We start from the raw sequence: 243,793 nt of genomic DNA on the forward strand, positions 1-243,793 counted from the left end.
TAGACCGCGGTGGTTGGGTTATTCCAGGATCCCTATGCTTATTCTGTGATCTGTAAACACACTGCTAATCATCCTGCAGGCCTGAAGTAAAAGAGCCTCAGACTGTGTTCATGGGACACCCACCTCGTACCTTTGCCCAGAGTAAAGACTCAGGCCAACATGGGGCCTGAAAGAGTAAAATGCGCTATACTGGATGAGTAGAAGTCAAGGATCAATAATAGATGCTTTTCATGGGCTAGGGGGGAAATTAGGTGCCGTTAAAGGAAGAAAGAAACCGCTCTTAACGCTAAGTTAAGAAGTTTGCTTTAAATATGGTATTTATAACAAAATTACCTACAGCATCTCTCCATTAATAAATAGCATAAAGTAATTTGCCTTTCATTATGTTCCCTGCATTGTGTTTATCTGATCTATCAGGTAGATGTAAGCTATTTGAGGCAATCACTGAATCACTCTTCCTTAGCTGTCTGCAAGGGTCTCCAGACTAGAACAAGTCAGGTAGGCAGGGTGATCCGCTAATGCACTTGGCATAATTTCGCTCCTTGGTGATTAATTGTATTTCATAAGACAGCAGAAAGTTTTAGTGATAAGATACTTACTTGGCGTGTACATACACAAAATGTCTTATTAATTAATGTGGATGTATGACAAAATATATAGATTGCTACCTTGTGGGAAAATAGCAGAGGAAAATATGAAAATAGCATGTTACCTGTGCTCCTGTCATGACAGTGGTTGGGCTGCACAGAAAGTAAAGTTACACACTGGGTAACTCCCGTATGCCAGAGGCTGCGCTGGGCAGCAACATCACCAGAACAGTGTGTAGACTATGAAAAATAGAATAGTTGATAACAAATCCATGGTCATTGTTTGTGACATGATTTTTTCCCTTTACTTAAAAAAAAATACTCTAATCCTTTACCTTCTGGTTATAATATCCCTGGAGAACAGAATGATTCCTGCATACCTGAGGAATTATGGTCTACACAGTGGTCACTCAGCGAATACATGTTGATATAATGAGCATGGGATTATCAATGGTAAAAAAAAATTAATTCAAGTGATTCTTGCATTGTTCAGGATTGTAATATGCATACTCTTTCCAAATATATGTTCCAGAATCCCAACAGAATAAGTGCATATCTACAAAAGTTGTCAAGAGGGTCTCATTATATTCTAACAACTACCCTAACAGATAGCTGGGAAGGGCTAGATGCATATAATGAAACAGGTATAGTCAGATCAAGACTGCAACCTGTGGAAAGGGAAAGTAGTCCTGAGTTTAACATACGTAGGGGAGAGCTCGTGGTTGGTAAATCACAAACAGACGGCACCCACATGATTTGGAATAACAAGAGGCACAAAGGAAATATCTGACACATGTGTAGATTCGCTTTTCTATTTTTTCCACCTTTAAGAGCATTCACATGGTGCGGTTACCCACATGACCTTCTGTCTTGCAGACATCTGGCTGAATACATCATGATGTTGTAATGCATGTTGTGTCTCTCAAAGCGATGTTTCTCCCCAATTCAATCCCTGTTTAAACAAAGATGATGACCCTCTCTCCATAGTAAAATTAAGAGGCAAAGAGGGAGTTTGAGGTATTATAAATGGTTACCTTCATTGCCAGTGTCTGTAAGAAAGAAACTTTTGTAAGAATTGAACCATGAGATAGATAATTGCCAAATGAGGTCCATTTCTCTAGAGAATGAAAAAAACATGTGGTTCATTTGATTACCTTGGAAGGAAATAGACAGCAAGCAGTGAAGTAGCCAAAGTCTGGTCCACTCACTCCAGACACCCCAAAGACTCTCGCCTTTCTTAGCTTATAAACCTGCCAGAAACAGTTCCTGCTGTGAAGGATGAGCAGAGAGGAAATTGAAATGTGACTTCCTGTCCTCCACCATTCTTTAAGTGTAAGGGCAGCTGCCAGTAAGCTCTCCATGACCCCAAGGATTTCTCTTTAGGATTCCATTTTATTTAGATTTCTGCACCAATAGCTAAATACACCATGATAATCTATATAAAGTAAGTAAGAATCGAGCCATTGAATTTAAAGGCATGTATTTGTTTTTAAAACAACAAAAACAACTCATGTTTAAGCATAAAATATATAAGTATAAGCATAAAATATCAATATATCCCAATGTATTTATTATACGTGGGAAAATATAAAACATTAAACCGCGTGATGGAAATGAAAGATGCTTGAGTTTATTTTGTCTTAAACTCACAGTCTTAAACTGGCAAGAAAGCCCCTCTCGTGATCTGGCAGCATAGTCTTGAAGACAGAAAAAGTGGAAGCCAGCCAGCTTAGGAGCTGATTAGCTATTCAGCAGAGAATTTTCGGTGGCTCTGTCAAAAAGCCCTGTCAGTGGATTTAACTCCCAGGACAAATGGTTGTTGAAATCACACAAAGGATTTTCCCAATTTAAATGCTACAGATGTAATGATATTCACAGAGAAGTTTGCCAGATCTTCAAAGCCAAACAAAGGCCCTGTCTACGCATTTTGAGGCTTTAGCTTACAAGCTGGACAAGGAACTGATATAAAACAAGCATGAAGAAATCACGTTAGGAATGGAACTGCTATTTTTTTTGCTTCACAGACTTATTTCCAGGCACACATTCAGGAAGAGGGCAAACGCTAGGTCCGACAGAAGACTTGCACATTGGTTCTCTCACCCATTGTAGGAAGGGCGCTATTTGTAGGATGCCTTCAAAGCCTCACTATGCGAACAGCAGGCAAATACTGTTGTGTCAGAATGTTTATAAAGAGAGACTGGCAGTTTAGGAGAACATCTGAAAACTTGCATTCAGGGTCGCCAAATATTCAAATTTGTATAAGTCAAAGAATATGACTCCATGTACTTAATGATTCTTGGATGAAACTTTTTCACTCTCTTGGGCCAAGGGGTACAATAGCTTCAGTCAGTCTTAAGTGCGTAATAGAAGTGGGGGAGGGTTTGTAACAAGTCAGTTCTCATTCGTGGGTGTGAAGTCTACGGTCGTCTTCCTGCTCACATTCCGTGCACTGCCTGCAGTGAGACTATCTAAAGTCTTATTAGAAATAGCTTGGCTATGTTTAAACGGAACCCTCCCAGGCTGTGGTTTACAGACCCGCAGTTCCATGGTAGCTGGTAGAACAGAGGTAAAGAAGGAAGCCACAAGCAGGCTCACCCTGACCTCTGCAGGATCAGACACATCTACAGGTCTAATTCTTAGGCTGTATATAATATAAGCAACTAACAGAAGAAGAAAGAAAATGGAGTATTTTTGCTAATTTTTTTTAAGCCATAAAATTTTCTTATGTTTTTAGAGGACTAAGTAGAACTTGGGGAAGCTACTTTTTCAAAGTCACAAAGGCAGGTGGGGATAGCCAAGAGCTGGACATGGGCTCTTTGTTTCAATTCTTTCCAATGAGTCTCCCATCTGACACAGGGGCCACCTCTATGAAAGACCTCAAGCCTTACAAAAATCACCTCCAGTATGATGTGCAGTAGATCAGCTCTGCTGATCCAAACTGCCAGCAACAGACATCCTCTCAATGGTATCCCCAACAAAATGTTGACTCATCTTCCACTGGGGAGAGGGTCACACCTCATGCAAGACCTTATTCTCCTCACTCACATGAGCATCATGAATCTAAAGGCGTTTCCAGGTGCTGGAAAGGACTCTACTGCTTGAAACCTGTCCTTTTTCTGCCAAAAATAATAAACAATGGCAAGCCATCCTAAAATGTGACTCTTGGGCATTTCTTTTTATTTCTGCAAGGCCTTTAATACTTCTTAATACCTCTTTTGGGAATACTTTGAATATTTAGTTACAGAAAACTTGATAAATAATTGCATAAGCTATATAGAATATTCTGTTTTATTACTCGGTATTTAAGGGATAAACAGTGTCAGCACGTGGCTCATTGGCTCAGTGGTATGCTTTTAAGTATTCTCTTAGCCCCTTGGCTCTGCCGTTTTTACCATCAATATTTATTTTCATCTACTTCTTCATCCTGTTTGAAGGACAACAAACTTATGAAATAGGAGAGGTGAAAATAAAAGAATTCTTTTCAAGGAATGGGGATTCTAACAAACACTTAAACCCTGAATTCCCTTGGTAGACCTGAGCCTCTGGAAGAAATAAAATAATCGAGATAAACTACTCAATTAGAGTAGCCTGGCAATAAATCACTCAGCTCACTTCTCTCTGATTTGAAGACTCCAGTTAAAAACACAACTTTCAGGGATGATTTTCCTGTAGGGAAACAAGGCAGTTAGTGGGCCAGAAGCCTGTAGTCCAATGCAGTCAGGATAAATGAATCAAACAGCAGTGGTTTTGAAGCTCCACAGACCTCAATTCATTTCTAGGCTCTTCTATATATGAGCTGTGTGAGCCTTCATGATTTATTCAACATTTGTTAATGTCTGTTTTTCATCAAGAAAATGGGAACGTCCATAAAGAAGAGAAACTATGTGAAAGTTTGAATAAAAATAGGTTTAGAAACCAAAAAAAGGAGGAACAAAAAGGAAATGTATGTTTATGTTATGAAGTTAATATTCTGACTTTTATATTGTATATGAGCTTGCTTAGAGTAAATCCATTAAAACTCCATCTGATATTGGATATATTCGGCTATCCTCCTGTATTACTGTCAATCAAATTTCCCAAAATTCTCTGTTCAAGCAACCATGGGCATTTCAAATTGTAGCTAAAATTTCTGTAATATATATATATATATATATATATATATATATATATATATGGATATATTTTGTATTTAAAGCACTTGGATAAGTGCTTCCATCATTGTTTCTGGGTATACAAAGAATGACATCAGCAACTCCTTAGTTTCCAGCAAATACGCTTTGAGATAGACACTATAGTCATCAAAGAGAAGCTTGGAGATAATAAAAAATAAAACAAAGACACAAACCAGGCTACAGCACTATGTAAAGTCAGATGGAATTTTTTCTAACACTCCCTCTTCAAAGAATTTTATTTTCTCTTCTGGAGGCAAATGCAGGCCAAGAGGCTACCTTCCTGCATTCCAATGACTGTCCATGGTCACAGGGAAGCACAGTTGGAAAGTTCTTGCATGGGACCAACATGACTAAGCATGTAAAGATTGCCATTAAGTGTAACAGAGCACAAAATACTTTTCACTTGTGCTGAAGAACTTTAGCAGATGTCATTCACAGAAGATGGCAATGCAGATCAACTCTAGAATTAAAAGAAAATCTACAAGATGCTATACAAAGTCAAAAATAAAATGGGGAAGTTTGGGGTGATTAATAATACTTGTACATTAGAATCCATTGTTCTACATTTCTAAAATAAATAGCTTGTCTGCTTTTGGCATATTTAATCAAAATACTCAGATATTAGAGCACAGCGAGAGCCAAATGCTTCTACGACCTGGAAAATTGCCTCTTGGTTAGGTACTTCACTTATCGACCATCTTATGATCCATTTAAATACCCGATGTATCTCTGCTCACTTGGTGTTGCTATGCCAAGTTAGCTGGGTAAAGTTTTTCAGTTTCACTCCAATGAGCAAGGGTTTGCCTCCCATCTCTTCTTGGTTTTTTTGTTTGTTTGTTTGTTTGTTTTGTTTTTTGTTTTTGTTTTTTGAGACATGCTACCTTAATAAAGCAGGGGCTCCGGGAGACATGGCTGGTCCACACGGCATGACAGTGCGATCAAATCTAAACTATGGGTGTGAAAGCTGGACAAATGAACTAACGGGGTGAACAATTTGGGGTGAGCGCTTTGGGGACGCCACCTGCTAAACACTGAAACTTATGGAAACATTGCTTGCGTGGAGAATGAGGAAGGGTAACGGCGGAGAAGAATTAAGAAATGTAGATGAGCCCACTGGATGGAGATGGTTAACACAGGGAATACACTAGAGTTCCCGAACTGAGGACAACTGTCTTGTTAGCACTTAATTAGGATGATAGGTCTATCCCTGGTACCCTATCAGGCCTCGTTCTTACTTTTAAATTGTAAGAGTTGGGTTATTAGGCATGGTCTCTTTAATTACCTTTATAGTCACTTGTCCAATAAAACTGATAACAGTCATAGTGTCCTTCAGACTCAAAACATTAACTCTAGCAGCAGTGCAAATGAGTAAGCAGGGGAAGACCTCGTTCACCTCTAATAGGGCTCTTCCACCAGCCCGCTCATCAGCCCTCCGTCCTGCTTATTGCTGCGAGCCCTGAAGATGGGTAACAATTACATGAATATGAGCAAGGAAGCCTCTACTTTTGGCCTCTTGTGCCTATTAGAACAGCCCAGTCTCACCCCATCCGTGTGTAATCCACTCAGGATTCTTCTGGGGAAAGGAAGTTTGTCGAGAGCTGGATTCACTTTTCAATACACCATCAACTCTGTGCAGATAGCTTAAACCAAAGTCTTTAATTCGTTTGGTCATGGGCATTATGGAACTTCAGTTACTGCCACTTTGTTCTAGAACATGGGGACCACAAAAGCTCTTCCTGAATAATCTAATTTAAACTTCATTTCAAGGCAAGTGCAGTCCTTTCTGATCACATAGAATGGAAGGCGAGTCATGCTCAACAAGAAAGGGATTCAATGTATCTACTTCAGCGTTCACGTCTATGGTTTACTTTTGGCTTGATCGTAAGTAAATTACAAATAACCTAACCATCAAGCTCCCTGTGGGGAGTTGTGGGAAATTAAGTGACTGCAGATCCCCAGCCTCAGGAAATCTACCAGCGGATGACAGACAGGCTAAACGCAGAAAGTTAGGCATGACTAGTTGCACAAAGAACCTGTTTCTCTGTGTCCTGAGCTTCTTGCTCAGATGTGGCCCATCCTATCCTGAGGCCAGGCTGCTAGCTTAAGCTTCTTTCCCCAGCTGCTATTGATTGACATTTCTGTTGGCTTATCTCTCAGGCTGTCACTCAGGACCTTTCCTGCCCCACCCTGTAGCATCCTGGCCCAGGGGAGTTGTTGAGACAAATAAATAAATGAATTAAAGGTGCTTTAGACAGGAAAAACTCCAGGCAGGATCAGAAAGTAGCTGAGATAGCAAATGCTTTCAATATCATCTTATTCTGAGGAAATGAGTAAAGCCATCATGAGGCTTTTGTTACTTTTAATCTTTTTCCCCCTTCCCACTGCCCTACATTCATGGAAAGGCTCCACAGAGTTTGTTCTTTCTAGTGTTCTGGCCAGTCTCACACATCTCTTATAAACTCTATGCCTCTTCCCCACAACTCTGAATAATAAGGGACAAGATACCACAGCATAGAAATAAAGCCCCAGCCCTTGTGTGCCAAATTTTAGTTTTGATGGACACACTGAGTTTTGTCAACTATATAAATAATAACACATTCACCAACTGAGCTTCTGTCTATAATTCTATAATTGGTTGGAGACTATCATTTTCTTGGATAGGATTAATTCTTTGTGTCCAACCACCATCATGGAAAAATACTGAAAGTCTACGCTTAGTTGGGAACCTAAAACTTGAGTTCAAACATATCATAACATCATTAAGAGTAAATCTATTAACCAATTTCCGTGCTAATTCACTATAAAGTGTATCAGGGGAAAGGCATTTCAGATACTTCTCTATCCTATGTGATATATGTGCAATGTTCTCTTTGTCCATAAACCTCATTCTGTTGTAAACAATATAGATATGGAACACAGAGGATCCTCAGAGGTCTTTTTAGTTCCCAAGTAAGAAATACATAGTAGATCTGGATATGATAAATGACCTACATTTTCAAATGTTAGATCCCTGGTTTGATATTATAATCTTAAAGTAAGTTAAAAGTCCTCACTTGAAATAAGGGTTACTAAGATCAGTATACATCTTCAAGACAGCTCTAAGAGTCAAGGTCCCTGGAGCGGAGATGAAGAGACCTTGATAATGGGAATATTTACAGAGCTGAGAGCAGGGCTGAGTGATCGGGTGAGGCCCTGTTTAGCAGCCAAAGGAAGTCATCACTATTACTGTAGTTAAAGAAGAAAAGGAAGGAAATAGTGCTAACAGAATACAATAAAAACTGGGGAGACCGATGAGAGTCTTCCAGGCCAGGGTTAAATTTTAGCTACTACAAAGCTATACGAGAACAGGGCAGAGTGGAGTTGAAACCCGTGACTGTATCTCCTCTTACCCTTTGATTTCTTGCCAGAGTCTCTCATTGGTTAAATCTAATCAGGAGCCCACTTCAGGCCAGAATCAGCCTTCTGGGCCCCAAACAAGTAAAAGTATACAACATACTGGAAAGAGAGGCAGAAAAACCTCCAACAAATCCCCAGAGAAGACAGAAGCTGTTTATGTGCCCAGGCTTGACATTGCCAAACTCCCAGAAATCATGTAATCAATTATCAAGAGGATTTTAGATTTCCTTTAATTATTTCCAAGTATTTGCATTGCTATTCCAAATTGTTCTGCTCTCTACTGTCTGGGAGAAAGCAGCCATACACTAGAGACAGAAACGACTCAAAGAACCAACAGAAACAGCCATTCAACCCGTCCAGTCTATTGGCGAGAAAACTTGGAGAACAGACCTAGCTGAAGGTCTAACTTAGTGGCCTACTGAAACCAGAACAACGGCTTTGTGCCTTTACCTTGCTTCTGCCAAGATGGACTGAGATTTCAGCATTTAAAATAACATGCACCAAAACCAAGCATCTCTCTTTGCCTAGAAGTGTTCCACCCTGAAGCTTATACACCCGCTACCAGCCAGAAGTACCTTCCTTTCCCCATCTTCCTTATTTCTACTATGGACATTACAAGGGATTTATTGTTAAAGCACTGTTTTTTGTTTTGTTTTTATTTTTTTGTCTTTCTGAGACAAGATCTCACCGTGTAGTCTGGGCTAGTCTTGAAATGAAGAGCATCCTGCCTAAGTCTCCTAAATGCTGGGATTGCATGTCTGTGCCACACGGCCAGCTCTTACCGGACCACTGATTATATTGATACCTGGAGATTGGTAGTACCAGAACCAGATTTTCCTGATTCCCCACCAATCCCTATCAGTGTGCTTCACTTGCCCCCACCCTTCATTTCCGTCACATGGCCTGTGTGATTTCTGGGTCTCATGAGCCATGTTGCATTCTTCAAGCCATGCACGCTTTCTCTAGCACTTTGGGCTTGAGAGCATCATCTCCTCCCACTTTCTGGAACGGTCTTCGTTTCTCACATCCCCATGGAAAGATTGTTGATTCTTAAATCCTGGACTGGCTAAGAAACTGACAAAGGCCTTCATTGAAGTTTTCTCTTCCATGGGTCCCACAAGCAAACATTTTAATTTAAAGGAAGCTTAACAAAGTTTTATGGGTGTCTTTTTTTCTGGTATTACTGTGTCAAGAGAATAGTCTACACAATTACCATTTAATTGAAACTGACTTTGCTTTTAGAGTGGTTTTCAAACTTCTCACTGAAATAGGTATATGGAAACCTTAGGAATTTAGATTTCACTGGGGCAGGACCTTTCAATTTTGACCATTGACACCTCCCAAGAATTTTTAAAAAAACAAAAACCAAAAAAACCTGAGTCTTACATAACCCTAGGCTCTAAATGCTGGCACAATTTTTATTCTAGGCAAATAGATTTTTAAAAGCTCTTCCCATCCCTCCTGTGGATTCTAGTATACATTCAGGATTAATAATTATTACTGCTTTAAGAAGAATCTCCACTCTTCTGTAGTGGGCATGGAAAACTGTAAGAATATCGGGACTCATGGTAACCACTGACTTGCATAGTCCTCAGGACGTGATGGGTGTTCTGTGAATGTTTTCCTGTGGTCTGTGTCCTTCCAGATCCCTCTCTAAAAATGTTCTTGAGGTTTACAAGTCCCTAAAGTAGGAAACATTCTTTTTAGGTTTGGCTTACATTAGTCAATAATACCAAGGCAAGAAACAACTTTGGGAAAGGTGAATCATTTCAAAGTAACGCTGGTTTAATATTTTCTTACCATTCTTGTACACTTACTACCCCCCCACACACACCTTCCAAGGAATCTTTTGGGGGAGAATTACATTCTTCCATCTCTCCATTGGAACTCTTTACTATGAGAACAGGGTGACTTACGTTACAAATATTCACAGAAGTTCTATAAAACCGGTATGGAGTTAGGGACTCTGCATTTCACATCTATAATGTGATGTGTGTACTCTTACCAAGTATGTGTACAATATCATGTAAAATATGAACCATAGGACACAGAAAATATTCACTAATGGCACATACAACAAGATAGGAATGAATGAGCTAAAGACAGCAGCAGAGTCACATATGCATGAGGTAGTTCAGAAATAAATACCGCAGCAAACAAGGCACAGTCCTGGAAAACATCCTGGCGTTTGCCTGTAGAAGTGAGGGTCTAAGAGTCATTATGTAGGTTTTCCGCGTGGGAAAGAAAGTTGCCTTTCACAGATGTGAAGTGTGCTGACTTACAACACAGCCAATGACCTCAGAGCTCGTGGACACGTGAGGCATGTGGGGTGATTTTTGTGTATTCCAAAGCTGCTAGAGCCAGCTGGGTGTAGTTGGCCATGTTTACCTAGTGTTCCTAAGGATGAAATTTCATGTAAACAGATGTGCACTTTACATCAGACTCAAGCTGTTTATCGGCTCTACTGGAACGCACTCATATTTTCAAAGTAAGTACTGCAGCAGGACTGACTCCCCGTGCTGTGTGTGTGGTATGGAATATTCTTGATCCAAATCTTAAAACACCAAATTTTTATCAAAATACACTCTTGTTTCTAATGCTTCTAAAAAGAGCTAAAGTAAACTCATAGCACAGGGTTGCAAGCCAAAAGCGGAGACTGTTATCTTCTTTTAGAAGATAATTAACATGGGCAAATCACTTAGGCTTACTCCATTTATCTTTTATGTCCTCTAAATGACGGTGCATGTGTTCTCCTCATGAGCCTGGGACAGTGCAAAGAACAGATAGTATTCCACAGACCACCGAGACGAAATCTAGAATTAGCTTTATAAAGTTCATAACAAAGTTGTGTTGCTTACGTATCAAAGACCGGGCTATGTCAACATATGTTTGTAATAGCTTAAAAATCAGGGTCTCGAATGAAAGTCAACATTTCAATGTAAAAGACGCAGGCCTGTGGTGCACCGTTTAAACACCAACTGCTCCTAATTAATGTGTTTGTGCCCAGCAATGGCCAGCTGTTCCTTCAGTATAATCCCCAGCTTGCTCCTATGGCCCTGATGGAGGAATAAGAGAGAAAATGGCATTACATGTTGCTAGCAATATGGTTATGTAACAGCCTGTTGCTGGCAGCACATTCGTGAAACAGCTTCTGGTGTCTTCAGTTTCTATTTCTTTCAGATTCATTTTTAAAAGATATTAAAAACCACTTTGCTTGACAGAAAGGTAGACATACCAAACATGCTTTAAAGGGGATACATTCAAAACAGGTGATTTAAGGAGACACATAAAATCTCAGAGTGAACGCCTCCATCTTTAGAGACACTAATAAGCAAAAGATCTGAATGTACTTCAGGTAAGAATTTTTACCTGTGTTGAAGTGAGACATGGCCCACTCTTCCCAAGCTCACTTTCCTCTGAGTCTTTGGCCACAAGACAGATTTTCTCCTGGTGCCCCACACCACAGGAACTGGGCTCCAGAGAAACAGCTCCACCGGCACCTAGCTGGTGTTCCTTGTCTTCACGTGAGCCTCGCTGCTCTCTTCAGAGTAAGAAAACTTAGAGATAACAGCCTTTTTTACACCTCACACCATTTCCATGCGGCCTCTTACCACTATTCCACTTTAAATTCATGTGTTCTCCTCTGCCATGCACAGTGGCACAGGCTTTTAAGCTTGGGAGACAGAGGCAGGGGATTCTCTGTAAGTTCAAGGCTCACCAAAGCTACGTAGTGAAAGCCTGCCTCAACACAAACAAATGTCTCCATTTTCAGCTTCTCTATGGTGCAAGGAGCTTTGTACACTAAGCAGAAACAGCCCATTCATATCACTGTCTCACAATCCCAGCTGGCTCTAGATTTCACTGCCAGTTGACTGCATGTCTAACCCCAGTTATGAAATCCCCAGCTGGACCATTCTGTGTGACCACAGTGAGCCTGTTCTCCTTGGTTTATGGCCACTCAACCATCTTCAACTCTCGCAGTATTGTATGTTTGAATCCCTTCTGTTGGCCTCCCATTCACCTGTGTCAAACTTTCCTTTGCCTCTCTCTTAAAAGGACACTTGTGACTACATTAAAGCTGCCCATGCAATACATGATAAGGCCCCCATATTAAGATTTGGCAGAGACTTTGTTCCTGAACTACCATCCACAGGCTCCTGAGATAAGGATGCAAGGTGTCTTTTAGGGACCATTTCAACTGACCACAAGCCTCTTTACCCCAAATTCTGACCACTACCTTCTAGCCTTTACACTCTCTTAAGATTATGTCATAAACATCAGTATATTCTGTTTTCTGTTCTTTATCATCTCTGTCCAAAGACCTTCATACTACTTCAGAATTCTTAACTAATATACAGCACAATGCAAATCAAAACCTATAGCTCGATGATGCACATGTGTTTAATGCACGCCGTGTTATTGGTTGCTCTCTTCAAAGTGACAGAATGCCCGACACAACTTCCAAGAAGACAAGGTGTGTTTGGTTCAAGGTTTCACACACTTCTTCAGTTCATTGTAGCAAGGGACATGCTGGACAGCAGTGGTGGCCAGTCAACAGAGAAAGATGGCCTATGCTTGTGGGTTTCTTCATATTTATCCCATCTAGGGCCCCAGTCTTGAAGACCCTCCAACATTCATGGAGGGTCTCCCCAACCCTAGCTGATCCTCTCTATAAATCCTTTCACAGAAACAACTAGTAGTTGCTTCTGCTGATTTCTTATGTGTTTCTCAAACCAATCAGGTTGACAGTCAATATTAATCATCACACATGGTTTCCATCATCACCACAAAACACTTAAATTTTTAAATTATAACTATTCTGCATTACTAGTTATCTTCAATTTATTTGTAAGTAACACAGCATAAAGCATTTCTGATGATGGTGCTTAAAACAATATATATCTTTAGAAAGAATATCATAATTTTCTTCTTAGCTTAGCTTCACCAATCACCTCATGACCTAGCTGGTCAGTTAGTAGACAGTATTGCTTGTCTTGCCCGTAGCAGCCAAAGAGCCCTGAAGCAATTTACCTTTTCAGCAATTAAGAGAATGTTTGAAGATCTGAACTGTAATTCAACACTAAAATAGAGTTTTAAAGCAAGTATCAGGGAGGTAACATCACTTCTTTTACTATACTGAGGAAATGAATTGATATTCCTCAATGACTGGAGGCAAAAGGCATTAATGGCTCTTCTATTCTCGGAGGAACGGAAGCAGAGAGCCACATGAATGCCACATGTGACCAGAAACTCATTGCCCTAGTCTCTGCTTGAGATTCACAAATAATAACGTGAGAAATTTCTGTTTTTAATTTAATAGTTTGATAAAAACATTTATATAATACAATAACTTGAATGTTTCTACTACCATCTACCAACAGGTCACTTCTTGCTGTGAGGTATGAGGTCCTACATCCTACTCAGGGAAAAGCAAGTGTTCAACTGGCTATGGAGTTATTCGGTATTTGTTTCTGATCTTGTACATCCTAAATGAAGTTCTGGGTTTTATTTTAGTTCCTAAAAGCCCATACTTTTCAGAAGCCATTGTGTATTCATAAATTGCTTACATTCTATTTCTCATATTCTCTTTTAGTTATTCTGTATATTACAATTATGCTATCATTAATACTTCCTAATTTTTACACCTGTTTTCTGTAGTCTGCTTTTGCTGGTGTGTTATGTAATCATTTCTGGGGAAACTAAATCAAAGTCATTAAGTAATTTGTTCAGAGCCAACAAATTAGTACTGTTAGGAATGACATTGGGAACCAGTCTGATCTCACAGACTGTGCTTTAAGTCACTAAAACATTCTACTATATATTACATCTATTAACAGAAACACGAGGCTCTTTGTTGACAAACCAGGTTCTGGTTCCAAACATGCTTAAGTTACATCTCTTCAAAACCTACCTCTCTTCACCCCTTCTCGGAAGCGTCCTGATTTCACAGCACTTGTGTTCCCTGCACTTGAGTTGATTTTGGTGATTAGAGAGACCTGCGCATCTACAACAAAAGCAAACCCTTCCTGCCGAGAGCAAGCAAATGACAGCTGAAACAGCGTTTAAAGTACATCTTGAATAAATGTTCAAAAGCATGGCCCAAGGGCAATTTCCTGTTTTACTGGAAAATCTACTTTGCTGGTGTCTGGTAAAATTGTATGAACAGTGGAAACTTAATTCTCCAAGGCATGTTCTATGAAGCATTTGACAGCTTATCTGATGAAACCCACTTCACTACCAGTTCAGAGAGACCATGTGCACCTCACAGAGGAGCCTCTACTGAATGGCTCTGGTAGCCTTGGGGCTGATGTTATTAGATCCTAAATGAACTGATTAGTGTTCCGTTGACTTATTTCCTAGGAACTGGGCTCGTAGTTGATGCACTAAAGGTTTCCCATCTTCTATAATCAATCTACTGCTGAAAATGGCTTGCTGGTGTAAAACAATATTATTAGAGCTATTTAACACTTGGACCTATCCAGGTGATTCAATAAATTTAGGCAAAATTAAATCATTATTCAAACACGATTGGATGGAGTGCCAGTTTAGGCTCACAATACAATGTTCTACTTTCTGTAAGGTATAGGAGGAATAAGCATCGTTCATAAGTGGGATGTCACTCCACGTGCTTGTGCTGTGAGGTGTTTGGAAAGAATAAAACTTTAAGTGGCCTATTACAAGCACTGCTGAACGGTCCCATAACCACTGAAGATGTGTTCAAACTAGCAGACTTCCTACTCCAACTCCAACAACCCATGCCAGATTTACTAGCTTGTTTTAAGCTTTGCTGGATGGCAAGGCTCCGGTACACATCTAGACATTATCACACTCTACATTTCCGGCAGGTGCCAAAGAGTGCAAGTGTGTGCCTGAGGGAGTGGGCAGGAATATGTGTATCAACTTCTATCCACTCTGTTGATTAATCTGGTTTAAAAAAAAAAAAAAACAGTTGTTACGAACTGCTGTATTTAAAAGCCTTCTAAAATAATTGAAAACATATTCTTTGAGTTAAGAAGCAACAATTAGAAAACTTAACTGCATTATATTGGGGTCTCTATACAATTCTTTCGGGGAATTTTCTCAGAGTTTTTGGTGTTGCCTTTGCTTTAGGTTCTTGCTCTTCTGTGACTTGGCGTACTTGCCATATCTTTTGAATACCATTGATGTCAATGTGTTGCACCATTTTGAGAGATTGTAAAATAGAAATAGTTCTGCATGGTATATCACTCTCAGAAGGGAAAACATTTAGAAACTCCACTTCTGTCACCAGTTAAAACATGCAACAGATAGGAAGAGAGGAGGACATTACTTACTGAAGAGGCAGCCAGGCATTGCAGTACAAGAATGGAGATTGACACAAGTTTCAATGGGAGACATCACTACGTGACCTGACTACAAAGCCCCTCTCTCACAAGTTCCTGAGCTGAGGGTTCCCATCCTGTCTCCTGTTCATCCACCTTGCGGAATCACCTAAGGAATGAGTGACACTCCTCCTTCTGGGAGAGATGAGAAGAGGGAACTATTAGGAACTATGATCTCACCTTTCCTCCTCTGGTACCTGGTAGTTTCCAAGCAGACAAGACATGCTCAGAAAAAAGCAAATTAATTCCCACAACACAAAGAAAATAATCACTGCCCACCAAAATTCAGAATAGCCGTGTGCTGTGCTAGCCATGGTCCATGAAGCCCTATCCGCCTGACCTGGGTGTGTGCAGGAAAATAATCTGGAAATCACTGCATAGAATGACTGTGTAGACACATAATGACTATTTTGTGCTTTTATCAATCAACTGTAAGGAAGCGTTGAAAAGTAGATAGTCTTTTGAACATTTTCAGTCTGTTAAATAATACTGTCCTAAACAACAGCAAACATTTAAATAACGTTAAGTGAGAAAAGCTGGTCAACCTCTGTAGCTGACTAACAGAAACACTTGGTACAGACAGGTCATCAACCACAGGGCAGCCTGGCCCCAAATATATAAATTTTGTGTTTAAAGGCTCTGATATTACTAAGGAAAAAAAGCAACAATTCTAATTATTTTGTTTTTAATTGACATATAATCATGTCCGTATTATTAGGTACAGGGTCTACATATTTGTATATGTTATATAATAATCAAATCAGGGTATTCTATATATTCCTCACTTCATGCATTTATCATTTATTTGTAGTGATAATATTCTAAACCTTCTCTCTGAGGAATACTGGGATTGATTCCTCCCATCTGCAGGTTTGTACTTAGTGAGAAATCTCCCTGTACCCAACCTCCCCTTAGCCTCACACATTTCTGATAACCACTCTGGTACTCTCTACTTTGACAAGATTAACTTCTTTAAATTAGACATGCTGAGTGAGGGCAACTGCTTCTTGTCTTTCTATGCTGGGCTTATTTCACTTAATACAGTACCCCCATGGTCATCCATGTTGGCACACATGGCCTTCTTCCCTGTGGACTGAATAGCACACTGCTGTGTGCTTTTCCTTTGTCCGCTCATCCACTGCCTGCTTAGGGTCTGTCTTAGCTGCTTTTCTATTGCTATGACAAAATAAGATGCCCAAGGCAACTTATAAAATAAAGCTTTTAATTTAGGGCCCATGGCTTCAGGGAGCATACATGACAGTCGTGGCAGGGAGCATGGAACTGGAGCTGAGAGCTTTCATCTGACCCACAAGCAGAAGCAGAGAGAGCTCATAGAAAATGGTGTGGGCTTTTAAAGCCTCAAATCCTGCCCCCAGTGGCCCACCTTCTCCAACAAGGCCACACCTCCTAACCCTTTCCAATCAATTCTGCCAACTCGAGACCAACTGTTCAAATATATCGGATTCATCCTTATTCAGAGCACCACAGGCTGGTTCTATATCTTTGGTATTGTGAGGAGACGAAGCAACCATTAGCCCATGACATGTGTGATTAGATGCTGCAAAACTTTGCACATCTCTGAATTTCCCAGGAAGTTAATAGTAGAGTATAGCCTAACACAGTTCCTTTGACGGTATTACAGGGACCTGGCAAACATTTGCCAATGATGTTTGGCAGGTAGAACAGAATGTTCTACAACTCGTTTCTTCTCAGGAGCCACCACCCTCCACCATCTCACTCGGGAAGAGGACAGCATTGTCCACAATTCCTCAAATAGATACAACTGTCACGGGAAGGGGCTTATCTATTTCCCACTCCAGGGGAAATTTATAGAGCAGATAAGAAGTGGTTGGAGATGGGATGTCCAACAGCACGAGTTTCTGGCGCCTTGATACATGTGTGCGGATCCCGAGAGAACTGTCTGGCAGCAGTTAGCCATTTGCTTGAGATTTGGGGCTTGCTTGTGTCTCTGTTGTTAATCTGTTTATTTGAGATAGAAAAGCAGCCGTTCCTTTGATATCTCTCATTTAGCATTCTCTAAAACCTTAAAACTATTATGGAGGATGTAAGGACTCAGTAAACAGAACCCTTATTGTCTAGCATTTGATAGTGAATGAGTTGAACTGAATGAACTTACTTTATTTGCTTTGATTATTTAAAATTATGAATATTACCAAAATAAACCCCCAAACACCCTTCACACAATCTTTACTTAGAACAGGGCATATATGTGGCTCATATTTGTAAATGGTTGAAACCTTTTAAAAAATCAAAACATGTTATTTTCTTTAAACTTGTGATTAAGAGTTTCACAAATATCATATGCTTTAAAATGATGAGTCTTTTATGTTTGAGACAGGGTCTCACTATTTATCTATCCTTGGCTGCTGCTTTAACTCACGGTGGAGTTCAAACTGGCTTTGAACTCTTAGCCCTCCTGCTTCTGCTTGACCACTGCTGGGATTAGAAGTGAGTGTCACTGTGCCCAGGCAGATGAGTCTTCCCACTAGAACAACACTGAGATCCATGCAGCTCAACCTGATGAGTGTCATGACTGAGTGACATTGATGGGTGTCCAAGTCTTTGCTCCAACTCTATCTTCTCAAAGGACAAATGAAAACTAAAAGGCGAACAGACAAGGTTTCTCAGAGTTCTGAATTTCTCTACTCCACTCTGCCCCTCATCCAAGAACGTCAATGCAGACTCTGAGGATGTGGCTTCTCAAGCTTCATACTTGCCCCACTGAACACAATTCAGAGTTTTCACACCTCAATTTACATCAGTGTGTTTCCCAGCAGTCTGCCGTGATTAAGTTCAAGCTATTCCATTTCAACTAAACCAAAATTGTGCTGCACAAACTTTGGCAACATTCAAAGTATAAATCACAGGTGCTTGACAAAGTCATGTAAGCACTTGAAGACTCCCTGAGAACTCACACACACACGCAGATGAACAAATGCACAGAACACACACGCAGATGAACAAATGCACAGAACACACACACAGATGAACACATGCACAGAACACACGCACAGAAGAACATGCACACATAAAAATACTGGCACAGAACACTTGCACAGAAGAACAGAAGCAGAAGAACACACATGCAGAAGAACACATGCAGAGAAAAGCTGTCTGGTCCCAGCGATGAAACAATAGAAAAACATAGATCTCTGTGTGTCCTGCTTTCTTCTGTGCCACTCAAACATGCTCCTTCCTTTCTACAGAGAGAGGCAGAGCAAGACAAACACAACTGAAGCAAAAATAGGGGTTGTAGCTTTGTTCAAAGGGTGCTACAAGTGGAGCATGATTGTGCATGCATTTTATCTCAGCATCTGAATTCAAGATCAGCCCAGTCTACAAAGTGTGCTCCAAGCCAACCAGGGCTTCACAGTGCAACTGTTTCTAAAAGAGAGAAATCCAGTAACAGAGACACACAGAGAGAGAAAAGCCAAGCAGGCCTTTTGGGTGTAGTAAATTGCTTGCATTTTTAATCCCAGCAATTGGGAGGCAGAAAAAGCAGATATCTATGAGTTCAAGACCAGCCTGGTTCACATAATTAGTTCCAGGCCACCCTGCCAGAACCACAGAGAGATTCTATAGAGGGGTAGGGAGGTAGGGTGAATGCACATTTCGTCTCTCAAGACTCCTGTACCTCTATGAAACAATAAACAAAAGAGGCGGCCTCACCCACAATGCTTCCTTCTGGGAGCCTGCTTCCTAAAATACCAGCATCTGTCACTGGGCACAGAAGTCCTCAGGAGTGCCATGCACCAGGGCCAACTGCTAGAAAGTATCACAGGGCTGGGATACAGAATTATCAGGGCTCAGTCACACTTGAAAAATGAGGGGGGAGAAAGATGGCAAAGGGGAAATGTCCCAGAAAGGAAGATGCTAACACAGAAAGAAAGAGTAGCAGAGAAGATGAGGAATTTGAAAGAAATAACAAAGTTAAACTTCACAGTAGTTTCCAAGAGGTTTTTGTTTGTTTGTTGTTTGTTTTGTATTTATTCTTTGCTCAAAGATAACAGGAAGTTTCTGCCCTCAACCGGAAGGTGAACTACTCAGAGGAGAGTCAGGAAGTTGCCTGGCAGGAAATCCATACCAACAATTATCTGTGGTGGCTCTACTCGGTTTAAGCAGCCTCTTGATTAAAAATGTCTCCTTTCTCCCTCAAATAAGCAAATATAATTTGTTTTTTTTTATTAATTTATTTATTTATTAAAGATTTCTGTCTCTTCCCCGTCACCGCCTCCCATATCCCTCCCTGTCCCCCAATCAACTCCCCCTCTCTCATCAGCCCTAAGAGCAGTCAGGGTTCCCTGCCCTGTGGGGAGTCCAAGGACCTCCCACCTCCTTCCAGGTCTATTAAGGTGAACATCCAAAAAGCCTAGACTCCCACAAAGCCAGTATGTGCAGTAGGATCAAAACCCAGTGCCATTGTTCTTGACTTCTCAGCAGTCCTCATTGTCCGCTATGTTCAGTGAGTCCAGTAGTATCCCATGCTTTTTCAGACCCAGTCCAGCTGGCCTTGGTGAGCTCCCGAAAAGACATCCCCATTGTCTCAGTATGTGGGTGCACCCCTCATGGCCCTGAGTTCCTTGCTTGTGCTCTCTCTCCTTCTGCTCCTGGTTTGGACCTTGGGGTTGTAGTCTGGTGCTCCAATGTGGGTCTCTGTCTCTGTCTCCTTTCATCGCCTGATGAAGGTTAATATCCAGGAGGATGTCTATATGTTTTTCTTTGGGTTCACCTTCTTATTTAGCTTCTCTAGGATCACGAATTGTAGGCTCAATGTCCTTTATTTATGGCTAGAAACCAAATATGAGTAAGTACATCCCATGTTCCTCTTTTTGGGTCTGGCTTACCTCACTCAGTATAGTGTTTTCTATTTCTGTCCATTTGAATGCAAAATTCAAGAAGTCATTGTTTTTTATTGCTGAGTAGTACTCTAATATGTATATATTCCATACTTTCTTCATCCATTCTTCCATTTAGAGAAGGAAAAAGATAATGGCATTCAGAAAGAAGAATGATAAAAGGGATTGGGAAGGGGTGAGGGGATAAAAAATAAAACAGAGTAGTTTATCCCAGGAATGGGGTCAAAACACACTTAGTAAGAACTTGAACCACATTTGGAGGAAGCAGCAGCTAAGGGCTACTGTGTGGCTTGCAGCATCTCCCAGAGGCCAACCTGTAGTTCTATTTCCTATTCCTGGGCTACTTAGAGGGAATCAATAGGTGGTCGCCTTAGCTGGTGTCCAGTGGAGGTTTCAGGTGCCCTGTGACTTCAAAGAGGATCATAGGATCCTACCTGTTCTTTTCTTATCTCCTTTGCCTCAGGCCTTGAGGTGAACGGCTTTCTGTCATAATATGCCTACTTGGCATTAGCTGAAGCCTCCAAAACCATGAGCTGAGATAAAGCTGTGCTTTTTATAATCAGAATATTCCAGGTTTCCCATAGACAGTGATATTCTGAAACTGAACTACATTCATATATAATACAAAAATATCAAGGTATTCAGTGATATAGATGGGGCATCCACTTAACTTGTCCATAACAACTTAGAGAGCCAAGTTGAAAGGTTGAACTATCTATTAGTTTTTTTCTCACAACATTTTGGGACCAATTTCTTGATACAGTCATTAATATTCCTGAATTATACACAAAAAACATAACTCCAGAAATTGGTTTAGAGAATGGAGAAGAAACAGTAACAGAGTTGAACTTGGGACCCATAGTCTTGGAGACAGTAGCATGTCTTTATCTTGTGCTCTGTGGGCCTGAGTACTTCCTCTCTAAAATCTATCTACAGTACTTAGGTACTTCCTCTCACTTCATTTCACACCCCAGTTCTCCTCTTGTTCCTTTCTAGTCATACAACATCTTCTTGTCTCTCAGATTCATAAAATCACTTCTCCTGCAATGTTTTTACACTCTGTGTAGACCACACTGACTGTCTGTGTAGACCACATTGTCTGTGTAGACTGCTCTTCTCCCTCTTGGTCACCCATCCTCTCATCTGCTCATGCCTTTCAAAGGCAGTTAGCTTCATCACCCCTGGCAGGGTATCCCACATTTGGCTTCACAGGCTCTTTTGTTAAAGCTTTATATATTATTTTATTTATTGCTTAGTTACCCCCATGATTTACACAATTTATAGACAAGAACTGCGCCGGCTTTGATCTCAATGATATTGAAAAAAAATAATAGTCAATACACACTAAGTCCTCCCTAAATACTTGTCAAGCAAGTAGACAAATGAGTGAGATAAGAGCAGGAGAGGGTATTTATACTAAGGGCATCAGTGGGGGATAATATTGCTGAAGGGGGCCCAGGTGAAATGATACTGGGCTCTTTATGGTAGAGTGAGCAGGTAGCTTTCTATTCTAAATATAGCAGGCTACCTCTTAGGAATCTTAAGAATACAATTTATGATCTGATTAAAAGATGGAAGTGGAGATGATGCAGATGTTAAAAGCACTAGGAGTTCTCCCAGAGGACCTCGGTTCTATTCCTTACACCCACAGGGCAACAACTAACAACTACCCATAACTCCAGCTCTGTTGCCCTCTTCTGGCCTTTGTGGGTACTGCATACACATGGTACACATATAGGCAAAACATCCATACATGTAATTTTTTAATTAAAAATATAATCTTTAATTTAAGAAACATATTTTTGAGAGGTGTTGCATAAGTTTATCTGATTTTTTTAAAAAAATAAGTATGGAAATCAAATTTTGGTATATCAAATAGTAATTTTGAGTCATGACAGTAATCCTTAATTTTACAAAGATAAGAATTCATAAGTCATTGAGTTTTCATTTACCTTATTGGAACAATTTTTTTTCTAAGTGGCATAATAGCTGAAATACTTCTATGAGTTCAGTAAACTAAAAAGAAGAAATTATTGATTTATTGGTTTGTTTATGGGCAGAGTCTGACTATGTAGCTAAGGCTGACTTCAGTGTTGTAGAGATCCACTTGTCTGTGCTTCCTGAGTGCTGGGACTAAAGGTGTGCACCACCACATCTGACCTAGAAATTTCTTATATATAAAAAACAAATAAACAGGCAAGCAAAAAAAAAAAAAAAAAAAAGCCCAACATGTATTTCTTACTTCCACCCATTGTAAACATAAAGACATGGATGTTTTTATATGCATTGTTTTTCAACAAACAGAAAAACTTACTTCATTTTTGTCAGTTTAAGCAGGTAGAGAGAATATATGTCTGTGAGAGTAGGACTTTGTGTGCCCAGGCTAGAGAAGGAGCCAAAAGATGCCATTGGCCAAGCTGGAGTCTGGTGTGGGACAATTGTCTATATTCTGTCAATTATGTTTTAAATAAACGCTGATTAGTCAGTAGCCAGGCAGGAAGTATAGGCAGGACAACCAGACAAGAAGTGGATGTGGGTCAAGGAGAATAGGAGAATTCTGGGACGGCAGAAGCCCATTCCCTCCCCAGTCCTGTCCCAGCCACAGAAGAAGAAAGATGTGATTGCCCTGCTGAAAAAGGTACCGAGCCATGTGGCTAACATAGGTAAGAAAAATGGGCTAATATAAGTTATAAAAGTTAATAAGAAGCCTGAGCTACTGGGCCAATAAGTTTATCATTAATATAAACTTCTGTGTGATTTCTTTGGGGCTAAACAACCAGGCAGGACAACAACCCCAATAGGAGTCCTTTAAACTTATTCTACCCTATCAGACAATGCAATGTCTTCTCGGAGCGAACAGTGAAAACATGTGAATGACATCAAGGGACACTGGAGAAATATAAAACTTTACCAATCTTCCCTGGGTTGTGCATAGCGTGCCCCATTTTTGATATCCCACTACTTTAATGTGTAATTAAAGTCTTTTAAGCAACAATCAAAGTCTGCGTCTCTTATGTAATCTCCTTTTCTTATAACATCTATGAAGTAGGGACAGCAACTGGAGGTAATGTCAAGGGAAACCGATGTTTGAATATTGTGGGACACCTTAAAAATCAGTAGAACAGTCCCCAAACTCAAGGCCGTCATCTGTGCTGCTCGGCTGACATTTCCTTTTGAAATGTTTACATGGAGAGGAAGGATTCAATTAAGATAATGGGAGAAACCAACTCCGGCCTCATGAGTCAGGCCCATGAAAATATGAAACAGATGAGTTCATTTGTTGTCCATCGTATTTCGGGAGAAAGGATGGGTGGGTTTGAGGCAGACTTCCCAATTAAGGCTAATTAACCCCTTCCAGAGATGACATAGCCCTGTGTGAGAAAAGACAGAAAACTGAGCAAATGTGGGTAGCATATGATTTGACAAAAAAAAAAAAAAAAAAAAAAAAAAAAAGATGAATTTGATGATGGCCATGTTTCTCCTCAGAGACTAATGAGGGCCTGCAGCAGAACAGAGAAAGGGGAAAAACATGGTGAGATGGCTCAACTGGTGAAAACTTTGGCTCCCAAGCCTGCCCCATCCTGGCACTCACACAGTGGTGGCATAAGAAGCCACTTTCAAAAGCTGTCCTCGGACCTTCACAGGCATGTGCGTGTGTGCAAGGGTACATGTCATATTGTAAATTTCTTTAATTTACAACTTTCTAGTCTCTAATATCAAGAATCCACTGTAGGATTAGACAAGAGCAGCTGCAGAGAAGCAGCAGAAGAGGCTGGGAAGGCAAACAGGTACAAACAGACTCACAGAACTGGGGAAACTTTCTTCTCTTAAGCATTTGGCCTTGATTCCTAAGTCCAGACCACTCTTGTTATTACTAAGACAGCTACCCAAATCAGAGCGGAGATTGCAAAATACACAATTTGAAATGCAGGTTTGCAAATTGGCACCAGGTCCCAAAGCCCGAGGGAGTACGACAGTGGGCTACAGATGTTCTGGGAACTTATGGGTGTAGGTGAAGGTAGGTGGTGGGGCCCCGCAGTTGGCTGAACCTTCCCCAGGCACCTACTGGTGCACCAACTTCTCCTTTCCGTAGTCTTCCCAGCCCACCTTAGGCTGTGTCTGCCAAACCGGAAGCTTTTCACACCTCCAAGTAAGAGTTGCACAGCACTTGGGAAGAGACCAGAAGGAAACGCTGAGCCATGGAGAAAAAAATCCAACAACTCCTTTTTTCTGGACCTGAAAGCTGAGGAGCTGTCTGTGTTGTTAAAAGAGAGTTGGGTCTGTAACCTTCTGGAAGGCCGGGCTCACTGAAGTGTTTGTGAGGAGTCTAATATTGGGATAAAAACCTGAAGGATCAAAGAAGTGGAGGATTAGCAGCCAACTGTCCTTCTCTCTATACTTCCGAGATCAAAGAGAGCACTCCAGTTCCAAGTCCCTCCCTTCTCCTTCCTGTCAGGCTTCCCAATCCCTACTCCTTACTTCTCTACCATTAATTCCAGTCAGCTAGTCACTGACTCAGCCCCCTGATTCAAGGTTAACTTTATTAACAGCATCAGCGTATCAGAGGGTGATCAAATATTCCACAAGAGCCTGCATTCAAAGATAGGTTAAGTGCACTACTCCACAGCATGCCTGATACTGTTGTTGCTATTTACCACTGAGTGATCCATCCAGTTAAGCTAAAACAATAATCCTATCCACTGGAGCATTTACCTAAGTCAAGCGAGATCATAAAACTCCAAAAGCATGCATCTAGCTCAGCATCGGGCCTCATGGATACTACAAGTCCAAGCAGCCAAGGCCAGAGACAAATGACCAGTGAGCATGTGAGAAAGAAAGGATTGAAAGAATTTCAAACCAAACAAAAGCACTTTGTTTACAAGACATTTTATTGGGAAAGTAATATAAAAACTAATATCAGTCTGGCTAGAAGGCTAAGTAGGACACTTAAGACCAGGTAGAAAATCAGCCGTTTTCTTGAAGGCATCCACCCAATACAATGGCTCTTTGCAAGTATGGAACGCCAAGTTCCCAGGAGTTTGAGAATGGTTTGTTTTCACTTGGGATTTTTCCAAGCATAAATGAAGCAATAATCCGCAAGTCTGTGACTGAGCAGGACTGTGAGCGCAGCCCCAACTTCATGTAACACAGGGCAGAAGGATGTCAATATTCTTTCAGTGAACTGATTGGGCAGAGGACAAGTCTTGCATGTGACCAGAATCATGGTGAGAACTGCTGGGCTCTGCAGGGAAACTGTGAGATTACATTCTCCAGCAAGACGTGAAGTCATATGGTAGAGAGAGTCACTCAGTCCAAAACACTCCTCACCAGGAGAATCCAAACTTCTTAGCAACTCCTCTATGCTAAAAGAGGTTGAAAAGCTGTCAAGAGCTCACATGAGAAGTTGGTTAATAGTCAAGATGCTCCCTCATTAGGCAAATACCCTAGTTATAACTGAATTGTCTCATAAAGGGCTGCTGACTTCAAAGAGTTGAAGCTCAACTTTTTAACAAGTTAGAGACTACGTTCAAAACCTCTGTGCTTACAAGGCAAAATAAACCTTCAAGAAGGCAAACAAGTAAGTACAAATCTTCAGAGAATAGGCTAAAGAGGCTAACCCAAGTCTTGTTGGCATAGTCAGCACAAACATGTGTAGGGTTCAGTCTTATTGGAATGTCCAAGAGCCTGAATCACAGTAGCTGAAAGCAAGAAATGCTTTCAATTCAGGCTGTTTGAGCTTTTTGGAAAGCAGAGCCAGCGGTTTGCCTGAGAGCAAGCAGGAACATCAAGATCTAGGATATAATAACAGCTAAGAGATCAGAGTCAGTCAGATTCCACTATGACAGGACCATGGCTTTGGGGAGCCTTATGGGAGAGGAAGAGCGTACATTGGAGCAGGGATTTAGAGAGCATTAAGGACTGGACAAGACCAAGGGTGGTCACAACTCTAGTCTTGTAGGTTTAGTTGAGGTATTCACAAGGGGACATAGGAAAACAAACCTGGCTCAGAAGCACATCTAATCCTAGGGTTGCTTGGGAAACCAACCAGCTGTGGATGTGTGGATAGGGCCAACCTGCTCCAGGTTATCTAAAGAACCAGACACAATGGACCTGGCTATTGAAACTGTGCAGTTCTTCCTATTGAGGGAGACGAGAGGTGGCATCTCTGAAGTCCATATTTCAGATGGCTAGGTTATGGTTACATCTGGCTTTTGTAGAAAGTTCCCTTTTGTGTCTAATTTTGTATTTCCCTTCATATTTTCTGCTAACTCTTTTGTCAAATCATCACCAACTTGATGCAGAAAATGTTGATAAGATATGATTTTAGGTAATGATATACAGAGTGCTAATTTAAAAGTTGATTTATCTCTACCTATCAAAGCCCAAGGAGGAGAGGCAGGTGGGAGAGCTGGCCCTGAGATCATACTAGTGGGAGAGCTGGCATTGCCCCTCATCTGCTGAAGCTCTCGAGAGCGTGACCTGGATGCCATGCCTGGGCAACACAGGAGAGCTGGCCCTGAAGATAGGAGATCCAACCCTGAGGTCATGAAAGCAGGAAGACTGACCTTGCTCCAAAGGGGTCAACTCACCAGGCCAATGCAGGAGAGCTCAGCCAGGCCCATAACCAGGATTATGGGTTGGCCCACCCCAATATCCACCCCGTCTGTGTGTGATTTGCTGGAGCACATGAAGGGCCCAGTCCTGTAGACTTAAAGTTACAGAATCTCCATGACACAGGACAACAACAGAATATCCAGAAGAGTCCCAGTGAGAGCCCAGCATCGATAGTGTAGCAGAATCCAGAGGCCTCAGACCAGACTGAGACTCTTTGCAATCAACATTTTAAGGAAAGATGTATGAACAAAAGGGTTTATGCATGACTCGCTATGTCAGAATATGGTTTCCATAACAAAATTTTTTCCCGCTTTTTTTTCTTTTATTTTCTTATTTAAATTTTCTTAAATTTTATCGGAGGTGGTGGAGGCACAAGAGCAGAAGGCAGATAAGCAAGGACAGGAAATGAATGGGATTGAGATGCATGATGTGAAAGACACAAGAATAAGTTGGAAAAAAAATATTGACTCACAATCATTGAAACAAGAAATTGGGTTCTGTCTATTTCTATTAATGGATTAAATACCAATTTGTGCTTAAGGCCACAGCTTTCGCTGCAAATTTTATATTGTCAACTTCTGTTTCACAGCTTAAGGGAAGAGTTAGTTAACTTTTGTTGTAAAGGTCCTCACAGCAAATATTTAAGGTTTTCAAGGGACATTTTTAGTTTTTGAAATTATAATTACATTATTTGTCCCTTCCATTTCCCCCCCCACAAACTCTCCCATGAACACCCTCCTTGCTTTCTTTCAAACTCACAGCATCACTTTCTTTAACTGTGGTCATGCACACATGTGTGTGCATTCCGAAATATGAAGATACAACCTGCTCAGTCAGTGCAGTGTTGCTTGTATAGCAATATTTCAGGGCAGATCATGGGCACTGGATAACCAATGGTGCGCTCATCCCTTGTTGTGGGAGCTGTGGGCTGCGTTCCTGCCACCCCAGCTCCCAGCCGCCTAGCTAGCTTATGCCCTGAAATAACAACACACAAACTGTATTCTTTTAAACACTGCTTGGCCCATTATATCTAGCCTCTTCTCGGCTAACTCTTGCACCTGGACTAGCCCATTTCTAATAATCTGCATAGCACCATTAGGTGCGCTTACCGGGAAAGATTCAGCATGTCTGACCTGGCGGCTGGCTGGCGGCTGGCTCCATCGCATCTGCCTCTGAGGGGAGCTGCATGATTTCTGAGCTCACTTCCTCTTCCTCCCAGCATTCTGTTCTGTTTACTCCACCTATCTAAATTCTGCCCTATCGGATGGGTCAAGACAGCTTCTTTATTGACCAATGAAATCCCACATCAATCCCTGGGGAAGACTATTTCTCCCACTCTCAGCATCCTTTGTCTCCTGTTGAGCCTCAGAGCCTTTCCTCTTCCACATAAGCTTTAGCTATTTCAGGTCCCACAGGCATGGCGTGACTCGTGCAGAGTGTTCAACTCAGCTGTAGACCGTAAGTACACGAACCAGTGCAGCTCCAATGTATCGCACCTGTACTTTCAACATCAGACTTGGTCCATTAGTTATCGTTTACTGGTCGTTTCTACATCACAATTTTCTGCCCCATACTCATCGGCAGCAAAGGTTAACTGATGGTTTTCAGTGTCTCTATATCCTTTAGAATTCTCATGGTGAGATTAAATTTCTAACCTTACAGTAGAGCCCACATCCAGCTAACCACCTCTTACTAAGCTCTGACATCTGCTTTTAGAATGCCCCAGGTATTTTTTTCCTTATCCTTTGGATAAGAAATAGCCCACTGAGTCAAATGATAGGAAGCAGAAATTAAGATGCTAATGACAGAGGGGCCTCTGAAAAGGAAGTGAAATAATTGGTGTGCACCAGGCCCCTGGCTCGCCACCTAACAGCAAAACAGGGCTGTCAGTCATCCATCCTGACAGCACCAAACATGCACGCTTGTCCTCTTTTCACCCAGAGAAAAGGACAACTTTGACTCCACAACTTGAGCTAGAAAAGAGCGTGAGACCACCTTCCAGCTCCCTAGCTCCCTAGACCATACTGACCTAACTCTCCCTACAACTTTTGCTCAGAAAGCAGCAAAACTCTGGTGTATGCACAGAAACCGTGAAAACCTTCAGAATTGTGGCGGGAACCAAGAGAAAACATGCTAAGACTTCATCACTGAGTATTAATTAAAAACCCCTCTCCGTGTTTGCCAAGCCAGTAAGGAGCCAGATGCAAGCAGACTGAAGCTATCTACACAGGATTCCCCAGGTCACATTCCTAGAACAAAGCCCTTCCAGTCCTTGAGAAGGACAAGGCTATTGAGACGGGCCAATAAGACTGGTAATGTGACCTGAATGGGAATCTCGGGACCCCGGGGATGCTGCACGCGGGGTCCTGGGAACGCGCTCCACTCGGAGCTGTTCAGAAGAACAAGAGAGCGTCTTGTTGAGATGTCTCTTATCTCTCTTTTTTGTTTCCAGCACTGGGCTCGAGGCACTAAACAGGCACACAAAGATCACAGGCTTTTTATTTTTCGCTTTTACGTGCTTTCAGTGTGTAAGAAAACAGAAACCCCTTGGTATTCGAATGTATGCTTCTTCTTGCAGTCTCTCCCTCCAGTGATGTCACAGAAGGGCTACATTTAAACGGGTTAGCAACCGAGGAGCCAAGTCTTTGGACAGCCATTCTTTGTTGTGTCTTTGTTGTTTGTTTGTTTTTTGTTTTTATTTTTAAAGCAATCTTTTCTCATTCTTACACACCAATCCCAGTTCCCACTCACTCCCCTCCTCCTGCTCCCCACACCCAGCATCCATTACTCAGAGAGGGTAAGGCTTCCCATGGGGAGTCAACAAAGTCTGGCAAGGCCAGCACTAGATCTAGCATAACCATTCTTACCTGAGGCATAATTTCATCTTTGTGTTCCAAAAGCACCAAAAGAAGACAAATGCATCACCTATGTGTCTACCTAAAAATATAATAAATTTTAGCATTTTACTATATGAGCTTCAGAATTTTATTTTTTAAAAGAATAACATTTTAATTATAACAATGATGCCTCTCACTTCCTCATGTTTTAACTCCCTCCTTGCTTAGAAGATCATTCTCCTGAATTTGAGCTTTGTAGATATTTGTAAGTTTTATTACAGTCTCATATGATTGTATGTAATTTATAATTTTGCTTCTGTAACAAAATTTACTGAACATCTATCATTGGGGAAATAAACTTTGCCACTGACTTTCCTTATTTAACATTATGTTTCCAAGATTTTTTTTTCATGTTGTTCTGTGTCCTTTTACTTGCTTGGTGTAACTATCATGTGACTGTTTTTTTTATCCATATTTCTATTTGTGGCCCAATCAGATGGCTTCCTATTCTGGTGATTATCATGAGTGGAGCCTGGAGAGATGACTTGGTTGTTAAGAGCAACCAAGCTCGTGCAGAGCGCTGGAGCTCGGTTCTCTGCACCTGTGTCCAACCAACCCTCTGCAACTCTAGTTCCAGAGAGTCCGACACCTTCTTCTGGCTTCCGTAGGCATCAGATCTCACTTGAGCATGTAAACACACACACACACACACACACACACATAGGACTGATATACACACTTGTCTTCTCAGTGTTTGAGAGACCGAGGCAGAAGGATTACAAGTTCAAGGTCATCCTAGACCACTTAACAAGACTCCATCTCAAAAGATTAAAAACAACACAAACAAAAATCCTCTTCTCATTGAGTAGTCCTGTGCTTCTTTCTCAAACATCATTTGTTTTCGAGTATTTATCATTTTTTTCCTTTTACAGATGCTAGTAAAAACATTAAAAAGCAGAATCAAGAGGTTAAGTTTACCTCTCTTGGTAATATTCATGTGTTGTCAGCAGCAAATACGGCCTATGCTTTCCTAAGCTAGAGAAACAATAGAGCATGCTCATCTCGGAAGGACCTGCTGTGACAAAGCAAAGAGCCCTGTGTTCATGGACTCATTGAGGATTCTGATTTTCCTAGGGGTTCGTCATTCCTTGATCCTCAGTGAAATATTTGTACACATATCAAATAAATTAGCCAACTTCTAGAATATGGCTTGTTCCTGACTTTTAGCGATGCATTTATTTCCCGTGTCATCCTGAAACTGTGTTTCCAACAGTTGCAGCTGCTGAGATACTGAGCCATGTGTTACATTCTCTGTTCCAAGCCTGGGAGATAATTCCCTCCAAATATACAATGTATTTCCTGTCTAAGCTCTGCAATAACAGTCTGGTCCCTGCAGTTGATCAGCCACTGGGCCACAGCAACCGCGATGTCCCTGGTCACTTCTGGGAAAGGTGATGTGACGGTGGGTCCCTCTGGGCTGTTCTTGGAAGCCAGTCTCTGAGCAGCTGTGGGAGATCACTGCCTGGGGCGCCTTTAATGAAAGAGGGGAGATCTGGAAGCCTGTGTGTGAGAAGAGGGATGGGATAATGTTTTAGAACAAGATATGGGGCTTTGGTGATTTCTTCTTTTCAGGGGGAAATAGGCCTGTATTTTGAAGTAAAATCCGAAGCAGGATTGTGCCTCTATGATGTTGCTTGGGTTTCTTTACATGGGCGGGGGGGCTGCTCTCAGTCCCTCCCCTCACATGAGGGGCTGCTCTCAGTCCCCTCACATGGGAGGCTGCTTTCACAGGCTGCTTACACTCAAGACTATTTCCTTACACTTACTCCTCAAAGGCCTGGCTCTACCATAACCCACAGCAGCCCTCTTCACCCCCCTCTCTACAAAGCAGCCCATAGGCAGTCTGACCTGTCTTCATGTCGGGGCAACCAGCAAATAAGACGCCATGCTGAAAGTCTGCAGCGAATCCCTCTCCCTCAGGCAAAGGATTCAGCTGTGTCTCTAGACCTCTTCTGACTCTGCAAATGCCCGTCATCACCTGAGAATACCCTTGCCAAGTTTCATGACCTCGCCTCACCCTGTACTGGACACTTCTATCCAAACACATCCATCCAACTCCACTTCCACGCTGGCGACTTTGTCCCTAAAGAATTCATCCTCCAACAGCTTGTTCAGCAAGCAACTTGGCTGGTAGTTCAGCAACATCAATGGCATCAGCAGTCACCTGTGGTTTGGTTCACACAGAAAGTGCGGCTGTGGGTCTCCTGCAACCAAGAGGAGAATACAGCCCAAGCCTTAGCAGGAGCCTGCAAATGCTGAGGTGACAGACGGCGCTGTACGACAGTGCAGACAGAGAGCTTCCCCAGCAGGTCTCCATGACTACCAAGGTAGAGAAAGGAGGTTCAGGGAGAGCTGTGGGAACAGCGTTGTGAGCAGAGCAAGCAGTACACACAGAGGCTGGAGAGCAATGGAAGGCAGGCCAAGCGTCAAAACACTCTGTAGCCTACCTAGTGGTCAAAGGAAATAATATAATATTCTCCTAAGTAATAGACCAAGCACATTTTGGGTCTTCAAAACTGTGGAAACGTGATCGTGTTCACTTAGCATCATGCAGAAAAGAATTACTAGCAACAAACACAGACTTAGGGCCGGGGCTACAACCTGTGGCAATAGATACTCAAATAAAACAAAGGGCAGGAAATTTCTTCCATGCCTGACAAGACTGAGGGGACCCACTGCCTATTTCCTGCAAACTGGGTGACAGGGCAGAAATAACTCAGCCAGCCCGTGATTTTTAAGGTGAGATGGTGCTGGGTCTTCAAGAGCTCAAAAGCAAGTAAATCGAAAAAGTTAAGTTTCATTCCTAGAGACAAAGGAAGATGTAAGCGGCCATGACTGAACAATGTAAGGGCGCCCTATTACACAGATTGAGTTTGTTTCCTTGTGGATTAGGAAGATCCTCTCCCAAGCACCTCTAAGGCAAAGTGCGCCATGCCAGCTCCTCCAAAGGTCAGCGCTTCCTCTTGAACAAGGATCAGAAGAGTCATCACTTCTCACAGAGGTGACACAGCACACCGATCTGCACACACAGGAGCCGGCTGGTGGGAGTCACCGTCAGGGCGGAAATGCAGACTGTTGGCGACGACTCCAACAGGGTGTTCATGACCGCCAGATCATCAGGACCCACCGTTACTGAGGATTGCCTGGACTTCCTAGCCAAGAACATCGGCCTGAGAGGACCAAAGGAGGAAATGGAAAAAGAAAGAGAGAAGCCAGGGACAAAGTACTTGATCTTTTTGTTTAATCTTGGATTAAACAAGCAACATCGTAGCTCTTTGGTTTTGAAAGACTGACTTAACTGCCAAGCGCAAACCACTTTTTGCTTCTCCTAGTTCGCTACAGAGTAATTCACTCACACCTAGGAAAGCAAGCCAGCGGCTTAAGCCTCTCTATACCTTGGGTAGATGCTGCCCTCCTGTGGACTCAACTGGTATTGCTGTTTGTTTCGTGCTTATGGTAAAAAAAAAAAAAAAAAAACCTGGAGATTACACCGCTATTTATCCATTTGTACCTACTAATCCATTCCGAAGCTATTATTTCTGCATATACATAATTTTATGATTGTCTATTAATAAATTTATCCAGATTACTTATTAAGAAAAAGAAGTGTTTCTTAAAACTATATTCCAAATCATGGGTCATGAAATCCTTGTTCAAAGTACTCATGACCTGCTTTTAACAGAAATAATACAAAATAGAAAATGTTAGAATTACTCGGATGTCTTGAAGGCCGATTGAATAAAAAATGATCCTTTTGAGTAAGACTGATAACATGAAACTTTTCATCAGGGGGTGCGTTGATCTTTTCTGTTTACTTGACCATTAATTAGCACATGAAGCATGGTAGGCGGTGTCCCAGGATTACTGCCCCCTAGTGATCAGTTTGTATAATTTCTCAAGTACCCGCTAAAATGTGCTTCTTATAGGCTTCTTGACTTCTGGGTCAGGTTTATCCCATTTGAGTTAGACAAGTTAGGTCTTAAAGGAGCCCGGATCTCTGCAGAAAGTCTCTTTGAAGCCGGAGGCAATAGCGGAAGGGCTCCAGGACGATACCGCTGGGCCCTGGGAGAAGCAGCCAGCAAACCAAGTTTCGTTCCCACAGCTCCTAGCTTTTTGAAGACCTTGATCACTAAAAAGGAAAGCAGCCACCGTGACATTCCAGGGTCAGCTTTGTAACAGGGCTATTCAGTTCAGCTGGACTCCGACTTACAGGATGCTGGCGACCAAACTCAGCTCTTTTGCAAAAGCAGTACTCATTTTTAACTGTTCAATCACCCTTCCAAAATGTTTTTATTAGTCTGGATGTCATTTTAAAACTAAGTTATTGTGACTATTGTTGACTGTTGCACGACTCTATGAAACACTTATAAAATGGGGTTGAGTACTTACTCGCCCGATCTTTGAAAGAGGTGTTTTATAGAACCATGTAGAACGTTAAAAAAAAAAAAAAAAAAAAAAAAAAAAAAAAAAAAGCCTTGAAGAAACGTTTAGAATTTGTTTTAATACTTACCTGCTATATATTTCTAGTATAGGAAAATACATGAAATCAATAAATGTTTGTCAGTTATTCTGGAGAAATGGAGGGAGGATGTGAAACATTACAAAGGAGGTGAATGGCAAGATCCCAGGTCTGTCCCCTTCCTGGACATACAATGCTCTGTCCCCTGCTCCTTTTTCAGTGGAGCGGGACCAGCAACAGAGAGAGAAGGATCACATGTCTGTCAGTGAAGTATGGCAAAGTCAGCACGCTAAACCTCATTTTCTCTTCTGGCTTGGACTCTAGCGCCCCCTACTGGCTTTACAAAGTAACACACTTGAACTCCGGAATACAAGTGAGGACAGTTGTTTTGAATCTGAGATGAGGATTATTGTGATAAAAATCATGCCAATCAGAGATTGCCCAGTCCTTTCTGTAAAGTCACATTAGTGACTATTTCAGGATTTGAAAGCCATAGAGTTTTCACATCTATAAAAATCTAAAAACTCATTCTTCACCTGTAAAGTATAAAAGGCAGCTGGGGGCAGGATTTAATCTATGAGTCATAGCTTGACAGCCCTGATTTAGACCGCTGTGGATGGCTCTTCAGTGATTGACAGCCTTGCCCTCTAACACGAGGGCTCTGGAGGAACTCTGGCACTCCTAGAGTTCCCACTTTCGCCGCCCACTGATGGGGTGCTGCCCTAGCTGGTTTTCCAGTGTTGTTGATATAAAACAGTGACCAAAGCAACTTGGGGAGGAAGGGGTGTAATTGGCTTATGTGGGCCCGCCCCAGTCCTATCCTGGACCGTCACCGAGAGAGGTCAGGGTAAGAACTCAAGGCGGGAACCTGGAGTCAGTTAGCAGAAGCCAGGACAGAATCAGTCTGTCTCAGCTCCTTTTCCTACAGCTCCTGGAATGTTCTATCTAGGGGTGCTACCACCCCTAGTGGACTGATGTTGGGAGCACAGCATGAAGATCCTGGCACCTCCAAATCTGCAGAAAAGCCAGAAATGGTAAGCACACAGGCTTATCCTCTCAGAGGAGTGGACATAAAACCGGTTCTTCCACCCCAAAGGCATGGCATCGGAAGTTATTAAACAGCCTGGTGATCTGTGTTATCTTTCGGGCAAGGCCATATCAAGCGTCGGTAACCAGGACCAGAGGTGGCTAATAGCCCAAATGACCTCTGTGCTGTCTGTATGACCGAGACCAGGTCAGAACTGTCCCTGGGTTGTTAAGCTAGTAAAGGCAACTTTTCTCCAGAACACATCTTCTTGAATGACATGTACCGTGATCAAGTTGTGATAATTATGTGTAATTACGCTTCCTGATGCACCTGGGACTGTATTATACCAGGAAACTTTCCCCCAAATTATGCTGTGTTTAAGTTTGTTGGGTAAGTAAGCCACCAGGCATCAGACTCCCTGAAGTCACAATTTGCATCCCTGCCTGCTGTGACCACCTGCATGGTCCCCCTCTGGCCCTAATTAATCAAGAAACTGCCCCCACAAACTATCTCCAGGACAATCTGACAGGAGGCATTTCCTCAATTGAGGTTCCATCTTCCCAAGAGACCCGAGACTGTGCCAAGTTGACAAAAAGATCTAGCCAACACAGACACGTTATGAAAAACACTCAGCTCTTGAGTGTATGGTATGTGATGCATGTGTTTAAACTGTCTTCAGAAGTTCCTTGTGGGCTTAAACTGGTTGCCCACAGCAGCATCTTGCTTAATCGGCTTTTTAATCCTTTCCTTTCACACCTGCAGCATTTCCTGAACTTCTCTGCTAAACTACTTAGCCTGGCTCAGGGTCTTCTTTGAATCTAACACTGTATTGGTCTTTACTAAGAGAACTGGTGCAGGAAGTGTGGTGCTTCTCCAGCTTAATGTGACAGGCAACTCGCCCATTCAGCTGTCAAGCAGTGAGATTAGGAAAATGGCTATCAGAGGTTTGGCTGGCCACAGTATGCTGCAATAAGGCTTGTGTTAAAGCTGTGATAACATCAGATTGTGGGGGGACAGACCACTGTTCTTTCTCATCTCTTTGGAGCAAAAGCTGTCAAACACAAATCACCCTACTGACTTAGCTCTGTTGAAAGCAAACCTTCCACTAAGCCTGTTCACCTTACCATGCTCATGCTTCATCTATATTCCCCTTCTAATTCATCCAGGTCTTCGTGACTACAATCATCCTCTGAACAGGATATTTCTTGGGCACGTCTCAGATCTGTGTCTCTCCATCTCTCTTTTAGACTAAATTAATGCTCACCAATGGAATCTCTGCCATGAAATATGACTCTTCAACAGAACATGATGTTTCTGTTAGCAAGCACAGTTGGGAGGGTTCCCTTTACTCTGTGACAGTGATGTTGGAAGTCCTGTTTCTGGTCAGTTTTTTTAAGGTGGTCAACACATGACTTATCCACATTGGGTGGTACAGATCTGGCTGAGACAGATGCAGCTATAATCCCTGGTCCTAGCACATGCAGTATTTGAATGGAAATTGGTTCCTGTGGCAACTTAAAACTTGTCTTTCCTACCCCGTGGCAGATACCCTGGCAGGCTGGGTCTATGATGCTAAGTGGGAAGCCATCCTCGGAGGCACAACTACCCTGGTTTATGGCCTGTCCAATGACCTGGAGGCACTAAATACCTCTTATAAAATCCTGCCTTATTTCACTTAATGTAATTTCCTGCAGTTCAACCAGATTTCACTTTTTTTTCCCTAAAGCTGAATAGGATTCCAGTGTGTGTGTGTGTGTGTGTGTGATATTTCTATATTGTGGCCATTGCAAGTAATCCTGCAAAGATCAAGAGCAGGGGGCAGCTGGTATCTTTGGGGTGTATTTATTTCAGTTCCTTAGGTATGCATTGACATTTAAATTGCTAGTGCAAAGAGACAAATGCCACATGATCTCATTTACACATGGAATAAAAACAATGAGCTCATAGAAGTAGACAGAAGAATGGTTGCTATGGTGGTGAGATATGGAAGACAAGGGAGATGCTGGCACATAAGCTCAGAGACAGTTAGCAGGGAGGGTAATCTCTGGTGTTACATTGTATGATAAATACTAACAAGGCACAGTTATGAGTACTGAAAAAAATTGTCTTAAATGTTTAACCGGAATAATAAATAGTTGACATGATGGGGAAGATGGCTTTAAAATTCAATGTGTCCTCACTCCTTCCCTCGAAGATGCAGCTCACCATTCTTACCTTGCATGGGCACAGTTCTTTCAAATTCTCCTCCTGCCCATCTCTCCAGCTGAACTTTATGGTACCTCCCCAACCCAACAACGCAGAGAATTCCATCCATCCAGAGTTGAATTTTATTCTTTGCACACACTGTTTTTTTCTACATGCTATCCCCTCAAGACCAAACACCCATGAATATTTTGTCCCTGCTTCCACCCTGAGCTTTCTGCAACCCATTCTTATAGAAAGGTGAAGTGGGTTACTGAATTCATATTTGCTCAAGTCGGTTCTTTTATGTTTAAAAAAAAATTAAAAGCCTGGCTTTGAATGCAGGCTCTGTCTCTAAACAACTCCGCGACCCAGACAAACTATTTGACCTTTCTTTCCCCAAACTGCCTCCTTGCTTTTGCAGCAGGACACTACCACTTCACTCTCTGAGGCTGGAAGTGGATGTCACGAGTTGCATTTCCAGAGAACTAAGGAGCACCCTGCCTGTGGGCTTGCACAGTGTGAGCTTCCCATCTTGTTGCGGAATGTTTAACTCTGCAAAGACGTGCTGCATTTGTTGAATTACGTAAAGATGTGTTGTCGTTTTACCTTATCTGGAAGAGGAGGAATTTAGGCTCAGGGAAAAGAAAGCAAAAGAGACACCAGGGAGACACCAGGAACCAGACAGCCAGACACGGAGGAAGCAGGAAAGCAGGATATATAGAATGGGAGAAAGGTAAAAAGGCCCAAGGCAAAAGGTAGATGAATAGAAACAGGTTAAATTAAGTTAAAAGAGCTGGTGGGACAAGCCTAAGCTAAGGCTGAGACTTCATAATCAATAATAAAAAACATCCAACTACACCATCTGACTTGTAATAAAACAGGAAGCCATGAACACAGATCTGAGGTTTAAAGGGATCTTGCCCAGCATCTTCTTCAAACTCATTTCATACACATACACACACAGGAGAATAGGAGCTCACTCCATGGACACACACAGAGGAACAGGAGCTCACTCCATGGACACACACAGGAGAACAGGAGCTCACTCCATGGACGCACACAGGAGAACAGGAGCTCACTCCATGGACGGACACAGGAGAACAGGAGCTCACTCCATGGACGCACACAGGAGAACAGGAGCTCACTCCATGGACGCACACAGAGGAACAGGAGCTCACTCCATGGACGCACACAGAGGAACAGGAGCTCACTCCATGGACGCACACAGGAGAACAGGGGCTCACTCCATGGACGCACACAGGAGAACAGGGGCTCACTCCATGGACGCACACAGAGGAACAGGAGCTCACTCCATGCATGCACACAGGAGAACTTTTCTATCTCCACTTTTGGGTTCTGAATGTTTCCACTGATGGGCACCACATCCCATCTTGCCCTATCAATTGTGCAGCCCGTCTTCCACAGCTACTCATGTCCAGACATATCAACTGTCTTCTGGTCTTTCCAACACCTCAAATTCTTCTCCATCTCTCCTAAATAATCACTCCCCTCCTGGGATGCCCACACTTTAGAAATGCCACTGATGAGAAACACCTATGTGCTCAGCTTTCTCTTCTGAACCACATCTGTTACCTCCATAGCATCTAGCACAAAATCAGGCTCTGAATATTCATTCAGAGAAAGGACTCAGAACCTCATTTAATGTTACATGTGAAAGTGCATGTTTGTAATCCAAGTACTGGGGTGGCTCGGGCACGACAATGACCAGTTCACCATAGACTTCATATGGGAATAACAGAAATTAAGCAATTACACCGAAGCAGCCTGAGAAACGGCTGAGCCCACCGAAGCTGTCTGTTCTCTAAGCCCCATCACAACACTGTGAACCTTCTCTAAATCTCTTATCCTAAATGCTGAATCACTGTAATGGTGTCCTCTGAGTTCCCAAGATGCCCACCGTTTACAACGAACCCTTTCCCCAGTTTCTACCTGGAACTTGAATTGCACACACTAAGATGAGATGGAAGAAAGTAGGGAATCTCATGGTGCCTAAAAGGATGACGAAGCTGAGTAAAGATTAATGGTATTTTTTTTTCTTGGTACAAACTGCAGTTCCTTGGGTGACTAACAGAAGAGTAAGAGAAGAGAATTAGAATATAATCTCTAGATAATGGGGGAAAATCCTAAGATTAAACAACCCATGAGACTATAAATGGAGACAAGGGGGAGCAGAAGAAAAGGAAGCTAAAGCAGATTTAAATTCAAATATGTCAGTAATGATCTCATGAAGTAATAGCTCACAGGCTCACGTTGAGAACAATGACTTTTGTAGCTGTGAGCCACAAAACAAAACAAACCATGTTGTTTGCATAGGACCATGCTCACAGTTTGGCATCGTACCTCACGCCTGAAACCCAGCACTTGGGGGAGGCTAACGCATGAAAAACATTACTTTGAGGCCAGCCCAGGAGACCATGCGACCTTTTCTCAAGAAAACAAGCAAACAAACCAATATTTCAAAAACAGTTAAACGTTTGAAAGCATAAGGTTTTAAAATATCCACTCCACAGACGCTAAGAAACCCAAGGTTTCTGCCTAAACCAGAAAAGTAGGCTTAAAAAATATTATACACCAGGAAGCTCCATTGATGACAAGTTCACTCTGTCGGGGACATAAAATATATTATATATGCATTCACCAAAGTCACATGACTTCTAAACACATAAATCAACACAACTATGCATATAAACAGAAATACCATTGTTGGAAGCCATATCACAATGCTCTTAGATGCGTAATGAATATCTACCCCAGATAATGAAACTCCAACTTGAACAGTACTGTAGTCCCGATGGTTGCAAATTCAAGACTTGTCAAATACTTAAGGGCAAAAAAAAAAAAAAAAAAAAATTCCAGTACTGCTAATCTCAAAAGCAAGTTTGGAGTACTTTTTGCTTACACGGGTTTTTGTCTTACATGGGTTTTCAATTCCATAAACTTGGATAAAAATTAAAATAAAATATTAGTAAATCAAATCCATTTCATCTTGAGCACTTCTTGTGTGTCTAAGTGGGCATGTCTGTGTTCAGGCATGTGTATGGAGGACAGAGGTCTGTGTCTTTTCTAATCACTCTGTTTGATTTTTCTGAGTCAGGGTCTCTCATTGAACTGGAGCTGACAGGCATGGCTAAGAAAAGAGTTCCAGAGACTCACTTGCTGCCCCCTTAGCACCAGGGTCATAGACTTGTGCTGCTGTGCCCAGCTCTCTATGTGCACGCTGGGAGTCCAAATTCAGGTCCTCGAGCTTTCAAAAGAGCCGTCAGCCACACCCTCCTGGTTTTCAAGGTAGCTCACTGTGAGGTTCAAGCGAGAAATGGTTCCCATAGCCTCATGTAACTGAATACACCCCTCCCAGCAGGTGAATTGTTTAGGGAGGTCAGAGAGCCGTTAGGTGTGTTCCTGGGAGCAGGTTTTCAGAGTTTAGAACCTTGTCCCACTTCCAGTTCACTTTCTCTGCATCTTGTTAGCAGTTGAAGATGGGATCTCTAAGCTTCCGGCTGTGGCCATCTGCGGGCATGCCTCCCCAGCCATTACAGACTCTCTCTCTGGAACTGCCAGGCAGACGCTTCCTTCCCTCCTTAAGTTGCTTTTGGTCATGGCATTTTATCACAGCACCAGAAAAGTGACTAGTACACACAAAACCACGATAGAACAGTTAGTTACACACACAAAACCATGACAGAATCGTTAGTTACACACACAAAACCGTGACAGAATGGTTAGTTACACACACAAAACCGTGATAGAATGGTTAGTTACACACATCAGAACCGTGATAGAATGGTTAGTTACACACATCACAACTGTGATAGAATGGTTAGTTACACACATCACAACTGTGATAGAATGGTTAGTTACACACATCACAACCGTGATAGAATGGTTAGTTACACACATAACAACCATGATAGAACGGTTAGTTACACACATCACAACCATGATAGAATGGTTAGTTACACACATCACAACCATGATAGAATGGTTAGTTACACACATCAGAACTGAGAATGGTTTTACCTCCAACTCAAGGTGCAACACACACACACACACTATGTAAGTCAGCAAATATAAAGATTAATTTTGGCATATGTAGGAAATGCTTGCTAATATTCACATTCTTTTCTTAAAAAGATAAGAAGAGGTTGGCATCATTCACTTAAGATTCGGGGAACACTGCAGAAGACTGGGTAGAAGAATTGTTGGAGATAGAGGATAGGGAGAACTGCTAAATGCCAACTTCAAAACGTGACACAGCCACAATGGTCATGAGTCCACAACGGTTGTGCCTATTGGTGCTGGGCTCACACAGTCTGGTACTCCTAGAGTCACCCATGGATGGGGCTGGAGCTCCAGGGGCCAGCCTGCCATTCACTGCTGACATATTAGCAACTACTAGGTTCCAAGAGAAAGAAAGGTAAGACAGGCAGGTGTGTACTCACCAAGGAGCACAGCAGGCACCCAGGATCTCAGACAGCCCTAATTACGCTCCATAGGATACAGAACACATGATTTGGGGGGACAGTCTATAAGGAAGGAGAAGGGGAAGATGCTGCCAAGGGTGGGAGAAAATTATGAAAAGGTGGAGGAGTGACCATAATATATTACATAATATGAGAAATTATCAAAAACAAATTTTATTAAAAGTTCTTTCCTTTTAAAATCTGCAAAACACACAACAGAAAGATGCCTCCCATTGTCATTTAAGCAGAAAGAAAACAAGCAGAGAGAAGAGAGAGAAATCAATTAACAGAAAGACATTTAGCTTATGTAAAGTCCACAAAATATATTGATAGCATATATTTAAGATCATTGAATGAAATATTCAAAGAAAGCCATGGAGAAACTTTAAGATATCAATTATGAAAGAGCAAAAAGGTTAAATTCCTATAAATTCATCTGGTAAATCATGAAGAAGTCCTCCATGAGGATTTTGTACATTTAATAAGAGATTAAGGAACCCTTGAATAAAAGTTAGCCCATGCTCGTGGAGTTTAAGATTTAAAATAGTAAAGATTAAATTTATCCAAAATTAAAGGCACTCTAGTAAAACTCTAGGCAGATGCCAACAAGAACTTGACGAATTTGAGTAAACGTGAGTGTGTGTGTGTGTGTGTGTGTGTGTGTGTGTATTGTATGTTTACAAAAAGGCATTAGCCATGACACCAGAAACAAAACAAGGTAGCAGACTGTTCTGCTATCTAAAAACACATAAAGGTAGAGTGATTACAACTATTTGGTTCTAATGAGAGCACAGATGAACAGATACATAATGACAACCGATGTGTAGCAAAGAGAAGAATGGAATAAGACCAGATATCCACTTGGAAGATATAAAATATCATTGTCCCTCTACTTCACATAGCACATACAAACCAAGGCTGACTATCAACCTGTGTATGAAAGCAAAATCATAAAACTTCTAAAATATAGAATACATATTTTTCAATTGACCACAGGATGAGGGCCTATTCTTTTAAAAGACACAAGGATTAATCTTTAAGAACAGAACAGCGGGACTGCAGCGATAGGTCAATGTTTAAAGCATTGCTGCTCTTGCAGAGGACACAGTTTGGGTTCCCAGCACCCACAGTAGGCTGCACACTGCTTACAACTGCTCATAAAGGGAATCTGATGTCTCCACGTTCCTCAGGAACCTGCTTGAGCATATTCTCTCTCTCTCTCTCTCTCTCTCTCTCTCTCTATCTCTCTCTCTCTCTTTCCTTCTTTCCCTCCCCCCTCTCTCACAAGCACACTTAAATTTAAAAAAAATTAAATAGCAAAACAAGCAAAAAACCCAACAGCATGACAAACTGTATAAAATTAAAATGAGTATTTCTACTCAACAAAACACCCTATTAAGAAAATACATACATACATAAATGAAAAGACTTAGAAAAATATATAAATGACATTACAAACCACTAAAAAACAAACTCTCATGGAAAACTGGGTCTGAACAGGAATCTATAAGTGGTTCTATATAAGTGTTCAATGAATGAGTGAAAACGAAAGGATATTTAATCTCACTAGCAACCCAGGAACCACACAGGCACTAACACACCCGCAGCTAAAACATGAAAGGCTAGCAAACAATGCCGACCCCTTGGAACAACTGGAATTCTGTATACTACTGGAAAACACACAGGATTGTACCACTTTCATAGATCAGATGGGCTGTACACACCTGGTGAAGGTCACAGGAAAGTTTCTATGTTTTTAAGGGACCCTCACTGTAGGGATATAGCCCCACCCATTGGGGGCGTGTTCGCCTCGGGCTAATGTTTAAGGATAAATCTGCCAGGCATGATCCCAGCAGCCTTTTCTTTTGCTAGGCTTTTCCTGTTCTCCGCGGGAACCTGTGGTCCTGTAAGTCTATTTCCTTATTAAAGCTGTATATATCTATATAATCTGTCTGCATTCATTTACGCCGCCACACCTCACCGTTTTTATTTCCTTATACTTACCTTCTTGTGTAGCATCGTCCTCTTGAAGACTGGACCTAGTGACAAGCTCTTCGTGAACTGATCACTAAGCATATCCCTCTGAAGACCTTGCTGGTGTCCACAGCTAGGCTCCTGCTGTCACCCATGCTCCACAAATGCCAGTCGTGGTCACACCAAAGTCTCTGCTTCTCAAGATCAGGAACAGGCTTTCTTCTTCTGACCACCACCCGCTTATCTACTGTGAACTAGGTTTTAAGTTGTTTCCTGTGATTCTACAGTGAACTATAAAGACATTCATGCTTTTGTGTTATGCAGAATTTCCAGGTTAAAAAGGTCATGAGGTCTCCTTAGGGCTGAGTCTCCCTCAGTTCCTGCCCAGTGCAGGTCAGTAAAGTCACCTGCCCAGCTGCCTCTGAGCGTGGGTTATAAGGATACCTGTGTATTCTCAAATTCCCTTACCACGGCTCCCTTTCCCCCCGTGACTCTCCAGATGGAGCATGCTATGGTTTACTAACTTGTTGAAGGTTTTACACTCTCTCTCTAGAACAAGAATATAAAATCCGAGAAGAGACCTTCTCTTTTATTTCCTAAAGGAAACTAGAACTTAAAAAATAGAAATTAAACAGCCAAACTGAAACTTAACTAAATCCTTTAACTTCTTCATAATAAATTAGCTGATTCATGTCTTGTATATGATATATGCATATATGGACTAACTTAACTACACAAGTTCACAGGAAAGAACATAGGAGTAAGGCAAAGGCAGCGTCACTGTTTGCCAGACAAATGCTCGCCCAAGGTTGACCCTTTTGTGACCTTTTTCCCCTCTGGGACTCAGGGTCTTCGTCTTTAAAGGTGGAACAACAGTGGGTGACTAGATATGAAATTCAGTGTATGTAGACAAAACGCTTCACATGGCTGCTGCCACTGGAGACATGCTTGCTAATCATCATTTCCTGTTTTATATACCCATCTCCACATGCCTACTCTTCATTTTCAGTGACCACCATCTTTAAAAGTCCTTCAAACTCTATAGGAACTGCACAGATGAACATTAAAAGTTATTAACCATAAACATCCTTTAGACCCTTGCTGAAACTTTTCATGACCTCTTCGGATGAGATTATCCAGAACAGCAACAGCTATTTGAGATTTCTCTGATACTGAGAAAGCCTGCAAATCCAACACCCCATGTCTATTCCAATCCCCACGGACGCAGTTCATTTGTACGTACGTCCTGCCAGCAAGCTACTTCAGCTCTCGTGGCCTTTCTGAGACCAAGTGTGGTCACAAAACTAAAAGCCTTGTACCTCCTATCAAACGCATTTCAGAAAAACAATAAGAAAACGCAGTATTCACGATGTGGGTTTTCTAAGTGTCTCCGCAATGCCCTTATCCAGGAGCATGCCCATAGCGCCTGCTTTTATAGCTGCAACGAAACGAGCAGGGAGGTCTCCCTTTTAAGGCTGCACACTCATGCGTGACCTGATATTGCTGAAATAGAGTCTTTATTTCTGAACATTCCAAAACAGCAATGTACACAGTAACAAATAGTAAGTCACAGACCATAAGAAAGCATTCATTAGTGCAAATGGGTTTTGTAAAAGGTCTATCAAAAAGATTTATTTGCTTTAAAATGCATTCATTTCCAGAAGCATTGTTAATAAAACATTACAGTTTCATCCTTTGTAATAAAGTATTGAAAATCAATTGTGGTTGAGTAGCAAACATTGCAGGTCTTAAGTGCAATGTGCTTGTGATATCATCATAAATATGAAACTCATGTAAGACAATAAATTAACAATGAAAAAGACAAGACCGTTTAACTCTGCCATCTGGCTGTTTCCTTGCAATGCTTTAGATTAAATTGTGCTCATTCAACGTAAAATTATGTCTCAAATTGTATGGTGTATTTTTGCTGATATATCCCGAGAGCTAAAAAAATAGTACCTTACCACAAAAATATTTTTATGGCACAAATTTTAAGTTGTTCCATAGTGGTTTACATAGGCATAAAAAGAAATAGGCACAAAAAAATAAAATTCCTGTAAACTATAAAAAAATTAAAATTCAAATCATGTTATAGAACCTAGTTGTAAATATGCAATGTATTAAAATGAGGAACGTGTAATGGAAAGATGTTCAGAACATATAAGTAAAACGAACAAGGTACTTTAAAAACCTCATATGGCAAAGCATTATTGATACGTCTCAAGTCTCTCAAAAAGTATTCAGGTACAGAGCAGTTCTACAAAAACTTCCTAGATCTAAGTGTCACGATACCGCAGCCGTGGGTTTGAGAATGCTGCAGTACCTCGGGCAGAGAGTAAGTGCAATCATTAGTCTCTGTGATTGGTCCATGGAAAAACAACGCAGTACGTATGTTAACGTGTGAAAGGGGAAGAATATCCCAGCATCCACTGTTACCCAGCCAGCTAGGTAACACAACCCTCATTTTCACTTCTGTCTCATTCTTCAAGGGTCCATAAGACGGCATCAGTAGCAGCCATCTCTCCAGTTCCCATCCCTCAGTGTGCTGAGCGAAGACAGGGGCTTCGGGGGCTGCAGGAAACTAGGGGCGGAGGAAAGCAAAGGGGCCATTAATAATCCCCCGGGTCCCATCACTCTGCTCCCCTCTCCCATCAGCTCCTCCATCCAGTCACGACAAGATGTTGGCTCTGTCCCAACTGTGTGTCAAGTTACATCCTTCTGGGTTCTCAGGGTGCGTGCCCATCTGCTGGAGCCCGAGGCCAGAACACAGGGCCACATGTGTCCCATGCACACAAGTGAACTTTCAATACGTGGAAAGGTTTATGACAGAGAAGGAAAAGGTGAAGTCCTTAATGGAAAGGCAGTTTAAAACATAGAGCAACTTGATTAGATATATAAGCTCAGGCACAAATTGTTAGCATTTGAAATAAAGATTCTTTCGTAGTAGCAAAGAGCTTGAAAAATATTGAAAAGATAAATTTGAAAAACCCAATGTTTTCTCAAGTTTGAAGGAAACAGACCCTCTCATACGCTCTGATAGTACTAAGAGTAGAAATCTTCCTCCTTCAAGGTGTGTGTGTGTGTGTGTGTGTGTGTGTGTGTGTGTATTTTTTTCTTCAGGAAAAAAAATGGAGGTCCCCAACAATGACTATACAAGTCACATAATTCTGTCCAGTCATAAACATGGTACATATCTGCATGGAAAATGAGCCATGATTTACTATCACCACCCTTGTCTAAAATGTACCCTTAGAAGGAATTTTAAGCTGAGAAAAAAAAAAACTTCCCTGAGTCATCTGGAATTTACCGATACAAACTGACCAAGTTCCTAATGAATGAAATTAAGATGTTTCAAACCTTGGACAAAGAGGCATCGCCGTGAGCACAGACCTGAGGCGGGAGGAATCGAACTCAGGGCAGAGGAACGAAAGCTCTATGGATGGGTCGAGGGACAAGGATGAGGTGGGAGAAAGGGGAGTCTGACTACACAGAGATCTAACTGAGAAAGAGAGACCCAGGGTGAGCCGTTAAGGAGAGTGACCTATGGTTAAACTTAGCCAGAGAAAAGTGAGGCTGACCTGGATACATTCTGAATGTCCAAGTATAGAAAGCTATCTGAACTAAATAAACTACACCTGAAGTTATTCTTACCTTCTGACAGGTTGTGCAATTTTGCTCCGAGGCAGGTTGCTCCCATTTATTGCCAGTGAAGGTCTTGGAAGGGCACTGCGGCCCAGGATCCCAGACGCTGCAGCTTTGTTGGGAGTAGGGATTCCCGTGCTGCCATACAGCTGCATGCTGTTGGACGAAGGCACGCTGCTGCTGCCTTGAACGGTTGGACTCACGTAGGCTGTGGCTTTCAGGGGCTGTCGGACAGGCACCGGGAAATGCCCCACGCTGTGAACTCTGTGCTGAATCTGCCCTGGTGATGGGACTGCGGGAGAAAAGGAAAGCTGTGTGAAGGACTCTCAACCGCCTCCCAGTTAGGTGTGCTTTATTCACAACCAGAGGAACCCATACTGTCTTAAGGTAAGTGATGGACAGGTTCTAAACAAGCATGCGCGCACACACATGTGCACATGCACACACATTAGGGAAATTCCTCCGATGAAGGTCTCCCATTCTGTCTTTCCGCAACACTATGCCTAAATACAGATGACCCATGAATAACATGAAGGGCAAAAACTACGTCGTAACTTGTGATTTCCCCAAACTTACATCAGTATCCCCACATTAACACAAAGCCTTATCAATTAACATTCTCAGATTATACTTAAAATAATTAGGATTTAATGGAACTTTATATTTGTTTGAGTTTCCCTGGCATATGGGGTTGCGTACAGTCTATAAGTGTGTACGTAAATTATAACTTCAACTGTTTATAACAGATTTGAAAATATTTATTATTAAATACTAAAAATAGAATAGCATCTATCTTTATTTTATGTATTAATTACATATTCTTTTCAATTTTCTCAATTTTTCTAAATTGCAATATTTACCTGCAAGCTTATTCAAAATTTTTTCAAATATTATGAAAAAAAAATGACATATAAGAGGACCTGCTCAGATCAAATCTGTGCTGCTCAAAGGTCAGCTGAATATTTAGAAGGCAATTCTACACACAATGTTTTTCCTTCTAGAAAATTTAAGAGACTCTGAATTATTTCAGACAAATTTGTGTTTGCTTAGAAATTATTAAGATTCCTTTTAAGAGCTGTTATTTATTTATTTATTTGTGTGTGTGTGTGTGTGTGTGTGTGTGCACGCCAGTGAGTGTGCGCCAGATGGCTATAAGCCACCTGATGTGGATGCTGGGGACTGTGTCTACTAGACAAACAGGAAGTGCTCTCAACAATTGAGCCATCTCTCCAGGCCCCATTAGCATTTCTTGATAGTTGCTCTGAGGATAGCCTCGTGAAAACAAAACATGGGGACAATTTAATAGCTTTAATTATTGAGGAAGTCAGGGGTGATGTTTGTAGGCACATTCCTTAAGTAGCATTCATTATGACACTATCTCAGGGTTTATCTGAAAACTAAATTTATTAAAGTTGCTTAAAGCCTTCGTATCTAAAGCCCTTAGTAACCACTTAATTAAAAAAGCACGATTTTGACATTTGTAGCAGTGGCAAAAATCTGTAAAACGAAGCAAGTGACCTGAGTAACAAGCCTTAAGTTTTTCTCAACATTGGGGATCATTTTACAGTCAAGAGCAATAAACAGGCAGAAATATTTAAGTTTGTGCTCCTTTTCTCTAAGGATGAAGAGGCACAGTTTAGCCTTCATGCAAAAAAATTTTGTTAATAGATTTTAAATGGAAAAAGTTCTGTTAATTAAAACACAATATGTGAATCTGGCTCAACTTCCTTTAAAGGACTATGTATGATAAACACACATATGTTGGTGACTTTCTACAGGGAACACATTAGTGTCCCCATCTCAAGACACACAGCTTCACTAAGTCCTGACAGATGGCCACGCTGCCTCCCAGGGAATTACCTCCAAAGATAACACATTCCCTTCCCTCATCACCCTCTGACCAGTTCGACATCGGAATCACATGCTATGTTCCTTTTTGCGTCTGGATTCCTTTACCCCATTATTATGTGAATGGGAACACCACATGCTATGATATGTAATGTCATAATTATCTGTTATCCTGATGACAGAAGACCAAACATTCTCCATTATGTTTTGTTGATAATGTGAACGACTAGTCTGGGTATATATAGAGTACCTCAACTGTTAGGGTAAGTGAATTCAGCCAGGTCCCTGTATATAAAATCAAAACACAAAGATCAACTATATTCTAAATGTCATCTGTGACAGTTGCTCTTCCCTGTCAACTTAAACAGTCTAGAATCACCATGGAAACACATCTAGTGTATTAATGAGCATTTTTCTAGAAAGGTTTAATTGAGGAGGAAAGACCTATTCTAAACATGGGCAGCGCCATCCTATTGGCTGGGTCCTGGGCAGCAGAGAAAGAGGGTGGCTGGCTGAGTACCAGCATTCCCCTCCCTGTGCAGATGTAATGTGACCGGCCACCTGTTCCATGCCTTCCTCCCATGATAGGCTGCACTCTCAATTTGTGAGCCAAGATAACGCTCCCATCCTTAATTGTGTTCTTTTCATAGAAACAAGGAAATTAATACACCAGGAAACTAGAAGAAGCTAAATTTGAAGTAAAATACTATTTGCAAAAAATAATAATAATAATAATTAAATACTTGGAAGTAAGATTAATTTGAGAGATGTGAAAAGTCTCTCAAATTACCAAAGATAGAAATCAATGAGAGACTATTTTATGTTATGCAGAACACTAAACATGCACCAACACACCCAAAAGTGACCCACAGATTCAATGACATGGCTTAGGTCGTGAGGGGACTTTGAACTTGGAGCTCTGAGCACTTTAAGAACTGTGAAGACCATGGGAATTCATGGAGATAGGTTAAAAATCTTTTGTATTACCAAATGAACAAGAGCTGGCCAGGGGCAAAATACTGTCGTTCAAATACGAAAGGGTACCCACAGGCATAGGTGTCAAAGGCTTGATTGCTATATTTGAATTTGACAGAAATTTTAGGACTTGTGAGTGGAAGAGGCAGGTCATGGGGTAGGTCACTGAAGGAGTGTGGCCTCTCCCTGTTTGTCTTCTGTGTCCTTGCCAATGTGAACTGGGCAGCCACCTTCACCACGTGTTCGTTAACATCTCCCTTGTCTTAGGCACAAAACAATAGAGCCACCAGTCACAGACCAAAAAGTTCCTCTGAAAACATGAACTAAACACATCTTTCTTCCTTTTAAATTGCCTCCCTCAGGTACAGCAACAGAAATGCTCATATTGCTGATGACCAAAGTCTAAACCCAAAATTCATTTATATGCACATAACTTAATATTGATTCTATACAACATTGCAAATTTATAGGAAACGGTTTCACAGTATAGAATTTTCCACTTGAGGTATCACACAGCCTGCAAAAGTTTCAGATCTTGGGATTTTTCATTCTCGATTTCTAGGTTGCAGAAATACAGCCTGTACACTGAGTAAGAGAGGTGGTCCAAAATCTACCCATCTTCCTTCTACAGTATTCAGGAGCATGTGTTAGCATCGCCAATAAAGCAATACGGACTTTCCAAAGGATGAGGTGTTTAGGCTATGCCATGAAGAAAAGAAAAACAGAAGAAAGACCAAAAGGAGGAGAGCAGCCTGTGAGAGCCCAGCATCCTGGCAACTGAAAGCATAAACCCCAGCAGAACTGAGTTTGAGTCTTTACTTCCTGCCTGCCCATCTCCGGCTAAATTACTGCTTCACTTAATTTGAAGCTGTTTCTCATCATCAAAATGGGAATGATAACAGAAACAACCTCACAGAGCTGTTGGAAGCTTAAGCAAGACAACGTCTCTAATCCAGCTAGCACAGTTCCTTACACAGAACAAATGCAGTCATTTTGGTGTTAGGAACTAGGACATCAAGAAATGAAAGGCAGCTGCATGCTGGGAAATAATCTGGAATCCAAAACTGGACTTGAGAGAGGAGGGTTTAAAAACTACCCGATAAGCAAACGCATCGCCAGCACATTCTGCACACTCCACGGACCTCTTAGGGATATGTGAAGATTACCCAGTCCCCTTCCTGTGTTAGTATAAGACTCAACCTCTCCTGTGTAGGGATGGGACCACCACCTGGAACCACTGCATCCTCACAGGGGTGGAAAGCACACACTAGTATTCACATTACATTGCTCATTGACGGGGAAGACAGACCTTGAGCGACGACCCTATGGTACACTGGAATGGAGGAGATACAAAGTACCTTAGACATACTAAAATAGATGATCTTTGGAGGGAAATGCTCAGAATGATTAAAAAATAATGTGACCGAAGTAACGGCTGGACCAAACTAGAGTGCTTCTCTCTAATAAAATTGACAGACTGACTGACCAAAAGATGAGAGTCTGCATGGGTAAGAGGTTTGCATAATGATAAAACTCGTGATTACTTTGTAGGTCTGCTATCCTGGGGTGTGAAGGTACCTTATAATTTATTAGTAGTAGCAACTGGCAACATGAACCCTGGAGGAAACACTGATTGATTATAGTGAAAACTAAGTTATAAGATGGAGAAAAGCCTCTCTCATGTGCCTAAGTGAAAAAAAAAAAAAAACAATGGAAAACTAAGTTTTTCTTACTGGTGTTATGACTAATTAGAATCATCAGCTCCATCACTGGGTTACACTTACTGCAGGATGGTACCCTTGAGATTCCACTTCCAGCTCCATGCAAGCTGGAGTCAAAACTCTGACTGCTCCTCACGGTCACGGGAGAGCTAAGGTTGCTGCTGACTGCGGCGGTGCTTGGTGTCCGGGCCAGGTTAGGCATACTTCTTCGTAGCTTATCTAAAAGAAGAACGGATTTTTCTTAAGTTAAAAACCACACATGAATGCCCCTCCAATCAGAACATGTGCTTTCAAAAGTAAATAAGTAAAACTGTCATTTTGATCAGTGGCACAGAGAAAATAGCAAACAGACTAAGAACTGACCTCTGGTAAGGGCAATATATGCCCTAGAAAATTCTAACCGATACATTGTTGACAAGAGAAAACACGCTGTCCCAATCAATTTGCTGTTTGTTATACTCAGTAAGCGTGCAACACTACATCAGATAAGGTTAGAAATAACCTTGGAGTCATTTAGAAATAAAATCACTAAAAATAAAGGCACATGCTAATTTAAAAAATAATATGAGATTCAAAACAAACACTTACTAAATCTTTTGCTAACACGTCAAAATGGAGTAAATTAATAAAATTCCCCTCCTCCTTTAAATTGCAATCTAAACTGTCTTAGGATGGCCACAAGTTGCATTAACTTCTTCAAAGTGTTAACCCTCCCAGTATGCAACCGGTTTGCACACTCCAGGGAAAGACCAAAAGACTGAATGGCCTGATTTTGTTCTTTCCTGGTAGGTGAGTTTTCTGCCACCAGGAGGTGACAGAGAGTTACACATAAACAGCCTGGCTCAGATTTGAAAGTGCCAAACATCTTTTGAAGGTAATTGGTTCTTTACTGAACCTCCGCCTGCCCCATTACCACCCATGTGGTACATCTGGCCATTGAGGCCAACCCGGGGCCAAGCACTAAACTGAACTTCATCGCTTTCCATTTCAGCTTGGCCTACTCCCCTCCTTCTGGACTCCAGACCCCAGATCCTGTCAGTTCTAATATTCATCAAGCCCGCCACCACCACACAGGTCACGGCCCCTTTCTGTCACCATTTCCACACAATCCACTTCATTGGTTTCCAGGGACCCTGCCGCAGTTTTCTAGAACACGAGGACACACCGAGCTCAGCTCTACTTCCAATCCATTTTATCGCAATCCCAAAGCCTAACATTCTGAACAAGGGCCAGATGAGGTCTCCAGATTATAGGCTCAACAGACACAAGACTTATCTCCCGATGCCCCATTCCTGCCATTCGGCCGTCCCAATGACAGGGGAGAACTCTCTTAGTGGTCCCTCCACTTGGACCATTTCTTCCTTCCATGGACGGAAGTAATGAACAGAAGAAATACTTAGGGTGTAGAGACTAAATGCCAAGTAGTCTATATACACTAGGGATACCAAATGAATGAGCCCACCAGTTTCTAAATCTCACTGAACTTATGGTTTAAACCAGCACTTCTTATCTTTTGTTCCATTATCAATCCTAGACAAAAAAATTAACATGAACTTAAATTCAGTTTCTCCAAAGTGAAGGAAATTAAATATTCACAAATAACATTTTGAAAAGTAGAGTAGAGCTGAAATTTTGGAAGATCACAAACATGGTAATGCCTAAATTTGCTGTAATTCCTTTCTTCACTAAAATCTGTTAAGAATTATCTCCACAAAATATACTCTAATATACAGTGGAGTATGCATAACAGGACAGTCTCATGGTCACTTTTTTTTTCAAGCTAAATCAGAAACCAATGAAGTACTTGACTCCTCACGATGCACTGAAAATCAAGCCAGAGCACTTCATATTTCTCCCCAGATATACCACACCATCTTCACTGCTTATATTCACCAACTCTACGTCTGTCTATCAACAGTTTGCTCTTTGGTGTAGTCTAGAAACCGACAGATAATCAAGCAAGTGTAAAAAGTACATTACATAATACATATGTACAATAAGGGATTTTGGAAAGTAGTTAAGTCAACCTGCAAACCCGCGTTAATACAATAAGAATATATTCAACTCCTGCTTCACAGAGGGGCTCTTCTACACACCTGCTGGCTGGGGAACCTGCTGCTCCCACCTCCCCGCCACCTGCCATAGAATCTCCTGTCTTGTGGTGGTTGCTTTTTTCATTATAGTCATTTCCTACTGCTCTCAGAGGATTCCTTCCAATATCCCAGCCATCTAAAACCATAGATAGTTCCAGAACATACATACTGTTTTTCTTGCACATTCATACCTATAATAAAGGATCGATAAAAGTTTAGAAGCAAGTCGATAATAAAAGTTATTTAAAACCTATCGTTTATGTCTTAGTCAGGGTTGCTATTGCTGTGATGAAACACCATGACTAAAAGCAAGTTAGGGAGGACGGGGTTTATTCAGCTTACACCTCCACATCACTGTTCATCATGGAAGGAAGGTCAGAACAGGAACTCAAACAGGGTAGGAACCTGGAGGCGGGAACCGATGCAGAGACCATGGAGAGGCACCATACATAGAATCCAGGACTCAGGGGTGGCCCCGCCCACAATGGGGTGGACCTTCCCCCATCAATCACTAAGAAAATACTCTACAGGTGTGCCCACAGGCCTATTCTCCCTCTTTGTTTTTTCAAAATAGGGTTTGTCTGTAGTCCCAGCTGTCCTGGAATTAGCTCTGCAAAGCAGGCTGGCCTCAAACTCAGTGATCCACCTGCCTCTGCCTCCCAATGCAGGGATTAAAGGAATATGTCACCATCTGGCCCTATAGCCCAACTTATGGAGGCATTTTCTCGATCTAGGCTCCCTCCTCTCCAGGTACTAAAACTAGCCAGCACAATCCACTTCTGATGCTTTCCACTTACTATCTTCTGAACTCAGTAAACAGGGTAACAAAGCACAGAAAACAAACCTCAGATTCAGGGAAGACCACCGTCTTGAGGCTTCCCCTGACCCCCAGAGTCAAGAATAAGCCCAAGGCTTCTCAAGTGCAGCACGCATTTTATCAATGGCCCTCACACCCAACCCTATGAGAGGTCTATTTTTAATAGTATGTCTTATATCTTCCCATTTCTATTAAAGGTCCCAGCCCCATACAGCAGGCACTTAAAATAGTCAACAAAGGCTGTGTGTGTGTGTATGCAGAGTATGTGATAAAAGCAAGACATTAAAAAAAAAAAAACCCACAGCGAGGTCTCTTGAACATCACCAAACTGGTGGGAAGAAGAACCCACATCAATATGAGACTATCTTCACTATATATTATTTTAGATAGCACAGAAGCAGAGGGAAACAATCATATACTGTTTATTAGAAAATTGAGCTTCTACTTTTTGAAATTTTAATTCCAGGAGTCGATACTGTGGCTCAACGGTAGAACGGTTTGTCTAGCACAGGTCGGGCCCTAGGTTGCATTCCCAGTAGTATTAATTAATTAATTGCTAATTAACTAAAACAAACTTAAATGCATTTATTTGCAAAAATCTCCCATAAGTCTTACACACAGCAATGAGAGTCTATACCATGAGCACATGCATGTTTCCTCCTGGAGCTATCAGCTCTTTCTAGTCTGCCATAGTTAGCTCATCGTAACGCGTACATTTGCCGACTTCCAACTGTATGAAAGCTTCAGACCCTCTTGATACTTTAACCCTAAATGCATCTGGATCTCCTAAGAGGAAGAAATGTCTATAGAATCACAATACTTGTTATCACATTTAAACACAGGAGCATCATAATTCATAAGCAAAAATCTTCCAAATATTTCAAGAATGCCCTTTATTACATTCCCTCCAAACCATGATCCAGATAAGGGACATACATCATGTGTGGCTAATCTCCATTAATCCAGACACACTGATCTTTAGAAGCAGTCTTTACTCATATTTGGGTACCAAGCCAATTTCCTAACTCCATAATCCTGAAATATGCCCTTACTAATAAGCTGTCTGAATACAAATCCTTAGGACACTGTAGGCTGAGCTGTGGCCTGTGGTTGAATCAGACCATCAGGAAGTATGGTTCACTTCACTGGCAAACAATCTGGAATGTACTCAGACACTTTAAAGTCCAAGGACTAAAAAGCAATGTCCTAATTCCATCTTCCTAAGAAATCAGAGATTTTATCTTCAAGGGCCAATAAACAGCAGAAGAAAGAAACTGAGAATAGAATTCAGATGCTCATGGTTAGGGGCAGCAAAACTCAGCCTTCTGTGGAGCATAGACAACCCAGGAGTCAAGGAGACAGTAGTTTCACCTGCCAACACAGGCCTCCTCCTTCCCCACGGAAGGTCACTGTGCTACCAATGACTGCATCCCACCCCCAAACCCCGAAAGAGTACAGGTGGGAAAGAATCTACTAAGGTTAGTTACTTCTGTTATCTAATGAAGCATTTACTGTCTGACAAACAAGTCCCAACTCAATTATTCCCCAAAAAAGCACGAAGAACCTTTCTTTGCAAGCTCTCACTTTTGAAACTAGACAGTGTACGAGTCACAAAAACAATGTTTTACAAATCTATTCCTATATGATGTTTTCTAGCTCCACCCATTTGCCTGCAAATTTCAAGATGTCATTTTTTTCTGCTGTGTAGTACTCCATTGTGTAAATGTACCACATTTTCCTTATCCATTCTTCAATCAAGGGCATTTAGGTTGTTTTCAGGTTCTGGCTATGACAAACAATGCTGCTATGAACACTGAGTGAGGCAACCCATACCCAGAAAGACAAATATCATATGTACTCATCATAAGTGGTTTTTGAACATAAAGCAAAAAAAAAAACCAAACAAAAAACAAACAAACAAACAAACAAAACCAGCCTACAATTCACAATCCCCGAGAACCTAGACAACAATGAGGACTCTAAGAGAGACATACATGGATCTAATCTATGTGGGAAGTAGAAAAAGACAGGATCGCCTGAATAAATTCGGAGCATGGACACCAAGGGAGAGGGTTGAAGGGGATGGGGAGAAAAAGGGAGGGGAGCAGAGAAAATGTAAAAAAAAATTATAAATCATTTTTCCATACAGAAAAAAATCTATTTCTTGTCAGGCAATGGTGGTGCACGCCTTTAATCCCAGCACTTGGGGGGCAGAGATTGGCAGATCTCTGTGAGTTCGAGGTCAGCCTGGTCTACAAGAGGTAGTTCCAGGACAGGCCCCAAAGCTACAGAGAAACCCTGTCTTGAGAAACCGATTTAAAAAAAAAAATCTATTTCTACCATTTTAAATGGGTTTGTTTTGCTAAGGTTGTGGTTTTGTTTGAGACAGAGTCTCACTATGTAGGTGTGGCTGGCCTAGAACGCATCATAGACCAAGCTGGTCTTGAACTTATTTATCCACCCGCCTCCTCCCCAGTGCTAGAATTAAAGGTGTGTGCTACCATGCCAGTTGGGTTTAGTATGAGTGACATATACTTCATCACAATAATTATACAAAATTCAGTACATTTTAAAAATAACATCTTATTGTTTGAAAACTTTATACCTGTACACAATGTTTCTTTATAATGTCTACTCCTCCCTTCCCTGCTCCAGGTTACTCCAGGATCCCAACGTCATGTCCTCTTTTAAACTTTTTATTGTTTTTAAAAATAGAACCAATAGCTAATAATTATCCCCTCCCACTGATATTGTTTTAGGAGTTGAGAAGAACACTGGATATTCTCAAAGTTACCATTTTTCTTTCATAAGTTGATTCAAATGACATTCTATGGTAACAAACGGAGGCTCAGATATCTGAGCCATATGTTTTAAAAATGTTCAAAAAAGTGTAGGTGGACTGGGAGAGAAATTTTATTCAGCACATCTACTCCAGGCAATGTAATATTTATTATTTAATTTATTCCTCATAACATATTAAAGTTGGGAGAGACACCAGATGGCTTGATGGGAAATTACAGAGATGTTTTCTGAAAGTCACATGTTATCTCTGCTTCGCTTTGCAGCTTAGAAAACCAAAGCTCAGTGACCTGAGAAACTTCAGCGTGGACAGGCTGTGTGGGAAGGCAGGACTGGAACTCAGGCTCCACTGACTTCAGAGCCCGTGCTCTTAGCCATAAAGCAGATTCATCAGAAGCACGTTTGGAAAATTACCTTTGCATTCCCTGCCCCCTCGCATGCAGAACCTGAAAACTACCACAACCAGACCCTGGATGGAGTACGTGCCTGTTTGCCTGTGAGCAGCATCGTAGCGTGGGCTTCAGGTAAACCTAATCCTTTCCGAATGGTGTTTGATCAAAGGGTTATCCCTTTTCTAAGGTAGGACAAGCAGCGGCATGGAAGGGACCAATCCCAGTGACGATACCAGTTGTTTGGGTGTCAACTTGATTTAAGCTAGAGTCATCAGAGAGGAAGAAGCCTCAGTAGAGGAGATGCCTTGATGAGATCCAGCTTTAAGGCATTTTCTCAATTGGTGATCATCACTGGGGAGGGCCCAGGTCATGGTGGGCAGTGCCATCCCTGGGCTGGTGTCCTGAGTTTTATAAGCAAACAAGCTGAGCAAGCCTTGTGAAGCAAGGCAGTAAGCAGCTCCCCTCTGCGACCTCTGTATCAGCTTCTGCCTCCAGATTCCGAAACTGCTTGAGTTCCTGTCCTGACTTCCTTCTGTGATGGATTATAGTGTGGAAGTGTAAGCCAAATAAACTCTTTCCTCCCCAAGTTGCCTTTTGGTCAGGTGTTTCACATCAATAGAAACCCTAACCAAGAATAACTGGTCCCAGGAGCAGGGTATTGCTGTGACAGACATGACTATGTTTCAGGGAGGACTGTGGAAGGACTTTGGGACTTTGGGTCAGAAGAGCTATTGAGTGTTAAGAGGTCTTTGTGTTCTGTGGGAACTTGGGAGAAGAATGTTGAGAGCAGTACAGAGGATGGAGCTCTGGTTTGTGAAGTTTCAGAGGGAAGCTTGAAGATTCTTTTGGGGCCATTTGTTATTTTGAATTAACAATTTTTAGTTCTGGTTAGCTGGGGATTAAGAATCAGCTGTGATTAACAAGATATCAGGACTACCAAAATGAAGCCGTGCTTTGCTGGGGTACTTGATGCTGGTCAGCTGGTGCTAATTAGCAGTGATCAAGAAGAAACCAGTAATTCTGAAGTGAAATCTGGGAAGCATTTCCTGAGACCACAAACTCAACTGCGGTGCTGGAAAACACCTTTAAACTATGACACTGTGTCCAGTAAACATGGAGAACGTAGCACCATCTGGCTGCCATTCAGAGCTTTACGGTATTAACTGTTATGACTTTCTTTAGCCAGATCTTACACTTAAAATCTGAGACTCTCAAGAGAGAAACTCAGAATATAATGCTTTAAATACTTTCAGATGAACTTCCGGTTTGCAGAATAACACAAGTATGGCAGAAGAAACTATAAAAACTAAAATGTGTAACATCTGATCAGTAATCCAATTTGTAGTCACCCTGGTGACATTTACAAATATTAATTGTTTACTTCTAGACTTTGAGAAATGGTAGGCTTTGATAAAGGCTCTAACTATATAGGTTCAAAGCAGTTAAGTAGTTTCTTCCAGTTTCCTAGGCTCTGCATGGACCTTCTAGCTGATCATAAATACACACACATACACACACGTGTGCATGCATACACGTACACACGCACACATACACACACACACCAGCCTTAGGACATCACATGGATGTTCTCTCTGTGGTTCTTAGTAGTCACAGAGTCTAATTTCTTGGAATATGAGAAAGAAAATTGTAAAAAAAAAAAAAGAATATGAAAGAGAATTATACCCCATCACACTGACACTACAGATGAACTTTTCATTGACATGCCACATAGCCCCATCTCTCCAATCCTACTGCTTCACAGATATTAACTTAAAGTTAGGCATCTGAAGTCTGCTTTAATAGACTCCCCCTAGTCCAAGTGTGCAAGAGCAGAGCCTTATTGTCAACACTTCCTCTCAGTCTGTGCTAAAGACCACAGTAAGAGGCTACTGATGTTATCAACGCAACACGAGGCCTTCAACTACATGGAGCTCAGCCATGAAGTCCTCAGGCTGCACAATACTGGCTCCCTACAAACAGTAGGACAAACAGCAACATAAAGATTTCCACACTCAGGGGCTGGAGAGATGGCTCAGTCAGTAAAAGGCAGGCATCACAAAGCATGAGAACCTGAGTTCAGATCTGCCAGCACCCAAATAAAAAGAATTCCTATAATCTCAGCTCTAGGAAAGCAAACAGATACATCAGGGTCTGTCTACCAGCCAGTATAGCCACAGCAGCAAGTTCCAGATTCAGTGGGATACCTGGTCTCAAAAAATAAGAGGGAGAATCATTAATGAAGCCAACAGCCATTGACCTCTAAGCGAATGCATGTGCATGCGTGTGTGTGCGCGCTGTGCACACACAAATACACAAAAAGGTCTCCACATCTCAGTGTGATTATGAGGTGGGATCATCATGGTAGTCTTCCTGAAGTCAGAAATCTATAAAGCTGAGACATAACTAGAAGAGGGTCAATTTTAGATGTAAATTTAGACCAAACTGATAAGGATGAAGTTAGATCTAAGAAACACCTGCCAACAATGTGTTGACGGTATGACACAACCTACCTCCGTTGGTCCTATTTGGTTGCTGATCTGGAGTTTGGGCTTGAGGTGAATAATACTGTGGCTGCTGGAAATTATTTGAAGGAAAATACTGGGAACTGGGGCTCCTCCTACAATCACGGATGCTGGAAAAAGTCTGTGAGTGGGGAATTCCTCTTTGGAAAGGCGAACACCTCGGAAGGCGAGGCTGAGGTGGTGGCAAATGATCAAATTCTTCCTCATCCTCCAAGCTGTACCGGTCGTATTCTTGATCGCTACATGTCCCTTTTTTTCCTGAACTCAGTGACACACTGGAGCTGTGTCTGGACACGGACGCTGATGTGGAAGCATAGTCTTGCCTGAGACCTGGTTGAAACAAACAATTCATGTTTTTATTTTAAAAAATGACAATAATTGCTCAAACAAGTGTTCACCATAATTTGTTTCAAGTTATTAAATCTCCCCCTTCAACACAAACAAAAACATACATTTATCTACCAAACACATATCTAACGTTAGATCAGTCAACAGTGAAAAAAATATATATATTCCCCCCTCCAGTGAAGGGCAGACCTACCTGCCATGACTGCAGACATCACTACCTCTAGGAGGAAAGAGCCACTTGTTGGTCCCCTGCTCAGCCCCCATCACACAGAAACTATATTAATTAAATCACTGGCCCATTAGCTCTAGCTTCTTATTGGCTAAATCTTACATATTAATTTAAACCATATCCACTAATCTGTGTATCGTCACGTGACTGTGGCTTACCTGGTAAAGTTTCGGCGTCTGTCTCTAGTGAGAGCTACATGGCTTCTCCCTGACTCCACCCTTCTTTCTCCCAGCATTCAACCTAGCTTTCCCTGCCTACCTAAGTTCTGCCTTGCTATAGGTCCAAAGCAGTTTCTTTATTAATCAATGGTACAGAGGAAAATCCCACATCAGCTACCCACACAAGTCTCCAAATTATCCCCTTTAAAGTTTGGAAATAGTTAGAAAAATAGAATTAGGAAGAAATCTTCACTATAATTATAGTTCCCTGTGATTAGAACAATTACAAAGAAACTAATCCCTGACAGAGTAAGGAACTTGCGCCCTCTAGAACCTAGGGTGCAAACATTGCCTGGCAAGGCCACCCACTCCTGTATTCTTTTGTTACTAGCTAGTATTTCCTTCAAAGTTTGGTCACATTTTAATGTTTCAGTGGTCTTAGGTCATCTTCAAAATGACTTAAAAAAAATCTGCAACTTTTTCAGTATTTAACATTGTCTATCTCTTTGGGATTACTTAATAGCTGACTGAAACTGACATCCAATCATTTTCCACGCTTAGACTGAGCACTTAAATTTACTATTAATGATACAAAATAATCACCTTGATCTTCAACATATATCTTGGTAAAGCCTCCGTAAATATCACCTAGTTTTTCATAGTACTCTTGACTAATTGTAAAAGTAAGAAATGTGTATGTTTAACTATTTCCACTATATTGGCCTGAAAAGACAATCTGAAAACAAGCTGTGCCCGTTTCTGTGATGTATATCTTGTCGTGCCCTTGACATATAGTACCAGTGCTTCTGGAGTACTTCGCACTGACACTTAATAAAGTGCTCCATTTCTAGAAGCCCCTCGGTTATTTACCGTGGAGCACACTAAGGCATTTTAATTGAACTTTTTAAAGATCACTACAGAGCCCCACAAAGTTCCAGGAAATAATACTAGAACTTCACCAAGCTCCCAACAGTTTTTGCAAATTTATGGACTAACATAATAACGTATTAACAGTGATATAATCTACTCATTTTATTCAGTTTTTCATTTCCTTATATATGTACAGGTTAATATTAAATTATTTATAAATTTACTAGCTACACGCTTTTATGCCATTCAAAATGTATACAGAACAGAACAGTTCCATACCATGGAAATCCTTTGTGTTACCCTTTAGAAGCACATCTGCCGCCCTCTCCTTTCCAAGACCCCAGCCCCACCCCCATCCACCAACGTACTGCATTTCTAAAGTTCTATCATTTCAAAATGGTATACACACGGCATCACACTGCATATCATCTCTTGTGTATCTTGCCTTCACTTTTACGATTCCCTAGAGCCCACCCGAGATGTCTTCTCTACAGTTTGCTCCTGGCTGTGGATGAGTACTATTCCGTGGTATGGACAGACCACCCTTATTTAACCACTCATTGCTGAAGGGCATCTAAACACAGTCTGGTTAGAGACTGGTGGAATGAAGAAGTGTCTTCCCTAGGCTCAGGCATTTGGATACTCGGTCACCATTGGAGGCTCTGTCTGGGGACATTTAGGAGCTGTGAACCCTGCTGGAGAGGAAGCCTTGAGAGTTCATAACCGTGTCCCAATCCAGTTCACTCTCTGCTTCCAGTTTGTTGCCGAAGATGTGATCTCCCAGCTTCTTTCTCCTGCCACCATGCCTGCTGCTTGCTGCCATGCCTCCATCAAACCATGATGGGCTCTCAACCCTCTAGAACTATTGGCAAAGTAAATTCTCTTTTCCTTAAGTTGCCTGTGGTTATGTTGTTTGACCACAACAAGAGAAAAGTAACTGACAGAGACTATTGCAAACACAGATGCTGAGAATGTGTGTGTGTATAGATTTTTATGTGAACACATACTTCTACTGCTCTGAGAGAAATGTTCAAGAATGCCCATGGTCTCCAAGAATCAGTGCGACCCTGAGAGTATGCTGAGCGCCTACAATATTCTTCAGCCCTTGGACATGGAACTCTTCCAGCCACAGAGGAAGGTGACACAGAACACAGAATCCAGTTGAGTGCCTGACTCCACCCATCACTGATAGTCTCAGTGGAAACCTCATGCCCCTTGATTAGAAAGAACATACTCTCTTCTTGCAGGCGAGCCATGATCTGAACATCAGTGAGGTCCTGTAACTTATATCCCATGGATATAGAATCATCTTCCAGCTCTGAAGTACTCAGCTCACTGTCAATGGACGACTGGGGACTGAGAGGGGAGCCCCTGGAGGGGTAACCTAAAACACAAAGGAAATGTGTTATTATTTAGGAAAATGGTAAGCATGCATGTGCTATAATTCATATACAAGTGGCACTTTTGTTTACATGATATCACAAAAATACTGACATGTTGCCATTTGACAAACAATAAATACATCTTACATATTCATAATTCCTAAGTATGAAGTAATTTACTGTTTTCTCTTTTAAAATACAACTTATAGAAAGAAAACATAATCATCCTGTACTGTCTACTAAAAAATTAATGCCCAAATCTAAGGGTGTGGCGTTTGAGTATACATACATGCATACATATGTATATAAATATATACACACAATGCACACTTTTAACTGATAATCAAATGAATATGTCTCTGGCAACAGCTGATTATATATTTCACGATTAAATTTAACACTAGTCCATTTTTAGTGGGCAGACACAGTAGTGTCATTTATGGAAAAGGTCACGCATAAAAGACACATTTATGTAAAAACATACACACGTCATAATTTAGAGCAGTAAGTAATCACGGGCATCTTGCTGAGACCCAGTAAAAAGTAATCCATAGGTTAAGATAAATGAAGCAAGCAAGAGCAAGCCAGATGAAAGAGCGTTGTGGGTCAGATTCGCACCAGTGCTGAGACAAGAAAGGCAACCGTGAGACCAATCTTGTGAAAATCCAATATAACCATTCCTTCTCCTGAAGCCAGGATTTAAAATGCTAACAGAAAAGACAGACTGTTTAGAAAATGACATAAAGTCACGTGACTTTAAAATCCGTACAAAACTACCTAAACTGTGTTCACAACCCATCCATGCTGGGCATTTGCTAAAGAGGGCAGATGGCCTACCAAGCATGGCTGAGACCAAGCAGTAGGCGAGCACACGGATGTATGTGCTCGCTTCCCAGAGTAAGCGTGTGGCATCGCCTCGATGACACCAGGTCACTCTCGGGATCCCCAAGGCAGATGCTGTGAGTCGCATTTCGTGACTTAAGTAGCAAAGCAAGCAGCTGGTCAGGAAGTTGAAATATTACCTGTTCTTTCGGGTGTTAGTATTGCTTTGTTGGAGGTTTTAGAGGAGCTGGGAGTGCTAATGCCATTGCTATAAGGGCTGAGTCTCGCAACAGGACTATAGGGGAAAGCCAGGGAGGCAGGTGAGGAGAAGAGGCTCCGCCATCGGCTCGCTGTCACAGAAGCAAACACACAGAGGTTAGTTCCACACAGGCAGGTGCTGGTCCATCAGAGGGACAAAAGGACATTGTTTTAAGGAAGGAAAACAAAGCAACTTTTCATATTTTAACCAACTTCCATTTATCCAAGGGAAAATGTGAAAAATCGGGCCATTTCTGAGTAAGGCCCCATTCACAGAACCACTGAGAAACAGCAAATCTGTCTCAGTCCGATGAAAGTCAATATGAGTGTATAAAAGGGAAAACTCAAACTTATACATCAGAAAAAATTTCCATTTCCCAATAAAAATTAAGTGTTTTTTGATCAAAAACAATACCAAAAGGTCAAAGCAAGAATAAAAACTTGAAGTTTCTAGAAGTTTGAGGACTTGTTCTTAATATTGACCATTTAGAGCCCTAAACAATTGCTTTGTTCACTTCAATGCAGTTAATTTAAGAACACACTGATAAAAGAATTTTATATAAATGTGTCTGGAGAGACGGCTCAGCAATTAAGAGCACTTGCTGCTCTGGTAGAGACCCTGTGTTTCCAGTGCCCCCACGGTGGCTCACTGTCATTCTTAACGCCAAGTCTGAAGAGTTTCTGACCTCTGTGAGCACCAGGCATGCTCGTGACACACACAGACACATGCAGAAAAACACTCACACAAATTTGATAAATCTATTTTTTAATTTTATATATAAAATTGTATTTGGATTGCAAAACAAACTCATAAGGCCTGCTGTGTTCCAATGCCCTTGCGTTTCAGATGAGCTTTGGTGAAGGGGTCCACACGCCATAGAAATTTGTCCCCACCAACACATCATGACAGCAAACTTAGATGGCAGTGGCCGAGATGACCCGTGATGGCCTTTCTTTTATAAGACTCTACAGACTTTCTGCAAAGAACAAACAGTGTGCATGCAATTTTTTTTTTTTTTTTTTTTGGTTTTTTTTTCGAGACAGGGTTTCTCTGTGGCTTTGGAGCCTGTCCTGGAACTAGCTCCGTAGACCAGGCTGGTCTCGAACTCACAGAGATCCGCCTGCTTCGGCCTCCCAAGTGCTGGGATTAAAGGCGTGCGCCACCATCGCCCGGCCTGCATGCAATTTTTAAAGGAAGACTATCATTGCCTTATTGATATTTTGATGTGAAATTGAAAAGCTGTAAAGGAATTGTGCCAACCATCAACACACCGTTGAATTCTTCGGTTATTACACACAGCATCCTAACTGGTTTCTTTCCCTCAAAATTACCTCCTCCTTGTTAATTTTAAGCTCATGAAAAAGAAGACCCCACATGATAAAACCCTGGTTGAGCCACAAACATTTCCAGAGTCATCGCCACGGCAGGCAAGCCACTACAATGGTCAGAGTTTACTTTCCCAGAGGCGATTGATTATTCAGACCCAGAAAGAAGGGAGAAACAGAGTCAGCCTAAACATTTGACAACTTTGAAGGGCATTCCCGGGGCCTTTCTAAGGTGGGCGCTAATGAGCACCCACCCAAGGCTGAAAATTGCTCAATGCGGCCAGCGGATGGGGAGAAATGGTGGATGTGGAGAGTCACGCAAACGCTGAGCTGTAACACCAGGATTCTGCAGGGCCTTGAAAATCCCACCAAAGTCATTTTAAAAAGCACACTGCTTCCTCTTCCTTCAGTCCAGAGTCTTTGGATGTGACTTCAACTATATAAATGTGGCTTTATTTTCTACATAGGTAAAAAAAAAAAAAAAAAAAAGGCAACAAAGCAACTATATTTACAATAACATTCAGAATCCTCAGGTTGCCTAGGAGACAGTACCATGAGATCTGGTCCTAACTGACATGGGTCCTTCATGCCCCTAGTCAACCTGCGTGTCTGTGCTTCAGCAATTCTCGCTCTGTGTCAGAATGGACAGGGACCCTAGGAACCTTGGCTCTGACTTGACCCCAGATATATTGCAGAACTGCAGAGAATACGCAGCACACACACACAGGTAGCTGGCCTTACAATCTCCAGTCTCTATTACTGGGTATCTGCCGTTACAAATTCTACACTGAAAAGGCAAAGTCAATAGTTCTTTGTGACGGCTAACTTTCTTAACAGACAATGGTATTTTATAGGAGTTTGATTCCTCGCCAGGCAAACTACAATGACTTCGTGTTCTCACCCACAGATGCAGGGGACAACAGATCACAAGTAAACAACGTTCGTAATTCTGCACAATAACTACAGTGACCCAGCCTCCCCACACAATGGCACAGTTATTGTGGCTATAACAGCAAGACCCCAGCTAAGAACACAAATAGCATCTATTGCAAGAAAGAGCATTCTGGATTGTTCTTCAGCAAGCAATTGGCATTTAGGGAGAGGGAGTAGAATTATTGTAGACAGAATTTCTCCAAACAATGTTGCTCTATTAGTGCCCAAGGCTGTGATGGGGAGGGGAGGGAAAGGGAGCAAGGGGCAGGCGGAAGGGAGGCTTCCTCCTAGCTCCTCTCTGTGGAGCTGAAGAGCTGCAACAGAGACTTTTACATGTAACTAACAAACAGGGCATTTAAAAGGGGCAGTTTATGTCTTCATTCAATTAATTTTTCTTATTTTTTTAACTTTGGGATTTCTTTTGTCTGTTCTTTCTCATACAGCACACACTGGCCTCAAACTTACTACGTAGCTGAGGCTGGCTTTGACTCCTGAGATCCTGCTTCTATGGGTAACGTGCTGGGATTACAGACGGATGCCATTACACCCAGCTAGCAGAGCTGACTGTCTTAGTATGAAGATGTTAACTTGTCGGATACTCAAAGATGGCCAAAATGACCCTAAGAGGAGGAAGACAATCTTACCAGGGCAGAGAATGGATGACAAACTCCACTACAATTTTCCTTTACCACTACTGTGAGGAAAGGTTTATCTGTGAGAAAAAAAATGGAGATGCTATGGGCTGTGCTTTTCATTCAATTTAAACTCTTTGGAGAAAAAGTCAGATGTACTTAGTCATTGGCTTATTTATTTTCTGTGCATCACGAGAGTTTTTAAACTTAAAAAATGGATATTTACGAAATTATTTTTCTACCTTATTGTACATAACTACAAAAAAAATTCCTAGGTGAGTCTTCCAGAGATGACAGAAAGACAATCACAGGAGGATGGTGGACAATGGTCACTTTCAGAAAGAACTTACAGGTTTTGCCTCCCACCCCCAAAGAATTATTGTGTGGGTGAGAAAGAAGTTTCCAGAAACATGGATAGTCCTACCTTCCTTCAATCAGCTTTGCCTAAACATACAAAAATACAGGGACGATTCAGATTTTATTGCATACAAGTCTGTGCACATTGTCAAAATCAAACTGAAGAATCAATGTAACCTAATTCACATGAAAGAAAAACATGATCTAATTAAAGTCTCTGTGATGATCCTCCAGAGGTCGGCTCTACACAAAGCTGGGACTTCAAAAACCAAGACATACATGGCTAGAGAGACAGTGTGGGGGAAGAGTGCAGGGGGACAGTGCGGGGGCTGCTCTTCCTGAGGACCTGAGCTTGAGGGCCCAGGGGCTCACAACACCCCTATCTCCTGCACCAGCGGATCTGATGTCCTCTTCTGGCCTCCACGGTTTTACAAATGCACACACGGCATATAATCACAGAGCCACCCCACCCACACACATCAATAACAAAGGGAGCAACTAATGCCGTCAAATGCCCTAGACAGCTGTTTTCACGTTTTCTCTCACATGGAGAGAAGCGTCGCTAGAAGCTCCTAAGCCGTTAGGGAATGGAGCAGCTGACGGCACACACTAATAATGTTAAAAATGGGAAACGGACTCATATCTCTTGACTTTAAAACTATCATACCAGTCCTGGTTTAACAGCTACAGTATTTTATGCAGTTCCTTAACGTCTCTGACGACAGAGGTAAGTATAACAAGACATTTCAAGCCAGCAATAGATTCAGTGAGGGGAAAAGCCTGTAGAACACAACAACTATATCACTGAACTTAACCAGAATTAATCTTGTGACTCGCTGTTAACGATTTTTATCTTGTTAATGGTGAGGATCTGTGACTGGGGAAACAAACCTGCAAAAATTAGCAGGGAGTCACTGTCTGGGCTGGCCAGTTAAAAAGAAAGAACAAACTAGTTGGCCGCAAATCACACCAAAGGCTAAGAGGGTTTCCTCAATCTTGAAGTCAACATCTTCCAAAATTCTCACAAGTTCAAAACTTCAGTCCTGTTCAAAGGATTCACACACACACACGCACACACAGACACACACGCGCGCGCGCACACACACACACATACACGCACACGCACACACACACACACACACACACACACACACTGCTGTCCATTACAAGGCATCTGTGTTGTTTAATCAGGTGAAGAAGCCCTGGAGGACAGACCTTTGATCTCTCCAAGGGTGTCTCTCAGTGCTTCACGTTTATTCTGAGCATAGCCGTGATATCTGTCCCTGCCCCCCTCACTGCAGTAACACGCAATGTGCAGACACTGTGCCAACTCTTACCGCAGCAGTATCCTAGGGACCCCTTAAAGAAAGCAGGTGACCTAGCGTCAGTGTGGCTCCAGGTGGGTAGGATTTGTGGTGCAAATACAGGCATTTTAGTAAAAACTCTATCAGCAAATTTTACTAAACTTTACACAGACTCGTTTTCTAAGTACGGAATGACCTTCTATCTTTTAGTTCATGGTCTCTCTTCTCAAATAGCTATACGTATAATCTCTGTCATTTCCTATGGTTTTTGCCTTGTGGTGCTGGCCAACTGTCATGTCAAACTTTGTAGGCAAAGTCCTGTGTGACTCTGAGAGGCAGGAGGGGAGGGAGGGCAGGAGAAGGGAGGGGAGGGAGGGGAGGGAGGAGAGGGAGGGCTGGAGAGAGGGAGGGCGGGAGGGAGGGAGGGAGGGAGGAGGGAAGCCTACATAATGATACAGACCGTAATATTTACAAAACACATTCAGAGCCATTCAGTATTTGCCAAGAGATACAGAAACCAACACAGGTCAGTTCCTAGCGGCTGCTGAATCTCTCATAGACACAGGCTGCAGACTCTCCTGCTCCCCACTCACACTGGGAAGTATGCCCAACCCTATGCTCCCACCTGCTTTGTAAAATTCATTTCTCCCTCACTTGTGTAGGCACTCACTATCACACTAGAAAGGACCAGATGCTACAGACACTGAGAGGAAGAAAATACGGGAGATGTTCACCCTCCCTCCCACTCTAATTCCTAAATAGCAGCTATAACAGAAGAGAAGCAGACAGGCAGGGAATTGGATAGTGCAGTCAGAACAAAGCTCAGACAGGAAGTAGAGGTTCCAACAGAAGACATGGCAGGGGCAAGGCCATGGCAGGGGCGGGGCCATGGCAGGGGTGGGGTCATGGCACATGAATTCACATAGGGCCTGAAAAAGCTTTAAAAAAAAATTGAACATGGAGTTAGATAGTCAGACACAGCTTCTGGGTGACCTCTGTCTTGTGGCATACAGAGACATGGCCCCTTTTAAGACAGTTGAGTACTTGAACAGCCTGCATACTACTGGGTTGGTAAACCAGTTAGAAACATTTGCTGTAGCTTGGACACAGCTGCTTCCCAGAGATGCAATGGTTAGGAGAAGCTGAGCTGGTTAGGCCAAGGAGGGTGGAGCCAGCCACCAGAGTCATGTGCTAATCTAGCTGGGTTGCAGAGGGCCTAGCTGGTCAGAGAAAGCTACAGTCAAGGATGTCTACTGTTTCCATAGCTATTCAATATAGTACTTGAAGTCTTAGCTAGAGCAATAAGAGACTGAAGGAAATCACAGGGATACACAATGGAAAGGAAGATGTCAAAGTATCTTTATTTGCAGATGATATGATAGTACACATAATTGACCTTAACAATTCCACCAGAAAACCCTTACAGCTGATAAACACAGCAAAGTAGCTGGATATTAAGTCACAAAACCCAGTAGGTTTCCTATAAACTAAGGAAAAATGGACTAAGAAAGAAATCAGGACAACAACACTTTCCACAATAGCTTCAAATGATATAAAATATCTTGGGGTATATCTAACCAAGCAAGTGAAACACTTGTATGATAAAAAAACATCACATCACTAAAGAAAGAAACTGAAGAAGCTATCAGAAGATTGTAAGCTCTCCTATGCTCATGGATCAGTAGGATTAACAAAGTAAAAACTGCCGTCCTACCAAAGGCAATCTACAGATTCAGCACAATCCCCATCAAAAATTCTAATACAATTCCTCACAGATCTTGATAGGACAATTCTTAGTTTCAGGTAGGAACACAAAAACCCAGGACAGCTAAAGCAGTCTTGAAAAATAAACTTCTGGGGGTTTCACCATACCTGATTTCAATTGTACTACAGAACCATAGTAGCAAAACACCATACTGTTGGTACAAAAACAGACACGTTGGTCTACTGGACTGGACTGAAGACTCAGACACAAATCCACACACCAATGGACACCTGTTTTGTTTTGTTTTTCTATTATGAGGCCAAAAGTGTACAGTGAACAAAAGAGAGTATCTTCAACAAATGGTATTGGTCAAACTGGATGTCTGCATGTAGAAGAATACAGATGGATTCATACTTACCTCCCTGCACAGAATTTGACTCCAGATAGATCAAAGACCTCAACATAAAACTAGACACACCAAACTCTAAAGAAGAGAAAGTAGGGAACAGTGTTGAACACACTGGCACAGGAAAAGAATTTCTGAACAGAGCACCATTAGAATGGGCTAATTAGCAACAATTAATAAATGGAACCTCATGAAACTGAGAAGCTTCTGCATGGCAAAGGACACCATCATTCAGACAAAGCAGCCACATATAGAAAGGGAAAATAATTTTTACCAACTACACATGTGATAGAGGGCTAATATCCAAAATATATAAAGACCTCAGGAAACTAGATATCAAGAAAACAAATAACCCAACTGTAGTGATGTTTCATTTATATTTTAATAAATAAAGCTTGTCTGAAGTTCAGAGAGCAAAACAGCTGCACTGATCAGCCTTACAGACCAGGCAGTGGTGACACACACCTTTAGTCCCTGTAGTCACACTAGTTTGCCATAGAAACTGGGCAGTAGTGGTGCACGCCTTCAATCCCAGCACTAGAGAGGAATATAAGACGGGAGAAGACGGCTCTCACAGTCTCATCCTGAGATTCCTGGAAGCAGGATGGCCATTTCAGACTGAGGTAGAAGTCAGAGTCAGCAGCTGGATGTTTTGCTTTTCTGACCTTCATGTTGAACCCCAATTTCTGTCTCTGGGTTTTTAATTAATCATGTTACACCCAATTAAAAATGGGCAGAGATCTAAACGGAGATATCTTGACATGGGCTAGTTTCTAGAGTCGAGCAAATTACACCAGTATCCTCAAGCTAGTGTGCTCTTGTTTGGAAACAAGCAAGTCTGTGGGACAGCAATAAGACCATGGTGTACAATATGGAAGTGAGCCATGCATATGGTCATCACACTACCATGCATTTCTTAAACGGAAAGCTCCAGAGAGTTGTAGCAAACATAGTCTACCCTCTGAGGAAAATATTCTAAAAACAAGGTGATGAATAAAGTACCTCTAGGAATTTTTCCCTTTGTCTTTTTAGTGACTTAAACATAGAGCCTTCTTAAAATGAAAGTCATACTTTTTACCTTATCCAGCAATTCTATAGATGTTTTTGGTTTGCTCACAAAGTACCGAGCTGTGTGTGAGCCTCCGGCAGTCAACATGCATTGGCTCAAAACCTACCTAGGGAAATGGTGATGGTTTGAATAAAATTGTCCACCATAGGCTCGTGTATTTGGAGGCTTAGATTTCAGGGAGTGGCACTACTTGAGAAGGATTGGGAATATGACCATGTTGGAGTAGGTCTGGCCTTGTAAGAGGAAGTGTGTCATAGGGGGACTTTGAGGTTTCTAATGGTCAAAGCAGTTTCAGGCGCTCTCTCTCTTCATGCTGACTTCGAATCCAGATGTACAGCTCTCAGCTACTTCTCCATGTCTGCCTGTTTGCTATCAAGCTCCTCACTGTGATGACGATGGACTAAACCTCTGGAACTGTAAACAAGACTAATGAGATGCTTTCTTTTAAGAGTTGCCATGGTCCTGGTGTCTCTTCATAGCAATAAAACAACAACTAAGACAGAAATCAGTTCTCGATACCACGTTCTAATAAAAATAATTTCCTCAAAACAGGGTACCAAAGTGACTGAAACATCTTGACTCAAACAATTTTGTTCATGGTCAGAGTTCTAGAAGGAAAAGGAAGGCAAGGCCAGCCTAATGAGAAGCTGGGCCTCCACTCAAGCCACACAGAGGAGACCAACCACATGGCCGTTATTACCAGTGAGAGCCTCATCTGAGAAAAGACACAAGTGGTATTATTAGCTCTTTTAATACTTGTAGATATTATCATCTCTTTTAATACCTTTTATTATGCCACAAATTGCCAAAACATTTATCCAGATCATAGCATTTTGATCTATACCCAAGGCCACTGGGACAGGAAGTCTTTCATCTCTATACACGATACCCTCCAGTACAGAGACCCTTAGTGATTCTGTTATCTCTCAACAAGCCTTTAGAAATGCTCACAGACATACTCAAATATCTGAACAAGAAAAGAATTTCAAAACCAAGGTGGAGGTTGTGTTTCCTCATTTCACTCTTGGAAACTGACTACACTAAAGGCAAAAACGTAATAAGTGGCTCTAAATAAATCAGCGATTGTGCTGGGCTTTCGGGATTTTCTCCCGGTTGTTTCCTGCCACCACATTAACCACAATCACTATGCCCTGCCAATTAAGCTCACACTGCACATCTGGGTTAGGCCTTTCTCCGTCTGTCCAGACTCCTGGGACATGCTGTCACCCTGACCTGAGCCTCTAGAGCAGCTGCTGAAGACCCCGTGGAGTCTCACATCCCTTCTCGCAGGTCACATCTTCAGGAAGCCATCCCTGGCAATCCCTGAGGCTCAGGTCTTCTACTAGCCTCGCTGTGCTGGCTTTGTAAAAATCAAGTTTAATTCCATTCATCTTATTGACCAGTATTTGGGAAGAGGTCACAGGCCACAGTGCACATGTGGAGATCAGGAAGAAAACATACAGGAACTGGCTCTTTCTTCCCACCACTTGAATCCAGGGACTGAACTCAAGTCTTCAGGCACCTTTGCCACCTGCGCCATCTCAGTGGCCCCATTCATAATGCTTTGAGGAAGAAGAGATAGAACAAGAGCCATTGTTATCTACCTGCATCATCTGTCCCTTGAATAAGTTTGGCAAGTTCAAAGGCCAGGCACTGAGCTTCTCTGGCAGTCAGCCCACAGCACCATGCCTGCAGCTAGTAGCACCAATCAAGCTCTAGCATTTCCTAAAGGAAGAACCTAGAAACTCTTAAGCGTAACCGCACATTCCAGAAGCCCCAGGAATAGGGTAAGACTATCTACCACAGCTAACTTCATCCATATGTAATCAAATATAACCATCATAGTAGCATTAAAGTAGGGAAAAATATGTGGGGGACTTGGACACAGAAACCACATGCAGCACAAGCTTAGTACACACCAGGTGTAGGTTCAACCCCTAATACACACACACGCGCACACACATACACACATGCACACATGCACATGCAAACATACACACATACACACGCACACACACACAAATGCACACATATACACACACGCCCATACACATGCACACACACTGCTTTGGTGAAACTATTGATTTTATTTTTCTTTATGAGTAATAAAATAGAAGCTCAATAATAATTTCACTGCAATAACTACTTTGCACTACCATAAGTTTCTTGTTAATAAATATCTTTCTAACCTTGGTGGAAAGGCAAGACAAAATTAATACCACATAAACACACATATAGTTGCCTAAAAAAAAAAGAAAGTAGGGTTGTCTAAGGATATTTGGCAAGTGTATCCAGGTTGCTGGCTAGAATGGGTTGAAATGGCAGATTGACGAGAGGCCCAGTCCTAGGTAACGTATAACTTACTGTACTAAATCATGGCCCGAGCTGACACGCAAGCATGGAGGCTATTTTGAACATAGCAGCAGAGCAAGCACATGATGGAACCCCACAGCTGGGCCAATGTGTCTTCAATTATCAGCACACAGAAATACGCAAATGCCGGGAGACCCTGCTCTGTACAAAATGCTTCGCATGATTCCAAATTATTTTTTTTTCTACAAGAAAGAATCTTTTTGGGAAGCTTACCTAAAATGAACTCTACTTGCTAAGTTTTAATTTGGTGCTCCAAAAATGACAGAGCACCTCGAGAGCTGAAACACGAGCTGGCAAGGATAACATCTGGGCCATGCGAGGAGACGCGGGACAGGTTCCAGGAGACAGATACTTGATAAGCTCGTAGTGGCTCGGTTCAATCTGTGTGGCTTCTACAAATGAAAAGGCCATCTTCAGATCACTGGGTCACATCAAAGGCTCTGCTTGTCTGAGTAAACTCAGGAATTAACACAGCATCGGAACAACTGAGGAAAGAAGGGAGGTAAGCCTCACACAAAGATGTAAGGAGAAGCCCAACAGAGGCCAGTGTCTCTCTACATTTCTCAGCCTATGACACTAAGGGAAATGAGATATGGTCGCGGCAAAACACAACCAAGGACGATAACTGTGCGTGCGGACTGCACTGTCTGTGAAAACGACACTCACACGCCTCAGATGTGACCTGTCCTGATTCAGCTGGACATCCGAGCACCTTAAGTCAGATAAGCTTTTATTAACTGGACCCAAATTAAGTGAGCCACATACTGGGTGCTTCGAATTACTTAGATAAGCTTTTTGATCATTATTTGGTCAACATCCCAGCCTCGCGACATGGATTTATCAAAACCTCTACATTATCATTATTCCAATTTGGGCTATCAAGTGAGTGGACCCTGACTATCAGAGCTCCTTGTGGTTTTGCAATTTGCATTTAAAAGGGTGGGAGACAGAAAAGCCTTTCCAAAATGGGTTGAATTGTCCTTACTGAAATGCATGGGACCTGAATATTTTTCTTTAATTCATGGAAGATCTTAGTGATAGGAAGGACCCAAGTCTAAATACAAAATTCATTTGTTTCATACACACTTTGTACACAGCAGACTAAAGTTGGTCATATACAGTACTGTGAAGAATTTCATGCCTGAAATAAAATGCATAGTGTGAAATTTTCTACTTGCAACATTTTGTTGGCTTTCAAAAATCTCCCCCCAATTTTAGAGTACTTCATAACCATTTTCAGGTTAGGGATGCTCAGCTTGTACCTATAGTCCTAAGAAGAATCAGAAGAGAAGGGAGAGACTAAGAAGACCTTTGAATTTTCCACTATGTTTAAACAAACTATCCCTCTAAAACCCTTCAGATTAAAAACCCGAACTCAAATAATGATGCTTATGTGTGAAATACACAGACCCCACCCCTCAGAAGGGAATGACACCTCTTCTATGAAGCACAGGCAACCACACAAAGAGGAATCCTGTGTGCTAGCTTCAAGTCCTGACAAATGAAGACCCGCACAGCAGAAACGTCTGTGTGTTCACATCACTTCACAGGTTACAGAGTTAATTCACATCCAGCGCCCCTGAACTCGTTCTACTAGTCCTGTGATGTCTTTCGGTGTTCCTTCCTAGCACGTGAGATGCTGGAAACTCACTAGAAGCGAATAAGGCTGAGGCACGGAGGACACTGAGCCTAATCACGGTAAAAACTCCCCCACCGTACCCACCCATTCAGTAATTAGCGCTCAACGCCTACCACGCAATAGCAGCTACTCTAGTGAGCAAGGAGGCTACAGCAGTGAACGAGACAGATTTAAACCCCGTCCAGCCACACAGCTACCATTTAATGAGCACGGCCATATGACTTGTGGGCTTTTGTCTTGATTAGCAGAATGTCATTGACAACACCAAATGTTCAAAAAAAAAACTGTTTCTTCTGTGCGTCTAAGAAAACTAAATGCATCAAATCAGACAATTAGAAAACCAAGGAGCCAACACTTGAACATGCTAAACGCTGTATTAAGCATTGGTAATCCAAGAGAAAATTGAGGTACAGATCCTTGATCTACTCAGAAAAGACATGGACGTAAGAATGAACAAAACGGAGTTCCTGTGAATGGAGAACAAACATTTCTCGGCCCACCTTCATCCAGGGACACAAGCACCATATTTCTCTGAGACCACAGTGAGATCATGCTCCGAAAAAAAACAAACATCACTCTAGGCTGATATTTTCAATTAACTTTATACTACTAGACTAGAAATTTGAGATACTGGAAAAGGATAGTAATTATTTTACCTTCAACATTATTCCAACAAAATATTTAAGGCAGCGATGATGTCATCACTATCTTCCTAAAACACCTTACAAAATACCCTTCCTCTCTCTCATTTTCTTCAAAAGTCCTAGATTTTTAGTTTATTCTCATAGCTTCAAACCAGAGCCTAGAAATTTTTCATAAACACTCATGCACAGTTTTCCATGCTTTGTGATCTCCAGCCGTAAAGTCAAGGGTGTGTTGTAGGAAGATGCTTAAGTTAGAATCTGAAGGAGCCCAGAGGCAGTAAACCTGAAGAGAATCCTGGAAGAAAGGCAGCCAAATGTGCCTACTGAAACCACGCAGGTGTGCAGCTCAGGCCTGCAGGCTCAGCATGGATGGACAGCTGAAGCAGGAGGCCAGCTCAAGGGCAGCTCGGTTATGGAGTGAATTCCAGGTCAACCCAGGCCACACAGAAAGAACATGTCTCGAGAAGGAAAAATATCAAGTGAGTGGGGACAGACCATGATAAAGCCTCTGGAGACACATCCCTGCGGTGCTTTCCTCCTTACCAGGAGAGCTGCCTGTCACCACAGCTAAGTATAGGACCAAGAAGCCTAGGGCAAAAAAGGTCAAACCGAGGGAAGGAGAAAGGGAGAAAGGCCTGTTGACCAGATATCCTCAGTCACCTCCTGGCCACGCCCTCTCCACACTTTCTCATGAATTAAGTCTTTAAGTTTTAAGTACCTTTCTCTCCAAAAGCAGCAAGGTCAAAAACGAGAGGCCAACTGTCTAAAATGTCTGCTCTCTAAGAAGCAGCCCTTTGTTGGAAGTGCCAGGATAACAGGAAGAAGAAAGTAAGTACAAGCTTCTGTCTGTCTGTTTTGTGACGGACATGATACAACTGACTTTGTAAACCACACAAGTCTCAGATAAAGTGCACAATGACACCTGCCATTTGAAATGAAACCCACACAAAAAGAAAATGGCTGCTTTAGAGCTAACGGAACTTTAAATATGGAGAACACACATGACTCCAGTGTTTGCACTGTGAGGAACATAGAGCCATAAGGCTAATTTTTCATCTCTACTATCACTGACAAAAATAATAATGTCCTTTACTTAGAGACTAGTAATTTTTCAAAAGGAAAGATTAAGTAGAAAACCCTAATTTTCTTACAAAACCATGTCAGGGCAGCAAGGAAAGCTTTAGATCCCAGGCAAGACTGAGAGTGAGGACGCCTGACTAGAGGGTCATAGCACCGCAAAGACAGATCAAGGCGAGGTGGCAGATGGGACTCCAGCACTCTGTATTATGAACCCACAGTGAGGGAAGTCATGAAGAAGCTGGAAGGGTCTGGAATAGTCGGTGCAAGGGACATAGTAGCTTGTAAGTTCCGAACACACAGGAAAACATTCAACCCCCCCAGCTTCCCCTCAGCACAGCCAACTCCTGCTCCCTTCATTTTAACAAACACAGATTTACTATCTGAAAAAGAAAAAACAAAAAAAACACTCCAACAGAAATTCAATAGGTACCAAACACAAACGAGGACACCTTACACAAGCGAAAGGAAGAGGCCACAACGGGGCCAGACACGTGGGAGGTACTTAAACACAAGGCAACAACTTGCAAGATGAGTCATTAAAATGCGTGAGAAAAAAAATATAAAGAAAATCCAGGATGTCATAAAGCATATATAAAACACAGAAATTTTCGACATCCATCTAGAGATTGCATACCCAGCCATCAGGAATACCAAGAACAAACAGAGAAAATGAGAGGGGCAGAGAGCTTATAAAGAACTAAGGCAAGAAGTGTTTGTACAGCTAACGTTTCCAGGCTCAAAGCGACACGGGACAAGCAAAACCACGACATTAATGACTAAGTTCAAAATGCCCCAAACACAGGACAGCATTCTAAAACACCTATGATCTTTTAAGCAGTAGGAACATAAGTAAAAATTGAGAAAGAAGACAGCAATATCGTGCCTCCAACAGCAGTCCCAGAGGTGACATGAACGGAATGAGCCTTTTAAGTCCTCTAGGAGACACCTAACTCAGGACCCCATGCGCAGCCCAGCAGCTGGGTAGGTGAGCAATGCCATCTCCGGTCGCACGAGTTCTCAAACTTCCCTTGTGTCTACTCTCTTGTCCTTCCTCCTTCCAGGGGCAATCCAACAATAGCGGGGGATCTGGAAGAGGGACCTGACATCTGAGGCCACTGAGGAGAGGCCGGGAGAACGTTGGGACTAAAACAGAGAAATAGTACACCATGACAGCCATCAAGGCAACAGAGGCCTGGTGCTAAACAGGACAGAGGGAGCAGCCAGGAGCAAGAAATCAAACCCCTTGGGCTCAGGGTCTACCCTCAGGGTCTGGAAAAAACTAATTACAAAGGCTAAGGAAACTAGCTCAGCATCTTTAGCAGCTGACTAAAAGACAAGGTGGGACACAAAGGATGACGAAATATTGCAACGCCTAGATAGAAGCATTCCTACCATAAAAATAGTCATGCATCCTATAACTGACAAAAAGCCAGATTGGAAAGCTATCCCAAGAAAACAAAAAGAGGGGGGTTGAAAAATTAAATCTCACAAGCCAAAACCAAAAGCCCATGTAAGACACAGAGAGAGGATGTGTGTGTAAGAACAGTTAAGAAGAAAAGGTCATAAATTTGAGAAGCAGTAGGGGAACACAAGAGCTGAGCAGAAAGAGGAAGCCATGGAAATGATGTAACTATAGTATTCATGTATGAAATTCAAAAAAAAACTTAAAATGATAATGTAACTCTACAGTCATCTAACAAATGAATTTTAAATAGCATAAGCAGAAAAACAAACAGTTTCTGTTAAATAATGCATCTGGGAAATCAACTAAACAGGAAAAGTATGAGGCAATTTTTAAAGCTATTTTTTCTGAAACTACTCATATGATTAATATTTTTCAAGATGAAGAGATTTTATAAAGCATATGCTCTTTTTAAAATGACCATCCAATAAACATTTGCATTATTTGTTCTGTTGTTTTGTTTTGTTTTTCAAGATAGGGCTTCTTTATAGCTTTGGAGCCTATTCTGGAACTAGCTCTTGTAGACCAGGCTGGCCTCGAACTCACAGAGTTCTGCCTCCCAAGTGCTGGGATTAAAGGTATGTGCCACAACACCCAGCTTCACTTGTACTTTAATAAATAAAGCTTGCCTGAAGATCAGAGAGTGAAATAGCCCCACTGATCAGTCTTACAAACCAGGCAGTGGTAACACACACCTTTAATCCCAGTAGCCACACTAGTTTGCCATAGAAACCAGGAGGTGCCTGTCTTTAATCCCAGTGGTGCACACCTTTAAACCCAGCCCTAGAGAGCAATATAAGATGGGAGGGGACAGCTCACAGACTCATTCTGAGATTCTTAGAGACAGGATCTCCACTTCGGACTGAGGTAGTGACTACCCATTAAGCTTTTCTGAACTTCAGATTGAACCCCAACTTCTACCTCTGAGTTTTTATTAATCGTGCTTCATTAACTTATATTTGACATAATGCAGAGGTAGGATCCAAGGTGCTGATGCATGCCAGACAGCATGCTACCAGAGGGCTCTATGCTTCCACCCCACCCCAGATCCGCAGCCCAAACTGACAAGTTATCTTACAATGGAATTATAAATCTTTGAAACAAAAACATTTAACTTCACAACAAAAGTTTACAGGTTGATATACAAATTTAGTCAGGTACTGATTTTAGTTTTGAAAACTTAGTTCTCTACCTAAAATGTTTGCTATAAAATTCAAATGAACTCAAGCACAGATAAAAATATATCATTTCATTGTGTGTCCTCATGACTTCACATCTGCCAATAAAGACAAAATTAGATAATCAGACACCTGGTCAAAAATATTAATGAGATTTGTATTAAGTTTACTAAAAGTTTCTTCTCTTTCTCAAAACTCAACCCATCAGCCTAACTTTTGTGGCGGTCACCTGAAGCAGGGACTGTGGTGGGCCACACCCAGCTGCCTTCTGTTTCTGTGATATCAGCTATGAACTGTTTTTACATTTAAGAGGAGGGGGATATCTCATGACAGAAAAGAAAATCTCTTAAAATTCTGATCTGTGTCCATAAATGAAGTGTCATTGGGACAGGGCTCTGGTCACTTAATCTTAAATCTGCCGCTGCTTTCAGGCTGCAGACACCACAGAGTGTGGAGGCTGAAAACTTAAGACAGCTCCTTCATGATCCTCTGCAGAAAAACACTGATTGATCTCCAAGTTAAAATATTATAATTCTTGAATCTCATTTGACTTTGCTTCAAATGATTAAGCCACATTCATACCTCAACATATCCACACAGTAAGATCATAGGTCATGGACCACTTGAGCAAGAAGGTGAGACTCATTCATACCACAACATATCCACACAGTAAGACCATAGGTATGGACCATTTGAGTAAGAAGGTGAGACTCATTCATACCACAACATATCCACACAGTAAGATCATAGGTCATGGACCACTTGAGTAAGACAGTGAGACTCAGCGGGACTAGCTGGCTTGTTGAGAGTCAGTGTTGCGCAGAAGCAGAACTGACAAAGGATTCTTTGGACATCAGGGTACCACACCACTAATGCCCAGTGTTTATTCCAGTACATTCTTGTTCCTATGACCCTCTTCCACATGCTACCCATAAATCAATAGCTAAAAAATGTTCATGAAGCATGTGCCTAATTCCATGTTCCCCGAATATTTAAGCTAGATTTCTGCTGACAGTAACTTATACCCAGCCAATACAGCAAGCAGTACACAATCTATGTGCTGTTAAGGATTGGATCTCTGATGTCAGAAAGACCCCAACTCTGACCCTGTCCCCCAATACCCTTCTGGCTTAGCAATCCTCTTAAATCATTCAACTTCACCCTTTTCACCTCTACAGGAGAGTAAAATGCAAGTGACTGACTCACATCAGGTCGACATGAATGAGTTTCGTGGAGCTAAGAGGTGAACACTCTATCTACGCTGGTCTTCCACTCAGGTATCTCATATCCATCCTATATCCTTGAGGAGCTTGAGAAGCAGTGTCTACACTTCAGGGTGCCTAAGCACTGGTCCTGATCCCACCATGCAGATCCCCTCTGCCCATCCCTCACAGGCACCCATTCTTTGCCCTGGAGAGGGGCAGGGCCTGTGATGTCAAGGTCAGACAGGATTTGAGATGCAGTGGGTGCATGGGCAGAAAGAGTTCCCAGATAATGAACAGACACTGGGAGGTTAAAGAACAGGGCAAAAGTCCAACCGATCACAGCCTTGAGTTAGTGAACACGCAGGAAAGGTAAGGAACTACAAACTACTCCTTTCCTTAGTGGTTCTTCTACGGCTCTCCATCCATCTCTCTCTGCTGTCTCTGTCTCCACCATCTGTCTCTGTCAGTGTATCTGTCTCTCTCTCTCTGCTGTGTGTGTGTGTGTGTGTGCATGCACTAACACTTCCACATCTGAAGGTGTCTATCAGTTAACTAACGTTACATACATTACTAGGACTAGTTCCTAGTTCATGGAGCTTAGCACTTCCAATTATGCATCCAGCTAAGCAGGGAGGCATTACATGAAGCGGCCCTCCACGAGGTTAGTCCTGTGGTCTCAAAAGACTCCCAGTTTCGACGTAGAATTGAGCCACAGACCCTAAATCCCAATGTAGGAAAGTGACGACAGATCCATTTCCTTTACTGACATGTTTTTGAAACACGCACACAAACACAAATGTGCTCCATATGATAAGCCAAAAATCTGGCTACAAGTAGTCCCGAAAGTCATTAGAGTCCACACTGAGGAATTCTTGTGCGTAGTACAGGATAGGGGGGTTGCATGCTACAACAGCCTGCACTTCAGGGCAAGGGTTCTTCACCTGAAGTCTACTCCCAAACCAGAAACAAAACCAAGACAGAGGAGGAAACCAGAGAAAGAAAGCACAGTACCTTGCTCCAGTCTGAAGCGGAGGGAGCGTCTGGCTGCTTCCATCTCAGGAGTTGGGTTATCTAGGATATGTCTACACCACTGCAAAGGGCTCAGGGATTTCTCTGGTGAAGGGAATACCTTTGAAGAGCCAATATATAACCTTAAAAAAAGAGAGAGAGAGGAATCTGCATTATAGGTACGCCATAGGTTAGAGAGAAACCTCTATTCTGGCGGAAACGGCATGTACTGAACAGTTCCCATGGAGACGGAACCGCGTTTGAGGGCTTCAAAGTCCCGAGAGTCATTTTTAACAGGCAAATATCCCCAAATAGAATAGGTCATTTTCCAATGCCTGCTGAGATTTGCTTAACAACGAAACTAAAAATCCCCCCTTTAGTAGCAGAAGCTTCTCTTAACCGGAGCTAAACTCGCTTGACATGTCTAGAAATTAATGCCATCTCTCTCGTCTCTAACAGAATCCTTCCAAGTTGCTCTGATTCTAATGAACATATATTCCTGAGACACGAGACGACAGGACGGCCACCTGTTAGAGTGGTGTCAGTGGCCCACAAAGGTGGAAGATGTCGTCTCCTTTGGCAACTCATTCTAATAGCTCAGAGACTGTGAGGGACTAGCTGGCACTGATCCTGGGCTTTGACGTTCAACCTCTGCTGCAACAACTCAACTCTGCTGTTGTAGCCCACAAGCACTGCAGGCAGAATTCACTCAAGAAGCATGACGTCATCCCTGTACACTTTAATCCCAGCATCGGGGAAGCAGAGGCAGGCAGATCTGGACCTTCAGGCTGACATGATCTTTAAAGTGAGTTCCAGAATGCTACAGCTACATAGTGAGACCTTGTCTCAGAACAAACAAAAGCTTACACGCAGTGATTCTCACATTCTTTTGAATATTCCATCACTTAAAAATGTAAAAAGCTATCTTTCCAGCCATACAACGCAGGCAGTGAGGCTGATTTTCTCTTCTGCTGACTCCTGTTACAGATGAAAATACCTAGTTAATTTCACGGTAACTGCAATACATCATACTTTCCTTGGAGTGCAGCCCACAGTCCTGTATCCACTAAGCATCCAGTGGTCCACTACTTCATACTCCTTGTGCCTCCTCTGTACTTCATTAACACAGGTAGGTAATATTCCCCACCCCCATTCCTTGCCTAGAGACTCCGGCTGTGTCTAGTACCAGGTACTGCTCCCTGGTCCAAGTAAAGTTCAGGCTGGTCACTTGTTTTTAATCTTTGGTGCTTCAAACACGATTTTGCTTGATCATACAGCAGCTTCTGTTTTCAAATTCGGTAGGTTCGGGATAAGTTCAAGGAATCTAAATGTCTAACAAGTTCCCAGGCAATGATGACCTCTCTGGTGTCAAGAACACGCTTAAGATCTTCTGGGCTAAATCAATCAAGGTAATTCCACTTCCCCGCCTTGCCCAGAGCCTTGTTCATACCCAAGGCTCAGATACAATCCACACCAATCTAAGCCAATTCAGGAATAGAAAATTAACCTAAATGGATATGTAGAGAAAACCTAAAAAGTAAAAATTATAATTTAAAATTAAAAAGAAAACCCATGTTAAAAAAGCTGATTGTTGAATTCTACCAAATAGCTGAACATGATACCAATCCTTCATAACTCTTCCATATAGGACGGGCAACATCCTGATGTATTTCATGTGGACAGTGCTTTTATGGCCTCTATAGCCAGACACAGGCATTACAAGGAGGGGGAAAATCTCTAATGACCACAATCACTCACAAGCTGATGCAGTCTAAATATTTTAGCAAACCAAGTCTCATACAGAGACATTTCATCTTTACCACATGGAGTTTATTCCAGAAATGAAAGCTTAGTTTAACATTAAGACATCAATGTAACTTCCTATTTTAACTAAAATGGAAAAAAGCATGTGATGATCTCAATAGACAAAGGAAAAAAGCATTTGATAGCCATAAAAAAAAAAAAAACTTCAGTAAAACTGGAAGCTGATGAAACACCCTCAACCCAACTGAAGAGCTATTTAAAGATGAACACTCTGGGAGAGCAAGGTCAGGACACCGGCTCATTGCTAGTGAACATTCTACAGAGGTCCTACTACTTCAACTAGGGAACGGACTAGGGATATTTGGACTGAGCAGAAGTACGCTTGTCTTTCTTCACAGATAACACCATCTACTTAAGACTAGTGAGTCTAGTAGCAATGTCTGTAGGATGCTGGGTCAATGTACTTTGTTGTGCGGATCTGTACGCATCAGCAACAAAATACTGATGCTTAAACATTCGCCCCTTTCCGTCTCCAGAAGCATTTTGAAAACTGTCAAGCACATATACAAACCTAAGAAAAACATGTACAACGGTTATACAGTAGAAACCACAAAACCATTCTGAAAGAGATTAAAGACATAAGTTAATGGAGAGATATACCAGGTTTGTGGTTCAAAGGCTGAAAACTATTAAGGTTTAGGTTGTCCTTAATGTTATCTTTATAATTAACAAAATTCCAATAGAAACCCTAGCAGTGTGTGTGTGTGTGTGTGTGTTGTGTGTGTTTCTAAAATTCACACGGAAATGGGAAGACCCTTCAATAGCCAAACAACTATTAAAGGCAGCGAAGCTAGAGTGGTCTCACAACCAGATGAATCGGGACAGAGCAACAGTAATGAAGACAGATCAGTGTGGCACAAAGGTATATACAGCAATGAGAAAAACACAGTCCCCAAATGAAATCAACTATAGAATATGAAATTTCACAGTGCAAAGAAGTCAACGAAGGATGGTCTTCTGAACAAATGATGCAGGGATAAGGATGGTCATTCACAAAACTGTGAGCTCCAAACGCCATACAACGCCCACAGTTAACCAAGAAAGATAAACTGAAAAGGAAAAACCTTTGTTAGAAGCCCTAGGTAAAAGTCTGTGTACCAAGGTTGGCAAACATCCCTTCTCTGTAGTTCCTAAGACTGACATCATGATTGATCCGGAAGAATGACCAGTACCAACCACTGGGCCTGACCAAAAATAAAATCTTTTCCCTTGGAAAACTCAGACCATGTGTTTGGAGAAGAGATTTGCAAACCAAGTGCCTGACAGAGAACTTCAATGTAAACTATATGTACCCACTCCAGCTGTTCCTTAGTGTACCTAAGAAATAAAAATGAGGCATGCCACAAACCTAACGGAATCCAAAGAAAGGCACGCTACTGTGGCACTGGGGGGCGGGCACGAAGGGTCCACAGGGATGCAGGAAGTACTCTCAGAACATTAGCAGGTGGTTTAAATTCTTTAAAGGAAGTCTTGATGGCTACTTTTCCATTAAAAAAAAGGTTTAAAATGTTTCAACACAAAAGTAATGTATAAAATGTTTTTGAAAATCTGTAAATCAGATCACCTGAAACTCTTTAAAGGCATCCAGCTAGGATTAATGATCCCCCCGTTTCTCCGCCTGGATCTCCTCCTGTTGAAGGAAGGGACTCCATGAAGAGTGCATCATATGTCACCGGAAGCAATGAAGGGCTAATTCTTATTATTTACCAACATATTTGATGACTACAGTTAAATTTCCTTTAATTTAGATTTTTTTTCAAGTCACAGTGAGGACTAGACTAATATGCTGGTTCCACTAAATAGCTCTTTTAGAAATTTATTTCTATGTTCTTTGGATTTTTTAAGAGACAGAACAGAGTAAAAAAGCTAGCCAACCATATCCTAATAGTTGGATAACTGTGGTAAAAGCCCATTCAAAAGAAGCAAATAAGCCGGGCGGTGGTGGCGCACGCCTTTAATCCCAGCACTCGGGAGGCAGAGGCAGGCGGATCTCTGTGAGTTCGAGACCAGCCTGGTCTACAAGAGCTAGTTCCAGGACAGGCTCCAAAACTACAGAGAAACCCTGTCTCGAAAAACCAAAAAAAAAAAAAAGAAGAAGCAAATATAAATATAAAACTATATTTGGCATATGTACTATATGTAGCCAGGTAAACACCAATACTATAATGAACTCGAGAGCCCGTTATGGAGTCTCATGCCTGCCATCCCAGCACTCAAAAAGTTAAAGCAGTAAAGCATGAACTCCAGGGCCAGCCTGGGCTACAATGTGAGGCCTTATCTCAAGAAAGGCAAAATAATACCAATAGTATTAATAATAGATTTTTCATTATGCCATATTTTTAAAGTATTGCTCCTTTGTATTTCTATCAAAATTGTAAAATTTCTTCCCACTGTATGTACATCATCATTAAGAAAAGCAAAAGCTCAAATGATTTGAAATTGGCATGAGAGTTTACAGGCATCAGTGCAACAAAAGCCACTACAAAAGCATCTGTCAATACTATACTCAGGCTGGAAGACATCTAGGCTTTACAAAAACAATGTAGTTTAGAAAGAATGGCTTAGAGTTCCAGGGAACGCTGAGCTGTTAGAGCAGAGCAGCACAGGCTGCTCACACAGTTCCCAAAAGCAGAGTCTGAGGCAGATGATAGATGTGCCCACGAAAGGTTTATTACAGATTTTTTAAATTCTCAAATCAAAGTAATTAACGATTACAGATTATGTGTTTAAAACCTAAAAAGTTTTATTGCCGTGTCAAGTGTAAAAGAAAAAGAATATTGTGGTTCCTAATACCAAACCAGTAAGATTCTCCAGCTCCCATGTCCCTTCTATGCAATCGTGTTAACAAGAGCACAGGATGACAAAACCTGATTTTCTTAAATAAAAGCACCCAGGACACAAGAAAGATACAATTCTTCATCCTGCCTGCTATTCGGAAAAAACGCTGCACAGCTGCCCTGCAGAACTCGAGTTCCACTCCTCCAACCACTCCTAGAGTACACCTAACAAGCAAGCAAACGCGCAGAAGTCCTCCACAAAAGCAAGTGTTCCAGGGCCAAGCAGCAGAAAAACGCACAACACAGGTCTGGATACCAGTCCCTCCAAAAAGTCCTCATTCGTGGAACACGGACACCCTGCTAACCAAATTCCCATTGCATAACCATCCTTACTATCAACCTTAAAAGTTCCTAAAATTTGATAAGGCTTCACTAACAGCACTTAGTTAGGGTTCCTGTTGCTATGACGAAACACCATGACCAACAGCAGCTCCGGGAGGAAGATCTGTACTTAGCTTACACTTCCACATCACAGTTCATCAAAGGAAGTCGGGACAGGAACTCAAGCAGGGCAGGAACCTGGAGGCAGAAGCTGATGCAGAGGCCATGGAGGGGTGCTGCTTACTGGCTTGTTCCTCATGGCTTGCTCAGCCTGCTTTCTTATAGACCCCAGGACCACCAGCCCAGAAATGGCGCCACCCACAGCGGGCAGCTCCCTTCCCCCAATCATTAGAGAGGAACTTACAGAGGCATGTTATTAATTGAGGCTCCCTCCTCTCTGATGACTCTAGTCTGTGTCAAGTTGACATAAAACTAGCCAGCACAAGCACTTTTCTTCAATCTGGTTTCATTTTTAAGATTAATGAAAATCCGCCTTTAATCCCAGCACTCGGGAGAAAGAGGCAGGTGGATCTCTGTGAGTTCGAGGCCAGCCTGGTCTACAAAGGGAGTTCCAAGACAGGCTCCAAAGCTACAGAGAAACCCCGTCGAAAAACCAAAAAAAAAAAAAAAAATTAATGAAAATCCCTAAGTTCATTTTTTTTTGAACAAGTAGTGCCTCCATCTGCTCACTCCATTCCCCAACAAGTCTCCGCTTCCCACACCACTCCTGACATAGGAGGATAGCACGTTTTTAATAATCAAATCAGTATCTGAGAGGTTATCAGTGAAACCACAGAAAGAGGGCATGCATAACAGCAACTCAACTGCAAGAGCTGATGTCTGAGAAGACACCCATCACTAGGTGGCTTCGGATGCTACCAAGGAGGGCGGCACACCAACCCTGTCCAACATTTGTTTGAATGGAAGGCAGATGCCAAACCTTCCCATCACACACACACACACACACACACACACACACACACACACACACACACACACGGGGATAAAGGAGCAGGACTGAATGACAAGATGACATGAGTTGTGCAGTTAAGGCTAACGAGGCGCTTGGGACCCGGTAATCAGCAAAGATCAGAACACAAGGCAGATGGCTGGGATCAGTTCCTCCCCAGCCCCCAGTCGGACCAATAGGCGCTATCAGAAAACAGGTTTCTGTCTTCCTGCAAAGCTGCTCAGGGCTTAGCACCTGCTAGGCCGCTGGGTCCCCTTCCTCCCACGCCCCGCCCCGAGTCCGGGGCCTCAGAACTCTGGGTTTGGGGGACCGCGGCGCAGCAGTCAATACCAGGTGTAGTCGTCCTCCTCGCTCCAGGCGGCCAAGCTGTCCAGGTCCAGCGGCTCCACCTCGTCCAACAGCGTTGGAGGCGGCAAGGGCGGCGTGGGGGCTTCCCCCGGCGGGGTCCCCGCGGTCCCCGGTTCCGGGCTGCCACCCCCGCCGTAGAAGCCCGCCGCGGGCTTGGAGTAGACGAAGGGCGCGTCTGCGGGCGGCAGGCTGCAGAGCAGAGAGGGCGCGGGGCTGGGCAAGCAGTAGGTGCCCGGGAACGCGGGGCCCAGCGCCCCCGGGCCCGAGGAGGTCGTGCCAGCCGGGGCTCTGTGCGGGGTGAGCGGGCTGCAGGCCCCGGCTGGCGGCGGTGCGGAGGGCGGCGGCGGCGGCAGCAGCAGCAGGTGCGGGGCGGCTGCCGCACTGGCCGCCCGGCTGCGCAGCTGCTCGTTCTGCTTCTCCAGCTTGCGCACCAGCTCCTGCAGCTTCTTCACCTCCAGCTCGGCGTTCACCACCGGCCCGGAGCCCGCGCCGGAGCCCGTCCCCGGCGAGGCGCATTTCACCTGCTCCGCCATCATCGCGGGAGCCCCGAGCGCCGCGGCGAGGAGGCTTCGCGGGCCCAGCTCGCGCTGCCTACCAGCATCAGCACCAGGGCCCAGCCTCGGGCCGAGGCAGCGGCAGCCGAGCAGCTCTGCACCGGGCTCTGCTCTAGCGGCTCCGGGTTTTAGCCGCGGCCCCCGGGGCGGGGCGGGGCTCGGGGGGCGGAGCCTGCGATGATGGCTTTGTCGAGGGGGCGGGACCTACGGTAGGGACCCTCCCTGGGCATCCGCAGACACCCACGCCACCTAACCTCAGGTGCCTGATTGGACCTGACCTGAACTTCCCGCCGCTCGCACTTCCTCCCTCTTCAGGCGAGAGAGCCCCCACTTCAGGTCAGAACTGAGGGCGGGATCTAAAGAAGTCGCAGCAGGTGCCTGTAGCAAAGAGAAATGTGCCCTGGACCAATGGCTTACCCTCTCACAAGAGCACTGTGAGGCTTCACCGCACTTCCACAAGCTAATAAAACCTACAGAAAACAGAAGCCTAGGGAGCATGATGCTGAGACTCCCAAAACAGACTTGGAGTAGAAAGGTTTAGAAAAGATGCAGCTAAGGGCATAAAAACAAAATGGTGGGACAGGGAAGGATGAGGAGGGAAAGTAAGAAATTCCTGTCACTAAGAGGGCCAGGTGTTTACTTCAGCCTATCTAAAATAGTCATATTTGAACTATCTCCACCAGTCCTTCCCTTTTAAACAACAGTTGCATCTTCATACTCCTTCATATTAGACAAAAAATCTTGGAGCATCCCCTGTATGCTCCACTCTGTTCTAAAAGCTGGCTTTTCGACCAAGTCAGTGGAGGGAGAAATATAGCAGAATTGTAGAGTGCTCCATCCGTTAAATAATTTACACTATTAAAACCAGACATGTCTGAGCAAAAAGGGGAAGTCTCTGATATCACCTGCTTTTTTTTTTTTTTAAACTTCTTGGAAACCAGGCTTTTTATTTATTTTCAACAACAAAAAATGCTTTTAAGCAGACGGGTTGAACTGTTTTGTTCAGTTAATGCTGACTTGACGTTTTGTGTGTTTAAAACAAAGGGAAGCCTGACATTCTGTTTCGAGAAAAATCCATCCACGCCGCTGGTTCTCATCCTCAGACAGTATCCTGTCTGGTGAGGGGCCTCGCTCAGGCTCTGTACACACAGAGACACTGAGAAGGTATCATGCTTCTCTGTGGCATGGCTAGGCTGCTGCATCTAGTGGTTTTTAGTTTGACCCTGTGCCTAACTGCTCTGAAATGCTCGTGTGTATCTTCTCACTTGCCAAGCCACATCTCTCAACTTGTGTGTTTGTGTTCTGGATTTAAGTTGGCTGGCAGGAGCTGCATAAGTTAGACATAGGGTAAGTGCCCTGAAGTTTCCTTCCCAGGAATCCCAGCTGTCCTTCAGACCCCTGAACCACCTGTATCTCCCATCACCTTTCCAAGTTTCATTCTATCTTTTTTAGTGTGTTGGTTATTACTAAAACCTGGAGAAGTGGAGTAATACTATCGAAACTCCTAAGTGAAGACTCTATTGAAGGATTTTTCTCCGCATGCTCAGTGGCAGATGCGGGCAGCAGTATCCCTGAAACACAAAGAAAGGGAGAGGACAGACACAATGAGAACAAAGAGCCGCTGGGCTCCACATCAGTGAAAGAAATTGGGAGCCAGCCCATAACAGAGAAGACAACAAGAACAACAAGTGAAGAAAAGCAGTCATTTTTTACTGCAAAATTCATATACTCCAAAGAAGCAGGGAAATAAACAGTTCCCTTCCCGCATTTGCCCTTTATGGTCTACAGAACACATCCCAGGAGCCAGAAGTCGGGCTGTAGAACTGTTTTTCAAGTAACAATTATTGTAAAAATTTCTCATTGTTTACAGGAAAGCCTACTGGAAATTTTAAGCACAGAAAAGAGGGGGAGGATTGTCCAGTGGGTTCTGCAGCCTTGGTTTCCCCTTGCTTTTCAAAGATGAACTAATTCATGCTCAGGAGAAAGGTTAGGTTTATTTTTATTTTCCTACTGAAGCTCTTTTCTTCCCTTCAGAAAACTATGCGTGTATACATGCTAATGGCGCTCAAAATGCACACTGATTTTTCAGTCGATGTCCCCAGGGTGCCTACCTCCTTAACAAGTAATTGAAGAGGTTGGTGGTGTCAAGGTTTTAATTAAGCAATCTTGATTTTTTTTTATTTTGATGCAAATTTCAAGCTGTGTGCTTTGAAAGATATTGCATCCATAGATGCACAACTTATTTTTAGTATTTGAAATGAAATGAAAAGGTGGTTTCAGAGTTTACAGAGAAGATATCGACATGAAAATGCACGCCTCGTTAAAAACTTTCTGGGAAACATTCCATAGACCACAAACTCGAAAGCGGATGCAGAGACGCATGTTTTCCGGTAGTCCTTACTCATCACACTTTAAAATCACACAAGGTCACTGAAGTGACTCTTAAAAAACTACAATTAATTCAGTCACCTGTAACTCTAATGGTACCTACAGCTGTCAATCATCAGTTCAATCACTTATCCAGCGAGAAAATTGCACAGAGCATGTGTTGCCAAGTTTATATCAATTTGATACAAGCTAGGGCCATTGGAGAAGAGGGAGGGTCAACTGAGAAAATACCTCTGTAAGATTGGGCATGGACAGGCCTTGCAAAGCATTTTCTTGACTGGTGTGGGAGGGCCCAGCTCAAGGTGGGTGGTGCCACCCCAGGGCTGGTTGTCCTGGTTTCTATAAGAAAGCAGACTGAGCAAGTCAATAAGTAATGTGGAAGTATAAACCAAATGAACCCTTTCCTCCCCAAGTTGCTGGTGGTCCTGGTACTCCATCACAGCAATAATAATCCTGAATAAACAGCGAAATATCTTCTTGAGCATATGAGTAGAATTAAAAATCTAGAGACACCCTGCCTGTGGTATCCTAGTTCTACAAGCAAGCCAGGTTCAGTTACCGGCCCAACCTTAGTCATGAAGACAACAGCGCTTCTCAATAGTTTCTTCTGGCCCAGCGACTCTCCTCTTTACAGGGCATCAATTCACCACCATGGACCCAATTCCCTCAAGAAATAAAAATTCACCTAAAATGTAAAACGAAGTCTGAGGATCTTCATCTGTATTTTCAAGCTGATCAGAGGTCAAGGGTTCAGTGAGCCTGCCTCTCACAGGAAATGCCTGCTGCCCACAAAGGAAAGGGCAGAAAGCTGTCTGCCCCACTGCCCATGGGATTCACAGTGCCTATGGGGTGGCCAGCACATGCCAGAGAAACGCTGAATTACTTCTTTAAAAATGATGAATAAATAAATTCCCCAAGTTGCATCTGGAATTGAGATCAGAACCTAATTAGTTATTTGCATATGCCTCATTTATCATGTAGTAGCAAGATGGGAAGATAAGAAGGCTTCTTGCAGACCCATGATAATCAATTATGTCACATATGACCCAAATAGAACTAGAAAAACACTTGCTACATTAAATGTGCTGTGTTTTAAAGTAAGGGGTCATACAGAGAGAAATATTTTGATAATACTCTGTGTTTGGGTTGCTTGTCTAAATCTCACTCAACACTCCTACTTAGACTCATGTCAAACAGCCATGTAATTATACCCTATAAAGTCATACACTAGTGCTTATAGTAAGAGTAATAGTGATAATAATTGTCTGTTTGTTTGGCAAGCTATACTTCTAAAAGCCCCTTTCAATAAATACTTATTACATGTCTATTATGTTTAGGTCATAGTACTATATAATTTTTAAAATATGAGTAAGACAGTGTCTCCACGGAGACCTTATCTACTGAGGAAAACAAGGACACCAGACAACTAACTATAGACTCAGTGTGACCAGTATAAAGATGAAAATAAAAGTCAGCAGTGTAGGAGGTGCCCAAACACAGAGTAGTTTTAACTATAAGTTCAGGTAAGGCGACAAGTAGCAAGAGACGTGACTTCATCTGGTTCCTTTGATCCAACTGAAAGCATTAAGGGGAGTTTGAGATATGGATATGAATGCATCCATTCAATCAAAAAAATGAGGATGCAGCTCCCCGATCCCAATACTAAATTCTTAGTATTGTTTCCTCTATGGCCACTTTGCTTTCCTCTTAAAACTCAACCATTGTGCCGGGCGGTGGTGGCGCACGCCTTTAATCCCAGCACTCGGGAGGCAGAGGCAGGTGGGTCTCTGTGAGTTCGAGGCCAGCCTGGTCTACAAGAGCTAGTTCCAGGACAGGAACCAAAAGCTACGGAGAAACTCTGTCTCGAAAAATCCAAAAACAAAACAAAAAAAAAAAACCCAAAAAAACCTCAAACATTGTCATGAGAAAGAAATTATATATAGTTTTTCTTAAAAGTAGGCATTGATGCTTACTAATTACACAAATATGAACTCATCTGATTATCAAACAACCCTTAGAGTGGTTCTTATTCTATTCATAAATGAGGAAACAGGCACAGAGAGTTGAACTGGCCCAATGCTTACTTTAACAATAGGTGAGAGTCATAGCGAGGCATTCCAACCCAGCTTATACCTGAGATTTCAAGTTCCCAGGCCATGCTATCTCTTCTTAGGTCTTAGGAATCCCTTGTAGAGTTTCCTGATTTGGTCTCCCTGTCTTACTTTGGGTTACTATTGTTATGATGAAACACCATGCAAAAAGCAAGTTGGGTGTGTTGAGGGGGGAGGGAGGTTACTTGGTTTATGCTTCTGTATCTGTAGTCTATCACTGAAGGAAGTCAAGACAGTCACTCAGAATGGAAACCTAAAAGAAGCTGATGCAGAGGCTGCAGAGAGGTGCTGCTCACTGACTTGCACCTTCCAACTTGCATAGTCTGCTTTCTTATGAACCCCAGGACCACCAGCCCAGGGATGGCCCCACCCACAATAGCTGGGCCCTTCCCCATCAAACACTAATTAAGAAAAATGCCCTACAGGTTTGTCTACAGCCCAGTCTTATGGGGGCATTTTCTTAATCGAGGTTCCCTCCTCTCAGAAGACGCTAGTTTGTGTCAAGTTGACATAAAATTAGCCAGCACAATCTACATTATCTGTAAAGAAAAACTATCAACCAATTCAAAGCTCAGTGGCCAGGGATGCCTTGAAAAAGGAACAAGGGAAAATTACTGGAACTTTGAAGGTCACCAGAACAGATTAGAAAATAGCCAGCTTCCACAATCTACAAAGTTGCCAGGGCAGACAATGGCTTTCCCCTCTGCACTCAATGCTTGCTTCTGAGCAAATGACCAAGAGAGAGTAAATCTTCTCTGCACTGCTTTTCATTTCTGGACATTAGGATTCTTTACAAGCTAATACCTGTCTCAAACATGCACCAAAGAAACAGTGGTATAGCCTTTGATCAACCCAAATAGGTGTCACACTGTTTGAGGAAATGTTTTATTTAAACTGTATATTTAAATTATTTTATTCTTAAATTACTTTATAATTTATGTATTTATATATAGTATATATAATAAAATAGTTTTCAATTAAAACTATATTTAAAACTAAAAGTACATAAATTTTTAAAAAGAATTAGAAATGTTTTTACATAGAACAAATAGGCATTTCTTTTTTGCTAGGGGTTTTTCTCTTCTTTAAAGTAAGTACCTAAGATTGTTAAAACCCTGAAGAGTTTCAACCTCCATAAAGCATCTTTAAAGCATACGCATACCCAAATACCACACATGTTCTCTCATGTGCAGAATAGGTGTGTGTGTGTGTGCGCGCGTGCCTGTGTATGTCGGGGGGAGAAGAGGGAGGGACAAGGGAGGGAGGCAAAGAAAGATGGAAGGAGATAGAGATAAAAATAGAAAGGGGACTTGGGATGGGGAGAAGGATATCTTAAGATAAAGGGAATAAAAGGCAAGGGAATGGAACCCAACTGATGTGAGAACTAAAGGAAGGATTATTCTGTGGGGAGAAGGAAATTTGCAAGAGGGACAAGGGAGGTGGCCAAGGGCAGTGTGGAGAGGCAAGAGTGAGAGCACAATAAAATGAGACATGATGCATATAAAAATGCTAGAATAATACAGGCCACTTTATGCTAAGTTACAAACTAATTTAAGATAAATAAGGCAGCGCTGTTCACAACAGCCAGGCTACATAATCTGCCATGGTGACTGTCAGCAGAAGAATGCATAAAGTATGGTCCTTGTTCACAACAGGGAATTGTTCATCCATAAGAAAATAGAGTTCTAAATTATGAAGGCAAAAGGATAGACGTGGCCAGTACAGTGTTCAACAAAGTACTGTAGACATAGAAGGACAAGCGCCAAATACTTCTCTCAGCTGTGAGAACTAAATGGCATGGAAGCTAAAGAGGGACCGCTTAAGAGCCAGGAAGGGAGACCCTAAGAGAGAGAAGAGAGGCCTGAGGGCAAGGAGGGAGCAGGCACAAGGTAGAGTGACGTGATAGACATTAGAGGCACACTATGTGCCTAGTAGAAAATGGCACAGAGAAATTCAGCTAGTGTCACCAGAGAGGAGGGAGCATCAGCTGAGAAAATGGGTAGCCTGTAGTGTATTTTCTTAACTAGTGATTCACAGACGAGGGCCCAGCTCATTGTGGGAGGGGCTCCCTCTACCAAGATATCTCTTTCATTACTCTCACCCTCCATCCTTCCCCCAACTTGACCATCCTGATCCCTCATGTTCTTATTCCTCCATCCCCTCCCCCCATCCTCCCACCCTCAGTTTACTCAGGACATCTCATCTATTTCCTCTTCCCAAGGAGATCCATGTGTCCCTTTTAGGGTTCTCGTTGTTTTCTAGCTTCTCTGGGGCTGCAAAATGTAGCCTAGTTATCCTTTGCTTTACATCTAATGTCCAATTATGAGTGAGTACATACCATGTTTGTCTTTCTGGATCTGGGTTACCTCAACTCAGGATGTTTTTTTGTTTGTTTGTTTGTTTTTTAGTTTCATCCATTTGCCTGCAAATTTCATATCATTGTTTCCCCCACCCCCACCCTACTGAGTAATACTACACAATACATCAATTGTGTAAATGGACCACATTTTTTTTATCCATTCTTTGGTTGAGGGGCATCTAGGTTGTTTCCAGGTTCTGATTGTTACAAATAATGCTGCTATGAACATAGCAATACGGTATGATTGAGCATCCTTTGGGTATATGCCCAAGAGTGGTATCACTAGGTCTTGGGGCAGATTGATTCCCAATTTTCTGAGAAACTGCCATACTGATTTCCAAAGTGGTTGTAAAAGTTTGCATTCCCACCAGCAGTGGAAGAGTGTTCCCCTTACTTTACATCTTCTCTAAGCATAGGCTGTCATTAGTGTTTTTGATCATAGTCATTCTGAAAAGTAGAAAATGGTATCTCAGAATTATTTTGATTTGGATTTCCCTGATACTAAGGATGTTGAACAATTCTTTAATTGTATCTTGAGATTCTTCTGTTGATAGAAAATTCTATGTTTAAATCTGTACCCCCATTTCTAAATAAGATTATTTGATATTTTGATTCTAGTTTCTTGAGTTCTTTATATATTTTGGATATAGGTCCTCTGTTAGATGTAGGGTTGGTGAAGATCTTTTCCCATTCTGTAGGCTGCCATTTTGTCTTATTGATTGTGTCCTTTGCCTTGTAGAAACTTTCCAGTTTCAGGAGGTACTATTTATTAATTGCAGATCTCAGTGTCTGTGATACTGGTATCATATTTAGGAAGTAGTCTCCTGTGCCCATGCATTCAAGACTACTTCCTACTTTCTCTTTTTATCAGGTTAACTGGATTTATGTTGAGGTCTTTGATCTAACTTGGAATTGAGTTTTGTACAGGGTGATAAATATGGATCTATTTGCATTCTTCTACATGTTGACATCCAGTTATGCCAGCACCATTTGTTAAAGATGCTTTCTTTTTTTCCCATTGTATATTTTTGGCTTCTTTGTCAAAAATCAGGTGTTCATAGGTGTGTGAGTTTATGTCAGGGTCTTCTATTCGAGTCCATTGATCTACATGCTTGGTGTTTTTATACCAACACCAAACTGTTTTTATTACTACAGCTCTATAGTAGAGCTTGAAGTCAGAAATGGTGATACCTCTAGAAATCCTTTTTATTGTATAGGATTGTTTTAGCTATCCTGGGTTTTTGTTTTTCCATATGAAGTTGAATATTGTTCTTTCAAGGTCTGTGAAGAATTGTATTGGGATTTTGATGGAGATTGCATTGAATCTGTAGATTGCTTTTGATAAGATTTCCATTTTTACCATGTTAATTCTACTGATCAATGAGCACAGAAGTCCTTTCTATTTTCTGATCTCTTCCCTGATGTTTTTTCTTCAAAGACTTAAAATTCTTGTCATATAGATCTTTCACTTGTTTGCTTAGAGTTATGACAAGATATTTTATACCATTTGTGGCTACTGTAAAGGGTGCTGTTTCTCTGACTTCTTTCTCAGACCACTTATCATTTGTATATAAGAAGGCTACTAATTTTTTGAGTTAAATTTGCATCCAGCTACATTACTACTGAAGGTGTTTATCAGATGTAGGAGTTCCCTGGTAGAATTTTTGGGGTCACTCATATATACTACCATATCATCTGCAAATAGTGAAAGTTTGACTTCTTCCTTTCCAATTTGTATCCCTTTAATCTTCTTTTGTCATCTTATTCCTCCATTTAGAACCTTGAGTACTATATTAAATAGATATGGAGAGAATGAACAGCCTTGTCTTGTCCCTGATTTTAGTGGAATTGCTTTGAGTTTCTCTCCATTTTATTTGACATTGGCTGTCAGCTTGCTGTACTCTGCCTTTATTATGTTTAGGTATGTTTCTTGTATCTCTGTTCTAAGACCTTTATCAAGAAAGAAGGGTATTAGATTTTGTCAAAGACTTTTCCAGCATCTGAGATGACTGTGTTTTTTTTTCTTTTTTCATTTTGTTTACATGGTATATTGCATTATCAGATTTTTGTATGTTGAACCATGCCTGCATCTCTGGGATAAAACCTTGTTGCAAGGAGAACCAGGCCCCTTGTTCATCCCAGCCACCCAGCTAGCTTAGCCCCGAAATAACTACACAGAAATTGTATTAATTAAATCACTGCTTGGCCCATTAGCTCTAGTTTCTTATTGGCTAATTCTTATATCTTAATTTAACCCATTTCTATTCATCTGCTTATCACCACATGGCAGTGGCTTACCAGGTAAAGTTCCCAGCATCTGTCCCCGAGGATCCATGGTGTCTCTCTGACTCTGCCTTCTTCCTCTCAGCATTCTGTTTAATTTTTCCCACTACCTAAGTTCTGCCTTATCAAGGGCCTATAGCCGTTTTTTATTAACCAATGAAAGCAACACAAAGACAGAAGGACCTCCTACACCAAAACCTACTTGATCATGATAAATGATTTTTATGTGTTCTTGGATTCTGTTTATCAGCATTTTGTTGAGTATCTTTACATAAATGTTCATGAGGGAGATTGGTCTGTAATTCTCTTTTCTTTTTTGCATCTTCAATTTGGGTGTCAGGGTAACTGTGGCCTCATAAAAAGAATTTGACAATATTCCTTCTGTTTCCATTTTGTGGAACAATTTGAGGAGTATTGGCATTAGCGCTTCTTTGAAATTCTAATAGAATTCTGGGCTGAAACCATCTAACCCTGAGTTTTTTGTTTTTGTTTTTTTTTACTTGAGAGACTTTTAATAATTGTTTCTATTTCCTTCGGGGTAATAGTTCTATTTAAATTGTTAATCTGGTCTTGATATGTGTCCCTATCCAGAAAGTTGTCCATTTCTTTGAGATTTTTCAAATTGTGAAAAAGTATAGGTTTTCAAGAATGACCTAATGATTCTCTGGATATCCTCATTGTCTGTTGTTATGCCCCTTGTTTCATTTCTGATTTTGTTAATTTGCATATTCTCTCTGCCTTTTGGTTAGTTTGGATAAGGGTTTGTTTATCTCGCTGATTTTCTTGAAGAACTAAGTCTGTTTCACTGATTCTTTGTCCAGTGTTCTTCAACGGGAGTTGAGCGCAAGGTCTTCTGGGTTTTCAGGAGACAGAAGCAATGGGAGAAGGCTAGGTACTTGCAATTCAGTGTCTCTGACCAAGGAGAATTTTACCTCAACCTTTGAATCCTGAGTTCTGTAGAGGGGTGGAGAGTTAGGTAAAGTTTCCCTTAGTGGCTTTGAGAGAGCCGTGTGTGAGGGAACAGAATTCCCGCTGGCTGCAGCCCTTGTGGCCAAATGTTGCTGGTAGGATGAGCATTGCTGTTGCATATTAGGGCAGCAGTTGTTTAAGGTGCAGCTACTACACTGAGTGAGAAGCAACACTGGTTCCACAATTTGTATTAGTCAGAATTTTCTAGAGAAACAGAACTGATAGAATGATAGATCTCACTCCACTATGACATCAGGAATATTTAAGATTTGATGGGCCAGATGGTGGTGGCGCACATCTTTAACCCCAGCACTCGGGAGGCAGAGGCAGGCTGATCTCTGTGAGTTCAAGGCCAGCCTGGTCTACAACGTCTTGGTGTCTTTCTTCTCTGTCACTCAGCCTCCCAGGCTGTAACACTGGGCAGCAAATGTCAGCACCCTTCCCGTTCTTTCAGCTTTTCTTCCTGGAGTGGCGCAGATGGAAAGAGAGGGGACAGTGACTCTGTGAAGTGACTCTCACTTCTCTCTGGCCATAAAATTGGTATTCTTACTGCCTCTGCTGCTGCTGTTACTGAACAAATCATCCTGGGACCTCCACTGTCAGAATCCCTGCATATGCTCATGTCCAGAAAGATCATCCCAGCTAGTTTATCATTTTACTTCTTCTTTTATAGTTTTGTGCTTGGACATAAGATGTATGAATGCTTCAGAATATGAACTTTGAATGCCATTTTTGAAAAGTCTATGTTCTTGTATCATTTACTTAAAAAAAAGTAGTGTACCATAGCTCCCCATGGCCGTCAACACCTCACTGTGTGCTTCCTTTACTCTCAGATATGACTGAAGATAAGCCTCCGATGTCCCACACACTAGCTGCTACTCCACAGCCTGCCTGTTCCCACTCAGAGGAAAGAACACAGCCAAGGCTTTGTAATTCTCCCCTTTGCAAAAGAAACAACTTACATGTCATATTTTTCTCCTAAAAACAAATTCCACATGTGTTGATGTGCTGACTCACATGTCGTAGACTGAAGTGGGCAGGGGTCGTGGCTGTAGCCTTGCCCCTGCCTCCAAGAAGTCCTAGATTCATGGTTCTTGCCTCTATATCCTGGTCATCAGCTAGAAACAAACACATATATTTTAATGAAGAGTTGATTTTTTAAAAAAAAAACTGTTTAATATGAGCTGTAACAGATTTTAAAACTTAGGGTAAATGATATTTTTAAAATAAGCAACTTGGAATCATGCTTGTGATGTTTTCTCTTCTTGGCATGGAAAGGAATGGAGAAGATGAGGGAGGTTTACATTTGGACTTGTTTTACATTTTTAAAAGCTGTTCTTTTAAATTTCCCATCTGTTACTTCAGTACTTCAAAGTGGCTATGGTAAGTGCCGGGGGAGACCAGACAGCACCATGGCATAATCGGGTAAGGCTTGACCCCTCCTGTGCCTTTCTCGTGGAGGGAGATCAGTTCATTGTAAGTCTTGGCACATTTAGAGAGTGTTTCTCTGCAAATGTAGACTCAGATTCCAACTAATGCATGGCAGAGATAAGAACTGACTATAGACATTTGTATAAGCCACTTGAATTAAAAGCTGTTAATTCTGAGACCAAAATCCCCCTATCCTCTTCCTGAGCTGGACTTCTAACATAAAACAACATTCCAACAAATTTATTCAGAACTTAAATAACCATGCAATTAGTTTTTGTTTAGGAATGAACGATCATCTGTGAGGTACATTATCACAAACTTGAATCCTGCCACATGGGAGAGGGAGGCAGGAGGATCAGAGGTTCAAGGCTGACCCTTAGCTATATAGTAAGTTTAGTTTAGTTAAGTTAAGTTTAGTCAGGGCTACATGAGACTCTGTCTCAAAAACAAATGAAAGAAAACAAAACAGATCTAGGAAAGTACAGACAGACAGACCATGGCTAGATTTCAGACTCTGTCACTTACTTAGAGATACTTGTGAGTTGAAGAAAGCACCCTGTGGATGGTAGTGGGTTATAGGTGGAGGCTGCTTGTTCATTTCCCGGCTGCCCGGACCCAAAATCTTACCAAACACTAGTTATATTGCTTTAAAAAAAAAAGACTTGAGAGACAATTTGTATTAGTTTAAACCATACAAAGACAGAACCATTTCAGTATGAACCAAATATTAACAACTTTCATCTGAAATACATCAAAAGTGTCTACATCTATTAGGCAAAAATGACCATTTGACTTTTAGGGAATATCAGATTTGACTTAGGATTCAGAAAACTAATAAAGTATAAAATGTTCACTCTACAGAATTTTCATCCAAAGTTATAATAGCCAAACTGATGATGATGCAAAAGGTTCTTTCCACTGGCATCTACTGATTAGTAATGGGAAAAAAGGGGAGGGACTACATTTTGAAATTTCTAATAAAGTTTTTAACCTCATAAAATGAGAGGAGTGTCATTATATGTCTCTGGTGGAAGAAACACTTAATGTCACTTACTAAGAAGATGGGGGGGAGTTGTCCGTAAATGCTTGTTTTGTAATCATGAGGACCTCAGTTTTATTCCTAGAACCCAAAAGGCATGGGGGGGGGGGTGAGAGAGAGGGAAGTTAGAGAGGACCAGGCAAGATGAAATGCACTTGTAATTCCAGGGACAAGGAAGCATATACGGTGGATCCCTGGAGATGGTTGTCCAGCCAGCCTCACTCCTTGCTGAGTTCTGACACCAAACATTGTTCTCTGCTCTCCACATGTGCTCATACAGATATGCATGGGAAAAGAGAGGCTGGGGAGAAAAGAGGAATATAGATACAGATGATATAGATACAGAAGATATAGATATAGAAAATATAGATATAGATTGAGATATAGCTTGAGATTGAGATATAGATATAGATTGAGATATAGATTGAGATTGAGACTGAGATATAGATCGAGAGAGAGAGCTTTCACACACTTCATCACCACCTCTACCAACACCATCACAGAAACATAGGAGTGGGAAAACATAAATTATAAGCACAGAAGCCAGCAAGGCGTTTCAGTGTATAAAGGTGCTTGTCACCAGTCCTGACAACCTGAATGTGATCCCAGAGTCCACACACTAGATCCCAAAGTCAGGGGAGCGACTCTGATTGTCAACGCTTTCCTGTACTCCTATTCCCTTGGACCACTGCATCCTTTCTTTGTAACGATGAATATAAAACGTTCCCCAAGCTTTGCGAACTTCTCTAGTGAGTTATAATTAACAGTGGTTTGGGGTCGTCACTACCATTACCTGGGAGTCCCCCTATGAGAAGGCAATGCCTGTGGATCTGTAAAGCTCTTGGAAATAACTCCAGAGTTGGCTTCAGGGCACAGTGTCTGCCTTGTTGCATATAGCAACCACTTACAGAGTGGAAGCCTGTGGACTGTGATTGGTTAGCACGTTACCTCGGGCTGGACAGTGAGTGCTCACACCAGCAGGAAGAAGCACATTGAGGGAGACCCAATGTATGCAGACCTGTCTTCAGGTCAGTCACCAGCTGTCCAGGCTACTTCAGAATTCAGTGTTCTGACTTCTGGGGCACGGTGTGACATGTTTCTTATTTAGAAGCACAGTGTGCCAGGTAGGCTGGTTGCCAGGTCATGCCTGGTTTTCTCCTACATTTTGGGCGGGGGGACCTCTATGACTTGTAGCTATGTCAGAAGTAAATGGTAGATTTAAGCTCTCCAAACTAGTGTGGATCCATTAAAAGTGAAGACGGCTTTAAAGACGTACAAACTTTTGCTGAAATGAACTGATAGCTATATTTTTACACACAATTTAAGGGTGGAAATTTCAAGTGAAAGGGGGAGCTATCTTAGAACAGAATTATAATTCAGTTGAGCGTGATGCACTAAAGTCTGTAATACAGCTATTTGTATGCCTGAGGCAGGAGGATCCCAAGTTCAAGGTCAGCCTTGGCTCCACAAACTTACAGACTAAAATATAAGCTGTATTTTCAGAGAAAATATTAGAATACTCAAATCATTTTTTCTAGAGTAAATCTACAAATGTGGGTCTAACAGTAATGATTGCCATAATGTTTCTGGAGGACTAGAATGTATATTATCCGTATTAACTCCCGGGGTTTGATGCTGTAATGCATTTCATGGTAAATGGGCTCAAAACGATTCTAATTTTAACTAATTCAATAGTGAGACTACAGGGTACAAAAAGCAACCCATGAAAGAAGAAATCTACAAAAATGCAAGGTAGAGTAGAACTTTTCTTTGCAAATATATGACAATAAGAATCTCATCTAGACGGGGCTGGAGAGATGGCTCAGCGGTTAAGAGCATTGCCTGCTCTTCCAAAGGTCCTGAGTTCAATTCCCAGCAACTACATGGTGGCTCACAACCATCTGTAAAGAGGTCTGGTGCCCTCTTCTGGCCTTCAGGCATACATGGAGGCAGAATATTGTATACATAATAAATAAATAAATAAATATAAAAAAAAAGAAATTAAAAAAAAAAAGAATCTCATCTAGACAAATGAAAACCACGAGCTAAGTAGGAATCAGCAGTGTGTCACTATAAATCCTGAAGTTACTAAAATATTGCAGCTTCCAAAAAAAGAACGGCACGAAAGACTTAATCTGTCGCTCTCTCCCATTCTAGTGAGGTCATTTTTAGGTAGTTAGAATTATTTTAAAACTCCATATACAGCAAAAGAGATGTTAACATGTTGAGTGCAAATCATCTTTACAGGTGGACTGTGTCATGGTATTGGTCATGATCAGAGGCCCACAACTCTCTTCATCTTTAAATCTGACAAAAATTGGAGGTATCAGGTCAAAATCATCAATAACCACATGGATCTAAAACATTTTCTTTAACACTGAGAAATTGGTTTCACATGCTCTGGGGATAATGTAACCACAGTGTCTGTCTATAATGACGGTGTCCAGCTAGACAGCCACTGGTGAGTCATAGAACAGGTAAGTGGCACTGTCTTAGAGGGATCTGTGGCTCCCAGAACCTGTGTCTCTATTTGATTTTAGTAGTGAAAGATGCCACACATTTGTGGCGTTTTGAATGAGAATGCTCTTTATAGACTAATCTGTTTGAATGCTTGGTTCCGAGACGGTGGACGGACTGTTTAGGAATGATTGCAGACGTGTGGCCCTGGAGTAAGCGTGTCACTCAGGGGGTGGGGTGTGCTTTGAGGTTTTAAAAGCCCATGCCAGCATCAGTCCCTCTCTGTTTCCTTGCCCCAAGCCCTCTCTCCCTCCCTCCCTCCCTCCCTCCCTCCCTCCCTCCCTCCCTCCCTCCCTCCCTCCCTCCCTCCCTCCCTCTCTCTCTATCGGAACAGTCAGCAAGCCTCCGATTAAATGCTCTATTTTATATGTTGCCTTAGTCATGGTTCCTCACAGCAGTAGAACTGGAACAAAAGCACTTGGTTTGAGCAGCGGAATGTGGTCAATGTGAGTGACAGCTGGCTGTAAATGAAAAGAAGGCGATAACTCTTCATAACCTTTCTCTTTCTCAGTTATTGGCCAGTGGGAAGTTGTTAAGTCAATGTTGATCATAAGGCATTGGAGCAGGACAGAGTCACAACATGCTCTGGACAGTTCTGTGTACAAAATCAACTTTGTTTTGCTGTGAGAAACAATGAGAAAAACCTCCCTGTTTGAAGTACTGCATGTAGGTGTTCTTTGTGATAGACACTTAGTCATGCCATAACAAATAAAGGTTCATATTTATATAAAGACAGATGCTAGAAGCCAGGGGCTTTCAAAAAATCATAAAAGAGAGTGTTGCCTAACTGGTCATACGGTAAAGAAGGGGGAAATAAAAATTAAAGGCTAGAAATCTAATACACCAGGAAATCAACATTTGAAGACAAGTTTTAGTTTTCTCTCTTGGAATGTGATAAATCGCATGTTACAGCGGCTGGAAACATCTCAGAGTGCCATAAAATCGAAAACTACTCAAGCACGTGGGGGTGCACACAGACAACAATGTGCACGGGGTCATGGTGTAAGGAGAAAACGAAGTACTGCAGGCTGTCTTCTGATCTCCCAAAGTGCACCATGGCATATGTGCGTACACACACATGCACACACATGCACTCAAACACACAAATGAAATATAATAAAAATAAAATAAAATGTAATAAAAAATTTAAAAGATGAATTATGGGGAGAGAGAGAAAAACAAAACTTGACAAGAGGAAAGAACTGACACTTCCTTAGCCAGATAATTAAGGTTACTCTCAGTATGATATCCTCAGATTGGGATTATGCAGTCTTCCTTTTCAGTACCCACAACCTCATGAAAAAAGCATCGGGAAAAAAATCTTTGTGTATCAAGGTCATCAAAACCAGCAGAGCCGAAGGAACCATCGCAAGCAAGAGGAACCAAAGGATGAGCGGTGCAGTCAACAGTTGGGATGCTACAACAGAGAGAAGACAGGAGGAAATCAAAGGATAAGGACGTGAGTTCACCACAGGATCACTAGCTATAGCAAGTGCATCACGCGGATGTGCTGGTAACAGCGTACACACGTCAGCGCGCCTCTCAAATGTGGCGGCAGCTCATCGCTGAGTTGCACACTTCAGTGTTCCTCTTGGGGGTGGCGGCAGCTCACCGCTGTCTGAGTTGCACACTTCCTCTTGGGGATGGCGGTAGCTCACTGCTATTTGAGCGGCTCTTCCCTAAGGAACAAACGCCGCCAAGAACCTTTCATATGACTTTTATGTATCTTCTTTCATGAAATGTCCGGACAGATCTTTTGTCTCTTTTTAATGAAGATTTTATTTTAATTTTTGTTGTTGTGTTTTGAGAATTATTTGGACATATTGGGGACACGTGTTTTGAAAATATTTTCTCACTGTCTGTGGCTTATCTTTTCATTCTCTTATCAGCTTTTTCTTTATGCAGCAGGGTTTTATTTATTTTAATTTGTTCCAGTTAAATAATTTTTGTTTTGTAAATAATGGCTCCTAGTGTTCTAGTTAAAACTTCATCAAACTTAAGAGTATTTAGGTTTTCTCCTACAAATTTTATAGTTTTCAATTTTCACATCTAGGTCTATGAGTCATTCTCTGAATCTTTGTAAAATGTGTGAACAAACATGTCAAAACAAAATCACCATGCATTTAGGGGTCTTTATTGACATTATTTGTGACTGAGGGCACTGCCAATACCGTATCCTATCAAGCAGGGCCCAAAAGACCCTGACACTAGAGATTTTTCCATTTCTCTTGAGAAAAAAGGCAAAATTAACAAACTGATTGTCGAGAGAGGTATATCAAGTTCTGAATGTTTCTTCTTAGCAGATATAATTTCATATTGCAACAAGGGAAAAGAACATGTGTTGATAAAATTCCAGCAGCATGTCTCTCCTTGGTTAGAAAGAATGGTGCTTTTCTGTTTAACATATTCACTTGAAGAACACAAGAGATGAGACATCCCCTGCCTCAAAGGAGGTGAGAGATCCTACACCGCATTCTTTATTTCCATTCCTGGTGGGACCCTGGTCACTTGCCAGTCACCTGACAGCCCCTCACACTTGCTTGTGGGCTCCTCTATCTAGTGAGAAATCTCATCCTGGGGCACAGGACTAATTGTTCTTAGCAGAGAACAGAAAGCTGGCCTGGGTCCTGTCTGAATATCATTTTATATGGGGACTAAAGGAAGCTTCAGAATCTTTTGACCTGCCTGTCTCTTTGCATTTAAATTTCTGTCTCATTATGTTAAAAAGAAGTGAAGTTAGACTAGCCTAAGTCAGATTATTCCCAAATCCAAGACAGCTCCTCACCCTAGCTGTTTCCCATGCAGGTTCCTGCCTGTAATCTAGGTTTTATTTGAAATAACTCCTCCTCCCTTGCCGTATTTTGTCCCAAAGTGTACCATTCATTCACGCTTCATTTTCTGCATGGATTTATTATTGCTCTCTCTCTCTCTCTCTCTCTCTCTCTCTCTCTCTCTCTCTCTCTCTCTCTCTCTCTCTCTCCCCCTTCAAACTGCTCCTTCATGTCCTTTCCCCCTGTAGTTTCCTTCAAATCTTCAATATGTATGTAACAAAATGGATCATATGCACAAAAAGTGAGCAGTAGAAACTGACTTGTAATCTCTGCAATGTTTGAGCCCATGGTCCATTAGAGAGCCAATATTCTAAAGCCGCACGTCACACAGGAAGGCGTCAAGACGGAGAGAAAGTAGCCTATCCAATTTAAGAAGGATGTTTGTGGATTTCTCTTGGGACACTGCTGACTACTATGAAATAGGTAGAACTCTACAAATCAATTTATTTACATTGTACCGAGATCATTCTACTGGCAACTGACAAGTCACTCTCATTATTAGCTTGTCATGATGTAGATAAATCACTTGTTTTGAAGAGCTCTGAATCCAGCTGAACAGGACATTGTTCTAATCCTTTCCATCTTAGCAAGCAGAATCAGCAAGTCACCAGCAGTGGGAGCTGGACCATCTTGTCCCTCAGAATCAGTAAGCTGAGCCACTGAAGTCAAAGAATGCAGGATATGTTCGTTCTTGATTCAGTTCATCCTTTTGGCCTTCCTTTAGAAGTGCACACTCCTTTAATAAATTCTGTTTCTGAAATCATGGTATTCCTTTTATTTTGCTTCTACATATTGTTGTAGGTTTGAAGAGAGAACTTTGTCAGTTTGAGGTGTTTAGTGATGGAATGAATGGGTGATGGTAGCCTATGCAGGAATAAGGCTACAAGTCTGATGCCCAACACTTCATATAAAATCTAGGCGTGGTGGCTTACGCCTATAATATCAGTGCTGGGGAAGCAGAGATGGGACCATATGAGGGTGGCTGGGTAGCTAAGAAGAATCAGTCAGCTTCAGGTACAATGAGAGATCATGACTCAAAAAAGTGGAAGGAGGTCATTGGAGCCCCACATCCAAAGTCAACCACCTCTGACCTACACACATATGCACACACACATGTAGGTGCACACACATCACAATGCACACATAAAGGAAGCTGTCTTGACAAAACTATTACTTCTTTTATGGAGACTTTTAAAGCATTTATGTCAGAATTCAGGACCTGGTATTGGTGATTTGGTAATCTTGTCTAGGAATAACATACCAATTATATTATGAATAATGGATGACAAAAAAAGGAATCTTCCAAATTGTCTAAAGGATCTGTCATTTCAATACTGAGACAATCCTCAGCCATAATGGAGCAGTCTTAAGGAATCAGAAACCTTTGTCTCTCTGATATATGTATATTCTGTTTTTCCAACAGCCCTTGGCTTGGTCTAGTACATTATTGTACAAGAAAGTATCCATAAACCTGCTATAGAAAAGTGAGAAATGTGTTCTCTTCAGATTTTTATGTTTGTAAATGATATTCGGATGATTTTTAATTACTACAGAGGCATTGAGATGTTAATGTACTTTACAAAACAGACGGGGGTAATTTAATCCTTGCTTTCTGCAGTCAATTTCAACTCTAAGAAAATTATTTCTTTTGATCCACTCTGATAGCATGTAATAAAGGAACAATAAAACATATGGCTCAATTACCACTACTTCTCATCAAGCATGAATTAATGAATATCAAATTATTATTAATTGTTTTTTCTGGCTCCCTCCCCATAGGACAATTATACATGGCTGATTTTGATAAGCACTTTGGGTTTAACACTTTGTGGACCAGTGTCTAAGAGGAACAGATGCATAAAATTATTACACAGGAGAATAATTATTTGAATTTAACACTGTTTGCAAATCGTGCAGTCATCTTTTAACTACCCTAGCTTGTTTTCTCACAACTGCCTCCCAGCGCCTTAGAATTCTAGGTCCCTGCACAGCCCAGTCACTCTTCCTTCAAGAAACAGTTGCTATGTGCCTATAAATTACGTACTATGCTTAATTTTTCTAGGTTAGCAATAACAATGATTTCTTGTATGATCATTGAATTTCCAACTCTAAAACAAAAGAATTCTTTCAAAATAAAAGCTATATTTTAAGTAGGTAAAAATGTTAACCCTCATAGTACGAAATATAACTTGTGATCAGTATAACTGAGAAAAATCAGTGTTAATGAATGATATCCAAACATTAGGGAAAATCATTTTATTGTCATGAGCCTCTGTAAACAGAAACTGTTACATGAACACAAATAACATGTTTGTAATCCATATCTATTATTTCTCAGATTTTGAAATGCATGCAAAGAAAGTTTAACAAATTGCACATCATATGGTTTTAACTACCACCCATAAAACTATTAATTTCAGTTTTAAGAACAGTCTATAAAAGATAAGCCTATGATAGACTGAAGGATGACACTAGGTGAAATTATTTGTATATCTCAATACTGTTTACAAATATACCAATATGTTTCTAAGCAGAAAATTCCATTTTTTTTTTATAATCAGACAACTGGAAAGGCAAAAAGGGACTTTAAAAATTACTTTGTCTAACGTCTGTGTCATCACAGAGAACATCACAGAAGTCTGGGAACTTTGACTTTCAAAAGTTCAAACGACTTGTTACACTGCTCTTCTTGAAAAATTTTGTAAGAAAATTTCTATGCGCATTTTTGTTTGTAGAAAAAGGAAGAAGTATATCTTGCTTCTATCAGCCTATTTGTCAGGGTATCAATAAAGCGCTAATACACACTATTAGGGAAGATAGGTGAGAAGATGGAAGACTTGGTTATTGAAAATCATGATGAGCAGCTAAACATGGAGCAGGGCTGGCCTGTGCAGGGTTGACAATGCTCACTGCCATTGACTTTGGTAGCAAGCACTATGTGAATATTTATCACTAGATCTTACCAAATACCACATGGCTCTTTTCATGTGTGCTATCTTATTCAAAGTAATTAGATTACTTGTGAAATAACAAAATTGTTAATACAAGAAATAATCTTCAATGTAAATCTTTTCTAGATTATATATTCTTAAAATGTAGTTTTAAATTCTTCACTGAAGGCTTTTCATCTTCATTTATCAGTGTTACTGAATCCACTTGGCTGAAAATTCAAAAACAAAATTAAATACATAAATCAATACGAAAATAAAACCACTATTAAAACTTGAAAAAAAAAAACCAGTCATTCTCCCAGGGGATCGCACTGGATCAAGCCTTCTATCACTCCTTCTAGTCCTGAGCTCTTCATTCTGTTTGTGGTCAAACACAAAGTTCCACACACCAGGTTGTAGATTTAAGAAACAAGGTAGAGCCAGAGCTATGGGTACGATTTCTCTTAAAGAAAACATTGCTATGGAGTGTACATAGGCAGAGAGGAAGACATGCTAACTTCTGAGTCCTTGCTCACCAAACCGCCTACATCATGTCAGGGACTCTCAAGAGATTAAGAAGCTTTGGAGTTGCCCCCTGCACACCAAGAATTAGCATAGAATATTGGACTGATTAGGGCTGCACAATTAGAAAGGAAAGTGAGTCTGAGAAACAGAAAGTAGTAGACAGAGTACAAATATAATCAGGCTTATTCCTTTCGTTGGTTCTGAAGCCTGATGGGATGGGGGGGGGGTGGTTCTGGATATTGTTCCAGGTGTTGCCACTCAGTAGCTCATTAAGCTCATGCATTCGTCATTAACTTCTGTGCTTCTGATCCCATCGAGGAATCCCAAGGAGTCTCATCTACTATAGCAAAGTTGGCAGGAGCAAGGGCCCTTTAAACATTGTTACTATGAACACTATGGGCCTTCCCCTCATTTTGGATTTTTTTGTTGTTGTTGCTGTTGTTGTTCTGCTTACTATTGAATCTAAAAATAAATTGAATGTATTCTCTCGTAACAATCAATTAAATCCTATAGGACATTATTTTTTTCAGACACATTCTGCATGTGTTTTAGATCAGCCCTTAAATTTCTCATGCTTAGTTAAAAATGCATGCCCATAACAGCTTGCTTTCTCCTTACTGATGTTAATTAAAAGTCCAAATTGTAATAACATTTGGTCCTGCATTGTCAAAAAAATCACAAAGCTTTACATGTTATATTTAACATAGAATTATATAAAATTAACCATTTCAGGCAAAAGTCACATTAAAAGGCATTGGTTGTAATTACCACACTAACTTTAAATGTACTTCCAAGTCCAAGTGCAAATGGGCATCCATAGAAATATTCAACTTCAACAGTCATTTAGGCAGCAAAAATCATTTCTGCTTCACAACCTGGAAAATTTCCTAAAATAAATGGCCTCCTTGTTTACACTGTATCCCGACCAATACCAAAAAAAAATTAGTATCAGTGTTAACTGATTTATGTCATTAAACCAAATGCTGTCATGGTTTAACTATCTGCCACTTACTTTTTCAATAGCTATTTTTAGTAAAATATTGAAATTTGATGGAATATTTCCTATTCATCAATATGAAATAGTTGCCCACGTTAGTAAGGAATGATTGCTGCTAGCAGAGTAGACTTACCCATCACTTTAGAGTAGCAGGGCTCACAATGTATAGTCTGCCTGTAAATCCAGATACTGTCACCGGCTTGCAGATTTTCCAAAGGCCGTTTGCATATTTCACACTAAAGAAAACAATATTTCAGGGTTATATTGTCTACAGAGAATGTATCCTCAAGGGAGCAGGGATAGAAAAACCCTCCAGTTCTTCTGAGACCACCCTCCTGAGAAGGTGGTCACAGACAGCCCCGAAGAGAGGCCACAGGGAAACTCAGTGTGTTTTCCGATCACCACACTCCAAACTTCTCAGATAGCAACCTTCCACATGCAGGTACAGTTCAGGGAATCTTTACCCCTGAGCTTTTCTGCACAGTTCGCCGAGGAGCAGACAGAATTTTTCACAAATTGGCTGTGACAAAGACAGGGTAACCATCAATGTCTCAAACAAAAAGGCAGAGGTGTGTTTATCATTTCCTTCCACTAGGGAGAGCTGCACGATTCGGGCCCAATGTGCTGAACCAAACAAATTGCAGATCACACAGGGATGGGGTGGGGTGTTATGGGAAGGGTTGGACTCTATTATTTTTCAGACCCGTCTGCTGCTGATGATTGGCCAACTTCCAAATGTGAGTTGCTGGTTGGCTTTCAAGATGAATTCACCAGAGCAAATTGCCTTTGATCGGTTTATTAAACATTTAAACTAGTTTAAGTGGTTCTCTGTTACCATGGCTGTAGAACAATTTGTCTTTTCCTATGAGCATGAGGAACATTTTTGTTCTCTCGTAGTCTCTAATGCTTAAAATGGAAATGAATCACTTAAAATATAACAAATGAAATTTATTCCTATATAAATAACCAGGAAAATTTCCTATTTAAAAGATTTTGTGCATACTGATTTTAAATTTTTAAGGTAATATGCTTTTATTTAAGGGAATATATCTTGAAACTAGAAAACCTTCATGTTACAATCAAATATTAGTTTTCCTTTTCAGATTATATTTTATAATGCTACATTAGGCTGTGATTTAGTTTGGTTTTTTTTAATATTTATTTATTGGATGCATATGTGCCATGAGGCTCAAGAGGAGAGGTCAGAGGACAACTTGTGGGAAATAATTTTTTCTTTACAGAATGTGGGTTCTAAGAATCAAATTCAGGTCCCAGATTGGCTACAGTGTAGTATACATGCTAAGCTCTCTTGCCAACTTTTTATTCAAATAATGCACCATGTTTCTGATGGCTAAGTAATTGGTGGACAAACAATCAATGGGCAAAGGAGTACCTCTATTTGGCTAAAGTAAATACTTTTCATCACTAGATGGGTCATCATAAATCCATCACTAGATGGGTCATCATAAATCGATCACTAGATGGGTCATCATAGATCCATCACTAGATGGGTCATCATAGATCCATCACTAGATGGGTCATCACAGTCCCATCACTAGATGGGTCATCATAGATCCATCACTAGATGGGTCATCATAGATCCATCACTAGATGGATGGGTCATCATAAATCGATCACTAGATGGGTCATCATAGATCCATCACTAGATGGGTCATCATAGATCCATCACTAGATGGGTCATCACGGGCCCATCACTAGAAAGGACCCAGACTTAGACAAGTGATTTTTCAATTTGGATTCATATTAGACAAACCTAAAAAGCTTTGAAAACCACCAGTGTCCAAAAATAATCTCTGAAATTTTAAATTTTAAGTCTGGGTATTCTAAGATATTTTTCCCTTCATCAATCCCTATGACTGTTGGAGGGGAGACTAACGAGCTGATTTAAACCAAACTTGCATGCATTTGCTATTGAATTCTTCTGTTCCCTGTTAAGCCGCAATTAACCACGGTCTCAACGGCAAACTAAGCTTAAAGCATTGTGAGGCCTGAGGCCTGAGCTCATGACTAGAGAGCTGCTAGGCTTATTCTCAATGATCTGTTCTCCATGGCTGATTTTGTTATATATCTACTGCAACACGTTGTTTATTAAAATGTTACAGAAACTTAAGAATGCACAAGTATTCGTCTTTTCCAGAGTCTTAAGTTTCCTGGCTAAGGGAAGTGAAAGGAATGAATTCTAAGCCTAAAGCCAAGGTAGTAATTATAGACCTTTGAGGGTGAAACTGTAGAGCATGAAGAAAGACTTAAGTAGCATACTATTAATGTGGATTAGACAGCATTTAAAGCTTTAACTTCATTCTAAGCATTTCAATAAATAAATGTATTTTCTCGTCATCATGCAACCTTACACTTAGTAACATGAAGAAAGTACGCATTTACCTTAAAGCAGGTGGAATGGCAGCAGATCTGCAACTCATCTAAAATCATTTTGGTTTCTACCCCCAAGGGCTTGCGGCAGTAAGTGCACATATCTCTTTCAATGACAGACCTGTAGTGACACAAGAATTAAAAACCATTCAAAATTGCCCTCGTGTAGGGACAGGCATATTTCCTGTGAAATCACGTGGGGGCAGGTAGATTCTGGTGGAGCTTGAGGGGTCACACTGACATCCGAAAGCACGCTGCTTACTTACGTTCATGATAGGACTGATTCTGTAACGATGTCAAGGAAGCAGCACAAGGGAAAAGTCTCGGGTTATTAATTTACTAGCAATCAAGAGTATGTCTGGGCAGGACAGGATGCTCAGTTTCCCAGCTGAACTGGAACAAAAGCAGTCCTTGAAGCTAGAAGAACAGTTTAACTAATTTACATACATTACTTTATACACTGCATAGGGAAATTTTGCAGCACATTAATGTAAGATTTTAATTCTGAAAGCATTCAATTGGCCCAAAATAGAAACCTGTTCAGGAGTGTGCTTATGAACTCACAAATGATGACTCTATGAAGTCAGAATCATCCTAACAGTGCTCTTGGTACCATGGTGAGAAGCAGGGTGCTGGGTGATGACAGGATTAGTTTGTTCTCTAAAGGAAGGTAGGTATGACCCTGCCGCCAATCATATGAGAGAAAAGTAGTTTTTCTTACTTATTTTAGAAACTTAATATTCCACAACAAATGAACTATAGATATGATCAACCCAGTAACAAATCTTAAATCATGCCAGAACCTTAACTAGAGGCCCTTTTCCTTTGGAAAGATCTTAAAATTGTCTTAAACAGCTTCCAGTAGTCTTTACAGCTTGAGGCATTATTAGCAAGTAGGTCCAAAGCTTCAAGAGTACCACACATGATGAGATAATGAAATAAAAATAGCCAATCCTTGTATATTGCCCACATAAAATAATTTTGTCATGATCTGCATCCCTGTATCCTAACTCTTATTATGCCACCAAGAGACCTATTCTGATGACTCTGGCTATACATGGATGAAATCCATGTACAGCACAATACTCATATAGCGTATGATTATTATATATTATATATAGTATATGGTGTATTATATACTGTATATGGTATAGTATATGTTGTGTCCAGTGCATCTTCCCACGAGCTTTACTTGGCAAACTCAGTTCATTCTGAGAAGAGTCAGGATTGTTATCATCTGTGACACTCTAAAGAAACGAATGCAGGAACACAGAACGGCAAGGGAATGGCGGCTCTCGTGAAGCCAGTGAAGAGATCTGGACAGAAGTGCCACGACCCAGAGAGTTCTTAGCCTGCCTGTGAGGCCTTCTAACCTCCTGAGTTGAAGTGATGTCATGTCCAGGTGCCCAAGAGAGCGAGCAGAGAAAAGGGGAACTGAGGGGAAGAGAAAGTGCGAGAAAAGGCATGAAAAGTAAATAAAACTTGTCTGGTCTCATATGTTCAGTCATTCTAATTGCATCATCCTAATAACTAGATACATATAGAGAGATACACAAAGGTTTACATGTATGTCAAGTATATAATGGTTCATATATATGTGCAAATTATGTGGTGGTTTATTTATAAATATTTGCAACTTTTAATTTGTTTTACAATTACTTGCATGCACATGCCTGGCAAGTATTTCCCCATGAATTGTTCATAAGCTGACACATATATGTATATAACAAAGCTTCCTATTCAAGACTACAAGTACATCAGAAGGAGAAAATTGTGCCTCCACATTATCATCTCATTCTGCCAGCACTGAAAAAGATCCAGAAATACAAAGAAAGAAGAAATCGCCTCTTCAGATGAGATGCTCTTTGCACTAGGGAGGCCATGAACGTCTAATGTCATCAGAGAAAGGACTGCTCTGTTTATTTCCCATAGTAAGTGGAATGTCAGTTCATGTTTTCAAGAATCACCTACTGTGTGATTCCCACCTATCTCCAATCAAAACCATCTCCAGAAAAACAGACAAAGAGAAATACACATATGTGTATATGCACATGAAAGTGTGCATATGTTTTATGCATGCATGTGCATATATACACTTCATGTTTGAAATGGGAATATAAGCATACTTACCTATCTGAAGTTGAATAAACAGTTTGTATATATTTTCCTGAGATATTTTCCTGATATCCGTCCTTTGGTGATCTACTAAAAATGAACATATAGGGACATGTGAGAATCAATACATTTCCCTAACGTTGCCTCCACATAGGTAAGAAATCATATATCCCTTCACACATTATTATTACTATTATTGTTATATTTGTAATATTGTGAACCATATGATGTCCTCCCAATTTCATTTTTTAATTTGTAGAAGTAATGTTGCAAAAGCCCCAGCAAGTCAACACATCACCAAACGAAGAAACTAACACATGTAACAAAAAAACAAAAACCAGAACAGGCCGAGGCAGTCTAAATCTAAGTATAAGCAATAAAGACATCATTGTTTTTCATAGAACATATACTCGTCTCATTTATTTATTAAAATAAAGCTCCCTAGCCTAGAGGCACAGGCTTGTAACCCTATCTGCTGTGGAAGATGAGGAAGAAAGACCACAAGTTCAAGACCCGCCTAGACTGTGGAGTGTACTCAAGGTCAACCTAGGCAAACTAGCAAGATACTGTCTCAAAACAAATTAAATAGGGGCTGCAGAGACAGTTTAGGGGTTAAAAAAATTGTTATGTGTAAAGCCCTAAATTCAATTCTCAGCACTGTGGAAATTAATCGATTAAGTAATTAATGTAAATAAAATAGTATAATATAAATGAAAATGCCAACACACACACAAACACATCCATGCATGCACACAGCACCTTTGCCAAGGCTATTGGGTTTGTAAATAACAAATAATAACTCAGTCTTGAACCTAACTTTAGAGACATCACGATATACTGTGCCATCCGGCAGAGCAGACTTTAAGAAAGTTGGAGGTATTTGTGGGACATCACGGTCATGTTAGGGTAACAAACAAACAGGAGCAAATCCATCCTTTCAGATTATTCTACCCTATACATTCCTGGTCTGACACGACACAACATTATCTTTTATAGCTAAAGTTCTCAAATCTGCATTTGCGTCAAAAGCATGTTGAATTTGTTAAAACACAGATTACTGTCATGAAGTCAGAATAGAGCAAGATTTGAATTCAGAATTTAATTACTTTGGAAACTGTATGTGTAAGTTACACATGGGTTTGACCCAGAGAGGCACTGTGTTGACCCTGGGAGTTCCCACGCACACGGAGATTCCCCGGAACTGTTGTCTTGGGCTTCTTTGAAGTAAATTTACACATATCACATGTGTCTCCATTTGTGTGCTTTGCCATTATATTACCCTATAATTAGGCTAATTCTCATTTTTTAATACTTCTTGAAAATTAAATGTGTGTGAATCAATGACCCCTGTTGACACCTTTGTCAACATCCATCATTCCAAGCAGACCGTTTTATAGGACATGGATTCCTGCAGTTTTGTCCATGATAAGTTGACCTAAAGACGTATCTTCTTTTCTAGATTAGATTGGGTGCCAATAATAGATAGAGTCTTTGAATTGAGGTGATTCAAATTAAAAGGTTGTTATAACCAAATGGTCATACACATTTATGTAATAACATTTAATTACCAATCCTTTTATTTGATTATTAGTTATTTGTGCTGCAGGATAATACTCTTGTACATGGTAAAGATTTGTCACTCCTACTGGTTTCATAAAACACTGATTGGTCAGTAGCCAGGCAAGAAGTATAGGTGAACAGACTATGAGAATTCTGGGAAGAGGAAAAGCAGAGAGTCAGTCACCAGCCAGACTCAGAGGAAGCAAGATGAGAATGCTGCACTGAGAAGGGGTACCAGGCCACATGGCTAAACATAGACAAGAATTATGGGTTAAATTGTGAGAGGTAGTTAGTAATAAGCCTAAGGTAGTAGGCCAGACAGTTTATAATTAATATAAGCCTCTATGTGTTTCTTTGGGACTCAATGACTGCAGAACTGGGTGGGACAGAAGCTTCCATAAACATATTTGAAATTCTTTTGAGTATATATAATGACTATAAGTTATTTATCAACTGTTTAATATTAGCAACAACATAAATATTGTATGTGTAGAACTTAACAATATTCTTAAACTATCTTCTCTATGAAAACTCACACCCTGAAATGGTAGCACCTCTTACACGGCGTGGATTATTACACAGCTATACAAAGAAGTAAAATATCTGAAGCACTTCCGTTACCTATTCTCCACATATGTCCTTGTGTAGACAACCGTGTCCTTAGGACCAACATTCCTGGTTCCAGCATTGGAGCTACAATAAAACCATTTAGTTTTATGTTAAAATATCACTTGTGAGGAAGATAAAAACAAAACCATTTTCCTATTCAATGCAAAAGGCAATATAAATGCAATATATATATATATATTCCTTCTAAGGTGTGTATGCGCGTGCATATACATATATGTATACACACGCATACACACCTTAGAAGGCATATAAACTAACTGTTCAAATGAAAATGTTGAAGTGTTATTAATCAACTCCTGAAGAATGTTGCCACCTCTCCCATTCTTAACATCCACTGTCTTGTTATACTTTGTTATTAATATTGTGAAAACTAATGATTCAGTAAATTTGTCTTAGAGCATGAAGATCGTTTTATCTGTCTGTGCACTGTACTTTAGTGTCTGTTTCCCTGATGCCCTATTCATTTCTAAGCCATAAATATCTCCCATAAACCTTAAGTTAAAAGTGGACTTTAACTGACTGTCCAAACCTCAGATTTTGTGATATAGTCTGACAGATCTCATTCAAGAACGTGAACACCCATGTTGGAGAGATGGCTCTGTAGACAAGAGCATTTGTTGCAGGGAACTCAGGTTTGGCTCCCAATCACCTGTAATTCCAGTTCCAGGCATCTGATACTTTCTGGACTCTGTGGGGACCAGCACATGTGTGGTGCACATATATAGACTCATGTATGCACATACGCACATAAAATAAAATCAATAAATCTCTAAAAGAATGCCAATACTGATGTTATCATCATATTTTTTCTTTTTTTATTAATTTATTTATTTATTAAAGATTTCTGTCTCTTCCCCGCCACCGCCTCCCATATCCCTCCCCGTCCCCCAATCAACTCCCCCTCTCTCATCAGCCCTAAGAGCAGTCAGGGTTCCCTGCCCTGTGGGGAGTCCAAGGACCTCCCACCTCCTTCCAGGTCTATTAAGGTGAACATCCAAACAGCCTAGGCTCCCACAAAGCCAGTATGTGCAGTAGGATCAAAACCCAGTGCCATTGTTCTTGACTTCTCAGCAGTCCTCATTGTCCACTATGTTCAGTGAGTCCGGTTTTATCCCATGCTTTTTCAGACCCAGTCCAGCTGGCCTTGGTGAGTTCCCGAAAGAACATCCCCATTGTCTCAGTATGTGGGTGCACCCCTCATGGCCCTGAGTTCCTTGCTCGTGCTCTCTCTCCTTCTGCTCCTGGTTTGGACCTTGGGGTTGTAGTCTGGTGCTCCAATGTGGGACTCTGTCTCTGTCTCCTTTCATCGCCTGATGAAGGTTAATATTCAGGAGGATGCCTATGTTTTTCTTTGGGTTCATCTTCCTATTTAGCTTCTCTAGTATCACGAATTATAGGCTCAATGTCCTTTATTTATGGCTAGAAACCAAATATGAGTGAGTACATCCCATGTTCCTCTTTTTGGGTCTGGCTTACCTCACCATCATCATATTTTATATAATTGTAGACTATAAAGAAACCATCACATTTTATATTCCTCTATGAGCATCCCAGCAATGATTGACCTGCTGACTCAACAATTTCATATAAGGGTATATTTGCATATAGAAAGTTCCATGCTTTAAAAATAATGGCTAGCTTGCATGTAAACAATAATCACGAGGATAGTCCTGTCATTGGTTTTGTCATTGGTTTTAGTACCTGAGGCTGTTTCTGGCCTCATAAGAATAGACAGAGGTTCTCGTGGACTCCTTGAGTAGATTTTTGGTGACTTCATTGACTTGGCCATTGAGCCTGCAAGAAGAAACATATGTGTTTGTCATTCAAAATCAAGGTCAAGCATTTTTGTTTTATTAAGATTTCACTAAGTAGTCAGCACTTCTTTACATCCACCCGGTTTCTGCACAGAGCCATATAGTAAAATAACCTGGCTCCACAGAAATCACTGTCTTGCCTTTCATAATAACACACAAAGGCCATGTTATCTAATGCTACAAAGGAATGTATTTTCACCAAGGATAAAATCCACTGAAAATTGATTCCTCGATCATTTTCATAATAGCAGAGCCCTTCAGATAGCTTTTTTTGTATCACATATCCAAGAATTCATCAACTTAAGAACGATCCATGGGTTGCTTTGAGACACGTGAGTTCTCATTTTGTTGTTAATGAAAGGCAATACTTTGAAGACTTCAGAAATCTGACCTAGACTTCTGCTGATCTAAAAATGTCACCATGTTTAACAGATCATAAACGCATTCAGTTTCTCCCATGCAACAGAGGAAATTCCCATAAAAAATAGTAAAAATTGTAGCAATTTTTCTTTTCTGTGTTGGTAAGTTTTGGGAACAAAGACATGAAAACCTACAGAAGAGTTCAGATTTTCATTAAGCTGTACTATCAAACAGACTGTCTGTGGGTGGGTTTGTGAACTTCCTTGGGCCAGAGACAGCAATCCTTCTGGAGCTAAAAATAACAGGCTGTGTGAGCTACCCAACATGCGTGCTGGGATTTGAACTCTGGTCCTCTGCAAGAGCAGTACATGCTACTGACTCTGAGCCTTCTCTCTAACCTTGTTCTATATAACTTTTAAGGAAGAAAATGTGTTACTTGATCATCTCTGACATCCAAAAAATAAAACTAATAAAAGAAATGAAAATACTAGAAGAAGGTACCTGAAACTATCTTAGTTTTTAAACTATAAAAAAAAATTAGTTTTGGCTAAATAGACACTAAAATTTCCAATTATGAAGTTATGGAGTAAAGTTAGGATGTAAGTTTTCTTTCTGTTTTCCTAAAAATAAATTGCAAAGTAGTAAAAATGTGAGATCAATACTGTCATAGGTTTTTTTCTCTTGTAATTATTATGCTACATCATTCCAAGAATAATAAACTTGGTTCTGAATTGTTGAAGAATATTCAAATGTAGTGCTTTCCTAGATTTAATAAGACACTGGTTTCAAACTCCAGTCACACTAAATATATATTAATTATATTTGAATCACATAATACACACTATAAAATTTAAGAAATGTATAGCTTCAAAGAAGAAGGCGATGAGTGACATTGTAATTGCCTTTGATGGTGAAAACTTAAAACATCATCAATTTATAAAATGCAAAACCAAAGTGGGAGCCGGGCGGTGGTGGTGCACGCCTTTAATCCCAGCACTCGGGAGGCAGAGGCGGCAGATCTCTGTGAGTTCAAGACCAGCCTGGTCTACAGAGCTAGTTCCAAGACAGGCTCCAAAGTCACAGAGAAACCCTGTCTCAAAAAACAAAAAAACAAAAAACAAAAAACAAAAAAAACAAAAAAACAAAGTGGGAAATAATCTGTAAATGCTGCTGCTCTCAACTGAATTAAGTTTCCTAAAAATCATACACCAAAGCTCCAATCTTTCAGATACGGTTTTTCCACCAATCCTTCCTATAAAACATTATTTCATGAACAGAAAACGGAGCAGCTTTTAAATCAACTTAAAAGGAAAGTTCCTTAACTGCATTTAACCACTCAGACTGTGTATAGCATTGATAGCTTCCAAACAATGTTTGGATGAGGTTGATTGTCAGTCCTAGTCAGTTCCCCACAGTGGATGTGTTCAGCAGATGTGTTCAGTGGATACGTTCAGTGGATGTGTTTGGTGGATGTGTTGTTCAGTGGATGTGTTGTTCAGTGAATGTGTTCAGTGGATGTGTTGTTCAGGGGATGTGTTGTTCAGTGGATGTGTTCAGGGGATGTGGTGTTCAGGAGATGTGGTGTTCAGGAGATGTGGTGTTCAGTGGATGTGTTCAGCAGATGTGTTTCTATGAGCCGCGGATCCCACTGAACACTTCTCTCTCATTCACTCAGAGACTCTGTTGGGGTCACACAAAAAGGCACAGATGATCTGGAGAACCAGAGCAATATGAGCTCTGTCAGATTCAAGTATGAGGAAAGACAATCAGCTCCTCTTTCCATAGTCATTCCGCTCTTTGTAAAAAAAAATCAACAACATTATTTCTTATGCAATTACAGAAGCTTAGGAAAAATAGAAGCACCTTGGGAAGGTTAAAAAGAAAATGAATATTTTAGAGTCCTTCAAACACAAATAGAAGCACTCTTACACATGAAGAAGTTATCAGTCCCTTTCTAACTTAAGTTGTGTGTAGCAATGAGGTAGAGCGTCTATCCTAATTCACCTCTTATTGACAGACAGGATATTAACAGACACCGATGGTTTGAAAGCCCTCATACTCTGTTGTACAAGGAAATTTCAAAATGAAATTCTTCTTTGTTGCGATGAGAAATTTGTGTGTGCTTTTGAACATGAGATATCCAAAAAGAGAGTCGCAGGGTACTTCCTTCCCTCCTGAAAACCTACCAAGTAACAGTGGGTAAAAATAAATGCTCACAACCCAAATAAAGGGCTTTGAATTTTCATGACACCTTTTATACCAAGTAATAGGATGAAGCAACAGAATTGAGAAATTCTGGCACAATTAGAACGTTGTTAATTTTTCTGTGTTAGAAATTAAGCATATGGTGCCATAACTTTTCTGACTTGGATAGTACTTATATTTAAAGCTATAATGCAATTCAACTCCCCCAGAAAATGTTCTAAACAATCACTAGGGTAAAAAAGGAATTGCTGAGAAATAAAGCCAATTACAATCAATCTTACCTCCCATTCTTATTTTCAGATATATGAGAATCTACTTCAGTTAAGTTTTCTAGGCCCCGGTCTCTAAAAAATATATAAATAAATATAAACAAAAGCGTAGTGTGTGCGCATGATTTAGTTATAACACAATTCTAGGAAATTAAAAAATTTCAATAAAAAATCAGTACATCATCTTAGACATAGTCACTTTTGGTTTATAAGTGTTTAGAAGACTGGAAATTGGATATTGAGCTATTTGATCTATTGACTCGTAGGTAAATATGCAAGTATGGGTGGATTAGCCCTGAAGGGTGGATATCAGGCTTGCCTAGTACACAGAAGGTCCTGGGTTTGATTCTAGCACCATTTAAATGGGTGTGGATTTTATAAGTGAGAGAGAATAAACATTTTTGGAAAACTTGGGAAATCCAATCTGAAAAGTGTCTGCCTCAGACTGAATGAGCACTAGGTTTGGTTTCTGAAGTATCAATCGCATGTTCACATGAAGTATCTCATTCAGATCTCACGAGATCTTGCAGGACTGGCATCTGGAGCTCAGAAAAGCTGAGCAAGTCTCCCACAGCCTGTGAGCCAATTTACGGGAGAACGAAGAACTGAACTCATAGTACCTGCCTACAAAAAGTCCAACGCTTGGATATTTTTAGCTGCAGATTTCATCCATGCAATTGGGTTGCACAAATATAAAACCTCAGACAAACAATTGAATAAAAAGTCACAAGATAGAGGCTGTTCTTAAATCTCCGTCTCAGTGATTTTACATCTTCTATGACGGACAGGGTGCTCTGGCCTGTTAGCACAGATTAGTCATTTGCATATTAACATAATATTGAAAGATCCTGTTTGCTGTTTTCATGAGTTTGGAAAAGCCTTTGTCGTGAAACCTACCGAGGAGAAGAACCACTTCAGAATAACGGTGAGGCCCATTTCCTCCCTTACTTCCCCTACATAATTCCTTAGGCTTCATTTTTTAAAATGAGGCTCCTAATATCCAATACAACATGATTTTGGTGAGAAAAACACAAGTCCTGGCAAAATGATTCAGGTGTGAGTGAACCCAGTAGAGAAGAGCAGTAGCTGATAGGACGGGGATGTAGCACTGGGTTAGTGGTGAGCAGTTGGGGGCAAACAGTGGTGAAGCCAAAGTGAGTTATTGACTCCACAGGCTTGAGGGGCTTCTTCGTTTTCATTTCAGTCCTAAATGTTCGCATCTCTGGAATTCATCCCCGTTCCTAAAATTCTTTCTTCTCATGCTCTAAAATGTTGGATTCAAGTAAGGTTACTGTAGATTCTCACTTACAAAATTAACATTGCTGGGGATGCAATATACAATACAGTATCCTCATGTTTATGTGGAGAGAAAGTTAATAGTATCCAGGTCATTAATAATTAATAAATTATGGAAGTTAGCCAGCATACTTTAGCTTCTTAAACTTCACACTTAAGAAAAAACTGCTTGTGTGCTCTTATAAGTGTAGAGATTACTTTAAATATCTTTAATGTGAGTTTAAGTATTCCGGTGAAACTATGTAAAGGTACAATATTTCAGGAATATTAACTGATGTTGTAATATGAATAATGACATAAAATTCAAAACTGAATTTCTTCACACCATCAGACAAAGTTATATAAGGTCAACCCCCTCAAATTTATAATGCAGATAGAAGGGTTTGAATTTGCCTAAAGGATAGCTTTCACTAAAAATTACAGAAGTCACCATTGTGGTACCAGAGGCTGCTTTATTACCTTAACAGCCTTCACTAAGTAAGTGGTTGAAAGCTTGAGCCATGGACTGTCATAGTATTCATTCAGACTGGAAGAAGTAAATGGTAAAAGATCACGGGGCATGTGAATATTGGGAAATCAGAATTCTGTGCCAGGAAGTTATTCTCTCTCCACCGTGATGACACTGAGGTAACCAGGTGCTGCATTTAAGAAATCCGTGGCTTTTTACAGCTTGGGAGTAAGTTCTAATATAGACTTGAACAAAATAGGTGTTACGTAAATATGTGAAGATACAAGTTAAGGAGAAAAGTCTGGAAGAGATTTCCCCCTCTTAGCCCAAGAGGAAACCAACCCTGCCATGATGACCTGATCTCCGATTTCTCACCTCAAGAACTGTGAGTAAGCATCCTTCGTGTGTTTAGGCAATTTAGTATATGGGTTTTGTTAAGGTATCCCTAGAAAGTCTGTATTGAGTTTCTGAGCCTGACGGTGGACATCTTCGATTAAAAGAACAAGACACTTGCAGGCACTACAGATACTGAATATTTCTCTGCCTACACATTCACACTTGCTCTTTGGGCCACGGCTTTGGAGAGATGGAAAAAGAATGACTCTACCTGAGGAGACAGAAGAAGCCAGATTCTTGCAGATTCAACAGCCACAACAGGTAACTCAAAAGCTGAGCCTATACATGCGTTCAAAGAAGATACTCCCAAAGTAGGGTGAGTCACCAAAGAAACCATATTATTGGAGGTTTCGTAGGATTTTCTTATTTTATTAGATAACAGCACACATCAAGATTGTTTTTGTAAGCTATAAGGCTTTAGTTTGAATAATCTATACCAATATTTAAAGCAAACTAAATGATGAGAATCACACAGTGTGCATTTGCTTGTGGTATGCACACTGATGGGTGGCAAGAGAGAGCTGGGTAGATCCAGTAAGGGAAGTTTAGACTGTCCAAATTAACAGATGCAAAAATAAACACTCTTTAATTAAGATCACATGGATTGAGTGGTGTCTTTCACACTATGGCAAAAGATGAAAAGCTGCGAGTCAAAGTGTGGAAGATAGATGTTTTTTATAGAAGTCCAAGCCAAATGTTGCAAGGTTGAGCAAATACTTGGTTCAAAAGTCTTTGCGTGTCTTTCATTTTTATTTTGGTGGTAGGAATCAAGCCCAGGGTCTTACATGTTCTAGACATGAATTCTGCTAAGATACATCCATAGGTCTAAGAATTATTTTAAAATATAGATTTCAGTACATGTGGGGCAGACTGTGAGTTGTCTAAGGTATGAAGCCACATACATACTTTCCAGTATAAGAATTCTCCATGTTGTAACAATGTAATGCATTCTCCATGTTGTGTGAAGGGGTGTGACACTCCCTTACAGGGCAGATCAAGGGGACACTTTTACTTGTTAGCATTCCTAGGATATATTCCAATGTGAGAAAGTTATTAGCCCAATTCTAACCACTCTTCCTCTCGCATGTGTATGTAGGAGGGGTTAATTAATAGGGTACAATATGCTTCTCTTTACACTGCTAACTTAATCTGCTTCTGTAAAGTGTTCAACACATTTACAAAATTAAGAAGTTTTCACACAAAATTTAACTATTTTTTATGTCAGGATTTGATATTAGGCATTAGACTTTTAGCTCAAAATGAGTCTCCTTGAGAAGAATATTGCATTTAGTGAAATAACTCACACAATTGCTTAACTCACTGACACAGCAAAATGGGATGACATTTGCATATTTTTATAAATCTCATCAGTGAGTATTTTATATTCCTAAGGATTTTTATATTCAAGAAATTAATATATCTGCATATTATTTAAATATTTTAAAGATAACATATAACTAGTAATTTTAGTTTTCTTGAGTCATTGCAATTTCTTGAGATTGTCATAAGCAGGAAGCAGTTATTGGCTCAAGTAAAGAAATCAGTCATAAAAAAATAGATTTCTTTTATTTAGTTTCAGTGATGGGGACTTAAAATGTTGGACACTGAATACAATAGATTTTACCTATGTAGACTATCATAAAACATTGATTATTCTGATACTTAGTCTTTAATTCACATTATATTTGTTAAACATCTAATATGTATCAGCATAGTGTCATTATGTTACTGCAATACATAAGGAAAGAAAGAAACAAGGTAATTCCATCCATATATCTTTAAAGACCCTATATATGGAAAGAGTATTAAATAATAATTCACTCAAAAATGCATATATAAAATGTTGTACAAATAGAGGTTGAAAGGGGCTTCCCTGAGTCTGAGTGAGAAACACCGGGACTGGTACCCAAACGATATACAGAAGCTTCTCTGATACAGCAGTGAGAAAAGAACAAAGAGCACAAGTCAGAGAGGATGGGGATGGGAAAGGATGGGGATGAGAGAACTGGGGGGAGGGGACCACACAAAACACAGACCATGGTGGTCTTTGGAGACAAGGTGAAGGAGCATGGCTGTGACTCTACCGTAACGGGAAGCCACTGGAGGATTATACTCGAAAGAATGACCTAATCAGATTCCTGTTTTAGGAAGATCACTGTTCATCCCTGTGGACAGACTGAAAGTTGAAAGTCATGACTAGCAGTAGAAGTGGTCAGAAGGCTGGAAGGTAACCATGGCTGCAGCAGTACTGTGGAAGATGCAGAATCACTTCTGGAGATTGTTGGGAGAAGCATCTGACAGTGATGACTGGTAGAAAGATGGCTTGGCTACAGGAAGTGAAGCAAGAGTCACTTACCCCATGTTTATGTCTTTAGCAGAACTATGAGAGATAGGCAGCAGGGAGACAGAAACTGAAATCTCAGAATATATATGTTAGCAAACAGAAAAAATATTGACAAGTGGAACTATAACCATAAATAGAAATTATTTTTGCTTTATGTGAACAATGTCCATTTTACTAGAAAAAATCTTTAATATCACTAGCAATTTGAAGTGTTTTTCAGTACCTATTTGAAAGCAGAAGTTTAGAATATTAATAATTAATCTAACATCTGCTTATTGGCGACAGATAATGGGATCGCTCTTTGGAGCTGGTTCATATCGCTACTAAAAGCTATGCTATTTCTCCTGGAATAAATGGACATTCTGGGCACATCTGCATTTGCTCTGGTAGCTGTGTTCCTGGGATTTCAAGGATGCTTGTATATATTTCTGATGGATGAGTGAAGTTTATTCAGTCTCTAACTGTGAATTAAATATGCAGCTGCGGGAAATGTCAGCAAAGTCACACAAAAGACCGGATTCACTGCTGCTTTGCTACAAACTAATTGGTGCCTGTGTCGCGTTGCGCTGATGTAAAAGGGCTTTGTGAGCTTTAAAATCCCTTTTTCTTTACCTATGCTGAAATCAAGAGGGCAGCATGGTTACACGGTAGATACAGGTGGCTGAATCTATCCGTAAATACAGTCTTCTCAAACAGCTCAGCCTTTTCTATTTGTCTTCTGTGTGATAATCCTTGGCCGCTCAACATCCAGTCTAGTACACTACTAAAGAATAGTCAGACAGCTTAGCTTAGCTGACCAAGCTGCCATCATAGAATTCTATGATGGCTAGACTATTTTTAAATACTTTGAATGGTAATATATTTGCTTAAGAAAAAAATGTCCTCTTTCTATGGATTTCTAGAAAAGAAGTTGCTGGAATACAAACTACCTTTTATGAAGTTTACCTCCTCTTGTAAAACCAGAGGCAAGACTCTTGTAAGAACTGCCATTGCCAATGGTGATAGGCAAGAGGCAGGAGTTAGAGGCATGTTCCCCTACTGGTTATTGCACATAATGGCTATTAGACCTGTTACCAACACAACTGGTAATCTCCCAAAACTCTACAGATGACGAAAAAGTCCATCTCAATAATTACCACCGTGAAGAAATTATCTTATTTAATTCTAATTCTCCGAAGTAAATAGGTCTTATTAGAGAGCCTAGGATCACTTAACCACATATATTTGTTGGTTCTCCTCAAGGTCATAATGTCAAATCTGGGTTCATATCTACTGTATTTTTTCATTTGGAGGGCAATTTATTATCTTTGAGTTATACTTTCCTCTACAAAATAAAGCATAGGAATATATCTAGATAGATAGCATGGGGTATAGTGGTGATAAATCATATGCAGTTTTTAATCTGACTGCCCAGGTGCTCAGTAAGTATCCTCTGAGTAGCTGTTGCTCTTTAATTATTTTCAGGATGCCATAATTTCAAGACCCCAGTACCCCAATGATAAAAAGGAACAAGAGGAAATTAAGTTATTGATGTAGGAAACAAGGTAATACTACATTGCCCTTTCTCTCATCATGGGTTCATAGTACTTTTTATAAAGAATTTGTTGCCTTCATCTCAAAATATTCGACCATGAGTACAAATTATATAATTATTATGATGAAATTTCAAGTAAGATAATGTAAACTTTAACTCACTGATATAAATGTGCATTACTACCAAGTTCATCTAATAGTTATTGCATAACTTGGCTATTAGACCTTTTACCAACATGGCTGGCAATCTCCCAAAACTGCTACCCATAACAACAACAAAAAAAAAAAATCCACCCAAATAATTGGACTTAGGGCCCACTCAACACGAGGTACTAGAAACCTAGATATCTTCCTAGGGCTAGTGTGATTGTGGACTTTAGAAAATAATCCACTACCATCACTTTGCTAGACCTGCATAATTTCTTACTACATTCTAAATCATATCCTTATACTCATAGATAAAATGGAGCAACCTCCCCCTCGTCAAAGAAGCCTCTCTTTATAGCAAATGGAGATCATCACATAAAATCACAATTAGACACAATGCAGAGATCAACAGGCAGTGGGGAGCCCTGTCCCAAAGGATACATCTATATCACAGTTCCTGTATCGATAGCTTATGGAGCAGCATGAAAGATGCCATAGAAAGACTGAGAGCCAGAATGTCAGGAAGTCTGCTATGACACGGTCTCTCCTAGAAATGGCTGCATAAACAAGACTAGCACACTGACAATATTAACAGATACGCCAATGTGAGAAGGAGAAATATCACAGGATCCCACCCCTAGACCAAAAGGATAGAAAACCAGTGACTGAGGATACAGGGAGAATTAGCCTTTCCAAGGAATAAGCTACCTTACTGTTTAACCAAAGAAGTTGTCCCTGAAACTATCTACAAACAAACAACAAAAGTAGACTCTTGTAGGTTGTATTTATATGTGTGGATGGATATACAGAGACTATTAATTTGACAGTTGGGGGTATAAGAGAGGTGCAGTAAGGGTATCTTAGAGGGATATATGAGGAAAGAGAAGGGGGAAAGGATTTAATTCTACTTTAATTTAAAAATAGCAAATTGGAGAATAGTTTCAAACTCAAGGTGGAAGCCCAAGATTAAAGTGTGCTGGAATACTTTGTGAGCCCAGGCAAGCTGAGGTTTGGGATTTTGATGAACTTAAATAAACTTCCAAGTTGGTTTAGCTTCCTCAAAATATTTTTCTTCTCATTTAGATTTATTCATTTTTCATTTAAAAATTCCTTTATCTTTAGGAAACAAACATTGGGGTGTCTTAGTACAAATAAGAAGCTCAGAGCTCACTCCAAAACCAAGCAATTTATTTAAGAAGTGTTCAATATGTCTTCATGTTGACAAGATACACACAGCTTATAAATGAGTTCTTTGAAAACTACAGAAAACTAGAAACCTTCTTAAACACACACACACACACACACACACACACACACACAAAGAAAATTCCTACCCCAGGACCGTGGTAGTACTGCAAAATCAGTCAAGTAAGGGCACCTACCGATTTGTGTTTCTGAGGGCAGGAGACTTCACTTTAATAAGGTTGTCCAAATCTTGGCTGTTTAAAATAGTGAAAGGGGTTGGATAAGTAATGGTAATTTGGTTATGCTAGATCAATACGGCAATAGTAGAAAACCCATTTCATACAAGAAAAGCAGGTGAAACCATGAGTTAGCTGCTTTAGTCATATCACCTTAGTCTTGTCACTGTAGGGTTCCCTCTGATGATGCCATCCAGGTCATGGTTTCTTTCAACAGAATAACAGGAAAAAATGGGTTAATAATAAAGTTATTTTAGTAAGGATAATGCTTTAACTCTACCTGGAATAACAAAACAGAATATTCTTCCTGGCCCAAACTCATTAAAAATCACTTTTATTACCTTTGATTGTTTTCAAGAACATCAGGATTCACTTCTATGAACTTATCAAGATCTTGGTGTCTTTAAGGAGAAAAAGACAAAAGTATTAAGGTTAGAGACGATAGGGTTCAGCTGTATCATAAAACCTCTATGGGAGGGAAGGATTTTGTTATGTGATCCGTTGTGGGGGTGAACTGCAATGGAATCTTTTCCCACCCAACACAGGACACAAGACTCATGCTCAGGAGAACTTGCTGATCCCACACTGTATTTCCAGAGTCATCTACCAGGGCATGCCTCTTCTGCATTCCATAAGGCATATCTAAGGAGTAACGCTCTTCAGTCTTTTATCATTATGAAGGCAAACTTATTCTCAAGCCTTTGCCATTTTAAAGATCTTATTAATAAAGAAAATAGGAGCTCAAAAGCTGAGATGCCCTACACAGAAACCTAGCAAACAGATTTCCAGCAAGCCATCAAAATCATGACTTAATAATGACTGAAGAACTGAACTGAACCTGGTTGTTCACTGGTAAATTAGGTGAATGGTCTATAAACTGCCCACTCTCCTCTCGGCGATCCGCAACTACAAAATAGCATTTACTTATTTATTTATTTTTGTGCTCAGGTATTACTTAGTATTGTCATGTGGAAATGAGGAGCTGGGACCCCAGACATTGCCTACTGCTCTGTCTTCCCTAACATCAGCCACAGGAATACAAATGTTGCTGCATGTAATGTTTATTACAACAGCCTTTCATTTCATTTTTCTTTTCAAATGCAACTCACTGACAATACATTCTATATTCATCCAGCAGTACACGGGGCTCCTAAATGCAATATATTAAACTGACAACCTATTATTGTCTTAGCATAACATCTCTCTGCCCTGGTACATAATTAGCTTTAATCTATGCTAATTGCCTGCTGTTAATAAGATTGAGTATGACGACCGAATTCTCTTTTTGGTGTCCAGGCCTGTAATTATCCCTAACATGCAAGCAAATGACACCTAGTGATGGCTGTGAACCCTGGAGGTGTTTAGTGACTAGTTACTGCCTCAGCAACAGCAGAACTACTATCAGTCTTTCCTTAACTTTCTCTGGGACCCGGGACAAATCGCTTAACCTTCCTGGGTCCTTATTCCCTCTTTTCAAAATGGATTCAGCTGGAACGGTGGTATTCAAAACGTTCCCATCAACTGGGATAATATTTTCCACATTTCCCCCTTCCCATCAGTAAGGCTTTATGAATTTTATAAGAGTCAACAGACTTAAAAATGGAAAATATGAAAACATTCCTAAGACTCTCTACAAAAAGTACATATATAGATAATTTGAACTGTTTATAATCAGAGACAAAAAGTGAATTTAATTGTCTTAGGGAGAGACAAAAAATGGACTTAATTGTCTTAGGGAAACTACTTAAAGACTTATTAAATTTAAGTTCATATCTGTTTTGTAATAACAATAAACAAAAAGCCACTGTCCCCCCGAAAATGCTCCTCTACAAAGAGGTAGATGCACTACTCATGGTTCAGCAAATGAGGAGGCATCTTGGTTTATTCTGTAGCTATTGCTAATACTGTGTAACTTCAGAAACAAAAGCCTAACATTAATGCTTTACAAAGCAAACAGAATGTGCCATCTCCTGTGCCAGCTATGTCCCTACCTCCCCTTCTTGGATGGCCCCATCTTCATTTTGCTTAAGACTAGGAGAAGGCCCCACTATGTACAGTGCTCCGCTGTCTGTGTTTTGATATGTCTAAGTACTGAAATTAACATGGAAGTTTCCAGGTACATATGAAAATAGTGATATTTTAGGAATTTCATTCCATTTTTCCATAAAATGAACATGGTATTTATATTCATATTGTGTTAAGAAGAAAGGGAAACAAATGATAATATTTTCTCTTACCCAGCAGTAGTTTTGGTAGCTTTGGAGCGCGTAGTAATACGTTCATCAAGATCGTGTTGATAGCTAAGACAAAGTAAAAGGAAGAGTCAAAGTCAATAAGAAATTTGTGTGTGCACACGCATACACATGCAATGGGAATATAGAATAAACAAAACATGTTACAAAGTGTCTATATCAGATCACTAATTACTTTTGTATTTTGTTTTGTTTTCAGACAGGGTCTCCCTACACCCTTTGTAGAGCAGCAGGCTGGTCCTGAACTCTAACTTCTCCCACCTTTCCCTTGAGCTCTGAGAGTACATGGGGTGGCTATTACCAATGATTAGAAAAAGTTTCACAAGGATTAAGACACTTCCTAGGGCCAAATACCCAAGAAATGCTGAAGGCAAACCAAATTTGAACCCTGAACATGTATCACGCATGCTCCCTCCTTCCCCTGGCCATCCTTCAGATGGAACTCAGGACAGCTGCAGTAAACTCTTGGCTTTTTTTCTGAGCATCCTTCCTCCCCACTGTGTTTGCAGTAGCTCCTCCCATCTGCATGGTCCATACCAACATTACCCTCACAGTCGCTTTATGAGTGATAGCCATGTTTTTGTTAACTATTGCTCCAATATATAAATGGTCTTCATTTCTCAAGAACAGAAGTAAGTTCAATGTTGTGCAAAAATATTCTAATTAACTATAAACCTGTTACAGTGCCAGTTTTCTCACAAGTCATTTAAATATTAATCCTTGTGATTATGAGAGCCGCAAACTGATATTCTTCAGTTTATTCATTTTATACAAATAACTTATTAACTAATAATTTGCAGTATGAGCCTACTTATGTGATTACTGTGTCACAAGGAATTTCTCAAGTAGTAATTACACAGAATTAGCATCATTATTATCATCTTAAACAAAAGTATAGTGACATAAATGGAAGCAATAGTAAAAGAAAACCCTGTCTAGTATTTTACAGATCCGCAAATCAGGTTCTCATTTTTTATTCCCGCCTTTTAAATATCTTTAACCAAATAAGCTTACTCCTTCTACATAAATTGGAGGAAATTTTTGTTTGTTGGTTTGTTTGGTTAGGGGGGTCACCTTGGTCAGAATGTACAAGTCTAGGCTCCTGAAGTAATATCTGACAAGGTCAACTAAGAATAATCACTTTATACTTCTCAACCTCAATATCAAATCAAATTCATATTTAGTATTTGAAGCTCCATCAGGACCTGAATCCTCTTCTTAAATAAACCTTATTATATACAATTTACAAATTAAAAAATCACACACTGAAACGAACCAGACACAAAGTCTGTGCATCTCCATGGATCCTCTGCAGTTAGGATGGCCTCTCGGAACTCAAGCCCAGGCGCTCTGCTCTTAACTTTACACTTTGACTGTAAAGTGTTTATTTGGCCTCTAAATTCAGGGCCTGACAAGAGGTTTTATTCTTATTTGGGTTATGAAAATGTCAGGACAACTTAGCACTAAAGATTCAGACACAGGATGACATCATCTTCAGCTTAGCCTTACTGTGATGAAAGCACTTATGCAAGGCAGGGCAGCCGGCTGTGTTTAAGACGTCGCTTCAACTACACTATGAATTGAACCACCTCTCCCTTCCAAATACAAACTATCTAGGCCAAGGGTCATCTGACTAAGGCCACCCAGGATACATTCCTCCTGCTCACTGGTTTTATAATAAAGACTTACTAGAACACAATGGGTAACACTTGGTACACAAGCATAAAGACTGTAATTTGAACTCCTAAGACCCGTGTGAGATGCTAGGCAGGTAAGACGGATGGCGAGAGGACTGATGGATTCGCCAGAGCACCCTGGCTACCTAGAGAAGCTAAATTCTAGCTGGACCAGTCTAACCTGTGAGCTGTGGTTTCAAGTGAGATATGGAACAGAAGGTGAGAGCAGCTGGGGAGGACACACTATGTCAGTCTTTGACCTCGACATACACACAGTACATGAATCAGACCCACACATAGATCCACAAACATGAGAGGACAAATGCGCACACATGCACGCATGTGCACACACACACACACCATACACATACACACGCTGACTCCCTAGCTTTAGAGGTGGTTGGGTTTTACACGAAAAGAAAAGGGGAATAAATGGAAAAGAGGAAGAAGATGGGAGAACCTTTTCCACATTCAGACCTTTATTTCAGCTGCTTTGTGTTAAGAAATCCTTTTAGGATGCTGCCTTATCCCACGGGAATTCCGATTCACTTTAAGCACCAAGCATGGAATACAAACCGGAATGAATTCACCTCTGTATTTCAAGAAATTCCTGATTCCCTACCACAGTCCATAGCCAGGGAAACCTGTGTAGTTCCAAGCTCAGGACCAGCCTGCGGGTTGGTGACATATCTGTTTCTGTTTTTGCATCCCCTCTGAGGGGTGTCTCTAGGACAGTATGAAGTGTTTCTTTTGAGAGTGAAATGCAGCAAAGGATAGAGAAAAGTTTCTTACCCTTGGTCCGCTCTGTTGGTTGTGGGCGCAGCTTTGATGAAACTGTCAAGATTTTGACTCCTTAAAAATAAAGAAGAAAGAACCTTATTAATTAAGTTACATAAAATGGTGGGAATTATTTGTTAAAACTGATATTTTATTATAAAAGATTTACTAAAACCTTGACACCAGCCAATTTGTTGAAATTTAGTAATGGAATTTGTTCTGGAAGTATCCAGTGAACAGACAGCTCTGGTTCCTTATTTAATGACAAAGCCAAAGTCCAAACAAACTGACCAGTCCTGACTAGTCCAAAGTGACACCTAGCCTCACGTCTGTGAGTTCTAGCCTACCAGGCTCTTCCCTCTTCTACACTGTCCTTCTGCAAAAAGGAGCGAACCAATAACAATGTCTTCTGTAATTATCGAAAATCAACTTGAACCTAAATAATCACAGGTACCTTCCATATACTGGAAATCACCTGGGCAAAACCTCTACTGTCTCAGACATGAGGGGTCAGGGTTGTCACTTCAGTCGGGATCAGCCAGCTTAACTGATGACTTCATTACCCTTATAATCACTGATGGGCACGAACCCAGAAGGGAGAGCATATTAAATCTTGCCCTTGAAAACTGATTAACATCTTTGGAACTTTAAACAGTCAAAAAAAAATCCACTCAATAAAAATGGAATTAAATCAACCGGTCATTTCACCTTGAATCCTATGAACCTATATGTCCTCAAAATAAATTTTACTACTAAGTTTTGATAGAAATCAATACTGGTCTAAAACTTCAGCTTACAGGAGTTTCAGCCTTCAAACAAATCAGTGATATGCTGGCTTCATTTCCCACTTATTCTCAAAACAAACCCTAACATTAGGACTTGAAGGAGATTGCTTTTCATTAGCTCATTTTGGAACAAAGCAATGGTTTACCCAAAAAGTTATCCTGCCTCGAGAAGCAGCCATGCTAAGCCTGTAGCCGCAACTAAATGGTGTTTTGATAATAATCTCCGTCTGCAGCACTTCTGTTTTAAAGGGATCTTATAACCATTATTCTGCTTGATCCTTCTTGCTCCCTGCTGCCAATGATAGAATAAGCCCGTGACCCTCATGCTGTGACTAGCCAGCTGCTGCTCAGTGTCTGTGGGACTTGCTCAGAACCCCATCTACTAAGCAATGAGATTTTGACTTTCTGGGTCCACGTACCCCAGCTTTTCTATTCATAAGTGTTACTAACTACTGATACAGGAAAGAAGAGAGTTAAGACATAATTCTCTTACCCATGGTTGCTCTTGTTTACTTCTAGGGTGACTTTGATCAGATTGTCAAGGCTCTGGCCCCTTTAAAACATTGAAGAAATGGAGAGATTAATAACTAGTAGAACGAAACTATTAATTAAGTCTCCGAAACAGTATAAACACTCATTGAGACCATGCCAAAGAGTGAGACAATATTTTAATCTTGCAGATATTTGTCAACCACTTCCAAGTATATAAAACATTTTTTAATTAGACCATACACTTGCCCCATAGAACATTCCAGAAATCATTCTCTCTTGGTAGCAACCTCCAACATGTGTAAAAGAAACTTTTAAAATCTACATTTTGTTGATATTTTAGCAAGTTTTCTATTACAAAACTGCATTAAGATAAATATACTAATTTTTTTAAAATGCACCATATTCAACCTGCTATCTATTTCTGGTAATGACACATTGCAGCCGATTGTTTTAGAAACAAATGGTAAAAAAAAAAGAAAAAAAAAAAATTACTAAAGTCTATTGACTTCTCAAATGGACCAAGATGCAAGCCATATTGGCTGAACTATGAACTCCACAGTTGCTGGAGACACTTGAGTGCTTGACTGTTGGCCTTAACTACATGCCTGCTTCTGTTCTTCCTGTAACAAGGCCTCTCCTATTGCATATGCATGTGCTTTAACATACATCTCGCCAGCGAACATGCCTCTGATCTACAGAGGGAGCCGCCTGGGGAGAAGCGCCTCCTCAGAAGCAAACCTCACCACTCTCCCCGCACTTGATGACCTCACAAAGATGTCTCTGAGGTTTCATTTACACAACTTCAAAGATACAGTATTTAGAAGCAACCAGATGTGGACCCAAGTTTTGATCCAGCTGCCTCAAGATGTGATATTCAGACTAAAGACAACAGAGAAAATATGTGGACTCTCGTTATGACAATAATGAAACCATTAACCCCACAGAAACAATTGCTGTGTTCTACATTCGCCTTTGATGTTTTTCACCTAAATCAAGCCTATGGGATTTGAATCACATGGTCCTAGGGAAAAAATTCCAGGTTACAAGTGGAAGATTTTAGTGTTCAAATAAATAATAGATCAGCAAGTGCCACAAACCCTTCCTTAGAGAGTGTCAGTTGAGGAATCTGTTTTCATTATATTGTGTAGACTTCAGTCTCTTTAGACATTAAATGAGCCCTAAAAACTGTATAGGGCTATTTAAAATCTTATGGCATAAGTCAATCAGAAAAAACCAATTAATGTGGTAATCTAATTATTATAATGATATACTATTTGAAGTTTAACTGGGCGAATCATTGCCTCATAGTGTATGTATCATCGGTATTTATATGTTCTTGCAGTCCACAAATAGCAAAGACCAATGATCTGGACTCTGCCAAGTGGTGGGATAGATGTGATCCAAACAGACTGCCGGGCTGGGGAAAAGCAGAACACAGACAAACACCTAAGTGGATGGCACAACTTTCAGCTAACTGTATATGCTGTACTTTAAAAGAATATTTGGTGTTTGCAATGCTGAGGACAAGTGAGGGTATGATTTAATCACATTCAGTCACCAAAAGTGACTCATTTAAAAGGAAGGCCATATGGTGGCAGCACTCCAGAAAATGGGCACAACATGTATAAATGCCTTAAAACAAGAATGAACTTGAAATACAAAAGGTTGATTTGATAGGGTTTTATTGAAAAACTAAAAGGCTATCTCTAAGCGTTAGAATTTTATTTCACCAGAGATGGAAAAACAGTGAAAGTTTTCGAATAAAGAAGGAAGCATGCTCTCTCTCTCTCTCTCTCTCTCTCTCTTTGCGTGTGTGTGTGTGTGTGTGTGTGTGTGTGTGCATGTGCACGCATGCACACATGCCTGCCAGAGGTTGATGTCTTGTATTTTCCTGTATCACTCTTCATTTTTTTAAGAAAAGAGCTTGTTACTTAATAAAGAGCTCACTAATTTGGTAAGACTAGCCAGACTATGCCCAGGGATCCTCCTATCTCTACCTTCCTAGGGCTGAAATTGCAGGACCATGCTGCTATGTCTGACTTTTTCAAGGATGCTGAGAATTGAATTTAGGTTCTCAATCTTTGTCATTGACAGAGTCTCTAACTATATATTTAAAATATCTAGAGTCTCAGGATGTAAAAAGTCAACTAAAAGTACTATCTTTAAAAGTCCATAGAAAGCACACACATACAAATACAGACACACATTTCACATGGGCTCTCACACATGCACATAGATATATACATGTACTCACATATACATACACAAAAGAACACTCAATCACTATTTTTATATATACAATAATTCACTTGTACAAAAAACATACATGCACACATTCATGTACATGTCCACATGCACACATACACAGGCACAGATCTCCACTTGTAAGCATACACATGAGCTTATATGGGAATACACACATGCAAGCAAGCATTTGAAAGATATGCACATTAGCACATACCCATTTTAATATAAAGAATGATAGGCCACAGTTTAAAGTTTTTAAATAAATATTAAGTAGGAAAATAATTTTAGATGTCAAGATGAGCTAAATGTATGTAGACTGTCTAGAGCATTATAAAAATATAATTAATCTGAATGTTTTTCTATCACTAACTTCCGATTCATTTTTTATATCTAGCATGTGTTGGACATGAGAGCAGTATAATTCCTCTTCAGTAGGTGAGTATGACGGCTAGTTTTATGTCAACTTGTCGCATGCTAGAGTCATTTTGGAAGAGGGAACCTCAACTGAGAAAACTCCCCTACCAGATTTGACTTTGATCAAAACTTTAGTGCATTTTCTTGATTGCTATTTGATGTGGGTGCCCCTACCACATTGGCAAGCGATGCCACCCCTGGATAGGGTTGTCCAGGATGGTAAAAATAACCATACTGAGCAAGCCGTGAAGAGCAAGCCAGTAAACATCACTTCCTTATGGCTTCTGCCCCAGTGTCTGCCTCAGGGTTCCTGCCCTGTTTGCTCCTGCCCTGACTTCCCCTAGAGATTGGCTCTGATATAAACTGAGAGGTAAAATAAACCACTTCCTCCCCAAGTTGCTTTTGACCATGGTCTTTATCACAGCAGTGTAAAAGTAACTTAAGGCATTGAGTAAACAGGGCCAGTGACAGTCAGAAGCTGACCTTAAACCAGGGCTTTCGGATTCCCTGTTTGCATCAACACCTCAGTTATCTTCCTGAATCACATAAGGAGTCAAAGACACCAATGTTTTGTTTTGTTTTGTTTCTCAGTGAGGATGTAAGACTTAGTTGTTTTGCCAAATTCACTGGGTGGTTGTGCCTCTGATTGTACCACACAGGCAAAAGCTGGGCAGCTTGGCACACTGTGCAAAAGCTTTTAGCTAGATGAGCCTTTGCCTCTGGGGCGCTGGTGACACATTTCAGAATGAACAAATAATATCATATACTGAGTTAACTAAGTGGAAAAGAGTTCATGAAATTATTTGATATACCACATCAGCTACACAGCAACAAGTTTAGTTTCACATGTACATACACACATGCACACCGTCCTGTATACACACATATACATATACATACATGTATATATACTCTACTCTTACATACACACATGATCTTATGTATACCTCTACTCATAGACTCACTTCCACACTTTTATAGATATAAATCTCACACATACACTTCACACACTATATACACATACACACGAATGCAAAGTGGGATGTCATAGCTGAGAAGCTTATTCAAAACTGTCTTGTAATTTCTCAAAACCACCAGGTAACAAATGCCACCAAAGCACAAGCGACCAAAGTAATGCAAACGAGCCTGTGCATTACTCCTTTCAAGCTGCCATGTTGGAGGAAATAAAAAAGGTGTTTGGGCCTGAAGTTCAATTCACTGTCCCAATCGTGAACACTGGCGTTCCAATGCATATGATGTCTGGCCGAGGGACGCTCTAGATACATTACCTCTTCACGTTTGTGTGTGTCTCAGGATTCACTTTAATCAGTCCATCAAGGTCTTGTTTCCTTTGGAAAAGGAAATGAGTTCCAATGAATGTCATTAAAATAAAACAGTAATCAAATGAATAATAGCTTGGATATGAAGAAGCGATGAATATAAAGTTCTCTGCACCAGTGTGGACATTTAAAGTTCTAAATGAAAATGGCAGTTATCTCAGACCTCACGGTGAAGGCAGGGTGTGCATTTGCTAACAACGTGCATACACAGGTGCTGTCTGTTCTGTTCTGTTCTCAGAACACAGGGACACACGCCACTTCAGCCTGAACAAAGTCAGCCTTGTCTGAAGATCCGTCTAGTTAGATCATGTCTAACAGGCCACGGTGAAGTAAAGTAAGTTAGATGAAGTTAGTCACCGGAACCAGACTGAAGACAAATGACTAACTGATACAATCTTTTTTTGTTTGTTTCTTTAATAATAATAAAATAATGATAGCAACATAATAATTTAACAAAATTGAAAATATTAAGAAAGCATGCTCTCATATAAACCCATATAGTTCCCATGTTGAAACCTTTTAAATATTTTTTGTCTCAAAGTAAGTCATTTTAAGAAACAGAGAGTAAGATTTAGAAAGATATAATGTCATTACATAGCAGCAAACATAATGACCCACTTCTTACTGGATCTACATGCTGACCCATCAAAAATCAAGAGGAGCATAAACTATGCTCCAAGTGGACAGTGGGGGATGGTAGAAATGGGGAGTGAGCACCAAAGGCATCAATAGCTCTGGGCAGGTGATGCAGCAGTGAGTCCTTCCTCCCATTTAGGTACCGACCCAGCCTCACCCTGGGCTGCAGCTGAAACCACCAGAAGTGGTGACTGTAGGTGTCTTAGTCAAGCTGGCTTGTGGTGTGGGGGGGTCCTTCTGTGTATGTGTTGCTTTTATTAGTTAATAAATAAGGAAGCTTCCTTGGACTGTGATAGGGTGGAGTAAAGCTATGCTGGGAAAACTAAACTGAATGCTGGGAGAAAGAAGGCGGAGTCAGAGAGAAGCCATGTAGCCCTCCAGGATGAAACTTTGCCAGAAAGCCACATCCACATGACAATACACAGATTAATAGAAATGGGTTAAATTAAGATGTAAGAGGAAGCCAATAAGAAGCTAGAGCTAATAGGCCAAGGAGTTTGATTTAATTAATACAGTTTCTGTGGGGTTATTTTGGGTCTGAGCAGCCGGGAATAAATAAGCAGCCTCGTACAACAGGCTTGGCTGTCTGTGTCATTCTAGAAATGTACTTTGAAAACTATGTGAAGACTGCATTCTTTAGATAAAGAATTCTACTCTCTCATCAACCCTTAAAAAGAAATCAATGCCCCAAATCAAAGAGAAAAGTAACTCAGTATTAAATATTGAGACAATTGTTTTAAAATAAATGTATTCATGGAAGACAAGGACGAATGACCACCTCTCCCATCCTTCTTGACTAATTCCGTACTTTAAACTATGGTCATGTGGCGCACGCCTTTAATCCCAGCACTCGGGAGGCAGAGGCAGGTGGATCTCTGTGAGGTCGAGACCAGCAAGAGCTAGTTCCAGGACAGGTTCCAAAACCACAGAGAAACCCTGTCTTGAAAAACCAAAAAAAAAAAAAAAAAAAAATTATGGTCATGAAGCTAAAACGTCAAGTCATTTGCCTTTGGATTATCAGGTAGAAATCAGAATTAGAGACATTAGTGAGACTTACCCAGAAGTGTTCTCATGTCCTCTGGACTTGATCTTCATAACATTATCAAGCTCTCTACCTCTTATGAAAAGAATGTTTGGATTAGATTCACGGCATTTCCATAGAATTAGATATAAATCACCCTTTCTATATCTTTAGTGATTAATTCAAGCTTTTGGAGAAAGTTATTATCCTGATATCAAATATGTTTTAGTATAAAATTTATCAAGTAACACAGTTAAATAAATCTCCAAGATTTCACCATGCTACCTAAAAGTGTAAATTTTGATGCAATAACAATACACTCTTCAAAGTGAATAACAGGGCTGCAGAAGGAGGACACAAAGGAGAGGAGACATGTTCAAAGCTGCGGTTCCCTGCACGCCGCTGAGAAGGTCACCAGGTAAGCCAAGGGGAGCCTGAGGACTCAGAGATAACAAGGTAGTTCTCACCTTCTGCTGCTTTTGTCTGCTGTGACACTCATTTTGGGAACTGGTCTGAGGCCTTGGCTTTATTGGGGAGAAAAAGTCATCAGAACTTATGTCAACACCAAGGAAATAGTGTCTTCCACACAGGAGCACTGACACACATACGGCCTCATGCAGACTATGGTTGAGTGTACAGGGTCAAGTCAGATGGGAGCCCAGAAGTGGTCATCTCTCTCCCATCTCTACCCAAAAAACTTTCCCTGACAACCAATAGCAGAGGAAAGGTTCTGTCCAATTGAGTATATAAACCTCACTTAAGAAGGCTCCTTGCCTAGCAGTAGATGACCAATGCAAAATGAACTCAATGGTGTTTTAGAATTTGCTTGTTTTGTATTTGACATTTTTTTTTTTTTGCTACAAGCCACATATTGTACAGCAATTACTCAGCCAATGGGATGCGGTAAAGGCTGAACCGAAGAGCTAGGCTCTCTTTGTGACTAAGTGGCTGTCCTTTCCTGTAGGTTTTTCACCGTAGCTACCTCTCTTTCTGTTACATATTTGAAAACAGTTTCCCACTGCCAGGCCGTGTTTCTCTCTCCTAGGTAAGCTCAGAGATCTGCCTTCCTGCAATTATCTTTATCAGCAGGTCAGTACTTAGGGTCCAGGCATAGAACATTTCTAAACTATTCACAGATCTCCAAGGACCTGCCCAAAGCTGCTGCTCTGGTTTTAACCCAGTCACCCACGGTCAGAACAGTTGACAACAGCATAGCCTGGAACTGACAATTTAGAGGCCTGAGTTTCTTTTTCACTTAGAGCAAAATTCCAGACCCAGGCCCATAGGAACTGCAGTGTCTGGTGTATGTTATCAGATCAAGAGCCATCAGCTTCTCCCTGACTGTTTACGTAGGTTGCCTGGTTACCTGGAAACCTCTATGCTTGCTAGGAAAAAAGTAGTGGCGCGCTGATATAAACAATCTATGCCCTATTCATAATTTTACTGAAAACAAACCTTTTAGCCCTTTACTAATCACCTAATAATGTAGCACACTAACCTCCCCACAAAGAATCCCCTGAGGATTTACTTCCTTTCACTGGACATGTACTGGCCACTCCCATGGATCTGTGTGTGTATGTGAAAACTCTTATCTGATTTTCTATGGGGCAAAATAATTCTGTTCCTGGAACCTGCTAGGGCTGGGGAGTTGCTGGTTTTAAGGGTATACATGACTGAAAACATTTGTAATGGGGAGGACAAGGAAAAACAACATAGAACTAAGACCAGTGTAGGACAAGGGAGAAAAAGAAAGAAGAATGAGAAATGACGGACTGGAGAGAGAAGAATAGAGAATCACACAGATGATTCCTCTTGTGAGTAGATTTCTTACCCCTTGGGTCTTTACCCTCAGATTTCTAGCCTCCCTTTAGCTATTTGTCATGTCCTTAATTGAACCCTGAAAGGGAGTTTTAAAGGCAAGAACTTTTAAGGCTTTCTAAAAGTTTTTATTTTTACTAGTCTTTTGAATATTATGATTTTTGATTTTGTGTTTTTATACGTGTGTGTGCGTCGTGTGTGTGAGTGTGTGTGTGTTTGTGGTTTCCTGTGCTTTTTCATTGTTGTTTTTTTTTCTTGTTCATTGTTTTTTATTTGCATTTTTTTGTTGTTTTTCTAAAGGTAGAAAGGAAGGAAGGAACAAGCTGTTGAATTTAATAAAGAGGTGGAAAGAATCTGGGGGAAAATGGGAGAGAGGAAACCGTGATCAGAATATATTATATGAATTTTCAATTAAGAAAACTTACATCAAATTGCCTGCAATATTTGCAATATTCTCTGAAAACTATTGTGTTGGCTAGTTTTATGTCAACTTGACACAATCTAAAGTCACCTGAGAGGAGGGAACCTCAATGGGAAAAATGCCTCCATAAGATGGGATTGTATACAAGCCTAATGAGAATTTTCTTAGTGATTGATGGGGGAGGGTCCTATCCATGGTGGGTGGTGCCATCCTTGGGTTGGAGGTCCTAATTTCTGCAAGAAAGCAGACTGAGCAAGTCATGGGGAGCAAGCAGGCAAGCAGCACCCCTCCATGGACTCTGCATCAGTTCCTGTTTCAAGGTTCCTGCCCTGCTTGAGTTCCTGGTTTGCCGATGAATGGTCCTGTGGAAATGTAAACTAAATGAACCCTTTCCTCCCCAAATTACTTGGGCCATGCTGTTCCATCTCATCAATAATAACCCTAACTGTGTAAATGAGAATGTGCCTGAATGTGGTGTCTGATGTTTCTAGAAACAACTGACCAGAAAGGCCTTTGCTTTAATTACCCTTGGCTTACCTTTGAGGGTTCACATATGTGGTGTGTTCATGTGTGTATAAATTTATGTGCATGCCATGTATGCATGTGGACATATGTGTACAAGAGTATGATTATGTGCTTGTGAATCCCAGAGGTCAGCATTGTTTCCTACTCTATTACTTTCTACCTTACATCTCTCATTGAAGCTGGAGCTCACAGATTCAGTTACACTGGTTACTCAGCAAGGTCCAGGCATCCCCCTGTCTCCTACTCCTTAAGTCCTAGGGTTTCTGATGCTCCCCATTTACCAGTGATGGGGAACTGAACTAATGTCCATGTGTTTGCACGGCAGGTATTTTACTGACTGAGCCATCAGTCTCTCTACCCCATGTTCTAACTTCCTATCTTAATTGATTTTCACAGTGGTACTTGATTTAAACCAGTCTTCTTCATGTTTCTCATTTTGCACTTTTTCCTTTACATTTCTTGATTCACATGAAAAAATGGTAAGTGTTTTTATTACTTAAGAAAATACAGAATGAGAGATTTCGTAGAGAATTTGCATGGCCACCCTTTAGAGATGGCAGGTATTGTATTCCTTTAATCCACTATTTCTGATAAATCTAAAGAGTTCATCTGTAGCAGACAGTATAGTGTAACACGCCCAGACTGACAAGGTTTAAAAGGCTAACCGAAGGAAAGACACATGCCAATGAATGTATTTTACCTACCCTTTCTCTTTGTCCGTCCTTTGATGGATTTTCTTAAGACTTCCAAAGGCTGGATTGCTTTAGAACATTGGAGTTGGGGAAAGAAAGTGTGTGAGAAACTCAGTGGCATGTTCAGCATCTTTTAGGACAGCTGAAGATTACTCACAGCAGGAATGAGATGCAACAGGGCCTAATGCACTGGAGAGTCTTAGAAATGCCTAATTCAAGCAGCATAAAATGTCCAAGAGACACCTCAATATCGAGATACCAACCATTACTCAGTACAACTTAATCAGTTTGAAAGCAAACCTTTCCCCCCAATCTCAGCCTTTCCTTTGGGGAAGATAGATTAGAGGGAGGCTAAATTTAATATATGCTTTGAGATTTTAACCTATTTAAGCACAAAAATTCTTTCATGCTAGGTAAAAATCAATAATTGATCAACACTTTAAATGGAAATATTTTGAGGACTTGGAGAAGTTATTCCCCATAAAAGTTTCCAGGGTGTCCTGAAAGGGTCAACATCACGACTTTAGTACCTTGTGCAAACTTATCACATAGAATGAAACTTTAGTATACAAAAATTTAATCATTATAAGAGACTATTGTTTGTCCATTACTATAATCCAAGCACCTGAAATGCTGAGGCAGGAGGATTGTGTGTTTGAGGCTGACTGAGGCTACACGACAAGACCTTCTCTTAGAACAATAAAGAACTGAAGGCTAACCAGTCCCCTAATACTACACAACCAAGTGCTGCACATTGACATTTAACATTTTTATCCCTGATTGATTTCATTGTGACAAAATTATTGGCACATTAAATCATCTATAATACACCAGCACACCACTGTGACTGTTACTAAGAGCGCTGTCCGTCATAGAGACTTTGCTGTGTTTTCCGGATCAGAAAGCTGATAGGGCATCTGACAGGACTGACTTAGAAGACTAGGGTATCACTCCATGCACACACTGGCACAGATAAATAGTTTTGAACAATAAATGTGACAGCAGAAATAGCTGTCATCTTATAAAAGCAAGTTTAATGTCTAACCAAACGCAAAGTAAGTGGCCAGTCTGGCGAGAAGTGCAAGAAATCTCAGAGACCCTTAACCTTTGCCACTCCTGACAGCTCAGAAAATGTTACTTAATTGAACTGTCAGAAATTGTATTTCTTTTTATGTGAAAAATGATATCAGTAATGAAAAGCCAAATTTCTAGTTTGTCACTGTCCGTTTAAAATTGCAAATGCATCTTTCAAAGACTACTAATCACCAATTAACCTGCTTCAAAATTTTCCAGTGTCTTTCAACATCAAGATATTTACAAATACTTATAAAAAAAAAAAACATGAGAAGTGTGACCAAGATCCCATCTAAGAAGTGCCTTCTACATTTTAAGGACTTCAATTTTGAGTAGTTCCATTCCCAGAACCAAAGTGCCTTGTGGTTAATATACTCACTCCAAAGCTGCCTATAGTAACCAGTTCTTTTATTTTTTAATATGAAAGGTTGTGTAGAGATCACCTAAGCCACACTCTTCTCCTTATGAGATGAGGAAATTAAGGCACCTGACCAGGTCACCGAGATTCACAATGGTGGCAGAGCCTCTACTGTGGCACCCAGCCTTCTCTGACCTTACCCAGAGTCTGTGCCGCCAGACCGCCTGACCCTGGCAGGAAAACTCAAGGCAATCAGAGGGTCACCCGAAGTGGCCTGCCTTGACAGACTCTTACCCTTTGGCATCTCCGTCCATCTGGGTGTTCATATAGATGAGACTTTCAAGACTCTGGGCTCTGGAAACAAAAAGAATTGCAATAAAAACTGCATGTTGAACTGAAATTGTGTGGTATATTGAAAGGTCAGATATAATAAACATTTTCTATGAATTGCTCATTTACTCTCATTGAATGGAAGAGCAGAGATCCTTCCGGGCAATTATGTCTGAACTAAATGTCCAATGCCGGGAGAGCTAGCCCATCTGCTGGTGTGTTTGTCTGCCAGAGGATACAGCTCCCTTCCCACCACCTCCACCATCTGAAGGAACAAGGCAAACAGTCTGAGACACAGGATTTCTAGAGCAAACAGACACACTTACCTTTTGTCTATCTGCTGTGCCTTCAGGTTTGCTTGGAAGAGGCCGTCAAGACCTTGATTTCTTTAAATATATTGATTAAAAATCTCATCAGTAATAATGACAGATGCTTAACTCTAAAACACTTATACAAGTTGACATGTAAGATAGAAGCCGGCTGGGAAAGATTAGCTATAGTCCTGGAAATTGCTTTATTCCACACAGGTGTTTCCCCAAACTCCCAATTTAAATTACAATAAGCCTCTAAGGACATGGAACCAAAGAGATAAACTAGGGATATGCAGACCATGATAGTCCGTAGGAATGTTGTTTAGGTCCATGAAATATTTCCTTTTTAATTTATCTTTTATTCTTTTCTAAAACAACAAACAAATATGTGTATGAATGTTTTGCCAGTCTGTCTGTGCACGGTGTGCAATCCTTGGTTCCTGCAGAGGTCAGAAGAGAGTATCAGATCTCCCTGGAACTAGAGTGGAGAGCTATGAGCCACTATGTGGGTGCTGGAAAACAAACCAGGTCCTTTGAAAGAGTGAGTACTCTTAACCTCTGAGCTGTTCTCCAGCCCCTGTTCTCTGTTTGCTTTCTTTTTCTTTCTTTCTTTCTTTCTTTCTTTCTTTCTTTCTTTCTTTCTTTCTTTCTTTCTCTCTCTATCTCTTTCTTTCTTCTTTCTTTCTTCCTTCCTTCCTTCCTTTCTTTCTTTCTTTGAAATTGAAATATAATTACATTATTCTCCCTTTCCTCTCTGCCACCCCTCCAATATACACTACTCTCTCAGATCCCTGGCCTCTGGCATCTTTTTCTTTAATTGCTGATGTATATATTTTATTTTAACATAAACCAGTATCAATAGAGCTATCCATCATGTAAGACATTTCAGGGTATCCCGAAAATGCCCAGCAATACTGACTCCCAGTTTCCATATGGCTTCCTCAATTGGTGCCAAAATGCTGTGACAAGACATTTTCTCTTCCTCTTGCCCTGGTTCCTCCACTGCCTGTGCCTCATGAGGTCAGTCGCATCTGCTCATTCACACCTGCATCTATAGCTCCTGATCTGAGAAGATGAGGAAACCAAAGAGCAGCAAATCTAGGTGACTTGTTGGCATTCAACCCACAGCTCACTGTTTTCAAGACAGCACATGAAAACCATATTCATAGCATCAGGTCAATGAAATCAGTGGACATTTCTTTTTGCTTTCTTCCCTTTGTTATCTGCTGATCCTCTCTGCCTCCATCATTAATTTATCTCTCCTAGAATATTTTATTTTCAATTGCAAGTGATTCAAAACTTAGAGATAATAGTAATAGAGATATTAGTGGTTCAACTCCAAACATTCAGCAACCAAGTGAAATTGTATGCACTTAAATGTGTTAAAGAAACCAGAAACTTTGGTATATGTATAAACATACAGCTCTTTTAAATTTCATGGAACATGAAAATCAAAGATACGTAAATATTAGCGCTTTAATAACTGTTTATTTATCCAAGCTCTTAATCCAAGATTTGTGAGATATTACTGACTAGTCAGATAAGTTGATCCTCCTCTGAAACGGAGCATTGTTTGTAATTCTGGAAAGATGATAAAAGAAATCACAATGTTCAATACAACAATAACATGAAAAACGGACCTTTTTTAACCTCACCTGTTCAAGCTTTTGTTCATTCTAATGAGATTGTCCAGTTCTTCACTTTGGGAAGAGAAAATAAAATCTAATATTAGTTTAAAAGCAAAACAACAACAAAAACAAAACCCTTCCCAGAGTCAAAGGGCAGATTAACCCTAAAATAACTCTGAGTACTCAGAAACAGAGCACAAACCCCCATGTTAATTATCTGTGAATCCAGCACCAGAACGTAGGTGATTCACTGAAAGTGGCTTTGCCCTTGAATGATAAGACTGAAAGCTGAGAATGGACAGAGAAAGGTTTCGAAAAGAGTTCTTGGCCCTGACAGGAAAGAGAAACGAGTAATATTTTACCTCATGGGAAACAAACTGCCTCGCGCCCAAACATAGTGTTTTGTTATTGTGTATTTCTTGAAATGCTACCTGATAAGCAAAGACTAGCTAAAAATTTGTTTCTATCCCAAGGGAAAGGGCAACTGTGAGAATCCTGTACATTTAGCCCCAGACCTTTGTGGCTGGCGTGAGCCACAATGATTCAGGATTCAAGTCTCTGGTGTGTATCAAAAGTAAATTAGCATAAATCATAAAAAGACACTTGGTGGTACATTAAACACGGTGGAGACAGCATTCTGGATGAAGAACCCAAGCTTTCAAAATGACTGTAAATTGATAAAAAGCTTTAGATATTAAGTTTCGCCATTGTCTTTGCCACAAATTAAATGCCCTTCATCAGATAGCAAAGCTCTCTAGTCCACAAAGAGCAGCTGGGATAATGAAACTCTTTCTGCTCCCTTTAGAGAGATTTCCCTGGGCATGTGAAAGCAGTGTTCTCTCTCTGTGGCTAATGTATGTCTCTGTGAGATTTGTGCCAGTGGCTAGGGGCAGGGGCAGGAGAGCCGAGCGACTGCTGCTCCCCCTGTGTGGCGTGACTTAAGCCACATTGTCACTGCTCCTCGGTGTCACTGACTTGTCCTGCCCTCAGTCTCCAGCTGGAAACTTGTTCCGTCATTAACAAGAACAAAATATTAACCTGGGTGTGGCTTGGTCAGACCTGTAACCCCAGATACTCAGGAAGATGAAGCAAAAGTATCACAAGTTCAAGACCTGCTTGGGCCACAGAGTGAGCACAAGACCCAGCTGGGAAACCTAAAGAGACCTTGATTTGAAATTTAAAAAAAAAAAGGGGGGGGGGGCTGGAGAGATGGCTCAGTGGTTAAGAGCATTGCCTGCTCTTCCAAAGGTCCTGAGTTCAATTCCCAGCAAACACATGGTGGCTCACAACCATCTGTAAAGAGGTCTGGCGCCCTCTTCTGGCCTTCAGACAAACACACAGACAGAATATTATATACATAATAAATAAATATTAAAAAAATAAATAAAAAAAGAAAAAAAAAAGCTGAGGCAATCTGAGACAGATCACTTTCCTGCCATGTTTAAGGCCCCAGTTTAAGTCTCAGTCCTGAAGAGTTTACTTCGAAGTGAATTAATAATATTAGAAATGTAGGCGCTTAAATGAGAGAAGAATGAGACTTGAACACCAAACATGGCACTTTCTGTAGTCTCCATCCAATGCAAAGGTCCTATTAGCTGCCCAGAGACCCACGAGTCACTGTCCCCTCTGGCCAGGTAATGGCGGCTGTTGTGAGAGGGTCTCACTCTGTAGCCCAGGCTGCCCTTTTCCCTCAGCCTCCCAAGTGTTGGGTGTGTGCCAGCACATCCAACCTTTGCGACGGATGGGGGTGGTTTGATTTTTAGTGAGATAAACTCCAGTAAATCCTTGTCATTGCTTAATTACATTAAATGGGGGAAAATTCTTGCATTAAGGACTGAAGCAATGAGATATTTGCATCCAGGGTTTTCATATTCTTGCATTAATGTTTAAAGCAATGAGATATTTGCATCCAGGGTTTTCATATTCTTGCATTAATGTTTAAAGCAATGAGATATTTGCATCCAGGGTTTTCATACAGACAAAGCTGCACGTTAACATGTAAATGATCTTTGGTGACAAAGTAATGTCCCCGAAGATGAAAGTGAGAGAGGTGACAGATTAAGAGAAGACGACACGCTTGTGCAGATGGCAAAGGTCAAAAGCAAACAGACTCTGTGCACCAGAAATACCAGGTCTATAATCCCTGAGACAGGCAAGAGCCACACTCCACGGGGTCACACAAGGAAAACTTCACAGGGCAGCTCATTTGTGACCTGAACCTTGAAAAATGGTAGGGTTTGACTAGATAGATATGGTGGCATTGAGACTGATGGAGCGACCACGTGGAGGGGATGACAGAAACAAGTGTGTCTGGGAACTGCAGAAAGTCAGTGGTCTAAGCTGGTGTCAAATATGGGATAAATACGTGGGTGAAGTCGGAAATGATTCTGGAGCTGAATTATTCTCAATCCGGTTTAGCAGACATAGTTATATGTAACTTGGTGGGCAGGTGGGAGTCATGACAGATATCCACAGAGAAGTATCTGGCACTCAGGGGCAGTAATGGGGCAGAAGGAAGAGAAGCTTGAGGAGTATAAGTGAATTTGAATAGCCATGCTAGCCTCTTATCCTGGACACAGTGAGGACTTGAACTGTGTCCAGGTGTATACAAGAGACAGCGTAAATGTTTAGGTTATACAAACCTATACTTCACAGAGTGTGAAGGGATGGAAGAACTGAGAATGACTGGAAAGTCAAGCCTGCGGGGATGGAAGAACAGAAGTAGAAAACAGAGTATCTGTCAAGAAAGTTGGTCACGGTCCAAGGATATTTGGAATGGAGGCACTAAGGGCAAAAGCAAGTGGATATCTGGGCTAGCAACACAAATATGGGCCTGGAAATCTGACTGAGACCCGAGGTCATTAGGAAGAGAAGACAAAATGAATGACCAAGATGAGCATTTATAAATGTCAGCACATCCACTATGCACATATACTTACAGAGGGACACTGGGAGATATTTCTCTCCTTAATTATTTACAATAAGCAGCACGGGGATTGGTTCATATTTAGAAATTGCAGGGGCAGTGGTTAGCTTTTAGATCACAAACACAAGGGGGAACATGAGTTTGAGAGCCTTGGGACCTCACCCCTTGTCAGTCTTCTGAAGCGAAGCAGCCACCCTGATGATGTCATCGAGATCCTCAGTCCTTCAGAGAACAGAGAGAGAAGATCAGCAGGCAAGGAGCTAACTGTTGGAACTACACTTCCTAGCATGGCTGGTGAAGGGAAGGTAGGCCACAGTCAGGAGTGCGGAGCTGACTGGAACGATGAGTTGGTCCCATTGTTTCCACTCACGGTGCACACAGACACTGACTGCTTCAGAGCACAGGACCATTAAACCCCCACAGAGGATACACCGGTGTCACGTGACATACACAGCGCAATGTGGGAGGTGATGAGAGTTTCGCAAAAACTTGTCAGTGCAGGGGAGTCAGATTCTTCCCGAGTCTAAGGTATCTGTGTCGTCTGTGCTTCAAACTGGGGCTCTTCTGAGAGCCAAAGGCATTTTACTTTGGAAAATATCTTAGCCATTTGTTTTTTTTTTTTTTGTTTTTTTTTTTTGTTTTTGTTTTTTGCTTATTATATGATGGGACTATGAAACTATAAAATAGCAAGGTTATAATCTTCCAGTTTGGTTTTTTTAAGAGAAAAAATTTCTGGGCTGGAGAGATGGCTCATCTGTTAAAGACAAGGCTCACCACCCCCCAAAGTTCCTTTTTTGAAATTATAATATAGTGACATTATTTCCCTCTCCCTTTTCTCCCTCCAAACTATTCCATAACCCCCTTGCTGTTTTTCAGATTCAAAGGCTCTTTTTTTCACTAATGGTGCATAAGTACAAACTATTCAGCTTGTATAATGAATTTGTATGCAACACAATTCTAAGGCTGGCTGACTGTTCAGTATTGTGTGTACTTCCCTAAGGAAGACCATCTCTCCCATATTCAGCCTTCCATATGAAGGCTGACTGTCCTAGAATTCACTGTGTTTACCATAATGGTCTCAAACTTGCAAGAATCCTCTTGCTCCTGCCTGATAAGGGCTGGGATTACAGGCATGTGCCACCATGCCTGACTTTTAAAAAGAAAAGCTATTATTTTTCCTAAATAATAAAGAAGAAATGCAAGCAAAACATATCCAGAATGAATGCTGCTAACCTAGGTAGGATGTATAAAACAGGTGTAAATCTGGACCATGTTGGGGAAATGCTTCCTTACCAAGTTAATCCCCATGAAGGGTGAGCCTGTCCCAATGCTGCAGGACAAGCTACGCACAACTGCCAGGACCAAGGGACAGCTTTGGCAGTGCAAGTCCGACTGAGCAAAACTATTTCCCATTGTTCATTCACGCCCACCCAGCAACAGGGTCTTATATATTGAAGCAAGTCAGGAAACACGAGACCAGCAAACCTCCTTCCTGCAAGGACTTTCATCCCATCCTCCCATCCTGTCCTTATGCTCAGACAATTTGGAATTTGCAATGTAAATCTTCAGACAAATTTAAAGAACAAGAACCTATAAAAGCATGTGTTACCTAGCCAGACATGGAGCCACACTTTCAAACCAGCACAGTGGATGCAGGAGCAGAAGGACCTCTGTAAAATTGGGGCTGGCCTTGTGTACATAGCAAAGTCCAGGGCAGCAAAGGTCACGTAGTGCAACCCCGCCTCAAAAAGAGTTTACTCTTTATAGCAAGGGCTACATAGTGCAACCCCATCTCAAAAAGAGTTTACTCTTTATAGCAAGGGATACATAGTGCAACCCTGTCTCAAAAAGAGTTTACTCTTTATAGCTAAAGTTGACAAGAAAACTGATTTTACTAACTTATTTTTTTGAAGTACTCCAGCAAAGCATACTTTACCACTGGTAAAATTACAATTACACACATACAGACAGCAGAGAGTTTTATACCTGATATTTCTTTCAAGATGTCTATTGGCTTCTCCGTATGCACCTGATGTAGCAGCATGTATCTGTCTAGATTTTTAAAAATAAAGCCTGTTAGGTAGGAAAACTCTTCCATGTTAAATTATATGTATGAGAATACATTTCTGTTCAGAAATATTAACAAAAATTTTACCTTAGTTCTTTGTATTGGCTAGAATTCAATCATCCCCCTTTCTGAAAGCCTAAAATGTGCAAGGTGCTAACTTTACAACGTTGACGTTTCTTCATCTGCTTTAGAGCACTAGGCACCTTCATTCGTGTCTGATCTAGACGGGGCTCATTTTATTTCCATTCATCAAAGTGTTTTGTCTTTATCTCCACTAGATAATTATATAACATCTTGAATATTAAGAATCCCTTTTGTTGTTAGACACCCAAATCATACTTTTCCTTAAAGATTATCCCATGTGGCCGGGCGGTGGCGGCGCACGCCTTTAATCCCAGCACTTGGGAGGCAGAGGCAGGCGGATCTCTGTGAGTTCGAGACCAGCCTGGTCTACAAGAGCTAGTTCCAGGACAGGCTCCAAAACCACAGAGAAACCCTGTCTCGAAAAACAAAAGCAAAAAAAAAAAAAAGACTATCCCATGTGAATACTACCAATAAATGTATTTGCTCAAGTAAGAAAGAAATAAGTCTATATTTCAAAAATGTCTACCCCACCAAGAAGGTCCACACTGAACCGACAGCAGTAAGTTGTACAATGCTAGGCTGTCAGAATTTATAAGACTCCTCTCTTTTCCTTAGACTGTGGCTGACCTACTTATACACTCTTGCTTATTCTCGAGAAGCTATATCCAACTATTTTTTTACTCTCCTGAGGACCTGCGTTAATTACTTCCCTTTCATATTCGTTCGTTAAAGTCACCATGCTGTGATTAAAGTAATCAGGGTTTTTTTTTTTTTAACATGAATGTTGTCCTAATTTTATATATTTTTTTTTGATCATTACTGGAAGAAACGAGCATAGTAAAGTGGATTTGACCAAGTCCTGTGGAATTAAGCCTTTTCCGAATATAAACATGTGCAGTCCTCCAGTGTTAATGGTTTTAGATTAGTTAGGTGGTACAGGGACAGCTTATTTCAGTTCCTTGAAAAAATCTATTCTAATTATGACTTAATTGCTTAATACTATAAGACTAAGAGGACCAATCACGTAAGACAGGAAGCTTGAGACATTGCTCTTATGAGATAATTATAATCGTTGCAGAAACGAAAAGTTATAAAACTAATCCATATTATTAATTAGTTCAGTGAAAAACTATTCTCTTGATTCATTAAAGCAATAGCCTAAGGAGGACATTTCTCAGTGATCTGGAGGGATTTTATGGGTAGAAGTTTAGCTCTGGAGTGGTACCCACTACAGATGAAAACATGGTACCACACACCCCTGTTTTTTGGTCAATACTTTCTAGCAGATCACCCTCTTATTTAAAAAATGCTCTATAAACATGACTTATGAATAATGGTTCTATAATTGTGTCTTATATGACATCAAAAATCCCCTCAAGAGGCCAAAATTACTAGATAAGTGAAAGCAGGCACTCGGTGAGATCTCCAACATGCTCAATCCCCACTGAGATGCTGAGATCTAACCTGACAGCATTAATGAAAAGAGGGAACATTTATCTTGAAAAATGGATCAAGATTATAAACTCTGTGACAGGGACACATAGGAAGACTGTCAGCCTATGAATTTGTTTCTAAATATTAATTACAGAGTGACAAGCATTCGAAGTAGAAAAGAAAGTGTGGTTTTCCTGACTTGGAGATAAATTATTTGGAATATTCTTCAATACTTATTATAGTTTTGAAATAAATCAAAAATGCTTTAGTTTAAAAAAAAAAAAAACTCAAGCAACAGCCTAAAGGTATCTCAAGCATAATTGAGGACTTGGGTAGTAACGCAAAGCTGTAAGAATTTTCTGCATCACTATATATAGCTCTTAATGAGAATCTTAACTGCAGGAAAATAGAAATGAAATAGATTCACATATGACATTTAATGTGGTTTACATGTAATAGGCATGAGATATATGCCATATATACATATATATATATATATATTCACTTACATCAAGTACTAATATATAAGAAACTTTCATCCACTTCAATTCTACTGGTCCACAGCTATTTCAAGGATATAGTTCCCTAAAACAGGCAATAGCCTGCACTATTCTAAAGCAAAAGTAGTTACACATGTGTATTGATAGTTCTGTGAGTCTTGCGTTAGGGAATGCACACAGAAAGCATGACCATCCTTTGCACAAAGCCATTCGCAATTCCTTTACTGTCATTTTCCTTCAACATCCCGGCAGGACACTCAGAAGGGCAGTTCTTACCTGTTATTCTGTCTCAATTGTTTAGGAGATGCAATGGGAGAGCGGGGTTTTGGAGGTATCGGAGGGTGAACGGCTAGATCCCTTTGAAACAGAAAACAACAGTTCATTACACCATGGAAATGTTACCCTTATTTATCTATGAACTCACAACATCTGCCGTGTACAGGGAAATATATCTTAAACTCATGACCCCATGTATGGAGAAACCAAAAGGTCAGAGTTCACAGAGTGCATACTCTAAAGTCAATTATTTTAAATATGAGTATTTTAATGGTCCATTCAACTGGGCTTTTGGAAAGCATCTGTAACTACAGCTGGAACTATACCACGCCCTGCAGTTAGCTCAGCATTTTGCCAGTATACTTAGCAAGCCACGGCATTTCGAGCCATCACATGGGCACAGTAAAAGGTTCTCTAGTATTAGTGTATAAGCTTCTTTAGGGATTATGTCAACTCACAGGCTGCTATGGAAACAGCAAGAAGGCTTCTTATGTTGTAGATCTCAAAGAAAACTTGGTTTGGAGAATTGAACTAATTCTTGGCTCAACTATTATCATGACATTTTAAATGATAGCAAAACAAACATGAAATATGCTATTAGTCAACTTTCAATGAGACATCAAAGTAGACCCAAAAAGTTCACACGATTGAGTGACAAGGGAACTGGAAATGGGCAAGTAAGTCAGCTCCAAAGCCAGGCCACTCTCCAGCTTCCCACCTCCCATCGTGGCCACCTAGGGCTTCTCTGTTGCCCCAACGCTAAGCTCTGTACCTAGGGGAAAGTGCCCCATGGTCTGATCCCCTAGTCCTTTATGGCTGTTGAGCGATGTGCACTTGAGTATGAGGCTCCCTGCATTGCCAGCTCTGAGGCAACGGGTTAACCTTAGTCTGCTTCTTCATCTGTAATAAGCTCTCTAACAGGATTGTTGGGGGATTTCTGAGGCTGAATGAGATCATGGTTTTAGTCAGTGAGCAGCGCTAGGCAGCTTTCTGTGTGCAATGCACTCCTATTTTCACAAGACTTTTAACCTACAAATAAGTGCTATTGTACAAAAACAAATCAGAGGAAAGACATAGAGTAATAAGAGTCGGGGGAAGACATAGAGAGATGGGGTAGGGATTCTTATTTTATTAGCATATCCTTGGGAAGACTTGTGCAAAGCAAAAACTACAGCTAAGACCTTCAGAAAGGGACAAGTTCCCTGAGGACAGTTGGGACATCAGCTTAGAGATGGCATTTGACACTTGAAACTGTATGAGATAATGAAAGGAATCCATGTGGAGAGAGACAAACTGGTAGCCAAGGACTCCTGCCTCACATCCCATGTTATTTCGTGATCAAACAATGAGACGTTATCGCAAGGGAGTCCAAGGTGCAGTGGTCAAGAGAAAAGAAGACGAAAGTGAGCAGGGAATATCCTCCAGCTGAGCACAGCCCTGCCGGGTCTGACTGATCCAGCAAGACAAGGACGGTGAAATTAGCATGACTTCAGCAGAGTGGTCAGGTCATTGACAACCCTGATAGAAGTCCTTCTGAGAGAGCATTGCGTATTTGGGGGTGGAGCTGGACACACTTCAGGAGTAGATTTAGGAGAAAATATGAAAGAAGGGAGAAGAAATGAAGTAGTTGTTTTACAGTAGGGTCCAAGATCCAAGGTCACTACAACCCCAGAGCTAAATATTATTTTTTCTTCCCATTTTACAGATGAAAAGACTAAGCCAGGAAGAGTGAAAATAAATATTTTATAAATATACAGCTTGCAAGTGGCAGAATAGGGAATCTGAGCCAGGAGGTTTGGTGTCATGTCCTTCTTCATGTTCCACTGCCTCGTAAGGGATCCTCACACCTGCATATGTAACCTGAGTGTGTTACCACCTAGAGAGCTAAAGACAGCTCTTGCACGTAGTCCTCTCTTGCCGTATTCAGCTATTTGGAAACAGAATGAGCAGAGGCTTAGAGGTAAATAGTTTTCACAGTGATAAAAATTCAGCCAAGAGTACAGCAGAACGTGGTGACCCAGGACAGGAATGGGTGTGAAAACTGGGGATTCAGCAAGGCGTTGCGGAGTCTATGATGGAACTGGAACAGAAATGGGTCTGGAGATTGTGACTCTGTGCACAAGAAGGGCAGAATCCATGAACTGGGCTGGTGTTTAAGGTGAGGCTGAGGGATCACCGGACTCAGGACTCGGGGAGAGAGCTCTAAAGAGACGACACAGCAGTAAAAGTAAAGCTTAGAAAGTGACATTTTGTGGCCATTTACAAGGGCCTGGCCTGTGATCAGTTTAGAGTGGAAAAGATCTTTGGAAAGGAGGCCAAGAATGTAAAATCCCAGAGGTGGTATCCTCAACATAGACGAGAAAATCATCAGGTATTATAATGGGGTGGGAGGTATTTATGAGGAACAAAGGGTCTGAAGTTGAAATCTTTGAAGATTGAAGCTGAGTGACGCCTTCAGAGGAAGCCAGCGAAGAAGAAAAGTGACTTCCAAGGAGACCGGAGTGCCGCACCCCGCGCCCCAGTGTCTGCGTTCAGTGCCCTATTACCCAGTTCGCGAGCTTCGGGCAAGGGGGTTGGAGGTTAAATTACACAAACACACACAGACAGAGAGACAGAGACACGGATCATCCTTAAATTCCCCAAGAATGCCCCCTTTATTGTGTTCAGGGGCAGATAATATAGAGATAGCCATGCCCCAGCCAAGCCCACCAGAAACCACTCTCCTGCCATCAGGAACTCCTGAAGGTTTCGTGCTCAGAGCAGCTGTAGGCACTCAGATCAGGGGATTACAAGAAATTCAGGATCTGGGGTCTCACTGCTCCCAACAACGGAGAGTTTAAGGCGGGAGGACTTAAAGGCAATTGGGGAATAGAAGCAGGACCAAACAAGAACCCCTTCCTTTCCTCCATCCCTGTGGTGTGCAGGCATGGGGAAAGCCCTTGCTGAAGGAAGAGAGGAGACAGCACACCCACTGGATGAACAATGGCTAAGCCAGGCTGAGGAGCAGTGGTGTTTGATGATAATGGATGCTAGCCAGGGCGGAAGGATTTGATGTAGGGTACCAGTGGTGCTGATGCCAGGGATCTAAGAATCTGTGACAGTGGTCCAAGCGGCCAGAAATGACCGAATTTCTTATGATGTCGATGGACACCGGAGAGGATATGTTGGATTTTGATCGGAGGCTCGGGGGGAACACAGAGCACAGGGTTTTCTGACTCTTGGTTCCAAACCAGTAGGCAGGGGAAACTAAAACAATTTGTATGGAAATACTCTCCCCGTCTCGGCCTGTATATGGGATGATTTTAATTGTTTAGCTCTAGTCTTTGTGCTACAATCTGAAAGTTTTCATGTGTTTCTCTTGAAAAACTGATAGTCAGTAGTGTATCTATGTGGAAACACAGATATCAAATTCTCCTTGCTGATCAAATGCTTTCCTTCTAGTAGCAGATGGAAGATGGAAATAATCAATCCAGATAATACTAGGACTGTACAGGGCACTGGACATGCAGACAGGCAGGAGTGTAGTAACCACACGGAAAGGAGAATTATAAAAATGGGCAGTGGGTCTGTGTCCAGCTTGGGTTATACCAGATCCACATCAATGGAACGTGAGAGTTCTGTTTTAGAATGGCACCCTGTCTCGAAAAACCAAAATAAATAAATAAATAAAAAGAGAATGGCTAAGGCTTCGAAGAGGTGAGTGAGTATTTGTTGAGTGAGTCTGGGAGGGAGATATTAGCAGTGGGGAAAAAATAGATCTGAGGTGGTTGGTGATTGGGGTAGTTCTGGGGGGGAGGGGAGGAGGTGGGTGTAAGGTCACAAAAGCCAAGAACAGTGAAACATGCCTAGTTCCCTGGATGGCAGGCTCACACCCTGCTGGGGCAGCGGCAGGGCAATGCCCTGCGGGCTTCACTACACCTCAGAGGAGTTTCCATTTGCATCTTTGCATTAGCAGCCACAGATGACAGAACCCAAGCCTGGTGTGAGGGGAGGATGAGAAAAGTCATTCACACTGTGCCAGGAACATTGTGTGATCCAAGCAGGAGGACTGAAAATGAAAGGCAGGCAGGAAGCTGTGGCCTGGAGTGTCGAAAGGAGAAGGAGACAAAGGACATTTATTGGAGCGATCTTAATTGAATCCTTCTTTTTTGAGACGTGATGTCTGAGCTCAGATACCCCCGTTCTCTCCTCCGTCCTTCCTGGCACCCTACGAGCTTTCACAGGACCTCCGCCGCCCGCCACGTTAGTGCATGTAATTGTAAAGAGTTGCTTCACGGAATAAAAAGGCGTGAGAAACACATGAAAACTTTCAGATTGTAGCACAAAGACCAGAGCTAAACAAATAAAATCCTCCGGTAAAGAGGGCTGTTCATGTTGGCTGTTTCCACAAGCCCCCGCAAAGACTGCTTCTGGTCCCCGTGTTGCTGTGGGGTAATGTATTTGGTTACAGGGTTATCAGTGTTGCAACGGGGTAGCACACTTGGCTCAGGACTCAGATTTCCAGAGTTTGTGGTCATTTCTCTTACTGCAGCACCCAACCAAGCCTGGGTTCCACTAAAGACAATCGACTCTTAGGTTTATTTCTGAACTTCTCTCTCATATTCACTGTGTTTCCTTCTTCTGTTGCACAAACAGAATTTCCATTTCGACAACAGCAAAGGAGCATGCGTCGACCAAGAAGTAACCTCTCAGTTGTTCCCGCCATCCTGAAGGCCGCCTGCTACTATGCTTCCCTGCTGGGCAGGACTCTCATTCCTCTGAAACCATAAGCTCTTGCTTCCATAAGTTGCCTAGGTCACGGTGTTTCGTCATAGCAAAAGGAAGGTCGTTAATACAGCCACCATATCTGTTCAGGAATTTTTAACGGTGGCTGAGGTCCCCCTAAAACATAATTCCAAATGCTGCAGTCCTCAAATATCAAAATCACTAATGTCTACGTTCCTTAAAATCCAAAATTGAAATACAATTCTAGGAAAATAATTTGGCAGCCTCTCACATGCATGACTTTATTCGTTTTACAAGCATAACATGCGGACGTTTCTTCTCACTGACGGATAGTTGTGGAATTCTCCTTATACTACATTGCTGCTAACATCTCAGTTGATGGTGCCACCCGTTTGATGTCACGTGCTTCTTTTCTCTTTACCAGACTACATCTAAGCCAGTATTTTAAATGCACATTGAGTTTTCAAAGGCCGCTAAGTCAGGCATGGTGGTACCTCCCCCTACTTCCTGGGAGGCTAACCCGGAAGGATTCGGAGTTCAAAGCCAGAGAAGCGGCCATTATCAGCGCAACAGGAACCTGTTCCACAGCCACCTGTGTTTTAGACACCAGTGTACAAGGCTAGAAAAAGTATGACCCACCCTTGCAAAGAGCTTATAAGGCCCAAGGCAACGTTCAAAGGAAAGTGACTGTAACGGTTTTTGTCTTTCTAGTGGCTAGGGTCACTACCAAACCCTGAGCCCAGTCAATTCCAGGATTTCCGCTCCAGGCTAGGTTTGGGGCTGACTTTCTGTGAGCAATGCAAAGGGATGCTGCTCTTCCTCAACCTCAGCTTCTCTACTTCCAAGAGAGAGGCTTCTCTAGATCTCTGGGTGGCCAACAAGGAGACAGTTACTGCTGGAATTTTCCATCCTTGAAGGCCCTGGCTACTTTGGATAGATTAAGTAACTTGACATTTGAATATTGGGTTTTTTCAAACATATGCAGATGCTGTTATGGTTAATAAAATTTCACTTTAGCGTTGATCTAGAACACGGTTCACCAAGTCAGTCCTCTAACAAGGATGTGGTTTATCTCCCGAAGGCTGCTCTGTCAGAGAGATAGCAGTAAGAGGAGCAGAATCTTCCAGGGGTGGGGTCTAGGGTAAAGTGACTAGTGAATCATAATGTACGAGTCATACCCGAGTTCCCATAAGACTGAATTAGTAAGAAAACAATAATCCTAAAGTCCCAATCTGGTATCCTCTCTTACAATAGACACTCTCCTCTCTCAGACACTCTTGGGAAATGGTCTTTAGTGCCTGACCATATCAAAGATATCATTTCCAAAGCTATGAGCTAATCTTTTCCTATTGAGAACAGAACTTCAGTGTTTTTTTGTTTTTTTTTTTTTTTTGCTTTAGCAACAGAAAATTATACTAATGTAGCTGGTCGATACAACTTACAAAATATTGGTTTGCCCATGCTAGTTTTTAGTCCTTGGTTTTTGCAAAGAGTTGGTTTGCCCATGCTAGTTTTTAGTCCTTGGTTTTTGCAAAGAGGTAGTAATAATAGTCCAGCCATAATCAGGTGAGGCAGAGAAACACACCAGCACTAAAGAGATACCTACTCAAAACGGATGGATTGCAGACCGCTACATAAAACATGAAACCAAAAGATGTTTAGAAGAAACCCTCTGTGACCAGACAAAGAGTTAGACAAAGAGTTGCTAAACATGATAGCAAAGACAGAATTCACTAACAAAACCTGACAAATCAGATTTCAACATGTTTTTGTTCTAACAAACACACGGTCAAAGATTGAAAATATCAGCGACACCTTGAAGAAAATTATAAACCACCCATGTGATATATGCATGTTTTTAAAACTCTCAAAACTCAACCGTAAGCAAATAAAACACACAAAAGGAAAAACATGCGAATGTATACGTCACAAGAAGTTTCGTATACTTCACAATTTGTTTGGACATTTGACAAACAAACAGAGCAAAGGACACGTTACGCTGCTGGTCCCTAGAAAAGCAGGAATCCAAACCACATTGAGATAACTATATCATAGAATACCTAAAAGGCTTTTTCACTGGAAATATGAGACCTCATTAAGGGAACGGAGCAAGTAGAGCTCTCATGCTTTGCTGGTGCACATGGAAAAGGACAGACACTGTGACCAAACCTGTGGGATGTTTACAAAGTTAAGCATGTGCTTATCACATGACCTAGCAGCCCTGCTCATGGGCATTTGCTTGAGAGAATCAGTTACATGTGTTCACGCAAAACACGTGATAGTTTTCCTTCAGTGAGGGGGTAAACGAGGTTCACCTCTACATTAGAACACTACTCCTGACTTAAAAAAAAAAAAAGAAAGAAAGAAACTACTGATGCACACAAGAATATGGATGCATTGTATTTGCATTGTGCACATTCAAAAGTCTGTATACCATTTGAATCATTGTGGGATTTTTTTTAACTGTTGAGTGATGAGAAGACAAAACAGTATAATCCCCCATCTCCCAAGTAAAAGACAGTCTTTTTAAAAACAATGAGTCTTTAAATGCTCCTCCTAGTCCCAACATCCTTGTAAGGCACTGTGATAAATATCCCCCGTCAACCACAGGACCCCACGCCCAGGGCTCGCTGCCTGCAACTTTTCCTCCCAAACCCCCGCTCCCTGCTCACTACACAAGGTAAAACCTCCCTCGCCTCTCTGAGCTCTGCTTCTGCCATTATCTGGAGGGAAGAAGCCTGATCTAAGTAATTCTCACTAAATGACTGGAGACAGCCATTTAGATGGGCCAGGGAGTTTGTACTTTGAGGTGAACTATGCAGTCTCTGATAGAGATTCAGGCAGTGGTACTGAATAGTGAAGCCATTTCATTCCTGTTCAGCCTGTCTGACTCTTGTGGTTGGAGCTAGGTGATGCTTTGGTAAAAGACAAATCCACATATCCTGACTCTGCCAGAGTTTCCCCATCTCTGCTTTGGACCTAGAATCTCTCTGCTTCAGAATCTCGATTGGTCTTTGGCAGACAGAGGAACAAAAAGGGGACTCCAAAGGGAAAAGGAGCCATGGGAAACTGAATTGGGCAAAGTATTGGTTTTCGTGTGTTGTCTAAATGTAAGATTGTCTTAAAGCTGATGTGGAGAGGCCCAGGGCTGCCTGAGTTGTCCCTGTACAACTGACGAAAAAACAAGTCTTTGCCCAAGGTCAAGGCCTCTGCTTGCTTGTGCTAAACAAGCTTTCTCATTCTACACAAAGCTACCTCAAAGAAATAACAAACCTTTACCCAGGTTAATGTCTTAATTATTTTGGATGTTTGGAATATGTAATCTGGGCACATGGACATGATTTTTTTAAGGTTTCTATCTATACTCAGGCATGTTACTTAGTGTCAGGCAATATTAATACTTATAAGAGATTCTAGTTGATGTAAAGGCTTTTATTGAGATGAAAACAAAATCTGGTGTGTGTGTGTGTGTGTTTGAGAGAGAGAGAGAGAGAGAGAGAGAGAGAGAGAGAGAGGGAGATCATCAAACTCTGTAAAGGAATTGGCACCAATAGAGTTAAAAATGCAGCAGAATAATTAGAAAGGTTACATTTTGCCATTTATAGTTACAGGCAGAAAAATATAACTACAGTGCAAGGTTGCTATGGCAACTTGCTTCGCAATCAGGATTTTTTTTTCCTCTAATTCTACCAGCCCGCTATCTGTAAGTCAAAACCATGAAAGAAGAGGTTGCAACAAAGTAAGAAGGAGATGTAATGGCGGTGCGTAGGAAATAGTCATTTTCTCGTTTCACCGGATACGTATCCACTGTCCTGTGTTTATCCAGTGTTTATTTTCTTCCTGTGTTTAAAAATGATTCCAGAAGAAAACATACTGGTTCTGTTAGTCCTGGGAATAGAGACAATGGCTTCATTGTTCTTCCTCACTTGGCGTTCTGGATAGCATTTATGAATATTTACACTGTCTGCTAAGCAAGTACTTTAGTATGGCTTAACAAATTACTTGCTTTGCTCTCAGACACAGCCTCACTGTATGCCTCAGACTGTGGCCTTGAACTCATGAGTCTCCTGCGTCCAGCTCCATGTTGAGATTGCGCCATCGTACCTGGCTAGCAAGGTTCTTAAATGAATCTTATATGACATCTAACCACTAAACCTCAAAATCCTCGAAATGCATAGAAGCATTTGAATTCATTAAGACATGGTGTTTAGCTCAGAAGGCCCCATCCGTCACTCTTACATCCATGTTCTACACCGTCTGCGTGGTACCTATTGTCTGTTCTGTCATTGGCTCTAGCCTGGCAAACACTATCACTCTTTCAAAGGGACCACACATGACCAAAAGGGGAATTAAATGCCAAATAAAAATATAACGATATGAATCGGTGATTGCCAACAAGTAGTTCTGTTTTAAACAAAAGCCGTGATGGAGAACCCGCCAGCGCCTCTGACCTTCTGGTGGTTTCCGGTATTGATGCGTGAACTTCTCCCACACGTGCTTCACACAAGCACATATCAGGGTTGAGATGATGTAAGGCACAGTGCTGATTCTTAAACAGAAAGCTACGACTCTGAAAAGGTGCGGGAACTTACCACAAGATCCGAATGTCTAATACCCTGTGCCGACAGCCCTTTCCCCACAAGACGCCAGCTTCAGTGAAGATACCTGACAAAGGAAGGCTACCCAGAACTCCCCACAGAGCGCTCCATGCATGCGAGAGCACCCGTAGCACCCACACGTGTGCGGATTTACACACACTCCATCATTCTGCCATCAGAGTCTGACTCTTCCTTCTTTATCACCCACCCCCACCTTGCCACACCCTACCCTTACTCATTATTTGGCTGCCACCTCTGACACTATGCCTTTTGAGTCTGCTGTATCCTTTATTGCCTGCTTTTATGTATCGCCCTATATTTTGTAGGTGTCTCCAGCTTTGTGCTCGTGAGATTCCCAAGGACTGCTTGCATTGGCCTCTGTGTTTAGCGACCCCGTGGAAGCTTTTGAGCCTCCTGAAGTAAGGTTGGGTCTAACTCTTCTCTGCACCTATGGTGCCTCTCCAGACGCTTTCTTACGCATAGGCAGAGATCACCAATTACATTTGCAAAGGTGCAGGCAGTGGAAGAAACGGAGGGCAGTAGAGAAGTATTTAGTCAGTCATCAAAACAAACACACGGGACAAGGCCCAGCTAATAACAAAGACACAGTCGGGGTAACACGCTGAGGGAAATGCATTGTTTCCTACACATCAAGAATTAGAACCAATGAATGAATATGTAGTTGTTGATACATTACTATGGCTGCATTTACTTACTGCAAAGGATTACAAGATGACCCCAGTTGTTTGGTGAATATACTGCAGTGGTTGTTTAAGGTAATGCACTATTAGTTGTCAAGTGATTATTATCAATAATTATTATCAATAATTTTTATTGATAAAATTATTATCAACAATTTTTCTGAGTCCAGATTTAAAAAAATCTCTTGGTCAGCATTCCACACTCATTCCTTTATTTGATATTTTCTCCACATGTAACTTTATTCTAAACATGCCGAACTACGTTAGGACCCCTTAGCCTCCTACCTGGGTGCTTCCCCCACTCCACCCCACCGCCAAGCATTTCTTATTGCTTGAGAATCACCTCTACAGAAACATCTCTCCAGCGTACCAGAATCTACTGCACAAAGCAAAGCATATAGCGTCGTCTTCGGTCCCACTGTGCAAGCAACGGGCAATCATTTCAGCTGACCCGGAGGTTGCAGCACTATGCTTAAAACCACTTCCGGTTTGAAAGCCCTTCCTCATGTAATCTCTCTCCTTTTCTCCCAGGATCCGTCGCCCAGGTCTGCAGCTCTCCATAAGATGCTGATATTCTTTGTGTGACCCCCACACTGGATCTTACGTAGCTGCTAGACTGGTTATTTCTGTAGTTTATTCCTTTAGCTACCATGAAGAACACAGCATAAAGTTGCTGCGGCCCCTCGGAGTTCTGTCACATGAATTCCCCACCCCCAACTCCCAAATGACGTCACCTGGACACATAAGCCCCCCCTTATGATTCTTCGCCTCCTAGCTAGCAGCTCCCTCCCACTTTTCCCCTGTGAGTATGCTCCATAGAGTCTCCTTTGGAGATTGCTCTGAGCAGGCATACCTGTCAAAGTACCGGCCACGAGAAGCTCAGTGTGCTACTGCCACCTAGTGACGACTTTTTCCTTGGTCGGCACTAATCTTGCTCAGTAGGATGGGATAAGAAAGGAAGGCGTGGAGGTCAATGATACAAGTTGCATGTGGGTGGCACTAAGCGTTTGTGTGATTATGACTTGAAAGAATAGTTTTGTTGTAAGAGGTAGCATGGAGCCCTCCTCCAAGAGTGAAAACACAGAAAGCCCCTCCAAGGGTCAATGGATCCTTGAAGCACGATTAATAAAAACTCACAGAGAAATTGGGGTTCAACCTGAAGGTCCGAAAAGCAAAATAGCTCGACCTGAGTCCGAAAATGGGGATCCTGCCTCTAGGAATCTCAGAACTAGACTGTGTCTGAGAACTGTCTCCTCCCATTTTATAGTCCTCTCTGAAGCTGGGATTAAATGCCTGCACCACCGGGATTAAAGGCAGGCACCACCGGGTTTCTATGACAACCAGTATGACCACTGGGGTTAAAGTTGTGTGTTAATGCTTCCTGGTCAGTAAAGGCTGGCCAAGGTGGCTGTTTTACTTTTCTTATCCTCAGGCAAGTTTTATTTATTAAATTACAATTCAAAGGCCACTACAGATCCTCAATTGAATATGAGGATGACCTCTTCTGGGGAGGACCTGTAGGAAGTGCCAGTCAATGAGAAATGCCTGACAAGGGTGTGACCAAAGAAATCACAGAGATTTCTGATTCTTGGTATGTGATTTGGCCTGAGCTTCTTCACTGGAATACCACCAGTCCTCAACTTCACATCTCTACCTAAACCTTACGCGGGAAACATTTCTATAATCCAAGGAAACTTTCTTACCTAATGGGGAACTAAGAGAACAGCTGGTGTGAATTAGAAATAACAACTGTGAAGGGAAATCAGATCCGAACACAGCATGAGTACTCCCGTGCCTCAGATATGGGAGAAGATAGAATTCAAGATAGAAAGGCTGGAGATTCTGAGGGTCACCAGAATGTGGAGACTAGAATAAGCAAGAAAAAACAGATTAAGTAACTGAACCCGAACAACAAGGGGGATTTGTTATGAATGGAAGACAAGGAAGGGCCAGGAGCCCTGCTAAGGACCTGGCTCACTTTCCTAAGACAATGCAAAACCATTTTAAATATTACTTGGGAAGATGAGATGATCTGATTCCTACTTTATTAAAATAAATATAACTTTGTTAACCATATAGAGTGGAGAGTAGATATAAGAGTGAGGGCAGGGAGACTATTCAGGGAACATCTATTGTCATAATACAGGAGAGAAATGATTCAAGGGGATAGGAATACAAGGAGACACTTGGATTCAAAAAGCATTTAGAAGGCAGGATGTCAGCCTTGCTTATAGTAAGCACCTGTGGTTAAGTAGGAAAAGGTGAAAAACTACCCTCGACTTTCATGATGGTCAACTTTAACTGTTAACACAAGCTACAAACACTGGAGAAGAAAATCTCAATGAGGGATTTCCTACACTGAATTGTTATGTTAGTGTATCTGTGGGGAAACTGTCTTAAGTTCATCAACGAAAGAAGACCCAGCCCATGTGGGCGGCACCATTCTCTAGGTAAGGGATCCTGCACTGTATAAAAGTAGAGAAATCAAGAAGAGCTCAGGCAAGCTAGTAAACATGTCTGCATCCACTTCTCTCTGCTCGTTACTGTAGACATCATATAGACTAGCTGAAGTTCCTGCGTTGACTTCTCCACCATGATGAAATATAACCTGGGATGAAATAAATCTCCTTTCCCCTGAGTTGATTTTTGGCAGGGTATTTTATCGCGGCAATGGAAAGAAACTGGAATGTATTTCAAGGTGTCAGAAGGCTGGAAAGTTTGGTGGTGGTAACTAAGGTGAAGGATCAGGCTTCGGTAAACGGCAAATATCGTGAACATGCCGAGTTGCCAATTATTTTGAGAGATGTAAGTGTCAAGGAAGCCGGTGACTATACAACCTGAATATCAGAAGAGAAGTCTGGAGGAACAAGTGAATTTAGGTATCCTCATTACTGACTCTGCTACTGAAGGTCAGAACATGCCATCAGGAGAGAGGAGAAGATGGCTTTGAGGTTTGGGAATATTAGCATGTAAAGATTCGGTAAAGGATTGTGAAGAAGATGACTCGAGGAGAGTTGTTGAAAAGAAAATCTAGAAATGGTATTGGGAGGCTTAGTATTGCCAGAAAGCAACAGTCTAGCTGTGTGGTGTGAAGGGCAAGTCTTCACAGGGACCTGGATGAGCAGGGAATTGTACCCAAGGCCATCAGTGACCTTAGGGAGAGCTGTTCCCAGGACATGAGGAAAACAGAAACCAGCAAAGTGCAGAAGGAAATCACTGGCAGGGTGAGAAAGAGAGAGAATGTCAACTTGAAGGGATTTGAAGGATCTGCCCAGAAAATGTCAAAGATGATATTTTTAGGATGAAAGATTTGAATAAAGGGAAAACAGGATAGCAGGGGCGATCCTGGGGCAGGAGAACAGACAGGAGAGTTGTACTCAGGAACAGCTAGTAAAGTTACAATTTCTATTAGAGTCTTGATAAAAATGAAAGAAAAATATTTGAGCTGATGGCATCAGATAAAACTGCAGAGAATATAAACCTGCTGACATATCTTGATAATCCAAAACATTGTGCTGGTTATTTATGCTTTAAAACATTTACAAGCCAGTAAGTATTACACAGCTTGTAAGAGCAACCTCAGAAATCAGTTGGAAGAGGGAAACGGGTTTGCTTAGACAAACTTTACATGCTGGGTCCTGCTGTCGGGAATTAAATTTGTCTGTTTAACATTCAGCCCAAACGGAGTGAAAAACCTTCAGATTTGCCAGTTTTGCCCTCTACTTTGTTTGATCATTCATGTCTGAACCCTTCATTTCAAGACTAATGTATATGAAACAGAAAATTATCATTGTTTAGAATATTTTATTGTATTTCATATAGTATTGAAAATTTAGTTTGGAAATTATTAAAACTAAAGCAAAGTCATAAGCAACAGCTACATTATTCAAACAATTAATTTATCGCAATTTATTTTCAAATGTGAGAATTGTTGATATCTTTTCCTTAATAAAAGTAATACCATACAAAATTAAATCTTTTACCCAATTCTATTCTTGAGCCATAAAATTTCCTTAAAATTTCAAAAATTAAAAAATGGTCTTCTGCAAAAAAACCATTTTTGCTTTTTTATTTATAATTTTGATCAGCATTGGTTTTCAGGAAAGGAGTCCAGACTTAGCTATGGGGAATGTTTAAGTTACAGGGCTGTGAAAAACTCAGAACATATGAGGGATTGTTTTGTTTTGTTGTTTGTTTGTTGTTTTGTTTTACTTTTTGAGATATGTAAGCTTTTTATTTAGCTATTAATGTGATTTGGCAGGGAGGGTTTGTTTTGTTTGAGACGGGATCTCATTATGTGGCCCTGGCTAGCCTAGAACTCTCTACATAGACCAGGCTGGCCTTAAACTCATAGAGCTTCACCTTCCTCTGCCTCCCAAGTGCTGGGTTCAAAGGCATTCACCTGGGCTAAATGTGATTTAAGACAAAACAAAACTTTATTTTAAATGTCCTTTCCGACTGGTACATACATGATGGTTTAAAATATAGCTGACCTTGCTAGTCTTGCTTACTTAAATATGTATATAGCTGGAGACGTAGCTATAAAGGGACCGATAGATTTACACATACAGAGATTTACAGTCACAGATATAAGCATCCGTGTGTAAAGACAGATAATAGACAATAAAAATATGAAATCACGGCTTTCAATAATAAAACAAATTGAGATGCTTTGTTCCAGTTTGTGCTGCGTTAACACAAGCCGTCAATCCAAACACAACTGGTTTTGACTTCTTAGCTGGCACGTTACCAGGAAGAGAGTAATTTGCAAAGAGGTTTAGGAAAAAGATTGGAGGGGGGCTGTCTCTTGGAATGGTGGTGTTGTCTGGAGATCTGTTTAAGCATTGGATGGGGTCGGAGATGAAACAGCATTTCAAGGACAGACTGCAGAGTGAAAGTATACCTGGGCACTGAACAGAAAACAGTGATGGGGCAGTAAGGGGCCAGGAGAAGAGGTGCAGGAGGAGAAAGGGGAGGAGGATCCTGTGCACCAGCCAGAGATAAAGAGAAGTAAATTCAGCATTAGGCTCAAAAGGTGTTAAAAACCACAGTCCCCCAGTTTTATCTGTCTATGACCTGTTTTCATTTGCTTTGGCTCTTCTGGGATCAGAGATCTGTTTTTGTAGCGTTCAGTCTTTCTTGTCATTAATAATCACTTCTATTTTTTCACTATTTATTATAAAGTCTGCCTATCAACCCTGGGACAGGTACATAAAGATGAGAAGCGGACTCTGTAGTCCTACGCCAAGGAAAGGCCCTTTGGACTCAATCTTTGCTACTCTGCCATTCACACCTCCCTCCCTGAAAGTTCAGAGAGAAGCCCTTCGGGTTAGGTGGTGTGTAAACAGCCCATGAGAGACGCATTGATTAACAAAACCTAACAACCTCCTCATTTCCTTCGTTCTAGGGTTATGGATCTGAGCTAGATTTCTTTTCCCACGGAGCATTATTATTTAACTTCCATGTAAAACACAACCAGCAAGTTGCTGAATTGCTAGGGCTGATAGCCAGGACCACCAGCTCAGAGCAAAGTGTACCCATAATCTCAACAGGCTTTGCATATATGAGATCTTGACTCATGACCAACCTTTGCACAATTTTACAAAGTTACAGAATCACTTGTTCATTGTAATAATAATTTATATTTATACCAGAAGCAAGAAGAATGGATCAAAATAAAAAATAAGTTCGGAAATACCTAGTAAATACTTCTAGTAAAATTACCATGTGTTGCCTATCAAAGAAAAATATCCTGCCCACATCGTGCTCTTTCATAGTGAGGCCATAAATTCCCACTGTTTATTCCACTACAATTGTAGCACTTTTGTCATGGAAAACATTGAAAATTCATATGGGACCGCCTCAGTTCTCACGGCCTGTCAGATGGCTCACTAAGAATACTGAGAAGCTTGACCCCGCTCCCACTGGGCACTGCCTTCTTCAGAGTTCACAAAATTGCCATCATCTTATTGAGAAACATCCACAATTACATGCTGTCAAGGACTAATGGATCCTTCCATCACAGCACAGCAATTACGCCTGACACCTTCCCTTACCTTCCGCTCGTTCCTGGGCTTGGAGAGGTGCTGTGACCAGGAGGGGGTGGTGGGAACCAGGACTGTCTGTTAAGAAATGACACCAGTCATAATCATAGCATTTGAATGGCCGATCCCACCCCGCATCTGGGAGTGGGAGGGAAGTTGATAGCTAAAAAGGCAACAGGATAATTTTTACAGGAAGCATTGGAAATAAAATGAACACTATTTCATAAAGGGAGTAATAAGAAAGGATCCTATACTTTAAGCTCTAACCCCGCCCCCTGCCAAGTGAACCGCCTTTTTCATTTTTTTTTTTTGACACTAAACAATGTGGGAAAGAACAGCAACTGTCAAATCTAGACTGTAGGTAGGTTTGTGTGCGTTCATCATGTCATCATGTTAGTCTTCCTTTTTCTCTGCCTTCCCAATCTAGCCCATAATGGAAATAACAACTTTATTCTCTAACTAAAATACGATGTCTATCTAAACTGTGAAATAGAACACTCTGACCAGGATGCTCAGACAGCAATGAGTGCCACAGCAGTGCTACCCTCAGCCTCAGCAACTGTTAGAAAGATCACCGTACAGGGCAAGGCTGTGATTTCATAGAGCTAGAGCTGTAGCCAAGATCTCTGCAGAGAAGGCTAAGCTAAGAACAGCAAAATGAGAGAAATGGAAAGAGTAACATGGGCTGGGGAAGGTATGGTGAGGCTAAGGAGGCCTGGAGCCCTGGCCAACATCCTGAAATGAAATCGCTTGATTTGCTTAAGACAAGAATCTCCAGTTGACATAACTTCAACCTACACATAACTTTATGCTAAAACAATCCCATTATGCTACACACTACATTTTCTTCATCCTTCCCTCCATTGTTGGATACCTAGATTGGTTTCCACAGCTCAGTTCTTGCGAGCAGTGCTGGAGTAAACACTGGTGTATTTGGTTGTATTTACTTTGGCTTTAACCAACCAATCTCTGAGTATTTTCACACAGCTACGCATTATCCATTGAAAAGATTTCTCCCTGCACCCCACGACCCTCTGTTTATTCACAGAGATTTATTTTAGTTTTATGAATGACTTAAAAACATATATATATATATACATATACATATACGCACACATATATATATAATGAATATAGAAATGAAATTGTCTCAAAGAACAAAGAAAACAGTACAAGGTCCCCTGAAGGAGCCCCCACTCTTCTTTAAAGTAGAATTAACCTAAAGGCCAGAGCAAAGGAAAGGACACTATGGGCATAGTGATGTGTGGTTATTCACCAATCACCATCTCAAGTCAAGCCGCTCCCTGGAGTGCAGCTCTGAGGAAGGTTACTTGAAGTAGCAAAGCTCTTAACACCTAAGCTACCGCCAGCATCATCTAGAGGCCCTTGGAGCAGAGCTCAGTCAGAGACAGACACAGGGTGCCCAGCTTACCTCTTTTTCTTCACAGGGGTGGTAGCAGGTGTGGAAGCCATGGTGGTGGGGAAGGAGCTACCAGCTGGCCTGTTCAATGAGCAGAGCAATCATTACCTTCCTCCAGCTTCCTCACTACCCCCCACCTTTGAAACATCTTATAACCTACACATATGCCAGCCTACTGTCTGTCTACAATAGAACATCTCACTTTAAGGATTGAAAAGCAGGAAGGAAACAATCCTCCTCACTAGTTTACCTGTCCTGTACGCTGTCAGGCTCTTACAGAGCTGGTTCAGAGATGAAGGCTGAGAAAGTCATTAACACTGGTGTTAATCGTTTGAAGTTCAAGCTAACCAGTTGTAACATGCTATCAATTTGCATTCTCTTAATCTTATTATTTTGTTGTGATTGATGGAATTAGGCTGTCATTTTTTGCATTAAAAATATGATCTTAAGAAAAAATTGAGAAACATACATTAGTAATCTATATTTGGCATTTAGTCTCCATTTTGGCACATATTCGGATCCTCAAAAATGGCAATGACCCAGGGTCTATTTTACACACTAAGATTAGGATCCAACATGAAAAGTATTCTATCCATAAATGCAGTTTTTAAAGGTGATTATGTTAAAGTTCATCTAATTTGTGCTGCTTATAAGTAGTAGTATGTGCCAGGGAAAATGGCTTTCATGGTTTCATGGTTCGCTGAGTTTGCTCTGAGGGGCAAAGTGCCGATGTGAGGGGCATCAGGGAAGAAGGTGAGGTGCTGAATGAGAAGGAGTCGGTTGTCTACGAAATGGGGAGAAACAGAGTCCTCTGTCTTACTTTGTTTTGTTTTTATGTGTGTGGGTGTGTAGTGGCATTTCACTTGGATTTTAATAAATAAAACTTGCCTGAGGATCAGAAAGGTAAAACAGCCACATTGGTCAGCCTTACCGACCAGGTATCAATAACACACCACCTTTAATCCCAGTAGGCACACTAGCTTGCCATAGAAACCAGGCGGTAGTGGTGCATGCCCTTAATCCCAGAACTAGAGAGGATTATAAGACCAGGAAGAGACAGCTCTCTGTCACAGTCTCATGCTGAGATTCCTGGAGGCAGGATCAGCATTTTCAGACTGAGGTAGAGGTAAGAGCCAGTGGCTGACTCTTTTGATTTTTGGACCTTCAGCTTGAACCACAATCTTTTGCTCTGAGATTTTATTAATTGTGCATCAGGTGTTTGGCCTACCAGCATTTCTGTGCGCCATTTGCCTGTGTGGTGCAAGAGGAGGCCAGAAGATGACATTAGATCTCTAGAACTGGAGGTACAGAGGGTTGTGAGCTGCCATGTGGATGCTAGGAACCAAAACTGGATCCTCTGAAAGACCAGCCAGGGCTCTTAACAATTGGGCTATCCCTTCAGCCCTGAGTCTATTTTAAAATACAAGACGAAAGGTTCCAATCTAAACTTGTGATTCTTTGAGAGTGGTATGCTTTTTCAGGACACGTCTAGCCAGACAGACAGATGCTGTGAAGCCTGTTTTGGGTCTTCTCTGAGACAAACTCTGCCAACACCACAGGGCCTTGTTGTAGTCGAGTGACACTTTGGCCTGAGAGTTGTAAGCCTTGATTGTTTTTAAATGCTCACAGGAAAAAACACATCAGTACTTACATCTTGGTTGCTTCTGGTGTCCTAAGGGTGGACAGTGTTCTGGAAGAAGAAAGAAACAATGGCATAGTTTCAGCAATGGTGAAAAACTAGTTAATTCTTCCGTTCTCTGTGCTTGTCTAAGAATTTAAAGTTATGAGGAAGAACTAGAGGCTACTGGAGAGGGAGGAAAAGCATCACTGTTTGAATGAATTTGGTGAGCTAATTTCGTGGTGCTTAAAATCCTGTGCTAAATCCCAAAATGCTCTTTCTCTTCAGAAAAGTCATAATTATTTAAGCCCAATGTCTTAAGATACTAGATTTGATAATTTCAAATATAAAATTCATAATCTTACCACCATAACACCTTAACAGAGACACAGAGGAGGTGAAGCTAAGGACCCACAGCAGTGGAGCCTCTGGGTTTGTAAGCTAGGCAACATTTTATTCTACCGTGAGCAAAATTCAAGGATTTTTCTTGATAAAGGTTGTTCTAAAAATACAGAGGGTAATTTGGCCTGCACAAAGCTTGTACCATATCAACCATTTAACACTCCAGAATGCAGCAAATAGGGGATCCAAGCAACCACCCCTAGCGGGAGGTCTTAGCATTTAATGGCTTCTACAAAGTTAATTTTAAGAATGCTGCTCCTGCACCCACCCACTAGGACAGTGGAACTGATTTATTGTGAGCCCACCAAGGCCAGCTGGTCTGGGTCTGAATAAGCATGGTTTGAAACTGGACTCTCTGAGCATGGCGGACAATGAAGGCTGATGAGAAGCCAAGGACAATGGCACTAGGTTTCGATCCTAATACATGAACTGGCTTTGTGGGTGCTTATCCTGTTTAGACGCTCGCCTTCCTGGACATAGATAGAAGACCTTCGTCTTCCCGCAGGGCAGAGAATTTGGACTGCTCTTCAGTATCGAGAGGGAGGGGGAATGGTGTGGGGGGAGGAGAAGAGGAGTGGGGTAGGGGGAGGGGACTGGGGGGAGGGGGCAATATTTGGGAGGAGGGGAGGAAAATGGGAAACGGGGAGAAGGTGGAAATTTTAATTAAAAAAGAATTAAAAAAAAAAGAATGCTGCTCCTGCTGGGTTGACAATGCTCCAGCAGATGGCGCCACACCCATAAGAACAAATTTGACTTGCGCTATACATAAAAACAATAAGATATGGGCAGGAAGTGGGGTGGCTAGAGTAATGGTTCAGCAGTTAAAAGCGCTGGCTGTTCTTCCAGAGGATCTAGGTTCAATTCCCAGGATCCACATGGCAGTTCACACCTCCAGCCCTAAGGCCTGCACATGGTATACAGATAAACATGCAGGCTAAACAACCATGAGTATAAAATAAATAAACCTTTAAAAAAAAAAGACATTGGGGATTAGAGGTGAATCTAGGAGGAGTTAGAGGCATGCATGGTGGTGAATAAGATCAAAATAGATGGTATGAATATGTGAAAGAAATTTTCAAAGAATTGTTTGTATATTTTTTTTTAATATACAGAGGGTAAAATTTTGCAGAAAGACATTAAGGATGGTTGTAAGTTATTAGGTAAAAATAAGTAACACTTACAAAGGATTCTATCTGAATTCTATTTCCCAAGGTAATGAGTGCTAGCGCCTGTTGGTTAGCTGGTTATCCGAGCTCTGGGCCTTAACTGTTCCAGCATCAGCTCTTCTGCCTGCCTCACACACAACACACGAGTTTGCACAGACATTTTAGCTTGTCAAACTTCTTTCAGGTTTCTACATGCCCCAACAATTTTATATTTAATCCTTTGTTGTTGTTTTTTTTTTTTAAAGAACTTCTCTGTATTACATTTTACAATACCTGAAAGTAAAAGAGGGCTGATGAGCTATCTCGACAGCACCTGAATTCTGGGTGCACAGCCACACTTACTGATCACCTCCCGATTCACTGAGATCTTAACTCAGCTGCTGTGTGTCATATTTTTCTAGCTCAATAATAATACTTCCTATGTTGGTAAAATGCATCCATAAAACACCTCAGGACTCTTTGTAAAAGTTCTGCAGCACAGATAACGCTTTGTGTTTGCCACACTCTTTTCTTTTCCTTCGGAGCTTACAGAAGCCACGTTTGCCAACCCAAATGTCCTTAGGTTGGGACCCACTTGACTGAGTTTCAAAGACCGTGGACAGAAACATTGTTACCACATCCGACCCCATTGTAAAACTTCCTGCATACCTTTTAAGCTCTTTCTTCCTCCTCCGCTACAGCTGTGGTGCCCATGGTTGAAGAAGGCAGCATTAAAACAGGGGAAGAACTTAGCTGCCTGAGCCACTCCCTGAATACTGGGCTCTCATGAGTCAAGCAATGATCTATGTGTTAACCGGTTTGAATTTTGGTAGAAGGAAGGATGGCCTAAAAACACCCTATCTTGACAAATGAGTCTACTTGGGTTAGGCCCTAGAAGAGAGCCTACTGCCATAGTTAAATAAACTTATTATTAGATTAACTCTTATCATTATATTCATACATTAATGCATCTGAGAAGCTTCTATTTTCAGAAGATGGTTATTGACACAGTGACTCACAACTGTAGTAGATGATTAACATAGAGACCCACAACTGGTCGACATGCAGAGAATAAGACACGGGAGACTATCCAACCCCAAATGTAATGCAATGTCATGTGTGTATGTGTGTGTGTGAGTGTGAGTGTGCACACACACACATGCACACCATAGTCCCTCCTTCCAAGGCTCAGGGATCTCATTGCAGAAGAGGAGGCAGAAAGAGTACAAGAATCAGTGGATGGCTACAAGGGAACACTGTCTGGAGCCAGCAGGGTAGTTGCACATATACACTCACAACAGTTGTGATAGCATGCACAGAAGCCATGAAAGCACACACCAGACTAAATCCCAGCTTGTGAAGATGGGAGTTGGGCAGGAAGCCTAACACCTGGACATGGAGCTATTGGCAATTGTTGGCTTCATGAGGAGAGAGCTTTCTCTAAAACCGTATGTCTTGATAAGTTGACCACACTCCGACAGAAGACCCCATATCATCACAAATTAGTCTTAATAAAGAAAAAAGGGACATAAAGTTGAGTGGTTGTGGTGGTTTGACTGAGCACAGTCTCCATTGGTTCATATGTTTGAATAATTGGTCCCCAGTTGGTGGACCTGTTTGGGAAGGATTAGGAGGCATGACCTTGTTAAAGGATATGTGTCAACATGGGTGGGATTTGAGGTTTCAAAACATGAGCACCACTCCCAGTGTGCTCTCTGTTCTTTCTGCCTCATGGTTGTGACCAAAATACGAGCTCTCAGGTGTTCCTTCACCTGCCATTATGGACTCTAAACCTCTGAAACCAGAAACCAATTAAATGCATTCTTTTATAAGTTGCCATGGTCACAGAGCTTCATCAAAGCAAAAAAAAAAAAAAAAAAAAGTAACTAAGAAAATGGGTGTGGGATGGGATGGATCTTGGTGTAGAGTGGGGGAGAATATCATCAAAACAGGTTGTATCTGGGGTTAAAGGCATGCACTACCACTGCCTGGCCTCAAAGAAACAATTTTTAAAAAAAGATCCAAGATTTACTTCCACAATAGAGCACTAGGGGGTGCCCTGACCCAGCCTATTAAAATGATTCTCTAAACTAGCTTCAGGGTCTTTATTTTTCATGCTGAGCATTACTTAAATTTCCTTAGCACACTTCACGTTTCTAACAACAATGTGTATACTTACAAGTGGTGTTCCAGAAGTTGCTGTCTCTCCACCATCACAGTTGAAGAACCCAAGGTTGGAGAGTAAGGACTGATGTCCCTCACTTTAAATTTAGCTAACAGATTCCAGGCAGGGTCTCTCCTACTCATACTCAATACTCATACTCAAATCACCATCTTTTAAATTAATCTACTGCTCCCCCTGGGAAAATCATATATCTAGCTAAGACTCTGTGAGGTGAGGAGACAAGTTGGACTTCAGAGGCTTGTCCTCCTTGAGAGAAAATAGCACCAGTGCAAAAAATGCCTCAGTAAATGCTCCAGCCCCTCCCTGCATGGTAAGAATGGGACTTGAGGTTACACATAGTGGATCTGATGCACTGGCATAGTTCATAAGCGCCTCACCTGTCCAGAGCGTCATCAGATCTGTACCGGCTAATCGTGGCTTTTGGCTCATCTCTCACAGCTATTTTCCTGTAGCAAACACAGTTATTAAGAGACAAAATTACAGAATTATCTCATGAAACCTTTCATACATTTGACAAAGTGTTGTCCTGTTTAACTAGGAGAGCAAGGAGAGACCAAGTTGGCATGCACATCTTCCAAATGTTGACTTGGATAAGATAAATTAAGGCAAACTCAGTTCCTACTGCTAATAAATGATACTTCACTGGTTCCAATGGTTTTTACATGTTTTCATAAAACACTGTAGTGTAACACACTCACACTGAAGTTAAGGATATATGGCACTCGTGCTAATAGTGACTAATAAATAGTGTATGCTCTTTTAGGGCTACGGGTGTCTACAGAATAGGAATATCTTACCATCGTGTAAGCTTATTTTAGCAAAGGCTGTGAGAGGGCCCACTCCTAAAATGCTTTATTTAACATTCAGCACCATGGACAGGCACAAAAGCAAAAAGGCTAGTGACAGAGACAGCAGAGAAGGAACAGAAAATCCAGAAAGAAGTGGAGAGACAAGAGTGAACAATGAAACAATAGATGTGCAGAGGGAAGAATAGTGATAGCAGTGATCGGGAGAGGAACAAGAAGAAAGAAGAACAAAAAAAATGGAGGAAGGGAAGAGAAGAAAAGAAAAGAGAGGCAGCTCAACTTTGAGAAACACGACTTTTGTGCTTCTCAACGGTGCTTTGTGTGATGAAAGAAGTTCAGGAAAATTCAAGGAAGTTATATGTTGAGGAAACTTATTTCAAACGTAAAAACTTCCTGATAAAGTGTAGGAAGACAAACCGACAAGAACATTTACAGACCGCTGATGGAACAGCACAGTAAAGGCAAAAACAAAGGAAAGAAAACTCTGCTACATTTCTCAAGGTTTGAAGGCAAGATCTAAGTGAAGTCATGAAGCCATAAAAAGGCCCTTTTTGAGTGGTTTGTAGCAAAATGGCAGAGTGCTATCTACTGAGTGAAAAGTTCTGGATTCTACTCTCAATGTCTCAAAATAAATAAACAAATACACAAAGCAAAAGAATAAATAATTTCACAACAACAGCAACAAGAATTAGCCCATTCACAAACACCATCACTTTAGATTTTGGTTGACTTTTTCTCCCTAGCTCTTAGCACAAAAGTAATGCTTCTGTAAGTCCCATGACCCATGGAGAACAAACTTTGTGGGGAATTATAGCATTATTCGTTATTATTTATTTTCATTTTCTCCTCTTCCCCACCTTCAGTGGACTCTGGGGTTATTTTACATCCAGTTCTAAGTTCAATATCTGACTCCAAGCATATTCCATAGATGATATTAACTTGATTGACATTAAATGATCTGTCTAAAGAATTACACAGTAAGATTTCCTAGATTCAGATAATATGATGCTGCTATCTAAGATGGGGGGATGTGATAGCTCAGTCTCTGGCCGGCCAGCTCTTTTCACACATCGTTACCTCTTCTAGAAACCCTCCCCTACATCTGGTGCCAACTGGCCTCTCTTCAATGCTCCTCCTCATTCTTTAGGCAGTGGCATCCACCAAAAATTACTTCCATTGTAAGATTTGGGGTTATGCCCAAATTTCTCCCCTTCTCTGTTTCCACAACACTGCCACAATCCATTCCATAGCTACTGCTTATGGTAAACCACAGTATTATGGCTCATGGTCTTCTCCATGAATGTAAGAGCTTCATACTCTCTGAGGTTGTTTGTGCTTCTCTGTGCTCCCAGAATCCAGCAGATGCTCCAGGGTGGCTGTGTGACCACCACAGGAAACCCTTGGGGCTGGGTTGAGCAGCATCCTTTGAGCCAGTACCAGGAGAATCTGCCATACCCCTTGAGGAGACTCATTCTGTGATATTAGTTATTGATCATCTCCAGGTTGAGAGCTCTGTTACTAATGATAAAAGCTTGGCGTACTACTTTAGCCAAAATGCTGTCCACCAAGAGGGAGAGTTCAGGAGACCAAATGATTTTAAACGTAAAGCCGGCATAGATGGTGCCAAGGTCCTGTTATGCTAAGGTGCACTGTGGGTAAGCTGAGAAGGTGAAGCTTAGTTCTCACTGCCACAGTTTAAAATGGGAGTGTGTGTTCTCCAGTGTTCTGGAGAAAGTCTACTTAAATGCACAGAGCAATTTTCATTGGTTGTTGGTACAGAACAATTTTAATTGGTTGCTGGACTCAGTCAGTGTCCCTTTGCTTGGTGAAATTAAGGCCCACTGTAAACCAGGGGCCAATCTCCAAAACAATAAAGAGTAAGGTGAAGTGGCAAACAGTGAATCCCTAGACCACAGGACAGCAAATTGAAATTTCTTCAGAAAAAAAAATCTCCATTGAAAACTTGGTTATCATATTGATGGACCAATATTTTATTTTATAAAATAGAGTTGTTTTAAAGTCCTTTCAAAGACAGTAAATCAGAAGGGGCCATGGGACAAATTAACAAAGAATGTGGCACATATGTATAAACTGCCACCTTGAAACCTATGATTTCTGTACAAACTTTAAAAAGAATTAAAACCAACGGTTAATCTGTTGAGCTAAAAGCTGCCATTAGGAACATAAAATGGTAAGTTAGGCACATTTAGAACATGTCAAATTTATGTAAAGGTTTAAAGTGGTTAAGATAAATTCACAAGTACAAGATTCAAAAGTAGATACGTTTCAAGGTATACACTTAGCTATTTTATTTTTAATTCACACTCCCTTACCAAAGGTTTCTGACTGGTGCACAGATACAAGCCACTGCACCAGATGAAACTTGACTGTGATAAATATTTAGGTTCTTCTAAGGTGTGGCTCTCCCTAGCCTGTGAGTACAAGCCTGTGCCGATGAGAGTATTATCTGTTCATTGGATCTGAGAATGTTCATATCGAGATTCCTCATTTCATCTTAATTCCCCTGTTGACTTGAAGTTGTTAGTCTACTCAAAAGCACAGATAAGTCAAGGTTTTTCCACAAGCCCATGGCTTTCATAAAAGCAATGTCCCACATAGCACATGTGCTCTGAAGCTACTTTTAGCCCTCCTTTCTCTAAGTACATGATGTCTTATCTGGGCATGCTCATATGAAAGCCCTCTCTCCCTGTTAGTGGAGTGGGAAGAGATGGCTTGTGAGCCTTCTCCCAGCTACAGTTCTGGGAGCTGACACGGAACAGTTTTCTGGAAGAAAGCCTTGACAGTACTCCGGATTCTCCTTTCCTTGTGTATGTGTTGAGGCAGCCCAAGGCTAGCTACAACTGTTCATCTGACTTGAACAGGTTTTCTCTCTACACCTTCAACTTTGTGTTAATTGATGGAATTGTTGGAGGCACTCACCTGTCCAAGGCATCATGGGAGTTATGCCGGCTGAGCACCACCCTGCCATAATTCTCATCTCTGCGGAGAAAGACCCAAATTAAATTATATCAAACGTGACCATAATGCTTCCTAAGCACTACATGAGAGAGGCGGGGAGAGAGTTTCCAACTTAAGGCAAGGTAATTTGTGTTACTCCATGCCTAAAAGCAAAGCCATAAATCTAAATTATCCAGCCACAGCTTGCAGAAGGAGAGCGAAATGCGGCAAGTTTGACCTCACAAAGGCTCCTTGTCCCAGGAGATCTCCACATGGCCCAATGATGAGTCAGTGCCTTGCTTGTTGTTATTGGTTTTGTTTTCTTTTTAACCAGAGTATGGGAGCATAAGACCATTGGTTTTGTGTCTATCAGTTCTTTCCTACAAGAAGAGAAGACAAAGGATGTTTCCTATAAACATTCTTCAGGTTTAATTAAGCCTATTATGCCTGCACATTTTGATGGATTTGACCATTGGCCTTTGAAAAATGTGGGGAAACAAGAACTAAAGCTTCAAGTGAGGGAGACTGATCATTTGCAGGAGAGGAAGCCCAACTTTGAACTATGAGGATGCTCTATGTGCCCTAACATACTTATTAAATTAGGAGGGGAAGAGAGTTTATGCTAGTCAGCATATGAGGGCATTCAACAGAGATTTTGTGGCTTTTCTAAAATCACATGATTATCAAGGGACAAAGGTGGCTGAGGACCCTGGTCTCTATTTCCTGTCCTCTGTTCTCTTTACAGTCAGCCCCATGATAGACTTCTACACACGAGTTGCCAAAGCTATGCCCTTCTCACTTCACAGAGTAGGTATGACCTAGCAGGCATCATTAGGAAGTGGCCTTGAAACCAGCAGAGGACAAGCACCTGAGTTCTTCCTGCCAACCCCCGAAACCTGAAACACCACATTTTCTCTGGCCGGCCTCCATCAACATTGCTCAACATTCTGGAGCTGTGCTTAATAAAGCTATAAAAGAAACTACAGCAGATAATTAAAAAGAAAGGTGAGCAGAGAAACTGAAACAACCTCAGAAGGCTACCAAGAGAAAAGTTCCCCTCTTCCCTGGCATCCTTCTACAAAACTTCAAAAAGCACAGCAGGCACCAGGCGCGTTCTTCCCTGAGAACAAATGATAACACACAACCCAGAACTGGGCCAGCAGGAGCCTGCAAAGCACGGGAGCCAATTTCCCCGTCACTCAGCAGCTACCATGGCATCCAACCTGGTTTCCCTGTGCCTGATTAGGGAGGCTTGCTTGGCATAGGATCAACATTCCTACCAACTGTGACTTACCGGAGACATCTCTACCTTCATCCATCTACACAAATATTTGGAAGCCAAATGTTATGGACATTTGTTATCATGCGGCCACTACAGAAAAAGAGAAGCACTCTCACAGAAGAACTAAGAACAGATCCATGGGAGGGAGTGCTTGTTGTCCAGCTGTGCTCAGTCTAACGGTGGTTACATCTCTGCACATCACTGGAGTCCTTAAATGAATAAGATACAAGAGCGGAAGGCAACAGACGCTTTTAATACTTATTGCCAGTCATAAGTACGTTCCTCCAATAAGCCTGTCTGCATAGTGTGTAAAAGTCAGAATAAGCACCCCAAAATGCAGTTTCTCAGCTTAGGGCTGCTAACGTGGTGTGTTTGAAAGTCTTTGCTATGGCGTCTATCCTGCACACTTCAGGATGTTTGTCAATACTTTGAACCTCTACTCACTAAGTGTTATGTGTATTCCCCAATTCCATGACGAAAAATATCTCCCAAATTGCCTGAAGTAAAATTGCCTCTGTTTAAAAGACTCTGGTATAATGAAAAGACAATGAATCTTGTTAAAATGTCAATTCTGCCACTTAACAACTGTGTGTCATTTGACCAAATTACATAGCTTCTCAGAGCTAGATTTCTCTCCTATAGAATGAGATTATAAAGCCTAACTGATATAAGACTTAGTGACACTTCATGAACCAGATACCTAACCCAAAGTTTAACACATAACGAAATCAGAAAATGTATCCGTAGCTATGCATAATCTGTAATTCATAACTAATTAATGATAAAGATGGACCTGGGATATATGAATATCTATCATAAACCTGCTATGGAATTATCATTTTGTCCACTGTGAAGATGTGTCATTCTGATTGGTTTAATAAAAAGCTGAATGGCCAATAAAATCCTAGGCAGGATTTTCAGGGCAGAGAGAATGCTGGGAAAAATAAGGATGGAGTCATGAGGAGATGTGGAGAAAGCATGACAGGTGGGAGGTGTGGTAGCAAGCCATGAGTCATGTGGAAGAATGTAAATTAATAAAAATGGTTTAGTCTAAGCTATCAGAACCAGTTAGAAGTAAGCCATAAACTATCTGCCCAGCTTTCGTAATTAGTTAAGAAATCTCCATGTAGTGATTTGGGAGCTGGCTAGTGGGACAGAGAAAGACAAGCTACATAAAACTATGATGACAATATTTAAATATTAAATCTACAGCTAGCAGAAGCAATGCTCAAAGCTCTGCTAGTGCTTGCCTTTAAATAAGGTCCATTCTTCCGGCCACCTAGAGGTAGATGATCAGGTGGGCCTGAAATAAGCTTGCTGATTTTATTCATGCATGTAGAAGTTTGAATTATTATTTTATATTTGCAAATCAGAAAAGCTACTGACATGATCAATACAACATAGAAATTAACTGCTGTCTTTTGGAAAACAGGGATGTCTTACTTCCTTTTCAGTTTACACCTATTTTAGTTGACAATTATGCTCTCCTCTGTAATAGCTCACATTCTTTTGTATGTAAATGCTTGTTTTTAAGAGTGCAGGTTTTCTTAAGAATGTGGTACAACTGATTTATGCTTACTAAATCTTACAAAAATTAGACTATGTAGTCAAGCATTTTAGTGGGAAAGGCTTGCTTTTTACATGGTCATATCTTCCAAGCAGAGATACCTCTCATCCATCCATTCATACATACATACATACATCATCCATCCTTCCATGATCCATCCATCCATCATCCATTCATCCATTCATCATCCATACATACATACATACATCATCCATCCTTCCATGATCCATCCATCCATCTACCCATCCATCCATCATCTATCCACCCATCCATCCATCCATCCACCCATCCATCATCCATCCATCTATCCATCCATCTATCCATCATCCATCCATCCATTATCCATCCATCCACCCATCCATCCATCCATCATCCATCCTTCCATCATCCATCCATCCATCTACCCTTCCATCCATCATCTATCCACCCATCCATCCACCCATCCATCCATCCATCCATCCATCATCTACCCATTCATCATCCATCCTTCCATTATCTATCCATCCATCATTCATCCACCCATCCATCCATCCATCATCCACCCATCCATCCATCATCCATTCATCATCCATCCATCCATCCATCCATCCATCCATCCATTCATCCTTCCCTCACCACACTTACTTTTCCTCCTCAGGACGTTTCTTTATCCAGCTGTTATCCTGCAAGAAAGCCCTTCTTTTGTTCACATCATGAAAGCCCTGTTGTCTTAGTGCAGCCCCCTGGGTGCTCTTCGCATCTACCAAGAGAAACATGAACAGTTGATGTAGAGGGAAGCTGAGTGTGGGGCGTTAACCAGAAGGTCTTGAGAGAGCATCTCATTGGCCTCATCTGGGCTGGCAAGTCTAGCAGCAGGGTGCCTCAGCAAGAAAGAACAAATCCCACACCCCAGCACCAAAGATAACAAATAAAACTGCTCAGGTGCCAACCGAAACTGCCAGTGCAGCTCAGGAGGCCCCATCTGGGGCCCAGAGAATGCAGGATCACCATGCTGAGGACAAACCCAGACAGGGTTAAGTGGCCAACATATTCTGCTCAATAGTAATGTGCCTTTGAAACACACTGTAAATTGATTACACAGGACTTAGTTCATGAATCTCACAGGCACCAGGGTACAGATCACCCTCCAAAGGATGTTTATGGTGATCTTTAAAACTTTTTAAATTATGATGACATAAGTGGAAACTACAACATTTTTAAAAATGTATTTCAATATTTTAAAGAATTTCATATATGAGTATTAGATCTACATCACATTCCTCTCCCCATCCCTCATTATTACTTTAAAAAAAAAGGATACCTAACTTAAGCAAAGCTAATATAATAAGGTTATTGTAAACAACAGATATCTATAGTAAAATTTATGATCTATGTGTTGTTTTTCTTATATTTAAAGGTATTATAATATTTTAGTAAATATTATCTGTATTACCGTTTCCAGTAGGAGACTTTTTTCTCGAAGAAAAATTCGACATGCTGGATTCTAGTGAAGATCTAAAATTAAAAAAGGGGAGGGGGATGAGAGAAAATAAAGTGATGATATTAAGAACCTTCAAGGAACAATTTAATTGCTAAGATACATTTTTCAATAATAGTGGCAAAGCCTACAAGTATAACAAGTGTTACATAAAGTACCTTTCAAGAATTTGAGGGTTTATCTGTTCCAAGGATTATTATTATTATTTTATACATGGAAAAAATGAGACAGAGTGTTTCACATCCCCAGGGCTATCAAATAAGCAAATAATTAATTTCAGTTTTCAAATGATTCATTTATTCAGTCCATGAATGCCCACAGAGGATCTGCATTGTGCCTGGCCCTGAGCTAGGAGCAGAGGAAGCACAATGAGACAGACCAGGGTCTGGTCATGGTGAAGGAACAGAAGGAGACATTGGACTAGTCTCGTGGCACAGGGGAAGGCTTTCAGACGGGCTTACCAATTTCTTCCAAAATCAAAGTAACCCAGGCAACTGATGTGCCTTGAGAGGGGAAGCAGGAAGATGCACAGAAATTCCAGATCTAGGAAACACCAGAGGTTTTCAACAACCATCCCTGGGGAAATCTCCAAGTTCCTTAGCCACAACCAGCCACCATTATTAAGGTGTAAAGGGCTTACTATGACCCCAATCTCAGTTCTTCCATGTCTGAAGCTGTCCCCCAGAAGCTCCTTCTTATATTTACACATGCATTAAAAATATATTTGCTGGGAGCCAACATAATTGCTCAGCAGGTAAAGGCAATTGTCATCAAGTCAGATGACCTGAATTCAAGCCCCATAATCTGCAGTCAAATGGGCGGAAGGAGAGAACTGACTCCCAAAGTTGTCTTCTGGCCTCCACGCATGTGCACAAGCATACACAGACACACATAAGAAATAAATAAATGAAAACAGGTCCTTAGTGACTATGTCAGCATGACCACAGTTAGGACCGGATGCAGTATTTATGGTCATCATTGTTACAGCTGTATTCTTCTCCTGTTCTTAGAAGTTAAAACGAGAAGATTTCCCTGAATCTTAGAGCACTGCAGACTTCAGGTGCCGGGCCTAGGAGTCCTAGGTTACCTTGAAAGTAGGGTTTAGAGCTCAGAATTCAGAAAAGTCCTAGGCAAATATGGACAACTAGTCGTACTATATGGGTACTCATGTCCTTTGTGACATCCATCCCACCAGGTAACATACTGAAGTCGGAGGACCATACAATCTTAACCGAGGAGTAAATCTAAGGTCCCTGTATCATATTCTACAGTCAGAACCCTTAACTTTCCCCACCAAACAGAGATAAGGAAATTTGTCACCTTCTTCATAAGGTTATTATTATTATTATTATTATTATGATGATTAAATGAACAATGTTCACAAAAATACCTTGTTACACTATAAATACTGTTAGTGCACTATCTGATGAAGATTAGCTTGGAGATTCTTAAGTTCTCTACCTCCATCTTTTGGTGTCAAACGTACATCCGTCGGTATTGTTATAGCCATAAGGGCTCATCCATGTAACCTGGAAATAGCTGACTCAGGATAAAATGTCAGTCCCATGTCTCAAGGCAGAGGCAATTCTGTGAGGATAATGTGCACTTGGGGGCTTACTGGAGGGGGAGTCTCAGTGAAGCTCACTTGGCACAAAGCATGTCCTTGCTCATCTTCCTCTGTCTGCCCCTCCATCCCTCAATTCCTGCTCCTGAGACTACACCCGCCACAAATCACAGACACCCAACTTTCCTCTCATGCACTTTTTCCAAGGAGCCATATACAAGGCTAACAGCAACCACCATAGCCACTGCCTTCCTAAGCTTGGAGTCACCTTGGAACCTCAGGTTCCTCATCCACAAAAAAGACAAAGTCAAGCTGTTGTGAGAACCAAATGAGAACACACATACCATGTTAAATCATTGCCCGACTCCACTGGTACTCAATAACTCTTTATGCCTTTATTGTTTCGCCTTGGAAAACAGGAAAGGGAGGGAGAGTTAGGAAGGGGTAGGGCAGGTTTGAACATAAGTAAATGGGTATTCAATGAGTGTGGGACAGTCCCTGGCTGGCTCAATTGGAGGTTGACAAGCTGTGTTAGGACAATGGAGTAGAGGGAAACATAAAAGCAAGCATAGGGTTATTGAAATGGCTCAGAAGATAAAGGCACTTGCCGCCATGCCTGATGATCTGAGTTCAACCCTCAGAATCTACATAGTGGAAGGAGAGACCTGACTGCCAGGGAATGTCCTCTGACTTCCACATGTGTGCTGTGACAAGTGTGGCAGGCACCTGCACACACACACACACACACACACACACACACAAATAAGACAACACATATCTCAATTATTCACTAATTTTACCTCAACTTTAGTCCTACTTCTTGGGATTCCTGGCTTATACATTTCCTGTTTCCAAATAGAATTCATAAGTTTTCCTTCTTAGCTGACAAAGACATGGAACATCTCAACTGTCATACTGCACAGAGCAATTACTAATATCATAAACATAGGTTAGCTGAGTCCTGACTTTGAGAGCAGAATGAACCTCATGGGCGTTATCTCTCACCATCGGATGAACTCTGTGAGGTGGCTGTTATTATTGCCGACACTCAGATAAAGCATATGAAGTTCAGGGACAGGAAAACTTGTCCAAGGTGCTCAGCAGCAGAGGCAGACTTCTCAAGCAAAGTCAACTCTTACCTGAGGACCCAGCAATCATGCTTGTCATGAGTCACTGAAAGACTAGATAGGTACCCTGGAGATAGAGTGACAGAGAAGAGACACAGTGCTAGCTGGGGGCCTGCCTGACTGTAACATCTCACACATACAGCAAGTTCCACCCACAATGCATCAGGACAACCGAGGCAGCCTTTCAAGGAAGGCTACAGATGAACCTTCACAGAAGAGCCTTTACTGTGTATTCTTGAACAATATCTGGGTTATAATATGTATGTCAACACAAAAACCTGAACGTAAGCAATCATAGCAACATTTTTTGTAATAGCAAAATACAGTGGAACTAATCCAAATACTCATCAAGCAGTGAATGGATACATAGTTTGGCTTATCCACACAGTGGTCTATTGCTCTCAGCATTGTCTATTATTTCATGCTAGGACATGGAAGAAACTTACACAGGCTAAATGAACGGAGCCAGACACTAAAGAAATGTGAACAATAGTATATGGAGTGTGAACAATAGTCTAGGAAATGTGAACAATAGTCTATGAAATATGATCAATAGTCTATGAATTGTGAACAATAGTCTATGGAGTGTGAACAATAGTCTATGAAGTGTGAGCAATAGTCACGCTCTCAGAAAAAAATTAACTTGTGCTTTTTAGAAGCTGGGAAAAGGAAGATGCTGCTAATGAAATTTTGGGGCCAAAAACCTTCCAGAATTAGATAGTGGTGATGGATTACAAATTGACGAATAAAAGATAATTAATTTTATACTTTCAACTGAATAAATGTTATGCTATATAAGTAAACTTTCAACTGAAAAACCCCAGACTAAAACCTGTCAGCAAACACAAGACACATTGAGGGACAGCCTGATTTTGCTCCCATGGCTTTGCTAGAATAAAATGAAGTAAGACTGTATTTCACCAAATTACTTCAGGTTGATCAGGACTTATATCCTTCCAACCACTGAGGAACATCCTTGCTTTAAGATTCCTGGTTCCTGACCAGACCCCAACATCTACTTTTGGTTAGGAAACAGAGTCACCCATTTTACAGGAGAGCACGAATGGGACTCCAGAGGAAAATGTCACTCCCACTCAAGATTATATCTGTGTGGATTAATAAGGTGCTACTGCAGATTGTGTGGCAGTAAGAAAATATAACATTCTACCATGGGGAACAAATTTTTAACTATTGGGTACTTATGTTTTCTTATATTTTAGTTAGTGTGCTATACAACAGCATATTTTATATAAATATATATATATCCTTTTTATTGTAAAAATTGGTTATATAAAATATTTAGTGCATTATGGTAAGTATATACTAGATATGGTTTATTTAAAAACAATTAAATAATGCAAATATCTACTCCTATATCATTGAACTTAAAATTCAACGTATAGAGGACATACTTGTGCTCATTTAAAACACATAAATCTCATATTATGTGTGCCATGTTTTATCCATACCACTTATGCTAGCTTTCAGAACAATTATCTCCTGCACGTTGTAATTTGTCTTACCATCTGCTGGAATGTTAATAATGCCTACTGGATCTTTACACATATATATATATATCTCTACTGGATTTTTTGTACTTTCTACTTCCCTCCCATTTCTATGTCATTGTCTCTTCTCCCAATTGGATCCTACCTTGGGCTTCTTGTTAGCCCCCAGAACTTTCTATTTTTCTCAAACTCTCATAACCTACTTGTCTCCCAATGTCGCTCAATCTTTCTGACTCCTAGCTAGCATAGTAAATTATGCCTGGGCGAGGATCACATGAAGACTGAGTGGTGACTCAGAGGAGAGTGTGAGCCGTGATTTACACTCAGGCTGAGTCCCAGCTGGGGAACTCATTAGCCACGTGGACCAAGTCATTACTTTGTCTCTGCAAAGTGGGGGTTAGATTGGGCTTAGAGGGTTACTGTGAAAACAAAGAAAGTGTTCTATAAATTATAAATACTATAAATCATCTAAGCTGTTCTTATTGTCTGAACTCTCCCCTTTCCTGACCAGAGCCCACAAAGGCAACAATACCTGGGCTGAGAAGAAGACTGGGCGGGGCATGGGCGAGAGACCGAGGACAATCAAAAGAAAATGCTTACATGGATTTGGAGCCAGAGAGCTGCACACCATGGGAGAGGCAACCAGACTGAAACCGCGTATCCAGAGAAAGAGAGCAAGGCTCCCCCTTAACTGTTTACTCCTAGACAACCCCAGAGGTTCTATGGTAGAGCCCTTGAGTGTTTACATGACATCCAAGTTCAGTCATTAACAGAGAGGAAGAGGTGAAGGACTGGAAACTGGACCAGATACCTATCTCCCTTATTCCGGCCTTCTGAAGAATACCTCACTACTAAAGTATTAGAATGCCACACCTTCTAGGAGGATGTTTGGTCTGTCTTGTTGGAGTTAGTCCTAAACATGAAAGGAAGAAGCATTCCTGTTGTTTTGTTTTGTCTTATATGCAGCACTCTGTAAAAAGTTGACGATGTGACTCTGCCAGGATCTTACCCATCCCTGCATAGTACCCAGAACCTGGATGCAAACCTGATGAACTGGGGATGCAGAGCTATGGAAGATGGCAGCCCTGCGCTCCTGTACAAAGGATGCTGACAAATGTGCCTGCATTCAGAGTCCACATTTTTATTAGGTGAGTGCCAATTACTATATCCATCGTGTCTTCTGTCAGCTGGTAAGTCACTCAGTATATACCTGGTCTCATATGTGGGACCATATAATGTTTCTTTATTTTTAAAATGAATTTTTATGGTCAAAAATGAGACCCTGCTTGGACCACAGAGTGTGTTCAAAGCCAGCCTGGGGAACGGAGTGAGATCTTGTCTCAAATTTTAAGGGAAAAAAAAAACATTAAAAGGAGACCGTGGACCCTGCTCAGTAGTGAGTTCTTGCATAGGATGAAAAAGAGAAAGAAACACTCTCAGGATACCAAGGCTGCTTCTTTTTTCATTAAAAATACTGCTCACATGTTTTTTAACTGTGTAATTCTTCTGACATTTCAGGGGCCATCAGAGAAACCTTGTGCACATGGGAAAGGTCGAAAAGGAAAAGCCCAGACACAGGTAATCAGGATGTTTTCAGAGATTCATGACAGAGAATAGTGACCTCTCTAATGTCTATTCTCCACAATCCCCTTACTTACAGGCAAAACCACACTTCTCAGGCTCTATTGAAGCTACAGGTGGACACACTTATAGTTCATGCTATCAAGGCTGAGGGAAAGTCCCTCTTCACTTCCAGCTGCTCTTCTCCGAAGGTAGGAGTGCCCATCTTGGACTTGACAGTGTCATAAAGCTACCATGAGTATCATAGGTTATCTGTCTTTAACTTTTCCTTCTAGAAGAACAACAATGCTCCTGTTATTAGAAATTAAATTGTTTTTTTTTGTGTTTATTACTCAAGCCTGATGCTCTCCTTCCATGTTCCTAAGATGTATGGAACACAATAGGTTTAACATCTGACAGAGGTCAATGGAGAGTCACGATTCTTTTCTTGGTGAACAGCACATCTATCTGTGATCTAGGTTTTTAGCAAAAGGAGCCACTTGGTGAGTTGGTACCATGTGGCAGTTCCTGCGATCGAGTGCATGATCTTATTTAGTTTTCTCAGATGGGTACTATTATCTCTAATTATAGGAGTCCAGGTTGTAACCTGCACAGATCACAGTGAGTGGGGAAACAGAGCTGTAATTAAGTGTGTATGACCATAATGCAGTAAGTGATTCTATATAAACTCAAAAGTGCTATCTGATAGGGCCAAGATAATGCATGCAAGGAACCACTCTGGTACAGCAACATATGAGCAGCAATGGAAGGGTGGTTGGGGGTAAGAACAGTAATGAAAGGCCAACTCCAGCATCTTCAGACAGCTCAGCCTGGAGCGCCTTAGCTCCCACCACACTAAAGCCAAAGTAGTCATGATATGCTGTTCCCCTGGGGCCATCTTGCTGCCAGACTGCTGAGCAATGCTTCCTATGCATTTCCAGAACCAATGCTGTCCATGGATGCAACCTAGATAACAAAGGAAGATGCATTGCATGCTGTGTTCAGGCCATAATAGTTCATTAAGAATTCTGTTTTTCCTCTGAAATAAAAAATGAATGATACTGCAGAAATTATTGTTTTTCTTTTTGGTTTAAGTGTTACTAAAATAATGGTTGTCTGCTCAGTGGTTGAAGGTGGGCAGAGTCTGCTCTGTGGACTTTTCTCTGTCTCTCTTGGTGTCTCTCCCACATTAACTTTCCTCAGCTAATACTCATCAACCTGCCTTCTTCTTTGATCAGTCCATTTGGTGGTCCAGAGCCATTTCTAGATGCTTCTAATGCCTCTGTAATGCAAGTCCCTCTCATCCAGTTCACCCCCTCAGACACTCTACTGAAGTGGAACTCTTCTATTCTGCCCAGGATAGAAAGTAACATCATTTTAATGGACAGATAGTTCTTAAGCAGTTATTAAAAAGGGATCAGCAACATACATTGTGAAGAATATTCTTGTTAAAAAATGATGTTTGGAGAATGTTCTGTCAATCAAAAGGCTCTCGAATTGAACGCTAAAAATTAACTGCCGCGTGGGACCAATATTCATCCCTAGTATATGAATTGGCTTTTTGGAGCCCATTCTCTATGGAGGGATACCTCGCTCAGCCTAGATACAGGGGGGAGGACCTTGGTCCTGCCTCAACATGATGTGACAGACTTGGTTGATTCCCCATGGGAGGCCTTATCCTCTCTGAGGAGTGGATGGATGGTCAGTGGGAGGAGGGGAAAGAGGGGAACTGGGATTGGTATATAAAATTAAAAAAAAAAAGATTGTTTTAAAAAATAAAATAGAAATAAAAAATTAACTGCAGCAATATCATATTTTTATGAAATTCTTGAATGGAACTACTTTTTAAGGATTGGAATTGCCTAGATTTTAAATCACTCAGCATCCAACCATCTCGGACCACTTTAGTAGCCTTGGTTCATCTAAGTGCGCTTTTTCTTAAGGGCCATCTTCCAGTCTCATTGCAGTAAAGTGTATAGTTTCCTGGGAGAATGATGAATCTCCTCAAACAGCTGCTGCCCGCGTCTGTGTGGTACAGTGGCACCGTCAGCATCTCTGCCACTCCGCTTCCATTTCTGTGAGACAATATCTTACTATGTAGCCCAGGCTGGATCCCAGAAGCTGCCTCCAGTTCCCAGGATTTGGGACTACAGGAAAGCAACTATATTTTAACTATGGAAATTTCCAAAGTCCTTGCAAGAACATCGTGGTTTGTCAGTATTGTTAGCTACAGTTTGCAGATGAGGAGACAAACACTCGGAGAAGGGATCCAGGATCTCATAGCCAACCAGAGTTCTGGACTAGAAATTCTCATTTTAAATCTAGTGTTCTTGCCACAGTGCCCCTGTACCCACAGCCACTTATAGTTTAGAGAGCCATAGATGTAATGTTCAACATTCAAGTTTAAATCTTCTTTAACTTCCAAAGCCTAAGTTTTGAATTCTAACCACGAAGTCAAAATTCTCAAGGACAGTAGCATAAACAGAAGAAAACAAAGTCAAAGTAAAGCAAATATATAAAACTGTTAGGCACTAGCCAATCTTTCATTTCCTTTCTGTGGCTCAGCACCAGAAGGCGATCCTTCACATCCACTGTTTGTACGCTCTGCCCAAAGACATCTGTTCTTGGGGTTTAGATGAAATCACTCTTAAGCTATGAATCAAGAAACCATCCAAACTTCTCCTTAAATCTGCCCTCTGTCCATGCTCTTTTTGTTCCAGTTGTTTGTGTGGGAATTCAGTCCAAGGCTTCATGCATGCTAGGCAAGCATTGCAGCACTGAGCTACATTCCTGGAATTTTATGTTTTTCATAGTGACATTTCCTGGGGCAATTTAAATGTCCATCAGTTAACTGTTCCCCTTGCCTATCCTGAACTCCCTTGGTTTCTGGAATTCCCTAGGCCACCTCCCAGATCAACAACCATTTCTTTTTTCATCTTTGGCTCTTCTCACTAAAATAGACTTTAAAAATCTTACCCAAAGATAAAAGACCTTTTGACTGGGGGGAATAATACCTTTATCTCTTTCTGCTAGCTTTCTCTTAGCATTGTGAGAACAAAAACTTAGACTGGATGGATGAAGGGTTACAGAGAGGGAACAAATGGAAGGTGAACCGGAAGAAGAAAAAAAATGTAAGGCTGAAAGTAGATGAACACAACAGAGGATAGAGGAAGAAAATGGAAAAGGCAAGGAAATTAACCCTGTGTCCTAAAGTAATGAGTTTCTGTTGTCTTTACATCATCTCATTTTTAGGTCTCACACATTTTTAGGTTAGACTCACACATTTTTAGGTCGGTAGTTCACAATGATTATCCTGATTCCATAACTACACAAAATGCCATGACACTGTGAGAGCTGGGGAGTAGAATGTGATCGTCTGAGTGAAAATGCTCCCCACAGGCTCATGAACTTAAGGACTTGGTCCCCAGGTGTGGGGCTATTTGGAAATGCTTGGGTGGTTCTGTCTTCAGGAGGAGGTACGTCCCTGGGATGGACATTAAGATGAAAAAGTCTGACCCACTTCCAGTTTGCTTTCTTTCCTTCGTATTTATTTTTGAAAATGTAAGTTCTCTGCTTCCTACCCCAGCGCCATGCCTCCATTATGCCATCAGGAACTCTTATTGCCCAGAACTATAAGCCAATATAAACTCTATCTTCTTAAAGTTACCTTGTCTACGGTGTCCTATCACAGCCAACAAAGAGCAGTTAATGCGATTGCTGTGATTAAAGTAAGATCAGAATCATTGTACAGAAAGCTAGGACAGGCATTGAGAGACCATTATCTCAGGATGAATGCTTCACCTGGGGTTACAGGGCTGGTGAATAACACAGTGGAGGTTCAAACTCAGACCAACCTAATACCCAAGCTCCTGTTTTAGAAATGGCAAACTAAAGGGGGCAGTGAGTGGCCAGTTACTGGGTATGGCGAATAGAATAACAGCCCCTTTGCAGCGGACTCTTGTGAAGGGGCAACAGCTGCATGAGGCAAAGCAGATGATCATGCCCAAAGGCACCAAAGTATTAGGAGATCAGCAGAGAGGGGCAATTGGATAGGTTAACGACTCCACAATCCTTTTCCAATTTAGGAAAGTCCTCACGCATTTATGGAAATGGCTGACGTTTTGGAAAGCGATGAGAACACTTGCCTAGGACAATTATCTGTAGAATGGGAAGTAGAAAGAAGTGCAGCGGATGTGTTTTAGAAACTGCTGTAAAGGCATTGGCCTGAGTGGTGTGCGCCTTGGTTTATGGAGAAGCCCTGGGTATTCTGTTCCTTGGAAATAACTGTGCAGGTGGTATCCCACAAACAGCAAGAGGATAATGTCCGTAAAACTATTTTTAAAAGAAGAATAAGAGGGAGCCAATAATGACAGACCTGTAAAGAGAGAAACTATCCTTAAAGAGCTATTATCACCCCCACCCCCCAACCACAAAATCTTAGGGAAGGGAAAGGCAAATAGATATTTCTAGGTGTATTAGCAATTTATTTCTGTTTTGATAATTAGGTTAATTTTTAAATGGGTTGGCGACAATAAACATCTCTGTTGAGTCTGACCCCGTGAAGGAAAGGCCAACTTCTCAGTTGATCTTGACTTAGCCTGCTAGGAGGGTTAGGAATGGATCATCTGTTTTCTCTCAGGGTGGGAGCCTAAGCTTAGCAATGGGAATCTGCCTATTGTGCCAAATTTTAGCACAAATAAAATATTTTGCTATCTAGATCTCTGAATGCCTCCAATTTTCTGTATCTCTATAACCCCCTCATATAAAATTGATGGTTCTTGGTTCATGAACCTTTCTAATCCTTGCTGCAGGGTAACTTGACGTTTCACCTAAGTGATATCTTGATTACTGGGACAATTGGCCATTTTATCTGACAGAGACACTGGTTTAATACTCTTTAACAAGTCTTCAATCCTACAAAAATTACCTCTCATCTGAGTCCTATCATGGACAATTTCTAGCTCCAGTTGATTCAAGGCCAAGCCAACTGAGGATAGCCCCCTTGAACTTTTTGCACACAGATGTCTTTTAAGCTTTTGCACACAGCATCCCTAATGATGAGCAGAAGAAACAGGCTTATGCAGGTAGTTTTCCATAGACCTCTTCAGTGAAGTTAGTTTTTTTATGCATCCATACTGTGCTTATCATGTAACTCTCGTGCCCCATCAAGGAGCCTGCTACAGTCTCCTGGGATGTATGCACTGCGAATGAACTTGGTAACTAGTTCACTGTCTTCTAGGGTAACGTCCACATAGAAGAGATTTACTAACATTTTAGAGCCGAGAACGCTGGGTTTAGAGAACAAGGATAAATTATTTCGATTCTTAGCGTTCTTGAGTGTGCAGTTACAAGGACCAGTCAGGACAATTGGTTTTCTTGTCTGGATACAAACCTACTGGCATTCCACACACAGCTATAGCATTCACTCTTCTGAGTAATGATCGCAAGGAAAGGGCAGTCCATCTCTTTAAAGAATCTGACAACTGACATAAAACACAAGCGTCATAAATGAAGCTGTCACCTGCAAAGCATGTACCTGAGGAAGAACCACGCCCAAGTCTGGAAACCATAACAGATTTTCACCACAGCAAATGGGGCACACCGGGCAGCTGCAGATGGGTGTATAGGAACTAATATCTGCCACCTTTATTCATTCAAAGTTCTTGAGAGGAGAAAATAGAAAAAGATCCCCAAATGGCTGAGAAGCGGACTACTGCCAGAAGGGAAGCTGGGGGAAAACAGCTCCAATTTCTCCCTAAGACTCCTGGGATAAGGATCTCACCTCCTTGATTTAAAGAATGCTTGGGATTGAAGGAGCCACCACACCAGATGCTATCTGAAATCACATTTTCTTGAGCTGACTGCCTGGGGGACTCTACGGAGTTCATTCCTCCAAATGTACTCATTCATGCAAAGCATTTACGAAGTTCCCAGGAATGGGAGTCTCTCAAGGAGAGCAATCAGAATTCTGACAGTCAGGAAACAGAGCCTAAGGAATGGCAGCGGAGGTGCAGATGATGCTGGCTGTGGGAGACAGACCAGGGACTGCACGTATCTACCAGACAACTTCATGCCAAGGCTGTTGGCACTTAATGTTTAACCCTACAAATACAAAAAAATAAATAAATAAACAGGCCAAGGCAAATGCCACAAAATAAAAATGTATTTCTGTGTCAAAACCACACCACATACATAGTAAGAGCTTTGTCATATATTGCTGGGCAAGGACTCTCTTGTTTACGGATCACTTGTGGTCCTTCTATAAAGATAGAGTGTAGTTTGTTTTATTACTACTTTTTATATGAAAGAAATCTGAGAAGTCATTGAGACGATGTAATAAGGCAAATGACAGAGATCTGACTTCACGTTCTGGTTCTGCTACTCCAGGCCTGGGATGTTGCCTAATACTTAGTCTTTGTTTTCTTCATATTTAAAATTCAAAGGTGGCTCGGTGCCTAAAGACCTGATTTGATCCCTGAAAACCAAGTTAGAAACACTCAGTGTGGTAGCATATGACTGCAATCTAAGCTCCCCTGTAGTGAAATGAGAGTCAGAGGCAGGGGGACTGCCCTCAAGCTCAGGGGCCAGCTAGACTGTAGTACACCACACAGGAGAAACAGAAGAGAAATGTTGCCATAATCAGGTGAAGGGAGAGAAATGGTTCCCGAAAGTTGTCCTCTGATTTCCACATATGTGCTGTGGCATGCACACGTCCATACTCACACACGTATCACAAACGTACAGAAACACACGCGCACTAACAATAATGATGGTAATAAAGAAGGTTTTTTTTAAAGAAAAGGCAAAAACTGGACTAGTTGATCTATAGTTCCCTTCCAACTGAAAATTTATACCAATAAGATGCTAAGATTAACATATACCTAAATTTCTATAAAATTCTGACCTGTTTTCATGAATTCTCTGTATATCTTGACATTTAGAATCCAAATGTCTTGGTAAACTCTTAAATGCTTAGCTTTTCCAATATTTTAGATACTAGAGCATAGCCAATATCAGAAAGGCTGTATATGTGTCGTCATCTACAACAAAACTGCACTCCACATATGCTATCCTGGGGCTTTCTGTCCTAAACATGTAGACGAACCAAGCCATCAAACTCGTCAGTAAACCTCCAGGAACTGAGCACTGGCATGTCCCAGCGCCCAAGACTTCGGGGGCTTAGTCAGTCAAGAAAGCAATGAAACCTCTGGCTCTTAAACAGAGCCGGGTTTGCAGGAGAAAGGGCAGCTACCACAAGCTGGATTTGATTCCCACTACTCTGTATCATACACAGAAGTGATAAAAAAAAAATTGAGTCAGACAAGCCAGCTGGTTTTCCAGGAGTAAGATGGGCAGAGAGGTTGAAAATTGCCTCTGCATACTCTAATCTATTCTCAGGCTAATTCAGAACTTCAGAATGTAACACAGCAGAGTCCTCACAGACACCTGTGAAGAACCACAAATTTCCACACCATCCCATCCTTACTCTGTCCCATTTTTCTTCTTTGCAGAAAGTAAGATCGAATGGGTTTGCAGTGTTTGTCACAGTTGAGAAAAAAAATGACGTTATTTGTACATCAATAAAGTTTAAATTTTCACTAGAAACATCAGCTATGAAAACAGGAAGATCCTTTTACAAAATAATTTATAGTCACTGGAAAAAACAGACTAGTGAGTGCTGAGTGAGAGCTTCATTATCTTTATGTGAAGTCGAATTCCCAAGCTGCCAGCTCCCACGGGAAACTCAAAGGCTCTCCGTTTCTGTGATGCCGTGATGTGTACCACAGCCAAGTTAAAAGCCATGGGACCTGCAAGTGCGGAGCTACTGGCACACAGAATGTTCATCAGAGGCCGTCAAAATTTAACTGGAAACAAGTCAAAGATAATGCAGACAGCCCCGATCTGAATCGTTTGGAGGGAAAGCAGAGAAAGTTCCGCGCGAAATGCAAAGCAGCTGTATTTATCATTGCAAGTAGAACCCGGCTTACCTTTCTTGCGCAGAAACCCAGGATTCTTGGCTCACTGGCCCGCAGTGATTCCCCAAGAGGATCTGGCTGAAACAAACGGGCACCTGGAGCTTCCTAGGAGCAGTTCCCACCTCCACTTGACTCTGTTAATGAACAGCTTACAGGCTTCTCTCTCAGCACTGAGTCACGCAGGGAGGAGGTAGGCGGTGTGAAAGAGGGTGTCGCCTTGTACAAATACCAGCTCAACAGAAACAGTCTCATTCACAGGGCTACTGTCTCTGTTGATGAGTTCTTCTTATAACTTCGGTGCTATGACCCAAATGCTCTCTTTTTACTCTTTTAACTAATACCCACAACACACGACACTGGCAAGCTGGGATCGCAGCCAACCAATTGCGAACGTAATTTTAAAAGCAAAATGAAACCTCGGGTAGAAGGAATCTCTTCCTCCATCCCTCCCTATGCTACTTGGGATGTGGGGCCATAGACATCTGTACTGCTCAGTTGGGAAGGGAACATCTGCACGAAATCTAGGACCAGAAGATACAGAAGGAATCCCTTATAGAAATCCCACATGCGGAACGTTTCATAGAGACGTCAGAGTTCTATCACACCCCGAATGTAAGACTCCTCATCCTTATATTGTTTCATAATGTGTTTTTTTAAATGAAATTTAAAAGAGAGCAGGCAAGATGGCTCGGTGGGTAGAGGCGCTGGCTGCCAAGTCTGATGACCTGAGTTTGGTCCTCAGGTGAAGAGAGCAAACTGATTCCTGCAGGCTGTCTTAGCACATGCAGACTCTGACATGCATACACACACACACACACACACTCACACACACAATACAATTTTAATGAACTTTTAATTTTTAATGTGATAAGAATGGTTTAAAATTCTCTTACAACTGATGCTGGCATAGCTTTCATAACAGCAAGGAGGATTTAAGGAAGCTTAGCATTCTGGAACAGGGCTAAAAGGAACTGAATCATCTATGCTTCCTGGGTCATCTTAAATCATCAGCACACCGATTAACCTTCTTAAGGCTGCTCCTAAACACTGCAGTCCACCTTAGCTGTGCCTTTGACAAGAAAAACAGGTAGACACATCCAGGAGGGAGAGCCAGACAATTGCAAGATGGATTGCAACTGATCACTTGCTGATTGCAGGAGGTCACTTCCTGAATGATCCTTAATCCTAGGCTGAGGGATTTTGAAAATCTAAAGTAATGTTGGTTTTTGTATGTCTGTGTGTGTGTGTGTGTGTGTGTGTGTGTGTGTGTGTGTGTGTGTGTATGTGGGGGGGTAGGGGTATTTTGCACATACTTCTATGCTGGAAGTTGATCTCAGGTGTCTTTCTCAGTTGCTCTCTACCTTATTTATGAGACGGGGTTCCTTGCCGAAAATCTCCAAGGATCCACTCTCTCTGCCTTCACTACCACAGGGTTAAGGTCATAGACACCCACTGTACCCAACTGTTATGTAGGTGCTGGGAAACTGACCGTATGTCTTCACACTTGTACTGCAAGTTCTCCACTAACTGAGCCATCTCCCCAGCCCCCTAAACTATTTTTAAAATAAAATTTAAAATTTTGTCGTACTGACAAGCACGGATTAGAGTAAGATTGGATATTACTAACCCCCATGAGAAAATTAGAAAACCAAATGAGACCTATCTTCTACAAGAGCAAGCCAATCCAAATCCCTGCATCGATGGTCTCCAGGCCTCACCCTCACAGTGAGGAGTTACTGGCATCACAGAGGGAGACTAATTCTTTATTAAGGATAGGGCAGCTGGTATATTTCCCATGCTCCAGCAGATGGTCTCACACCTATGTACATAAACAGCACTAGCTGGGTTTAGCATGCAGAAGAAAAATGGTGAAGTTCAAAAACATAGCTGTCCAAGACACATTTGACATACTTGAGCTCACAAACAATTACTTCTTTCTGTAATCAGCGTCTCCCTCCCTTGTCTGTCAGGACCCCTGCTTTACTAAGCCAAACCAGTATCTTTCCACTCTGACTCAAAAGAGGACTCATTCAAAACACTTGAGCGAAATCCAGACTTCTTTATAGTAGAGAGGCATTCTTCAGTGAGACTGTCTAAAACTCGAGAATTCCAAGGAGTGTAAAGAGGTCAAATATGAAAGTGTCTGGGCATGGTGGTAGCTAGGTAGGTGTGACCTTAGTTTCTCTCCAGCCTGAACTGCAAAGCCTTGACAATGCTTGAAATAACCAGGCTTGGTCAGCCCCATTGCACCCCGGGTTCCTGAGGGCTCCGAATGAAAGTTCAGAAGCTGCAATGGCAATTTTGTGTTGGGTGGCTGTGACAAGATTGGTGGCAGCTACTTACAGAGATGAAATGAGGTTTATAAGGCAAATCTGGACTTGACAGGATTGCCCAATAGCATTGTCTGCTGTAGACCCTGGACCCTGTCCCTCAGATATCATAATACCATGCTGTTTTATCTATGTATTCTAAGGAAATACCAGCTCCTGTGAGCACTTATTCCATATGGCATTGGAAAGAGAAAACAGATATTGTACTTTCTGTGGGCTCAGCATTGCTCTAAAAAGCCTTCGCATATTATTTTAATAATTGTTATTAAATGACCATTATCTCTTCATCTCAAAGTTGTTTCAAAACTGATAAAGACAAGTCATTATCTCTAGTCTATTTTTCCTGAAATTTGGGGATTTTTTTTTTTAAAGAGGATTCTTCATTTTTCTTCCAGGTTAGTGAAAAAAATGTAATATACCTGTTAGCACAAACAACATCATTACGGTGGTGATTACAGAATCGATTTCTCTTGCCTAGGAGTAGATAGATGCCATAATTAATGAATTGCTGCCAGCACTGCTAGCGCTGGTGCATTGCTTAATGCACTTCATGTGCCATCAGGACACAGGCCAGTGGAAGAACACAGCCCAGATCCATGCGTGCTGTGGAATATTAATTAAAGATGTATTGCATTTGTGTATGCTGGGGAATACTTGCTTAGTGATGCAAGATGGATTGCATTCTTTTATGTTGCATTTGCTTAACAAAGTTGTGTTACTTTGCCTGCCTAAAACACCTGATTGATCTAATATAGAGCTGAATGGCCAATAGCTAGGCAGGAGAGGGATAGGCAGAGCTACCAGGTGAACACAATAAATAGAGAAAAGGGAGAAGAGAGGAAGAGGGAGAAAAAGGATAAGGAGAAGGGGACACAACGGGTCAGCCAGTCACAGAGTAAGAAGGAAAGAGAGGTATATAGAATAGGGAAAGGTAAAAGCCCAAGGAAAAGGTAGATGGGATAATTTAAGTTAAGAAAAGCTGACTAGAAACAAGCCAAGTTAAGGCTGGGAATTCATAAGTAAAAATAATTTTTATGTATTTATTTGGGAGCTGGGTGGTGAGCCCCCAAAGAGCAAAGAGTAAAAATTAAAAAAAAATTACACATGTGAGCCTGGGTTTAATTTCCTGTGGACTCAGTATTCACTATAAGCAAATCATTCAACCCTTGAGCTCATGTCCTAGATACAATGAAGTTTGTAACTACTGTCTCTTTCCCAAATGGACGGATCATATCATGGTGGTTTTGTTATGAGAAGACTCTAAGCCTGTGTCGTAGACAACATCAGAAGGAACCAGGAAAACTCGGTCTGTTTTCTGTGTCTTCTTAAAGCTCAAAACAAGTACAGATATCTTCTCTATAGTGAACACAGCTCTGGTTTGGGTGATCCAGGGCAGAGCTGGTCCAGTTAGTAGCAGAAAGAGGAATGGACACAATTGGATGAGGGAAATCTATAGCTAGTCTCTCTTTATTTGGTACTGAAGTTGAAAAATACTACTTCAAAGTTTTAATTCCCCCCCTTCTATTTCTGTGTCTACCATAACAAATCCACATGAGAAGGATGCAGATAACCATGTTGATTAAGTCAATTATGAGTATATTATTAAGCCAATTAAGAATATATGAGTCCTTTAATTTTGGCCGGTGACCAAGAGCAAGCTCATGTCTCAAAGTCTCTTGGTGCCAACCTAGGGGTATAGCATTTTTAATGGCAAAAACCACAGTTCCATCAACATTAGATGAGGGCCATAGTAACCTTGCCACATTTGTTTAGGCTGAACGTAGTTCTTTCAGACACAACATGACACTAATTTTGACTCATACCTTCTTTAGTTACTTTAGTTTAAGTTTTTATAAATATCAATTATTTTAGCTAATACCTCTGGACCATGGTCAGGGGCATGGAAATTCCAACATTTTTTCCAAGGCAGATGTGACTGTTGGTGGGGGAAGGGTGGAGGGCTGAGAACTCTCTAAGTAACCACCAAATGGAATTGGGACAAGATGATGTAACTTAGTCACTTCACAGAAAACCCCTTTGGCAGTCCCTGAAACCCTAATTTCTCAGAGTCCTTGCATATCTGTATATGCCCAAGTCTCATGACCTCTATAGAGAGTCACATGCTATTCCATAAATATGGTTTGACCATCATGACTTCAGGTCGAAGAAAAGAATTGCAGAGGAACTAGAGAAAGAACTACTTTTCCTTCCACTAAAAAATATAGATTCAGCAGGGTTTGTGTGTGTGTGAATGTGTATGCATATACATGTATGTGAGCAAAGGGATATGCATATACGTGTAACAATAATCATTCAAATGAGATCATGAACTTGAAAGGAGACTGAACAGTTGAAGGGAGGGGCAGGAATGGTGTAATGCGGTGCTCTTGTATGAAATTCAAAGTAAAAATCTATTAAATTTTTAAAGAGTTTTGCTAGTCACTTTGTAAAAACACATCACTAGCTGTCCAGAAGAATGCTGGGGACCCAGGAAGAACTCTATGAATGTCCCATGCCCTTGACTCTGATCCTCTACCTGTGACCAATTCTTAGAGTTGAGATCTGCTTGAGTCTATCAGTCAGCCACCGTCCAACATCAGAGACCCATGGGTACAGGTCTTGTTCAAGGACATCACATGAGCCCCTAACTATTAATACAGACTAGAAATGTAAGTTTTCCTTAAACTATTCCCCACAGGCTCATGGTTTAAATGCTTGTTCCAAATGGATGAGCTTATTTTGGGGAGGGGGTGTAGGAGGATTTTGGAAGTGGAGCCTACATGGAAGTGGAAGTCTGTAGCTAAGGGTGGGATTCTGAGGGGTACAGTCTAGCTCCTAGTTTTGGCCGCCATCTGCTGCCTGGTCATCCATGACATGAGGGATCTGCAACACACGCTCTGTCTCCATGCCTTCATAGCCATGATGAAGGTTCTAAAACCAGGAACCAAAACACCTTCGTCATTTAAGTTGTTTAACCAATACAGAAAAGTAGTGCCGGAGAAGTGGGGCAGCTACTACCCTCACCCTGGAGCACACGGTTCTTAGCCCCTAAAACATGTCTGGGAAAGAATTTGGAAATGTTCAGATCACAGCTATCCACAGATCCAGTTACAGAAGACCTGGCATCCTCTCATGACTTCCATGGGTACAAGCATGAACGTGGTGCAGAGACGTACACGTGAGAAAGACATCCACACACATAAAATAAAACAAATCAAGTTCTAAAAGAGGAAGAAGAAGAGGAAGAAGAGGGAGAAGAAGGGAAAGCAAAAGAGGAAGACATGCACTTTGCACCAGGCCCTTGGCCTCTCCCCCTGCCCCTCTCTGCTTCCTGATTCACCACCACCAGGTAAAGGTCCTCTGCCACACACTCCTGCCTCCACAAATTCCTACATGTTTTCCTAGTCATGATCTGCTAAAACTTCTGAAACTCAGTCAAAAACAGATTTCCTCACTTAAGTTCTTTCCGTGAGGTATTATAATCACATCAACACACAAGTGACTGATGTAGACGCCTACCCTAACTCATTCATCAGTGGCCAAAACTAGAACACAACACGGCTCAAATATGATTCCTCTCAGTCTTGGTTTTGCTAAGGAGTAGGCAGTAGGTGCAGAATACACTCAGTTGCTAGTTTATTACCAAGAATAACACACTATTCCCATTTTACCAAAATACAGAGACCACCATAACACTCCCTGCTCATAAATATATTTAAAAGCCCCCATTTCCCACAAAATCTAATTACTTTCAATTCATATACAGCTGTGTTAGGAATGTAGCTCAGTACTGTAGCCCCTTTATCATATTAAAGGCCCTGGATTCAACTCCCAGCAACACAAAACAAATTAATTTATAAATAATTATGGTTTACGACATATATAGCTTCGTTATATTTAAATTTTAATCACAAAATTAACTGAACTTAGTATTGTTACTTGGACCAGCCACATTTCAGCCAGTGTAGAGGTAGGGAAAGTGGGGAATCCATAAAGAAGGCCTTCTGCCTTTTAAAAGGCCTTTCCTTCTTTCACAGAAGCATGTTCTGCTATTTCTCCTGCACCCTAAGCTCTAGCCAAATTCTTGCTGGTGTCCCAACATACCCTGCTACCTTAGGTCTGCAATATCTATTCTGATGGCATTCTTATGACCTGAAATATTTGTTTATTGTGCAACTGGGCATCCCTATTCATTCTTACAAGCCAGTGAACACATAACTTGGCCCCTTTCCTCTCTATGCCAAGGAAACTCTTTCTAGTCTTCTACTACAGCATTTAACTGACTTATACAATAAACCCAGCATAACATCCCACATTAGGAGATCTTAAGTGTGTATGCAACATAGTTATGAGCCAACAGTGTCAGCCTCTGACAAAGACCTCTTACGCCAACTTACAGAGTTAATGCCTCTTCTCCTTGTTCTTGTCTGTGAAACAGAATTAATAAAGTACTTTGTTCCTTATGTAAATCATTCTGAGGGTCAACTATGTTAATGTAGAAAAAGCTCGTAAGCTGGGCATAGTGGTACAAGCCTTTAATCCTAGTACTTGGGAAGTAGAGGCAAGCAGATCTCCAAGAGTTTGAAGCCAGTCTATTCAACGAAGTGAGTTTGAGGCTAGTCAAAACTGCATAGTGAGACTCAGTTTCAAAAAAATAAGAAATAAAAAAAAGGAAAGGAAAAAAGTACTTAGAATAGGTTTCATCTGAAAATAACTCTTAATGAACTATTAATGCCCTCAATTTCTTAATACACGCAGAGTGCCTGAGAAGATCAAGAAAATAAGAACACTCTTTGGATAACATTGTTGTCTATGCTGTGACTGAATTCGAACTTTCAAAGATACATGAAGATCATCTCCAGTGTTAGCAGCTGGAGCATCCTGGGAGCCTTACAAAAGACTAATAATTGGCTTTGACTGAAAGGGAACTATAGGGAAATCAAATAAGAGATGTCTATGCTGGGTGCATCATTTGCTAAAATATTGCATATTTAACTCTTTTAGAAGGCAACTGGTATTTAGAATTGTCTTCTACTTGATTGTCTTGGCACTCTCTCAACCTAGAACCACTCTTTCTTCAGTATTCCAATACCATAACCATGGTTGCATTTCCTTCTTGAAATCTGTTTTATCTCCCTCTCATAATTTACTATTGCTTTGATTCCCCATTGCGCTCATAACAAATTACCACAAATTCATAGCAATACACTTTATTCTCTTACAATTTTGGAGGTCAAGTGTCTAAAAGTTAGCTTCAGTGGGCTAATGTCCAGATGTTAGGAGAATTAGATTCTCTGAAAGCACCAAGGGGGAGCTCTGCCTCTGCCTTTCCTCATTTCTGGAGATCATCTAGATCCCTTTGTAACAATATCTTCCAGATATCATTCCAACTCTAGTTCTGTCAGCACAGCTCTTACTACAGATGCTGGTCCTCTTGTCTCCCTCTTATGAGGATGCTTGTGATAAAACTGGGCCTTTCGTGTACAGTCCAGAATGGTTGCCTGGACTCAATCTCACTATTTAATCACATTTGCATAGTCTCTTTTGCTAATCAAAAGAGCACATCTCCCCGTACGGGAATTCAGATGTGGACGCCTTTCAGAAGGCCACTATCCAGTCTTCAGAATCTATCATGTTTTCATGTATTTACAAGCTCCCTAAAACTTCATCAATTTTCATGAGTTAAAGGGATAAACATCTCATTAAGTAGATAAAAGTTCAAAACGCATATAAGAATTTGAATGAGTAAATTAATACAAAACAGAACACATTCTTGTGACCTTCAACTTAAAATAGAAGATATAATTACGGTCACATCTAAAACTTTGTACTCAAAACTGTATAAGAGAGTAGGAGTATGGTTTGGCAGTCTTGGAAAAAATACTACCTAAACTATGATAAATTGCATATGTTATGTATGCACATACATGTACATACTTCCATTTATACGTGTAATTTCTATTTATACATTCTGTACACATATGTGACACATACCAACTTCTCCCCCCCCCTCTCTCTCTCTCACACACACACACACACACACACACACTCATTGAAAGTGCTCTCTGAACACTTTTCTTTGCTATCAGGATGCATGCAACTTGAAAGGAATCTGAGTTTATTTGTTTTTAGTCCTTTTTAAGCCTGGCCTAGTTCTAAGAGACAGTATATTGTTTGAATGCATTTGTATTATCTAGGGCCAATGAGGAAAAAGCATCGAAATGCAACGGAAGCCAACTGACTACTTCTTCCTTAGTGTCCCAGGCCTTCACTGACTAGAGAAATATGGCTCCCATAGTCTTTTCTCTCAGCTGTGTTTCTGTTGCAATTTTCCTTTACTTCACACACATTCTCTCAAACCTCCTGAGTAACCCAAAATGTGACCTGGCTTTGTGCCCATGCGGCATCTGAGAGACCTCCACTCCCCACCCCGGCCCCTCTCCTGCCCGCTCACTCCTTTGCTCACACCTTCCTCACAACCCATCTGCAAAGTGTCTCCCAGTCCCTGTGCCTATGTAATCAAATAGGTGAATCTGATTTTATTCTCTACTTTCAGATAGTTCTGGAATTTTCAAATCTTCCAAGTATTATTGCAAAACTGTGAGTCATTCTTTACTGTAACAAATCTGTGATTATTATTATTGTCTAATTGTGTCCCTGGAAAACGGTGAGTTGTAGATGCTTTGACAGAGCAAACCTTGTTGACATTTTAATTTTACACCATTTCTCCCAACCAAGAGTCTCATACTCTTATTGGAGCAGTTAAAACTAAAGGCTATTGAGAAAAGTTAGATTCGATAATTTGAGAATTGTAGTGTGAATGTGTGTATATGAGTATATGTGTGTGTATATGTGGTTGAATATGTGTATGTGTGGTTGTGTGAGTGTGTGTATGTGGGAGTGGATGTGTATGTGTGTGTACGTGTGTGTGTGTACGTGCAGACACACACCTCCATGTGCCTGTGGAAATCAGAGACAACTTTGTAAATTCTCTTCTTCTAGCTTGCTGAGGCAGATGGGTGTCTACTGCCTCAGTTTGTGCTAGCACAAGCCAGCTTGCAAGGTTCCAGGCGATCTCCTGTCTCTGCCTCCCAACTTGCCAGAGGAGTGCTGGGATTGCAGCTATGCACCATGACATCTGGAGTTTGACACAGATTCAGAGATCTAATTCTATCCATCAGTGTCTTTGTCTGCTCACCTATCTCCCCAGTCCCAACTTGCTGTCTTAGTTCCTGTATCCTGTGCTCCTTCAAAGTTTTATATGCTTTTAGGTTTTCACCACTGATTTCTACTTTGTCTTCCATTGTGTCTACTTAATAATTGTTTTATTTGGGAAGATTATACCTGCTAACGTTCCCATGCCTTTCATAAAAACATAATTCAACTTTATCAGCTCTGTTACTAACACCAGATATAGAGAAGGTGAAGGCAGGCTAAAACATGACTCAGCTACACTTATCTATATACAAGTATTGCATAAATGATGTAATAACAACTTGAGATTCCAAAACTCTCATCAGCTTAAAACACGACAGCTAGTTTAAAAAAAAAATCTTACAAAACATCTCCTCCCCATTAGGGGAGATTCCTCCCAAGAATTTAAGAAACCTTCATTTTCTAGCATTAGAGAATAAAACATGGCAGTCCTTGATTTCCAGCACAGATGGAGCACAGGTTCATGGCAGCATCAGACAGTAAATGTGGGATGCCTCTCGTGTGCAGCTCGCCAGAGACAGGACATCTTTCTCCTAAAGGCTAGGTAGGAAGTGTTTCATTTGGGGCTCTGCTGGCCATACGCAAACCCCTCAACTCTGCCACTGTAGTGTGAAGAAGCAGCAGTGGGCAACATGAAAAAGGGAGAGCATGGCAGATTGCCCTGCAGCAGCCATGGCTGCCAACACTTACCCGACCTGTGCAGACCAGTCCTATTGGAAAGATGTGACTTTTGCTTTTCTCTCCCTTCTTGTTCAAGGAGAAGTTAAAGAAGAAAAGGGGCATAAAATTTATCAAACATTTCATTTTATAAACAATAAAATGAGCTTCTGAGTGGTCTGGGAGGCTTGAATAACATTCATTAGCTTAGCCAGGCGGTGGTGGTGCTCGTCTTTAATCCCAGCACTCGGGAGGCAGAGGCAGTCAGATCTCTCATTTTAAGGCCAGTCTGGTCTACAGAACTAGTTTCAGTACAGGCTCCAAAGCTACAGAGAAACCCTGACTTGAAAAAATAAAATTCATTAACTTGGTTTGTGTGGAAATGATATAGCTGTCCATTTAAAATCAGGGGATACATCTCTACCATGCACTATGTCAGCAAGCTTCCAGTCATTCATGCCTTATCTACTTCACCCTCCAACTTTTTTTCTCTCTGCTTAATTCTCCTCTCTCCCTTTCTCCCTCAATTCCTCCCTCCTTCCTTTTCTTTCTTCCTTCTCTCCTTCCCTCCCTCCCTTCCTTTCTTCTTCCTTTTTTTCCTTTGGCAGTGTTTCTCTATGTAGTCCAGGCTGGCCTCAAATTTGCTGTCCTCCTGCCTAGGTCTCTCTGGTACTAAGACTACAGATTCATAACATCTCACATCAGCATTGCAAAATACTGTCATCTCACAGGAATAAAACGAAACCTGAGACTTAGAGACCTTAAGAAACATAGCTAGAGTTTCAGAGCAGGCAAATGGCCAAAGGAGCTCTCTGCTTCTCAACATTTCTTCCGCCCTTCTGCTACTGCCATTGCTCTATTTCTTATCACCCCTGCCTCATGTGCCTGTGAGAAGCCTTTACAGTCAAGTCCCCATAGGCTCTGTGCTGAAAAATCAACCCTCAAATTCTCACCAGTCTTCGACTCTCCCTCCCCCTCCGACATCGCCACATCACCTGACTTGTCCATCCAGCCTAACTATAATTCTGCAACACAGAAACAGGGAGGGAGTCTTGACTTCACACACCCATAACCAACCCTTTGGAGAAAGGCTGGGGAGTGTACATGTTTGGTCTCTGTTATGCAACAACATCAATCTGCAGACAGCCGTAACCACAACCACAGGACCTGCTAAGCAAAGTCAATGGACTTCATGCTTCTTCTCTGCTGCGGTCTCTTGGTGAAGTTCAGTGACTCGGGCTATTGTCCAGAGCCTCTGAGAGCCAGAGCAGGTCCCCAGAAAAATAGGTTGAATTCTTTTCACTCACAGCCAAACGTCTGACGTTCATAGGAAGCGCACCAATATCGATTACATGAGGACCCATCCACTTCGTTGGACTTGTTTTTCCAGAATCCCTGACCAGTCAACTAGATGAAGGTGCATACAAAGGGATAAAGAAACACTCAATGTGCACTTCTTCACTCATTAATGTTTTTCTTTTAGAACCTTTGATAAGTTCTGTAACTAGACTCCATCATGGAAAGAAAGAGCCACCAAAGTCTGACTGGCACTGAATGGCAAGCCATGAAGAGGGGGAGGGGGAGTTCTCAAGCTGCTATGTTCATATTGCAGAATCTATTACTGCTCTTTATTCATTGTCTCTGTGACTGAAAACCACTACTACCTACCCATTTCGTTACAGAAATGGGTGTAGCTCTTTTTCGTGGCGCCTCCTAGGCGGTCGGCTGTGCGAAGATGAAGCTGAATATCTCCTTTCCTGCCACCGGCTGCCAGAAACTCATCGAAGTGGACGATGAACGCAAGCTTCGGACCTTCTATGAGAAGTGCATGGCCACAGAAGTGGCTGCCGATGCCCTGGGTGAAGAGTGGAAGGGTTACGTGGTCCGAATCAGTGGCGGCAATGACAAACAAGGTTTTCCCATGAAACAAGGTGTCCTGACCCATGGCAGAGTGCGCCTGCTGTTGAGTAAAGGGCATTCTTGTTATAGACCAAGGAGAACCGGAGAGAGGAAGCGCAAATCTGTCCGAGGATGCATTGTGGATGCCAATCTGAGGGTTCTCAACTTGGTTATTGTAAAAAAAGGAGAGAAGAATATTCCTGGACTGACAGATACTACTGTGCCTCGTCGGCTGGGACCTAAAAGAGCTAGCAGAATCCGAAAGCTTTTTAATCTTTCTAAAGAAGATGATGTCCGCCAGTACGTTGTCAGAAAGCCTTTAAACAAAGAAGGTAAGAAGCCCAGGACCAAGGCACCCAAGATTCAGCGTCTTGTGACTCCACGTTTCCTGCAACACAAACGCCGGCGTATTGCTCTGAAGAAGCAACGAACAAAGAAAAACAAGGAGGAGGCTGCAGAATATGCTAAACTTTTGGCCAAGAGAATGAAGGAAGCCAAAGAAAAGCGCCAGGAACAGATTGCCAAGAGGCGAAGACTGTCCTCGCTGAGAGATTCTACTTCTAAGTCTGAGTCCAGTCAAAAATAAGTCTGTAAGGGTAACAAATAAATGATCAGACCTTGGGAAAAAAAAAAAGAAATGGGTGTAATCCATACACTCTGATTTTCACCTCAGATTCTAGAATAAGGCGCATAAAAATGTGTTAGCCTCAGATTGCTACTACCTAAAAACGTGACTTCTTTCACTGCCTTTTCTTTCCCAAATAAGCCCCATTTTGTTATCTGTTAATTTGTGACTGTTAGATTAGAGAGAGAACACCAGTCTTTCAGGAAAAATAACTCCCGTTAGGTCCCAATAAAGCCTCTTTTGTCCAGTTCTTATGATTTCCAATAGTTAAAAAACTGTAGAGGAAAAAAAAAAACTGTAGAGTCCCTTGAGTGGAACAGCTCATACTAAACACAACACTTGATGGTGATGAAGCCAGTGGTGGAATCCAAAGAGGAGCTTCATGTGTGCCTTTGTTTCTACCTTCTCAGCAGAGACCTGGGAAGAGTGTGAGCTTTTGTGGGCACTCCTGGAGTAACCCCGAGAGCAGAAGGAAGGCATGCCATCACATGACACATAACTGGCTTGTCGAGACCAGAGGCCCACCACAAAATGTTAAAAACTTGGTCAGTCATGGTAAATGGAGCAAGTCAGGCACAGAAAGATAAATACTGCCTTGTTCTCACATAAGTGTGAAAGCTAAAATGTCAACTTCGGAATTCAGGAGCAGGACTCTGGTTACCAGGGAAATATGGGGCCTAGGGGGTGAGGCAGACAGGAGGGTCAACAGGCCTAGAGGTGAAGTTAGACAAGAAAAGTCACTTCTAGCATTCCATAGCACAGTGAGGTAACTATGGTTGGCATAGTTAATTAACAATATTTCAGTACCAATATCACTATTTCAAAATAATTGAGATGATTCTGAATGCTCACAACACAAAGAAATTATAAGTATTTGAGGTTGTAGAGTATACCAGTTACACCAATTATCCTGATCTAATCATTTTTTAAGGTTGACACATTGAAATGTCACTCCATATGCCTGTAAATGTGTAAAATTATTATGTGAGAATTTAAAGATATCACAGTAAAAGAGGCATCAGTAAGGACACATGAATGGGGGCTTTGGTCCTGCCTCAACTGAATGTGCCAGGCTTGCTGACTCCCCATGAGAGGCCTTACCCTTTCTGAGGAATGGTTGGGGATGGGCTAGAGGAATTCAGGGAGGGAGAACTGTGGCTGCTATGTAAAGTGAATAAAAACATATAATATAAATAAATAAATGACATGTGACTGGTCAAGGGAGTCGTTTTCTTTCTTTCTTTCTTTCTTTCTTTCTTTCTTTCTTTCTTTTTTGTTTTGTTTTGATTTTCTAGACCGGGTTTCTCTGTAGCCTTGGAACCTGTCCTGGAACTAGCTCTTGTAGACCAGGCTGACCTTGAACTCAACAGAGATCACCTGCCTCTGCCTCTTGAGTGCTGGGAATAAAGATGTGCGCTACTACCACCAGGCTAAGGGAGTCATTTTCTAAAAGTAAAAAAAAAAAAAAACCAACTTATTTTAAAATAATAACCAACAACTACCATTTACACACACACACACACGCATGCATGGGGGCTGGGGAGGGAAAAGAGAGGGGAAGAGAGAGGTGCTCTGAACACCTCCAGATAAAATCTGAACTCCAGTAAACACCTGAAGTAAGGCTCCCAAGCTCTTCTGCCCTTTGCTTTGCAGGGCAGCTTCCTGGTCTCCCCAGAAAGGTATGCAGCCTGCTCCCTGGGCTGACCCGCCCTCCACAGAAAAACTTGAGGAGGCCTAGAGAACACACTCTCAAAGGCATTCTTTGGGGATTTGTGTGCAGGAATTTGGCAGCAGTGTCTTCCCCATAAGGCGCGGCACAAAGAGCGGGTTCCTCAGCCAGAGGCACGGCATCATCTAGAGTTTCTTGAAAGGAGAAACTATTAAGTTGTACTTACCCTGAAATTCATATTTGTATTGAAATGTCTATAGACTCCTTCTTGTAAAGAAAAAAAATTACACTGACAACTGATTTTAGACTAACTCAGGTAAGGCATGGGCGTAACACTGGGTACTTTGCATGAATACTCCTGGTTTCCTCTTTCACAGGCTTCCCTCTGTGAAATACCAGAGATACCGCTGTCTTTCTGCAGGCCAGAGCGGTCACTGGAAAACGCAAGGACTCAAGAGGAAGAACTTGATTCCAATCTCGTCTTTTTGGACTTTTATTCCTACTGGATTCAAGTTGAAGCTACCCCCGTCTGTCTTGACATGTAGACTGCTTATTTGTGCAATTTACTGCCCTGCTGACCTTGTCATGGGTGCTGAGGAGCCACATGTCAGGTGGGTGAATCATGGAACCTGCAGAGATGAGCTGTGCTACCTGCCATCCTGGGCCTTGTTGACTCAACAGGAGTCAGCTCTCACGGTCTGTTAATCACTTGTGAACCATGCATGACCCTCCTGGAGTTTGTAAACAAGGAAGACTGAGTGGGTCATCCACGGGGAGAGGCAAATGAAATAAATCAGCCACTTCCTATTCGCCATAATGACCACCTGAAAAACAAGAAAGATACAGAGACAGCAGTTATATAAAATCCTCAGGACGTTAGCGCAGGGACTACGTCACAGTCACCTGTAGACAGTCTATGATCATCTCTGATTGTGTGCCGGAGCAGAAGATACTAGTGAATAATGTCTCCAGCCCTTCTCCCTCTCCAGCCCACTCCAGTGCAGAGCCCTGGAGCTCTGGACTCTCAGCTTCCCCTCTAATCATTGTTCCTATTTCCCCAGAGGATACTCAGGGAGAAGGACTCCTGGATAAAGATCAGCTGCACACTGTGATCCCTACACCAGATAGGAGAGGAAACTGCAGTCTCTGAAAAGGCTGTCCATCAGATGATGACTAGAAGGAATGGACAAGATGGATTACACCTTAAACATCACAACTGAGAGGTGAGCACAAAGGAAGTACTATCCAAAACATGCTTGATTCCACACTCCCAGAGCATAAAGACACTGTGACTACAAACCGCCTATAGATATAATTGTAGTTACTTTTTAAGGACTATAGTTGCATGTTGCAAGATTATATAAGCACCATCCACAAATATACCAAGCAGGGGTGTTAGTTTAAAAGAATAAACATATAAAAGAAATATACTAGATTAATTTGCATTACCCTCTATAGACCACACAGAAAATTAAATGAACAAAGTGCTTAGAATATGAAACTCCAAAATATATATCTTAAAAAAAAGCATGCAGGACATGGAGTGGGGATTATTAACTTTACTGAGAAAAAAATGTAAAGAAGGGCTAAATATATAGTGAGATAAAAATATTTTATAAGTTAGAAAATATGATGATAATATTGTAACAGAAGCACCTTGCTTCCATTCCCTTTATTCTATGATAACAGAATTGTGAATGAGCCCATGACTGCTTCACTACAACAGGCACCTCTCAGGCATAACTGACTTCCCTCCCAAAGAAGGTAAATTGAGACACTGCCTCCAGCATTTATCGAGAGCACTTTCCCTTCCCATTGGCCAAAACCAGGATGTTGCAACAGGACCACACTGGAGGTTTCTAGGTTGTCAGAGGCCTTCACATCTATGTGATTTAAATAGTGATTATAGTGTATAAGAACGTAAATTTGAATTGAGCTATATAATTAAAATCTTGTTGTAGGGAGGCCGTTTGTTGGTTCTCGGCTGCTCAGCCCTGAAATAACCTCACAGAAACTATATTATTTAAAACACTGTTTGGCCCATTAGCTCTAGCTTCTTATTGGCTAACTCTCACATACTAATTTAACCCATTTCTATTAATCTGTGTATTGCCACATGGCTGTGACTTACCAGGTAAAGTTTAACATCTGTCTCCAACAGGGCCACATGGCTTCTCTCTAACTCTACCTCCTTTCTCCCAGCATTCAGTTTATTTTTCCGCGCCTACCTAAGTTCTGCCTTATCAACAAGCCAAGGCAATTTTCATTATTAACCAATGGTATTAACAGCATCCAGAGGGGACTCCCACATCAAAGTCTGACCATTTTACGGTGTTTATGTTTTGCTTCACATAGACCCTTTTTCTTTTCCTTTACAAAAGGCTAACCTGGCTACAGCAATCCAAACTTGGTGAGAACATCTAGAGGGAGGTACCACATTTCATGCAAGAGATGACACTACTACTCTGAAAGAGAGCGATGAGGGCCTTGAACGTGGAGAATAGTGCATCAAAAGGGCCTTGGACGTGGAGAATAGTGCAGCACACAGGATGTAGTGGGTGATATATTTGGTTGCGAGTTCAGAGAGAGATGTATGAAGAAAGAGTTCTTGTGTTCTAGATCTATTCCAACAAACTGACACAGGCGGTGAGCCTGAGAAGTCTGGGTCTGATCTGTGAAAAGACTCTCCCTCTGATCTTCACATGCACACTCCCATATAAATATATATATACACACATATCAGTCACTTAAGAATTACATTCAGCATTATTAATGTGCCAATCATAAGAAACACTGGATTTTGGAGCAAAAACAATTTCTAGGCTTCTCAAGCTACGTTTATAGTCTTGGGCCAGAGGAATCAACAGGAGTGTACACTGATAACTTTAAACTTGTTTTGTTCTTAAAATAATATTTATGGAGTGAAAAGAGGGTGGGTATACAACTAAAAACAGGTAATCTATTTTTATTGTATTTTAATTGTGTATGTTTCTATTTATGTACATGCATGGAGACCAAAAGAGACTATTGGATCACTTGGAGTTGGAGTTACAGAGATTCGTCAATGGCTTGACATAGATGCCTGGATCCAAATATATGATGAAAGTAACAAGTGCTATTACACTGAGCCATCTCTCCAGCCCTCAAATGCCTTTTAAAACAGATTTGCTTATAGCAAATTTATTATTTTTACAATTGACTTATTTAAAATAGATTTGCTTTTGTAGTAATACAAGTGATGTGATTCTGAAACAATTCAGATACGTTACAGGATTGAGCCGTGAATGAGCGATCTTATACTGTTGAAAGTCGGAGCCTTGCTTTGGAAAAAGGGTCACATACATATTTTTTAGGAATGTATTGCAACTAGAGAGCTGGGGAAGGGAGAGGAGGAAGTCTCTTACCTAAGGTAGGTAGCTGAGTGCTGGCAAGTAAAAGTCAGGGGTGGGAAGAGATTGAAAAACCATTTACACTATCAAAGTATCAAAAGGAAGATTGAATCAGACAAGAAATGCCAACGGATGCTAAATCTAAAAAGAGATTTTGATGAAGACCAGAAACTTGGCATGGACTTAATGGGTCTTACCACACATGCTGCTAATTAATTTCAAGGTGAAAACAAAGCAATTACACAGGGTGAAAACTAAGCAACACTTTCACTGCCCTATTGACATCAGCAGAGAGGAGGGGACGGCCTTTGCGTGACTCCACATAGGATGTCTGAAGGACACAGTGACCTCAGAGAAGCATCTGGTGTAGAACGCATACTTGACTCTAACCAATAGAAAACAGAAGACCACGAGGAATATTCGAGTAAAAAAGAGGACAGTGACAGTTGAAGGTTATGGAAATATCTGAGCACAGATCGTGTCCTACATTGGCGGGAGAAAGGCAGCAAAGTAAGGAAGGGGTTGAGACCTGCAAATGGCTAACAGCTTTGCAGACCCAGTGCCTCTGTGTGCTATTCTCTTCAATTGTAGGCTGGATTCTATATTGAAGGAGGATATTGCTACTGGTAGGGAATGTCTAGGGGCTAGTGGTGCAAGGGAAAAGGACTGGGGTGGACACAGTTTAATATCCATCTAATGGTTAATGTGTGGTGAGGAAACAAGCTGGCAAAGACAGAGTAAAATTGCAGCAGTAGTTGAATTCAGTGGAAGGCTGAAAATGTGCTCTGAATACTCTTCATGTTAATTTTAAAGTATGAAATTATTGAAAGATCCAAAATCATAATTAAATAGTTTTTAATGAAGCTTGTGATAGAAATAAGCAATTTCCAAGAGTTCCTTATCTCCTATAACTGCGGCAACTCCTCCTAGGAAGACTTTAAACAGTGGTTCTCAACCTGTGAGTCATGACCCTTCTAGCAAACGTATATCTTAAAAAAATATTTACGTTATAACTCATAAAAGTAGCAAAATTACAGATATGAAGCAGCAATAAACTAATTTTATGATTGTTGGTCACCACACCATGAGGAACAGCATCAAAGGGCTGCAGTGTTAGGAAGATTGAGAAGCACCTCTTCTTTATTATTTTGCATTTTTGTTTTTCGAGACAGGATTTCTCTGTGTAGCCCTGACTGTCCTGAACCTTGCTCTGCAGACCAGGCCAGCCTCAAACTCACAGAAACCTCCTGCCTCTGCCCCCAGAGCACTAGGATTAAAGGTGTGCGCCACTACCACCCAGCAAGAGTCACTGCTTTAAAATCCCTTTCAAAACATTCCTGTCTTTCATAATTTCCCCAGCATCTTTCTTTCAAAAAATAAAAACACCTTTAGCATCACCTAGAGTTACATTTACAGTGAACATATCAAGAATTTAAGGCAGAAACAGATTTCTACATCCAAGCTAAGGTAGTGTTTGAGTCATCGGTGTCCTGGCTCCTTCTGTCTCTGTGTCCTGCCATGTTTGTGCATCTGTTTATCATCCTTGAAGGCTTACAGATTCAGGATTCTAGTCCTCTAAGCTTGCCTCTGAAGCGCCAGCCATTACATCCACGTTCAGGAAAGCAAGTCTCCATTGCTAAAAAGACTTAACTAGACTTTTGTTGTGCCCGAGTCCTGGGACCCCCAAGAAGACCACCATGGAGCCACACTTTTGAATGCAAAAGCAAGGTTTCATTTATAACAGGCGAGCATGGGTCCTCTGCCTCACAGTCTGGCACAGCAGATGGAGGAAGAAGGATCCCATCTACTATTGTAAGGGGTTTAAAAAGACAAAAATTACAAAGCAGTCACAAGGTTAGTTTCAAAATACAAAATTACGTATCCTATATCATAATTGGCTAAAGGTTTTGATAAAACTTAGCTGTTAGTTCCTGATAGGCTATTATTTTCTAAGGCGTATAGCAATAGCCCCTCAATTATGTCCTCCAGACATCTGCTGACCCTTTGCTAACCTCAGCGGCTGTTTGGAATATTACCCAACTGATAGGGGAAGTTGGGTGGTCAACATTCTCTGTCTGACTGAGTGGGAGAATAGGCTGTAGTCAGCAACTTTGTGTAACTTAGGTCCTCCATTAACTAATACTTCCTCTAAAGAGGGGTCCCATGGCCTTCAACTTATCCTAGGGGCTGTGGTGTCAGCCTTTAGCTTTTCCAGCCTTTCACTTTCAACCCCAAACTTTCTACTTCCTTCTCATTGGCCAGAATTTCACCTGACGATCCCGTCTAATTTCAATAGAAGATGGAAAATGAAACTGGGAATTGTGTCTCCTCTGTCATCAGGCAGGATCACAAATTTACAGACTGCCTGAGCTACAGAGAAAATTCACACCCAGCCTGGATAACTTAGTAACACCCTGTCTTAAAATATAATGTAGTGAAGGGAGGGCATGGTATATAGCTCAGTGGCAGAGCACTTAATAGCACGTTCAAGGCTCTAAGCTCAATTCCCAGTACACACAGGAAGGAAGAAATCTTAATATAGGGTTGGGAATTATCAATATCTAAACACCCATTGTTGTGGCATTTGTAGATGTTTTATTTATGGTACATTCTTGTATTTTGTCTGCATTCATATCAATATTGTAGCTATAACAAATAGGTTTTGGATATGAAATACCTCTACTCATTTGTTGACAGAGGTTTCTGTCCTGCCCAGTTCCACAGCCGTTCAGTCCCAAAGAAACACACAGAAGTCTACATTAATTTTAAACTAGTTGGCCTATTAGCTCAGGTTTTCTTATTTACTAACTCTTACATCTTACACTAACCCATAATTCATGTCTGTGTTAGCCACATGGCTTGGTACCTTTATCAGTAAGGCATTCTCGTCTTGCTTCTTCTGCATCTGGGTGATGACTGAAGACTGAGTCTTTCCTCTTCTTAGAATTCTCCTGTTCTGGTCAGCCCACTTATACTTGCTGCTTGGCTACTGGCCAATAAGCAGTTTATTAAATCAATACAAGTGACAAATCTTTACAGGGTACAAGAACATTGTCCCACAGCACTCAGTTTTGAAGCTCTAATACTGGCTCGCAGCCAATGGCACTATAATTAGTCATGAAGGCAGATGAAATTGTGTGCCATTCATAGCCATTGACAGGCAGCCTCCTGACACAATCCAGGTTGAGTACCATGAGCACTCCACACAGATGCCTTTCAGTTACAGAACGCCCTTGAGAAATTATTTCTCCAAAATTTAAATTGGTTATGAAACTAGCTTTAATTTTGGTACTATTGAAATTTATTGATGGTTACAGGTCATAGAAAATGAAAGATATTAATCAATTGAAATTTTTAGCAACAATAAAATTTAGTGCCAGAGAGATGACAAAGACGTCTGCCACCCAAAGTTGATGATCTGAGTTCAATCCCCGGAGCCCAGGAAAAGAAAAAACCTACTTCACAAGATTGTCATCTGGTCTTGTATGTGTGTGGTAGCATGTGCACATGTCCCAACACACTATCATAGTATTAATAACAGTAATAATAATAGACTATAAAAACCCTTTCCCACTTTCCAACTCTAAACACTGAGAATTCCTTTATTTGGATACTAAAACATTTACTATTAGATACATTTCTGATCTCATTTAATCATTAAATAAGGAAATAGCTTCATAAATAATTTCAAGAAAAACTATGAGCAAGATCATGGGAGCAGGCAGCCAAGCATGTCAGAGTTCTGAAAAGTGTTTCATCTTTCAGGCATGCATTAGCCTGCAGAACTGAACTGTTCTTCAAAAAGCAGCAAGTCACTCTCTTTGTGTGTAAAAACATTAGCTGAAAGAGAAAGCTCATGCACAGAAAAAACAGAAGGAACAAGCAGTCCTACGGTTTTAACAATATGTCAGACATTTTGTAGACAGAGGCATAAGTGTGCTCATCAAAGATCCCTGGCCTCACGAAGCCTTCAGTCCCAGAGAGTTCTTGCTCGAGGAGACTTTCATGTCAATTAACTCCTAAAGCTTACACATTTGGTGACTATGTTTTCGCACTAACAATTAATCCTTCACAAAAATTTCCACCTTAAAATTTAAATCTAAAAATACAAGGCCCAGAACCAATACCTTTAGTAGTTATGAGTTTTATTAAAAAAGTAAAGTTGCTAGTAAAAACTAATAAAAGTAGAATAACACTTCTGGTAAAATAAAATGTTCCTTGACAATTTATTTTATGATTTTTAAAAAACTTTATTTAAAAAATTTTTCATAAAATACATTTTCATCATGTTTTCTTCTCCCCAAACTCCTCCCAGGTTTTCCCCACCTTCTTACCCACCCAATTTCATGTTCTCACTCCTTCTCAAAAAACAAACAAAGTAAAACAACAAATAAACCCAGAAATGCTAAAGTGAAATTAAAAGCCTGGAGAATAAAAACCCAGGGAGTTCGTTCTGTGTTGACTAACTCCTCCTGGACATGGGGCCTGCCCTGGGTTATGGTTGCTATATCCAGTCACAATGCATTGGAGAAAACTGATTTCCCTCTGCCAGCAGGTATCAATTGCAAATAGCTTCTTGGGGTGGAGCCTTGTGTCTCCTTCGCCTTCTCAGGACTGGGACCCCATCTCATATGAGCTTCTGCAAGGTCCTGTGTGTGGTGCCACAGTTCCTGCGAGTTCGTGCGTGCATAGGTCCACTGTGTCCTGCAGTCACTGTTACCTTGTAGTCATCCTCCACCACCTCTGGTTCCTGCTACTTTCTTTTGTTTTGCCTTTTCCCACATGGATCTCTGAGCCTTAAGGGGAGGGTTTTGATGAAGAAATCCCATTAACAACCGAGTGCTTCAAAGTCTATAACTCTCTGCACATTGTCCAGATCTCTGTGTTAGTTTCCATCTCTTGAAAAACTTAAGCTATCTGCGGCACATTGAATCGATCGATGGGTACACTGATCGATGGGTACACAGTGTGACATTAGGAGTCAGTTTGTTTATAATAGTGCTGTGCTTCTTTAGCTGAATAATAGCAATACAGTTTTTCCCCTAGGCTTCTCACCTACCTAGTCTCAAGTTCTTGGCCACTTTAGCAGTATCGGGTATGAGTTGCATCTCATGAAGTGGTCCTTAAATTAAATCTAAAGGTGCTTGGTTACTCCTATGCTCATGCCCCTATTGCACCAGAGTGCCTTGCAGTATATCACGAAGTTTGTAGATGGGTGACATTGATGGTTGCCCTCCTCCTCCAGTAGTGTACAGAGTACCTTGTAGTTTTGTGAATGGTAGTTAGTAGGGATGAAGCTTCCAGCCGGGCTCCAGCTCGACTTCTGCATGTTTGATGACAAGTAAGTGTTTTCATCAGCAAGAGAGCGTTACCATCAAGTTATGGAGAGCAACCAATAGCCTTGGAGCTTGTAGTTTTATAAGTACATATAATAATGAATTATCCGAACTTGCTTAATGCTTGCCTCACTGTATCAAGCAACTCTGAATTGCAAGGCAATCATCTGGCTATTTTTTTATACTTGATGGAACAAACAACCAAGCTTAATTTGCTTCTAACTTGCCAGAGAGTTTGGCACTGTGGGAAGTTTCAGCACAGCTGCCTAGCATATTGAAGAAAATGCTACCTCAAGTCAAAGGTGGGGCTCCAGGACAAGTAAACAAAAGCCATGCCAAGAAAGATGAACACACCCTCTTTTGAAGATTACTGCCAAGTGTCTCTAAGCCAAAAAAAGCATCTCACCCAGGCTTGCTACATCTCTACCGTACCTCTTCCCTTCTTAATATCAAGGATGTCAATTACAGCCCAACATTTCTCCCTGGAGTTTCAAAAGGATACAAGAGGTCTACAGTTAGATAGTGAAGGGTGAGTATGATTACAATATATTGCATACACGTATTAAATTCTCAAAGAATTAATAAAATAATATGGATTGTTTCTTAAAAGAGAAAGTAACCTTTAATCCCTAAAAATAAAAGCCTTAGAGAATTGGCTAAAATTAGAATGATGCTTCTTAGCTGCCACCTAGGTTACTCTCTGATGGAGAGCAGACAAAGACAGGGCATTGCTGTGAGCACAAACAATTCAGTTCACAGTGCATCTTCTTGTCTGGGAAAAATGCAGAGGCGTCGCTTGCTGACAAGCACAACTAGATTCTTTGGTTGCTACATCTGTCACTAGGGAGAGCCATCTAACCTGAAAGGTGAGATATCGAATCTTGGAAATGTGTTTGGTGATGCATTCCCGCCCTTGGAACAAAGGGGACTTTGAGTGGGTTCTGAATCAGTTCCAAAGCCCCAGCCCACAGGGACCACAAAGCACAGGGGGTATCATGTAGATCATTAACCAAGTAGCAATACTTGCCCAGTAACAGTTCCTGCTGAGACAAGCTTTGAATGTCGTTTTCTTCTACAATACTGGAAAAAAAAAAACATAAAAACAAACAAACAAAACCAGGTGCCCAGGCAAAACCAGAAACAGGGCAAGATGCTGTCTCTGAGATAAAAATGGGATGCAAAGCACATGAAATCTAAATGTTCCTAAATTTCCCCTTCCTTCAAAAATGTTGTGTTATACTATAATGAAGCCAACACTTCATTATAGTAAATTATTCACCTATAAGATACAAGTTGAGTTTGTAATTACACCTTCATGATTGCTAGCATTACTAAATTTAAATACGATTTTTAAAATATTCCTTTTATTTTTTGAGATTATATGATGACATCATTTCTCCCTCTCCCTCCTTCCAAATCTTCCCATATACCACTCCTTGCTCCTTTTCAAATTCATGTCTTATTTTTTCATTATTCGTTGCCACATACATGAATATGTATGTATATACATGAACACTTTTTTATTGATTTTATTGAGCTCTGTATTTTTCTCTGCTCCCCTCCCTGTTTATCCCCTCCCCTTCAACCCTTTCCCATGGTCCTCATGCTCCCAATTATACATGTTGGAGAAGTTGTAGGGTAAAGGGAACAATCCTGCATTGCTGGTGAGAACGCAAACAGGTACAGCCCCTTTGGATATCAGTATGGCGATTTCTCAAAAAATTAGGAAACAACCTTCCTCAAGACCCAGTAATACTACTTTTGGGTATATATCCAAAGGATGCTCAATTGTGCCACAAGGACATGTGCTCAACTATGTTCATAGCAACATTGTTTGTCATAGCCAGAACCTGGAAACAACCTAATTGCCCCTCGACTGAAGAATGGATAAGGAAAATGTGTTACATTTACACAATGGAGTAATACAAAGCAGAAAAAAAAAATCTTGAAATTTGCAGGCAAGTGGATAGAGTGAGAAAACAACATTTGATGAGGTAACCCAGACGCAGAAAGAGAATTATCATATGTACTCACTCATAAGTGGTTTTTCAACATAAAGCAAAGAAAACCAGCCTACAATTCACAATCCCAGAGAACACAGACAACAATCAGGGCCCTAAGAGAGATGTACCTGGATCTAATCTACATGGGAAGTAGAAAAAGTTTAAATAAACTTTTTAAAATGTAGAGCTAGACATTCTATACAGAAAAACACATGACCATGTGCTTGGTCCTTAGAAATCCAAGTATCTCCAGGAAGAGGAGGTATTGGTGGTTTAGGGAGATGGAGTGGGTTGAAATCTTTAAAATGACAAGAGGAATTTCTACCACTTCCTTCTGATGAGCAAATTCATCAGGCAGGACGTGTCTATGTGTAAAATTCCCATGCACGTTTCACATTGAGACACTAGAGGGAAGCAAAGTAAGAAAAATACTGAAGACTGGCACATTGTGCTTCTGAAAGAAAATCATTGCTTTCAATCTGATGTATTTATTCTGTTATTTTGTTGGGTGGAAAGAGATTAGATGGCTTCAAAAAAAGTTCAGATTTGATTCCCCAAAACACCAAGTTCACTTTCCAAAAGCAGATGCACAGATGAGGATCAGAAGAGGCCTTACCTCTGTTGGAATTGAGAAAAACAGCAAAGCCCAAGTCAGGTTTGAGAAGGGCTTGAGTTACACAGACCTATTATTCAAGGCTTATTCAAATTCTGTTTAGGAAATTGCCTTCCCAAGTACACGAAGCCATAATTAAGAGCAGGAGAACAACCCCTCTGCCTTCTTTCTCCTTTTAGTGCACCAATGTTTTCAGAAACTGAGGAAGAAGTGCACAACTTAGTGTATTCTCAGTCTTCATCTCCTCATCGAGGAAATGGAGTATAAGAGCTTTGTCATATGTAGCAGTAAACTCTCTGGGAGTTCCCAGTGGCCAAATCTTCATCTGTTGTGTCTTCCTTCTCTTCACAGGAGCCGACGAAAAGGAAATGCTCAAACTTCAGGTGAGAGAGAGTTCTTCTTCTGCCAAGTTAGTGACTACATTCAAACATGTTTTACAGGTGGAAAGCTTTAGGATTAATTTGACTCGCTAATGGTGAATGGAGACCCTAACTTGAACCTGTAATGGGCTTTATCAACTAATCTTCAAACCAAGGGTTGTTGTTTGTTTGTTTGTTTGTGCTTTGTCAGAACAGGTTTCCTGCTCTCCTAGAATTTGCTCTGCCTACCAAGTGTTGGAATTAAAGGCATGCACCACCAACACCTGGTTCTAAGGGGTTATTCTTATTGAGGGAGAAAAGCCCACCATGTCTCAGCAATTTGTTAGACAAATTTGGTGAGGCATATTTAAGTTTAAGACATATAAAATTCATGTATATGTTATGTGTTTTCTGTTTGTATCTTTGTTTTGTTTTGGTTTTTGAGGCAGGGTTTCTCTATGTAGCCCTAGCTGTCCTGGAACTTGCTATGTAGACCAGGCCTCAAACTCACAGAGATCCACTTCCCTGTGTCTCCTGGGTGAAAGGATTAAAGATGTACACCATCGTGCCCGACATGCAATGGTTCTAATGACAGTTTTTTTCTTTTCTTTTCTTTTCTTTTGGTTTTTTTCGAGACAGGGTTTCTCTGTAGCTTTGGAGCCTGTCCTGGAACTCCCTTTGTAGACCAGGCTGGCCTCGAACTCACAGAGATCCGCCTGCCTCTGCCTCCCGAGTGCTGGGATTAAAGGTGTGTGCCACCACCGCCCGGCTCTAATGATAGTTTTAAAACAGGAAAAACAATGTTATTGATGCTGCTTTGCTTATGATGGCTTTGTAAAGTCAAAATTTTATGTCAAAAGATCCTGAAAATATTTATTTGTAAGAATAGTGAGAATACTTGAGTGTAACTTAGTCTTTTCTGAAATTTTAACAACTGAGATTTTACAAATTCAGGCTCAAATTTAATGATGCTTAATTGCCTAATTTTTTTCATGCAGTAATAGACCCTGAAAAATAATTTTGAGTGGTAGAATAACTGAAAAATATTATACTTGTGTTTTATTTATTTATGAGTTTCAAAATGGAAGTTTCCACAAGCCCTAAGGTCTGTAAGAATTACAACATTAATAGTAATAAAATGATTGTAGCCTTTTTTATCGTTGGGTTTTGAAATTGGCATACTCAACTAAAAATTATAGAATACAGCAATCCCATGCCCTACAGATATTTTCCTAAACAGAGATGAAGAGTCTGTTTTATGCTACACATTTACAATGTGTGGAGTGGTTTCTACAATGTCAGTTCCATGGGAGGAACAGTTTTCTTTTCCTTGCTGGAACCGTGTCACTTGGCATGGGATACAGTCGAGCACAGAAAGCTTGATGAACAGAAAATGAAAAATGCATCCTCAGTCTGAAAATAAATCTCCAGTAAAAGCTGCATTAAAGAACAAGAGAATCTGAGTTGCATTAATTCTGAATTTTTTGATTCAGTGAAAGGCCGCCTGGAGCGAGTTATGTAGAGGACTTTGAAAAATGAAGAAGCACATGTGATGTCACCCAGAAGAGCCACTGAAGTATTAAGCATGGAAATACTATTATCATTACCCCTGGTTTACAAATGGCTGAACTAATTTATTTTAGTTTCCAGAGAGGCAACTGGAAGAAGTGGAACTTTGCCTCCTTGTCTCAGAGCCCAAAGCTTGCAGCTAACTCTTCTAGTTCAAGACTGTGGGTCACAGGTGAGGAGCAAGATTTGGGTTGGCTATGGAAACAAAGACAGTGATAGACTGGTCTTTGTTCTCACTATAGTCATGGGCAAAGATCACAGTCCACAAGTAGAATTAGGAAACATACAGTTCCATGACCTGCACTGCACGCCTTTGGGACTGACCTTTCAGGAAATGAAAAAACAACAAACACACACAGAAATGCTGGGGTTGTGTGGACAGTGTGTCTGGATGGTGAGCTTTCCCAGTACCCCAGAAACGTAGCATATTTTTACACGTAGCTGATAGAGGCGGCAGATTAACCATCTCATCTTGTAGAGGGTTCTGTGCAGATGCAGTCTCACATTGCAGCAATCTGGGAGAAGGACATTGTGGTCAATACACACTGCCAGCATCTGTAGAACCAAGGGAAGGCCTTGCTATCCCCAGGGGTGTGAGGCACTGTGTCCTTGACATGGCTGTACTAAAGTCCACAGCACACATTCTCTCAGGACTTCACCTGCTCCCCATCACACCATTTTTATTAGATTGGTAGAAGCAATCTAATATCCCCAATCTAATCACCCCAACATGAGAATTCCTAAAATGGAAATGAAGTGCACCATGTCAAACATTCCTCACCTCCGTGCATCTCTGGGGGTCTTGACATTAATCAGCTTCTGATTCAGCTAGAATGGGGTGAGATCCACCCTTCTGCATTCTAACTGGTTGATACCAATCTACTAGTCTATGCTCTGATTGGTGAGTTGCAATATTTACCTGCTGCCTCTCTGTCCCATCAGTTTAGAATCATATCTTTTCATCAAATGAAAGTTTGACACCCACATTTTCAGGTTTCCCCACACTGGATCAGGTATGGTGCAGCCAGCTGTACCAGAAATAAAAGGTATCGCAGCAGGCTTAAAGTGGGGTTTTAGAGATTAGAAGGGCGTTTAGGCGGAGCACTATCGTGCAAATTTCCCAGCACACCTCCCTTTTGGCTCCCACATTGAACCTGGCATCTGTCCTCAACATCTCGTCATACAAAATGGAAATGAAAACACCACAGAACCAAGGCTTATCATAACACACAGGATACAAGATTTTTATATATATTTTAATTTCACATTGGGTAGTAGGGAAGGTCACACTATATTTTTGATCTGATGTGAGATCATCCAAAGCTACATTCAACCTTTCTTTCTGTGTTTAAAGTGATGTACCAGAATACTTGCTAAGTATTTAAGTGCACTGTGCTCTTTGTTTTCCCCAATAACTATATGAGTACCACAGCTGACCCCAGTTTAAAGATGATGAAAGTAAGGATTTGGGAGCCAGATGATAAAGCACTGGAGTCAGTCTGAATGAGAGCCTGAACTCTTAGCCATTTGCTTCCTTCCAGCAGTCCTTCTGAAAACAAAGAATTTCTAGGTTTTATTTTGGATTTTATTTTAGAAAAAGATGTGAAGATCTCCTCTATAACAAGGTAACAAGATAGTTCTAGCTTGGTATGGGAAGCAGTCCTACCTTAAATTGACCATGGCCCAGATCACCAAGAATTGTATAATTTTTGATTTAATTTACATGACAATAATTTACTTTACCTGTGTGCATGTATGGTCCTTTAGAGAATCCATGTAATTTATGCATCTATCTACCTTCCACAAATATAAGTTGCACACCAACTCGTTCTTCATGCAGCCTATAGATAATGAATATATAACTATTAATACATACTTATTTGATTATTGTTTACATCCTGCAGCTAAGGCTTAGAGCGTGTCTGGCAGACCTCTCCTTTGTGCTCTGAATCACTTGGGGGTGGTAAGGCATAGCTATATCATTAAAGGCTTTCTAGAATGGGTGGAAAAAGGAAATGTACCTGGAGAGAAGAAACACCTCCCAGTGGTTCAAGCAATCCTGAAACAGCCAAAGTCCAGAAGCCCAGAATGGCAAAATGGATGATCTCTTGACCTCACAGACAGGGCACCAAGTCAGAAAGTAAATGTAAAAAGTGGGGTGCCCTGGATTAAGTGAAGAGGTTACGGCACTTGTGCTATGGGTGATGAAAATGTTGGTACCCATAATCTTATTCAGTGAACTTCAAAGCAATCACTTGATTAGAAACAGTCAACATTAAAAACTCAAGCGCAGTTCTTAACTTGTGGTCTACATTTTTCTACCTCCAGACCAGCACACAAGGAGACTAAGAAAACCCACCATGGGAGTTTCACAATTAGCTATCTGTCCAATTATGGAGGTCACTGACAACGCTGCTTCTTTGCTTCCATTGTGAAGTTACAGATTAAAATTAATGGGTTCCTTTGCGGAAAACTCAATAAATTTGGGGGTCAGAATGACTCTAAAATTCTTAGGTAAATATCTAGGTGTGCGTGTGTTGTATCAGTTAAAAATATTTTATCAATTATTTGAGATTTGAGGATGATACATTTTAGTATTTGCGCCCACTCCTTCCTGTAACTCTTCTCAAATCACCCTACCTTCCTACCTATTTTTTTTTATAAGAGTTGCCATAGCCATGGTGTCTCTTTGCAACAACAGAAACCATAACTAAGGTAGAAGGACCAGGGACTAGGGTATTGCTGTGATAGGCCTGATCTTGTTTTTGTTTGGAGTTAGATGGACTTTGGCACTTTAGGTAAGGAAAGTAGTAGAACGTAATAAGCCCTGCTTAATGGGCCACATTAGCAGGAGCATGGAGAACAGCAGTGCTCAATGTGATTCGATGAACTGTGGGGATCAAGAGGTTTCAGAGAAGAAAAATATTAGTATGTAGCCTAGAGATTAGTCTTATGATATTTTAGTAAAGATAGTCATTGCCTTTTGCCCTTGTCTGAAGAGTCTGCCTGAGGTTAAGTGAAGAATTTTGGATTAATTCCATTGGTAGAGAAAATTTTAAAACAGTTTAGGATAGACTTTGCTAGTTACTAGTGTTAATTCCAAAGAAGAGATGTAATGAAAAGAAGCAAGTTGAGCAAGAAAAAATATCTGAGGAAAAAAAGAGCACTAGAAAGAAAAATAGAGCTAAATTCTGTGTTCAAGGAGATAAACAGATTTAAAACTGGAATAAATGAAGTGGTCACCTCAGGGCAATATCTTACCCAGCTAAGTTTCCAACTTGTTAAAATGAATTAAAGAAAAGTTTAGAGCCAGGTATGGTGGTATATACCTCTAATCTCAACACTGGAAAGAGAGAGGTGGCAGATCTCTGAGTTCAAAGCCAGCCTGGTCTACAGAGCAAGTTTCATGACAGCCAAGCTTAAGCAGTGAAGGACAGAAAGTTAGTGAAATGTAATTGAACAAGGGGACCTTGTTCTAGTCCCAGCAAGCAATGGAACTTTGTAACTTTAGCCACGTGGTTCTGGGTTTAGAGTTAAGGGGAGAAGAAACAGGTTCCATGTCTATACAAAGTCACTAAGGCCAGGCATATGTTATGGGTGTCCCTGAATGGAACCCTAGTAAAGAAACCATTGGACGAAGTTATGAAATTGAAGCCTGGATTGCCCTTGAGATCCAAAGATATTAAAGATACAAGAGTCATGGGATAACTCCTGAGGAGATCCACTAACAGGGAGTGGAACCAGACCAAGAAAAATAATTATGTTGCAGCCAACAAAACTGAAAGAAGCTAAAGATATGAAGAATATTTTGACATCAGACATGGAGATGCAGTTTGGAGTTTGCCTGGTTAGTTTTTTGTTTGTTTGTTTGTTTGTTTGTTTTTTGTTTGTTTGTTTGAGACAGGGTTTCTCCCTAGCTTTTTTTTTTGGTTCCTGTCCTGGAACTAGCTCTTGTAGACCAGGCTGGCCTCGAACTCACAAAGATCCGCCTGCCTCTGCCTCCCTAGCGCTGGGATTAAAGGCATGCGCCACCACCGCCCCCCCGCCTGGTTAGTTTTTAGTCTTGCTTTGGTTCAGCATTTCCTCACTCTGCTCTCTTCCCTGTTTTGGAATGGGTGTATACCCTGTGCCATTTTATGTTGGAAGTACATGATCTGGTTTTTTATTTTGATTTTATTGGAGATTAAAGCTAAGAGGTTGCATGAATCTCAGAAGAGACTTTGAACTTTGGACTTTTAAACTTTGTTGAGACTGTGATAGGCTATGGGGACTTTTGAAGTTGGACTAAATGCATTTTGCAGTGTGATATTGCTACAAGCTTATGGGCCAGGGAGTAGAATGTGGTAGTTTGAATGTAATTGGCCCCATAATCTCATAGGGAATGGCACTATTAGGAGGTGTGGATTTGTTAGAGTGGGTATGACCTCGTTAGAGGAAGTGTGTCACTATGGGGGTGGGTTTTGAAGTTTTCTATGCTCAGGATACTGCCCAGTATTTCAGTCAACTTTCGGTTGCCTGCAAGATGTAGGATTCTCACCTACTTCTAGTATCATATCTGTCTGTATGCCACCACGTTCCCTGCCATAATTATAATGGACTGAACTTCTGAAACTGTAAGGGAGTCACCACAATTAAATATTTTTCTTTATAAGAGTTGTTGTGGTCATGATATCTCTGCATAGCAATAGAAACCACAACTAAGACAACTTCATACTATTATTTCCTGGAAACTACATGTCCTAGTTACTTCCTACTGAACTCATGAAATATCATGACCAAAAGCAATGTGGAAAGAAAAGAGTTTATTTGGCATACATATCCCCAACTACAGTCCATTTAGAGAAGCCAAGGCAGGAACACAAACAGGGTGGGAACCTGGAGGCAGGAGCTGATGCAAAAGTCACGAAGAGGAACTGTTTATTGACTTGTTATTCATGGCTTCCTCAGTCTGCTTTTTTTTTTTTTTTTTATAGAACCCACGCCCACCAGCCCAGGGAAGGCACCACCCACAATGGACTGGGTCCTCCTACATCAACCACTAATTAAGAAAGTGCTCTAGATGCCTGCCTGCTTACAGCCCAATCTTCTGGAGGTATTTTCTCAGTCTAGGTCCCCTCCTTTCAGATGACTATAGATTATGTAATAAAACTCACCTGGACACTAAGCTTAAGTAAATAGTAGGTGAAGAACTGGTGGGGTGACTGTACTGGGAAAATTGCTTGCTGTGAAGACCTGGTTACCTGAGTTCAACCTCTGGAGCCCACATAAAGGTGGAAGGAGAACACCAGCTTCACAGTTATCCACTGACTTCCATGTACTTGCTCTTGTTGCCTGAGTCTGCTTGTTCATTTCCTGGCCACCCAGACCCAAAATAAGCGCACAGAAACTGTATTAATTAAAATACTGCTTGACCTTTTAGCTTATGCATATTTCTATCTAGCTCATATATTAAATTAATCCATTTCTATTAATCTGTGTACCACCACATTGTTATGGCCTACCAGTAAGATTTTGTCCAATGTCCAGCGTCTGTCTCCTGCTGCAGCTACATTGTGTCTCCTTGACTATACCTGCTTTTTTCCTCTATCTCTGCTTGGTATTCCTGCCTTGCTCTATTCTGCTCTGTCATAGGCCTAAATAAGATTCTTTATTAACTAATAGTAATAAAACATATTTACAGCATACAGAGGGGAATCCCTCATCATGCTCTCTCTCTCATACATGTACACACACACACACACACATACACACACTCATACACACCCTAATAATAATCATAACTTCAAGAAGAAGAGGAGGAGGAAGAAAGAGGAGGAAGAGGAAGAGAAAGGAGTTTATGACCTATATAAATCTGGTAGGAATAATAAACTGTAGGGTTCCCCTGAAAGATGCCAGCAGGGGAAGAGTCTCTAGCCTTCACACTAACTGTACCATGGAGTTGCCCTGTTGTTAGTTTAAATATACAATTAACAGACTTCTGATATAGCCTACAACTGTATAAAACTTTATCTTCCTGTGTATTGATGGACCAGTGAATATGAAGCAATGTTTGATGTTTTTCTACGATTACATATGCTACTTAGGAAAGGCAGGGTGGGGAGGTTCACAGAATTAAGTCTCTAACCAATTAACCCTGAGTTCATCAATAAGGAAACTACCCTGGGGAAGAAATATCAGGATAAATCAAGAGAGCCCTTTGCATGGAATTCTAAAGGGTATTTCTAAAAGGAGAGATCCCTATGGCCTTGAAAAAAATCAAGTCATAATACATCCAGGGACAGCAGAAAAGGAATTCTATCAACAGCTACTTTGTCACAGTCCCAGATTAAACCACAGACCAGCATCATGTGAAGTGAAGCCTTTGAGTGTGATTAGGGACTCTAAACTGCGACAAAACTACTGACCCACAAAGATGTGAAATAATCTGATCTTTTAAGTTGCTAAGTCTGTAGAAATTCATCATATATTAATACAGTGTTTACAGAATTTTCTGTAGTTTAAAAATAAATAAATAAATGTGGGCTCCACTGCTCTGCATTTTAATGGTTTGTGCTTTTCTGGAATGATCTCTGTTGCGAAGAAAAGTTTTATCAATAAGGGAAAAAAAACTACACTGTAGGTCTAAGACAAAACATTGCTACACCTAAGGCTCAAGGAACTCTATGGAAGAAGAGGCAGAAAGCTAATATGACCCAGAGGATCAGGGAGTTTGCTGTGAGGTTGTGTCTCCTAGCAACATCAGAAGCTACACCCATAAAGTCTCACCAACATTACCATCCAAATATGAATTAAACAAGGAGGACATCAAAGAACATGCCAAACTGAGTGGGGGAAAGGCCACAAGGCCTCAATTCTGCACAAAGTACTACAGGCAACTGAGTAAAACTGGGAGCAAGAAGGGTGGGTCCTCCCCAGGGAAGAACAAGCTCATTGTCCATTATCAAGCAGTCATCCATAAAAACATACATACAAATCACATTTTATGGGCTTAACAGGTTATATTTAGGGATATATGTGTATATACAAATACATATTTGTAGTAAGGAAGGAGCTGCTTGTTTGTCCCAGCCACCCAGAACTGAAATAACCACATGAAAACTGTATTAATTAAATCACTGTTTAGACCATTAGCTCTAGCTTCTTATTGGCTAACTCTTACATACTAATTTAACCCATTTCTATTAGTCTGTGTATCACCACATGGCTGTGGCTTACCAGGAAAAGTTCCGACATTTATCTCTGGCGGGGCTACATGGCTTCTCTCTTGTTCCTCCCTCCTTTCTCTCAGTGTTTAGTTTTCTCTACATCACCTCCCCTTTTCTGTTTAAATAAAAAAGAAAGTTTTAACTTTAGCATAGTAAAATTACATTTAACAAAATAGGTATAAAACAGGAATTACAGTTAAAATATTTATATCTACTTTATTTTTATCATAACTAAGGAAAACTTTAGCTATAATTATAAATTCTTTAACTCCATCAAAGACTCCAAAAGGATATAATATTACCTAATTAAACAGGAAGTACATTATAAGTAACTTCTAAAACTCTAGAATTGACAGAGATATCTCACTGTCTGGACAGTCACCCAAAGTTCTTTTGTACCATTGTGGCATCCATCTTCAGCCTACAGGTCCACAGTACCTTCTATGAAGCAGGAAATTTCAAAGACAGGTCTGCCTATTTTGGTAGTTTGTCAGTCACTTTTTTGTGTGTCCTGCAGAATGTCTGGCAGACTTTTTCCTAAAGCAGGAACCGCGAAGGATCATCAAACCACATTAGTCTGGAAGGATTCCACAGGTTCTCATCCTCTGTGGAAACAAAAGAAGAACCTCTTTTCCAAAGTAACATATCCTTAGACTCAAATTCTGAAGTCAAGATACATATAAAGTATATCTGTTGGTTGCTTAACTCTTTCACAGTCAAAAAGTTCAAAGAAAAATACAATAATATACATAATCCAGACTCTCTGTGAATTTTCCATCTTTACATGGCATGTTTTTCTTTACTCTTTTTAATCTATGACTATCTGTACTCTGTCTCTTTAAAGATTTTGTTTTATCTTTTAAAAATGATTTACTTCTTTTTATAATGCTATGTACTCTTTTTCTTCTCTCTACCAAGCCTACACACATTTATCCAACACTGTGACCCATTTGAGGTCTTTTATGTCTGAATCTGTCCTATTGGGTGTCCTATAGTAAGGAGGGAGCTGCTTGTTTGTTCCGGCCACCCCAAACCAAACCACATAGAAACTGTATTAATTAAATCACTGCGCCGGGCGGTGGTGGCGCACGCCTTTAATCCCAGCACTTGGGAGGCAGAGGCAGGCGGATCTCTGTGAGTTCGAGACCAGCCTGGTCTACAGAGCTAGTTCCAGGACAGGCTCCAAAGCCACAGAAAAACCCTGTCTCGAAAAACCAAAAAAAAAAAAAAAAAAAAAAAAAAAAAAAAAAAATTAAATCACTGCTTGGCCCATTAGCTCTAGCTTCTTGTTGGCTAACTCTTACATATGAATTTAACCAATTTCTATTAATCTTTGTATCACCACATAGCTGTGGCTTACTGGGAAAAGTTCCAACATCTGTCTTTGGTGGGGCTACATGGCTTCTCTCTTGCTCTGTCTTTCTTTCTCCCAGGATTTGGTTTAGTTTTCCCTGCCTACCTAATTTCTCCCCTGCTATAGGTCCAAAGCAGGTTTTTTATTCATTAATGGTATTCACAGCATACAGAGGGAAATCCTACATCACGTATATGTATGTAATAACAATTAATGAAAAAAAAGAAGCCATGAATTTGAAGGAGATCAGGAAGGGGTATATTAAAGGATTTGGAGGGGAAAAGGGAAGGGAGGAATGTTGTTATTAAATCACAACCTAAAACAACCTTCTGGGTTTGAACTGAAGAATAAAAAACAGTAAGGAAAATCAAAATAGGAAAGTCAGGATGGGCTTCCAGGAAAGAGGATTAAAACCTTTTTTTTCTTAATCTGTTAACAAAGAAATATATCTAATAGGAGGATTGAATCCAAAGTCAGCCAGCTCAAGGGCAAAAGCTAATACACTCTGTGTAATTGAACTGACAGTTTCTGAAACAGAGGTGTTGAAAGACAAACCCGAGTTTGAATCATTTATCTCTCGCAGAACTAATTCACTGAAACCACCCCAGACACCAGCACCTGTCATGCCTCCCCACTGACTAATGATAGCAAAACTAAGTGGAAAGAGAATCTGAAACAAACAATACAGCTATCTATCAATCAAACGCATAGGTGATAACATCCACACACGGGACAGGGCTCCATTCTAGCACCGCTCCATGGAGACCTGCTGAGCAGCTGAACACTTTCAGGGGGGAGGAGCACAGGGTCAGTTAGCCTGGGGGCTCAGAGAAACGTGGCGTTTACTAAGCACCCACAGTGAGCTAAAGCCTCTTCCGTGTGTGCAGAACTTCCATTTTAATGCATTATAGACTGACAAAGACATCTTTCTGCAATGGCTATCTGTCTCTTGCACCAATCAATGGGGCGAGTAATCTCTTTTGAATACTTTAAGTCCCCAAATCATTCTGCTTCTTCCAGGAGAGTGTAAGTTGTTTGTATTTACTAGCTTTTGTATTTGACAATATGCATTATTTATTATTTCCTCAAACTGTGTTTAGTTGGTCAAAACAGTAAGCCCGGAATTCCCATAGCAGCCCTATCCCCTCAATTTTAATCCCAGTGGGCTCCATGAGAAATGAAGACCAAATGACCCCTCATCTCACCCTTAATATGTATTTTCTCCATAGAGTTAGTCACTGCCTGGCATATCATATATGTACTTACTAATTTGTCTTCTTCCTCTAAAACGTTACTCTACTGAGTATGGGATTTGTATTTGTTCTATTCCTAATAATCAATCTTCAATGTATGTAATATAGTGAGCAAACAATTGTTAAAACAAGAATCAAAATTAAAAATAGTCTACTACACAATGTAACTATACCATTCCAGGCTCTTTTTTCCCAAAGGATTCTAGGTCAATATATCAGGGAGATATTTGCATGTCAATGTTTGTTGCAGTCTTATTCTCAATTGCTAAGCCATAGAATCAACCTAGGATCTCAACAACAAAGGAATGGATAAAGAAAACAGGGTATGTATGTACAATGGAATTTTACTAGGCATAATAAAGTTCAAAGTTATGTTATTTGCAGGAAAAAAAGACTGTTGGAGACCAGCTTTGACAGAAATGCCACTTACCAAGGTTAGGACATGGGGATCAGAAAATAGTAAGGAATACGAAGACACAAGTGAGAACAGTAAAAGCAGAAACACAGGATAGCACCGGCAGGAGTTCCCGCGAGCACTGACACAGGCTGCATTTAATTTCCGTTTGCTTAAAATACCCTGACTCCAAAAGGTAGGAGTAAGACTTAAAAACAAAAAACAAAAACAAAAAAAAAACAAAACTGCATTAACATGGAAATGAACATACCAGTTGAACGTTGCAGGCTACATTCTAAGTTAAACATTCTGTTGCTAGAACAAGACAAGTAACCTCACATCCTAGACCAAAACATTCTGTAGGCAAACCACTCCCTGGGTAGAATCCACAGTTATCTCCCTAAGGGCGTAGGAACTTAGTAGCATCCTTAGACTTTTGTTTGGGATATAAACATATTTACTTCTCTATTCCTGAAATAGAAGGGCTGGCTATTAGCCACACCTGTTGACAATAACCTTGAGAGAGCGGAACTCTCTGAACTAAATCTTAGGTGGGAAATCTGTTTGAGGTAGAAGCAGACAACAACCTTGAAGGAATAGTAGTAAATTTCAACTCTCGTCTTTGGTCAGGGTGGAATGGCAACAACTTTGAGCAAGCTAAAACTCTGACCTTCAGACAAAGTAGAAATAGGCTCACATTTTTGGGCCTCCACAAAACACACAACTGGAGATACTCACATTAAATGAGTTAAGCTAGTCTTGGAATGATAAATATCTGTTTTCTATCATTTGTGATCGCAATGAATGAATGTATGCATGTGTGTGTATCACATATATGATTCATAAAAATAGAAGTGAACCTGTATGGGGAACAAAGGACTAATATTAGGAGGAGACCTGAGAAGTGGGAGGAGAGGAACATGGGGGAAGATGTTTAACACATGATACATATTTCTATGGAAATGTCCTCTTATGCAAAAACAACTTGATTTTCCACTTCCCTTTAGCTCCTAACAAGACTCAGTAAACTCTAATTTCCCCCTAGTTTTCTGCAAGTTTATTACTTTTAACCTCACTTGGCACTACTTTATAGACAGGATTTTCTATGTGCATATAGAAGAAACTGACTTTAGCTAATTAAAGAAGATAATAGAAATTATTCTAAGGTTGCTGGGAATTTCACATACATTCTCAAAAGGCTTGAGAAGCATATTTATGAATGTTTCAGCCATAACCAATTCCCAGAATCAAACCCTAGGATTTATTAGGCAAACCTATCTGGAAGTACCTGCTAACACCAGACCCCATAGCACACTAGGGAACCCTTATGACTAGACTCTGATGCTGGAGACATGGACACTATTGTCTTTGGGAAATTGTTGTTACACCACTCCTGAGTGTTCAAATATATTCTCAGATGCCCAATGGGCAGAGTAGGTGGACCTGATCCTTAACCTAATTCCAGGCCCTCATAGCAAGTGTATGGAAAGATGAACAGTTAGTATGTCATCTCAAAGAAAACATTTCCCAGAGAATGGGTTCTTATGCTTGCATAGGAAATAAAACTTTAAAATAAAATGTTTGCATCTCTGCTTCAGTGAGGCTTAGTGAGAAATGGCCGGCACTAGCTGTAGCTTCAGCTTGACCATTTCCGTCACTTCCAGCTGACTGCCCTCCTCCCTGCTCCTAATCCTATTTGCTGCTTCCCTTCCATTCCTAACTAGTCTTTCTTTCTATTTTCTTAACATATGCATTTATTGCCTCTCCATTTCCCATTCTAGGTTAGCTATGTAAGTTTCTCAATGACAAAAAAAAGACATGAAACTGTATTACACAAATTAAGTACAATGGGATAGGAGCCAGGTATTTCAACATCTAAAGCTAGTACTTGAAAAATTCCTCAAAACATAATGTATTCACTAGGCCTCCTCTTGGCAAAGTATGTTATCTAACTTTTCATGTATTCATGCCTATTCGCTCCATCTATAATTATTCCAAATTGTTAATTATGTTTAATAGTACATTTCCTCCAAAGCAGTAAACACATACAGCACAAACACACAGACACACACTGCGACAGAGAGAGACACACACACACAGACACACACGGCAACAGAGAGAGACACACACACACAGACACACAGAGAGAGACATGGACACACTCACACTCTGAATTGACATCCAAAATTATAAATTAGCCGGGCAGTGGTGGCTCACGCCTTTAATCCCAGCACTTGGGAGGCAGAGGCAGGCGGATCTCTGAGAGTTCGAGGCCAGCCTGGTCTACAAGAGCTAGTTCCGGGACAGGCACCAAAGCTAAAGAGAAACCCTGCCTCAAAAAACTAAAAAAAAAAAAAAAAAATTATAATTATAAGCCAAAATGAGCAATAACAGCAGTTTATGCTAGAAGAGTTCCTCTATGTAGCCTTGGCTGTCCTGGAACTTGCTCTGTAGATCTGGCTAACCTCAAACTCAGATATCCACCTGTTATGATACTTTGTTTATGATCTAACAAATAAAGCTTGCCTGAGGATCAGAGTGCAGAGCTAGCCACACTAACTAGCCACAGAGGCCAGGCAGTGGTGGCACATGCCTTTAAATCCAGCACTTGAGAGGCAGATGGATCTGTTTTATGTAACGTTGGGTTACATAAAAATAGTCTAAAAGAGAAACAGAATTCACACAAAGATGATTCCAGTATTTGGGACCCCATGCCTTTAATCCCAGCACTAGAGAGGTGGAGACAGGAGCTCAGTGACGTCGGTCTGAAGCAGTGTGAGAAGGCAGTCGGTCTGAGAATGAAGTCTGAGGACAAGTTCGTCCATTTGGTCTGAGCATTGGTAGAGGTAAGAACTCTAGTGGCTGCTCAGCCCCTCTGATCATTCAGCTTTCGCCCCCTGATAGCTGACTCTGAGTTTTTATTATTAAAACCAAACAGAATTCATGCTGCATCCAGCTGCCTCTGACTCCATGTACAGCCGTCCCTGGCTAGGTTTCATTTTCCTTTGATTTGGGCATTTCCAAGAAATAATCCATGCTAAGCTCTGCTTGTGTTCTAATATCAAGCAAGGTCACGTCCATCCATGCTGTCTGTCTTCACAGAGTCCATCTTCGCCTTGTCTGCTCAGGGACAAACTTTTAATAGTGTCCTGAAAAAATCCGGATGGATCACTTGTCCTTCTGTCCTGGGAGTATACACCAGGAAGGTGGCCATCAGTGAACCAGGACACAGGACTTGTCTATCAGGTAACAAACACACAGATGCTTTGACCGTGACCTTCTCTATCTCCAGAGCTGAGAGGACACATCTCCACGGTGTATGGTGCCCTTTGTCCCTTCAGTGTGAGCGCACTAAGATGACTTTATTCTATCTTAAGCTGACCTCAGAGACTGCTCTAGGCATCACGACACCAAACAGAACATCACAATTAGTAGCTCAGACAAAATTTTCGCCTATGGAAACTAGGTCACTTCACAGAAAAACAAACGGTAGTGTTTGCGAAGGGCAGGGTAGACGCAAAAGCATACTAGGTTTCCTATACAAGTCACCCACAAAAAAAAGAATCAAGCCACTAAAACCAGCTCGAGTTAGTTAAAATGCAGTGATAAATGTATTTAAAGTATGTATTATTTTTAAGCCACCATAGCCGTGAAGGCTATTCCCACTAGCCTTAACTAACTTCCTAAAGTATAATTTTATCAGTTCACTCTTTCCCTCAGATTTCTCACTGACTCTCAGAATAGAACCCGGCTCTGCAGAAATGGAGACAGCATGTGAATGCTCG

The 243,793-nt window shown here is 41.1% G+C and overlaps 2 protein-coding genes across 10 annotated transcripts; one reads left to right on the forward strand and one right to left on the reverse strand.

Annotated features, from left to right (window-relative positions):
* Positions 1-45,585: 45,585 nt before the first annotated feature.
* On the reverse strand, positions 45,586-237,968 carry LOC130884656 (SLAIN motif-containing protein 1). 9 transcript variants are annotated; one of them, XR_009058103.1, is made up of 35 exons: positions 237,446-237,968; positions 237,018-237,122; positions 217,185-217,357; positions 190,312-190,374; positions 188,359-188,420; positions 187,551-187,665; positions 184,060-184,119; positions 180,691-180,759; positions 176,615-176,653; positions 174,976-175,044; positions 173,556-173,621; positions 157,476-157,556; positions 155,100-155,165; positions 153,276-153,335; positions 150,215-150,259; positions 148,575-148,634; positions 148,213-148,272; positions 146,499-146,555; positions 143,498-143,554; positions 143,067-143,126; positions 141,323-141,382; positions 137,374-137,433; positions 136,111-136,170; positions 133,628-133,690; positions 131,732-131,791; positions 131,544-131,597; positions 131,352-131,408; positions 123,818-123,880; positions 120,859-120,951; positions 119,149-119,220; positions 116,983-117,057; positions 114,865-114,973; positions 112,595-112,697; positions 83,231-83,370; positions 63,698-63,828 (listed from the first exon to the last, which is right to left on the reverse strand). XR_009058103.1 is itself a non-coding variant. In XM_057785819.1 (34 exons), exons 5-34 carry the CDS (start codon positions 188,399-188,401, stop codon positions 111,153-111,155), a joined length of 1,953 nt encoding a protein of 650 aa, XP_057641802.1. In that variant the 5' UTR covers positions 188,402-188,420; positions 190,312-190,374; positions 217,185-217,357; positions 237,018-237,122; positions 237,446-237,968; the 3' UTR covers positions 110,284-111,152. The 9 variants fall into 9 exon arrangements, 5 of the variants coding, with proteins under 5 accessions (XP_057641805.1, XP_057641803.1, XP_057641804.1 ...); XR_009058102.1 differs by lacking the exon at positions 63,698-63,828 and adding an exon at positions 64,862-64,998; XR_009058104.1 differs by lacking the exons at positions 63,698-63,828; positions 190,312-190,374 and adding an exon at positions 64,862-64,998.
* LOC130884658 (40S ribosomal protein S6-like) lies at positions 214,058-214,832 on the forward strand. The gene has a single exon (XM_057785824.1). The coding sequence runs from the start codon at positions 214,076-214,078 to the stop codon at positions 214,823-214,825; it is 750 nt and encodes a 249-aa protein (XP_057641807.1). The 5' UTR covers positions 214,058-214,075; the 3' UTR covers positions 214,826-214,832.
* Positions 237,969-243,793: the final 5,825 nt, after the last annotated feature.

The sequence above is a fragment of the Chionomys nivalis genome, chromosome 12 (genome assembly GCF_950005125.1).
Source record: "Chionomys nivalis chromosome 12, mChiNiv1.1, whole genome shotgun sequence".
In the NCBI taxonomy this organism is placed as follows: Eukaryota; Metazoa; Chordata; class Mammalia; order Rodentia; family Cricetidae; genus Chionomys; species Chionomys nivalis.

Excerpts from the sequence above, each read along its gene's own strand:
- LOC130884656 (XM_057785819.1), bottom strand. The coding sequence starts at position 188,401 with ATGTCGAATTTTTCTTCGAGAAAAAAGTCTCCTACTGGAAACG. Across the intron at positions 176,654-180,690 it reads TCTGATGACGCTCTGGACAG|AACACTGTCCACCCTTAGGA; the intron begins GTGAGGCGCTTA and ends TTCTTCTTCCAG. Across the intron at positions 112,698-114,864 it reads GCCATTCCACCTGCTTTAAG|TGTGAAATATGCAAACGGCC; the intron begins GTAAATGCGTAC and ends TGTTTTCTTTAG.
- LOC130884658 (XM_057785824.1), top strand. The coding sequence starts at position 214,076 with ATGAAGCTGAATATCTCCTTTCCTGCCACCGGCTGCCAGAAACTCATC.